The sequence below is a fragment of the Sander vitreus genome, chromosome 3 (genome assembly GCF_031162955.1).
Source record: "Sander vitreus isolate 19-12246 chromosome 3, sanVit1, whole genome shotgun sequence".
NCBI lineage: Eukaryota > Metazoa > Chordata > Actinopteri > Perciformes > Percidae > Sander > Sander vitreus.
This window is the reverse complement of record NC_135857.1, coordinates 19,981,639-20,225,431: the sequence shown is the minus strand read 5'-3', so window position 1 is coordinate 20,225,431 and position 243,793 is coordinate 19,981,639. Positions and strand designations below refer to the sequence as shown.

Here is a 243,793-nt window from a genome sequence, read left to right as displayed (position 1 = left end):
TCAGAAATAGACATTTAAAAGTAGGTGTCCACATATGTTTTTGTCATTATATATTTGAATCATGGCTCTTTTTCTCTTTTGATTCAGTCAAAGCACAATCACAGATGACAAAGACACATGGATGAAATAAAAAGACCGTGGAAAAGACAACAGTAAAAATTTAGTTTTTTAATTATACACAAACAAAATGTATCAATGTAGCACCACTGACATAGTTATGCCAGGAAATGAGCACAGTAGGTTATGACAGATACAACTGGTACTAACCTGAGATATAATACAAATATAGTTTTTGCATAAAAGAAACTCATTTAAATCAAATGTATGGTGAAGAATAGCAGTAGTGATATGGGACTTATCTTGTTGTAAAAAAAAAAAAAAAAAAAAAAACGGCTTTTAATATTGTGCGGCCATAGAAACGTCTACAGGTACCACAGAAAAAAATATTAACATCAATTCGATTTTCTATAAGACTCCCAAACTCTGTATCAGTTGCTGACTCAATCAACACAGATCTGAAAGAAGTGCAATGTGTGCAAGGTTTGCCTGCAGTATTCTGCGACCAGCACGCCGCACTGCAATAATAAAACCCATGATCAATGCTAATAAATGAAGAGTGTTCGTAACGCTGGTAATGAAGGTTGTTCATTCAGATTCCAAGAGCCATGTTGAACTTATGGATGACAATATCTTTATAGACTTTGTAAAAGGTGTATGGACAATAAAATAAGTTAAGGTGAATCTATTCTTGTGAAAGAGTCCCATAGCTTAAAAAATCTTTTCAGAATAATTTGTAAACCAACTTTTTTACTTTCTTTTGGGAAATGGTGCAGTTTCACAAAGAATACAAGGCAAATGTGTGAAATCAAAACATAATATTTTAGAAACAAATTAAAGTATGGGAATAAACACACACGTAAGGTGATACGATTCCCTCCCTAGGCCTTTTCAGTGTTTCGTGGGTTACTATGATGGAAGTGAAGTACATAAAGTCTTGCTGAGGATTCAAACACTGTTTTTTTTTTTTTTTTTACATCTTTGCAATTAATAGATTCTGGACTTCTGAATAAAGAGTAGTATGTAATTTAATAAAGTAATTGAATTTTTTGTGGGAAAACCATACCAGACATAAATGACCATTTACCGAGCACGTTTTTATATTTCAAAATATGTCCGGACGTCATTTTTATTTTGAAACATCCCCTACTTCAACATTTATGGCTCTGCTATTGGACCATATTTTTGTAGTTCACCTGCCTGCAGTTCCTGTATGCATGGATCTTGGTGTTTTATTTTGTTAGTATAAGTAAAGAGGCATTTAAATTACACCAGAAATATGTTTGGCCTTCTGTTACGCTAACCATCAAGTTTTGTGTGGACACACATAAAAAAAGAAGTAAATATTGGTTGTTAAGGCTCTCCAGTGACAAGAAAGTATCAAATTCAATCACGTCTTGTCCAAACAGCACATTAAATGTAAAACTGAAAAGCAAATTAACCTCTTTCCATCAGCAATAGTCACAAATGGGATGCAGGTATTTATGGGTATTGCTAAGAAGTCTGTGTAACCCTGGACTTTAAGTCTTAGATAGTCCTGGGGTGGGTTAAGAGTTTATGGTCCTTTGAGGCCCCTCACATGCCAGGTCTACTGGGTGATTACCTCGAGCTCCAGGCTCAGTGATGCAGTGCCAGTTTCTGACAGCTGTGTACCAGTTTCACAAAAACATAATATTACTAACATCACCTTTACCAAGATGAACTGAGTAATGCTTGACAGAGCCAAGCCCTGTGTTTGAATGTCCAGTCTGGAGTTTGCACCTCTGCTTGGGTTATGTGGTTTTGCTGCCTGCTCTTCTCTTTCTTTGGGACACAGAAAAGTTCAACGGTCCTGGGGTTTGGTGTAGAAGTGCTGAAAAGGGAGAAGAAGAAAAAAAGCATGAAGACATCAGCACTATTTGAAAATCAAAAGCAAATGTTCTGGGGGTTTTGGAGGAGAAGTAACTGGTACGTAGTCTCCCGTGTGCTTGGCTTTGAGGAGGTAAAACGAAGACAGCCTCAAGCTTGGCTCCATGCTGGGTGCAGATTAAAATAACTGTCAGGAGACAGGAGCAGCTATTGAGGGAGACAGGGTGACATACAGAGTGATGGGGCTCAGCCTCTCGCACTTCAAGACACAGTATTTCACTAAAGCTGGTTCAGCTTTACAGCCCATGACCTTGTGTGTGTGTGTGTGTGTGTGTGTGTGTGTGTGTGTGTGTGTGTGTGTGTGTGTGTGTGTGTGTGTGTGTGTGTGTGTCAGGGTGTGTGCGTGCAGGTGTGGCAATGGGAGCATAGGTTTACCTTCACTACAGGTGGGGCCCAGCCAGGTGAGCGGGCACAGGCATCGCCCACTCAGCCCATCACAGCGGGCATTATGGGAACACTGACATGGCAGGGAGCAGTCAGGGCCAAAACGGTCTCCACCACAGGCTAAGACAGAAAAGACAGTGGAAGGGTTTAAAAAGGAAAGAGTGTGCACAACACACACATGTGGATAGAGGGGGTGTTTTCTAAATGTCTGCTCACTGCATTTTAACATTTATTTTTCATTTAGTTTAGTTAGTCATGCTAATGAAAGTGTGGTTCACTCAAGCTGAGCTCTACCTTTTTCACATCTCTGTCCTGTCCTTCCTGGGGGACAGAGACACTGTCCGGTCGATGGGTCACATGGGGCCTCTCCAACACAGTCACATGTCTGTCCACAGCTTAATCCAAACTTGCCAGATTCACACCCTGAAAACAAATACATGGTTGTATTACTGCAGCTGTAAGTATTGTCTTCATTAATTACATAACCATCTTCCCTACATACTGCAAGAAGGATGGACTACTGGCTCACTGAGGAACTTGCTTTTTTAGATAGGAAAAGGTAGGCTTTGCACTAACATCTACGTTTGTGTTTTGATAGTTAATATTTTAATGCCTGTGAAAATACAAAATATAACAATTAACTGTTACATGCATATAGGTAACTAGATAAGAGCCAGGTCTGTCTCTGGAGCCTGTTGCTGCCTTACAGCTGCTCTGCAATGCTCAGTCATATCTCCTGCTGGGACTGAAGTGGCCATTTAGGTGCTCACACTGTGTCTGAGAGCTCTGCGAGCAGGCAGGAGGGCACAAGGATGTAACAGGAACGCATTAAGCAGTGGGGAAACACCTGTCTCTCATCAAATAACTAGGCTGCTTGCCTGCCCACCTACCTACTAGCCTGTCTGTCTGCCTGCCTGCCAGAACACACTCACACCAACTCATTTTTTTGAAAGGGGGGGGGGATCTCTTATTCATGTATGCTCATGCTCTGCCCATGTCTTATTGCAGCTGGGTATCCAGGTGGCTGTTAATTAATGTGCTTAATAGTGTTTCTGTTTCTTGTGGTTCCGCTTAACAGAACCCTAAACTATAAAATACTTGAAAGATGAGGTATATGTTATCTTTAAAAGGGACTGTAACTTAAAATTAGTTTCATCCAATCAAAACCAATCAATTTTATTATACATTTAGTGATTTTTTAACCATTTGACACTTTTGGCAGCCCACTGAAAATATTATGTCATTTTATGGATTTTAGTTGATAGTTAACCTTTTTGATGGTTATATATATATATATAAATATATAGTCATATACTGTATATACTTACGTCTTTGGCATTGGGGACCATAGTAGCCAGGTGGGCACACACATTGGCCTGTCACATGGTTACATGACTGCCCCACTTTACAGTCACACGTATGGGCACAGTTCACTCCAAAGAACCCAGATGAGCATCCTAAGAGAGACACAAGACACTGAATTTAGGTGAACACTACTTGTTTCAGCTTACGGTTAAAAATGGTCATGTAATCATGTTGTGTCAAAGTTCAAGTGACAGACATATTTCACAAGGAGAACTTTTACAGAAATGTCAGTGAGGCCACTGGCAACCTTATCACCAAGTTTCCTTTTGTATTACAAATGAATGTTTGCATACTGTGTTGACAGGAGTGGCCGTAGTATCCAGCAGTACAGCTGCAGGTACCAGTAAAACGGTCGCAGGTCCCATTGTTGAGGCATGGACAGTCTTGTACACAGTCAACACCGTATTTTCCCTGTGAACATGCTAGAAACACACACACACAATCTAAGTTAAAACATAGCTATTTTTTATGAAGAAACTGTGATTACAAGCAACATAATGTAGCAGAAATCTTATTATGAGAATGTGCAAATATGATTCATATATGGAAACTTTTAATAAAGCTGACATACGATCAATAACAAAAGTCTCCTACAATGGTGGGTCATATTGGTTGATTGCCTATTATTACCATTTGTTAGCTATAAAAAAAATAAAAAAACAGACATAAAATAACAACATAAAACGGAAGAAAAATGGGTGGTATGAGTGTGGGTTGTTTTTTTGAACTGTCAACTGAAGTGGATCATCTGATAGCAGGAGGTAAACAACTCCAACGTTCAGCAGAGTTTGCTCTACCAGTTGTGTTGTTTGTTGTTGTTTTTCGATTTCCCATGAACTGAATACCGTTTAGTTTGTTTTCTGTTGTGTCTATTGCCTGTGAAGTCATACCAGTGTCACAGTGGCGTCCAATCCAGCCCAGTCCACACTTGCAAGACCCGTTGACGGGGTCACACAGACCCCCGTTCTGACAGCCGCATGTGTTTCTGCACTGCAGGCCGTAGCGCCCCCTAGGACATGCTTGAGAAACATTCAGGAAATATCAGGACAAGACATGAACTACAGGCCCTTCTGTTCTACTCAGCAATCACACCAATGGGTGTAACACGCAGACAACACACATAGCAAAGTGTCTATCCGTCTCTTTCATACACACTTATACAAGATTGCACTACCCACATTCATGTTTATTTAATGAACAGTTCATTTAAGAGATGGCAAAGTAGTCTAATTTGGCACTGATATAAAAGAATAATCATGTTTCTCTGGATAATTTAGATTGGGAAAACAATAAGCAAGCAGTCTTTGATTTTTCCTGTTTATTTATTTGCTTCCTTGCCAAATCCAGCGACACGGAACACAGAGAACGAGCTACTTATAGGTTTCTGTAAACATTCAACTAGAGGAACTTAAGAGGTGGTATGTCCAAGTACATGCAGGAGGCTAAAGAAGAGAACATTTAGCGCAAGCAGGGATGGAAATCCCCACTTGCAATCCAGCTGAATTGCTGATAAAGGGAGAGATTAAAAAAGCCAAACTCTGCCTCTGTTGTTTCTGTGGAAAACAGTCCTGTGATCATCAGAGGCCTCACACGAAGGAAATGGAGAATTTGTTACTTAAATATACAGTTAGAAATGTTGAGAAATGCTCCCTCGTTTTAGTGCTTGTTTCTCACTTTCTAGTTAGGCCTCCTATTTCTGAAGAACTCATTAGGGCCAGTGGTTCCCAATGATGCACGTCAGCCTCTTTGGTAACCTTTTGTATACTCAAGAAAAGGGTAAAAGATAAAAACCTCGATACAAACCATGTTTGATATCTGTGATACATTTTACTCAAAGTTGAACAATGAATTGCCTCTTGTAATTTAGTAGTGATTTCTTCTTGCCTCAAAAAAAAGTTTAATACCAAAACCCCACAAAAACCTGCATTTATTGTTAATAGTACTTTTTGTAGTATTGTTTTAATGTTTAACAAATTTGCTATTTTTACTAACTAGCACTACTGTACATCTTAACCCCTGCAAATACATTGCTTTTATATTAGATTTTGATGTTGATTTTAGCACCAAGTAAGCTTTACAACGTTTGATATAAACAACAAGGACTGGTGTGATAGCTGATCAAAACAAACAAAGACATCAGTTTAGCGTTACCTTGTTGGCAGGACTGTCCTATTCTACCAGGGGAACAAACACACTTCCCAGTTGCAGAGTGGCAATGCCCTCCTTCCCCACAGGAGCACAGCTTAGCACAGTCCTTCCCATAGTACCCACTCGAACAACCTGCGGAAATAATAACATCCTTATTCACACAAAAGTTATGAAGATAAATATCTTCTTTTTAAAGGCCTTGTGGGTTGCCTCAGTCGTGGTTGACCAGCATTTTCTAATACAACAATGAGGCTGAAGTGACACAGCTAAAACAAAAACTCCAAATAATGATAATAAAGACTCTTCTTCATTCTAGAGTGCAAACAGGTGGGAGGTTTCTTGACTCACTTGAGCTGCAGTCAGCTCCAATGAAGCCAGGAGGACAGTAGCAAGTCCCAGTCCTGAAGTCACAGCGACCACCATTGATGCAGCTGCATCTGGACTTGCAGTTTGGCCCAAAGGTCCCTGCCCGACATCCTGGAGACAAACCATAGTGATGAGATGGAAAGAGAATGAAAAAGCGTGAACAAGGTCATTGTTGTTATGTTATTTGACTGAGATTTTAAGTTTATTTTATTTAAAAATATGAACATTATACAGTCAATCATAAACAATGACTTTGACATCAATTAAAATCTATAAATGAGGCCAAATATGTACACTGCTACCACATTTCTCCCTCCCAACACCGTGTTTAACTAAAGGCATATTAGCCAAGCCTCATATTAGTCCAAACTGACAGCAGATAATCATCAGTGTACTTACGTATCTCGCAGCGTGCCCCGTAGTAACCAGGTAAGCAGCTACATTTCCCAGTCACAGGATGGCACTGCTCTTGGTCTCCTGAACATTGGCACAGCTGGCTGCAGTTTTGCCCGAACATGCCAGCAGGACAGGCTAAGATGATACATCCAGAAATATATCATATATACACACAACAGTGGGGCCATTTGATGAGATTTAGAAAGAAGTAGGCATATGATTTGTAGGGAAATTAAAGAAAAAAGATTTTCCTTAACCCATGCTGTAGATGCATAGGTGATTTGAAAATACACTGTTCAATATACTGGCTCACTTTTCAGTTAAGCCAATCAGTATCGGCCATGTTTTTGACAAGCCAACCACAGCATGACATCCCTGCTTTAAATCTGTTCTCTCCTCTGCGGCTGTCAGTTGTCATTTCAGGAAAGAGTGCGACCCTCCTCCTCCCCTTCCACCTCCAGTCATCTTCACCCACGGCACCCTGGGTCTTCTTCCGGCTGACCGCTCCCATCGACTCCTTCGATCCGGTTTTCGTGCTCCTTCACCACCACCACCAGTGTCTAGACTCCATTGGGGAATATGTCTGGGTTTCTCTACCCCTTTAAAACATATATATTTTATATGATGGAGTCTAATCTCCAAAGACTTTGTACATTTCATATTTTGCATATGTAGCTTACAAATAAATATTTGCATATGTGCAACAAAGTCTCTCCTGATTGAATTGTGTTGAGGCACCGATCTGGGGAAGGCTACAAAATAAAGTCTGCTGCATTGAAGATTTCCAAGAGCACAGTGACATCTTAAATGGGAGAAGTTTGGAACAACTAGAACTCTCCTAAAGATGGCCACCCTGCCAAACTGAGCAATCGGGGGAGAAGGGCCTTGGTAAGAAAGTTGACTCTAGCTGAGCTCCAGAGATCATATATGGAGAAGGGAGAAACTTCCACGAGGACCAACCTTGCTGCAACACTGCACCGATCTGGGCTTTAAATCCCCAAATCCAGATGTGCAATGCTTTGTCGCGTCATACCCAAGAAGACAAAGGTGCTTCAACTAGTAGGCCTACTGAGTTAAGGGTCTAAATACTTATGGCAATGTAATATTTGAGTTTGTTCTTTTTATTAAATTTGCAAACATTTCTAAAATCCTGTTTTTGCAACGTCATTATGGGATGTAGATTGATGAGGGAAAATTAATATAAACCATTTTAGCTTCAGGCTGCAGCATAATGTGAATAAAGGAATGCACTATATACTATCTACTAATTTGCTCAAAATAAAAATTTAAAAATCCAATACTGATTTGTAATGTGTTTCTAATCAAATTATAAATCATACAAATATCAGGCTTTTCTTTATATTATGCTAGCTAGACTACTTGATTTTGCTAACAGTTTCACAACTACAGTCATGTTAGTTGGCAAGCTAATGCTAGCTAGCTAATAAAGTAGGGTTATTTGATTAGAATAACATACTTTTTTTTTTACATAACTGTAATCAAAGTGTAACTGGTACGATAGTGATATAAATCTGTGGCAAAAAATATAGATAAACGTTACAGTAGATTGTGGGAACAAAGAGCCGTTTTGCTTTCCTTCCTCAGATTACTGAACAGATTACTGTACGTGAACATACGTACTGGGACATTTTTACTGTAACAAAACCAAAACTCCCAACAACTTTCCCTGGTGTTCAATCACCGATGGACGCAGAGGGACATTCTTTCACACAGCCTTTCTGCATAGTATATACGTAAACGCTCATCACAATAATGAACCGAGTCCACAGACAATCAGTCATAGCCAACAAGATGAATCTGTGAACCGAACATGTTTTGGGGTGAGACTGCAGCACTCAGCTACTCAGTCAGGCAGCAGCAGGCAGCGTGGGGGACAGATAAGAAAGGACTCCAGACTAAAGAGGCAATTACGGCGCTGTCATTATGCATGTCTGCCTTCCAAAGGCCCTTATCCGCCGCCGAGGAGACAAAAACAATGCCTTCTGTTTTACTTGGCAACTGGTGTGTAACATTTATCAGATGTCTGGGGAGTGTGTGAGGAGAGGAAGGGAGCTGAGGTGGTGGGGGGGGAGGTAAAAGGAGTGGTGAGCGAAGCTGCTCGTATACAGTCCTAAAGGGCACGGTCTAAATAATGAAACATTAGCATAAAGTCCTGTGACAGTGAGGGTTTAGTGCCTCTGTAAAGTGCATTTCCTGGAATAGAATAAATGGTAATCTTTCCCAGGAGGACCAGGGGACATTTTTAATCAGTATTAACGGAATGATTCTTGGTGATCACTTCACTCCCATGATGCCTTTCCTTCCTGATGGGAGTGGTGTGTTTTGGGGGAACAGTGTTTCTATCAACAAGGCACATATGTCAATCAAGTGGTTTTAAATGCATGACAGTGATATTAGCTGTGCCAAGGCTTTCTCAGTAACTAGTTATACATAAGTGACATTTGTGAGATGGTACATTTCCAAAGATGTTAAGAATTGAGTTTAGCTTTTATAGTTGAGCAAATCAAAATGCCTCAAATCTTTATACTTTATACTACTTATTCTTACGTTTCTCACAGCCAGGCCCGGTGAGTCCAGCTGGGCAGCCACAACTCCCCGTCTCATGGTGACAGGACGCTCCAGCATGGCACTGACACCGTTGGACACAGGAAGCACCGTAGGACCCCGGAAGGCAGGCTGGGCGTACACATACACATGCAGGCACACATCAGTCAGTTTGCTCTCATGTTCAAAGCTCGCCTCATTGCCCCTTTCATTCTGTTGCAATTTCCTCGGTCCTATACACACTCACGTTTGTCACACCTGGCTCCCCTCCAGCCTGGCTCGCACTCACAGAGGCCTGTCACATGGTGGCAACTGGAACTATGGACACAGTCGCAGCTCTGCTCACAGCCATCTCCAAAGAATCCCTTAGAACAGGCTTCAGACAAAACACACAAACTTCCATGTTCAGTATACAACATTTGAGTCTGAGAAAAACACTTGACTTTGAAAAGTCCACTTTTTATCCTTATTAGGCTAATTGCACAACTTGTTTTGACACAGCAAGTTTTATGATCGCATGAGTAAGTAGAGCTTCACTTTTGTTTTGCAGCTGCTTGACAGAAATGTTATCAAATGTAGCACAGAAAGAAACTGCTGGCAAGCTATGTATCTGTACATCTCAGTGGGACAGGTGAGATAATTTGTGTGTACTCTGGCAATCCCAAATACGAACTGATATGCTGTGATGCATCAGTGCTGATGTAAAGTCACCTGAATGACAGAGCTTTCCTGTCCAACCAGGCAGACACGCACATCTTCCTATCACTCTGTCACATTTCCCTCCATTCGTACAGCTGCAGGCCTGGGTACAGTTCTCTCCAAAATGTCCTTCCTCACACTCTAGGAGAGAGGGAAAGGAAACCTCAGATGGAAGTTGCATTGAAGAAATTATTTATTTCAGAAATACAAAAGGGTTTAAAGAGTCATTTGTTTTAGCTTAGTTAGCTTCCTCAGAATGTAAAACATAGTACTGTAGGACTCACCTAACTCACAGGCGGCTCCAGTCCAGCCAGGCGGGCAGGAGCACTGGCCAGTCACGCTATCACAAGAGCCTTGGTTTCGACACAGACATTGACCAGAACAGTGTTCCCCATATTGTCCTGCAGGACAGGCTGAACTCACACACACGTAACACAGTACAGCATAGAGAGTTAATGACATAAAGATTAAGAAAATAATGTAGACAATTGTATAAAAGTTTAGTAGTAATGAAAATATTATATATCAATGTGACATTGATTATGAAATAGCATTTATAATAAGACTCTGTCCAACAGTATGTCCATCCGGCTATCTCAGTATACCCGATGGTCATGTCTATTAATCACCTATCATCATAAGGTGTTAGTGTATGGGTTTGCATACAAGACAGCATAAAGTCGACAATTAGGAGACACACTGTCCACTTCACGTACATTCGATAAGTAAACCTGCAACTATCATACATATTTTGAGTCCTGAGGTGTGTTTTTGCATTTTTGTGTACAAATGTTTATACCAATGCAAGAAACCAAGGGTTTTATCTACTGATCTCAAACTTCTGACATTATGATTTGAATAGTGCCTTTAAAGGACCATATCAGTGTGTTTACAAATTGTGTCTCCTAGACTACAAAATTTCTACCTTACAGTTTTTCCTTGACCATTTTTGAATACAGGATATACAATTGTAGATTGTCTTTGTGAGTGTATTTTTTTCTAACATTTTCAGGCAGTCATTGCTATCCATTATTTTCTGTAAAATACAAAAATAATCTGTCACACTCTTTAAAAATTGCTTAAGTGGTGTAAACTAACATCTGTCTGCAATCATTTTGTCAAGCAAGTTTAAAGAGTCAACTAACTGATCTAACTAACTAACTAACTAACTAACTAACTAACTAACTATCCCAAGAAAATTAATTAAAACCACTGGTTGCCTGTAACAGCAGACAAAATACATCCAACTTTCCAAAACACAGCAGCATGCTTTGTTAAACAGTTGTGTGTGTTAAAGTATAAGTAATGTTCAGTATATGAGCTTAAACATACAAACCCACTGGTGTTGCCCTTTAAGAAAACAGCAGCAAAACCTTTGACAGGGTTTGTCATGCTGACTGATTAGCTACTTAAGTGATGAGCTACTCACGCAGTTGGCAGCTGACTCCAGTCCACCCAGCCGCACAGCTGCATCGCCCGGTGACGTGGTCACACCTGGCTCCATTCTGACACTCACAGGTCTGACTGCACTGCTCCCCAAAATGACCGTCTGGGCATTCTACCCACACAAACCACACAGACACAAGTACACAATCACACACATACACACATGCATGCACGCGCACACACACACACACACACACACACACACACACACACACACACACACACACACATACACACCATATTCAGAATTAACTTAAAATGCAAATGCAACTGTACTTGCTGTAAGCTGTAAGTATGAGACTAGAGTGCTAAAGGACATTCTGAGACATTTTCAGCACACATACTGTAAACTTCTCTTAAATGATCAAAGTCCAAGATGACATTTGGAGTCTAAGAAAGAGGAAAGTGCGCTAATGACAGAGATGCATCATTAAGTCATGCAAGTGGCTTTCTGCTGACTCTGGCTCTAGTAGTTAGGACCACAAAATGGCTGTGGCAAGAGGAAAGTCTTGAATAAGACTGCAGAATGACAGACTAAGAACTTTAGTGGGCATTTCACTGGATTCATTAAAACAATGGCATGAAACTTTAGCATGAGAACACAGATTGGTTAGCTACTAAAGAGTCTTCCGAGTTATGTTCTCTCTTTCCTAATGTTGATCGCTATAAATGTGTGGGTGCATTTATCCAGAATAGACATCAATTAAACTGTGTATGCCAGAGGGCACTCTTGTCCTTACTTTCTCCACCCTCACCCATCCCTAAAAAAAGTAATTGGGAATGTCTCATTATAGAGATAATTGTTCACAAACACAGTTGTGTTTAAGGGGAGGATGTCGTGATGGGCTGCAGTGAGGGCCTCCCTCACACCCCGTTTTAATGATGTGGCTTCCATTACCCAGAATGCAGTGTGGTCCTGCCCAGCCGGCGGTGCATAGGCAAGCTCCTGTGATGTGGTGGCAGTGGGCACCGTTCCTGCACTCGCACATCTGGCCACAGTCAAGACCGTAAAAGCTGTCCGGGCACACTGTGGGCCAAGATAAAACATCCGACTGGTTAGAACTGGCAGCTTCACAGAAGAGGAGAGGAAAAGGTTTAGATGCCAACTTTCTTTTAAACTTTTTTTTAGTTTTTTCTCTTCCCCATCTCTCACTCTCTTCTCCTCCTCCTACTTTCCCTCTCTGTCTTACCACCTACTGAAAATACCAATATCAAGTTGCAGTACCACGCTGCGGCTGTTCATTTGCAGAGCGTCTGCATTCGTTAAGTGAGCTCATGTCCCACATGTGTGGTGGATCTGGGCCACATCAAAGTCAACGGCAGCTCGGAGGCCGTTCGCTTTCTGGGGTAGAGGGGGCACAGAGAGCTGGTAATTAGAGCACCTGCTGAGTCAACAGGCCGCACCAATACACAGGAAAACAAAGCCAGGTTACTGTGCCCCCCTAACACACATGCACACATACCTACAGTATCCCTGCTTATGCGAGACTATTCCCATTCTGAAGGAGAGACAGAGAAATTGTTTTAGTGTGTATAGAGCCAATTGACACTCAGAGAGTTTGGTAAACATAGTGCCTCCCATCCACATAAACCTAGCCAGAGGCACGGGGATGAATAAGACTCTCCACTACCGGGATATAAATATTATCTGTAAGCATGGCTTCACCAGAGCAGGAAAGAATGACTGTTTATTCAAAGCCTATTTTTGATCCCTCAATTTGTCACTGAAGAGATCACAGCCTAACTCCAGCATAATAGTTGTATTTTGCAATAGCAAATGTTCTACCATTCTGTTTTTTTATTTATAGGAATGCTGCCTAAGTTCAAGTGACTGACATCCATTGAAGACATTTCTCTCTTCTGTTTTCTGTGTTCTGATTGTGTATCCTAAATGCCACAGTACTCAGGGTGTTTCCCTACAGTTTATGCATCATACCCTCCTTCTCCTGCTCCAATTGATGATGCTGCCCACTCTTCCTTATTCTCCCTGAAGATCTCAAATTGGGAAAAGTATCCTTCCTGCTCAGCAGTTTTTGGCATGACCATTGCTGTGTTCCCACGCTGACAGCATGACGTTTTCGCCTGCCTCTGTAGTGGTTAGACTGCGATGTTATTAAAGCCAGCCCACTGAGGATGCTGTCATTTTAAACCAGCTGTACATTAGGACTGTAGCAAAGTCACTGGCTTACTGTGTGTTGTTTATTATTATGATAATTGCTGACACCATGGCAACATCTTTCTGTCTCTGTGGAAAATTGTTTCAGGAATGTTACTCTGAAACAACATTTCTTTACCAGTGATACAGGGGCTCAACGCATCTACGCTGTAAAACTTACATATTTTTAAGTTTTTAAGTTTTTACCATAAAACTTAAATGAGTGATGATTGATGTGAGTGAGGTCTTCACACAGTAATCACCTCAACATGTTTAAACACTTTTCTTCCTTTTCAAATGCAGCAGACAAAGTTTACTGCAGCACACAAACTCTATACAGTAAATCTTCAGGGGCTATACCTACAACTCTGAAATACACAATATATTATTTGTTTATGCCAGCAGGGGGCGACCGGTTTCCATTTTAACCAAAGAGCAGCAATCTGTCATCTGATATTAGGACAGTGTCTGCAAGTGTTTGTAAGTGAAGACTCTTCCCTCTGAGTCTTTGTTTATGGGTATAGGCACAGAGGATTCGGTCCACGCACGCTCGCACACACACACACACACGCACACACACACGCACGCACACACACACACACACGCACACACACACGCACATACACACACACACACACACACACACACACACACACACACACACACACACACACACACACACACACTGTGCCATCACTGAAAGACTCCATCTCCAGACTAAATGAGCTCTTTAAAACAGGAGGATTATTTCCAGATCCCTGGTTGTGTAAGAGCCACTGCTGTCAGCCCATAAAGCAGGTCCAGGGACCACACAGCCGGGGAGAGCAGACCACAGAAATAGAGCGGATAGAGAGAGAACACAGAATAGAACTTCCTGGTGCCATTCAGGGTCTATACACTGAAAGAGGTCAACACAACAACAACAAAACAAGCCTGTTTGTTCGACAATAACGCGGATGTTCAATGCCAAAGTTCTTTTTACTGCGACCGATTGAACTATTTTGATGCAAACATCAAAGCTGCAGACCAGAACATGGAGCACGATCCACGTTAATGGAAGAAGTGGTGTGGTGTGTAGGACCCATGTCAGCACAATAGCTCGTTTCCTCTGACAAAACCCGACTGAAATGTTTAGCATCAACCACATGAATGCTCAATGAAACTATGCATTTTGCCATAGTAACAAGCTTTCTGAGTATTTCCATGAATAACCGGTGTGTGGACTGAAATCGCCCACCTACAATCAAACACTAAAAAGGAAAGTCCTCTCTTTCCATTTTAATTCTGTGAAACAGATGAACTAAGAGAGATCTGGTCCTTCTCACAGCACAGGCCTCTTCCTGACTTCTCCTGAAGGAAGAGGCCCAGCAGAAGACGGAGAAACTGGACACCTCTGTTTGAGGAGAAAAGGCCTTCAGAAAACAGAATCTGGTCAGACCGATAGCCTTATTTCCACAGCGACGTCCAATCAGAGTGACGTCTACCCTGAGGCCATTAGACTGTTATGACTAGGGATGTGAAGCTCTGTTCTAGTGTGACATGGCCATGATTTACGATGCCCAGTGTACTACGGAGGTGGTATGAATTTCTGGGCCTGCTGGTAGTACACTTACACTAAATCTTACACTTTGTAATAACATGAGGCCACTTCAAGTCAAAAGACTATAATCAAGAACAAATATATTACATTGTTAAGACGCTTGGACTGTTGGTATGTCTTGCAGTTCAATAAAAATATCCTAATGATGAGAAGAATATTTGTTACATGAAGAGTTTCCTATTGCAGGATGCTTGAAAAGAGAGCAACCTATGAAATACAGTCCATCTACCCCAGAATGACTAATACAAATTATATCTTTTGATTTGTGTGGTTTTAAAATGGTTTTGCTTATGACATTACATGGACAATCTGATGATTCATTGAATATGTGTGATGATTCACCCAAACTGTGGAAGAAATAAAACAATCTGAAGAATGTCCTGCGGCGCCCTCTAGTGTATTAAGATCAGTAATGTCAACTGTAATGGAGAGAGTGTCCTTAGATTTAATAAAACATAAGGAACACTATATATTCTTAAGGTTTTATATTTGAGGAAGGGAGCCAAAATGACACACTTAAGTCAAAATATACCCTCATGTGCATTCATATTAACCGTGTTGTTCCTAAGAGTTTAATAAAAAAGTGCCAAGGGGAGTTAAAGTGACTCCACATATAATAGAAAAGTTTGTATAGCTTCACTTTTCTCACACAAGATACCATCAGGAATGGTATAATATAGTCACTAATTACAAACAAAAGAAATCTTACTTTTTTCACAGTAGGTGCCAGCATATCCAGGTGAACACGTGCAGGCTCCACTCACATGGTCGCAGAGGGCCTCATTCTGACACTGGCACTGCTGGGCACACCCCTGCCCATAACTGCCAGCCATACACTCTAACAGTGAACATATGAGGCAGAGATCAAGAGTGATTTAGCTAAACAATATCTTATAATCTTAAGCATCTAAGCAAATGTAGTCGGCTACAGAAATTCAGTCTCAGGTCACATGGAATAGGCAACATGTTTGGTACTAAATGTAGTTCCTGGAGGTACATCCCATATATAAGCTACTCAAAGTATTTAGTATATAAAGTCCCTGGAAAAGAATTACTAAAATAAAACATATTATATGATAAATTAAAATATCCAGGAAATTGCTTTCAGGATTGTAAATGAGCTCAAAAGATGTCATAAGCGACAATCACCCCATGGTGGCAGTGTTTACCAAACTATATCTTTTAAAACTTGAAATTAACTTACTCTTTTCACAGTGGTCACCGGTGAAGCCGGCTTCACACAAACACTGACCGGTGACCGGGTCACAGCCCAGACAGATCTCTTTGCACTGGCATTTACTGAGGCACTCTTGGCCCCAGTAACCGGATTCACATGCTATGAAGGTCAGCAAAATGTTCAAGTGAGAAATATGTATAGTCTTCCATTATCATTTTTATAAGAATAATTACAGTTCCTACATGTTGCACAGTCATGGCCTCTTTTGCCAGGAGGGCAGATGCAGCGTCCAGTCTGTGGGTCACAAGTGGCATCAGGATGACATGAGCAGCGCCTCAAACAGCCTGGTCCATGGAAACCTGGGGGACACTCTGTACACAACATGACGTTCAGATTGCTTTAAACACTAAAACACATTGCAATATATCAGTTCAAACAATCATTCAACTATTGTTAAATGTATTTATTTGAGACATTCTGATACTAATTAATGGTCCTAAAAAGTCTACAAAATCACATTAAAAATGTTTTTTTGAGTCTCAATAGGAATAAAACTCACCATTTTGGCAGAGGTTGCCAGTGAAGCCTGGTTTGCAGTCACACAAACCAGTCTGCTTGTTGCAGGAGCCTCTAATCCCACAGTTAAGACAAGATGACTGGCACATCAACCCCCAGAATCCATCAGGGCAGTCTGTGGAGCAACAAGTATCTTTCAGTTTAAGTGAGCAGTAAGCCACTTATGTTAGTTATTTCTCTGTGAAGTCCTAAAGTCTTAGGATGTTTTGGGGGATACATTTATTAAATGGCAAGTAAGCTACAAAGCAAAGGAATTGTTTTGGTTTAGACAGGCACCAAATAATGCAGTGTTTCTCAAACTTTTTTGAATATTGTACCCCCTTTGAATTGCTTTTTAAAGCCAAGTACCCCCTAACCAGCGCAAAAAGAAGTCTCTATAAAGAGGAAGAATACAGCGCCTACAGTGATAGATTTACTAAACAACAACCTTATTTAAACAGAAACATTTAAATACTACATTTCAAATGTTAAGAATCCATCACTTAATTCATTCATTATTATAGTATAATTATTTTAGGAATTATGCATGCATATTTGTAAATTAGCATTTCTGCAAAGAATTCAAGTACCCCCTGCAGTACTCCAAAGTACCCCTAGGGGTACACGTACCCCCATTTGAGAACCAGTGAAATAATGCATCCTGGCGGTTCAGTGGGCTAATGACAATCCTGAGGTCAGTGAGCACACACATTTCCTCAATCTTAATCACAGGTCATCACATTTTCTATAGTCTGCCACAACATAATTAGGCTAACATTTTCTAAAACTAATACCGAATTTTAATGGGAATAAAAAGCATACAAAATTAATTTACCTTTGCGACAGGAGGGTCCTGTCTTTCCAGAAGGACAGATGCACTGACCGGTTACGGAATCACAAGGAGCTCCTTCACAGTCACAGGTCTGACGACAGCTCTCGCCATAGCTCCATGATTGGCAGCCTAACAACAACAGATTAAAACATTAAAAACGGCAACGACAGTCACAGTGTGTAACGCACACACAAAGCACAAGACAGGATTGCAAAACATTGCAAAAAGAGAAGTGCAGAAGGGAAGTTTTAGAGATACTCAATCATTTTCTGTTTATTTATTCAGCCTCTGCCAAATAGCCTCTGCAGTAGTAACTGAAGTAAATTACCCCTGTCATGACCTGGCCTGCAACTTCAGATAGATATAATCCAGAAAATGTGGATTACTTTTTTTTTATTTGGCTTTGACAAACTCAGCCAGCCCAGGCCTGGACTGTGCATTAGTTCTGACATACTGTCATTCTGCTGTGTTATCTTAGTCCACTCCACAGAGACACAAAGTCATGTTTTTACCAGAGGTTCCTGAACAATATTCAGTATCACTTCCAGATCACAACACAGAGGGTTGAGCTTCCCATCAATCAGCAGAGTAAACAGCCAGAGGACACCCTGATGTGGAGGCACCCTAATGTTTTGGTTGTACAGTTAGTAATAAAAAGAGCACCTGCACTGGCCAAGTGAATTAAAAAAGAAAGCATTATTTATTTCATCCACTAAATCCACCCAATCCATCAAAGGCAGCAGAAAATGAATTGAAAAGGAAAGAATTAAGAAAGATTTATAGGCACATTGAAAAAGTTAGTGACAAAGGTGGAGAAATTCAGAAACTCATCCATAAAAACTTGTGTTCAGAAAGGGCATTCAAACAAGCATGAAGTATGCAAACAATAACCACACATGCAGACACATGTGTCAGTGTGCAAGCCCACGCACTTCACATATCCAAACACATGCTTATAGTGAGACAATGATCCTTTACTATAAAGGTTATGGCCACATGAGAGCGCTGTGGAGTCAAGCCTTGAGGGGGGGGACATCATACATTAGCAGTTCTGTGTTCACTGTAAGCTATTTGAAAGGTAAAAAAGGATCTCATGATGTATGCCAGATGTTTGAAAGAAATGTTACTTGACTGTGCTTCTTACACTTACATTCCTTTTCACTTGTACCTTAACACATGTATAGTTTCATGCACAATGCCCCCCCATTAAAAACAGATTTTTGTCTCACCTAGCTGACATTTGTCTCCATGAAAGCCTGCAGGACACCGCTGGCTGCACTCTCCGGTCCTGGGGTCACATGACCCTCCACCTGGACAGTCACATGGCTGCTCACAGCGTGCACCAAAGAAGCCATGCGCACATTCTAATACACAACAAAAATTAAAGGACAATTTCAAAGCACATGTCCAAACATTTTGTGAAACTATGCAGGCTGGTCCCTTCCAGACAGACAAGTTATTAGGATTGACTTAATTCTGTCTTTAAGAGTCACAGCAACTTCTTAAACTGCTTTTTCATTATAGACCATTACATCAAAACTGCTGTGCAAGGAAGCAGCATGGCCGCAGGTGTATTTCCCTTTAGCTATACTGATATTACCGCAACTAGACACCTATTACTGCACCAAGAAATACACTCAGATCTTTATGATGTTCAAAGCAGTGAAATGGTCAACCGTTGTAATACATCCACTGAATCAACTTGTGTGCAAGTTAGGCAGTTGACCTAAAAATGTGTGGATAAAATGTATCTAAACACGAACCGTAACCATTATATTCCGAGGATCGGAAACTGCGTGCTGAGTCTGTATAGTTGAATACATGAGATAGATGTTTTGTGAAGTGTTTATACCTTTCTCACACTGTGGGCCGTGGTATGCAGCCTTACAGAAACAGCTCCCTGTTTTGGGGTCACAGCCAGTAGAATGTTCTTGAAAACAGTCACATTCCTTGGAACAGCCTGCACCATGCGTCCATCTGGGACAAGCTGAGGGGCGGACGAGATCAGTTTGAAAACAGACAAAAAGCATGAGTTAGGTCGACAATGTTTTCATGTTTGGATGATCAGTGGTGGAATGTAAGTGCATTTACTCAAGTATTGTACTTAGGTACAAATTCAAGCCTACTTGTACTTTACTTGAGTACAATTAGCACCATTCTTTGTAACTTTATACTTTAACTCCACTACATCTCAGAGTCAAATATTGCACTTTTACTCTTAAGTCAAATTATTATATTTATAATATATACTTACATTGTACTCCAGTGAAAACCATGTATCTCCACAGAGTTTTTCTGATGAACTAAATTACGTTTTCCTTTATGTGTTGAGAAAATCCTCCTATGTTCTTAGCTAAATTAGCTGGAAAATATTGTCACAAAGCTGTGATCAACGTTTTTCATGAAAAGTTGACTTTTTAGAGATACGTGGTTCTTACAGGACAGTGATGCTACAATCATATGATGATTTTACATAACATGACGCATTGCTGTAGTTTAAACTACTCAACAGTATATAAAGTAGTTAAAATCAGCACAACCTTACAGCAGTTAAATGTAACACACAATAATGCAGCAGTAATATTAATCCAAAAACGTCATGTATAAAACACTGACAGGGACCATTTTACTGCACAAGGACTGCTTGATACTCTTAAGTTTGGCGAAAATACTTACATACTTTTACTTAAGTAAAGTTTAACTTTTACTTGTAACAGAGCATTTCTACACTGTGGCATTGCTACTTTTACTGAAGTAAAGGGCCGTAATACTTATTCACCCCTGTGTATGGTATCGTACAAAAAATATACACATTTGAGTTACGCTTATTTACATATGAATATCAACCTGCCACACCTAGAGTATTACTGCACTAAAACAACTTCAAATAAGGTTTTTCTAAGGTTAAGCAAAGAAAATAAATTATCACAGCAACTTTTGTTGGTTAAAGGTGGTGATAGTTAACTAAGACAAAAATGTTGAAAGGAAACTTTCTCTCCTAACAGATTGCATTTCAGTACGAGCCAAACGAACACACCCAACCACCGTGTTATCACGACATCAGACTTCTGCAAGATTAAGTCGTGTGACCACGGCCTCCTGTTTCACATGATTTATAGACCGCATCATTCATCGTTACTACTGTGTAATTACAGATCTACTTTGAGACCAGGCTGACTATTTAGCAAACAATTTCCTACAAACTTTGTCGTGTTGTCTGTAGTTGTCTGGAAACTTTATCATATTAACAGACACATTGAAGAAATAGTGTTATGTAAGACATTTAAAACTGATGCACTGCCACATTATCACTCAGTGTTTAGAACAATCTGCATGAATTTTGCCAAGATTCTCTCTACTCAGCAACACAAAGAAAATGAACTTCACTCCACCCTGTCCCTCAATGGATTTATGTTAGCTGCAGCTGCAGGCTCTGGTTACACCCTCTCCACCCTCTCAATGTCCCACTGCAGGATGGAGCAGACAGCTGTGAGAATCTGATAATATTCCTTGTGCATATTCTTCCATCGTTCGGTTTGGTCTTAGAAGAGTGAACAGCTTCCACAATAACACATTAAGAGCAGAGACTCATCGCCATGTCCATCCGGAGGCTTAGGAGCAACCCTAAAACACTGGGGGATGTAAATCTGGTGACAGAGGAGCTGAAAAATCTTTATCATAAGAGGCTGCTGCCGATAGAGAAATACTATTCTTTCCATCACTTTCATTCTCCGAGCTATGAGGACGCAGAGTTTGACAACAAACCAATGGTCTTGGTGATGGGTCAGTACTCAACTGGAAAGACAACTTTTATCAGGTAAGAATCAAAACATCTGTAATCTGTATCATGTATTCTGCTGAATGTATTGTGCTGTTGTGTTTGGCAGTAATAATGTTGGTAATGGTGGTTTGGACTTCAGGTATCTCATAGAACAAGATTTCCCTGGTAGCCGAGTTGGGCCAGAGCCAACCACTGACTGCTTCACTGCCCTCATGTATGGAGAGATGGAAGGAATCATCCCTGGCAATGCCCTCACAGTGGACCCAAAAAAGCCCTTTCGAAACCTCGACCCTTTTGGAAATGCTTTTCTGAACAGGTGATAGGAATCAACAGACAGAAAGAGAGAAAGGAAGAAAGAGAGAGGTGGAGGTGTTCCTCCTACTTTTCATTTTTATTTCTTTTACTTCTTTTTGCCAATGATTTGCCTTCATTAACATAGAAATACTAAAACAAACATTGCAGTGGAAAGCTATTCCAATATTTAACCATATCAATAAAAGTGAGAAATGGTAGAGAGGTTTTAATGTTTTATGTTGATGTATTTTTTTCATTGCAGGTTTCAGTGTGTCCAGATGCCAAATCAAGTCCTCGAGAGTGTCAGCATTATCGACACACCAGGCATCTTAACTGCTGCTAAAAGAAAACTGAGTCGAGGTGAGTATGAATACCTTGGTAATTTCTTTTTTAATGTCAGTAGAATTAATGGGTCTTCATCTACTTGCATATATTCCGTTTTAGAAAGTTGGAAAGTATTGTTGCTTTCGGAAGGATTTAAATTCCTGCCAAGAGAAGAGTCATAGCAGATGCAATTAAATTAATAATATTTCAGCCCAACATAATTCAAACACTTGAAGTCAGAAGCAAAGCAGATGAAAGTAGTATGACTGAGTTGGGTGGAGACGAGCAGTAAGTAACTGAGCAGTCTTCACTTTGTTTTATGAACGCAGTAATCTGTGGGTGTAACTGAAATGGCTTGCAACCAGTGAGGGCCCCTGGGATATGTATGTTCCTCTAGGTGTTGAGGCAGTGAGGCTTGCCCCATCAAATAGTCTTAATGAAAACCCTGTGTTTCCGTTCCTTATCCCCAGGCTACGACTTTCCAGCAGTGCTGCACTGGTTTGCAGAGCGTGTGGATCGAATCATCCTGCTGTTTGATGCGCATAAACTAGAGTTCTCTGATGAGCTCACTCGGGCCTTTGGGGCCCTGTGTGGCTATGAGGACAAGTTGCGTGTAGTTCTCAACAAAGCTGACAGGGTGGACTCGCAGCAGCTCATGAGAGTGTACGGCGCCCTCATGTGGTCGCTGGGGAAAGTGTTTCGAACCCCCGAGATCTTGCGGGTTTACATTGGATCTTTCTGGTCAGAGCCCAGGCAGAAGTGTGACCACTACCAGCTGATTGAGCTGGAGGAGGAGGATCTGTTGGCCGACATAAGGAACTTGCCGTGCAATGCTGCAGTACGCAAGCTGAATGACCTGGTGAAGAGGGCACGTTTAGTAAGGGTAAGAGATCTCATGTTTAACTCTAACCCATACTTTACATAAATACTGACAAACTGCAGATATGGTGATTTTTTTTCTCCCCTCTTAGGCACATGCCCACATTATCAGCTATCTGAAGCAAGAGATGCCAACACTTTTTTGCAAAGAAAGCAAGAAGCACAATCTGATTTTCCAGCTTCCTGTAATTTTCACCAAGATCCAGCAACAGCATCGAGTCCCAGCTGGAGACTTCCCAGACTGCACCAAGCTGCAGGTAGGACATGACTTCTTCATTGCTGTCTAAATACCATATTATCAAAATGTATTTACTTAAAAGTGTTCTGTGAGCTTAACGTGATTGCATACCTTTCCAGGAAAAACTTTTGGGTCAAGATTTCTCAAAGTTCAAGACCCTGAAACCAAGTCTGATGGCTTCCTTGGATAAACTCCTGACCACTGACATAGCAAACCTGGTGCCTTTACTTCAACAACAAGAACTAAGGAAGAAATCCCTCCCTAGTGTGTTAGATGGTGAATTTTTGGGAACATTCAGGCCTGAGCATTACAAGAGAGATCCTTTCAAGGAACTCAAAAGAGATGACGAGAGCAGTGAGACCGATTTTGACGAGTGGGCGGTGGAGAAATACAAGCCAAAGTACGATGAGATTTTCTACAACCTCAGTCCAAACGGGGGCAAACTGAGCGGCACCAAAGTCAAAGAGTGGATGACGACCACCCTTCTGCCCCACTCTGTGCTTGCTCATATCTGGAGGCTGTCTGATGTAGATGGGGATGGCATGCTGGACAATGAGGAGTTTGCTTTGGCAGTCCACCTTATTGAGGGAAAACTGGAAGGCCACTTGCTCCCCCGAGAGCTGCCGTCTCACCTTGTGCCACCGTCAAAACGACTAAGTACAGCCAGCGATGAAGAGTAAACATGACGCTGAGAGGAAGCTGTGGTTCTGTGTACATTATTTGTACAATTTGTACATAATTTCCTAAATATAACCTAATCTGGTAATAGCAGTTTGAAAAAACAACAGTTCCTGTTCATGAACATGAAATGGTGTTTGTGAGTCATACCAAAACCCAAAGATTACCATTGAAGGTTTTGATCACTGCAAATTTTTCACATCATATTTTCTTATCTCATTTCACTTCTGCATTCATTAAAATATTCACAGGAATTATAAAAATACAGCAGCAATTATCTTCAATTAGGTGGAATTTTCCTTCAAGTTATGCTATATATAATACATACTATATTTGTTTTTGCCTTACATATAAGAGTTCCTCATCTCACATAATCGTAATGTATTTTTTATCAATGGTATTAAAATTGTAAAGATGATTAGCCAATATTATTTCATTGTTTGTGATAGTATCATCATCACCATAATCATCATTACCATTATACAGTGGGTATTATGATGAAGTCAGGTTAGTACTCACACAAGTGGCAGAAGCGGCCATATAGTCCCGGAGAGCACAGGCAGCCTCCATACAAATGATGACAATGTCCGTTGTTGGGACAGTTGCACTTTCTTCTGCACTGCCTCCCGAAATAACCTCTTGGACAACCTGTAAACATGAGTAATGCCGTTTTAGGAGAGGACGCCCACTTCTGTAAAATAAGCTCCACTGTGATAAGAGCAACATTTAAATAAGATTACAGTACAAGATTACAATACAAAAAATAAATACAGTGCCCATTTGGAATTTTAAGACAACATCTGTGGCAGTGTCAGGACACACTAAAGGATAAGGTAGAGCAGTGGTTCCCAACCTGGGGATCAGGATCCCTGCAAGGGGTGGCAATATTACAATTTAGTGGGTCACAAGATGATTGCCCAGGTAAGAAATAAGATAAGGCAAAATTGTGAAAATATTCAAATGAACGAATTATTTTGGAGGATGAATGCTCATAACTAACAGACATAAACAACCAAGGACAGGGTCGTAAGGAGATATTGCTTCATATTAAGTGGCAAAAGCAAAGAATGGCACCACAAAAAGAGACCACCAACTTAGAGCCTGGTTGTTGTAGACAACAGTGTGTGTGTGTGTGTGTGTATGTGTGTGTGTGTGTGTGTGTGTGTGTGTGTGTGTGTGTGTGTGTGTGTGTGTGTGTGTGTGTGTGTGTGTGTGTGTGTGTGTACAAACCATCCTCGCAGAGTAGGCCCTGTACCCCAGGGGGGCACAAACACTTCCCAGTCACAGGGTCACACGAGCCTCCATTCTGACAACGGCACAGGCTGTTGCAGGCCTGCCCATAGGTCCCCTGTGGACAAGCTGGAGAGGGAGAGGGGGAAAGAGCATTGACACTTCAGTTGCAGTATAACTTAATGAATCAGACTGTGGGGAAATCCTTTCACAATGAAACACAGACTCGCATATGAGTGAAGAGAAAGTAAAGCAGCTAAATACTCTAGTGTTAAGAAATCAGCCAACACTTCTGCCTTCCATCCTATATTTCCCTATGGTGTGTGACCTTCTGACACTCTTAATCTCTCTGGCCTTGTTAGCAATTACAACACGAACCAGCTGGCTGTTTAAGATGTGCTAAAGTGTTACAGTCCATCAAGGGAAATTCTGCTTAAATTCCATGTCACACTTTCCTTACAGCAATTTTATGTTGCTGAAGATAAGCCAGTTTAAAATAATATGTAGAGGTAACAGCATTACAGACACTGAAAAGACATCACAATTAAAATACAAATGAAGGAGCAGGAATAGCTTAGAGTTTAGAGAATAAGACTCACAAATGTTTTTCATTTAAAGATTAAGTGATGCTCTCTCTTATTTGCACCAAATGTGATGTCTACATCTGGACACGAAAACAAAGTATATGTACAGTTGTGGGTGGGGTTATGGGGCATTGTTTCTGCTTCATAATGATGGAATTGATACTACGGTGTTTCTTATAGCATGTTGGGGAATGTTGAGGCAACAACTGTTTAAATAGCACAAACAAATTTTATTTCTCCACCAACAATATCACAAGTTGACAAGTTGCCTCTGGGATATGATTGTAAGCCATTTGCTGTTCTGTTTAGCCTGAATTAAGTATTGAATAAGTGTTTATGTGGCCAGGTTGTTACTAACAGGAAAGTAATATTTTAAACAAGATAATAGCCTAATTGATAACCATCACAAAACGAGTGATGAAGATAAAGATAGACATGTGAAAGTATTTTAGAAAGTATTTTTACTGTAAAGACATTTTTGAGATTTAACTCAGATGTTGATTGTGCAAAAGGGGCTAAAGCATGACATACTGTAATACTGATACTGCATTTTATACATTCAGCACATGAACTTTAAATTCATTATTTTGTTTCTTTCTTGTAGCTGTAACTTCATAAAATAAGATATTGAAGTGACACCTACAGTATCAAGCAAGGTAAGACAAAGTTGTTAAATATTTTACGTTAGGCCATAGAGGGTTCTTCATAGACCACTATGTTATTGTCTACTGTAAGAATTCCTTTTAGATTTAGGCATTCATTTGCTTATCTTCTCCACCTGAAAATGCTACCCAGGTATAGACTCATCATCTCCAGGGTGTGCATCTTAATAGTGCCACCTCAGGAGCGTGTTTCTAAAAGTGACAGATTGCTTCTAACGGACTTGTCCCACGTGGCTCTCCTTTCATGATTACCAGCCGACTCGGGTTCAGACCAAAGACAGCCATTAATCATGGAGCCGGATGGGAACATGGAGGCATGCATTCTAACCCAGAAGTGGACATCCTTGGCCTCAGGCTGTGCTCTTGCTGTGGGCCCTGGCCTCACTCCAGTAGCAGACAGATTGATTCCCCCGGTGCTCTTGTGGTTTGGAGCCCATAAACAACCCAGCCTCCCACACAGAGGAACTGACAGGTTTTGATACATGGCCCTGGATCGATGCACACAGGGAGCTATCTCATCTCTCTCTCAAACTAGACCACATTGCTATAGGTAGTTCAAATAGACCTGTGGGAAAATACAGGCTGTGTGTGTGTGTGTGTGTGTGTGTGTGTGTGTGTGTGTGTGTGTGTGTGTGTGTGTGTGTGTGTGTGTGTGTGTGTGTGTGTGTGTGTGTGTGCATTCATCCATGCACGTCTTGGCAAGAGAGAAATTTAGTTTTTACATTCTGCAAAATTAAAGAGTTTGACAACTTTGTGTTATTCACATTCTTACTAAAAGTGAGATGAGAAGATCGATACCTCATGTACCAAAGAGCAGTATCAATCTTATCATCTAACTCTTGGCTATAAAAGGGACTAAGTGTATTTCCCCAAATGCCAAACTAATCTTTCAAATACTTACAGGACATCCTGGAGGAAAACCTATCTTAAGTATGTGGATGCTCTTAACAAAAACATTCAAGCATTTTGAGGAGAGTTGTACAGCACCTGTGAAGAATTTGTGTTACAAAGAAAACACATAGATGTAACTGTAGAATGTCCAATTAACTATACTTACTCTTGTTACAGATGATCCCAGTCCATCCAGCTGAACATTCACAATGGTCTCTGTTTTCCCTACACACTCCATTCACACAGTCTTCACAGCTCACACTGCAGTCATCCCCAAACGAGCCATCTAGACACACTGAAAAACAAATGGTCAACTGAAGATAGGTTTTCCTTTTCCTGGTCTGAAGATTTAATAAAACAATAAGATGATATCAATTTCATTTCTCACCAGGCATTCATCACAGTGTCATCACTCTTTTGTCACATGCTTTTTACTGTACCTATGCTGCTGTCCAGTCTAAGCTCTCCTCGATGCTCCCTCTGGATCTCCAATTCTTTTTCACTGTCACCACCATCACTACCATCATCATCACTGTCGTACCGTGAGTGCAAGGCTGCTGTGTACTGTAGGAGCTGAGGAGCCTTGCGAAACAGCAGGTCTGGTAATCTGTGGGCCTCCAGCTGCTCATCCGCTTCTTCCTCTTCATCATCTTCTTCTTCCAATTCTCTGTCATACAGAGCTTAACAAACCCAGAACAAAGTTTGAGTCAAACAATTGTAGATGGCTGAAACACTATATTATAACTATAACACAAATGTCACTCACAAATGCAGGAGTGCTGGTCCCGATCCAAGCGGAAGCCCAATTCACAAAAACACTCATATGCTCCCAGGGTGTTGACACAGTCGTGTTCACAGCCTGAGGTCTCTGCTAGGCACTCATCAATGTCTGACAGAAGAATACACAAACAACACAGCTAAGAGAATAAAAAAGGCAAGTGAAGCCATTGTTATTGGGTGCATGTTGAGCACAGGTTTTTAGTGGCGATGCACACATTCGATGGCAGACGGCTCATCATTAAAAGAAATTAAAAAGACATTTCTTTTGCTTAACTTCAGAATACTCATTTGATTTAACTTCTTCTACCCATCTGGCAGTTCCTCTAGATTGTATAAAGTGTGCTCCTTAGTGAGCTAAATGTTCTGTTTTGCGTGTCCTGCACAACTGTGCCACAACACAGAAAACACTAAAAAGCCCCATGCTAACAATCTAGTTCTCTTACCATCACAGCCACAGCCGTCTCGATTCAGTCTGTGGCCAGCTCTGCAGCTGCACTCGTAGCCGCCTGGGTAATTTCTACAGAAGTGACGGCAGCAGGATTCCCCAGTGACACACTCATCACTATCTGAGGAAGGCACGCAGTGATGTAGAGTTGGTTTCAACAAATGGCCAGAAAGACACGAGCAGAGAGTCACAAAGTAAATGAAAATGAAAGAAAAGGAATAAAGAAACAAAGACAGAGAACTAGACTCAGAAGAAGAAGAGAAGTTCGTACCTACACAGGTCTTCTTGTCCCGGTCCAGCTGGTAGCCGTGGTTGCAGGAGCACAACGGGCCGCTGGTGGTGTGCTCGCAGTGATGAGAGCAACCTCCATTGTTCTTCTCACAGCTGTTGACGATCTCCATCTCAATACCTGGAGGAGAGAGGACCAAAACCACAATTAAAGCGCATAACCAGAGCTGAAACATAATATACTATTTTTTGTTTGTCCCAGCTGCAGATGAGGAGAGAAACAAATTCATTCTAAGCACAGATATAGTTCAAATTACAATGGAATTAGACAGGTAAAGTACATTTCTTTCTGCTTTTTTTAAGTGAACTTACATACTATAGCCATGAATTTATAATCAACATTCGTGATGTATGCCATGAGGATTGCTATTTTAGCCATCCCACAATTTTCCTAAAACTCTTAATGTTTTCAAGGATATGAGAATTCATGCATTACAAGCAAGCATACAAGTTAGAGGGCATCTTACACGCAATGCACTTATTTCTGCCAACATTTTATTTTGCAGTCATAAAGCAAATAAACATTCAACAATGTTTAACTTAAGTGTGAGTCTGCTCTATCTAGTTATATCTGTTGGTAACAAATTGTAGTACATCAGACACGTTAAAGTGGCAGTTGTCGAGAAACAAAATAGATACTGTTGTGTTTTCTTTTTTAGAGAAGGTAAGTTTGAGACCAAAACAATCTGTTGCAAATGTAGCTAAAGTGTGCAACATGAGTATGTTTTAGGATTAAAATGGCAAATTTATTAGGAGGATTTTCTCATTTGCACAAAGAAATGTGAAAGGCTTATTTTAATGTCTACAGCGTTTACTTACGGTAGCACTGCTTGCCATTAGCACCAAGTTCAAAGCCCGGATGACACACACAGCTGAAGGAGCCCAGCATGTTGACACAGCTGTGGGAACACTTGGCATGGCCTGAACTACACTCGTCAATGTCTATAGGAGACACAAAAAGACAAAACAAAAATCACATGAGCATAGGAAAGTTATGATGGCAAACAATTCACATCAAAGATCAGTTGCAAAACACAATAATCTATCTCAAGGTGATATTGAGACATAGTCTTCTTGTCCTCTTTAACCTAAGATGGTTGGTTAAATCACTGTTTACTCTCAGGACCAGAAGGGCCTGGTTTTTTATGGTTCATGCTGCAACATAAACACACACTTTTTGAAACAGATGCACATGTACATTGACACAAATAGTTCATACATCAATTCAGCGCCCACACACACACACACACACACACACACACACACACACACACACACAGCGCTACAAATGTCAACGTTCTCAGGCCCGTTGTAATATTTTGTGTGTATACAGTGTGTGTACAGTGGTTAAATTGGCTTTTGTAGGGAGGGGGAGCCCTTATTTACGGTGAATGGTCATCATTCAAAATCGCACCGTAAAATGACTTAATGTGTTTTTACACCAAAGGGGCTCTTTTTCCGGTATTAATGTGTAAGGTAGGGTTGATTAGTTATTCAAACAAAGAGAAATACTTTACAATTCACTTACTTATTATTATTTTTTACCTTTAGGCTAATGTTAACAGGCAGGCAACGGATTTCACCCTCGGAAAATGTATGAAATTGAACATGTTTGAAAATATTGGTTGGCAAATATGTAAACATCTTTTTAAACAAGAAAATGATGTTGATTTAAGAGAATCAGGGCCAATTTCTATATCCCAATTTTTTAAAGGCTCTGTTTCCAAAGTGTTTTCCCCCGTTTAATATCTCCGTTGACGTTCCATTAACCTGCTGATGTAAAGAGTTTTATGTCTGGAACTGAGGAAGCTAGCTACGAGATGAATTGTGACCATAAAACATTTGATTTGGCCCAAAAAAAAAAAAAAAGTCAAAGGTTCAAGACTGTGAACAGAAGACTTCAGTGGTAGCTGCTCGATCGCTCTAGCCGTTATTCACTTTCATGTTACTTATATGCCATGTATTTGCCAAGAGATGAAAAATGATTCAAGTGGAATAACAATATTTGGTGCCAGGGCCGTTTCTAGGACTTGAGGAGGTTCGGGGCTTAGCCCGGACCCATTTAAATAAACTGAATGCAATGCAAAACAGCGTTTGGCTTACCCAGCTTGTTAATAGCTGGTGTATGTTCATTTCAGCTGACCAGTTTGTAGATGTTATTTAGATGGCACCAACATTTGGCCTAATCATAACTGGTCTGGTAACCCAAAGGCCAAGGTTTTGTTTCCTGATTTGTTTGGTGACTTATGATGCAAGGTTTTTTTTTTAAACATTAAACACTTAATTTCCTACATTTTGGTGAATTTTTATGCACCTATTTCTACCTTTTTCTGAATCAATATGCCTGAAATATCTTAATGTAAAGGGAAACATAGATTACAATCCAAATATAAAAACATAATGGGATATATTGCAGTAAGGCTCTTAGGCATTCTGTATTGCTTTCATCTATTTAATCTCCTTTAGATCAACTTTTCTAATTATATCTGAGTCAGTACACATGTAGCCTAGGCATCATTTATTCTTCCCTCCTCTTTTGCATATTTTGTTGGGGATGTAACCTCCTTAAATGTGCATATGACAATTATTCACCTCAATGAGACATTATTCAATTTAATGTATTAATAAACCCCTGGACTGTAATATTTCAGATGTTTGAGCAAGATTTCTGCTAATGCCCAAAACTTTGTGCACATTCAAAATATATCTCATCCCATCTGTGTTCTCTGAGGTTTGGAGGAGTCGTGATAGTTTGTGAAAAATAAAGTTAAAATTGGCTATTACAAGAAAAAAGTCACTATATTTCAGAAAATAATCTACCTGCACCATAGTCTGCTGTGCATTATGTGATTGCTCTGCTGCTATGGTAGATCTCAGACCTCCTGACAGACACAGAGCCCCATTTGAGACTCTGGTCTCTGAATGAGCGAACGTTTAGGGAAGTGGCTGAACGCTGCTCTACATCGGAGGTGGAAAACCGAAACTACGGCAGAAATACATGGAGCTCAAACGCGACACATCTGCCGCAGCATGTCGACAGCAGAGCGCGTCCATAAAGCTGAAGCGATATTACAACTCACAGTTTCAAGTAAAAATAACATAACCATGTTTATAGTGGAGATAGCACAGGTGTTTGGGTGCAGCCAGCCATCCCAGAACACTGTGTGAAACAGGTGCCCCTTTGAGGACACAGACCTTGTATCACTTGACACAAAAGGGCTGCTAGTGAAGTGACACACGGCAGCTTAATGGCTGAAGGAAGCCTATTACTGCTCAAAGTTTAACACTATCATACTCCAGCTCTTCTTATCAAATGTAACAGTCACTTAACTCATGGTTACAAATGTAAACCAGCACAATAATGACAATTACCAGGCAACAAAACACTACATTCTAAGCAGACATGTTTAATGAACGGAATTATAAAGTTACATTTGTATTTCGAACAAATTGCAAACTTTTCAGCAAATTTTAATACAACTAAAGAGTTTTATGTCTGGAACTGAGGAAGCTAGCTACGAGATGAATTGTGACCATAAAACATTTGATATGGCCCAAAAAAAAAAAAAAGTCAAAGGTTCAAGACTGTGAACAGAAGACTTCAGTGGTAGCTGCTCGATCGCTCTAGCCGTTATTCACTTTCATATTACTTATATGCCATGTATTTGCCAAGAGATGAAAAATGATTCAAGTGGAATAACAATATTTGGTGCCAGGGCCGTTTCTAGGACTTGAGGAGGTTCGGGGCTTAGCCAGCATATAATCAACATTCGTGATGTATGCCATGAGGATTGCTATTTTAGCCATCCCACAATTTTCCTAAAACTCTTAATGTTTTCAAGGATATGAGAATTCATGCATTACAAGCAAGCATACAAGTTAGAGGGCATCTTACACGCAATGCACTTATTTCTGCCAACATTTTATTTTGCAGTCATAAAGCAAATAAACATTCAACAGCATAGTTATATTTGAGTTGAAATTTGAATAGGCTACATCACTTATCTGCGGTGTATAATTAATTTATTGTGTCCATGCTTTAACTTTGCTGTGAAAGAAGACTCTTTTTTTGTTGCAACACACACACACGCTTTTTTTTCAACTGATAACTTAACTTACATACCCAAGTTCAATCAACACATACATATCTGACAAAAAATTTAAATAGTCGACCCAATGAATAAATAATAAATTAACTTTCAAAAACTCATAAAGTTGAGTTCAAAATCCACAACTTGTATAAGCTCGTTCAGTTAAAAATAAGAAATAAGTGGACATAACTAAATGGGTCTGTACTTTTTTACAGTGTGTGTGTTTCCTCACCTTCACAGTTCTTGCCATCTCCAGCCAGTGTAAAACCAGGTCGGCAGCTGCAGTGAACCCGGCCGCCTTCTGCAAGACACAGCTGGGCGCAGCCTCCATTCCTGTCCTCACAGGGGTCCCTCACTGACACAAACACACACACACACACACACACACACACACACACACACACACACACACACACACACACAGGCAGAGAGAAGAGAGACACACACATACACAAAAATGTAGCCATGTCAGCACAGCAGGTGATTCTCTGACCTTGCTGGTTAGTTCATGAGCACATATCTCAAGTCCAGATTAACATGTAAATTTGACTTATGTATGTGCAGCTTCTTATTCAGAAAAATTACAAAAGTAAGTCTGGTTATGATATCTGAAAGATCCTGAGTAAAACTAACAAAAAACATTTGAAAGTCCAGGAGAAATCTGAATTCCTGCTCTTTACTGTGCAGTAACTGTTTCCAAAGCTGCTTCTCAAGTTCCTTTCCTCTCTACTTCCTCTCTTCCTACCTTGCACACTCCTTATTTCTGCTGTAATTTGGTCCAATTTGCAACTTTAGAAGCACCTAACTCATATCGGATAACCTACCCTACTGAACACTGTATGTTCAGCAATGTCTGATATATTCTCGCATTATGAGGACATCTGTTGGCAAAATGACTTACATTCACAGTGTCTCCCATCTCTCTTCAGCTGATAGTTCTTTCGACAGTCACATTTGTAGTGATTGTTCCCCATGTCCACACACTTATGCTCACATCCACCATTCAATACCGAGCAAGAGTTCACAGCTTATGAGGAAGAAAGACACAGAAACAAACATGGTAGATAAGCATAAATACACATCAGCTCTGGTGTCCAATTACATTAATTAATGGATGAAACTCTGACCAGTTTTAGGATATTCAAAATCTGAACTCACACAGGTTGACAGGTATAATTGAATTTGTTGGCAATCTAAAATGGCTTTCACACATCAACTCTGCAGCCATGTAATTATGGAAAACTCTAGGGTAAAGGCTGGAAACTGAAAAATGATAACCAAGACGGGTCCAGTGGGTACCGCTGGTTACTTTCTAATGATCTTTACATTCCATTACTCCTGTGATTTAATGATGTGCCAAATATGAAAAGCAGCTGTGTGCCTTCTGGGTGCTTTAAACACAGACATGATGACACTGAGGGGCTGTAAAAGAGAGAACGGCCGGCTTTTAACATTGATGACTTCAACAGACACAATTAGCTATCCCTCTGCCTCCATCACTATCCTTAACCACAATGCTGCAGTCCAAAATGTATTAAAAAAAATTAGACCACGAGCAAAAAAGGAGTTCTGATTTTTAGCGAGTAGCAAATTCACTCATTACCTACAGGTTTTATGGTGCTAAAGTTTGGTAATGTACTTTGTTATGATATCAGTCTGGTTTGTTTAGAGAAGTGGGCGTGGTTAGCTAAGGGTCAGAACTGATATGACATATGACACATGAGGGGGCGTGTTTGTGTGATGCTGATTTGGCGGGGAGGATGCGGTGGATGTGGAGGGTGCGGTGGATGTGGAGGATGCGGCGGATGTGGAGGATTCGGAGGATGCGGCGGATGCGGAGGATGTGGAGGATGCAGAGGATGCGGCGGATGCGGAGGATGTGGAGGATGCGGAGGATGCGGAGTTGCAGACCCGGAGCAAAGGGTGCTCCCGAAATCTTATTTTTTAATGTGTTGCATAATTCAAAAACAGAGATAGGGATATTCTTCCAGGTGTTCTCACACTTGTCTGACACTGTCAGAGTTGGTAGTTGTGGTTCTAATACTTTAATATTATATAATCTTTGTATAACATACAGATATTAGAGTGGTATCAATCTTCTTATCTAACTCGTGGCAAGAAAGTGAATAAGCGTATTTCTCAAAATATCAAACTATTCCTATACAGAGCAACTACATCTAACCCCAGAAGCCTAATTTTTCATACTGCATTGTATATGTGTTATTCCTCTACGCCACTGAGGAAATGTTTGCACAAATCCAGTGATATTAATAGGGAAGAAAATGCAGTGCATGGGAAGGAGTCAATTGACTTTCGAATTGGTTACCACAAGTGCAATAAGTACTTACCAATGCAGGTCCGACCATCAGCGTGCATGCGGAAGCCTTCACTGCACTCACAGTGATAAGAGCCTGGTGTGTCGACACACGTTTGCTGGCATCCTCCATTAAGCTCTTCACACTCATTAACATCTGAACACACATATATACACACATACTCATAACCATGCACATGCTCATTTAAAAACTACTCACAACTGAATATTGCCATAAACCACAAGACTGCACAATAACAAGAATCACTTTAGCAGACATTAAAACATCAGACTTGTTAGGAATGTCGGTCTGCTTCTGACTGTGTGAAGGACTTCATTTATAAGCATGCTGGTCCTGAACATGGCATAATTAAAAAGCCCATATAAACGGCCTCTCTGCTTGGTTGAACAATGACAGATTGAGAGAAATTGTAGGAAAATAAATGAACGTAAGCTTAAATTGAGCTTTTAAATTGAGTTTTTTGCGTTCTCAACTTTGAAGTAGTCTAATTAAAAATTCCATGTGCAGCAAGCCGAATAGAGTTTTTAGTATTACAGATTTAATTGTAATTGTATAATTTTGACCAGATCTCAAATTTATTCTCCATTTTATATTTTTTGTTACCTCTGAGTATATCAGCTATCATGTTTAAGCCCGACTATCGCCACTTCCTATTTTAATAGTGAAGACAAATACTAAAAACTTATTTTGAAAAGTGGGCCATTGAGCAAGAAACTGAATCACCACCAACACAATACCACACTGACCCTGTGCTCTGACTTCTCAAGGAAAAAATATACATGTATAATGTCTTTGGGATGAAATGATGAATGGCTTATCACGCTGTTCGTGCAGTAGTGTGCATGCAATCAATTTGTTTCCTGCACAGGAAGGAATTGCATAAGGCTGCACATGTGTCAGACTGAGGCTCATGTCCCACAGAGACAGGAGCAAGCTGAAAGAAGACAACGTACGTGAACGTTCTACTCAAGGATAATCAGGCTTTACTACACATCTGGACAACACATCACACATCCTCCCTAACCTCCTACCGGTTGTCATCTCTGACTCGCAAGGGCTTTTTCGGACTCACACTAGTGATGACAGAGCGTATGTGTGTGAGGGGGAAATAATGTTGCAATTTACCTTTTATTATGGTGGAGGGGGGGAGGGGGTTTTTAAACACTAAGCATGTGGTTTAGTTTATTTTTGAGCATGCAACACTACCATCATTTAGGTTTCTCAAAGGTCAAAGCACTTCCAGAGTAGTGCAAATATTAGAAATCGTTTTCAAATAGTTTGCGTGTGTGTGTGTGTGTGTGTATGTGTGTGTGTGTGTGTGTGTGTGTGTGTGTGTGTGTGTGTGTGTGCGAGTCTTTCCCTGCACTCTGACAGACCCGTGGGAATAGCCGTCTCCAAAATGATCTCAAGACTATTTTAATTAGCTTGTTTCCAATAATAGAAGCTAAAGGGCAGAGAGGAGATGTGGGGGGGGGTGGTAGAATATAATGAAGGCTTTTCACCAGTAAAATAATCCTTTTCATACCCTGCACATAGTGTGATTGAGGAATTTAAATTCATTTTCGCAATTTATTAAGACGTCTGAGCACTGAAACAAATAATCACTAGACAACAGCCAATGAAGAATCACATATTCATGAACCTGTCATTCTGGGCTATTTTGTACTTTAACACTTCGGCAGCTATTGTAGAGGATGCCTAACAAGCAAAACAATAGACGCTGGGGGGAGGTTTGTTAAGGTTAATATACTTTTTGGTCTCCTCATGTGAGAGGATTTCAATGGGAGACACACAATGGCTGCTTTTCATCGGTGGGTGGGGTGCTGTGTGCGGCAGCAAGGGTGGGAGTGATGGTGGTGGTGTTGGAGGTTGAGGGGCACAAGGTCTGTATGGTATTGCGTGACACCGTCTGGCTCGAAGCAGAGCTGCTGAGCTAGCATCTACAACTAGACAATGTAAAAGACCAAACATTTTAATGTGTGACCTTTATAGTACGTGTTTGCTTTAGCACTTAGTATGATTAGTTCTTTCAATCTTGACTACATTTTTATCTGAATTAATTTGATAAAAAGAGCAATGCAGAGAGGCAACTCAGTGGACTCTAAATGTCAAGGGAATTGATCTCACACATTTCCAGTTTCCAAAATGACATACTAACTTTACAAGTCCCTAAGAAATTCTGAAAATAACTCCTTAGCTGGTTTATGTTTCTTCAACAGTTCAAACCTCGCTGTCTTCCCCCATAAATATGACCACACATACAATTCACACAGAAGCCCGTAAAATAAGAACTTGACAGCTGCTGAAGCTGCTTCCATTTGTCTTTTCCACTGGTTAGACTTTAAAGTATTACTAAGTCACAATATCCTGTTTTAAAGGTTAACGAGCAGAGGTACTTGTTCTCACCTGTAGCTCTAAAGAACAAATGGGCCTCAGTGCCCAGCACTAACTCAACATATTTCAGCTGAGACGGCCAAACTGAGAAAGCATGGCGTCTGAGAAGAAAAGCTTTTTAAAAAGAGGTGCTATGTGTGTGCTTGCTTCAGCGCTTTACAGCCTGGAGTCTAGACGGTTTTCTAGATTTCAGTTGGTCAACTTAGTTTGGACAATTGAATTTTGATGATCTGACCTTTCTGCACAATCATAAGGGCCATTCAGTTCATTCAAATGGATGACATATTGTCCTAGAACAAATTTATTTTATGTATCTAGAAAATATGACAACCAACACACCAATGTTATTATTTTTTGGTACTATGTATTTAGCATGCCAGCTGTGCAGCGTACAAATGTTGGATCTTCGTCAAACAATGTTTTCTTTAAAACTCCAAGAGCTGGAAAGTTGTGTTTTTGTATACTAGAATTAGGAACAGGAAAAAGCATGAACGTAAAGGTATGCTGAAGGGTTATTGAATGAGTGGGTTCCTATATTGTTTTTGGGAGACTCAAGACCTCAAGCTGATGTAAACAATGCATGTTTCAGAACACGAAAGAAAATCTTGGCAAATTTTATGAGGTTGAAAATGGATTCAACATGTTTGTTAGACCTTACTTTATAATGACAGCTTCACATGATAAACTTATAATTTACCCCATTATGTGCTATAACACATGTTGTTCATATTTCACTAAGCAACATTTGTAATAAGACTAAAAGTAAGTTGTTACAGTATGCGTCATGTGTAATATTGGGGAAAAAAATATTTTTTTAAATTATGGGCATGTAATATTTGTTTATTTGTTATATAATTTATTACATGTAGTATATAAGTTTGTATACATCTACATCTAGATGTCCATCTTACCGTGGCATGCCTTGCCATCTGGCCCCAGTCGACTGCCTTCAGGACACTTGCAGTAGTAGCTGCCGATGGTGTTGCAACAGTACCCCTCACAGCCACCTTCATCCACTTCACATTCGTTAACATCTGAAAGAAAAGGATTAAAAGGTCAGATTTACTAACATAATGCACAGTCCACGAAACAGAAAGGTTTCTCACACCCTTTTAGCTAAACTTTCTCACTCTTTATGGAGTTCCTTCATATGTTGTTTAGTTATTTCCCTTTTCAGCAGAAAGGAAATCAACAAAACCTTTACAGCGTTTACTTTCACTCATCACTTTGTAGAGCATGACCCTGCTGGCTCTTGAGGCAATTTCTGTGACATAAATGCTCTGATGCCACGGAACTCCCATATGTAAAAAAAACTGTTGTTTCACCAACGGTTCACCAACTTCATAAGTTTGAAATTGAAAATGATCTACAGTCTCCAGAATCTTCTTCCTTATCACTTCATTGCATCAGCTATTTCCAAATAAGCCTTGTTAGCCCACTCTGTAAAGCATATTAACTGTTTTCATGGTCTTCCTATGTTTCTCATGTTCTTACTCGTCTCTGAGGGTGAAATGGTTTCCAGGTTGGTTACTTGTTTAGCTCTTGTACACCAGCAAAATCCCTCAGGCTCCTCATACTGCATATTGATTCGTATCAGCTGTGTATCACCACCAAAGAATGTCTTTAAACACATCTGACTTTGCTATACGCAAAAGTGCTTACTTAATTAATCTGTTACATCTACCAGTATTAAATTCATAGTGTACTGATCACTGGCTAAAATGTGTAACAGGAAAGATTTGCCTAATGTCGCTAACAACTACAAAGGTAGTTAGTTTCTGATTCAATATTTGCAGTCTTCATATTCAAGTAAGGGACTGTTCGTTGTTTAATTAAGGGGCCACCAGAGGTTTTTTGTGGCCTCTAACCTAAAAAGACATGACACTCCCCTTGTCAGTAATAATTTTCTTATGACCCTCCAAAATGATTTGAAAAAGAGGAATGACCCTCCCCTTCCATGCAAGTTTGCACTTAACAAAGAAGCACAGGTGCCATTTTATTTTTTACAGTCATGACATACAGGAGTTAATCTCTGCTTTCTCATCTTACACATCCCACTCCTCTGTTATGGTGTGGTGGCCATTTCAGTAGATTTACTCACTAACATTGTTGTGGAAACACAATAAGCATGGAAACTAAATGCACACTTCATGCATTACTACATTACTTCAAATACTAAGTTACTCCTCTAGTAAACTAGTATTCACATGAAATAAAACAATAAAACAGTGAGACCGTTCAGCAAAGGACAATGGGAAATAACAATTCAACACTGGTTGCTATGGACTTGTCACTAGGACTTGTATATTTTAGCACATAGGTAAAGGTGCCGAAGCTGAACATTATATTCCAAAACACATATGTTTATTTTTAAAGCAGATTTTAAATTACATTGTAACAATTTAACAATTCGCCCTTATGAAATCCAATCGCAGCACGGCTGTTTTGGAACGCAATAGACAGACGCTTAAATTCAACTAAAATGTAACGGTGAACAATCAGTGTTGGACCTACAGTCTGTTGAGATGCCTCTCCAAACTCACCATAAAAGGTTAAGACACGTTAAGAAAAAAGATCCGTATTTTGCCGTAATCCAATGACACGGAAAAAAGTAATCCACAGGGATCAGTAGATCCACAAACAGAGTCGATGTAGGCCTTGCTGTGTATCCAGCAAGGCCGATACGAGCGTCACATTCACCAGCCAGCTCCAAACAGGTGAACGAGGCCTCTCCACTTCGCCGTTTAAACAACATATACAAGTCCAAATCTACACAAAACCCGCAATCAATCAGTAAGCTGACATCACATTTATATACATGGCATTTATTGCAAGGTTGGCACTGCAAGATGTCCAGACTAGTGCAACAGTAACTTTCGTTTTTTGAGTCCTGCTGCTCCCATCGTCAGCCAGGTAATATTTTTTTTTACTAAAGCAGTATATGAAATCAGATGTATTACCTACCACCATTTAGTTGTTTTGTGTTATTTAAGATATTTATAAAATATCTGGTCGTAATTATTCCACTCATTTTTTAAACAATGCAATTACCCATTTGAGCCACCAGGGGGGCAGTGCTCCTCCTGCCCCCCAGCAAACTCTGCGTATTCGGTCAGACTCATCTGCTAGGCGGCCGAGACTGAGAGCTACATGGATAAATATGCACCAAACAAGCCACTTTGACGTTTTGCTCTTTTCATGAATAAAAAAGTTGCGTGACCTGCTATATATGTGGTGTAACATACAACATATCAATATATTGTATAATAATATTATATATTTTTTTACAAATTAAGTTGAAAAAACAATTGTGTTTCTGTTAACTTTCCTGTGATAGAAATGCATGCATCCCTGATGTTGTTTCATGCCTTTGTTATAAGTGGAAATGGTATGTGTATAAACAACAGGTAAGATGAATTTTGGATGCCTGTCAGATGGTGGTCAATGAGTACTTGAGTGAAAAGCAAGAGCAAATGTAGAATATTCCTGGACACAGTATTCCATTTAATGTCCATAGATCTTTGTATGAACTTTATCCTTATGCTTGTAGAAACTGATTAAACTGCTGTTACTGCTACAGTAAGTTCTAGTTTACGAGGCAGCAACTTAGCCAAACTTTTCAGGAGATGGTGACAGAGAAATGCATTGCACTTGCATGGACACGCCCTGTCAAAGAGGAAGACTAAGGTAACAGAGAAGACAGGAAATTTAATTTAGTATTGTCCCCCATCTGTTAAAGGACTTAACAGGATTCCTTGGCTACATGTTGAGCAATAGTTTGTTTATCTTTGAATAACAGAAACAGAAATTTCAGAAGCACAACTTTGAAATAAAAAGAGTTTATTAAGTTAACAATATGTTTGCCACTTTGTCTGTGTAGATGAAGAGTACATGATAAATCAAGGTATGCCTATATAATCATGGTGTATCAAATTACAGGTGGTTACTCTGTTAAATTAACCCACAGTTGCCTAGGGCTCTTCTTTAATAAACAAGGAAGTGTATCTGATCATTACCAAGTTTGTAATTAAGGTTTTGAATACTTGTTTAGGCTTTGTATGGGCACAGTGTAATGTCCCATCCCCTGGTGTTTATGTAAAGGTTAATCTAAAGCACATATTGTTAAATGCATTGCCAATAAGCAAAAGCCAACATAGATGCACTCCAAAGCCCCTCTGGTAAAAAACCTGAAAACAATTTCTGTTTTAGGTTATGTCTACACTGTATTTCATCTGTTTCTCTAACCAGGAAGATACCCATGGAGCATGGACAACTTGGCCAGTACAATAAACAGACAAGGGTATGATAATCAGCCCTGTATTGCTCAGATAACATGTATTTTCCTCCATATGTGTGCACATGAATAAACGTGTACAAAAAACACATTGACGCAAAATGGCACAAAACCACAGCAGTCTATGAGGGCGAAATTGTCTCCAGCTGACCATATGAGATGCATTATCGATTTTCTATTCAGATTGTTTTAATCGATGGGGTGCAAAGCACAGTAGTTTCGACGGGTGGTGCTGAATTATTACAACCATGTGTATTTCCCAAGAATCTTCCTCGTGGAGAGGAAGCGATACGAACGTGTTTGTTACAGTAGGTGAAACAAACCATAGAAGAACCGCAGCTGAAGCAAGGTCATAGAAACAAATGTTTTTCTTCAGTAGTTATTACTACTTACTACATCAGCTAGTAAAGGGTAATAATTGTTTATTTCCTGATTTACATTGTTATGTAGTAAAGTCTGCAGCAGGTAATGCATCAGCAACGTTGGTGAGAAGAAAAGCAAGGAAAGTAGCGCTATGAACACTGCAAAAACGTTGGCTATATAGTTGAATTGTGGAATTGTTGGTAATGTGGCCCTCTGTAGAATTTTGCAGGACCTCAGAAACTAAGGATGGGTCGCCATGATTGTTTTTCAGGCCACACCCACACTTGGTTTCTAAGGGCAGGCAGTGTAATCACATCTGGAGAGGCAGACTTTGTTTCAGAAATTTCTACAGATGATGATTTATTGGGCAGATTGTTTCAAATTTAGGCTTTGCTACATGCAAATGTTGGTAATGTGCATTTCTTTCCTCAGCAATGGATAATCAAATGGCAGGGTGACCTTGCTCACAGCAGTTGGCTACCCTGCCTTGGCTTTTACAAGCCTTTACTTACACAGTAGTCCAGCATTCAGCACATTTCCCCTCACTAAAGGGGGATCTAAAAAAAAACTTCTCTCTAAACCTGAAAAATGTTCACACACATAGTTGCACACTGAGAAACAACCTTGCTCTGCACTTTTCATTATGGCCCCAAAACCTCAGGGCTATGCCCCCTTACACATCCCCACTTTGATCCCGCAGCTCCTGAGAACCCTTGTGAGCTCTCCAGATCAGCTCGGGGTCATTTGCCATCATCATCAAGAAGATGGTGAGCAGAGAGAGAAACCAAATTTGAACAAACAAACATTCAGGCCCTGACAGGGTATTGAGGAAGGTTCTGGGCAACATGATATTTACTAGGCAGCAAGTCACATGTTGCTCAAGAGTGACCAGTTAGCGATGCCTAGCATGTGGTGACCAAACTGCACTGCCAGTCAACTCATGACCATTCATAAATATAACCCTTGTTTTAACTGCAGCCTCAAATAAAGACAGAATTTAACACAGTTTCATGATCCAGGTTTACAAATGTTGCCATTTTTGACTTTGTGGCTTGGCCTTTCAAAAATGTCATCAGTCATGCTCTGCATCTCTGACCAAATCTGACGGTCATCAAATTAACATTATTCTGGAGTAAAAGTGCTTTAACAGGACAACGAGATTAGCTGACTTGTTAGTGACTCTTGAACCAAACATTCATGAAAAGATTTAACTACATAATGTATCATCATTTGAGAGACTTAAGGGATTGATTCACAGCGATTGAATGAAATATAAATAGATTTACTGAAGACAAGTCTGTCGTGCATGCAGCCAAAGAAATACACGAATGGTTTGTACAACAATCAGTGTAAGGGAGGTGAAGAATGGAGCTTTGCTCTGAAGACAAAGCTGAGAAGAATCAACCTGGTATCTGCACACTTTCTGAGCACATCATTCAATGACTTTTTAGAAATTGTAATACCTACAAAGATGGTGGCAAGCGATAAACCCAAATACAAACTTTTAAACATCTCTTCAGAAACGTATACAGTCAGGTCCATAAATATTGGGACATCGACACAATTCTAATCTTTTTGGCTCTATACACCACCACAATGGAGTTGAAATGAAATGAACAAGATGTGCTTTAACTGCAGACTTTCAGCTTTAATTTGAGGGTATTTACATCCAAATCAGGTGAACGGTGTAGGAATTACAACAGTTTGTATATGTGCCTCCCACTTTTTAAGGGACCAAAAGTAATGGGACAATTGGCTGCTCAGCTGTTCCATGGCCAGGTGTGTGTTATTCCCTCATTATCCCATTTACAAGGAGCAGATAAAAGGTCCAGAGTTCATTTCAAGTGTGCTATTTGCATTTGGAATATGTTGCTGTCAACTCTCAATATGAGATTCAAAGAGCTGTCACTATCAGTGAAGCAAGCCATCATTAGGCTGAAAAATCTAAACAAACCCATCAGAGAGATAGCAAAAACATTAGTTGTGGCCAAATCAACTGTTTGGAACATTCTTAAAAAGAAAGAACGCACCGGTGAGCTCAGCAACACCAAAAGACCCGGAAGACCACGGAAAACAACTGTGGTGGATGACCGAAGAATACTTTCCCTGGTGAAGAAAAACACCCTTCACAACAGTTGGCCAGATCAAGAACACTCTCCAGGAGGTAGGTGTATGTGTGTCAAAGTCAACAATCAAGAGAAGACTTCACCAGAGTGAATACAGAGGGTTCACTACAAGATGTAAACCATTGGTGAGCCTCAAAAACAGGAAGGCCAGATTAGAGTTTGCCAAACAACATCTAAAAAAGCCTTTACATTTCTGGAACAACATCCTATGGACAGATGAGACAAAGATCAACTTGTACCAGAGTGATGGGAAGAGAAGAGTATGGAGAAGGAAAGGAACTGCTCATGATCCAAAGCATACCACCTCATCAGTGAAGTATGGTGGTGGTAGTGTCATGGCGTGGGCATGTATGGCTGCCAATGGAACTGGTTCTCTTGTATTTATTGATGATGTGACTGCTGACAAAAGCAGCAGGATGAATTCTGAAGTGTTTCGGGCAATATTATCTGCTCATATTCAGCCAAATGCTTCAGAACTCATTGGACGGCGCTTCACAGTGCAGATGCACAATGACCCGAAGCATACTGCGAAAGCAACCAAAGAGTTTTTTAAGGGAAAGAAGTGGAATGTTACGCAATGGCCAAGTCAATCACCTGACCTGAATCCGATTGAGCATGCATTTCACTTGCTGAAGACAAAACTGAAGGGAAAATGCCCCAAGAACAAGCAGGAACTGAAGACAGTTGCAGTAGAGGCCTGGCAGAGCATCACCAGGGATGAAACCCAGCGTCTGGTGATGTCTATGCGTTCCAGACTTCAGGCTGTAATTGAATGCAAAGGATTTGCAACCATGTATTAAAAAGTGAAAGTTTGATTTATGATTGTTAATCTGTCCCATTACTTTTGGTCCCTTAAAAAGTGGGAGGCACATATACAAACTGTTGTAATTCCTACACCGTTCACCTGATTTGGATGTAAATACCCTCAAATTAAAGCTGAAAGTCTGCAGTTAGAGCACATCTTGTTCATTTCATTTCAACTCCATTGTGGTGGTGTATAGAGCCAAAAAGATTAGAATTGTGTCGATGTCCCAATATTTATGGACCTGACTGTAGGTGCAGTCACAGATGCTTTGTTTTTGTAGTCTATGGACACTTGTAGACTTTTAGTTTAAAACATAGGTGTCCTGGGCATAGAATTGGAGGTTGGAACTACTTTTATTCATTGTTGTACATAAACAGGATTGCTAATAGAAAAGTAATCATAAATATTTCCAGATGGGGCACGTTAAACCTTCTCTTTGTGCATAACAAGAGCTCTCAGATGCTCATTGTGAACCATGGCCTTGAGTGGTTTATTGCCTTATTAACTCAGTATATCTCATTACATGTGTACTGTACCTGTAAACAGCCCCTTGCTGTCTCTCAGAGAGACAATCTGGTTAACTGTGACACAAAGTATTCATGGAAACCAAATCTATTTGACTTTGAATCTGAACAGTGTTACACATGTTGGCATTACGATGCCATGGTTCAGCTGTCGTGCATCAGGGACGTATCACACAGGCCGCCCACCCACATGCATTACATATGCATGCATGCAATTATTTTAAGTCTCCACGGACCTGCCTGATGTCAATAGTGGACTTTTATCCTCTAAGATAAAAGTTCTTAAAAATATAACATTATCAAAACAAGTTGGGCCTTTTTCCTAATGCATCCAGTACACTACACAATCATGTTCGTTGCCTTAGAAAAGATGCGTTTATTGCTAAGATTTTTGGGGGAACCGTCCCTTCCATGATTCTCTTTCTGTTAAGCATACATGTTTCAGGACAACAGATCATGATATCATGGAAACCCGACAGGAACAAACTTGTCACCCAGTATTTTTTTTGGTATAGAAGCAACACATTTATTAAAAATGTTATCCCTTTGGGTCCATGACCCCTGATACCCAAACACCTGCTGCCTTTTCCTCGATATTTACCAGTCCTGACTCCCTCGTGTGGCCTCTGAGTTCGTACCTACAAATCTGGATGATCAATCTTCATCTCAGTGATGGACTGACAGGATAGCTGACACATACCATTTACGTCAACAGAGACATTATTTAATACATTTTGGAAGCACATCTGTATGTCTTCTTTTTCCATATTTTTTAAACTCAGCCATTCCCTGACACCATTTATTTGTTCTGTCTTACATGCAACTTTGAAATACTATTATTCTTCAAATTCGTAGTTCAGAGTCAAATGGAAAGTGTTGGTCTCTTGTTGGTTTATGAATGGTGGCGATAATGCTTTCCCATCAGGTAACGGAGAGAACAGACAGCTGCTTGAATGTTCTTGTGTTCTCTGTAGACAAACATCGGCCAAGGAGTCCCGATTCCTGCTTATCTCATTAGGTGTTATTGACATTACTTGTCCTCTCCAGTACAGCACCTCCCTTGTCCAATTTCTACAAGGACCAACGCTCCTCCTCCCTCTAAAAAAAAATACTTTGATATTAAATAAATCAACAAACCTTCAACCATGTGTCTATTCCCCTCGTGTTAAAAACTTTAGGCAAAAAAAGTCCAGATCAATAACTGAATCAGCAGCTGCGTGGCATGTCTCTCGTTGCTGTTTAACGAATGTGGAGAGCTTGTATCTCAGACCTCAGTGGTTGGAAGTGATACTCAGACCTAAAGTGATTTACAGTATCTTCCTTTCTAGATGGAAATTGAGTCTCTGGCAGGAATTATTCATATTTGCTACAATTCTCTATTCCCACATTTCTATTGTAACAAATGGAAATAGAAAAGGAATGCAACTTATCAAAACAACTTGTCTAAGTCTAAGAATAAAGTCTGCAACGCTCATCTCTTAAAACAAACATCTCAATTGATTTTTCCGAAAGTAAAAGATATTTGATATTGGGGAATAAATAAGAACTGTCAGGACTATTGTAGAGACAGCTAATAAGGCTGTAAAATCACTGCGGTTTGTAATATTTCAATGCTGAGATGTTCCACCTGATGATTTGATAGGCTCACTCCCATCTCCCATTTCCTTTACTCCATCAGCTCTTTGAATTCTTCTTTGGCCTTATCGCAGCCAGTAATGCACTCATTATTTTAATCTGCTAGCTGAAAGTGCAGGGCAACAAAACGTATTGCTTATTATGATTATTTATAGGGCTGTCAGCATTAACGCGTTAATCGCGATGCGATTGAGGGCCGAGCATAATGCATAATTTGTTTTTAGTATCCTTCTTTTTTTTAACTTTCTTAAAAAGTATCGGTTCAGGCACCGTTAAGGCACCGGTACCGTTTTAAAAGTACCGCTTTAGCACCGGTGTCCAAACCAAACAATACCCAACTCTAATATTGACTCTAGATTCAAATGTGTGACTAGATTAAATATATAATAAACAAATACAAATCTTAAAATCAAGTTCATAAAGTCATTTTCTTTGCATTCATTTGATTCCCAATCAAGATAGACTGGTAAGAATTGCTTTCCATTGTTAATATGTACTTAAAAACAGTTCTGAAATGCAAAATAATAGAATTTTAATCATGTGATAAAACATGTGATTAATTGCGATTAACTATAGAAATTCAACGATTAATCGCGATTAAGAAAATGTAATCGTTTGACAGCCCTAATTATTTATTATTCATTGGCTCTGTACATTGATGCAGCTGCATTGCTGCGGTGATGTGTGCATTTACGGTTTTGTCTTTGAAAATGTTTTGGGGAGCACTAAGTGGCAGACACAAAGTTTGGTCACGTGTTTTGTTTGGATATGATTATCTAATCAACCACTGCTCTCAGTTCTGAGTATCGTCTCTCATGCTCCTCACAATCCACTTGTGTCCAAACTGAAATTTTACAACAAAAATTCCACAGATTATAATGAAATTGTGTACAGACATTCATGTTCCTCAGATGATGAATCCTAATGACCTACTTTTCCTATAGCACCACCATGAAATGGATATTGTAAGTTTTGAGTAAAATGTTTTAACAACTACTGTATTGGATTGCTATGAAATTTGGTACAAACATTCATGGTGAATATTGTGATCACTTTGGTGCTCCTCTGTCTTTTAATTATTGAAATTATAATGTATCCAGTTTAAAAAATAAAAAATAAAAAAAATACCTGCAAAACTAATGACATTCTCATCAGCCACAACATGCTAAACTAAGATGTTGAACATGACAAACATTATGCCTGCTAAACATCATGTTAGCATTGTCGTTGTGACTATGTTAGCATGCTGACATCACCAATTAGCTCAAAGCACTGCTGTGCCTAATTACAGCCTCAGCATGGCTGTAGACTCTTTCTTGTTTTATTTTGGAGATGCACCCATCAACCTATACTAGTATGTTGCTGCTGTTCAAAGCTTAAAAAGCATGTTTATAATGCTTCTCAACCATTTACAGAGTTGTAGCTCCATGCTTATGCCCATACAACAATATACATATTTTTGTATCTTGGGAAAGGTGGCTACCGTGACAGAAAACAAGTTGCACTTTCTGGTTACTTTAAAGAGCATTTTAAGCAGAGGAAAGAAAGATCCATCAAGGGCTGTTAGGAAAAACACAAGATCCTGTGAACTAGACCAGAGGTCAAAGGTCGTTCATAGACAGCTGAGGAGCTTTAAGGAACCTGTCACAGAGAGGAAAGTGAGCTTCAACAATCAGCTCAATAGTAAATAAAGACGAGACAAACAGGGATTGTTTTCAAGATGTTGCATTGAATGTAATGGACAGCTGGCTTGAGAAAGGGATACAATCAATCAAGGCTTTCAATTGTGAGGAAGAAAACCAGTTGTCCTTATTTCCTCATTCAAGCACACAATAATAAAGTGAAACATAGAACTAGTGTTCGAGTCACATTATGATCAAGATGGGAACTAGCATTGGAAAACTACATGTATTTCTCCCTCTCTTCTCACTGCAGTGTCTACGTAAGGTTTTGGACCACATGGTCACATGCTTCTACCACCTCACACCAGCAGCTTAAATGTTTCCCATTTGTCCCTTAAACACAGAATTTATGCTTTAATATAATGGAGATTCTTTTAGAGACTGTATAGTTTATGCTTGAATCAGATGGGACAGTCTTAGTAGGACACAGTTTCGCCACTTGTTGTGCACATATTTCTTATCTTTTTTCACAGATGAGTTGAATGATCAAAACTGGGTGCTGTTCTAATTTTGTAAGCAGACACTTGACCCATTGGATACAGGTTGCACACTTAGCCAAGTACATGCATCACTTAACATGAGAACTGAATTACAGAAGGTGATTCATAAGCAGTCATAAACAAAACTGCCATGATTACCACAATTGTATATTCTTTAGTATTAATAATGATACAATGAACTGCAAACATCATGAACTGATAAACAACAGTGAACAACATGACTTCTTGTACACCTTAGAGGGTATTCCATTCAAGGGATTCAGTGACTTTTAGAGGATGTGCAAGAAAGTGTCAACTCACACATGCACAGTGTGAAGGGTAAGTCAATGGGGTGTTTACATTAGTCTGCACAGTTTTACTAATCACACAGTCTTGAGAACTTAAGTCTACAATTGAGATGATGATCCTACCAGATTTAAGTTATTAATGAACAAATGTGTTCTGAAACAACACCAGGACAACTGCCCTTTAAGTCCAACCTTTTGCTCTTTATCTCCATGAAAGCATCTGTCAACTTCTACATCTGGAAAAGCCATCCTGTTTGCTTCACCAGTTTTCCACAGTGAGTATGAAACGTGGCTGTAGATTTAAATGCCTTATGTTCAGCAAATATGAGACTACTTGGCATCTCACAGGCTGATTTTACTTTTGTGCTTAGAATGATTGTAAAATGTTCCATACAAATTGATTTTAATATTGGACTAGACTTAATCCATGTCTATAAAGTTAACCATGAAACATCTAGAAAAACATCATGTAACACATGTACTCAGTTAAACAGCTTCAATACTATTTACCATTGTCATAAATTTGACCAGTTCCCTGATGCATACTGTAGGTGCCTGTTGAAGCAATAGTTCCTCCCAACATGAAAATGAGTTCAGCTCTATGAACAGTATATTCCAAAAAGAGCAAATATTTACAATAAAGCTACACTCCAAAAAGCTCATACTAAATAAAATCATCGTCATTCCCTTTTCTGTAACCAAACAGCTGCACTATTGGGTCCAAAAGTTAGACTTTATCCAGTGTTCTGACTAACGAGAGTCAAAATATTCTATATTTCACTATCTTGCTCAACGGCCGTTATTAGTTAGTAAAGTGAGCATGATTGATGAGTGAGTTTATTTTCCTAATGCTAACACTTCATGGCCATAGCCAACCCATGTTCAAGGAGGATCCTTTAATCTGAGATTGCTGCACTGCTACTGTAGGAATCTCACAGTGAGCTTTGGGAGCACATGGTCAATCACACAGGCTATTAGCTCCAACCTGCTCAGCATTAACCTGGTAAACAATGGTGCCTTGATGCATTTGGAGAGATGAGGGTGTGCGTGTTTAGTGTGTGAGAACTTCCCTGCCATATGGTAGCCATTAGTACGGTGGCTGACAGGGGTAAACGCACTGCAACTTAATGAAACACACGCAAATGGACTAAACACAATCAAATTAAGAAAACATCTTCATTAATTTGACAAATACAGAAACGATGCAAAAAGAAAAGCACACAATCCAAAAAACAGAAACAATGCTAAAGAAAAGCACACAATCCCCAAAAATAATGCAACAAAAAAGAATGCTGCATATTACACAACGGAAGTTCTCCAGGCCTCTAGGGGGAGCGCTAAGTGGAACAGCTTGATTTTCACCCCCATGGGGAGAGAGCGCTCTGCCTTTTTATTACCATGAATTTACAGACACGTCTCTGCTGATTGAGTATCGCGTGTGGCCTGAGCCAATAAACTAGAGACACACCCACCAAACAAGAGAAAACATATCTCAAACATAGACTTAATATTTACAGTCTATGATCTCAAAGCAGTTGTACACTGTTTCACAATGGTGCACACCGTTCTGAGATTGAATGTGCCCCGGCTCTCTCTCTCTCTCTCTCTCTCTCTCTCTCTCTCTCTCTCTCTCTCTCTCTCTCTCTCTCTCAGTGGGGTCGGTTCCACTTAGCGCTCCCCCTAGAAGCCTGGAGAACTTCCGTTGTGTAATCTGGATGCAGAGTTTTTTTTGTTGCATTTTTTTTCGGGGATTGTGTGCTTTTCTTTTTGCATCGTTACTGTATTTGCAGCGCGTTTGCTAAATGCTGCGCATGTGTTGTCAAAGTAATGAAGATGTTTTCTTAATTTGCTTGTGTTTAGTCTATTTGCGTGTGTTTCATTAAGTTGCAGTGCGTTTGCCCCTGTCGGCCACCGTACATTAGGGCTCTAACGAGCTTCTTCCTCTGATAGCTATGCTTAGCATGTAGCACTTGCATTATCCAATCTGTCCTCTTGCCAGCCATGCTAGCTCTAAGCTTGTGTCTTGGCATATGATGCCTACATCCGCACCGTTAATGGCAGACTTGAGGAACACAGAGCTTAAAGAAGTGAATACTGCCATCTTAGTCTCATTGTAGTTCTAGACAGACATATGTTTATGGAGGAGGAAGAGTCACACAAAATGTCTGCTGTTCAACAGCTTTGTTATCTAGTGAATTATGATACATCCTCTCCTTGTGCATCCTGGACATCCTCAACCTGACCGTGTGATGGATTCACTATTAGTCACACAACTTTAGTGTTCAGCTTCCTGTCAATAATAAAAAAAATACAGAAAGTGGAACAGCTTGTGGCTGACATTGCATGTGGGGGGAAAAAGCAATATGTTATTGTACTTTTCTCACAGCAGCTTTGGTTCAAACAATACGCCACCTGGCCTTTTAAATCTTTATAGAGGAAATGTTTGTACTTAAAAATCGATTTAACTTTTCAGCAGGCAAATGATCTTCAAAACACGGCAAGAAAACATTTGACAGACATTTCTTTGGTGCTTTGCAGCCTTTGAATTCTCTGTAGTTTTGTTAATTAAACACTCAAATGTTTGCTCTGGTGGTTCAGACAAGGTTGTCTGCATTACTGGAAGGTCTGATGTATTCTGCCAGAAGCTGCAGTGGCTTTTAAGTCAGTTTTCAACAGCTAATCGTTACCATAAATGATTGCCTTAAGTAATATTTTCACAATGTTTTTGCTCATACAGTTTTGGATGTCCAAAGAAAATGTCTAAGGAGAAAAGTACTGATTATTCAGTGTCAATTATATTACACCAATCCAGCCAAATTCAAAGGAATCTGTTCGTCTCTGAAGGCTTACATTGTTAACATAGTTATCAGTGAATCTTTTCAGTAACCTCTAATAAACAGAATGGGAGAGCTGTAAGCCAAGGTAAAGACCAACCTGTCAGAGGTAATCATGTGGTCTGCACTGCAGTTCTTTATGAAAATAAAAATCATCATGACATCCACACCTCAAAAACTTCAGCACCACAGCAGCTATAGCGACATTTTGGTCAAAGAAATCTTTGAAATGAGACCAGAACAAACCATAAGGCCTGCCGTCATTACATCCATATGGTTCCCATCACAGCTTAATTCAAAACACAGTCTGCTGCACACTTTTGACACAATTCAAGACCTTTAATCTTTTAACTGGCTCTTCAGATTATGGGTCCAGTATCCATGATTAAACAGTGTTAAGACCAAGAGAGTTTGGTGTATAAATGTTATTGCAAACAAGATTAGGTCCTCACCTCATTTGCTGACAATGATTTAGCCTGGAACTATAACAGTTCTGTAAATATGCCCTTTTGTCTTACAGCCAGAGAAATACTTAGGGAAATAGATGTTCAATAGGCTCATGTTACTCAGGAGTCAAAATAGAATGCATATAATTGACCAGAGCTCTGCAGTGGAACTAACTGCATAGAAAGACTCAGAGAGGATAAACTCTACTGTAAGCATGGTATGTTAGTTAACTTAAGGTGGAAGGATCATTCCAGACCTGTGAAAGACATCACTGTTGCCTAAAGTTACATACTTCACCTATTTTTACATCCTGAATTGGGTTAAACACCACAGTTTTCACCAAAATGAATCAGGTTCTAGATGTATTTATTTTGTGTTATAGCTACATCTTGAAATTATGACTCCACTGCATCTTTCAGCTTAATTACTTCCAGAAATCTGAAAGAAAATATGGTTTCTTTCCATTTTGAATTCTTCCACAGGTTCTTTAGTTAAGGTTCAGTGCAGGAGCAGCCATACCAGTAAAAGTAATACAGGGCAGATTTTTCCCTCTGCGAGAGTCACATGCAGGGATGTATGATATTACAGCCTAAGAAATGTAAAAACAGTGGAAGAGAGCGTATCAAACACTGGCTAAGGATTCATAATGCAGGACAATACCAGATCGTTTTTCCAGAGTTTTCCCAAGATGCCAATATTTTTGAGCCACATTCGAAAGCAGTTCAAAAGCACATGTCTTAAATTGCTCAGAAAATGGAGCAAAAGTTATTTCACGAAAACCCAAATTTGCTTACTTTTAATCTGGACACAAGAGCGAACAAATAGCAAATGCTATTCTTCAAGTATTATACCCCCAGTTTCAGCATGAGCGACATGTTTTAGCGTAACAGAGCTGTATGCAATGTTTCGAGCACGGTAGTCTTCACATGAACAGAAACAAACCACAAGGGAACATGAGGAGGAATGCGCTGAGGATTTAAAATCTAGAGCTCTGAGTCAGCATCTTTTCCTCCAGTCCTTTCAATCACCTCCTTCTCCCTACCTCTACACGCTAACGAGCCTGTACAAGGACTCACTCTCCATGTGGCCACCCCTGAGTCCTTACCACGTCTCAGTCTTCTATAATCTGTGACACAGTCCCAGATGGTTGCTGTTGTATTAAAACCATTACATGTAGAGTTTAATTTAGGTAACTTTCAAGAAGGATATACATTCAGTATTGTATCCAATAGAAGCAAACACATATAGTCATTTATACCCAAAGGTTCCAAACCTGCCCTCCTTCAAATGCTAGAAGCTGCCAATGAATGCTACTCTCTGCAACTCTATCTCATTGGCACACAAATAAGCACAACACCCATACACAAGCATATGTACAGAGGTGTACATATACTGTAGGGGCATACACAGAGACAGGTGTGTTTAATTTAATAGGGAAGGAAATCAAGCCTGTATGGCTTGACAGCCCAAGGTCCTGGGGATTAAACACTTGACTTCATATGAAGAAAGACGACTGCCATGTGAGAAAAAGTGATTTACATTGCCACTATAACAACTGTAAAGCTTTCATCCAGAGTTCCCCAGAGTTGGTAATAACACTGTCCACAGCACTTTTATCAGTTAAGCTAATTTCTTAAACAATAAATTATGTTTTTACGTTGGTGGTGTTTCTATGGCAATTATTTACCCCAAATGTAAAAGACTTTGTATGTAATTACTTCTAGTATCTAATACTGTGTCATCACAACCTGAATCACGCCCCCCCCCCCACCCCAATATCTGCTGATGTCATCAGTTGTCTCATTACATAGCTAAAACCTTCACTACAACAGGATCCAGTGATAGGAACTGTCCATAATCACTCTACTATAAAGTGCTCTGAAAACAGCTAGGCTTCTTTAGTAAGGTCCAGATGGTTTCTTTCCTCACACTGATATGTGCCTGCACTCTCTTAATTTCATGCAGACCCATGCACCAATTTAACCAAAGCCAAGCCCAATCCAAGTTTTAATAGAGTGAGACAGAGTGGCATTCACAAGCAGGAGTAAATGCAACTATTACAGAGCAGGCTCCAGCGTCTCAGCACATGCTTGGGCTGTGTCCAGGCTGTTTATTACCCCATAGTGTCAACACCATGGCCTTGGTGTCAGTGGCTGACATACATTTCCATAGACGGTGCCTTCTGTCTCAGATCAGAAATTGGAAGCAGGTGGCCGGTCGGCCCCCACAACACACAGTGGGCTCTACCACCATTACTTGGCAGCGATACCAAAGAGAGCAACGTTCAAGAGGCCAATCGACGATGAGTGCTGAAAAGGGAGAGGGAGCAGAGCACGGATTCTGGCTTGAACTATTACCAGAGCCATACTGTTTTTTAACACTGCTCTCAGTGTACTCTCCCTCTACTGAAGTCAAGCTGGAGTGAATTGTGCTCAAAAAGGCAAAGCGGATATGTTGTCTCTAAAGCAACCCCTCTCATCCTTCATCCTTATTATTATAGTATCTGAAGCACTATACATGTTAACAGTGATAGTGACTGATCATTTGCCACAGAGTTACTTAAAAAAGTATTATGTTCTCAGTAACAAACACATTTCATCATGCGTCAAATAATAAAGTAATTACTTTGAGGAAATTTGAAAATACATGCACATGCAGTGCTTCAGGCTTCAGTACAGGTGAAGCTTATAATACAGAAACAGAAGGACAGTTTGATTGGCAGATGGACCAACAAGCAGAAAATCAACCAGGCAGGGCAGGAAACAGACAGAAAGACGGACAGAGATGCCAAACACTTACACGCTACAACAGGCATTACATGCTGTAGGATTCAGAGCATATGGGAAAGGATGCAGGAAACACCATATAATAAATCTAAGGAAGCCTTGAGAAACATCTTCATGACCAAACATCAAGACCAGCTGTCTTTAACGTATTACTCCAAGATATATCTACACAGGCTCTCTACTGTATCTGCTTCTTCTCCATCATGAATCACATATGGGACAGTAATAAGTCTGTCAATGTGGAATGTTAAACCTCACAACGCCGCAGATCTAATAATGAAGAGGATTCCCTGGTGAAACCATGGTGGCTCAGTGTTGGAAGCTAGAGTTGGAGCTGGAATGTGCAATACATGGCTAATATCCACTGTACGCGAATGTTTTTTGATCTTTCTGTCCACCAAGGAACAAATCAAGGTTTTGTGGAATGGCCCGTTGCTTAATTTACTGGTTAAGTGATGAGATACAGTACGTCTTTTTGCCAAAATGTTTTCCTTTTTGTATAATGTTGAATAACTAGCAGTACCCAAAGTAATAAACCTTAACTTTAATGTTGTTATTTTTATTAACAGTTCATAGATTGCTAATGTAGCCAGGTTTGTTTTGGAGCTCTATTTCAGGTGAAAAAACACACATTATTCTGCTTTCCAGTAAGTTTTTGCTGTAAACATTTCTCTAACAGCAATCTCACTTATATCGAAACAAACAAATCACACTTATGGGTGCCTTCCTTCATGGGATAATTCATGGTTCAAAACAGTATGTTATTTTCTATAATATTAACTGTATTATATACACTACCAGTCAAAAGTTTGGGGTCACTTAGCCATTTCCATTCCACTCCATTATAGACAGAATACCAGCTGAGATCAGTTGCATTGTTTTTTTAATCAGGGCAGCAGTTTTCAGATTACATTATGTGCTTACATAATTGCAAAAGGGTTCTCGACTGTTTGTTTGTCGACTTTAATGCAATATCTACATTGCCCATTATCAGCAACCATTCATCCAATGTTCCAAAGGCACATTCTCTTTACTAATCTGATATCATTTTAAAAGGCTAACTGAGAAAACATTGGAGAACCCTTTTGCAATTATGTAAGCACATAATGTAATCTGAAAACTGCTGCCCTGGTTAAAAAAACAATGCAACTGATCTCAGCTGGTATTCTCTCTATAATGGAGTGGAATGGACATTTCTAAGTGACCCCAAACTTTTGACCAGTAGTGTATTTTGCTAAATACTTGTCATTCAGTCTTCATATCAACATTTACCACATAACTTATGAGCTGTTAAAAGTTCCTATATTCCTAGTTTTAGATCATGCTAGTGGCCTATAATCACTCTACCTCACATCTATGATCTCACCATTTAAATGATAGTTTTAAACATTTCCCGAAAGTTCTGTGTTTTCCTGTAAATGCAATTAAGGAACTAACCTCAGCTGTTCACAGCGTTATTACTCTTCTCTACATGACACTGGGATATGATAATGTCTTAAACGATATTGTATACCTCAGGTATTGTGGCACTGTACTGTAGTTCAAAAGTCAAAAGTCTATGTTGCCTTTACATAACAATGAACCTTAGACAGTAGTATTTGTTACTGAAGTCAAACTTCAAAATTTTACAAAAAGAGAAGAGCAAGATGAGATGAGTTCGAAGCACAGGTCACAGGATGTGCAAGAGAGGAAGAGAAACTTAGAGGAATTCTGATTAGACCTAATATCTCTATCAGCTCCCTGTTTGTCACTCTGATGTGTGAAAATCAAAGAGCCCATGTCAAAACAAACGCACAGGAGATCTGCCTCTAACAAACAATGGCACGTTCCTGTGAAATGTCTTTGCAAGAGGAAGAACTGCTTTAAACCCCTGGCAGGCAGGTCCTTTCTCCTGGGAATCAAACAGGAGAGCCTCTGCAGTATGTGTATGTGTTTGTATGCATATGGGGGGTAGGAACCAAACATCCTCTGTCTCAGTGGGACTCTTCCAAAACACTAACAACCATCCTCCTGTTTGCGTGTTGTCGTAGACTGCAGGGTTTTGGACAGTAGAAAGAACAGAGGCTGACGGTGACGAGACGATGCTCAAAGACAAGAGGGGACATCAGGTGTCGTACAAGCTTCCTGGAAGTGTTTACCATTTAATGATGACAGAGCCCAGGTTCCTGCTTTGAGAGTCAAGACTGTTCATTATGTGAAATTACCGTATTTAGAAGCCTGAGGTTACTGAGACTGTACACCCTGGTTCTTCTTCTGTCCTTAGAGATGTCTTCAAATTCTTTAACACAGAACATTGTTTTGGGAAAATTTGCTTATTTGAACTCTGGCGGAGAGTTAGATGAGAACATTGATACCACTTTCAGATCTGTATAGTAGGCTACTGTAACTATAAGGCTACAGCCAGCAGCCAGTTAGCTTAGCACAAAGACTGTAAACAGGGGGAAACAGCTAACCTGGCTTTATCCAAAGGTAACCTCTAAAGCTTACTGATTTACATTTTATATCTCATTTGTTTAATCCTCTGAGCAGTTGCCAGTCAACCATTGAAGACTCTAGGAAGTTACTGCTACCAGGCAAGAAACAGTCTGGCACACAGCCCCTCGTAAAACAGCAAATTGTCATTGAGCTATGTTAATTAGTGAGCTTTAGGAGGTGCTGGTAGGTGGATTTTGCTACTGTTCGACAGAGCCAGGTTATCTGTTTCCCTGTTTCCATGCTTTATGCTAAGATAAGCTAACCAGCTGCTGTCTGTGGCTTCATATTTTATTTACTGTACAGATACGACAGTGGTATCAATCTTCTCATTTAACTCTCCACTCGAACGCTAATATGTGTATTTCCCTATTCCCAAAATGTTGAACTAAGTTGCCTGTCTGTGACAAAAACAATATTTTTTTTAATCTTTAACTAATGTGTTAAAGAAACTTTTTTTATGAAACCAGAACAGCATATACCCTCATTAGCATACAGTTTTGATAGTTATATCTCTATAGTTTGTGGAGGCTCAGCTGGGTTAGCCACAGCACTCCAGGCTCTAGCCATAAAAAGGAAACCATTCCTTCCTTCCTCCAGCATTTCTTCTACCTTTAACTACCCAGAGACTCCCCACAGAGCAGCCTCATCCAATCACAGCTACACTACAGGCTCATTCTGCTTCTGCAAAGTGAAAGCATAAGGTATGAACTGGGCCTATTAAAGCTTTAACAACATGTTGTCCTCTGAGGATGTAAGTCAGTTCACTCAGTCACATAGCTGAACTCAGCTTATTGCTGTATACTGTGAATGAATGCCTGCAATGCAAGGAGTGGGTATGCAGGTTTATAAACATGACCATCTTTATCAGGTGGGAATGAAAACTCACCATATTGGCACCGCGTCCCTTTGAAGCCCAGTGGACACTGACATATCTGGTCTCCAGTCCTTGCACAATGGCCTCCGTTGAAACATGTATTGGCACCACACACCCCTGCATATATCACATATCATATACCATAAGGCTGCTGATGTATCCATGTTTGTGTGCATTTCTATTTGTACGGATGATGGAGATCTCCATCTAGTCAGTAGGCTGGCTACGTTCCTGCTTAATTTTTCCAGTTCAATTATTGTACTAAATATCAAATTGATATCAGCTTCATAGCAATATTAAAACTAGCCCTATGTGATACATACAGTAGGCTATGTGTGTATAATGCCATTACTCACTATGCAGACAGCCCATCTCTTCACCCTCCCGAGTCCAGCCAGGGCAGCACTTATAGACTGTGTGCAAATCCATGTTGTACACCTGCCTGTACACTGTGTAGTAGGCTGTCCTGAGAAGGAGAAATTCTGCTATAGTCACAGGATTTTATGGAAGTTACATTATAGGTTTATAGATATTATTAACTATTTATTAAGTAATGTATATCTGTAAAACACCCCATCACGACTCCTACTGTAGCTGTGCTTATGAATGAGATGTCTTTATAGAATAGTAATGGTCAATGATAAAGTTTTGTTGTGAAAGTATTTTTTGCTCTTACCTTCTCTCATAGCCCATACACCATGTGTGGCTGGTGCAACCCTGCTTCCACACCTTTACCATGCGGGTAAAAGCCTGGACACAAGGCTGACGGCCCCCCAACATGGACATCTCCTGGTCAGCACAAACATTTGGCCTGTCCATGGAAAAAACACACAGAAACAAAACAAGAAAGAGATGGACAGGTGCTATTAAAATTATATTAGACTTAGTTACGTTTAGGGGTTGTCTAAGCCTGCTGCAGAGCTAATGTATGTACTCCAACAGACATGAACTTCCACAAGTTATATACATATTCAGTTGCAAGAACATCAGCTCATGACAGACACACTGTTTGTTGAACAATTATATAGCCTCCTGTTTGGCGCAATGTGCATGATTAAGGTCCAGGAAGAAACGTGCAAAGTTAGGACACTGCCTACAGCAGGAAATTCATTTTTTTTTTGCTCCAGAAATGTTTGCATGTTAATGTGCCTGCATGCATGTACTGATGTGTGCAAGTCCATTATAAAGCACAGATGTTGTTGTCAGTGCAGCTATCCTAAACTATCCAGGTGTCCACAAACCATCTGGCTTCAAGCAGCCTGAAGTTAATGAAGTATTCGGCTTCTCCTGTAATGAAAACGATTCCTTTAATCGTGTTGAGTAGAGTCTATTTAAACCTCTGGCAGAATACTGTACAAAAAAAATCACATTCCATTGGAAGCTATTATGCAAAAGCACGTTACAGCAGTGCTATAAAACACACATCCATCCTCATCGAGGACTTGAAAGAGCGACGCCTAGTGGGCATTGAACATAGTAAGTAAACTATAAAGAAACAGAATTACAGAGTTAAATTATTTGCAAGACTTGGGGTATGTATTTAGGCCTTAACCGTCTTTGAAATAAATGAATTAAAAATAAATTCTCACTCACCTGAATATTCAATAGCATACAATCTAAAAGGCTAAGTGCACATGTAAACTGTAAAAACAGTGAAAATGATCTAAATTAAAAAGCGTCTCTTACATGCCAAGTTGCAGCTCCAAAGATGATGCGATGCGCATAGTGCTCAATAATATCAGACAAAAAATATCTGGGAACATAATTTCAGCCAGTTACAGACACGGAGAGAATTAGACTCAATCGGCGCAGCCTCTGTGTCCATCAAATGAAGAGCATCCTGACATTAGGTCCGCCTTAAGACATGACTCAAAAGTTAATGTTTGTCTTGTTTTGATATTTCTCGAGAACACAGACGTGTTTTCCCATTCCCTGGTTAAGCAGAGGGACGACTATTCTGTCAATGGCAGCCTTTGAATGGCTCCGAGTAAACGCACCACCCACAGTCACTGAGGGGCCACCTCCCAAAACCCCCGGAGACATTGACCTGTGCACTGACTATGAAAACACCCAGACATGCTTATACTATTAGACCTATCCCTTGAATGAATACTTGATGTGACAGTTGTATTAAGAGAAATTACCGCCAAAGGTTTTCTAAATAGCCTATCGTATTTAAATGTAGGACAATTGGGACACTGACAAAATAGATCTGAGGACAGGATAGTAGGCTCTACTATAGTTAGCTATGTTGTATTGCATATGTATAATCAAAAAATATTGAACATGTATGATGTATGTGATGAAATATTGTGTGATATAGGCCTACATTCTACATTAAATAGGCTAGATTAGATTAAGATCAACTTTATTGATACCACTCAGATAGCCTATCTGATACTGAAGTGTCACAGCAGCAAAATAGTAGCCTACAAAAAACAGAAGCATATACATGTGTAACATTAAACAGCCTATATTTGATGATGAAAATTAAAAAATATAAACAATACATATGGCAGTAGCCTTATTAAGAGTACTGTTGAGAACGTTATATTGTTGAGATACAATTAACAAATTAGATTAAACCAAATAATTGGTCACCCCTATTGGTTGCAAACATAGACTCTATATAAAGAGGATGCACATCGAACCAAAAAAAAACAATTAAACTTGGACCAAAGATCCTCTATCGAAACCATAGACATAGACATATGATCTAAACCGTCTCTGCTTATAGACGTTCTCATGTTTCTGCTTTTAATTTCAGCGCTTGGTGAAGCGACGTCACTTCCTCTTGGTGCTTTGGTGCTTCCTTTTTGGGGAACAGACAGCGGAATAAGAGAGGAGGTTCCTCTCTCGTATCAACACAAGGAAATGTCTGACATCATCTGTAATACATGCTCTTAACTGTACCATTCTGAGTATATTTACAAGTTGTTATTTACTTTGTCTTTTGGTAAATACATTCTTTATTGGAAAGGTAGCAACAAACCAAACGGTAAGAAACCGAAACTACCGCGCTAGCTTGAAATGGCGCTAATGTGTTAACGCTATCTTACGTTAGCTGTCTAAACAACACTAACGTTAGCTTCAGGATTTTGTTAACGTAGCGTTAACTTAGATCTCCTAACAGTTACTTAAATCCCCGAGCTAGACAATTGCAGTTTACTAATAACCGGGGATACTGGTGAATGTTAGTTCACCTTTTTAAAAGGTAATCAAATAACTACTGTGTTAGCTTTAATAGTATTGGCCAATGATATCATCATTGTTGATATTAGCATTCATGTTAAATAAAATATATATCCTGTAATGCGAGCAGCAGCTGTAGCAACTCTTATCTCATACAGTCAAGATTGCTGGCAAACTGTTTCATGTCCCTTTGTGTCCAAGTCAGAAGGCACCAAGTTATCATCATATGATAGTGTCACGAGAAATTTTCCATCTCTAACTCCTGCCTACAGCTCATCAGCTGCACCAATATTTTCTGAGATCCTTATAGAGATTATTGTTTTGTGATCTATGTGTAGGCTACTATTAGTAGTTGTAGTAGTTTACCAGTAGGTATACAGCAAGACCGGTTCAGCAAGACTGAAAGTAAAACTATCAGGACACATGGATCTCTCATGTTGGCATGTAACGTTACTCTGCCCTTTGTTACCTTGTTGTGGCTAACAATTAGCTCTGTGCTGCTGAACAAATCACTCCTCACAGCAAAATGAACGGAGCAGCATTCCCTTCCCCCACAGCAGAGATGGCGGAGATGAACCGTATCCAGTATGAGCTGGACTACACCGAAGGGATCAGCCAGAGGATGCGCATCCCTGAGATGCTCCGAGTGGCTCCTCAAGCCCACGAGGACCCTAATCTTGGATCTCAGGAGGTCCCCCACAGTGTCACAATGCAAGTCCCAGAGAGAATTGTGATTGCGGGTTAGTATGCTGTTAAGTATTATTTTAATGTAGGGCTATGTTTTCTGTGCTGTTCAAAGTCTTTTACTACACACAAAGTCTGTACGCCATTGGTGCTTGTCAGCTGACTTTGTTACAACCATTGACAGGTACTAGCTGTCCCTCTTATCAGTGGCTCAGGACTTTGTCATGTCAATTATTAAAAAAAAAAAAAGTATTTAGGTACACTGGCATGCTAGTTCACTATACATGTGAAGATTGAAGTCATTATTTAAACTCAGCATTACAATCACAGTGCATTGTTTAAATTAAGTGAAGTATAAAATGCATCAATCTCTCATTTACACCTTCCTTTGTCAGGAGACAGTAATGACCCCCAGTTCTCCAGACCTAGAGACCTGGACCTAATCCAGTCAACACCACTAGAAACCCTATCACTGAAGACTCCACCCAGAGTCCTCACCCTGAGTGATCGGCCCCTGGACTTCCTGGAAGAGGAGCAGCGGACAGCTCCAGACAGTGAGGAGGTGGTAAGCGATAAGGCAATAACATTGTCTTTTACACAAACACTGCATAAAATCCACTTATTGGTTTAAACAATTTCTTTACAGTAAACCATAAACTGAATAAACTAGTTGTCATTATTTTTTGTAGTTGCGGCCCCAAGCACGAGTACGACGGGAACGTTCAGCCAGTGAGAATGCAGTTGCCCGTCACAACAGTCCGCTGACGCGTAACGATTCTGCGTGAGTATTGGTCTGGATATACCATCATTAGCTTGGTACCAGCTCCATCTTATCTCCTATATACATACTGTAGCATCTTTCTTTTGGTTCTATGTTTTCTGTGTCCCTTTGTCTCTGTGACGTTGCTGGTTGTCTGTTGTCCTTGCCATTATAAGACGCTTTGTTGCGAGAACTTTTGTTGCTTTCAGTCTCAATGCAGAATATAGCTGTTTTTGTCGCAGACGCTAATCCAATAACACCGTGATATTAAACATTTGATGTAAAAAATTTGATTTGATCCTTTCCAGATTTGTTCAATGATTTCAGGATTACTGGAAAATGACAATATTACTAATTGGTGTATAAGCCCACACTCCCCTTTTCAGCAACACTTTAGGACGTGATAGAAAACCATTAAAGGAAAATTGTGATGCAGGTGGTACATTTTACTGGCTGTACTGTACTTATTTGAATGTTGTGTGTGCTCTGTAGCTTTAATTGGGATTGGGTGTTTGCATATATTAACAATTTTAACAATTAACAATTATGTGGCAAAAAACACTTCATGTCCTGATCACCTTCCTTCAGTACAACTGCATGTGACATCCTGGTACTATTGATAAGGTCACTGAAAGAACAAGACAGTGGTCTTGAGCAATCTAATCAAGATTGGAATCATTTGCTTGCCAATGGCTTTAGTTCACATCTCCGTTTCTGTTTTTTGTTGGGTGTATTATTATGTTAGTAAAGCACTGTAAGTGGTTGTCAGGTTAAATATCTTGCTATTGCAACAATGCATTTACTTACTTTCACTCGGTTGCAATTTTCTACAAAGTTGAGGACAGTTTATTTTCCTTATTTCTCTCCCTCTCCTTCCTTTCTTTCCTCTGTTGCCTTTTCTCCCCTTTTCCTCGGAATGTGCTGCTCTAAATGGTGGGCACTGAGCAGTGCGACCCCGTCCCCCCCAGCCACTGTTCACCCTTGCCCCCTTCTCACCGTGACTGAAGACGAACACAACCTGTACAGCGCTAGCAGTGTTCTATCTTTCATCCAGTCCACTACACGTCGGGCCTACCAGCAGGTCCTGGAGGTCTTGGACGAGAACCCTCGCAGGTGACCGCTCAATCATCCGGCCATTTTTGTCTTTAAAAAAATCTTGGCTTGTTAGATATTGGTCATAGGTGGCATTACTGACTGCATCAGTTGGCTTTACTTCCTCAAAGTCTCATTAAATCTACTTTGATTTCGGCTCCTCAGCACCCTGTTTTCAGGGGCAGGGTGTGGCGTTTCTTAAGTGTTGTTTGGCCCTTAGTTACTGTATGTCGGAAGGTTGTGAGTGTTTGTGTGGTAGGCTCAAACATTACATGGCCATTTCTAATTGACTATTTGTAACATTCAGTAACAATATTAATACCGCATGTATTCAAAATGTAGCCATTTTACCTGATGTACATTTTTCAATCTGTGGCTTTTTTTTTTTTTTTTAAAAGAGTTTGGTACAGGCCATTACTGCTAGACATATTTCGGTCAAGTAGTAGCTATTGAACCTACCTTCAGGTGGAAGTTGAAGCACTTGCAAGTTGTACTAGGTCTTGTCAACCTTCTTAAAATGTAGATTTCATTTTGGAAAAAAGTTAATCATCCCCTTTAGGACATTTGTTTGTGTCAGGACAAACTGTAAACAAACCACAGCATATTAGAGACAATCCATTTTAAAGAGGTTTTATCAGAGCAAAAAGAACCTTACCATACACATTTTAGCTTACACCTGTCTCATGGTTTTGCAACTGTTTGAGTTTTTGACAGTTTGCTTAGGAATGCATGAGGTGAAAGCAGAAATCGAGGCATTAAAAGGTTACCGGTGTGTATTCATACACTCTGCCCACTTCAGAAGATTAATATACAAAACTCTCCTTCACATTCTTAGCATCTGGTAGGGATATGGTTCCTGAGAAGAAAAGCATCAGAATTTTTGTGATCTGTTTAAGGATAGTGTAAAAAAAAAAAATATACAGGTGCTGGTCATATAATTAGAATATCATGAAAAAGTTGATTTATTTCAGTAATTCCATTCAAGAAGTGAAACTTGTATACATTCATTCCACACAGACTGATATATTGATATCAAGTGTTTATTTCTTTTAATTGTGATGATTATAACTGACAACTAATGAAAACCCCAAATTCAGTATCTCCGAAAATTATAATATTACTTAAGACCAATACAAAAAAGGATTTTTTAGAAATGTTGGCCAACTGAAAAGTATGAACATGAAAAGTATGAGCATGTACAGCACTCAATACTTAGTTGGGGCTTCTTTTGCCTGAATTACTGCAGTAATGCGGCGTGGCATGGAGTCGATCAGTCTGTGGCACTGCTCAGGTGTCATGAGAGCCCAGGTTGCTCTGATAGTGGCCTTCAGCTCTTCTGCATTGTTGGGTCTGGAGCATCGCATCTTCCTCTTCACAATACCCCATAGATTTTCTATAGGGTTAAGGTCAGTCGAGTTTGCTGGCCAATTAAGAACAGGGATACCATGGTCCTTAAACCAGGTACAGGTAGCTTTGGCACTGTGTGCAGGTGCATAACTTTGGACCACTCAGCAGCAGTCCAGTCCTTTTTGTCTTTAGCCCAGGCGAGACGCTTCTGACGCGGTGTCTTGTTCAGAAGTGGCTTGACACAAGGAATGCGACAGCTGAAACCCATGTCTTGCATATGTCTGTGCGTGGTGGTTCTTGAAGCACTGACTCCAGCTGCAGTCCACTCTTTGTGAATCTTCCCCACATTTTTGAATGGGTTTTGTTATCCCTATTGCTTGTACACTTTTTTTCTACCACATCTTTTCCTTCCCTTCGCCTCTCCATTAATGTGCTTGGACACAGAGCTCTGTGAACAGCCAGCCTCTTTAGCAATGACCTTGTGTCTTGCCCTCCTTGTGCAAGGTGTCAATGGTCGTCTTTCGGACAGCTGTCAAGTCAGCAGTCTTCCCCATGATTGTGTAGCCTACAGAACTAGACTAAGAGACCATTTAAAGGCCTTTGCAGATGTTTTGAGTTAATTAGCTGATTAGAGTGTAGCACCAGGTGTCTTCAATATTGAACCTTTTCACAATATTCTAATTTTCTGAGATACTGAATTTGGGGTTTTCATTAGTTGTCAGTTCTAATCATCAAAAGTAAAAGAAATAAACACTTGAAATATATCAGTCTGTGTGGAATGAATGTATACATTATACAAGTTTCACTTTTTGAATGGAATTACTGAAATAAATCAACTTTTTCATGATATTCTAATTATATGACCAGCACCTGTAGATATTTAAGAGCACTTAAATAATTGTTAAATAAGACATTCCTTTTAAAGGCTTAGAAAGATAACAGAAAAAGTGTAGTTATGCGAAGGACATGCAAGGTGTGTGCATGTATGCAACCCTGTGCCATGTGTATGTTGCTCTATCTCTTATGTTTTCCTTCTCCCAACCCCATCTCTCCCCACCTCTATAGCAAACCATCACTGCGAGGGGGGTCGGCCATGAGCTCCAACCCCCTGCATGACTCCAGGTAACTTGACCTGGCACTTAACCTTCATTCTGATCCATGTCCTTTTGCTCATCCTTCCCTTTCATTCTCATTTTGGGTCAAGAAATAAGATTAAGCCCTGGTAGAAAAATCGATTGAAATGAGGTTGCTATCGTTATCTTGCGCGATACATTGAAAACGTGCTATGTAAATTATACACTCTGTTGTGGTTGAATTATCTAATTCTCAAATTGACTGTTCTCTTTGGTAGGCTTGCATTATCAACATATGAAGGCACACTGGATGCGGGGCCTGATGACATGACTGTGGTTGACGCAACAACGCTTCGACGTCAGGTTAGTCCTTAATAAATACACTATCTCCATCTACTAGTGCGAAGGGCTAATCATGGAACCTCTGTGACTGAGAAAACATACTTTTTTTTTAAATTATTATTATTCATCTATAGCTCATCAAGTTGAACCGGAGACTCCAACATTTGGAAGAGGAGAACAAGGAGCGAACAAAGCGAGAGATGATCCTGTACTCGGTCACTGTTGCTTTCTGGCTCATCAACACCTGGGTGTGGTTGCGACGCTAGAGCCGAGTATATAGAGTATTTCTGCCATCACCACGACAGAAGAACGTACTATCCCTTATTCTATGTGTCAAATGTTAGCTACTCACTGCACTCAGTCCCTGTGTGAGGAAGACCTTGTAACGTGTACAAGGCCTGTTGCCCACAGGGCTTATATTTTGATTTGGTTTATTTAATACATGTACAGTTTTATTTTTTTACTCTCATTTCATCCTGTCTCATGTTTTGTTTTTATTACAAATCTTGCGCGATGCTAAGCATGACTTATTGTAAATAGTTGTCCATGTTACCCAGAGCTGTGGAAAGAAGTCATCTAGTACAGTAAAGCACAGTTTACCAAAACAGGAAAATGGAGCAGCAATGTGGAGATGTAACATGTTGAATATTTATTGGGGAGAGAGTAATATGTGTCTTGTACTGGGAAATGTAATACAATTTAGTAAAACCAATGATGAGTTGTCCTGTTTTTTTTTTTTTTTTTGATTTGTTTAAGTGAAATGCATTTTTTTTATTTTTCAGTTTTTATTTACACTGTTTTTTATATATATATATATATATATATAATTTTATTTTATGGCCTTTAGATAAACTGAAAACTGACTACTTCTGTGTTATCCTAATATGTAGGTATAAAGCTATTACTGCAACAAACGGAAAAGATTCTAAAAGAAAACTGATAATGTAAGATTTATTTTGTTTTCAGTGTTACAATTAACGCCCATATAAACAACATGGCTATGAAATTCTTTAACACAAATATGCTAGACAATTACATGTCAATACAACAACAGCTAAATATTTTGTTTTTAAACTAAAGCGTTGCCCTGATTGGGCTTTCCATGGGCCTGCCAGCATTAGGACATTTTTAATTTGAAGCTGTGTCCCGTGAGACTAGTTTATCACTTTAATCTGACAAAAATGCTCTAAACCTTGAACGCATCATTCAGCTCCTCAATCAGGCAGCGTGGTGGAGAAGGGGTCGGGTTTGGTTTGGAGTTTCCCACTGGATCAAAAATGAGTGGCTCAAGGGTATCCCCTTCTTCTGGATACACGAATGATGAAGAATTGGTGGAGACCCCGGTTGATTTCTTACAGCCTCTTAAGAGCATTGAATTTTCATCTGGACCAAAGGTGGGGATGCCCTCGCTCTGACTCCCCATTGGCTCATCCTCATCACTGCCTCCTGATATGACCTCTATTTTAGGTTTGAGCACTTGCTGAAAAGGGAACATTGCTGTGAAGTCCTCTGTGTCCACATCCTCCAGATCAGGCAGGTCATCAATATGCAGTGAGCGATGTAGTGGAAGGTGAATGGTTTCCAGCTGGTCTGCATCCTCCAGCTCTGTAACCAGTGGTCCGGGACCATGTGCCGGTACAACCTCATCTGCCCTGACCACGGAAGGCTGTTCCCTTTCAAACCGCTCACTCATGTTTGCCTGCTCTCTCTCTGCTTCGTTTCTTATTAACTGGATTCCACGTGACTGGTTTTGTTGTTTATCATCTCCTATTTCTGTCTCTAGCATCTTTCCTGCAATACTTTCTTGCTCTTGTGCTGAGTGCTCTGGTTTCACCCCCTCTTTCTCTTGTGTCACAGTCACCTTTATCTGTGATTTCTCCTGGTCACCTTTCTCTAACTGTTCCCTCTGTAAACCTTGACTTGGCTGCTCTGCTTTAAGAATGTCGCAGTTTGACTGATGTTCATTGGGCCCCTGTGTTGATTGACTCTGCAAGAACTCTTCATGGGCATCCAGGCAGTCCTGAACAAAGACTTGGATCATCTGGGTGTCATTTTCCTCACATGGAGTCTCTGGAGCGGTGGAAGCCTCAGTCACCCCTGAAATGAAGCAGATTGTAGGCTACTGTTTAAAGATGCAAATCCACATTTACTCTGTGTATGTGTGCACCAGGGTAGTAAAAGTTGTAAACCGTATACCTTTCTCCTGTAGCTCTCGAAGGCGTCGTCTCTCCTGGGCTTTCTTTCGAATGTTTGCAATGCCGTCCAAGCTGTCCTGAATTTTCCTCCTCTCTCGTGTTTCCCATTGCTCCCTCTCTTTACGCTCCGCTTCCAGCCCTCCCACTGCCCATGCCTCTGCACATGCCCTGTCTTTGGGGAACACGGGGCGATCGTCGAGGAAGGTGAGCTGCTTGAGACGCACAATCATGGTCTTCCTGTAGTTTGGGATTTTTTTCACCACCTCATTTCCCATTAGATTTAGCACACGCAGTTCTGGCATGGCCTCAAGTACCAGCAGGATCTCAGGGTCATATAACAGATTGTGAGACATGTCCAGCACACTGATTACCAGACACTGACTCAGATGCTCTATGTCCTCCACAGTCTCCAGCTTGTTATGGGCTATCTGCAGAGTGCTCAGGTCAGGAAGGAAGGAGATATTCTCTATGATGTGTATGAAGTTGTTGGAGACATTAAGGGTGCAGAGCTTTTTCAGAGGTTCAAGGTTTTCTAGCTTGTATATGAGGTTCTGCTGAAGGAACAAGCAGCGCAGATCAGTCTGGGCATCCAGGTTCTCAATGCGTTGAAGCCCATTGCTTTCCAGCCAGAGACACTTCAGTCCTGTGTACTCCTCTAGGTTCTCAATGGCGGAGAACCCTTTGAAATGCAGGTACAGTGTGTCATTCAGGCAAGGCGTTGAGTAAAGTTTGTTCTGCTTACAATAGTCTTTAAGCAACGTCTTGGTCATGCGTGGCTCTGAATGTTTTGCTCTTCTCTCTTGAAGTGGGCTTTGCAGTTTTTTGTTACTGTCCTTGTTTTCTTGAGCTCCATCCTTTATCATGGCATCCACTTTATCTTTGACAGAAGACGTTATTTCGGCATCTCCACATTCCATTTGAGTCGCTGGCACTACTTTATCTCCCATCGTTTCCTGGACTTCAGGAGTGGACATCGCCAAAAAAATATACAAATTAACAAGAGGAGAAACAGAGATAAATAATATATACTTATTATGTATTCGTTTTCTAGCTATTTGTAAGATGTGTAGCTAGTCCCGTAAATTTCACTCGGCAGTCCGCTCTGTCGATTAACGTTAGTAAACGTTAATGTTTGTTTCCATGGTAACGCTTGGTCGTTAGTTAGAAACTCTCGAACGGTCTGGCTAGCCGGATGTTGTTTCTTGTTCCGTGCCGGACAGTTTTAGATGTTGCACTCTCATGTCTGCTGTCGACCATGGCGTCCGGATTCATACTAAATCGTGGTGTGCTAACGTTAGGAATTCACTGTCAGCGTGTTTGCAGAAACGTGTCGTTATCACAGGTTAGAGAGAAAAAGCGATGGATGAAAGCATATACACACCTCATGGCAAAGAAGTTAAAGCTTGAAGGACCTCCACCACCGAAGCCACGGTGAGGCTAACGTTAGCTGACAAGAGTGCACTAGAGAGCATCTCAAGGCCATTAACGTTACTGTATTTCATATATTGGTCAGTGTGTGCTTATTCATCTTAGCCGATTGAGTAGGCTTAATATATCTAAGAAAGTATAATTGCATTACACTTGTTTAGCAGTGCGCGTGTTGATACTATTTCCAGTTTTTAAAGTGAATCCAGGGGCGTATCTAGCAATCATAGTTTGTTTGCACGGGTGGAGGAAAGGCTGGCCCATATTTGTGCTTCTCATATTATCATCATTTTTATATTATTAAGAATTTCATTTAACATAGTTTTGACCATACTCACACACACTTTTGTCCTCATGGTACAAAAACTATTAACTTTAGTGTACAGTTATTAAGAATGTCACACATACATAGGGATTTTGGATAACCCCAACAGCACCAGGTACTGTTTTTTTCCGCAAGACCCAGTTTGGATTTTTCTTTTGTAGAGGAAGTTAGTTAACTCCATGTTTGACTTTCTTTCAGCTCTCAGCAGCCTCACTGGGATTACCACGCTGAGGTTCAGGCTTTCAGTAGCCGCCTCCACGAGAACTTCTCCCTGGACGTACTGAAAACAGCCTTCATCAATCCCTGTTACCTGCAGGCGGAGCAAGAGAGGAGAAAGGGGTTAGGCGTGGACTCTGGGACCACTGCTCTAGTTCTGAAAGATAATGTCCAGCTGAGTAGAAAGGGAGCGGGTTTCACTAAAAGCTTCCTGACCGACTGGTGCGGGGCCAGCTTCCCGAGCCTGCCGAGTGAGGGGGTGGAGAGTGTCGTAGGGCACCTTACCAGTTCAGCAGTGGTGACCTATGTAGCAAGAAATCTCGGCATTGAAGACCTAACCATGAGTGCGAAATGTCCTGTTCCTGATGATGTGCTTCATTCTACATTCATGGCAGTGATTGGAGTTTTACAGGAGAGCAGTGGAGCCGAGCAAACTGGGTTATTCCTCAGGGTAAGAGAATGATGGGAGTATTGCTGCAGAGTATTATGGGTACTCAATATTTACTATCATTTGTCCCTCTTCAGACTCTTGAGTTCTTTTTTACAGTAGTATGACATTTTTCATTTTCATCTCCCCTCTCCGTAGGATTTCCTGGTCACTCAGCTGATAGGGAAGGACCTGTTTGATATGTGGACAGTTATCAACCCCATGGGACTATTAGTGGAAGAGCTTACTAAGAGGAACGTCCCACTGCCAGAGCCTCGTCTCATCAGGTCTGCTGGAGCCAGTACCGTCCTGCCTCTATACTTTGTCGGCTTGTACAGGTATGTGTGCTGTTGTGGATGCTGTTACAATTACAGTAATTAAAGATCTGAAAACTGAGTGTCCTAAAAATCAAGTTACATTAAAAGTTACACTTTTGAGGTTTGAGTGAGATGCAGGTAATTCATTTTAGACTTGATGGTTACAAGTGTTTTGTGTTTAATCTGCCTAGTGTAATTACTTTTTGGTATTTGTTTACGTGTGTTAATTCAGCAACAAGAAGCTTCTGGCTCAGGGTCCAGGAGAGACGCTTGCAGCAGCCGAGGACGAGGCAGCTCGTGTGGCCCTCCGGAAACTCTACGGCTACACTGAGAACCACAGACCCTTTGACTTCTCTCCACTACAGCAGCATCAGCAGCCATTAATTCAGTCAGTCAGCAGCAATTAATGTTAATGAAGTAACAACTGTTCTGCTGCAGCACAAAATCGTTTAAAGGGGGTGCAGTTGGACAGGATAGTGGCATGAAGAGATATAGTACATGTCATTTGTGGATAACAGACTTTCTACGGATTGTAGAGAGAAAATAAGATCACCATCTACCTTATTAAACATTAGTCCAACAGCCCCAGTGTTATTGTCCACATACAAAGTCTGACTGTGCAGTAAGATCCAGGTTTCAGGCAGAAATATAACAACTACGTTATTTAAATGATTTAATTTGATAACATATTCACGAGTAAAGTCAACTGATCCCATGGCTTACCTCGGCTAATGATGACCGATCCAGCAATCCATGGCACAAAATAGCCCTGGTATCTGGTTTTCCTTGTAAATAATACAATTGCCATTCGGTTTTTTTGGTATTCTGTTATATGTTGTTCATCTGTAATAAAAAAAGTAATAAGTATGTGTACACCATGACTTTGTTCATGCAAGTTATTTTGATGTGTGTATCTACACTTGATATCTAGATTTTCTTTTTTGGGTCAACCTATGGTACCTTTCATCTGTAGGTTATTGCTTAAGGATTACCATTCTTTTTTTTTTTTTTTAATAAGTCATCTGTTTAAATGTCTAATGACAAGTATCTTTCAAGCATTTACAAGGAACTCAACTGACTTCAAGTGTAGTCCCTGGAAATGGTTCATATTCTATGCAGAAGACTACTCCAGTGCTGACAAGGCGCTGTGGCGATATGGCTGGCTTTGCGAAACTAGCAGAATACTAACCAGCCCAGCCCTCATTAGGCAAAAGGGAAACGTTGTACTATGTCATCATTTTCTCCAATCCAGTATGGCTTTATCTACATAACATGTTTTTGTGATATTTTCCAAAATGAAACTACCGCATTGCATTAAAAACGCAAGTATTAGAAAGAAACGCACCACGTTGCAGTGACATTGTTAATCCACATAGTGGCGCTAATGTGTAAAGAAAGACAAGCGGTCTGTGCACTGTCATGAGTACAACCAAAGAGATCTCAAGAGAGTTCATGTCCATTCGAATTTTCGGAATCAGTTGTTTTTACACGTGAAATTCCTTGACCAAGTCACCTGCGCTCTCTTTTTACACAGTAATGTTTTCCACGTAACTTCATGATCTGATAATTACAGATAAACTAATATACATTAACTGGTAAACGAAAGAAAAAAACGCCATGGACGCGGGCAAAACCATACAATCTATTGTGAAAACTGGGTAAATGTATTACGCAGTACATTATAAACGTCAGAGCATTATTGTTGTGGACCACTAGGTAGTTATAACGGTTCATTAGATATAAATGGCTTAATGGCTTAACCATACTCTAATCATCATCATAAGGAAATGTGTTGGAAACATCTTGGAACGTAAGACAACCTTCTCTTAATACATCCATGAAGACAACCACATTTGACCCTGACCCAAAAAGAAGCGGTGTAGTCTACATAACGGGATTTAAACGAAAGCGGAAGTCCCCGGCAGGAACCATCTTGTTCCGTTAGTATAACTGATCCAACGCCTCAAACTCCTTGTCTGAGGAGACGCTAGGCCCCCTTAACAACAGAGCCACCTACCCATTCCTTCTCTGTCTTTAGCACGGATCGGCAACCGTTAAAAAGCACAGCCCATTCTTTTAGCTTTAGCTGACCTTCCTGTCTCCCAGGTTTTATTAATCCTGCTGTATATCCCTTACCATGGCGGCGAGTGCGAAACGAAAACAAGAGGAGAAACACCTGAAGATGCTGAGAGAAATGACGAGTTTGCCTCCCAACAGAAAGTGCTTTGACTGCGACCAGCGCGGCCCAACATATGCCAACATGACTGTGGGCTCCTTCGTATGTACCTCCTGCTCTGGCATTCTGTAAGTTTTAAATTGCCGAGTGACCTTAGCTTATACATAGCGCCAACAATATAACGTTTTTGTACGCTTCAGCTAACGTTACATGCGGCAACCTAAGCCTGTTAACGTTACCGTTAGCCAACTAGCGCAAGCTAGCGGTAGATAGGTATCCAGCCAGTGTGAGTTTAGCTGTTTTGACATTGTCTTGCTGTGCTGTGTTGGGCGGGGTACATAGAGGTGTCAGTATTAAGCACAGCAAGCTAACGTAGCAACCGTGACTAGATGCTAGCTAACTTTAGCTTCCAATACTGGCCAGTGAACTTATCTGACACCTTGCAAAAGCTAGCTAGCTAGGTGTACAGATAAGCCAGTAGCCAGCTGCTACTACCAGTTGCTGGCAACTTTTGGAGGTACCACCTTGTAACTGAGCTTATTGATATCCTTGTATGTAATAACCCCCACATACAACGCATTAACACATATTAAAATTGTCTGTTGGTCTAGGTATTATTTTGTGTCCATAATTTTGTATTATGTAGAGTTTTGTTATTATACTCCATAGAACCATGCCGAGAATTATCAATTTGATTTAATTAAAATGTTCGTCGCTAAATTACGCTAACGTTAACGTTAGGCACCTGGGTGTGGAAAAGCCACGTCATTTTGAGATGCGACAGATACTTAATGCAATAACGTTACCGTATTTAAGTCAGCATCAGTTGTATTTGGTCCGGTCTATTTTTATATTAGATTTAGAAGTATTAACGCTACAGTACTGAGTCTTAACAGATGTACAATGACAAACATGCCAGCAAGACTTGTAACGTTACTCATTTTATCTCTTGGCTAAACCCAAAACCTTTGTACGAATTCACTCCTACAACGGTTAAAAAAAACCCCCCACAGCATTGATAGTTTCAGTGTAGCTTCATGTTTTGACTTTAGATAGCGTTTGCCTGATTTTGAAGCTTTGCTTTGCAGTTGTGTAATCAAGCATCTGTAGTTTGGGATTTGGGATTAGTGAAGCATTCCATTTCTTCTCATTCAGCTAAAGATAACCCACTTCAATAAAGCTGTGGTATAATATAGTAATGGTCATTTATAATGACAATAAATGACATACAGCATGGAGGATATGTTTGCTTTGTATTGTATATATTGCATGACATTGTGCTAATCTGAACATAATCACTCTCCTTTTGTGGATTATACTGTTTTCTCTTGTAAATACATTGACATTTGGTTCACGGGAAACTAAATTATGCCCTTGTACATCAAGTGCTGAAAACCATATCGCTCAGTTTCCCCCCTGTCTTGCAAGAAGGACTTTTTCTGCTTTATTTTTTCTTCTTTTTTTTTTTTTTAACCCAGATCTAGTTTTACAAATGACATCATAGTATATGGTTTTGTCTCAATCGAGAATTCTGGTCCTCTTTGCCACCAAGTCCTAACTTTCCTCACAAATTAACTTGGTTTTTGTAAACGTATACATTGTGTTTACTTATCATACGCCTTTGTAAGTAAAAACAAAGTAGTAGAGTAAATTGGCAGTGGGCTAATAGCAGGTAACTTAATAAGCTGTTCATTCATCTATCCATCCTGTTGTGCTCGTTCACACTGTCATCAGCTTGCACTGGTCCTTCTTAATGCTTTATGGAAATCACCCTGCCATTCTCCATTTGTGTGTAATGGTTATTCTAATAATATTGCAAGGGAAAGCAACATATTTGCTGCTCGGTAATTCCCCACTGATGGCCTTTTTAGTTTTATTAGGCGACAGGGGAACAGATGACTTTATTGACACAATACTATGCTGTTTGTCCCTCAGACTTTGTCTAAAATACAGCCCTTGTTTGATTAGGTTTGTGACCTTAATCTGTGCAAACTGTAGCTTTCTCCACTGAACGTGAAGGTTATTTACTATAGCACTGAAAAGAATGACATTAATTCTGTTTGCTGATGGGCATGGTTTTCCCTCCATTTCACTTCACCGGTGGGTCTGCAGGGACTCCACTTTGAATTTCGTAGTTTCTCACCCTATGGTATTAGTCTATAATGTGAGTTAATTGAGTTCTTTATTAGCTTGAGATCACAATTCCTTCTCTTTCTCTCCTGCTGCTGTCTCGCTCACTTTTTGTGAAGACAAAACATGTTGAGAATTGCAGTGGAGAAAGTGTTCTCAGCAGAAGTTTGTGGGTTTGAAAGTATTAGCTGTCTGATATACAGTATGCAGGAAGCCTGGTGTGAGTGTAGGCTTGGAAGTGGTAGGGCCCACCGTGCTGCTAGATCAGCATGTGCTGTTTTATGTTCCACAGGAAGTGGCAAAGAGGTCACTGTCTGTCTCTCTCTTTTTCCTTTTTTTTTAATTCTTTGCCATTGTGAGAGAGCACCTATGCATTCATGCTTGATATTTTGTTTTCGTTACTGTCTTGACTACACACTATGACTGTTTTATAAATAAAAGTAGTGTTTGCTTGATTTTGTACTGTACAAGGAAAGCAAAACACCCCTCCACATAAACTTAATCTGTACTTATGTAACCTATTGTATTCTGTTTTTTTTGCACTATATTGAATGTGAAACTGTATGTTGTCTTGTACGCTTACGCTTTTCTTGGCCAGGTCGCCGTTGCAAACGAAAACCTGTTCTCAACGGCCTACCTGGTTAAATAAAAAAAAAAATAAACACCGTCTTTTAAGTCTTCAACAGTACTTTTGACCAGTAGAGACATTGCAGAGGCAATCATAGAAGTGCTTTTTAACTTAAGGAAGTTGTCTGCCCCATACTTCTTTCATTTGCAGTTTGGGCAGTAAACGGTGTTCACACATGTTTAGAGATGATAACAGGGGTACGACTACCTACCACATAACAACCTTCTCCCCCATAGTTGTGGTTGTTTAATGGGTGGAGTTGGAATCCACTGTGTAAACACATTCCTTTTGAAGGTGGAGGGCTTCCCAGGAGGAACACCACTCACAATGTCTCTGTCTTGGAGAGTTGCCCATGGCAGGAAGTAACCCCGTTTGGCTTATGTATTCTGAGTAAGCAGGGCTCCAACAGTGACGTGACAGAGGTGGTGAGGTGTCATTGACACCAAATGTCCTGGATAATATTTATCAAAGGCAAGACAAATATGACTTGAACTCTGACTTGAACTGAGCATGTTTGGTTTTCTCAGGCCCCTGACATTTGATTCCTTAAAAAGGTGCAGTCTCTGAAGCACCTGTGGGTGACAAATTGACGATGGTTTAACTTGGCATAAATGCTGATTTGATAGAGAGCCATGACAATGAGGAATTATCTATTTCTGTAAAAGGTACTTTAAATTGTAGAAAGTATAAAATACATTGAAAGGGACTTGAAGTGGCAAAGTGTTGGGGGATGCATAGTCTCTCCTATCTTTTGAGACTTAACATTGCCAGTTTCTCTCACCCTGGAGCTGTTACAGTATGCAAATGAGCTTTGTTTTCCCAGCTGAGCTGGTCCGATGTACAGTAGCGACTAGGTCATAATTATTTTACCATGCAATATGTGATACTATTCTCTGATACTCTATGCTACCCAGTAGACATGATCTGAAAAGGAGTGGCTTGATTAAAGCTTAGTGTTATAGACATTGTTGACGTGTACAGTATCCTGATGTAAGGAATAATTTGAAAAATTCTACATTTTTGCCTAAATAATAACCACTGCTGTCAGTTAATTCTCCCTACAGAAATAATCCTACTGTCACTGAACACTGTCACAAATGCATGGCTACTTTGTTAAGCAGAAATGGGAGGGGGGACTGTCGGACCGTAACGTGTTGCTGGGCTCAGTACCAGACTAGAATCCAGAACACCTGAATCACCTGACCGTTATATCATACACCCCAGTCGCTGGATGTAAGACTATCTTGATAATAAGATTATTCCCCCTTTTATAACACCTGCTTGTGGTTAAGTTTTCAAAGTTGAAAAAAATGAGGCAGGCAGTAATAACGTATTTTTACTCTTTTAAAACGTATTGTCGCAGTTAAATAAAATATACTGTAGTTAATTAACAAGAACATAATTAACAAGAACAAAATAACCAGTATCAGAATTCATCATTAGACAACTAGGTAGAGATGCTGTCATCATATTTAGACCTTCGGGGCTATGAAGCTTTCTCCCTGTATCTGACCTAGTTTCATCTTTATGAGACTAGAATCTGATCACTCACCCACCTCAGGGTGCTGAAAAAACTCATTCAAGCTCACATACACAGACTCACTTACACACACTTTTTACAGATTAGCTACATTTTGTTCTTTTATGGCTTCTTGCTTTTGATTAATTTGCTTCGGACTGATTTGTCTGAAAATGGGGAGACCTTTGCAATAATCCAACTTGGGCTGCAACTAGGGATGTCACTGGAACCGATACTACGGACAATTTCCGGTTCTAAAATGACAAAACGCAGACAATGCCCTTTTTCTTTTTTTTTTTTGAAGCACCGTTCGCGACGATGCCAGTGTTAGCAGCATTGGTGCTGCGGTGCTCTTCCTGAACTGATGGGGGCAGTATACGCTTCAGAGTGTTCCAGTCGATACATTCAGAAGTAGGAGGTCACGAACAAGTGGCCGAAGTCACGCCCTTCTACTTCCGGTACATATCTTTCGAAAAAATACGAACGAGAGTCTACGGATTCTACCTGACCTGAAAAACGACATTTTTTTTTTTAAATTTTTTTTTTTGTAAAGATTATTTTTTGGGCTTTTCCGCCTCTAATTTCACAGTATAGCTAGGTGAGAAAGAGAGGGGGAAGCCATGTAGGAAATCGTCACAGGTCGCGCCTGCTCTACCCACTGAGCCATCCCGGCCACACATTTAAGGTGTTTTCTGTTAGGATTGTGGCATTTTTTCGGCCTTAACTGTCTTCTCTGAAAGTGTGACCGGTATGACATAACTGGGCGCAAGTTGATAAAGTCTTAACCCGAGAAATAACCCTGGTAGGGACATATGGGCCGCTTTCTAACGGAAGCATGGTGACTCTTGTTTCATTGTATGCGCCTGTTATCTGTCTTGTGGTTTTGAATGTGAATTGACACAGCTATTGTTGTAACACTTAATGCAACAGTCAGCTGATCGGTGGATGAGTAAGAATGGGTGGAGATGAGAACATGTTCTGTAAGGGGTAACAGCAGTGAATAATTTAGCAGTCTTGTCTAGTATTTCACTGCCTTTCAGGATCTGACTCCTTATGTATATAACATTGTGTTTGTAATTGTGACACTATGGATCTCATTTCCCAGTGCAGTGGTTCCCAAAGTTGGTGCCTTGAGGATGGGCCAAAGGGTGTCGCCATATTTCACCGCAAAAAAAGGCAACATTTTCATTAACTACGTTTTATGCTTTCAAAAATATCAAAACGGAAGAAAAAAAGCTTTGTGGCACTGTTGATGTTGTACATTTATGACTTTGTTCGGTTCATGTTTAATTGTTTTAATATTTGAAGCCTCAGATACAATTCTGTATTAGATTGTACAGCAATCGTTGTCTTTTCTTTGTTCCAATAAATGTGTTGCTCAATAATTACTAATAACTCTAGTTGCAGTTCAAACATTTTGCTTACATGCTAAAGGCTGATTGATCATCAGCGGTACGTCACCATTGCAAACGTAGCGGTTAACAGTTCATCTCCATGCATATACAGACCACCTTTAACAATTCTCTACAATAAACAAACTTCTTAATCCCCCTGACCACAGGGAACAGCAGAGAGAAATGAGAGAGTGACCGAGAGGGTGGAGGGGGGGAGGCAGGTGTGGTGGTTGAAGGAGCAGGGGAGGTGGTCAAGTTATTGCAAATGGTGTCATAGGCGCCGATTTTATGTTTTCCTCCGTGGGTGCTCACAGGCCTCGCCCTTTTAAAAAGGGTAGTCAAACATTCTTTGCATTTCAGCCAAAACTCGTCTACGTTCATTATAACGCCCCCTAAAGGCCGATCTTCGCCAAATGTGGTACAGAGCATCGTAGTGGGATGTTGAACAAGGATCTCAAGTTCTTTGCTGATAACATTTAATTTGGCTGAGATATGATATATGTGTGTTGTTGCTAGCTAGTAAAATTTGTTTTGTCGTCAAATGCGCGTAATTTAACACGGCAAAATTCTTTGAGTAACTTTTGGTCAGGCCCATCTGGAGATGCTATTTACCAGGTTTCGTGCAGATCGGTCGCACGGCCTAGGACGAGTTCGAGAAAGTTGGTATTGTGCGATATTGCGAAAAAACTTTTGAGTGAAAATGGGCGTGGCCTATATCATGTGATTCAGCTTGATTGAAGGAACACGTGGATGTAAGGATTTCTAATGTGCGATGTGTAATGTGGGAGTTAAAGGCAAAAACACATTATAGCGCCACCTAGTGGTCCACATGTGTAATTTTTTGTAAGTGTGGTCTGTGACCCATTGTCTACCCTGTAAATTTAAAGTTGTTCACGTTAGTGTAAGTAGTATATTTAGACTTGGGTCCCATAGGCCACGCCCACTTTGACCCCTCAGTACCCCACTCGAAGGTTGGCTTCAAGAGTGGCCCTAGATGGTACCCAACACATTTTTTAAAAATCGGATGAGCCGTTCATGAGATATAAACTTTTTGTACTTGTAGCGCCCCCTAGTGACCAATTTTCGTAAAACGCGTGAGCGACCTCCAGAGGGTCACGCCAAACAAGAATCAAAAGTTTGGCGTTGATAGCATTTATTTTGGCCGAGATATTAGATGTTAGCTACACAAATTTGTTTGTGCGTAATATGCGCAATTTTTATCCTATCAAAATAATTTCTATTAATGTTTTGTCAGGCCCATTTGGACATGCTACCTGCCAAATTTCGTGTCGACTGGTTGCACGGTCTAGGAGTTCGAAACAGTAGGTTTTTGATAAATCGCGATTTTTCACGCAGAAAAGTTTAGGCGGAAATGGGCGTGGTCTATATCACCTGATTCAGTTGGATCCAGGGAATGCGGGAATATATGGCTTTTAAATGTCCCGTGTTCGGTGTGGGCCAAATGCGTTTTTTCTGCTATAGCGCCACCTAGTGGTGGAAGTGGGTCAATTGTTGCGCCTGAGGTGCTTGCGGAGTTCCGGAACAGTCCTGAAAATGGCAACCCCCCCACCATGTACGGTTTAGGCTGTAGTCAGGAGTTTTAGGCGGAGAAGAATAATGGAGGAAATTAATCAGTAGAAAAACAATAGGGTCCACAGCCCTGCTGTGCGAATGGCGTAGCTCTTGCTACCGCCGGTTCTTCCAGACTCGGGCTTGGACCCCTAATAAACACAAAACCCCCAAAAAAATCACACCTTGCCTAGTCACTCTCCTCTAATTCTTGTGACGCTGAGGTCATTAGGACTGATACTTGTACTGTTGTGCTTTTCCATAGGTCTATAGTCGATGATTTGGCTTTGTTAATAAATGATGGCTCTTTTTCAACTATTACAGTTACAAGGTATTTTTAATTTGGTCCATTGTGGCATGAGCTGTGACCTTCTCAGGAAAATGAGCAAGGCTTGTGTGGGCTAATGGGTGTTACGCCATAATGGAAGTTTCTATATTAAGTAACATCACTTGTTTTTTCACTGTACTGACAACCTCAGTTTGTCAATGGTAGTTAGAAAAGAGATTCACCCACTTCTTTTGTTGTGTTCTACGCTCTTCCTTTTTCTGTCAGTATTTCTCTCTGTCAAATCTCTCGGTAATGCTGTCTTCATCGACCCAGTTACACACACACACACACACACACACACACACACACCCACACCCACCAGCTTGTTGCTAATTAAATGGCCTCGTCCTGATAGTTGGGATCTGGAGTATGTCCAGATGAGGTTGTCATGTACAGTGTCTTCAAATTAAATTGACCCGTTTCCATTTCTCCACCTACAGACGAGGACTGAATCCCCCCCACAGAGTCAAGTCCATCTCCATGACAACCTTCACGCAACAGGAAATCGAGTTTCTACAAAAACATGGCAATGAGGTAGACTGTCTGTTCTGTTAAGGTTGAGGTCAACTTTCCCGCTGCTTTGTTGCTTTGTGAGAATCTGCACGTCATCGTAATTCATCATGCAAGTATTTTGGCCCTTCACAACCAAGACTGTAGAGGACAGAAACACAAGACAAGATATCTAAAAAAATGACAAAGAAAATGCATGGCACTTTATTATTATTATTATTATTATTATTATTATTATTATTATTATTATTATTATAGCAGCAATATTCTAATGCCTTTTGGGCAAATTTAGTATTTCTTTTTTAAATATCACAGTATTATGAATATAGCTATTTTATTTCGATGTTGAGGCTCCATATACCTATTATCCTATTATAGTAGAAAGTCATAACTCCACTAATGCAACACAAATGTGCATGAAATTGTGTTTATATTTTAAAGCTGTGTTAATCAATGTTTTATATTAACATTGTCTAATGACTGTGCGTAATGTGAAAGGTGTTTCCCCACAGTCATTTATGCAACACTGCAGCCCAGCAATTGTTTGCTAACATAGTTGAGTTTTTAATTTTAAACTTTTTCATTAAAAGCATAAAAAGACTTACTCTTTTACCCAAACATTTAATGCATAATGTTGATACATAGTTAGTTGTATTTATTTATTTGGCAGATTTGTTTCTAACAGTACCAGTGGGCCCTAACATTTTCTGGTCAGACAGACTTTAGGGCAAATGCAGTATTACTGGCCTTTTTTTTTTTTTTTTTTGAAAAAGACATTTAACAGAAATATCATGAATTGATAAATCTCATCATTGCATGATATGACATTTTTGTGACATTAGTACTAACAGAATGAATAGTTAAATAAAATGTCAAATTATATAAATGGTTAGACTGCACAAAGGAACCAGTGCATCATCATTCATGAGCCATTTCGGGTAAACAGAGTATGAAATGGAGCAATGCCACCTGGGAAGCACAGCCTATTAAAAGCTGTGGCAGAGCAGGCAGACCTGCAGGAGATTCAAGGTTGGAGCTGATGCATACATCCTTCAAGGCTGCTATATAAATACTACTGCTGTCACGTTGCGTTTTGTCTTTCCACAAAGAGCACTTGACACAGAACTTTTATATTTTCAGCACTTGCAGTTTCAAAATCATACTGGTTAAAAATAAAGTGAGCTTGCATGTACTATGAGTTTGTGTGCATGTGCACCAAATCCAGCTAAAGAAACAGCAGCAGCAAAAGCTCATGTACAAGCTAGAGCCACACCGCCTCTTGCAGCACAATTGCTATATCTACAATGCAGCACCCTATACTGAGTGCACACATGCATGAAGCCTATAAATCTCCCTTTTATAGGATTAGGCAAATACTTTAGGAATGCTATCCAAAACCCTAGGCCAGAGAAAGGTGAGACTTACCCCTCAGTCACATTAGCTACAAAAGACAGCGAAAAAGCGGACAGCTGCCATTCATTTTCAATGGGAGTGACAGTTTGCCAGCGACTAGCCTGTCGCGCAAGGCGGCGCCAAAATAGACAAGAAGTCTATTTTATGCAAATGCTGAGCGATGCGACAAAGCAACTCCCAATCGGAGTGAGGGCAGCGTGACGTATGTACGTTGGTTGCTCGAGTCGACAGAAAATCTTTCAAGATGGCGGAAACGCTTCAGGACCTCGTATTTCTGTGTATATCTGATATGTTTGGCATTTTATCTCGTACATTTTGTTACCCCTATCGGGAAATAAATACTTTTACATCCAAAAACATCGTTCTTGTGACTTAACAATACCTCTGAAGTGACAAATCGATCAAACGTTAGTTCCGCAAAGCTGTGAGAAAATGGGCCGGTTCATGTTTGACTGTATACCAAACATTGGCAAGATGTTCGTCTGTGCAGTGCACAACATAAATGGACAGTTATATGCAATAGACCTGGTCTAATTTGCACACAGTTTCATTTTTAAAACGCCAATAAATGCTCTTTTGAACTTGACATGCACTTAATGAGTTAAAGATGATTAACTATATCATCACTATGTTTACCTGTGCCTTTTCATTTTGGCTTAACAATGTAATGGCTAATTATGAAGGTTGACAAGCTTGCACTCCTAATGTCTAAGAAATGTTCTACCATTTGTTTTGTTCCCCTGGTTGTTCCAGGTATGTAAACGGATCTGGCTTGGCCTTTATGATGACAGAACCTCCTCAATACCAGACTTCAGAGAACCACAGAAGGTCAAGGAGTTCCTTCAAGAGAAATATGAGAAGAAGAGATGGTAATTCAGTTTTACAAGCTGACTGCATGCAAGATATGAACAATCCTCTGGCAGTGTGCACTGCGCAGACATGTAGCTTTTCTTTGTTTTTCTTCTCTCTGGCTTGGAATGTTTCATAGGCAGCTAGTCAGCTAGTTAGCCTCGAGCAAGCCACCAGATACCCTTCTTTAAATGCACACAATTTAGGTCATTGCAGTCAAGCAGCTTTATGTGCAAGACTTAGTTACATGAATTTGTATGTTTAATTTTGTCCAAATATGTATAGGGTTTAACATAGTTGTTACTGGTTCATTGTGATTGTTGGGTGGGATGACCGATTAGCGCAATTATTTCAGACAACACTAATGGCAGACAAACAAGTGCCTGTCCTATTGATACTTGCAAATTAGGGATTAGTCATCAAAAGTAAATATTCATTTAGTAATAGTTTGTTTATGCAGTTAGACTGTTTCTATACAAAACTGAGAGACCTCTAACACAAAAATAGTTATTTTTCTGGATATTCAGATATTCATTTAGACTATGCACCTAATAGTGAACCATTGGATTTGTACACTTATTAGTTAAGGCAGTAGTGCTTCTGTTATGAGGGGGCTTTTACACCTGCCTCATTTAGTTTGGTTGAATCGCTCTAGAGTTCGTTTTCCCCCTTGGTGCGGTACGTTTGGGCAAGTGTGAATGCAGCAATCGCACTCGGATGTGCACCGTGAGCGGACCAAACAAGCGTACCGAGACCTCCTTGATGAGGTGGTCTCGGTACGCTTTCAATCAGACTCTGGAGCGGTTTGTTTGTGGTGAGAACTTGATCCGATCTTGAACCGCACCAACTGTGTACTCCACAAGTCTGAGCTAAATGGCTACTGTGGTCAGGTGTGCTTTGCAATCTGTGATGCGCCACAACATGCAAACTGTAGCAGCTTGCAGTGTTTCTCTCACAGAAAAAGACTGCGGTCACTCGCATTTCCATGGTCAAACCAGCCGCCGCTAAAGTTGGAGACAGATACTTGCAGAGCAAAGTCTCGGTGACCAGAGCAGACGTTTAACGTCGCTCCCGAAACAATGTCTGAATATTAAAATGAAAATGAGCTGGTTTGACCATGGAGATGCAAGAAATATGCATGCAGAACACAGGACCTTCTTCCTGTATTTACTTTCTTGCTCCTGCCCCAGACGCATCTGACCAATAAGCAAAGTAAATGTTCTTGCATGGTTTGTAATGATGCATTTCGGTACGCTTGGATTTTTCAATGTGTGAAACCAAACCAAGGGGAAATCGCTCCAAGTTTACAAACTCATCAACTGATTTGGACCAGAGCAAACGAACCATACGCCCTGAGTGTTTAGTCTCTGAAGTCTGACCAAAATGGGAGTGATGAGCGGTGCATGTCTCAACCTGCCACCATTTGCGGCAGACAGGCGTTTTCCCTCATGTAGGCCATTCTCCTGTAACACATGGCCTGTCTGCTAGCTGTGAATCACATGTGCACCCAATTAAACATTTCCTGTTATCACATTTTGATTTTCGTTTCCTGTTATCACATTTTGATTTTCATTTTTGAGTTTCCTAACACTCATTTTGCCAAAAGGCTATAATACCATTATTTTGAAATCCCTAGATATGTCAGTTTATCTTAGATATAATTATATATGGCCAATTAGCCAGCAACATGTAATGTAATGCATGTAATGTGCACTGTTTCTTAGGTACGTTTCTCCTGAGCAGGCCAAGGTAGTGGCATCTGTCCATGCTTCCATCTCTGGCTCCTCAAACAGCAGCACCAGCAGCACCCCGGAGGTTAGACCACTCAAATCCCTGCTGGGAGAGTCGGCCCCCTCCCTACACCTCAACAAGAACACCCCACCTAACCAGGTGAGATTTATATAGTGTGCATACACGTGTGATGAATTTGTAATTGTTTCCAGACATTTTGGCTGGTAAGGTTTAACAAAGTATTTGCTAAAAAATACTTTGACCATTCCAATTTTTAATCATTTATATTGTTATTAAAGACCAAATATTCCCACTGGGATATAGTTTATCTTTCCTTACTAATGCTTTTTATATGAATGATGTAGACATAGAGTGACAGATACGCTACCTGTCAAAAGGCCTATTCCTTGTCTTCCTCAGGTCTTTGTGTGAAGGTTGTTCGAAAACTCAAACACATGCACACATTTATGCATACTAACAACACACACCTGCAGTTTTTTCAGATCTATCTCTTGTCTTCACCAGTCTCCAGTGGTGAGCCGTGGACAAACCCATCAGCAGCAGTTCCATGACAAGAGGTTCGACCTCCTCAGTGACTTGGGTGGAGACATCTTTGCTGCCCCGCCCAACATGAATGCAGTCGCCAGCTCCAGTTTTGCTAACTTCGCTCATTTCAACAGCCACACAAGTAAGGAACAGAAAACTAACTAACATAAAGCAATAAGATGACCAGCTCTGGTCTCATATCTAGTTAAAGTGTTTATTGGTGAAATCGCCTCAATTGTTTGGAGGACATTTTTTATAAATTTCCAGTGAAACAAATTCAAATGTGTTATGTGTGCATGTAGGCATATCTGCCTCTTTTTGTGGAGAACAGTGTGACAAATTATGTTAATACTGGACATAAGGTAATGTTAATTAAAATGCTTAAGGTGTTAAAATAGACAATGAAATGCTGGATGATGTTGCATTCTAATCATCACACCTTATAAACTGTGGCAGATGTTTGAGATCATGCAGAATCTGTTAAATGTCAGCCACCAAGACCTCCATGATTGATCAGCATGCCATACATTATGGAATAGTACCAGAGGTGCTATGGACAGACACATCTCCATGGTTACTTAATGCCTGTAACATAGAGTTATTAGTGTTTGCTTCCCGTAGAGGATAATGTCCCCTCATTTCCCCCTCAAAGAGCCATCAGGACTCACCCTTAAGGCAGGGACTACAGTGGCATCCACATAGCAAGCACACATGTACTCTGAGATTGTGATTTAAGTAGTGCTACACACACATACACTCGTATATGTTGTGTGCTCAACAAGGTCCAGACAGTATCTAATGGGAGAGGGTGAGCATCAGACCATCTTGCCTGCCTTTTAAAGCCACTGTGCATTGTATTGTCATGTGAACCCAGTCTATGATCTCTCATATTTAGCACTTAATCCATTGTATTTATTTTGCAGTCTGTCATCCATGCTTTTTGCCATATGTATAAATCCATTTTATTATTATCTCATTCATTGTTTTCCTCTCATTGTGTTTTTTATGTATATCTGTCTGTCTGAACATCATCCTGACACCACCTCAGCTGCACAGAATGCCAACGCAAATGCAGACTTTGCTAATTTTGATGCATTCGGGAGCACTTCTGGGTCAACAGGTGGTTTCCCCTCCGCAACCCTAGCCCCATTCCACCCCTCAAATACAGGTAGAGCAAGTTCCCTTCACTGAACAAATGGCACACATCCGAAATCACTCTCATAAAGACACTAGTTAATGTATTGAGACTGTACATCTGGGCTAAACACAAACAACCTATACACATGCAGCAGATTGTCAGCCATGTTCTCTGTGAAATCACCAACTTTGTTGCCATTTTGTATTTTAACTGTTGTAATGCATATCCTCTGCTTCCCAAACCTTCCCATTTGTCCATTCATCCAGTGTTAAATTTGAAAGACCTCTGTGCACCAGATTGATGCATTACCTTCCAAATTAAGTATTATAACCAAGAAATGAAGCAAAGGTTTGGTTTGTAAATTCCCTCAAGGCAAATAAAAAATGCTAATACATATTTCTCTTTTCTAAATTAACAAATTGTCCTTGGCTGCAGTTGAACATATGACGTTATGTTTATGGTGCAGTGGATATGGTGATGGTGCAGTGGATATGCCTTTTGTGTGGGAGATCTGGGTTCAATTCCCACAGCGATACATCAACCAATGTGTCCCTGAGCGAGACACTTAACCCATAGTTGCTCCAGAGATGTGCGGCCTCTGACATATATAGTATAGCAATTGTAAGTCGCTTTGGATAAAAGCGTCAGCTAAATGACATGTAATGTAATGTACTTGGTACGTGCCTTAGGCCTACATCTCAGAGGTCATGAAGCACTGTGCACACCAGTGCAGACACATTAAAAGCATTTACTCTATAAGCTTCATTTTACATTCATAACTGCTAGGTTCATACAGGTTACCCACTTGTGTGGAGAAAAAAAATAAAAATAAAAAAAAATGTGATGGTTGTACACCAGAGTAGTGAACACGTACTACACTTTAAAATGGTTGATGCTAGAATGGATTGTCCGGAGGGAGGGGCGAAGACATGACTTACCTGATTGGTTAGGTTTAGGCATGAGGAGCGAGATTGGTTAAGGTTAGGGTAAAAATATCAGGGTAAGCCAATCGGAGGCAGAGTAGGGTGGGTCATGCCTTTGCCCGTCCCTCTGGACCATTTATTCTAGCATCAACACATTAAAATTGAGTATTGGCAGGTGGGATTAATATATCTTGAATATGCATATTATTTCCTTTTTATGAGATAAAAAAAAATCATAAAATATGTAAAGACCAATGTGCACTCATTAGGCAGATGGTTATAGTGATATAGCACCACACCAAATGTATTCCTGCTGTAGTACTGTCTTTTTATGTCTTTGTATAGTTGTATACAAAATGTGCAGTATTACTGTGTGTGTGTGTGTGTGTGTGTATGTATGTATATATATATATATATATGCAGTTTTATACATTTTGTATAAAACTAGTATTACTTAGCATTAACTGACTGACTTTTTACCTGAGCACTTTGCCTTCTCTCTCACATGACTCTCATACACAAACACACACTTAAGCCTTAAAATGCTATGTACTACAGGGCCCTCTGCTGGAGGTGTACATTTATAACCATCTTTGTGTGTACCTACACAGTAATCTCTTTAGTATGCCTACTGCTTGATGGATAAAGCTCTCCTCACTCTTGTGGCTTTGGAAGACAATCCCTTTCTCACAGACACTGACTATGCTATCTGACTTAAGCTGTCCATTCTGTCTCATGTGTTTTCCCCCCCTTTGCTTCAGTAGCACTTGATTTACTTCATGCTTTTTCATTTTTACCTCTAGTTTAGTTGACGTCTTTTCTTTAGTTTCTCCGCCCTTTCTTACATTGCTCATTGCTCCATTTCTCCCTCCCTCTTTGATTTTTGGCTGCCAGCGTTCACTGTGCTCTCATCCAGCCGCAGTATGGGTGAGTTTGCCACTGCTCTGCCCCTCCAGGTTGCACACAGTAACTCTCTCTCTCTCTCTCTCTCTCTCTCTCTCTAGGCTTTCCCAACAGCTTTCATCCTTTCTGTCACTCTGATCCTCCTCTCTCTGAATGTAATGTGTGTCTCCGCATGTAGCTCTTTTTGTGTCCAGCTCTAAATCACTGTCAACAACCACACTGGTTAAAAAATGGGGATGATAAGCTTTGATTGTTGCTGTCAATCATTATTTTAAACCACTGTGGAGAATATACCAAATATAAGGTCATGACAATGTAACTGCAAAATAAAAAAAGGAATAGAAAGGGAATCGAAGAGAACAGACTAACAGATTAGGAAACACAAGAACACTGCCTTTGAGGTTGATACCCAATGATTCCTATAAGAGTAGAGTTAATCCAGAAAAGAGCAGAGGTGTTAGGGTTTACTTTAAGAGCATCATAAGAAGCATGTTTAGGTGTAAGGCTAATACAGTAAATGTCAGGTGTGCCTGATATTCTCAAGGCTCATGTAATCATCTTCAGTTTCTTAGAGGCTTTTAGACCACTGTTCAGAGGTTTATATCTGCTGATGGCAAATGCTTCTTAAAATGTTTTTTAAGAGGTAGCATGCCCCTGTACTTACTTAGTATTTTTGGGCATTCTTCTTCTTGAAAAGGTATTTACCATTAGCAGATGTAAACCTTTCCCCAACAGTGTTTGTCAGTTGCATGTAAGGTTGTACCTGTCCCTGTTCTACAGGCGGTAGCAGCAAACACTATTCCTTGGAATGCAATTAAACCACTGGTTGAGATTTAACTGGTGTGGTGGTTTTAGTGAAAATTGCCTTCTCTCCCCTTCAGGATCACAAAGACTATGCTGTGTCCAAGTTTGTGCTGTTTTACCTGTTACCTCAGTATCAAAATATTTTATGTGTTAAGCATTAAATATTGTGATGTATCAATCGATTTATTGCATTCCAAACAAATCAGTTCTGAAAAAGACGATGTAGTGCACATCCATGTAGTTGCTGTGCAGGACAAAAAAGTAAATGTAGAAAGAAGGTAAAGTCTGCACAACTGCTCAATGCTTCCTCACCTGAGGAAGGCCAGATTGTGGGCCAAGCGCTGTGCCTTATTATGCACTATTAAAGTATTTTTCTGGGCATTGCGCTGTTACCTTCAGTAGTGCGTACAATATATATACAACATAGTTCTTAGTATGCTAGAGAAACTAATGAAATTGATCACAATCTGCTCTGATTTTCATCTGAAAGCCTTCTTAGAGACATTTAACAGGTGGGGAGGGGGGGGAAGGACACAAGAATGTACTGTGGTAAAATTCTAAGCAGTTCTTGAATAGGCTTTGTTTCTGGCAGAAAAAATTTGTAAACTTCAGTTTCTTTCCTCTTAAAAAGCAATGACTAACGGGTAATTGTTTGTTTCCCTAGTAACAATCTTAGATCTGGTTGATCGATCTGCCTATAGGGTGGTTGGCAGACTAAAGATCTTTTCCATTAAACTATAAGTTGTTTTATCTTTTACTGTTAATACATTCTAGGTTGGTTTTCTCTACAACTCCCTGAATCACAGTACGGTGCTGTACTCAGATGTAGCAGAGGCACTTACGAAAGGTGCTGTTCTGCACATCTTGTGCCTTGAACACAAATAAATGCTAATTGTATGTGTTCCTTAGGTTCATAGGCTAATGGGGAGCCAGCATAGTGCAGTGTTGCTATCTATCTTATAGATAATGAAGGAAACCCAGCCCCAGCCTGACTCAACCCCTACTTTACCCTCCATGCAGCTTCTTCTCTTCCTCGCCACCCTGTTAATGCTGTTAATCAAAAACAAAAAACAACAATCAAGGCCCCCATTATGACTTTTTAATCTCTCTCTTTCATGCAGGTAGCGCCTCAGGGGGACTAGCAAATGCCAATTTTGCACATTTTGACAACTTCCCCAAATCGTGTAGTGCTGACTTTGGATCCTTCAGTTCTTCCTCCCAGAGTAACTCCACAGGAGCTGGCAGAGATGCTGTACAGAATACTAGCCTCCCTGCCGATAGATACGCAGCCCTGGCTGACCTGGAAAACGTGCTTAGCTCTGCCAAAACAGAGCAAGGTAAACTTCTCCTGCCTAGCCTAGTTTCATAGATCTCAATTGTAGGGACAGAGGTTGACCAAAAAACTGAAGTTAGCACAAAAAAAACCCCCCCATTAAATCATGCACATAGACACGATCCCTATGAGTCTTCTTCCCAGTGCAGCGACAGACAGTCTCTCTCAAAACATGGCTGATTTACATTTTCTAGCAAACATCTAATTCTGCATCACTTAATGTGTGGCTTAGCTGTGGCTTGGCTTTATTTTGAAATGGCCTTACCTTGTTTTGTTTTAATCGGACCCCTGGCTGCTAAACCAGCCTGTATAAAGACGACAGGGCACTGCACGTGGTGGAAATTCCTCCTTGCTTTAAAGAATGCTACATGTATTGGTTTCATTGGAGCCTTTTAATATTACATGGTCAGAATTCTGGCACTCTCGGGCATCTTCGAATTGTGCTGGGCTGGTACCAGTTTGTCTTGTTCATATTACAAAACTGTATTTCTGTGCTAGAAAATGCAAATTTTCTAATGATTGAACATTTATTCCCAATATTTTTTTAATAGGTTGAATGTGGCAGCTATCTTCGGACCTTTTTGTTTGTGTGTTTGAAATTTTAATTTTCCTCCCTAGATGAGTTGAGTTGAAGTGGATTGAACCCGGCTCTGCTGTTATGTGCTTTTATTCCAGGAGGTGGTATTTCTGTTGGGGCGAGCTCAGCCGCAGCGGCAGCAGCAGGAGTAGGTGGTTTGCCTCAGAAGCAGCCAGCAATGCCAGCAGGGGGGGACCGCTATGCTGCTCTAGCTGAGCTTGATACTGTCTTCGGCCCCTCAGTCCCTGCCACCAGTGTTTACAACACCACCAGCACCTCACAAAGGTGAGACACTACACTAAACACAAACGCATACCACTGTAAGCCCCGTATATAGTAGACCCCCTATAGTCTGGACCAAACGTCTAAAATCTACAACTAACTACAGGTTATTCCTTTATAATGTATCAATGTATGTTGATGCATCTAATTCAAGACATTATTATTCCCACATAAATGCTAGTTTGAGTTTTATGGCTCATAATTGTAAGTCAAAATCTTCCAGTTAATTAGCATAGTAAAAATGTTTGAGGTCAAAAATGATTCACCTGATTGTTGAAACATAGGGGTGTGATAGTTGATGGGTCTCAAACAATGTCAGAATACATTAACAACTATCTGGCAATTTTTACTAACAAAGCTACTCGGCCTATAAACATACAGAGACCACACTCCCATCACACAGGATCGTTCAGTTCAGTTTTCATTATCAAGTTACTAGATACTAGTTATAGATACTTTTTTTTCAATTAATTGATAATTGTTTGTTCTATGAAACATCAAAAAATGGCCATCACAACGGAGCCAAACGAGACGTCTTCAAATGTCTTGTTTTGTTCGACTAATAGTCCAAATACTCCAAAATATTAAGTTTACAATGATAAATGACAAAGAAAAGCAGAAAAGACTCATTTGAGAAGCAGGAATAAGAGAACATTGGAATTGTTTCACTGTAACTGCTTGAAAAATGACGATCATCAAAATAGTTATTTTTCTGTTGATCGATTTAATCGACTTATTGTTTCAGCTCTACTCTGGTCTGGTCTGGCTGTCTTGATAAGCGTATGTGTTGACTTTGTTTTCCTGCAGTGGTATGTTTGGCACAGAGACTGGAGTGTCAACTTCACAGGCACAGCAGGCCCTGCCTGGTATGACTCAAAGTTTTGGAGGTGAGTGAACCTACAGGCTGTTTTCTGATGGTTTATGCTAATTGTTCTCCCAAATTGAAATCAGTAATGATTTATTGAAGTCTAAATTAATGATGGAAACAAGCGGAAATCCCACGGTGAGGTACAGTTTAGTATTAGTAATCATGGCTAGATTCAGTGGTTTGGATTTTGCAGTTGACAGTTTTTGTACTCTTGTGGGAGGACTTGTTAAGATGTCAAGAGCAGGTTGTAGATGTGCTCAGAGAATGATGGTTGATCACTAATATATAGTTACATTTTGTGAAAAATCATGGCATATCAGACATGGATAAGCATTATTTAGTTGTTTGACAAAATGTGGACTTCATGTGCTATAATATTTGGTTACTGGAAATGTCATCTTACTGCTTAGGACTCTACTACTACTACTACACCAATCTTAATTTGTCAGCAGGAATTCAGCTATGATCAGTTTTGTTGAAAAACACTAATGCCACATTTCCACTGCATGGTATGGCACGGCTTGACTTGACTCGCTTGGAACCATTCTTTTGTAGATTTTTATTGGCAAAAGTTGTGGATAGTACCTGGTACTTTTTTTGGTGTCACCTCCGTCAAGGTTACAAGCGAGCTGAGACGATACGATTACGACGAGTTAAAGTGCTCATATTATGCTCATTTTCAGGTTCATAATTGTATTTAGAGGTTGTACCAGAATAGGTTTACATGGTTTAATTTTCAAAAAACACCATATTTTTGTTGTACTGCACATTGCTGTAGCTCCTCGACATCTCACTTCTGTTCCATCTTTGTTGGGAGTCGCACATGTGCAGTACCTAGGTAAGGACAACTAGCCATTAAAAAGCAGAGTATGAGGGCGTGCTACGCTAGCAGCTAGGCGAGCATTATAATGTGTGTTACAAAGTGACGCACGTTTGTCACGGAAGTAAAGGCTGGACTACAGTAGAGCTGTTTGGAGCAGTTTGTGAACAGTGTTTTCTGTTGGAGATGGTAAGTCCCTTTCGGGTGGAGTTTGGGCTTTTTCACTTTGTAAACCTATAACGTGCACAAAAAAGATATATAACACAAAGGAAAGGGGAAAAGCCAAAAAGCATAATATGAGCACTTTAAAACACTGCAGACCACTGTCAGAGAGAATCGTCAGAAGCGTAACACGGGACATCCTGCACAAACCCGCCATTTTTAAATGGCCAAGCTACCATCAATAGCTCCAGCAATGTTTTTTTTTAATGGCAGCCCACAAAACCAAGCAATGGACAATTGACGAAGTACGGATGTTCGTCCGATTGGTTGACGATGAAAGAATCCAGCGAGAAAACAAACCGTTTGTGTCGCGCTGAAGATGACACTGCAGTTTCACATGGCGTCGCTATGACGATCAGCTAAGAATCCCACCTACAATAAGAGGGTACTATCTGCAGTGGAAAACAAAATCGAGAAAAGTCAATGATACCAAAAATGAGTCAAGTACAGCCATACCATGCAGTGGAAATTCGGCATATGCTTGAAATGGTCACCAACGGGAGATCATTTGTGTTCCAGAGATTTGAAGAGGGAGCAAGGGAGATTATGACAGTGTTGAAATGAAATGAAACATGTTGAAATTGGGCATCATGTTAAGGTTGTGCACTCTAGTGTTCTGTTTCACACTCTGTACTTTTTTTAGTGACTTGATACCTCTCTCCAACAGCTCAGTCAACTAATCCGTTTGTAGCTGCCCCAGCAGCAGTTCCCACCAACCCGTTCCAGAGCAATGGCAGAACAGCAAATATGGCGACGGCGGCAGCAGCAGCAGGTATGTTTGTGTGGGTGGTGTACTATATGCGTTACACATTCACAATCAACGTATTCAGTTAGTGCAATAGTGCAGATTAAAAGAATCTTTACGTAAAAAAATGCAGATGCGTTACATTATCGTACAGTAAGTGTGTTATTTATTAGATTTCCTTGCACACCCAAAGTGGCAACTTTTTGCCTGGGCTGCCTCAGCAATGAATATGCCTCAGACCACTGCCAAACACAGACGCAACCAATCAGAGAAATAAAAGACAAAATTATAACAAAGTGCTGAATACCATTTTAGTTTTCTGTGGAAATGGGCAGCTGGACAGTCTTTGGTGTTTTTTGCCCCCAACGTCTCCTCCCAGGCAGCGCGGCAATGGTTATGTTTAGGGTTACGGTTAGGGTTAGCTGCCTGGAAGGCGCCGTTGGAGCCAAAAAACACCATCGAGCCAGCAGGACAAGCGTTGCGATTTACTAGTGTACACAAGAAAGGAAAGAGAGAGCAAAGTGCAGAAATTGAGATTCAGTTTTCTTTCTGATTGCTCTTGCCATGCTGGACAGGCTTGATGAGGGTTCTTCATGGTCAGGGTTATCCTCCCACCTTTGGTAGGTTCCCTTATGCTCTCTGCTTCCCTTTTGCTGTTTTGAGCCTTGCTCTTGCACTGCCTTTTTGTTCCTTTAGCAAATCTTATCAGGAAAATGTTGTAGAGGTAAAAAATAATCACAACATTCAGAAGAAGGGGTGTGATGAAATATATAATAACTAGGGGAGAATAGGAAACATTGAGCCTGAGTGTAAAATGAATGCTGCTTCTTGAAAAAGCTTGGAAATCATGGAATTATTATTCTGACACCACATACATTCAGCACTAATGCTCGCAGTGTTAACGAAATTGAAAAATGATTTTGGTATCCACCCTGTGATTTGGATCCATAATGGGTTCTTCCTTGGCTCATGCTACACCGTTCCACCAAGTTTCATGGAAATTGGGCCAATAGTTTTTCCGTAATCCTGCTGACAGACAAACAAACAGACAAAAACAACCTACTTGGCGGATGTAACCATTGAGTTTTTAAGACTCTAACCTTAACATAGTTGGATCTTTTTACATATTCAAATACTTGTAACTCAAGTCGTTGACTTTGTTTACTAGGCATTGGATGTAGCATTTCTACCAGATATCGCATTGCTCAGTTGCCAGCTGGCTGTCTTACTGTGGGAACGTTGTCCTCCTGTGTGGTCACCAGAGGTCAGGCACTGGTGCTACACTTACTTACTTGCAAGTGTCAAAGCATCATGTCTGATTTTTGTTCAAACCTTTTTCTTTAACCTCTGGAGACAACCTTAATCTAAATTTGCATGTGTTTCAACTGCACAAACGCATACACTGTGAGACTCTGAATATCTCATTAAATGGCATTGGGAGCCACACTATAAATTACAGACCTTTTCTGTGCAGTTATTCACCTCCTAAATGTACGGTAACCAAATCTACTGCATAGTGTAATAGACATATATTTTGTAGCAATATGTCTTTTTTTTTTGTTTTCCTGTTGACTGTAATCCCTAGTTGTTTATTCTCACTCCTTTTAAGTTTACTAATACATAATTGTTTTCTAACAAACCGCTGATATTAATAACATTAGTATTTGCATTTGATTTATGCTTTTTGTGCCAGCTCCTGTGTGACGTCACATTTTTGAAGCAAGTGTGTCCTGTAAAATCTTGTCATAATCTTTAAAATAAAATGAAGCAATAGGTGCAAACCATTTTTTAGGCGTGTTATTTTGTTGTATGCGTGTATGTCTTGTATAGGCTTCTTTAACCGGTGGCTGTCCTGTTGTGTTGCAGCATCTTTTGGCACAGGCTCCATGAGTATGCCGGCTGGATTTGGGAATGTTGCAGCCTTCAACCTCCCCACCAGCTTTAGTGGAACCTTCCAGCAACCATTTCCTGGCCAGGCTCCCTTCCCTCAGCCTCCTGTATATCCACAGCAACCCAACGGTGTGTATCTGTGTGTAGATCGTGTACTGTATATGTAGACATATCCGCATTAATAATTATGCTGAAATATAAGCTTGCATGTGCAGCTGACTGAGTAGTTGTCACATTAGTGCACTTAAATCTCTTAAAAATGTAATTTTGGAGTCATGCTATTCAATAAGGTTTGCTCACTTGAACATGAGTTAAAAGTCCTCTTCTAAATGACAAACATGTCTTTCAGGTGGAGGATTTCCAGTCTATAGCCAGGCCAAGCCTGTTGCAACTCCTTTCGGGCAGGCAGTGGCTGGACCTATGGTCCCTAGCAACCCTTTCCTGGTTAGTAAGATGGCTTGATTTCTTGTAGAATAAATTAGTTCTATACAGAAGAATGAAGGGGCTTTTTTCACGAGCCAAGACTATTGTTTATAGTTACCTTATTCCTTCTTTTTAGTTCTGTTGAATTGACCATTGACTACACGATTACAAAAAAAACCCACTAGTAATTGGTTTAAAGCTGGACATATTTGATCTTAATGGATAGTGGATTTATGTTGACCCTCCTCTCAATGCTAAGTGGTAAGTACTTGATTACTGATTGTGTGTTTGTGTATCCTCCTTCCAGGGTGCGGGTCCATCTGCACATTATCCAGCAGGAGGCTCTTCAACGAATCCCTTCTTATAGCGATCCGTCCAATCAGCTCCACTACAGGGTCAACAACTTCCACGCTTGCACTGTTTTGTTTCACAAGTAGCTTTAAACACACTGTTTGTAAGGATTTGTATTTTCTAATGCAGTTTGTCACAAATGGAACAATGTGACAGACAGTCATGCTGACACTGTCTATGGCTACAAAACAAAGTGATGGTGTGTGCAGAGGGAGAGGTTGATCCCCTCTTCTCTATTTAACCTGTGAACTGGCCTGGCCTCTACTGTACCACAATGTATAATCAAACTGGCTGTAAACTAAGTTATTGCATACCGTATATCCCATTCATTCTGCTGCAATTCTGTACATAATTTTCTTTTAGGAAATTAGTGCTTTGTGCATATCAGTATTTGTATCTAAAGCGAGATTAAGACAGAACTGTTGCTTGGAAAGTTATGGGTACTGCCACTTACTGTATTTGTAAAGAACCAAACTGTTTATTTGGGCAGGATCCTTTTTAGGTTAACTGTTCTAACTAAAGAAAACTAAACGCCTAGTCTGTTGACGAGAGACAGAGGAGTGACTGCTGCATCAAGGATGGGAAGGGGACTCGTTTCTTTGCCATCCCCCGTCCTGCTGACTGAAGCCCAGGTCACAAAGCTTCTGAACTAGTCAGTCCATGAGTGGGTAACAGGAATGGCTGTTGAACTGAAAACCACATACATTTGGTATTGGAGAATTTTAAGTTAATGTGTAAATATATACAGTATATATTAAAATGAATTTTAAGTAAGAAGAAATGACCAAACCATTCATTTATATTAATGTATTCTTTATTTTTTTTTTATATATATATATTTTTTTTCATGGTGTTGCAGTCAGTAATTTGACGCTTTAAAATCAGCATGTGTTGACTTGGACACAGTGGGGACCAAAAAGCACAAGTGATTCTGTGCTGGTAGTGTCAAATCCCTTGTATTCAGAATCTGTGTTCGTCCAACACTGGAGGTTCATTTATGACTGAAGGGGGGGACTCTTTGTTGTTTCTCTGCGCTCTCCAAATGGTAAACAGTCCCCGAAGTGAAAAAACAACAGCGATGAATGAGAAGTAGCTGGCATATACGGTGAACTGCGAAAGAAGCGTTGAACAGTGATGAGTGGACATTCAAATACTTCTGCTACATCTACTGAAGGCCTGACTGCCATTTTCTGATCAGACTGCTCACCTGAGGAATGATACCCAGGCCCAGTCCTCTACTGTCCACCACAACAGAAGTGATGATTGTCTGTAAAGTCAATGCTCCGAAGTTGTTTGCTCCAAAGACCAGTGCATATCTTTCCATTGACAGGTCAGCTGCAATCTGGTACCTAAGACAAGTATTGTTTATTTAAATGCACTTTTTTCCTGTCCTGCCTGCAATAAAATTAGTCTGAATCATGGTAAAACAACCCATTTTATATAATGTAACATTCTTACATGGCTATTGTTATCAGCAGCATGTACAGGCACTTGAAAATGACATAACCAGTGTAGCAGACCCAGATGTTGCCGACAAAGGTCATGAGAAAGAGTGCTGCTGCCCCGAGTCCAGAGAAGCCACCAAGGGCCAGCTCTCCCCATTGTTCCCATCTCACCTCAGTAAAGCCTATACCGTAAGCTGTTGCTGCACCTGCAAAACATTGATTTAGGATTACTGTAGTAGGGATGATAATTGAATAGGCACTGAGAAAATGGCTCCGATTTCTATCACACAAAAGCTGTCAATTCACCTTTTGTAATCAAATACTGTATATAATGGAAGCATTAGTCTTTTTTTCTTTTCTAGTATTCTGCACTGGAAACATTTTATATGATGTTGCTTACTCAACAGGTTGGACACTGCCTCCACGCCTCCATTGTAGATGCTTAAGTTCTGAGAAGGCTGCACGTGCTCCCACAGCACCTGCAGGGTACATTGCAATGATCATTTAGCTGATCTGGAAGTGCTAATCACACAAGTAAGTGGTGATCACCGGATAAATATGTACAAAGCAGGTGTGCAGCTTTTTAGTTTTCACTTTTTTGTTTATGTTGACTTCACAACTGACCTGCACATAGTTGACAGTCTGGTTATAGCCGCAGGTGGCCATTGCCCACCACACTGACCAGTAGAACAACTGTCTGGAGGAGTAGCACTGGAGGAAGTCCCTCCACAGCAGGATGAGCACTTGGCTGCAGCTCTCTGCACCAACCGACTCCTCAAGGTCCTCAGTCCTGGGCCGTTTTTCATCCAGTCCCACTCCTGCTTTATCCTCTGTTTCTGTTCCCTCCACCTTCTCATCTCTTATTTCTTTCAGGGATATCTTTGCTGTGCTTGTGTGTTCTGTTTCATCCCAAGTCCCATCTTCATGCCTCTCTGCGCCCTCTGTCCCTGTTTTCTGACCAGTATGTCTGCGATGAAAGAACATACTCTGCTGTGGCATTGGCAGGAGGCAGGACACGAGGAGAGCGATGGCGGTGAGAACTAGAGTAAGCACCAGGATGTTGTTGTAGGACATGAGGTTGAAGCTGATGAGCACCTGGCCTAGCACAGAGCCCACTGTGTAGCCCAGGAGCTGGACACTGCGGCAGTAAGAGGTGGCCTTCCGGTACCTCTTCTGATCCACCACACTGTAATAAGTAACATGTTCAAAATTTTATGACGTCTGTCCTAACAATGCAAAATTCAACCCCTGCCCCCTTAAGCTAAAGTACATAACCTGTAGATGTAGGAGAAGTAGGCCACCTCGCTGGCTGTCACCACCCCGTAGAAGAACTGCATGGCCTGCATGGCTGGTACACTTTTTAGCCAGAGTAGCATTGCTGTGGTAATGAAGAGGGTGACACTCTGGAACACCACCACAGGCTTGTAACGCAGCCAGTCAGTCAGCAGGAACACCGGCACCAGCACAGATAGGTAAGAGTACGTCCACACCGGGAAAATTTGATTGTTTACCTGGTGACAAAGCACCAATGGAGAAAAGAATAAGTGTTAAAGAGCTATTGCATGTAAGATAGGATATGTATTACCTCATAGCCAGGGGCATAGCACACATTTCTGGACCCTATACAATAGGTATTCTCTATGGGCACTTCCCCTCATCCATGACTATTCATTCTAGTATCTTTGTGGGCCCTCCTCACATAAAGGCTCTGTATAGAGGGTTTTCACGGCGCGTCATCAGACCCGAAGTCGCCATGTTGGAGGTACTCCGCATCACAACAAAACAAAGCACAGGCACTGAAGTAGATCCCAAACGGCGTTAAGAAAAATGGTTAATTATTGCCGTGTTTTAGGTTGTACCAATAGGTCAGACCGAGAAACATTTGGAATATTATCAACTTCCAAAAGTTATTAAAAACCAGGGAGAGGAATGTCAGAAGTTATCAGAGGAAAGGAGGCGTTTGTGGTTGGCAAAGCTCAACCAGGATCTACAAGGGAAAACTCTTTCTTGTTCGGTCTTTGAAATGAAAAAAAAAAAAACTATTGAGAGTCACTTGGCTACACCTCGAGTATCACAATGATATCATACAGTTAAGGTTAGGCTGATTAAAGACGTTATTGCATTACTTACTTTGGCCTTCACAACACAACGGTCGTTAATGACTTGGTACTGCGTCTCCCTCACCCATCCACACACCATCTGGTTATAAGCCTCCAAACTTTTGTAGGATTTAAGATATTCCGCTGTGTATGGGCTCGGCGAGAAAACCATGTAGTTGACTATATCGGGATATGCAACTGAAGGAAGAATCACCGGGTCGCCATGGATCCAAGAAGAGGGAGCCAACTTGTAGGGATCTGCACCGCCAGTAAACTAATTTCGCAAAATATCGTGCCTTTTTTTGTGGTACAAGTCCTTCCATGCCTTTGCATCTTGGGACACGTTTTGATGAGCTTTTCTGTTGTTTAGACAAAGTATTAAAGTATCCAAAGTGCACAATACTCCATTACTCCATTCAGTTGTTTACACCGAGTGCCTCCAATATGGCCGTGCATCCAGGTTACCGCCCAGAACGTGACGTCGGTGAAAACCCTCTACACTCGGGCACCTTTCTCCTCTCAGTCCTACGCCCCTGCTCATAGCAATAAATCAAAAAGGTTTTATAATCATGATTGGATTTTTATCATTCACGTGATAAAGATTGTACTCTTTACTGTGATTCACCAGCTTGGTTATTTTGTAATGATTAACGGTATACGTGCAGTTTAGTGTCCCAAATTCCCCATCCAATGTCCTTAATTATAAACCTGCTAAACCACCTGCTACCCTAACCCTACCCCTAACCTTAACCTGTCTCAAATAAGACCCTCATCATTTGGGACACTCAGTTTTTTGACAATAATTTGTGACACTAAACTGCACGTAAGCCATGATTAACATGTAAATGTAATGTTACTACATTAGGCATTTTAGGTTTTGGTGTCAAAGTCACAAAACAGTCAGTGTAGGCTACATTCTAAGCCATGGTCGCTGGGTTGCATTATTATATTTTTCCGGATTTATGATAAGTTATTTAGTCATTGTCTTTGCGTTTATACCTGTTCTGTTGTCAGATTCTTCTCCGGTCCTGTCAAGTATGGGATGAGGAAAGGCTCCAGGGGTTTAACTGTGCTGAAGAATCCGTAAATGCACAGCAGAGTAGTGGGATACCTCCAGTCTGCCCTCCACCTCCTTACTGCCTCCATCTTCTGCCGTTCTTCTACCTGTCTCAGGTGTTTATGTTCCTCTGCATGCTATTTCCGTATTGCCTAGTTGTAGGAAACACTAAGGTTGTGTACGTTTTGAGATTATTTTGTCAAAGAGCACCGCTACCCTGACGGTGCAGCTCAAGCCGAGATAAACGTATCAAAATCAAACTGGCAATCAGACAAATTTCAGCTGACGTTTACACCGCCTGTGTGTAAGTTCTCTCAAGTTTCTAAAGTCCGCATTTACGACACGTTGAAAGTAGTTAATAAAGTTGTGTAGCTGTTTGGTTGCAGCCATGGATGTATTAAGAGAACGGTTGCACCCGGTTGCACCACGGAGACGTAAAGTTACACTAACGTAAAATCCACACTACCCATAATATTGTCGCAAAAACTGACGTTTTCACTTTACCGTGGCCAATTAGTGAAAAGCAATATTCTTCATGTAGTGATTATTAACCAGCCAGCATTTCAACGTTTACGTCTTGGGGCAAAATTACCGTTGAATTTGTTTAGATTTTGCAAAGCGAATCCACGTGCTTCTTGTTCTTCTTTGAGGTTTATTTACGGTTGGCAAACAACGATATGACGTTTACCGCCACCAACTGGTATGACGTGTGGATCAGACTCTAATAGCCTACATCCATTATCTAATATATTCAAACATATAATGATAAATTGAAAAAAACAACTTTATTCTATTGTAGAAAATCTATTAGATCACACTGTACTTTTACTTTACTTTGTGAGGTTTTGAATCAAATTACTTCTTTTAGTCCTCATATTTCTAACAATATAGCATAATATGCTCTATTTCATCTATGCCCACAGTAATCACATTATTGTATTATGCTTACCTATTTAGAATAGTGTAGTCTAGTGTGTCCAAATCTAAGTCTTGATATTTTTGTCTCTTCTCTCCTCTCCTGTTCCTTCCTGCACACCTCATTTCTCCTGCTTTCCTTTGAACTCTGTAAAAACCATCCTCCTTTCCTCTCTTCCTTTCATTGCTTTTGCCGTGTGATGCTGTGTGGCAGAAACAAATGCTGTATTACTGTTACTGAGTATAATTCTTTGACATGATTTACAGTTACTCCCAAACATTGTATCAACTGTGTTTCCCGTGTTTTGACAGAAGTTAGAGTCACTAGAGGGGTCAAAGGCTACACGCCATTGACAGGCAACCAAACAACATGCTCCATGTCATAGATTACATTTACAGATTTCTCTGGGTTTGAACATTATTGGTAACATTTGGGATGATGTAATTACACAATTAAAAATATATGTACAACATAGGTATAGTCGTTTTTAGACATTTTAATGCAGAAATATTACATATTATATCTTTAAGTTGTAGTTGTCACCAAGTCTGCTGCCAGCAGGTCAGAAATCCTCTCCGCTCGTGGTAAACAAAAGCATGAGTATTCAAAATCAACATAAATATCAAGATTAGAACTATTTCAGCTGGTGCAACCCCTTAAAATGTAACTTGACTAACCAGTAATAATTGCAGCTTTATTATGCTATTTGGCTCTGTAGATTCTTGTAAAAATAACAAGTTGTAGAGGCAATATGGAAAACATGCATTAGTCAGACCATTGCTATCTAGGGGCACTCATTAGAGAACAGTAATACTGTTGATGTAGGCTTATTTTATTTCCCATAAACAAATGGAGAATTCACCTGATGTTTAGTATTATCAAGATGATAACAGTTTGTTGACCTTGGTCAGAAACGCTCAGCAGAGATTACCACCACACTAGACTCTTGTTCCTTGGTGTCAGTGTGCTCAGGATTGCGTTGATTTATACAGGCAGTGTAGGTCCCTCGAATCAGAAAGAGCACCGAGATGATGGCGTAGTAGCTGCCGTAGATGATGAACTGCAGAGAAAGCCCTCAGTCATTCGCAACATTGTTATTTGAGTCATGATATGGATCATCAAACCTGTCTGTGGTGCAACAGTGAATGATAAACACCAGGTGTCACTGTCGCCCTCTCATCATATTTATCCAACAGATTGCTGTTGCAACTTATGCTGCTCACATTCTTGATTCAGAGTAAGCTGACCCAGAGATTGGTAGTGTTACATTTCCTGTATTCTGTCATTTAATTAAAACATTAATAAATAAATACTGTGTATGCACATACCTGTGTCACAATGTCCAGTCCCAGTGCGGCTTCATCAATAACTATGACCGTTATAATGGTCTGCAGGGAAAGGGCTACAAAAGTGTTGAGCCCGAAAGTCAAGGCGTAGCACTGCATGGAGAGGTTGGATGCGATTTGAAATCTAGAATGACAAAGTGGTTATAATTTCTGAGAACTAGAAAGTTCTAGCTGCTTACACTGTCATAGATATTTATAAGCAATGCACAGTAGAAGCTGTGAAAAGAAATCAACTTTTTTGGGTGACTTTTTAAACAAAATTGAGTTGAGTTGAATATGTAATTTTCAAGCTCTGCTGTTCCTCCATCTACAGAGAGGAGCTGTTTTTGAAAAACATAAGAAATAAAATTGGAGTTGTGGAAATTCTACAGTTAACTTACGTTGTGATGGTGATGAGAAGCATGTAGCAGGACTTAAATATGACATAAGCAGCATAGCATGCCCAGATACTGCTGGTGAGCGCCATCAGAAACACAGCACCTGTCCCTACAGTGGAGAACAACCCTAATGCCAGCTCTCCCCACACGGCCCAGCTCACCTTGATGTGGCCCACGGAGAAGGCTGCTGCAGCACCTGGCCCACGGAAGACAAGGATGAAGGGATTAATCTGTCATTCCAGTGGACAACACCTCCACTGTGCCTGTGCATCCTTGTTTCATTCATTTATTAACCCTAACATCAACATTTCTTTCATTAAACGATGGTACAAACATCAGTGTGGCTTCTTAAAAAGAACCTAATGCACACACATGCCTTTGCTTGCCTCCGCAGCACATGCCTTTTATGATGAACCACTTTTACCCAGCTCTTGGAATCAACTATCAGCAATAATCAAAGAATCCATTACTCCTAACTTTATCTCCTTAATTGAAGCAATTACTCTTCTTCTCATGCTGAGCCAGGTTGAGCGTAAGCCAACAGGACCATGATGCTGCTATTCCCTTTTAAAATCAATACACATTTCACATTTAATCAGGCATCCTGTATAGCCTAGAATGGCATGGTTGTTTTCTTTTAATTGCAAGTTTTTATAGGTCTGTATGCCATCAAACACGGCAGCTTTTAATAACATTGTTACATTTTATTTGGTTCTATATAATGTGGTTGTGCTGCAGTCTTCTGCCCTCCCCTTAATTGAACTGCTGGTTCAATCAGTCACCCCCAGCGTCTATGAAGTTCTCGTTCTTCTGTCAGACACAGTGTGCAAAAGCAACTTTCACTCTTTCATTAAAATGTGCTTTTGTGCACATTATTCTGAGAAAACTAAAATCTTTAGTTTACGACTGGTTTGTCCCGTTTCCACAATGCTTTTGGAAGGTAATATCTTTTTAAAGGTGGTGACAAGCTATAGTTTTGTTATTGTCAACAAACTGATGAAACCAACAATATTTAAGTCTGTTAATACTTTCTGACTTCCCGACCCTGTGGCCCATTCTTTTCTATTAAAGATAGATAGAAAAAGGGTAACGAATATATTCTTTAGTTTTTGTTAATTGACATAATTTCATTCAACAGCTGGGCTGTGTAGTTTTTAACAAATATTACTCAAACTAGTAGGGGCTATTAAGTACTTACGACATCAGGCCAGACTGACAATACTTATTAGTAAGTTAAATTTATTGTTTAAGTTATGTCTTTTCATGGGATCTGTTGATATTAACAAAAATCTAGAATATCACCAGACTTATGCTTTAGGATCTGCACATAATGATACTGAAGCGGACTAAAGTATAGCTAAAGTATGATCTTACTAGAAATGGGAACCACAAATGTTTTGTGTCTTTCTTTCTGTATGGTTTTCTCTCTTACGCACACACACCTACAACCAGTCTTACCAACAAGGGAGCACACAGCCTCTACACCTCCGTTGTAGATGGATGATGTTGCAGATGGTTCTATATGGTCCCACATTAGCTGGATGTAGTTGAACACCTGCACGTAGCCAGCTGTGGCCAGAGCCCACCACACAGACCAGTAGATTAAATCTCTGCATGGTGGTCATTATTAAAACAGATTATAACCATGACTGTAATTACTGTAGAGGGGTATCCTACTAGGTGTCTGCTTGGCAGAACTGTAAAGTGTGGTGTGTATTGATAAACAAAATTGTATAAATGCCTGGAAGAATATGACTCCCTGAAGCTTTGCCAAAGTAGATGGCCCGCAGTTGCCGCATTTTTCCAGCTGCACCAGCCAGCACTGCCATTATGCTCCATCTTCTCTCTCCCTGAGCCAGCTTCATCCTCAGCCACCACTGGTTCCTCGGGCACATCCACTCCCAGAGGCCACTCCTGTTGGGACTGCGAGCCCACTGCTGCTGCCTTTATCCCTTTGAAAAACAGGCTCCTCTGGGGCATGGGCAACCAGAAGGAGATGAGAAAAGCCATACTTACCATCCCCAGAGTGATAGCATTGATGTAGAAGTAGTCCACTCCTATTGATTAGAGTTCATACTTCATCAGTGCTTTCTCATATTGCTCAATACTTTATTGTACGTTATTATACTGTAATAGCAGGTATTTATGATCTGTTTTGAAGAGGACTGTATTCTTCATTTTAATGTGGAGAAAATACAGAGCTACACTACTTATCTAATATTTATTTTATTTATTCTGTGTTTATTATAGGCTAGGAAGCCCTACCTGCCAGGGAGACCAGCACTTGCCCCAGGCTGGCACCAAATGTATACCCAGTTAGCAAAGCACTGCGCAGGTAACCAGTGGCTCTTTGGTAATTCTCAACTGGAATCACGCTGTAAATGTAGGAAAAGTAGGCCACCTCTGTAGACGTCACTACAGCATAGTTGATCTGTGGGTGGGATGGAACAGTTGTTAAAGAGATTGCACCCTGTAATGAAGCACCTTGTACCAGGAATGAATAACATAATGCAATCTATGTTTAGAAGTTTTTCTTGAGTAATATGCAACAGTGCAGCAACACTGTATTATGTCCATTAACAGCAGGATTAAAATCTTTTGCATTATCTTAATAAGATCTTTTTGTTTTTTAATTGGCCTAACTATCTATGTCAGGACACACAACACCACGTGCATTTCTGAGTGTTGCAGTTTTGATTATTCTCAATAAATCTAAAGTATTATGAAGAACATCATTACTATTCAACTCTTTTCAATCATATTTATCAATTTTTCAGTGGACCTGAAGGAAGATCATTGCAGGCAGCCCTGGGGCAAAACAGAGCAGGACATAGTTGGTGACCAGGAAGAGCCCCTGTACCACAATGAGGGGCTTGTGCCTCAGGAAGTCAGTCAGGAGGAAGACGGGGAAAAGGAAGGCGAGGTAGGAGTACGTCCAGATAGGGAACAGGTAGTTGGTCACCTGTAGGAAACAACAATTCTGATCCAGGCACACGGCATGTTTCGTTGTCTAAGTGGTTGGTCTCTGATAAGAGCGCCTAATGAAAGATGCAGTACTTAATGTATGCAGGTCTAAAGAGCAACTCTGTGTACATGTGTGTACATAACAGTATGTATGTGTCTGCCATGCTTACCACTTCTCCAGAGATGTTCTTGTGTGGTCCAATTAGGTATGGTGTGAGGAAGGGCTCTGCTACTCTGCAGTTAGCAAAAAACCCATAAAGTGACAGGACTGCAGTAGGATAAGCCCAGCTGGAGGACTTCAGCTTGACCCAACTGCCCATGCCTTTACCTCAGCAGAATTTCCCAGAGATTGTCTTTAGTTTTTTATTTCCAGGAGTGCTGCCTGAGCACCTTGTTCTATATCTGAAGCCTAACTACCTGGACTATCCCTCAGTTTATTGACTGTTGTTAAAGCTCAGTATTCATAGTAGCTTCAGTATTCATAGTAGCTAGAATATACAAAAGTAATCTTTATGATCTGCACGTGCCTTAGTTTATGAGCGATAGACTTCAACCTGTTAGGAAACAGAAGGATAGCGGAGAGCTGATGAAATTAGACTTTCTTCAGGTTTAGCTATCAGTAGCCTACAAGCCTTAAGTCTGTAATATATTATATTCACAAGAGACTGAGAGAAATGAAACTTCTTATTGTTACTGTAGGCAGAGGCAGTCAAATTGAGCCTGGGAATAAGATGACTCTCCTTCTGCAGCATAAAGGCAAAACTATTTATTATGTATATAACAGCTGTATGAATTAGAATATAACATTTAAGTGCAAAAATATAACAATTATTCACCATATAAAATCCAAACCCAAGTTGGAGTTTGGATTCTATGACTGCTAAAGTATGAGCCAGGGTGCGAACTACGGGGGAGCTAGGCTCCCCTTATTAATAAGACATGGTCTCCCCTGAAAACGTGATTTGTGAAATTTTGGGGGGTCTCTAAAAATATTAACAGTGTGTCATTTTGACGTGCAATTTCAGTTTTGTGTAATGTGATCATCGTGGATTATTATGTGTAAAACTGCAAAAATATCATTCATTCAGCATGACAGTAAAGATAAATACATGCTATTCTTGTCATGAGCATCAAGGCGTGGCGGCGCTGCGGTGCAAATTCAACTCATGTTTAGTACATGTTAACCTTATATACTGTCTATGGTGTTAACTCAAAGATTCGTAGAAAAAATATAAACATTGGAGGCCATTAATCGGCGCGTAAAGTCCTTGAAATCCATTTAGCATCATATAGCCATGGCAAAAAGAAAACATGGCAGTTTAATTAATTTTGGTTTTAAGCTAATAAACGTAATAGCGTTAATAGCACGACCGATTCACCTGCTGCAAGCCTTGTTGGCACACCTCCCGCCGGGGTGACAACGCAAGAAGAAGCTGAAGAAATAATGTCCTCTCTGGCTGAAGATGGTGGTGGTAACAGCTCGTCAGACCCCTCTTGCTCCTCTCTCCCGTTAAATTGGAACAGCCAGCAGTGGAGAGACTGGAAGAGCCGATATGGCTGTTAAACAGTATTTCGCCTTTGCATCGTGAGCAAATTCACACTTGGCCATTGGCTGCATCCTTTGGTTTTATTCAGAATAGATGCAAGTAACAGCTGCATGTTTTTAACTTCACCTTTTCACATTTTAATAGCAAAGTTCTGGCTGGAGGCAATTCCAGGTGCAACTCCCAATACACTTTTGTTTGCTAAAGTTGAAGTTCAAACGGAACATGTTAGAGATCCTAAGAGGCCTCAGGCAAAACTGTAATACCTATGCACACACTGTGGACACACAGCACTTTGTTCAAACGCCAACACGCTGCTGGCACAACGGTTAAGGATGGAAGCTTTGGGTGCGTCGCTTAGGCCTAATTGAACGGAGGAGTTATGGTATTATTTGGTAGCTTCACAGATACGGTACTTTAACCGTTGTTCATGTGAAATCTCAAAGACAGCCAGATGCTTTGTTTATAGACTATTTGTGGGTGGCTGTTTGCTGTTTGACCTATCAATCCATGTCGATAAAGTATAATAGGGTAAGTCCTGTATAGTACACTTGTAGCCGTTATGTATATTTGTAAGTCGCAAGCACACGACTCCCCCCTGGTGAAAAAAAAAATGTGGGCTCCCCCAAAAGCCACGATATAGTTCGAACACTGAGCTGGACTGTCCTTTGCATGAGGTATTCATAACGATGTTTGTTTATTCCAATCCATATTCCTCATTTACCTAGACATAAAATACGTCACTCACTACTAGCAAAAAACTGCCAGGTTTAGTTAGGTGGGAACAGATCTAGACGGGGAAACATCGATATAAAACATGTCAATACAAGTTCTGGAGATGTTTTGTTTATGTTCCTACTACGCACGCGCAATGAGTGCACGCGGGCATTGTGCTGCGAGTCTGTCGCCATAGCAACGGTTTGTTGACAGGTGATGTGAAGTTGCCTGAATACACGGGACAATGAAACTCAAACGGTTCTTTCTCAGATATTATCCACCAGGTAAGTTAATACGGAAAATGTAATTTGTCCTAACTGTAACGTCAGGAAACATTTCACTGCAGTAGAGGAATGTTTTCAACTTTGACAACTTGCAGTAACGTTAGCTAGTCTAACTTTACTCTAGCACTAGCTAGCTAGCTCCAAAACCATAATTTTGGTTAGCTGAGGTAGTTAGCATTAACGTTACCGTTGTTTTATTCAGTGCAGTCTTCATGAGTGGCCTTTGGTTCAGTTCATTTTTCTGCTCTCAGGTATAATCTTGGAATATGAAAAAGGAGGATATTTGAGGACCAAATCAATCGACCTTTTGGATTTAACTTCAGAGTGCGTGAGTTGTATCCTGAACCTTTACAATAACATGCATAAAGTGAACTAACGTTAGCTAACAACACTGGGGTTATGTTAGCTAACTGATAACGTCATAATAACCTCCTGTAGGAGTGTTGTTGCTTTTCATCTTTCACAAATACTGTAATTGTATTGCTAATCTAGTCAGACATATCTCCAAATAGCCCTGTCTGTGACTTGGGGTTCACCCATCACCTAACAACCCTACTTAACCTGCATGTCCACAGGTATCAGGTGATTTTAAGTTAAACATGTGTAAAAATTGTCCCACCATGCAGAACAAACCCAGATGAGTTGTTGGCAGAAATCAGGCAGTCAGAGCCTTTGATCACAGAGTCCCGGGCTGATCAGGTCAAACAACTGATCCTTCGACTTCAGCAGAAACAGGGCCAGCAGGACCACCACAGGTTCTGTTTCTTCAAGGTCAGACACTGGACTCACGCTTACATTAATTATTATTATTATTACTTACAATAATAAATACATTCACATAGTGACATGACTAGAATCTAGATTCAATAAAGTAGCTCCTCTTTAAAGGTTGTAAGTATGGTTTTATGAAACAAGTGTCGAAATCCTTTTGTCTTTTGTATCGGTACAAACATACGTACAAACATTTATTTAGCATCAGATTGAGGTGCTAAAACTAACGCTAATGGAGTTTGCCATCTGTAAAGCTGTTTTACTCTAATAATAAAATGCAATTGAAAATATTTTGGATGATAACGTTTTGGCAACATCAGCTAATTACAGCACTATATTAGTTCTCTGATTTTTAATCTTTGCGAATGTTATTTACATCTGTGGAAAGTTAGGAGTTTGAGTAGTATACAGTAATTAGCCAGTGCTCTAATAACATGATAACAACAGGTGCTTCATGAGTGTCTTAGTGTGTTAAGGAATACACAAGACAATTGGTAAGAGGTTAGGGTTGGTTACATGGCTGGAGGTCAGCTCTAATCTTTCTCTGGTCTTTTTTGTAGGAGCTAAAGGCACACATACTGCCGCTGACAAACGTTGCCTTTGACAAATCAGGGTCAAGGTAGGGTTATCTGCACCACACAAAAGCCTGACACTCTGGAGTTGATGTATTCTTGTTTGTTGAATTTATCTGTACTCTTCTCTCTGATACTCTGCAGGTTTATAACTGGGAGCTATGACAGGACATGTAGAGTTTGGGACACAGCCTCAGGCACAGAGCTGCACACACTAGAGGGTCACAGAAACGTGGTGTATGCAATTGCATTCAACAACCCCTATGGGTAATGAGCCATCTCAGCAAAACATACATTCAGAGCATCTGGTAAAACTGCTCTATTTGACTCTCAGTTTCTTTGTTTTATTTTATATTTTACTTAGAGACAAGATTGCCACCGGCTCTTTTGATAAGACATGCAAACTGTGGTGTGCTGAGACGGCCAAATGTTTTCATACCTTTCGCGGACACGTGGCAGAAATAGTATGTATGACAATCTGTTTTAAATGAAAATGATTCAATTACTGTTTGTTGTTAGTCAATTGTTGCTCCATATAATACAGTCTACTGTACATAGTCAGTATTTATGCACATTTTTACACTGCAGGACCAAATGCCTTTATTAGTGCCCAAGACCTGCCGAATACTTTTTGGCTTTTTACTAGAATCCAGCACTAGTAACTGTAAAAGAGAGTTCCGTATTGTGTAGGTGTGCCTGGCATTCAACCCCCAGAGTACACTGGTGGCCACAGGCAGCATGGATGCCACTGCCAAGCTGTGGGATGTGGAGACTGGGGAGGAGGTGGCCACTCTGACTGTGAGTAATCTGTTTTTTACTTACTATATCCCAATGCCTCGCTTGCTCTCTTTTTTTCTGCTATCCCGACTGCATTGACTAACTTTTCATTTAGTAATTTAGTAATTATTCCTAAATTGAGTGTTGTTACCCCTGCTGAGGGTCAGCGTCTTTTGTAACCCCCAAATATCCACCTGTGATCTGATGGCGAATGTAACAGCTGTTTAATAAGTCCACTGATAACCCATTCTGAGGGAAGGAGTAAGCTCTCTTTGATGTGCAGACTGCACGTGGGTTTGTGGTGTGACTGGTTGGTTGGCTGGCTCTGTCTCAGTGAGAAGCAACTCTCTCTCTCAGCTCTGTTAATACTTCACACCACGAAGAATCAATCATGCTGACAGCAGTCAATTGAGCGTACATGCTCTTTATTATTTATTTATTTATTTCAAGAATTTAAGAATCTCCCTTTAAGTGTCAATGTTTATTTTAATAAATAATATTGTGTGTTTGTTGTGCATTTTCATCCATAGAGGGGGAGAAAGAGAGGGAGTTTATAAGAGACGGTGAGGGATAATGCTCTCTTTTTGATTTCATCCAGGGCCACACTGCAGAGGTCCTCTCTCTATACTTTAACACAGTGGGAAATCAGCTTGTCACTGGCTCCTTTGACCACACTGTTGCTATATGGGATGTTGCTTCAGGAAGGTCAGACATCAGCATTGTTATTGCAATGTATGCAACGATTTCTGCATGTGTGTTGTATATACTGTACAGTCCATATATAACACCTATATATTCTGCATACATAAGTGCACAACTAACTCATTGCTGCTTTTCTGTTATTTTCAGACGTGTCCACACTCTGATTGGTCACAGGGGGGAAATCAGCAATGTTCAGTTTAACTGGGATTGCTCCCTCATAGTAACAGGCTCCATGGACAAAACCTGCAAGGTGAACTATCACCAGCCCAAAGACTTAAAAACGTGCAATTGTTTGTGTGTGCGTGTGTGTGTGTGTGTGTGTGTGTGTGTGTGTTTTATTTCACTCTTCAGAATACAATTATATTTCCAAAAAGTCTCTTTACAGACTGGAATTATATTGAGCATTAGTTTGTTATTCATTTACCATTTTGAGCTATCATAAACAAGGTATGTGAGATGGATGGTTCTTGTCATCCATATTCAGCCTTCTCCATTTTCCACTCTCCGTCTCTCCCCACCTCCTGTCTCTAAGGTCTACATCATTTAAAAGAGAAAAATTGAATCGAAATATCTTAATTATGCCAAGATGAGTCATGCTCCGACGAATTATCCCCCTCACTGCATTTCCTCTGGGGGAGATGGTTAAAGTAAAGCTACCAGCTGCATGCAGGCATATTTAATGAGACTGTTCACATGTATGTGTGTCCTAGTTTGTGCTTATGTTTTAGAGACTTGATTTTATGTGATATCGTGTGCTTCTTTTTTATCTTTTTATTGCTTTTATATGTAGTTTTTTATTTATTGTTTTTCATTTGTCTTGTATGTTTTTGCGTCTTTTGTCTTCTTGTTTTTATTCACCCTAATGTTGTCTTGCTTTTGTTTGGCTTCCTGTTAGGGGTGTGCAAACAAATCGATTCACACTCGTATCGCGATTCAAGCTCTACCGATTCAAAATCGATTCATATTTTTTTATTGATTTTTTTAATTTCATTTTTTAATTGTCTACTGCAATCCCATGGGGAAAGTAACTACATTTACATACTGTGACACATTTTTTTAATCAAGAATTGTTTTTGAATCGAAAATCGATTTTGAATCGAAGCTTGAGCCTAAAAATCGATATCGAATCGTGACATTTTCTGAATCGTGCACCCTTACTTTCTGTTGCTATATTGCCTTCTGGGTATCTGCTTTGTCTGTCAAAGCACTTTGTAAACTCTTTTTTAAAGGTGTTATATAAATAAAGTTATTATTATTATTATTATTATTATGTATTTCCTACCTGTTTATTTATAATTATGTCACCGAGGGTGGCATATGTATGTATTTTCAGTTGTGGGAGGCAGTCAGCGGGAAGTGTGTGGCCACCCTAGTTGGACACAAAGAAGAGGTGCTAGATGTGTGCTTTGATTTAAGTGGTCAGCTCATTGCTACTGCCTCTGCTGATGGTAAGACTAACAATTAATTTACTAAATGTTTACATTACTAAATGTTTACATATTAGTAAAGTAGTGTATATATATATTATACACACACATACATGTGTGTATATTACACATTATATACACAAATATATACACATTTCCATTTTTCCCTCACTCTCCAGCAATTTTGTGTTGTTTAGATCACATGCCTGAGGTTTACTTTATGTAATAAAACATGTTTCTACCGCCATGCATCCTCAATACTTGACTTGACGTGTAAGAAGTGACAGTACATGTACACTAACATCCCTGCTTGTCCCCGTCTCTGTCAGGTACAGCGCAAGTGTTCAGTGCAACCACACATCAGTGTCTCGTGACCCTAGAGGGCCATGATGGAGAGATCTCTAAGGTAAGTGACTGGAACCATAATGGCTTCTCTCCCATTGCCTGTAAACATTTATTCTATGTCACCATAGAGAAAAGCTAAAGCCTGGGTATTTTGTTCTCGGTAAGCTAAATAGGTATTTACTATTGTTTTCATTTCTCATTTTAACAAAGATATAACAATGAGTCTATTCTGCATCTATGAATGTATCCCATAAGGTTAGTACAAGTGTGTCTCTGTAAGGCTAACAAGAGCGGTAAAGTAATAAATAGTAAATTTTTGCTCATGTTTTAGCTTTTCATAGTGAAACAGAGTAGCACAGAAGTAAGACAGGACCTAGGCTCTCTATAAATTACCCATTATCAAAACATTATCTCACAGACCTGTTTGGAAGTAAGTATTATTATAACAGGCCATGGGGCACATCCACAAGTTTGTGGATGCACCAGGCAACTAACAGGTGCAAATGAGCTTGTGATTGTTGTGTAACATTTACTCTCACTATCAGTTCTCCTGGCCAGTGTGGTAAAAAAGATCTTGCCTTGTGAACATGGGATAAAGCGTGATGCTGAGTTAGAGGGACAGGAGTTTAGGCTTCAGGCTGTTTTTGTGCTTACTGTGTCACATGGTGAAACTCTGCTGGTAGGACAGAGGACTGTAGTGATGCTTCTTCTGAGCTGGCTAATTGAATATCTAGCTTCCAAACAAGATGTTTTGAAGGTAGCTCTCCATGAGAAATTACAAATACCACCGGCCATCCCTGACCATAAGTTGGCATGTTCTGACTTTGTGTTATTAGCCTCTAAACTCAGCACCAAATGTTGCATCCATGCCATCACATGTAATCACACATCTTTTGCCCTGGTATAACATTGTCTGGCATTAACTGAGTCCAACAAACACATACTCTGGCATTAGGTGCCATGCTCTGTATGTCCTGCAGGTTCTGGCTCAGAGGGTTTCTATGTATGAGGGGCTTAGCAGTCACCTCTGTTTACTGAAACATCAGGCAGTCGATAATAAGTAGGCTGGATGGAGGATCATTCCAGAGGATTATGACACTAATCTCTCCCTAAAAGGATACCTCTCCCCCTCCCCTCCATGCCTTCTTAACCATTTCTTTGGTCTATCCCTCTATTTCAGTGTCTCGCTCTGAATGTTTACTTTTATTTTCACTATGTCTCAGTCCCTCTAGGTAATTCCCTTTGCTGCCTTTTCCTATTTAAATCTGGAAAATATAAATGATGGACTGTATGCTGACAACTATACATAATGATTACATAACTGAGGATACATAATTTCGTAACATTTGCAGTATGAACCGCATAAGTGTGAAGGAAATGAGGTGAGAATTAGTGTGTAATATGGAATTAGGACATAGCTTTAGTCATGTTTATTTATACCTCTTTCCTGTCATCTCCTTTTTTTGCTGATGTTTTTTCTCTCTTTTCTGTCCATTTTCTCACCATTTCTGTTCCTGTCATAGTTCCACTTTCATCTTCTTCCTCCGGTCTAGCATACTTTACTTAAATGGCCATCTAGAGCCAGCTTTATTTAATCATCTTTGTTTTTTACCTCACTATGGAGATAGGAAAACATTCAGGATACAATAAACCGGTACTCTAACACAACCAGATTCAGCCATGATTATCATAATACTCTACTGGAAAAACTATTCACTAAGTAGTGCCGCTAGGGCCTTTATCCTCCTTAAGTATTTAAAGTTGAATGACCTCTGTAGAATAATGTTGCTGATGTGGTAAAGAGTTCGAAACTCACTCATTTCTCCCTCCCTCTTTGTCATTTCAACCACTTCTGGCGTAATCTCTTATTCGGTACTCTCTCTAGCTCACTCTATCGCTCATATAGCACACACCCAAATCTCTGAATAAGACTAAAGGCTGTTTTATGCTTCTGCGTCGAATTGACGGCGTACCCCCGCAGACCCCTCTGCGTCGCTGCGTGCACCTCCAAAAATGTCTAACTTTGCATCGAGGCGACCCAGACCACAAGGACTGTGATTGGTCAACTCGTCCTGTGTGTTGATAGTCGGTGTTTCAAGCAGCCTACTGCAGGGAGTAGCAACATGCTAGTTCACTGACATAAGCTTTGCAAATAAACTCAGACATATTTTGGTTACAACGACGGGGTTATCCATTTGTAAAGTGTCTATATGTCAGTAATGTTTTGAAATTAGCACTTCGCCAGCAAGCAGTACTTTGTGGGCAGTTAAAGTTTGCTTGCTAACATAACATAAACTGGCTGGCAGACACCTCGCAAATAACCTCGTCACGACGCCAGCGTGGAAGTGATGCAGAAGCATACAACAGCCTTAACTCTCCTGCCTTTCTTGTTAGATCTGTTTCAGCCCCCAGGGCAGCAGGGTCCTGACTGCCAGCTCAGACAAGACAGCTCGTCTTTGGGATGTTCAGTCTGGAGTCTGCCTACAAGTCCTAGAGGGGCACACAGACGAGATCTTCTCATGCGTTTTCAACTATGAGGGTGACACTATAATTACAGGTATACACTAACTCACACACACCACATCTGGCAGCCACACATACATCTGACAACCATGCACTGTTACAATGTAGCCTTGAGTGACGATTAAACTGCTTCTTGCCAGCCGGCATCACGAATACTTAATTTTACATTTTAGATTTGAAAAGCGTGCAGCTGTGTCCTTCTGTGCAGCCACCTGTTCTTGTTTGTGCTCTCCTGCAGGCAGCAAGGATAACACATGTCGGATCTGGTACTGACCCTTCCCTCGACCCTTACAAGGCTCAGACAGGCATATACATGGACACAACAATCAGTTTACCATGTATGTCACTGTATATCTTTCTAATTGTACAATACCAACTGAAAAATCTGTAGTCATATTGAGGTAAATGTCTGGTTTACCGCATCTGTGTAAGGTTTAGGTGGCATTGCAAATCATCGCTGCTTCATTATATAATTTTTCTCTCTGATGTTCCTCCTGTTCTTTCATTTGTTTAAAGCTTCACTTGTTCCCTGACTGTACTAGATTTATACTGTGTCTGACCAGTAGACATAGCCTTCTGTTTACTGTGGAGTTAACAGTGTGGTAACTTTGCTCATAAAATGTCATCAAGTAGTTGGAAGTCTTCGACTATGTTTTTGGGATGGTTTGACATTTTGGGACATATGCTTGGACAAAGCCAGGAGGCGATTAGCTTAGCTTAGCATAAAGACTGGAATCAGTTGGCTCTGTCCAAAGTTCAAAAATACACCTACCAGCCCCTCTAAAGCTCAGTTATTAACAAGCTACATAGTTACAGCACATAACTCCCCGTAAGACCACAACTTGTTTTTACATTTCTGTTTGTGTTGCAATTTAACAAACCAGCTATGTGGATTTTTAAACTTTAGACAAAGCCAGGCTACAGTAGTTGTGTGATGCTAGGCTAATCATCTTCTGGCTCTAGCTTCCTATTTAAGAGGCATGAGAGTGGTCTTCTCATCTAAGCATATTAAGCATACTTCCCAAAATGACAGACTAGTTCTATAAAGTATGTTTTTAAAATACAATGTGAACATGCTTTGTAAATATACTGTACCTGACATTCAATGAAGCTGTGTAGAGACTTTTAGCAAGTGTGACCTAGACTCATCGATCTGAGCTGTAAACATCCCAAATTTTGTTTTGTTTAATCATATTCATACATGAGCATTGCTGTGTCATCTTCATTAGCCCGTTATCAGCAAACAAAGGTAATCTTCTGATATTTCTGTTCCTACTGCCTTGTACGTTTCTGTAAGCATTATTTTCTAAAAGCACAATACAATGATACATGTTTATTCAGTAGCTTCAAGATCAAATAGCTGTTGGTTTACAGTCTCACTGCATCTGCAACACGCTTTTGGCAATACAATGTAATACTGATGTGGATAAATGTGCTACTAAACAGTGTTCAGTTCCCTTTCTGCTGAATGTTACGATTGATCAAGACTTGTATTTCACATCACAGAAATTTATTGATGTCAAAAGATAAATACATTCAGTTCTACCGTGACAGAGTTTACAGCGGAATTGTGTGCTTTTCTTTCCCAATGCTGATGTAACACTAGAGTACCACTAAGTAGAGAAATAAACGGACCAAATTCACATACAAATTCAACATTACAAACCGTACTCTGTTTTCCTGACATAGTAAAAGCTAAAGAGAGCAGTCCACTACTCCAAGGTGCAGCAGTTCCAAATCTACAGTATATACAAATCATCTATCCAAAATAATCCGTTCTCATGTAACATAAACAAGATAACATATCTACTTGGAACTGAATTTCAAGGTCACAACAGAGGTGGTATGTTGGCCGATGAACACAACAAAGATATGGGCATTTTGTTACTTTGAGCAAATGTGCACTATTAAATGGCGAATCCGAAGTTTTTTTGGGCTTATGTTTCAACAGCCTCTTTTACAAAGTAGTTTTGATACAAAAGATTTGAGCACATTAAGTTGTGGGGAGAATTTAACCTGATTTTCCTATCTTCTATTGGTAGTTTTCTTCATGTGTGTTAATTTGGAATAAGTAAATAAATAAACGTGTAATTTGGTTCTGAGAATCTGTAAATATTATATATATATATATATATATATATATATATATATATATATATATATATATATATATATAATCTGGAGCAATTAAAACCTGCTGACTATAATCTCGTGAAGGCTAGTTCATTCTCATCAGAAATGTCCAACCCGTATACCTACAGTTTGCTCTGTGTGTGTCTCACTAGAGAGGTGAATGTGAAAACAAAAATATGCTTTTATTAAAGGGAGACTGGTCCATTCATAGCTTTTCATGGACAGATTGAGGTGTATGAATTTCTCAAGTATGCTGATCGCATTGTGTTGTCAGCTTACAGTAGGAGACACTTGGTGTGATGAGACAGGATCGATCAAAAGGTTGGAACATGTTAGAAGTGTGAGCGAACAAGTGTCTTTGTTTGCAGTATGAGGAAGCTACAGAGTAGAGCCCTACAGGGTCTCCAACAGCCAATCAAACAGGCTGGACAGAGACTGGTCCTCTTTCTCTTTCTCATGTAGTTTACAGAACTGGACCACGGCGCTGAACAAGTCTGCAATCCGCCACGCCTTCTGAGACATCAGATGAACCACCCTCTGGAACTGAGAGAAAGCACACACAAAATGAATCCAACTATAAATACATGGTCATCACATTTAGTACCTTGTTGACTAATGGTGAAATGTACAGTATGTATAAAAAGAATAGATAGCACAACTAAACAGTAATATTTATAACTAATAATAACTCCTTGGAACACTGTATCAATGCAACATAATTCAGATAGATGGGGTGAGAACTAAGCATAATTAAGAATGAACTGAGTGACTAACGCAAAGCAAGGTTTATTACAAAGGGTACTAGAAAAGGCATGTTCTGCATAAATTGATTGTGAATGCTGAAAACCTAAATAGCTAAAGCTAAACTGGATTGCTGGCATAATTGCGTAAGAAGAAGGTGAAGTAGTGAGAACAGTTGGAAAAGTGTGAATTACGAATTTCACTGAAATGTTGAATGATACCAATAATGTATAAAAGAAAAGTGGAATACTGTTAAGTTTTTTTTTTTCAAAGAAAAGTCATTGTGTATGTATGTCGAAAAAAGTCATAGTATGGCTAAAAAAAGTCATAATATAGTATGTGGAAAAAAGTTTAAAAAAAATCATAGTATGTCGAAAAAAGTGAAAGAAAAGTCCTAGTTTAGTATGTCGAAAAAGGTCAAAGCGTAGTATGTCGAAAAGAATCATTAAAAAGTCATAGTATAGCATGTTGAAAAAAGTGATAAAAAAGTGATCGTTAGTCGATCGATAGTATATCGGAAAAAGTCATAGTACAGTATGTCGGAAAAAGTTTTAAAACAAATCGCAGTATAGTATGTCGAAAAAAGTCATAAAAAGCCATAGTATTGCATGTCGAAAAGAATCAAAAAAGTCACATGTCAAAAAAAGTGATACAAATTCATAGTAGAGTATGTCAAAAAAAAGTGATAAAAAAGTCAGTGTAGTATGTCGAAAAAAGTTGCAGTATAGTATGTCGAAAAAAAGTCATAGCATAGTATGTCAAAAAAGTGATGAAAAAGTCAAAGTTTAGTATATTGAAAAAAGTCACAGTATAGTATGTCGAAAAGAATCATGAAAAAGTCACGTCAAAAAAAGTGATAAAAAAAGTCATAGTAGTGTGTCAAAAAAGTGAAAAAACGTCATAGTTTAGTATATCGAAAAAAGTCATAGTATAGTATGTCGAAAAAAGTGATTAAAAAAAGTCATAGTACAGCATGTCGAAAACAATCATGAAAAAGTAAAATGTCAAAAAAGTGATTAAAAAGTCATAGCATAGTACGTCAAAAAAAGTGATGAAAAAGTCAAAGTTTAGTATATCGAAAAAAGTCATAGTATAGAATGTCGAAAAAGTAAAAAAAAAAGTCACAGTATAGTATGTCAAAAAGAATCATGAAAAAGTCACATGTCAAAAAAAGTGATAAAAAGTCATAGTATAGTATGTTGAAAAAAGTCATAAAAAGTCATAGCATAGTATGTCGAAAAAAGTGATAAAGTCATAGTATAGTATGTCGAAAAAAGTGATAAAAAGTCATAGTTTAGTATATTGGAAAAAAGTCACAGTATAGTATGCCGAAAAAGTTTTTAAAAAGTCGCAGTATAGTATATCGAAAAAAGTGATAAAGTCATAGTCACGAAAGTCATGCAAAAGTCACATGTCAATGTGAAAAAAGTCATAATTTAGTATATTGAAAAAAGGTCATAGTATAGTATGTCAAAAAAGTTTTAAAAAAAAGTCGCAGTATAGTATGTCGAAAAAAGTGATAAAAAGTCATAGTCGAGTATGTCAAAAAGGTGATAAAAAAGTCACAGTATAGTATGTCGAAAAAAGTTTTTAAAAAAGTTGCAGTATAGTATGGCGAAAAAAGTGATAAAAAAGTGAGTTTAGTCTATATCAAAAAAAAGTCATAGTATAGTATGTCGAAAACAGTCACAGTATGTCAAAAAAGTGATGAAAAAGTCAAAGTTTAGTATAACGAAAAAAGTCATAGTATAGTATGTCGAAAAGAATCATGAAAAAGTCACGTCAAAAAAAGTGATAAAAAAGTCATAGTAGTGTTGAAAAAAGTGAAAAAACGTCATAGTTTAGTATATCGAAAAAAGTCATAGTACAGTATGTCGAAAAAAATCATAAAAAGCCATAGTGTAGTATGTCGAAAAGAATCATCAAAAAGTCACATGTAAAAAAAATTGATTAAAAAGTCATAGTTTATATCGTAAAAAGTCACAGCATAGTATGTCGAAAAAGTTTATTAAAAAGTCGCAGTATAGTATGTCGAAAAAAGTGATAGTCATAGTCACGAAAGTCATGCAAAAGTCACGTCAAAAAAAGTGATAAAAATGTCAGAATTTAGTGTATCGAAAAAAGTCATAGTATAGTATGTCAAAAAAGTGATAAAAAGTCATATTATAGTATGTCGAAAAGAATCATGAAAAAGTCACATGTCAAAAAAGTGATAAAAAGTCATAGTCGAGTATGTCAAAAAGGTGATAAAAAAGTCATAGTATAGTATGTCGAAAAAAGTTTAAAAAAAAGTTGCAGTATAGTATGGCGAAAAAAGTCATAAAAAGTCATAGTTTAGTATATCAAAAAAAAGTCATAGTTTAGTATATCAAAAAAAGTCATAGTATAGTATGTCGAAAAAAGTAATAAAAAAGTCATTATTTAGTATATCGAAAAAAGTCACAGTATAGTATGTCCGAAAAAAGTCATAAAAAGTCATAGTATGTCGAAAACAATGATAAAAAAGGTCATAGTATAGCATGTCGAACAACAGTCATAAAAAGTCATATTATAGTATGTCGAAAAAGGTCAAAGCTTAGTATGTGGAAAAGAATCATTAAAAAGTCATAGTATAGTATGTCGAAAAAAGTCATAAAAAAAGTTTAAAAAGTCATAGTCTAGCATGTAGAAAAAAATTCCTAAAAAAGTCATAGTACAGCATGTCGAAAAAGGCCAAAGCGTAGTATGTGGAAAAGAATCATTAAAAGTCATTGTATAGTATGTCGAAAAAACGTCCTAAAAAGTCATAGTATAAAGAGCCGAAGTCATGCCCCTTTCGGTGGACCTCATGGGACCTTAATTCAGAAAGAATATAAACGGTAGTGAACGGGGAGAGGCAAATTATTTTTTGATCCCGTTTGAATTGAGCCATGGATTACAAATATGATGTTCGTCAATTTAAAAGATAATTTTTCACCCAAAGAAAGTCTCAGTTAGCCGTAGGTTTGTCATATGACCACTTAGTTTTGTTTGAAACCGCTCAGTGAACTACATCTCTCGTCTCACACAATTTACGTAACCTAGTGATGCTCAGCTTGCTCGCTGGCTAGCTAGCTTAGCTCTGACCCACCACACATGTAACGTTATCTTACCTGATGTGTTTTAACCAGTGAAGTGTTTTCAGCAGATAAGCAAAAGAACAAGCAAGGTCATCTGCTCATTTGAGTAACTTTACACGTTAATTACGTATTTTCAACAGTTTAACAATAAACTGAGACTTTCTTCGGTTGAAACATTATCTTTTAAATTGACGAACATCATATTTGTAATCCATGGCTCAATTCAAACGGGATAAAAAAATAATTATTATCTCTCCATTGACTGTCGTTCATATTTTTTCTAAAAGATACGTCCCATTGGCTGGAAGTAGAAGGGCGTGACTTCGGCTCTCTACAGTAAGTCGAAAAAGTCATAAGAAAGGCATAGTATAGTATGTCGAAAAAGGTCAAAGCGTAGTATGTGGAAAAGAATCATTAAAAAGTCAGAGTATAGTATGTCGAAAAGGTCATAAAAAAGGCATAGTACAGTATGTCGTAAAAAATTCATAGTATAGTAAGTCGAAAAAAGTAAAAAAAAGTCGTAGTATATTATGTTGAAAAGAATCATGAAAAAGTCATAGTACAGTATGTCGTAAAAAATTCATAGTGTGTTGAAGAGTTATTCATTGTTCACATCACTGAAGACAAAAGAAGTCGTGGTAGAGTATGTCGAAAAAAGTCATAAAAAAGTTATAGTGTAGTATGTCGAAAAAAGTCATAAAAAAGTCATAGTATAGTATATCGAAGAAAAATCATAAAAAGGTAAAGTATAGTATGTCAAAAAAGTCATAAAAAAGTCATAGTATAGTATTTCGAAAAAATTCAAAGCGTAGTTGTCAACAAAAAATCATAAAAAAGTCGTAGTATAGCATGTCGAACAAAGTCATAAAAGGGTCATATTATGTCATGTCGTCGAGAAAGTCATGAAAAGGGCCAACCCAGACTGGGAATCGAACATGGGTCCAAATCTGCAGTTATTTGTTGCTGGTTGCCTGTTAGAGCTAACAACTGAGCCACTGTTCCACCAAAGAATTAATGTTGGAAACAGTCATAGCATAGTATGTCCAAAAAAGCCATTAAAAAGTCATAGCATGGTATGTTGAAAAAAGTGATAAGTAATACTATTGTAAGTCAAAAAAAGTCATAGTATAGAATGTTTAAAAAAAATCATAGTATAGTATATGGAAAAAATATGATTCATAATTTTCTATGTGCATTTAGGGGGGGACCTCATGATCTCAGTATCTCTAAAATCATGTCTCCTACACCACTAAAAAAGGAGTGATAGATACATTATTAAGTGCAGTTTTCTGCTGGACACAAAACATCTGTGAGTGTCTTTCGCGATATGTCACAGGCTTTCGCGATGTGTTCATGCGCCAGTTGATATCGTGATGACGACAAAAAAAAAAAAGACGATATATCATGCAGCCCTACCCCTGCTTTTATGTTTTTGATTTGACAGCTGTACCTACCTTTGCAACCCTCTTCTCTTTGGTCTTCCTAAAGTAGAGAGCTGAAAGTCCCAGCTCAGAGGCAGCAATCCACTGCAGGGCCACTCTCAGCTCCGAGTCCACACACTCAGGCTCAAGATCGCAGTTTACCACCAACAGCGCCCTGAGGTTGCTACTGCTGCCTGCCGTCCTCGCTGAACTGCTCTCTGAAAAAACAAAGGTGACAGGAATGCACTAATGTTTTTATAACACACCTTGAATGTTAACTATGTTCTCTACACCATCAAAGCCCTGTATGAATGCAGACATTTCATTCTGTTCTATACTTGCTTGGACATCAAAAGCCAATGTGCCAAGCTTTGCATGCGATCGTACAGCACGTTCGCTTCGTAAAATAGAAATATCCTGGGTTCAGTTTTGCTTCAAGATAATCTTTGTTGGAGTGTAAGTCATCAAACAAAGATGAACTTTGTGTTGAGACACTTCTGGAACTATGGGCCCTTTTCAATTATTGATGACTATCTTTAACTCAAAGAGGAGAATTGCCTTTGCTCAAGCACGTCCATTAATCACAGACCCAGTTTACTGCACATCCAGTCACTCAACAGCTCTTGGTTAGTAGCCAGATGTTAAAGCTGACCAAGAAGGTGAATAATTAGGAAGTTGATAACACTGAGAGGAAATGAGAATCCATCACTGCACTTACCAAAGACATTATACTTTGTTCCTGCTAGATGTCCTTTCTCTGTCTCCTCACTGTGAGGGGAAAAAAAATACCAATTGAAATAAGATACAGTATCACTTTAAGGAATAGTTCAACACTTTGGGAGCATATTTACTTTCTTGCCAAGGGTTAGATGAGAAAATTGATACCACTCTTATGTCTGTACGTTAAATATAAAACTACCGCCAACAGCTGGTCAGCATAGCATAGAGACTGGAAACAACTAGTCCCCTTCCAAAGGAAACAAAATTGGCCTACCAACACCTCTAAAGCTGTACCAAAAAGGGGAGTTATGTGTCAGACTATTTCAGCTAATTTATATTAAAAAGCAAATAATCATGTTCACCCAAAATGTCTATTGCTATTTACTATTCCTATAGTGTAAGTATATATTATACACTGTTAATCTGAACGTGCTTTAAACGTAACAGTTGAGATACATATATAGATAAATAACAGAATAGAAGAAATGCAGCAGACTGGAGAGGCCTTCATGTCTAATAAACAGAACATTATGATATTTGCTAGAATGACGGAATATGTAATTAGTTATAATCTGTCATGTGGATGACTATTAGTCCAGCAGCCTGTCACAGTTACAGGACACCTGATCGCTGTTCTCTAGGTGAGAAAATGAGAAAAAGCAATATATCTACAGCTGTTCTGTCTTATTAGAAAAAAAATGATAATGGGCATCAGAGAGACACATTAATGAGAAATACTTCAGCAACGGCCTGTGACAGTTACCTGATTACTGTGCTCTGAGTGAGCACATCAGAAAAAGCATCCAGGTCTGCCAGGCCTAGGCTGGATGCGCTGCTGGTTCCATTCCTGTTAACCAATTTAAAAAAACAGATAGGAGCATTCGCATGTTATCTCAAGACATGAGACATGACCACCTTCTTGTGAAGAGAACAATAACTAGGCACAATGATGCAGGTCATGTTGGTCATTAGCGAGTGATCAACATATAAATAGCAGCTGCAGCAGTATCGGACTCTCTAAGTGGGAGAACGGGATTTTTGTCCAGCAGCAAGCCTGTCTGAATATGAAGATGAGGAGATTTGGAGGTAGTTTAGGCGGGTAGGGTGGACAGGCAGGGCTGGCAGCCGTGCCCTTGTGTCACACAACATGGAACGGGGAATGAGGTGAAGTTAAAGTAAGCAGGTAGATGGAGAGGTTACGAGGTACAGCGAGTGTTATGGTGGTGCAGACAACTACTACTGCAGTTAACTAAGCAAAAAGCAAATATCTTAAATGACTGCCACACTGAGCAGCTTCCCCTTTTCACTCTAATCCACACATCAGTGTCTTTAGAATTAAATGCATTTAAATATGCAATTAACAATGCTTACTTTGGTGTTTGTAATATAATTTGATACATAATCACAAACACATACATTGCTTTTAAGGTAGAGTTAGCCTTTTTCAACTAGCAAGCACAGAGCAGTGACTCAAAGTTAAAAACATTGGTGTAGTTGGCTACAACGAATGGGAATTTGATAAAGCAAAGTATGGTGAGGCAAGTGTTCTGAACTAAAGACTTTTGATGTGAAGTCACTGCCACATACCACTGCAGCCTACTACTGCAAGCAGTTGTGCGTGAGGTGCAGGCAGGGTCTAACCCTGTATGTGAGCTATGAAGAGGGCTTTATGAAGTGAGCTCTCTGCCATACACTGCCTTAGCAGGTGTGGATATTGCAGCAGCAGGGAGTAAATTGGCATTGGCACAGGAGAGCACAAGTGTCAGTAGCAATGGGCCAATGAGAGTGGGGTGAGGGTGGGAGCAGCAGTGTTTGGAGCAGTATCAAGGAGCAACGGTTACTGACCCCTCACTCAGCTGGATAAAACTACTGGTCTCCTCGTGGGGGTCATCCTCGGGGGTTATATGGGACCAGCTCCCCATGCTCTCTTCACTGCTAGCACTCATAGAACGCTTGTCGCTCTTCACTACTGCAGCCACCGCCACAGCTGGCCTTTCCCTCTCACTGCTGGGGAGAGCAAACCGGAAGATGGTGGGAATGACCATCGAATAGTTTTGCACAATGTCTGCTGCAATGTGTAGTTACTTTTTTCCCCAATGTTGTTCCAATGTTCCTCTGTTCATCATGTATAACCCTAAGTTTTCTAAAATGCATTTTAAGGAGTGAAGGCAGTATTGGGACAGTTTCGGCTCTAAAAATTATAGAGTACAGTAACTTCATACAAATGACAAGCCTTTGGAACTTGAAATACCTATGCACCACATAAAAAAAGCTAATTAATTTCAATATCTTTAGTGCATCAGCAAACTACACTCCACAGCGGCACTGTTGGATTTCAGTGTTTCTCAGGAAACTGATTAAATTAAGTCATAATCAGATGATTGAGGGCTGCCATCCTCGACAATTCCTGAGGGAAATCAGGTTTTATTGACTAGGCGAGTGATTGCGTTCCACTCTTACACAGGGGACAAACAGATGCACTCCACTTGTTCCTGGATTACATGTATTGTAAAGTGAAAAGGAGCATGTCTTGTGACTCTCCAGAGGCTTGGGAGCCTTTCAGCTGTTTTCCTCTCATTTACTATTGAACAAGTCTTATTTTGAGGATCTGAATGTCTTTAAAACACTCCATCTGATTCCCTACATATGGATATTACATTTTCACTTTCCTCTATATACCTATCTTGCATATTAGCAGGTCTTTCCACTTATACATTTTCAGCAGGTTCATTTGACTCCAGATTGAGACGCACTATGAACTGCTCCAGTCGTCATTACCCCCAAAATATGCACTAAAATGTCTTTGCCAATCAGAAACTTTGAGTTTTTAGAACTAGAGTGAATTTTGTCTTTGATTTTGCCTAGTTTGAATAAAACATGTAAGACTGACCATGTCTAATATGTAATAATCAGAAGGACTACATACCCTTATTACAAATTAACTGACTTTATATAAACACCATTCTTTCAAAAGCTGCCAAACAACTTCTCCCAAGCAAGCTTTAACCTAATGTGACACCCAAATTCCTTGCTATTTTAGTTGTGTCAATGTAATCTAAATACATATTGAGTGTCTTGTGGTTTTAGTGGGTTAGCCAAATATAAGTGCAGCTTGTACCGATCAAAGTGAGTCAAACAGCCCCATAGTGGATAAAAGATGAAGGCACTAAAAGCTTTCTGCACACACAGTTCATCACCCAGATAGTATGAGTCACAGCCTAACCAAAGGTTTATCAAACCTCACACACTGCTAAAATAGATACATTTTCACAGTGAATGTACAGACGATCTGTGTACCTCTCTTTGATCAGAAAATCTCTAAAAATAGTTTGGACATTTGTAGGGCCTGGACTACTTTTGTTTAGTGCTAATTTTCTCAGACAGCTTTTAATTTTTACCTTAAAAAAACATGTGATTCTTTATTTCTCTCTCTCTTTTAATACAGATTCATCTCTACTTTTCACATCTAGTATGATGATGATTCTGGTGCTAGGCTATACAAAACAAACATTCTGCCTGAAGGGAGGCGTCTGACTCTCACACAGGAGGACAGTGAGCACTGTACTACCTGCTGCAGTTGGCCGTTGCTCTCTCCGTACGCTTGGTAGTTGACACGTCTGGGGGTGTTTCCTGAGGTCCTCCTCCTGTCCTTTCAGGGTTTAAAATAGTCTCTTCATCCCTCTGATCTCCCTCAATGTGGATCAGTGGCACATCTCTGGGGCCCCTCATGCGGGGTGAGCTGCTATGACTCGTCCCAGACGCTACTGTGGTACCAGTTTGCTCCTGACTGGACCTTCTCCGACTACAACTTAGATGAGATTGTTTGAACCCCCTCCTCCTTTCACCAACAGGCATGTGCGGCTGTGAGAGCATCCCAGGTGGACCCCCAGCTACATCTTGCTGGCCCCCCAGTACAGACCTACCTATATCTACAATGTCAGCTGCCAGGCGATTGGCAAACTGCTGCACATGGGGCTGGGAGTCTCCTGCAGCCTCCAGCTCAATACTGTCCTCTGGATCAGCAATAATCTTGTTCTTTCTCATCAAGGACTCAATGGAGCTCGACCAGGTCTCATGAATCAGCATATCAGTAATATGGTCAGTCTTACCCCTTTGATAGAGGCAGGAGTCTGACTTACACAGTCCTGTGGCTGACACTGAGTTGGTGGGGAAGATATTTAGCGTGTCTCCATGCACATTGCGGGCGAATCCATCAAAAGAGTTTGCTTTAATGGGTGAGTTGACAGTCAGTCGTGAGTCTGAGGAGCGCCGGTCTGGGACAGAGGACTGTCTTATACAGAAGGGTGTTCTAGGGGACGGGGGGAACAGGCTGTTGCTCCACTCCTTAGTCTTGGCGATGCCATACTCTCGGTTCTCCTTGTCCATGTCCCGAAGCATAAACCTGTAGAACTCCTCTGTGATGCTCTCTGTGCTAGACTGTTTGGACAGGCAGGATGAGGTCCTGACATTAAGGTGACCATTTTTCTTTGATGCAGCCTGTTGTACAGCTGCAGTCAGAATGCTGCTGGCATTTTTCCCTGCGTAGTAGTCCAGCAGAAGGTCAAAGCCCCTTCCCTCAGTCTCCATCTGGTTTACCATGAACTGTGAGAACTCATCTGTGATGCTCTCACAGCTGGACTGCTTAGAGATTGAGCTACCACGGCTCAAGTTCTGACCTAACCGACTTCCAAGACCCAGGGTGTTGAGTGTGCCTGAGGGGTCTGCGTCTTCTTCTGGAATGCTCTCATAACTAGATGCCTTCCCACGGCTCCACCTCTCACACTGCAACCTACTGCGTGGCTGGCCTGTTTTGGAGGTATCCACCACATTAAGCTCAGGGCAGTTCATAATCCTGGCCGTGACTTCAGAGGCAAAGAGAGCAAATGGGTCCTGCGGTTCATCTAGGTTTACTGATTCGTCCACCACTCTGTTCACCAGCCGCTCCATCAGCTCTGGTTGCTCCTCCGTCTTCCTCTTGATCTCACTAAGGCGTGGTGCCCGATGTTTCTTGGAGGCAGCATTGCTGCTCTGAGCCTCTTTCCTCCTGAGCACTGTGCAGCAAGCAGGGATCAAGTAGGCTTCTGGCCCTTCGGTAGACATCCCTTTTAGGGCACAGAACCAGGGTTGTTTCCCAGTGTTGTTTTCCAGGCAGATTGCTGCCAGTTCTGTGGCCATAGACACCACTGTAGCAGCCAAATCATCAGCATAGCAAGTAATAGGTGTCCTGGATTCTGAATCCATTCTCCAAGAGAGCAGAGAACTGCAAGAGTTGAAGGACGACTGGGGTGTGAGGGAGGCCTGTCTGCTGTCGCTGCCTGTCACTAGACGCCCCCTCCTGTCTGTGCTATGAACTTGATTTTCACTCAAAGGTTCTCTGATGGCACCACTGCCCTGTTGGATCTGCTGGTGGTCAAAGAAGTCCTTAGCAGGCAAATAGGTGGATTTAGACTGACTTTGTCTGCATGATGACTGGTGCTGCTCTTTGCTGTGTGCTGTAAAGGAAGATCCAATTATATCACTTTCCTCAAGCACATATTTCTCCTTCAGCCCAGGAACTATGGGAAGCTTATCTGTGCAGTGTAGTATGCCGCAGTGGTTCTCACAATTAGTGGACTGGCCATGGCCAATGAAGCACTGTAATTGACCTAATGGATCCCTACTCTCCTTTGTGGTAGCAGGCTCCCTAGCACAGGTATCACCCTCTTGCATCTCAAATGACCCTTGGTCACATCTAGAGATGTGACTAATTTTCTTCTGTGTCAGACGAAGTATATCAAACAGCAAATTGTTAACACTCTCCTGCAGAAAACCCTGAATGCCTGGCGCATCTTTTCCAGTACCCTCCAGTTCTTTTTGCTTTTTTGCTTTCTCTAAAGCATGCTTGAATAGGCTGTCTGCCACCTCATTTATTAAGTCATCCATCTCTCTTTCATCCGTGTAGGATTGTTTTGGACAAGTAATGCCATCTACTATCTTGTTATGTGTGGCCTCCAGCAGGTGGGCGACACTCCTGTAGCCTTGTGGCTGAGTCAGCACCTCAGCTGCTTCCCTGTGTAGGACCTCAGCAATGTTGGCACGAAACGCTTCGACGCTGGTACCCTGTGCCACACTGCAGTGCAGTGTGATGGCTGCAGAGGCTTCTGCAGCAGACATCAGACCACGGGATGCCGTGTAGACTTCAGCGGAATCTTCTTCGGAATCGCCACACTCCCCACACTCCTCTGTTAGCTCTACAGCAGCTACAGCACCAGCTACCTGAGCCATGCCACACATGGCTGAGGAGAAGGAGTAGTCACCTCCCTCTTCTGGTTCCTGCAGCTCCTCCTCAGAATCTTCCTCTGAGGTCGAATTCATGGCAAGCTGTTCTGTCAGCTGTGGGTTGGTAATGGTGCCAATGACACTGGCAGCACAGGCCAAAGCCACCTCTACATGTTTGGATGGGTGTGCTCCATTATGATGGGGGATGTGAGCCTGTGTCCCATTCTCTGGCATCTCTCTAGCTTCGGCAGTGATATCCTTGGCAGGCACATTGGATACCTGAGTCTCTGGCCATTCTGCAGTCCCGTCAGAACTGTCTGGGCTTTGAACTATAACAATCTTGGGGAGTTCAAAAGAGCAAGTGCGCTTTTGGCAAGGCTCTTTGGTCTTTGATGGACCAGTGGCATTGGAAGGACAACTAGAGAGGGACACGCTGACAGCAGCCTCCGAGACAAAGGAGGTTTCATCTTGGGAGAGGCGTATGAAGGCATCTTGCAGTACTGACTCGGCCAGATTGGTGGCATAGTGACCAGCTGATTCCTTAGTATGGAGGCTTGCTCGCCGATGCCCTTCCCTTTTCACCTCAGCATCCTCCCTGTTCGGATGATGGGCCAGCTGTCCCCTATGACATGCAAGTCTGACGCAGTGTTTCTGTGCGATCTCAACCAAGCTCTCTGCCAGGTCACCACTCTCTGGTTCTGTAAAGAGACAGGGGAAAACGGAGAAAAACAGGAAATGAAACATGTCCACCACATTGATTAGAAAGCAGCTCCACCAGTTTCTCAAAGTGTCACAGCAAGAGTACATTACCCTATTTAACCCTTCAGTGAATAACAGAGCTGGGTCATGTCTTGTTTGGCATTCAATTTCCCCTTGAACAAAATTCTAGAGAATTATTTCCATCTAACACATTTCATTCTTTACTGGGATAACACAATGGCAATACTAGGGCTGTCAAAATAACGCGTTAATTTCTATTAATTAATCTGAGAAAAAATAACGCGTTAAAAAAATTAACGCAGATTAATCCATTCCATATTGACGTTTGGATACAGACGAAAATCTGGTTCCACTGATATGTCTGCGCTTCTCTCTGATGCTCTGAAACAGACGTTACAGGAAACACAAACCCCGCTGCATGTGACGCTAGTTAACACAATACTCAACAGCAGCTAACGTTAGCCTACCGCTAGCTAGTAGCTGGATTAAACACGGTTAAAATGCTGACAGCTAACCATAAACGGTGTAAAGTGTGTCTGTGTTTTATTGTAGAGGATTCAACGCCGGTATGTAACAATCTGCAGCTGCCGTCGGAGAAAATACACAGCCGGTGAAAAAAAACAAAAAAAAACAACACAGCCGGTGCGTTCAATGAAACTGGTAAACTACAGCCTCGTGGTGCATTTGAAGTTATTGTAAATGTCCTTTTCCTATCGGGTTGTTGTTTTTGTCGTTCAACAGCAATTTACTAGTGAAATAAGTTATTGTTATTGTTATACATTATTATTAAATCATTTAATTTTGACCATATGGCCTTAGCAATAAACAAGCCATTCTTTAATGTCACCAACTGTTGTTTAGTACCCTTTTTTTTTTTTCTTTTCTTTTTTTACTTTCTTAAAAAGTATCGGTTCAGGCACCGTTAATTACGTATGCGATTAATTTCGATTAATTAATCACAGAATATGTAATTAATTAGATTAAATTGTTTTATCGATTGACAGCGCTAGGCAATACATATATACTTCTTACTTGTGTTATACATTTTCAGTCACTATAGAAAACTTTCAGTACTTGCTACACATGCCTCTGTAGTGTTGCTGTAACCCCCGGAGGAAATACAGGCTTTCATTCAACTCAGTATTTGTTTTATAAACTTGGAAGTCTGATCAATAAAAATAAATACAATGTTATATATTGAGTTCTAGTTTCATGTCAGCAATAATGTCAGAGTAGTTAACAACTTTGTCGACGTGGCTTTTCACCATATCTTGCACTGCAATAAAAGTATTTTGCTAGCTTTACAATACTACAGTATCAGTCAAATTTTTTCTCTGGAGGTAATGAGGCTCACCATTTCTGAAACCATCATCTTCGCTGTCATCACCAAGGTGTTCTGAGGCCGTCAGGAAGTCTTCTTCTATGGACGAGATGGAACGATTAGTGTCGTCATCGATCCTCTGCCTGGCTGCTCGGCCCTGCTGAAGCTGTTGCTCCTTTCCCCACTGCAGACCAATCAGGAACTTGTTGATCTCAAAGATGATGTTGCTAGGTTGGGTGGAGCGCCTCTGCCCTGAACACTGAACCAGGCACACACCTGTACTTCTCTGCTGCCCGCCCTGAATGGAACATGCACAGATTCCTATTATGCATTGCACACAAAGGGACACATAAATACACACACATTATGTATATACAAAGTTCATATACATACACACACACACACACACACACACACAAAGGTACACACCAATCATGCCTAAACACACAGTGGGTGCTACAGTCACAAAATAATAGATAACACTTTACTTGAAGGTATCTACATAAGAGTGACATGACACTGTCATGAACACATAACACTGTCATGATACAGTCATGACACATGAACCCTAACCCTAACTCTAACCCTAACCCTAACCATAGAGAAGCGTTATGTCATAAACGTTTATGACTTTTTGACACGTTCATGACAGTGTCATGTCACTCTTATGTAGATAACTTCAAGTAAAGTGTAACCAAATAATATTATAAACATCCTAAACCTCCGGGCTCAGTGGGTTTATGTTGCTCTCATGCCTTTTTTTCTTCCTTTTATTCAATATAACATTAACTTATTGGATCTGCTCATGCAAGTTTAATTGTCCATGCAGGCCCCTCAGGCAACAGTGGTTTTATACAATGATGTATTTGGAGAGCTTCAAAAAGTCTATGAGATGGTCAATGGCTGTAAGGGAACATTGCATTCGAAGATTATTACCAACAAAAGATAGGGATATAAGTCAGCAGCAATAGTTTGTGTTTTTATTTTTTTGTCCATTTAAAGTTTCAAAGTATTCTAAAAAATGTCATCCACTGTTGTTGGTTTTCTGTCCACCACGAGGTTCCATGTTAAAGAGGATGAGATGTTTTTAATGGAATGAATGTGGGAGAATTACTACAGTAGATCAAATAAATGAGGTTCCTCCAGTGGCTTTTTCCTAGCACAAAAGGTTCAAATCTAATCTAACAAAATTGCAGGACAAAAACTTGCACTCTCTGCCTCGCACTCCCGGCCAGTTAATTCAAAGGCTAAAAATACTTGGAAGGATTTGAAGACATCACCGCAAACTCACCTGAGATGGGGAAAGTGGGTGTGTTTGGCAAGTGTCTGAGGCTTCTAGGCCACCGAGCAGTAGGATCTCATTTTCTTTCGGCTGGTGGACAGTCAGCAATTCAACGAGCTTTGGCAGGTCTGGAGACACCGATGCCAATTTCTGCAGGAGACATGCCGAGCACAGAGACAATGATCAAAAGAAGCTTTTTTTTCAAGCGACTTCAAAACTGGATGTAATGCATTCTCTTTGGTTCCAACTCAGAGACACAACGTTATACAATTCTTACTGTGAGAAGTCTTGAGCCATGTGCAATGCTTATTGAAGTTTCTTTTTGCAAAAGGCTGCAAAATCTGCATATTATCTAAACAAATCAACCCTCTAATTATGGGTAATGATTTTGATTCCATGGCAACTGAGCTATTGACTAAATGTGAAATACGGAGAACAGAGTTCCTTGAAGATGAAAAGTGTGCCGGAAAGAAAAGAGGATAACGCATGAGGGACGAGAGGAGGGAAATAATGTGGGATGAGGATTCTGCTAACCTTGATGCTTTTGTCATCATGATAGTCCGTTTTCTGAGGGTCCAGATTTACAAAACAGATCTGATAGAGACAAAAAAGAGAAGGACAACACATTAGAGTGACAGTGGGAACGGAAAGATTAAACCACAGAAGCTGAGCAGGAGCAGGGTAAAAAGTGTCCTAGATGTCAGATGTTAGAGTGCTCTAAAGGGAAAGTTACTTCATTGCCTTTCCCACTGCACTAATTCTACAAACCAAGACAGAATGTTAGCTTTTGTCTAAGTCATTCAACTACAGCAGCTGTCTGTCGTCTCTGAATAACCACTGTAAGGCACTGTCTTTTATTTGCTCAGGCCTTTCTAAGAAGACTTTCTTGTTTCTCAGGGGATGCTTGCAGCCAGTATACACCATCAGCAGTGATTTTCTTTCCGTCTCTGTACCTCTTTTTTCGCTATTCTCTTCCTAAGTCTCACCTCCTTTACCATGCTTCTGTCACACCCTCTGCCTCCTCCTCCTCTTCCCATCTCACCCACCTTCGCCTCTGGCTGCACGTTTAATGGTGTGTGATGAAGTCATCATGTCAGTGCTGGGAGGCTGGGACTGTCTGCCGGCTGCTGTTTGATTCTACAGCACACAGCCTCTGATCTAAGTTGACAGAGCCAAGTTAGTCCTGTGTGGCTAAATGGATCAAGCACGTCACCAACCGTATTTAAGGGGGGAGGGTTAAGTTCCCACTTGTGCGCACATAGTCAGCATGTGTATGTGTTTTTGGGAGAAGTGACCTATTTGAGTCACGAAGACATACATTTTTATATATGTCATGCTTGTCATTACTAATCAAAACTAATGTGAGTCACTGAGGCAGTCTATCTTGTCAATGCAAAACACGCACAGGTGGGATCCTGCTGTCTCTCTTTTACCTCTGCCATCTCCATATCCACTCTGCCTGCAGCTATCTTTCCCCCTTCTCTCCTCTTTAGACCTGCGAAAAATATATATAGTTTCATGTAATCGCATCTCGACACACATTGCTGTTTGAAATAATTTCCCTTGAACTACCTGAGGTGTGCTTGATTCATCGGGCTATGCTTCTAAACAGCCTCAGCACATGCAAAATAGCGTATCTTTTCCATGACTTTTATCTTTTTTCATGTATCTGTGTTTAATTCAATGGGATTTATTCCCAGAAAGTCATGGTAAGGAATATAAGCCACAATAGACCCAGCATCAGTGTCTATGTAATGTTTATTCTATTTCTTCTTTAAAATCATGTCATTTTGTCTGTCTGTTCTCTCACTGCAGATTTAAAAGTGAAGCAACACATCTGCTGCAATAAATAGGTCAATATATTTCAAAATAAGGCTATGGTTCTGCTACACTTTGCATTTTCCCTTTCCTTTATAAGACTCTATTACCATAGCAAAAGCTAAGATTAGGAAGGAACGATGCCAGGGAACAACAAAAACTGTCTGCAAAGCCAGATCTAATGTCCTTCAGCTGAAACGGTAATGTAGCACATTCAGAACAGGCCAATTTCCCCCTCACCTCCAATCTGGTATCCTCCAGTCAAACATAATATTTTCCAAACTATTAGGTCTAATGTGCTGAAAATTGCCACTTGAAAATCAAGTCAGTTGAGTATAAAAATGGGAAGTCAATGACAGCTGACAATGACTGATTATTTGAAAAAGTTTTTCCTGTCTCACACATTGATCAAACCAAACATTTTTTGTCTTTCCTTTTTGCCTTTCATGAACTGCATGTGTCACCTATAACATTTATCTGAATACCAAGAGGATTGCTCCATGTTACTTTTTCCTCAAAAAAAAACTGCACTGGGGAGTACAAACAGTTGTCCATTTGCTCATCTGTTGTTCAGATCAGTTTAGTAAGCGTGAAGAGGACCTTTTTTTTGTCAGAATAGCTGTTAAATGTCAACGGCATACGAATAGGAACTGAGATTATTCCACACCATTTACTGAAACCAAAGACAATAGCTTGATTTTGCCACTTGCTGACCCTTGTTTGATAAAAACAATTCTCTTTTTGCTCTGTATCTGGATGCAGATATATGCCCTTTATCAAAATGGTAATGTGCCATGAACAAAGAATCACCTTATGGCTTTTCCTCTACACTATAATGCATAAACAAGCACAAGCCTGCAGAGTTCTAATTTGGTATCTAACTAAATTTTCCATTTCTATCCATATCACATTATATAAATAAGAGATTTGGTGCCCTTGCTCAGGAGCAACTCAGCAGTATTCACGCGTACTGATATTGGAAATCATCCTGGAAAAGCGGCAAACACACATTACTCTGCCTGCCAACTCATCGTCTGCAGATAACACACAGTTTGAGGAAAAGCGAGGCGAGTAATCCATGATTTTGACCTTGAGAAGGGTTGAAGCAATTTAACCCCATCAGACGGTGAGAGCCGAGGGGCAGTTGTTCTAAATTTGGGAACCAGAGGACTGTCTAGTCATCCCATGTGTGAGACAAGCCCAGGGACATGTTCTGATTCTGTTCAGATTTTTCACAGACATACCTTCTGCCTGTCTCTGAAGGACTGACCATGTAAACAACAGTTGAGGAATATAAAGAAGGGGGAAAGGAAAACAAATAAAGAGCCAGAGAGGGTGAAAGTAATGGTAGGATGTTTGGATACATTGATACCATAGACGTCTACTCTACACTCAAGGGCTTAATAGTGCTCCAGATGAGAGAGATAGCCAGTCATAACACTGTTAGGAGGACACAAAGTTTTGACTGATACATCACTGATTGTTTGGCCACATGGGGGCAGTAGAAACAAGCTGTAAACTGTTGAAGCAGATACAGAGGGTATTATTCAAGATTGATGATGATGATGATGATGATGATGATGATGATGATGATGATGATGAATCTAAGATCATCATCATCAAGATACCCACTCTCGGTTTAACTCTGTGTTTGAACTCCACCAAATCCTGAGAGAAAGATCTGGCTTTTGAGCTGCTAAATGCTCCATTATGTTGACCAGCTAGTGGCTAACTTTGTCTGTTTGCTGTGCGGTGCTGAGCAGGTAGCACATGGATGTTTTTTAGAGCTTTGTTGCAGAAACAGCTGCCAGCTGCAGCTGGAAACGATGCTATGGGAGCGGTGAGAGTGAACCAAAACTCCAAGGTTGTGGGCAGGAAAACCAAAACAAAGAACTAAAAGGCACTGTAAAGCTGCAGAGTCCTGGGTACATCTTAACAAGTTACCTTTTTCACATAAAAGTGATCATGTTGTTAATGTAAACGTATTGATCATACCCACTTTAAAGTTAGGGATTGTGGTCAGGGTTGAAAACACCACTGACTGTTTGTTAGATGACATCCATCCAACCACTCTGAGAGATCTGGGTGTCTCTCCACATCTTCTCGCTTCACTAGATGCCCAACCCATGTAACTGTGCAGCTGTGCTCAACATCGGCCCAACCAAGCAAAGTGAAACTCATGGTGACTCTAACCACCTGTGCTGACAGACCACTAATACCAAACTGGACAATTAATAACCCTTAAAGGACGGAAATCTGGAAACAGCCTCAGGAGCAACTGGCAGCAGTGGAATAGAGCATGTTTTAGTTCCCCCTTCAGCAAAATGTCTGCAAGGTAACACAAAGGGCATCTTGACTTGTTCTAAATGGTAGAAAACATGGAGGTCACTTACTTAGTGTTTTTGTTCAGTGTGCAAAAAAGGTTTAATGCTGCAGTTGTGTCCTTTCCATATTTTTGCAGGTCTTAATTAAACTTAGAAAGATTATTCTTGACATTGGAAATAGTAATTTGATAAAAAAAAAAAATATTCCACCCCTTACTAACTTTTCCCTGTCCAAGCTTCAACCATATTACACAGTTTTCACCAACAGATGTAGTTTGCTCAATTGTCATGAAGATGGATGTGTTGACATCTGAACTCATTAGCTGTTATGTTGGTTTTCGAGCGTGATACATTTTTTTTTTAAAGATGGAGGATTATAGGTGTCATTCCTCTATTTTGAGATGGTAGGAATGCACAATGTGTGTGTGTGTGTGTGTGTGTGTGTGTGTGTGTGTGTTTGAGACCTTAACAATACAGACACACAAAACAACTGATTTCTCTCTTTCTACCACACACACACACACACACACACACACACACACACACACGCAGATATTTAGCATACAATAATCTGCACAGACGTGGTCAATACAGAAAACCATTACAAACATTTCAGTCTCCTTTGTTCATCAAAGCTTCATTCCTCCAGAGCAGCCCTCCCTCTCTGCTCACTACTTGGATCCTCCCACACACAGCTGCTGCTCTTGGTCCTTCCGTCTCCCTTTTTTCTTTAACTGTGGCTCTTTTTTGCTCTTTTTCATGACTTGAAACATAGTACTTTTGTTATACTGCACATTTAATCCTTTATACTGTATATGGTATTGTTGTTTTGTGTGTGGTCTTTCTTCCAAAAAGCAACAATAAAATATGGCTACTTGAAAAAATTAAGCAACACATTTTAAGTAAATCTGCCATTCCTCACACCCCCTGTGAAGCTCTACTGATGCTGCATGAAAAATGCTGTTACAACAGTACAGCTTCATTCAACTTTGAGTTCACGAAACTAAACATAGCTATTGTAACGTGTTTTGACTTATCTCAGAGGCTGGCAACTTTAACTATAATCCATTTAAATTTTTATGTAATTAAAATTAATTTTGCAGGGGAAACAAGGCTCAGTGACTCTGCCATTTTAATTTTGTGATGCGACCCACAAGCTACACAGTGCTGGTATAGAGACCAGACAAGCATGCTGATCTCACAGACTGGTAAATATGAACAGCCTTATTTTGTGTTCATAAAAGTACGTGCTAATAAAATGCAAAACATCAGCTGGTCACGAAGCATAACAGGAACTACCATATGATGAAATCATACGCTACACATTAAAGTTGTCCAGGCTTTTTTCCTCTGACTGAGCTCCTTCCTAGCTACCTTATATTTGTCTTCAAGTATTTTACCACTAAATGTAAAGAAATGTACCGTCTTTGAATGCAGATGTGAACAGTGTGTACTTGATCAACGACTGTGGCTTTCTACTGCTGACAGACACAGGATATGTGCAGTATTATGAGTGGTGAATATCAAATGCGTGCAAACACGCACGCACGCACGCACACACACACGCACGCACGCACACACAATTAGTGTTTGGCTGTGAGTTGCTCAGCTTCCAGCCCCGGGGTAAAGAGAACATCAAGAAGCTGATGCTGCTCTGGTTCTTCTCACAACAAGATTAATATCAATATGTTTGAAAATGTTAAAATAGGGGGTTTATAGTATCTCTGGGGGGTGCATACATGGGACAACACATGTATCCAGTCACCATAGGATCATAAATATATAAAAAAAATATGGGCAGAATTGTGTTAATAGGTTCATACAAGAGAACAAAAAACACTGCAGGACTATGAAAACGACTAACAGCAGTAGTCGATGCTTAGTTGCTTCTGTCGTTGAAATGCAAACATTTTAATGTGTTGTTTTCACATTTGGAGAAGTGGTAAGATGTGTTATCACAATTTTTTTTAAGGCTAATCATTATCACATCATCTTCAGAGGGGAGTGCATATCAACTAAGATGTCTTTGTTAAAATATTGTCATTAAGTCAAGTCAATTTTATTTATATAATGTCAAATCACATTAGAAGTTATCTCAAAACACTTTTTTTGGAAACTTCAAGCAGAACCAGATGGCTCTACGGGTCCCATTTTATAGTGTTCATTGTAGCAGAAGTTATTTTCCTTTTTTTTTTTTTTTTTCCAGAGAAGATGCTGTAATTATGTCCATCTGAACCCTCAAATACCTGTGAAACTTCAACCCTGGGAGACCCCCAAATGTCACGTTCAAGATTTCAAGCATGCAACTGATAGTAGTAGGTGATACTACCTAATTTACAGAATGATCAGTGTTTCAGTCAGTAATCAACAAAATTACAACTTTGCTACCATTTATTCATACTCTTCAAACAGCTCTGAACCAACGTCTTATTGTGTGTGTGTGTGTGTGTGTGTGTGTGTGTGTGTGTGTGTGTGTGTGTGTGTGTGTCAGGGTTTGGATTGCATTCTCTGCATTTGTGAAGGGGGCATGTGTGTTTAAAGGTCCAGAGTGTAACGTGTTTAGTTGTTCATTATCAAAATCTGTGTTGCCCGTTCACAAACTTGTCCTTTTTCATTAATATTTACCACCACCATCAATTCCAAGTATTCCTTTTGGCTTGGAATTTTACATTGAAACCGTCCGACTGTTCTCTGATCCACTCATCCACACATCTCCATAGTAGGCTAACTGCAAGCATCAACAGAGACTAACATATACAGTATTTTCTCCTAACTGTATTGTATCCAAACTATATGAACAGCTAAAGCTCCCTATCAATAGTTACCACAGAACACATAATAACTAATATCGTTAACACATAATAACTATTATTACCTATTTCTTTAGATGAGGACTTCTACTTTAAAGCAAGTAGGTATCATTTTTAGAGCACAACCTTCACCAAAGACTGTAATTTTTCATACTGTCAGATGGACAGTCTAAAGTACTGTAAAAGGAAGAAGAAGAAAGAAAGAAAGGTTTGTCTTCCTGCTCTGATCCTGCTGTAAGTCAGTGCTCCTGCCGCGGTTGATGGCATATTTATTCTGTTCTCCCTCTCTCTGGCCCGGGAAGGGACAGGTCAGGACACAACACACTCCCCGAGTGTGAAGTGTTTGAATCCAGTGATGAATGGATCCCTCTCCTCCAGGGACTCCAGGTTCAAAGCAGGAAGACAGATATTCAGAGGAAGGGACCGTGTGAGGAGGAATACTGCGGGTTTACTGAATGAATGTGAAAAATGTGGTGTATATTCTTACAAAACAACTGCAATCTCAATCTTTGAGTGTCACAAAAGTGAAAAACACAGATCAATAAAAAAAATGCAACATGTAAATCATCTGTTCAGAGATTTTGTAAATTAATCTATAGCATCAATTCAGTCAGGGAGACTATACCTTTGCATGCTTAGGCTTTCTTTATTTCTTACACATCTGCATTCAATCCTCTCACACATGCTCTCTCATTATTACTTGCTGTCCTGTCCGAGGCTGTCAATTATCTTATCAGATGTTCTCATCAGTTGGTCACATCAGCTGATCTCATCTATCCAATAGCTCGGTGACACACCAACATTGTTAGCCTATCATCCTGCTGCTGCCTCTGTTAAAATATGATTCTCTCTCTGCCTTTAGTACATTCATGCTGCTGTTATGCGCAAGTTGTGTATGCGTGAGTCTGTTTCTCTCTGCCGTTGTTTTTCCACATACTGTTGTTTGTGACGGTGAGTGACAGAAATGACACTTAACAAGAGTGATATGAATAAATTAATTTAGAAGATTTGTCATCGAAAAACACGTCAGAATGCCCCCAAACACTGACGTATCATCTGTTATAATAAATATTCGTCTTTACTTCTTTCACTTGTCTCTCCTGACTATGTGCCTCGCAAAGAAAAAAAATCAAGAACGCCGTCTTCCTCTACAAAATGCTGTCAAATCTGTCAGGGGTGTGATGAAATTCAGTGTGACTATCAGAGCAACATGACACTTCACTGTGTCTGTCTGTCTCTGACTTCATGCATTTAAACATGAGTGAGTGATCAAATGTGACAACATGATGCAGCCAGAGATGGGTGACAGAGCGAAACACAGGAAATCCAAAGCTTTTGTCTTATATTTAGCTCAAAGTTTATGGCCTTCCGCTCTCACTCTTTTGGACTATTCCTGTTCCTAAATATGTAAACAAAGATGATTTTTACACATTTCTTAGAAAAGTCAACCTAATGGACTAATTTGGGTTCATTTTGATATTGAGGTTTATAGTCAGCTTTGAATAAAATCAGACTATACTTTTTGTAACCTTTAACCAAACCCCCCAAACTCCATTCAATACTATAATTGCTTTGGTCCATTAAAGCTACAGTAAAAATGCAAAGTCAGCAAAAAGAAAACAATCAAATTCCTCTCCTTATCACCCTGTGGTCTGTTTCTTTCTGTATCACTCTCCACAGACAGTTTCTAATGTCTGTGTGTGGTTTTGTGGCTACTCCTCTCATTCTGTTTGAATCAGCGTTCAACGTCTCACCCTCTTCTTTTTCACTTTTTTCTCTCAGTTTTCCACACTCTGCTTCCCAACAGTTCAGGCCAGGACATAATAATTTATTGCTCACACAGTGTCATCCATCATATGGTCCCGTTTGATTGATTGGCCGTGAAAAAAACAAACGGAGAATTGAGAGTTAGAGCAGCGATCTGTCACATCAGAGTCTGAGGGCCATGCTGCGGGAGGACGGGCTGCATCTGCTCACACTCGCATTAAAGTTCCGTCTGATTCATAGAAAGCATGCACAAGTCAAGGAAACAAACAACCATTGTCTTGTTGAAACAAAAGCCGAAGATGAAGCTGCTCTGCTTTTACATTTCACAAAAGAACAATGAAGATAAAATCGTCCGCGTAATCCCAAACTCAGGTACGAGTTTGGGCAGTAGCCTGTTCTTTTCAAGTCTCTTTATTTGCAAGTTGCCAGCCGTCACACACAGCAATTTAAGTAAAATTGAAATGATGAGGACGTAAAGAGCCATGGTGCACATACATCAATCTAATTTACAGGACTCATGTTGCATGTTGGGCTGATGTACAGGCCGTTTACCAACTGAAAATCCACTAAACGTTAATGAATAAATACTGTTTTGCCTCAACTTGTATCAGTATATACTGGAAGCTGTATCAGACATAAAACAACATGTGACATCTCTGATGTCACATCTCTGAAAATTCGCAGTAATTTGAGTCCTGTGTACATTTTGTCCCAGATAATACAGCTGGTGTCTGGGAGGTTTAAGGAACATTCAATGCTCACGCTTACAAAGTGTCACATAAGTGTGTGAGAATGGTGCTCTTTGCTAAATTACTGCTATTACTGTTACCTTGATGATTATCAAACATGTTTTAGGAGGAGTATGGCGGCGGGGGGGGCAAACAACCATAACAGGGTTTTTAACAAGGCTTAAAAACCCTGTTATGGTTGTTTGCTGTGTTTTACCCAGGGTTTTTTTGAGCGTCAAAGACTAATTTCCTGCATTCTGATACACTTTTATGCACCAATTTATAGTGGGAATATTTTTATTTATTTATGAGAAGGAAAACACAGATGACATTCAAAATATATCAAAAATATAATGGAATATAAAGCAGTAAGGGGGCTTTCACATCAGGGACCTAAGTCACAAAAGTTGACCCCAAAGCAACAAGAACAAAATAAAATAGGCTACTTATATTTGTCTTAAATGTGTGATGAAGGGAGGATGATGGCGGATATACCCACATTTTAAGTGGGTATATGGAAATCCTGGAGATTTTTTAGTGGGTATACTACGTATACCTGCGTATCACATAGACTACACCACTGATCACTATGTGTTTCTGTATCTCTCAGTGGGAATTTCGTTTAGGACCAGACTTCATCCAGATCTGTGAGACTGACCCCACTGCTCTTGCAATTAAACCTGGATCACTAAGCTGAGGCTCTGATCAGTGAGATGTAGGTCAAAGATAGCGCTGCTCAAAGTCTAGAGGTATCATTTCAGAAAAGTCCAAGAACTGGCAAAGAGGTAATCATAGGAGGTATTTTGCAACCAAAGGTGAGAGATCTGATTACACCCCTGAGGGAATGAAATTCAGACTGATTATTATTATCATTATTATCACTGAAGCGTGGGTGATCATGTTATTCATTTAAAACAAACTACATTTCAGACGATGTTATCAGAGAGAAGAGATTATGTATTTCATGTCTTTAATGTGGCCAATCTACAGTAAGGATCTTGAACAGAACCTTATCTTCTATGAAAAAAAAATCCAGGGCTTGATGCAGCGTTCATATATTTTATTTAGTGTTGATGCAGTTAATATAGGTCCACGTCTGTTGTGAAATTGAATTGATACACTTTAGGAAATCAAACGGCTGTTTGGAGAGCCTGCCTCTGAGCCACTGACAGATGTACATCCTGAATGCAAGTCATGCTTAACTTGCAATTTACAATGAGAGAGTGATCAAAGGTGACACATTCGAATTGGGCGACAGAGAGGATTAAGCATGTGTGTCCTCTACAGCTCAAAGTCTTTTTCTTTTTTTGCTTTCTTTCTTGGTGTATTTTCCCATGTCCTTGCCTAAACAACCAACAATGTCCTTAGTAATCCAAACACCTCGCTAAACATCAAATTCTGCAAAAAATGTTCAGGCGAAAAATAGATGAGTAATTTGTGATGACAATTATCACCCTTCTTCATTTCATTAACGTTGAATATCTTAAAGCCAATTCTAGTAAGTTATCTTTGGTGTCAAATGTGCATATTCCTTACTAACTGTTGTGATGTATGACAACATGTAAAGAATGGAAATGTAAAATGATTGCTGCAAGCTTAAAGAGTTTTGGCAAATTGTGCAGATTAGTGTTAAAAGACTAAAAAACACCATGATTAAAAACTATAAATAGCAACTTAATAGTTACAGAAATAGACTCAGAAGCTTGAATCATAAAATCTGATTGCAGGATGTGAAAGAGTCAGCCCCTCCATGTCAGCTCAAATAACAATTATAATTTTGTCGTGGTGTTTCAAGATTTGTATCTCTGCTAAATCTATCCCAGCATGCACTGAACAGAAGGCAAGGAGAGCCTGAAAAATGGCTCATTAACAACCACAAGAACAAATGTGTACAGTTATTGGAGTTGACATGCCTGTCATGCTGAGAGTCCAGAGAGCAGAGAGTAGAGCAGACAGAGGACTTAAAGTCCAGGGAGAGTGTCCTTCTCATATTCAGAGGTAAGAGTCAAACCTTGAGCGTTCTTGTTACAGTACAGATGATAGTTGTTTTTTGTGATACACAACAGAAATGCCAAAACCAACTTCCTTTGATAAACTCCCTGCTGAGACTAAATTGAGCTTTTAACAATCTTTCAGCAGAATGAAATTGCATAGTTTATAACATCTACTCAAAGAAAATCCTCTGGTATATTGAAAGCAGCAAAGAGATTGTGAGAAATTATATTATGCATTGGTTTTCCATGCAAATAAAATTCAACTGATTTTCAAGAATGCAAAACACAAACTAAATCCTTCTTTCATTCACAGAACCGGCCACAATGCCAACACGTCTCAGTCTCAGTCTCAGCATCGGCATAGACTGACAACATCAGAAACAATCGTGGATGGAATATTCATTTGTGAATGAATGTATAGTTATTTAAGTTGATATTTCCCTTCCATCAAACCCCATGAGCAAAGCACTTTAAGACTTTACACAAGGCTGAAAAGCAGTGGTTCACTGCCCTCTCTCGTTAAAGGTTTAAAGACTATCGTGTTCAGTTATATTTATAAATATCATCAACTCTAGCTCTCCCAGTAACTTCTTGCAAAATCTGCTGATGCATAAGAAGTACAGTTAAAAAAAGGCTTTACTTCTTTTAGAGCAAATACTGGTCAATCACAAATTTCAACAAATCTTCAGTTATTTGTCTCAAAATGTTGGTTTCTGACTTCTGCATTGCTGGTTGGGTCATCTGTTTCTACTAAAGTATTGTCAGTTTAGAACAAGAATATTTCATTAACAGAGTGAAATTATCATTCAATTGTTAGATTTTCAAAATTATTTCGAAAGGAAAAGGTAAAGATGAGCAATATCTTACAGTTGCACAACTTGGTTTTATTAGCCTATATCAGGTCCATTTTCTCAACACGTTTTGTCAACATATATAAAGTGACTTACCAAACCTTAAGAAAAAGAACTGTCTACTAAACAGCAGCAAGGGAGAACCAACAACCTGCTGCAAAAGCTTTTTCACCAAACATCTCCATGCCCAGAAGCCACTCACAGAAAGCATATTGAAGAAAGTACTGTTTTTAGACGTCACATCATTTCTGTCTTCAAATTCAAACCGTCACCTCGCTGTCATTTGAGGTTACAAACAAACATGACTCCTGCTACAGCTTTGAGACGCTACACTAGAGATGACTTGCTCCATCTTTGTGGCCAAAAGGGTGCGAATGTTTCATCATCCACAGTATGCTACTCACCATGGTGCAGCTGCCCTCCGTGTCGTCGTCCAGCAGGCCGAGTCTGCACAGAGCTTTCTCATTCCTCAGCCAGTACTCCGACGAGTCCAGCATACTGTTACTGCACAGCACCTACAGCACACAGATAAACCCTCAGGTTTTTGGTTCAGGTAGAGTAGAACAGAGACACACATTGAGCATATGACACACGACACACACATGACACACACACACACACACACACACACACACACACACACACACACACACACACACACACACACACACACACACATCTGCGTTTCCCCCTCTGGTTGTTGGGATCAATTGACCTTTCTCCAGGACCTTCATTTCAAGGATAAGTGTCCTTGGCACAAGATCAACAATCTGTCAGCTAATCAGACACTGCACAGTAGATATATCTCCTCCCTGGAGGGACATTTTAAAGAAGGCTTCAGGAAGAAGTCTGCAGCCATTGGGCTGCCTTTGTCAATGACAGGACTGACATACTCATTTGTCATTAATTATTGATTTTGCTGTTTTAATAACTATCTAATTACAATGCCAATTTATTTACAAGGGTAAAATAAGAGATTCACTGTGTTCACTATTCATAGTGCTAGGGTTTGACCATATGGTATATTTATATTTATTTGTAAAAGCAGAGGAAAAAAGACTGTTTGCACCACATATGTTCAGCAGATAAAAAATTCAAATCACATGCTATAAATCATTCTTACATAATTACTTTGACATATGACAGATACTACGTGTGTGTGTTCTCACTGTGTATTTTTAGTGACAAATAATGCCCCCTCAGGAACAGACCATCTGTGCAGGCCTTCAGCCAGGTAAAGGTGACGTAGCCTCAGCTGATCTAACCGAGAGCGATCCTATCAGAGGCTGCTGGCACGGGTCAGCGGGGTCGGAGGCCCAGTTGTAAGAAAGAAAGACGTCACCTTGTGCCTCTACAGGACACTTGAGTGCAAGTCAGTTAAGCTCAGGAGCGGTAGGCTAATTAGGGACCACACACCAGCGAGCCCACACAAAGTTAAAGGACACATTGCACACACACACACACACACACACACACACACACACACACACACACACACACACACACACACACACAGTAAGCTACCCACACAAATAGACCTACACACAATTTGAAAGGAAATTCAATCTAGCCTCCACCTCAGCCCACTGATCTGTGCTATTTCCCATCCTGTCTCTCTGTCACTGGGGGATGATAAATCTACTGGGCTGACCTGAGAGCCTGGCTGTTCCTCTTATTGCACAACCCCTGGGTGTGACAGGCACCCCTGGGAGGAGGAAATGAAAATCTTTGCACTAACGGGGAGGCAGATATGATGACAGGTGCATGGGCACATGAACAGAGAAAAGAAGACAAAAAGTAGTTGACGAGTGGTCACACGGTAGACAGACAGAGGGACACACACAGGTAGATAGATGTACACATCCATCCTTTTTTACCTTCTTGCAGGCGCTGATGGACGAGGCCACGGTGCTCTCCGTGCTGCCTCCCTCCACCTTGACGGCCTCTGAGCCTTCAAACATGGCAGACGACTGGAAGTTACTGCAAGGTAAAAAGGGCACTGAGTTGACTTTGTCAGAGCAAGTTCTTGTCAAGCGTGCAACACCTCCATTTTTATAAAGTCTGGGATCAGTAATCTGGGAGCAGCCCATAGCCTGTCACATCTGTTCATCCTGTACAGCTGAGGCACTCGTCCAATGAATTAACCAGCTATCGTCGGACAGGAGAATAATGTCAATATTTTGAGCCAAATGCTATATTCCTTCACTTAGATTATTATTACCCAGGCTAGCAAAACTGCATCAGGACAGCCTCTAATGCCCAATTTAAGAAAAAATTTCACGTTTATAGCAAGGTGACACCTCAATCATTTGTCATGAAATGATCATGAATAGTGCAAACAATGGTAGGTGTTGCTCTGGATATCAAGACCTTTTTTTTATCATATTACTATTTATGAGAAGCCATTGTAGCACTTGCTAAAATGTTTCTTTCTGTGATGTTTTCTCTCTCTGCATAAACATGACACAGACTCTCCCTAGTAAAGCCCACTGCCTGGTTTTTGCAGAAGGCTAGCAGGCTATACTGTATGCATCTAAGCATTGAAGTGTCAAAAATGCACGGCTGCTTTACCAAATCATGAAATTTGACAGCAATGGCGACAGAGGATTATTAGGGAAAATAACAGGGAAACAACAAGTGACAACATTTTTCAACAATCTGTAATAATGGGAATGTCTGTCAGGCTACGGCGAGCCAAAACACAACATAGCAAACTCAAAAATCCCAGGAAGGCATCATTATCCTCCGTGCATGCTTTCACTGAGATAAGCCAAATCAAAGATTATTTGGAATTGCATTAATGAGGATCAATTTGCAAAAATAAAGAGGCTAGGGATGCATATTTAAATAGGAGCAGCTGTTTTTTTTTCTGTAATCCACATATTTCAAGCAAATTAAAAAGCATTTCATTTTGAAAGCCCCCAAGGGATCACACAACTGTATCTATTTGCAGTTAATAAACATGACTGATGTAAATAACTGGCTGGACACTGAAAAAAAAAATGATGCACTGGAGATAAGTGGATATAATTTGCTTTCAATAGGCTGCTGTATCTGGAAGGCACACATCAAAACAACCATCAAAACACCCATCCAAGACACACACACACACACAAACACACACACACACACACACACACACAATGATTCTGAAGGTAATATGTTGGATGCATGCAGTATATTGGAAACAAACAACACTGTAAAAAAGTGGAAGTGAAAAACACTGTAACCCCCCCCCCCTCCCCAAAAAAACAACAACAACATATAGCCTACTGGTCTGTCTGTGGAGTTCATGCAAATGGTGAACTATTTCTGCATAAATTGAAGACCAGCAGTATAAGATTCGTCATGCAAGACCTCCTTTCTAATCTTTGCCGCTTAACGACCTTTCCATCACGACACGGTGATGACTGACAGATTGGTGCGCTCTGGCGCTCCCGGGGCTCCCAGGTCCCAGGTACCCAGCAGACATCCGCCTGTGTGGAGGACACAATTAACCCCTGAAATAGCTGGCTTTCAAGGACTGCCCCCGGTCAACTGTTGTAATTTACGGTGAAAGCATTGTGCCAATTTAGTGGTGCAGGCACTTTTGGTGCAAGCCTTCGGATTTCACTGCTTTGGAAAGAGTTTAACTGCACAAAGCAATGTGGCAGGTTTAGGTCCTGTAGTTGCAGAAACCTTCCATTTTAGCTCGGAGGAAAAACAGATAGAGGACTAAAGCTTTTTTATTTTTTTAAACAAACAGCATTTCAATTTTAAACGCGATTGTTGTGCACTTTTCTTCACTGCCACACATGTCTATTATTCAGGACAGGCAAGCTAAAGCATCTTGTTTATTGCAAACACTGACAGTCGACTGTGAAAGCGGCTTTGCTGCAACACTGCGTGGATGTTGGTGCGCCTTTTTCCAACACTAAACACAAACTGGCACTTTGCACAGTCAAAAGATTACTACGCTTTGATTCAGTACAACATCAAACATACTTACATCATCCCAGTGCTTTTGTACAATTATCTAAATTACTATAGGCTATTTCAAAAGCCTGCTAAAACAGCGAATCCATATGTGAAATGGTGTAGGAGAATATTGGAGTGGCAGTATAGATTTAACAAAAAGTAGAGGTTCTCTTCTGAATACCAGACGTACAATGGAAGTGCCTAAAACATGATGTTGATTTCGTTTGGGAATATGCGCCTATGACCATTGATATTTTTTTTAAATCCCGGAGTAATAAACAGCCTCTTACCTCGGCGTTTTCAGAAGGCAATCTGCGCCTGCCATTCTGTCAAAAACAAATAGCCTAACTGTCCTCAACCGGTGCGATTATTTCGTCTGTGGGGGCTGGGAGACAGACAGGGAGAGCGCAGCGCCTCGATGCGTAATTGTCCCCGGGACACTCGGGTCCAGATGCGCATCCCCGGCCGAGAACTGAAGTAATCCCTGACTGTTTTACCGTGACTGGAGAAGGACTGTGGTGAACTGAGCCTCACGGTACCAGCAGCAGCAGTAGCAGCACACCACTACCTGCCCTGCGCGTCTCTCCGCCAAGTGCCGAGTGCAGGCGCAGGAGCCCCGCATGGATCAAAACGTAATAAACTGCACGCCGCAGACAATGGGAGTAATATGGACATTGCGCGCACGTGTCAACGCACGGACGCACGCGCACAAGCACGTAGTTGTTTTGCTACCAATACACTAAATATGAACCCAAGTTAACTACTTACAGTATGTGCTTCCTGAAGGCTAATTGACACTGAAAATGGAGAAAGTAGTACTAACTGTTTCCATAAACTGATTGATTGATAACAGCAGCAACAACAGTGAAATTAGGAATTAATAAATGCTAAATAAATAGTAACTAAATATCTCCATCACATCTGAAACAAATGATTGATCTATAGAGAAGAAACACAGGCTTTAATAGGACAGAAGGACACTCTAGTATCAGATATCATTCAAAATGTCAGCTGCATGAGAATTTCCCCAATTATTAAGGCAGGTGCTCTACCTCTTGTTACAACACAAGGTCAGCGCAGGAGATTTTATGGTTAACCTGCCTTTTGCCCTCAATAAGCACACAAAAACCGACATCTCTGAACACATTTCAAGTGCTTATTTTCAAGCAAACAGCAAAAGCAGATGTGCGCATGCTATTACTGTTGGCCTATGTGTGACCAAGCCATAGGGAATAAACTTTAATCACATTCACTGAGCAGTCCCCATGGAAATATCAACGTCTTCAGTGTATCTTCCTGTGTATAATTTCAGAGAGTGGATTTAAATGTTCAGTCACATTGTCCTGTGGTAACTTTCTGAAGAGTGATAGTCAGTGATAAGGCTTTTTAACACATTGGAAAATAATTCATGTTGTTTACAGAGCCTAGCTGGTACTGGATTCTTGAGGTACTTTGAAATCAGAAGGGCCTAATGATCAGCCAGCAACACGTAACATTACCAAACATTTTAGATTATGATGCCTTAAACTTTGTTATAAGATCATTTTCTAGTGGACAAACTATGAAATCGTTTCACTGTTTCTATATTACTGCAATTTGTTGTTGCTTGCCAGCTGACATACATCAATACGATATACTGTATATGTGAAAAAGATCAAATTAGATGTAATGCCTATATATTCATCAGGCTCTAGTTGTTTAGTAATTTGTGATGTGTTTATAAAATTGTGTTTTATACGAATACTATGGACTTATTTGATCACTTACAACTGCATACATTTATTTTTTGGCCACCTGGGGGCAGCACAACAAGCTGTAAACACAACTGTGACATGTATTCACCTTAAAGTTAATATGGCGAGTTGGTAGGTGTTTCAGGCAACATGGCTGAATGTAAGTCTAACTGAGAGTTGTGACAGTGAACCAAAATATATCAATGAGCTTAAAGAAGCTAAAGCACTCCACAGGGCTGAGGGGAGCTGTTCTGTTTGTGATCATTTTCTGTGAGTTCGTCACTAACTTTGATATGACACATAGTCACAATGACCCATTTTTTCCGAAGATTGCAGCTCTTGTATGTTGTATGTTATATTTTTTTGTAATCAAGCCAGCTAAATAGTTTTTAATTATCTGATTGTGCAAATGAAAAATTGTGTTCAAATATATAATAATATATAATAATAATAATACTAATAATGAATAACTTTAATGACAACCCTCGCAAAAAATGTCATTTTAAAAGAAACAGCATACATCATTTCACTGGCATTCCTCTGAGCTAAAATATAAGGAATGCAATGATTCAAATCACATGCTATAAATAAAATCATTCTTACATAATTACTTTAACATATGACAGATATTCTGTGTGTTCTCACTGTGTATTTTTAGTGACAAATAATGCCCCCTCAGGAACAGACCATCTGTGCAGGCCTTCGGGCAGGTAACGGTGACGTAGCCTCAGCTGATCTAACCGAGAGCGATCCTATCAAAGGCTGCTGGCACGGGTCAGCGGGGTCGGAGGCCCAGTTGTAAGAAAGAAAGACGTCACCTTGTGCCTCTACAGGACACTTGAGTGCAAGTCAGTTAAGATCAGGAGCGGAAGGCTAATTAGGGACCACACACCAGCAAGCCCACACACACACACACACACACACACACACACACACACACACACACACACACACACACACACACACACACACACACACACACACACACACACACACACACACACTCCAGATTTCCAATTGTCACTTGAGACAGCTGTCATCTCCATCACCTTAGCAGCAAAAACTGAGTATTAAGAGTAATAGCTATGTTCTATAACAAAGTAAACTAACTACTACTTTCTACTTTCATGCTTCTCAGTTGAGGAAATCAGTTTTGGCAGCTGAATATTTTCATTAAAAGAAATAGTTGCAATGAGGTGTGCTAAGGAAGCAAAATAAATTCTTAAACATGAACCTAATGATAAAACAAATACCTGTTTTGACATTTAAAAAAAAAAATTATGCAGTTATCATTAATTATCACACCAAAACAAATCAAACTATCATCAGGGGGAACATCTTCAGAACCAACAAAGCCAGACTTGCATAAGCATCAGTGTAAACAACAAATGCAGTATGTACATAACACAGAGAATCATCCCCATTTTCAATCCTCAGAAGCTACAGTAAGTCTGAGAACCCTTCTCAGACAAACTGAATAGAGTGACATCACCCTCCTTTACTCTCTGTATAAATGTAAATAGTAAAACCACTTTGAATGCGAGAACATTGACAGGATGTTCCCTGCCAGTAAACAACTGTATGTGTATGACATCGCTGGTACGTAGGCACACTTGCATATATTTGCAGCATTGGGCAATGATAAAATATTTATAACACATTCTAAACACAAAAACATGTAAAAATGCCATATGTTACATATGAACAATGATGTGACAGTAAAGACTTTTTTCATGGACCATCATTCCACCGTCATTGTCGTTATATTTGCGATACGTTACTTATGTATCTGATACTGACTGGTATGTATAGGGCTGGGTACTGAATTTTATACTTTTTAGGCACGGACCAAATTGCCTCCTTAGTATCGAGTATTGAAAAATGCCTCGTCATTCAATACCAAATTTCAATACCTAAGCAGTAAATCTCATCAGCGTCAGTGAGCCAATAAAACATGCAGCATGCTTCTCCTGAGATCTAATAATAACGGTGATTGGCTGTCTAACGTTACATATCGTAGAGGCATGCAGGAAAAACTCTGTGTTACCCACAGAGAGAGGATCATGTAGTAGGAGCTGAAAAATAAATAAAAAGATTTTTGCTGTAATGTTGTAATTTCTTTTTGTTGAAATAGATTTTATAAAATTGGTATCGAAAAAAGTATAATTCAGGAACTGGTACCAAAGTCACGGTATTGGTATCTGTACCAGTATCAAATGTTGATACAAACGATTCCCCGCCCTATGTATGTATGTTTACCTACTTTTCTTATGTGAAGTCATTGGTTGAAATTATGAACAAATAACTAGTAACTTCAGGAGAAGCATGTGTATGAGACAAGAAGGAATATTAAGTATGAAGTATAGAGCTGAAGTATTTTGGTTTTGGCAGAACAGAAACTCCCACATCGTCTCTCAGATTTTTGCTGTTTGGGTGTTGTGCATGAGACCTTAAAATGTGACCTAAATAGCGTTTCAACACAATCCCCTTCATCACCTGCACTGTCTAAATATAGATGTAGGATCAGTGTTAAGAGCATGAAGATTATCTGTTGGGTTTTATGCTGTTGCACAGATTTGTATTTTTTTGCATCCTACAGTACAAGATTAAGCACTTTTAATCGCCACAAACAATACATTGATTGGCTTTGAAAATATTGACTTTTTGAGAATAAACCCAGACTTTAATAGTGCAATATAACGTCTATGACTTAAACACACAATCCCAACACAAACAGTGAGCTGTGAAAATAAGCAAGGTTTGAACTTCTCTATAGAGCTCTTTTTTTTTTTTTTTTTTTAACACAACTTTGGTCACTTTTTTTGTGTCGCAACATCATGAATGCCTTCGAGGACAGACTGTCTGAACGTGAGCTCCGCTATCCTCATTTGATTGATTCATTGCGTCTCTCTGCTGTCTATAACGGCAGGTTTTTATCCCCATCTTCGAGTATATCCAGATACAGACTGCATTTTAATGGTGTAAATGGGGTCACAATGTGATGTCACCACTAACAGGTGTGTTTGACAGATCAGCTAGTCTATATCCTTGACGTTCCACTTCCAGGATTGCTCTGTTGCCGACGGAAATTCCGCCAGATTTCACTAATTTAGGCCGGATAACCGTTGCCTTGGGCTTCCTTTGTGTTGGCATTTTAAACTCCGGTCGATTTATGAGAACTATGGTTAACCTTTTCTCAGATCTCTGCAGGGTAAACCCAGACAGCTAGCTAGACTATTTGTCCAATCTGAGTTTTCTGTGGCACGATTAAAACAACTTTTGAACGTACACGTTCCACCAAAACAAGTTCCTTCCCGAGGCTATTTTGCAGCGGCACCGCGGCTTTTCCCGGTGCCTAGCACCGCCCAAGACAATTGTGATTGGTTTAAAGAAATGCCAATAAACCAGAGCACATTTTTCTCCCATCCCGGAATGCTGTGTGGACTAGCCAGACCCTCCTCCACAGCGCCCCGGTGGAGGAAGGTCTGGCAAAGACCTCGACAGCTCACAAAGGAGTTCCGCCCATACAAGCAACTTCTTCTAGCCTTTTAACAGAAAGTAAAAGTCCCATGACAGCTCTACTCTGCATGGCATTCATGCATTTAGGCTCAGTATGCATTCCAGCAAAAGGTCATCAGGTCCTAACTGGTTTGAAACAGTTGTAAACAGTCGCATGGCAACATCAAGTCAGTTTTAGTTTATTTTTCAAAGGAGCTGCCAGACAGACAATAAACAACCAGTAACAGCTTACCAAGAAGATATACTACAGAAACTATCGCACATGAACATGCATAGATGTTTAATACCAAACACCAACAGGAGTCAAACTTCACTGACGTGTAGTGCAACACACATGACAAAATATGAAGCATGTGTTTCCTCCTTGGACTCCTTCAGTGTTTCCCCACTTTTGCTCTTCACACAACTTCCTCTTACTTTTGTTCTCCTTATCGTGTCCTGCTCTTCCTCTTTCTTCTTCTTTTTCATCACCCTCTCTGTTGCCCTCCACACATCTTAATCCAAAGGCTTTTTCAGAGGGGGAACTAATCCATTGCATGTTCTTAAAATAAAAAAGATGGAAGAACAAGTAAAGTAGGGATGAAAGCTCAGACTTCTCTCATCAGCAGAGAGGAGACATCTGAGGGAGCTGGGAGAAAAAAAGCCAACGTGAAGAGAGAATCAGCTGGAGTACAGGCTCTCTCAGTGTCAAAAACCCTGTCTCAGTTGGGCTATTTTTAATTTAGCTACCAACTACAAAACAAAAACAAGGCACATGAGGGGAGGAAAGTGAGGTAGAGGAGAAGATAATGATAATGAACCTGAGCGGTTGTGACGTGAAGAGATAATTATAGAATCAAGAGTGCAAAGGGTTCAACCTTGCAGCTGGGGGGCGTTGCAAGTTCACAGAGAAGGTTCAGTCTGTAAATAAGTAAAGAGGTCTTGTCAAAATGAAAATAAGTCACTTAGCTTGGAAGTCAGAGAGCATGTAATTCTACCTGGAGTTCATGGACTTCTTGTAGCTCTGCTTTGATGTCTAGTTCACAAAAGTTTGGATTTTGTAGTCATTCCAGAAAAAATAACCAGAGGTTTACATTTTTACCCATATTGTTGTGTAGTCAAGTAAATCATCAATAAACTCTTAAATTAGATTTTAACAATTAAATTAAATAATAGATTAAACTGATATATAGTGTCTATTCACAGTGATGGATAAGCAGTCAAGCCAATTCTTTTTTTAAGGTTATTTTTTGGGGGCTTTTCCACCTTTAATTGATAGGACAGCTAGGTGAGAAAGGGGATAGAGAGGGGGAAGACATGCAGGAAATGGTTACAGGTCGGTTTCGAACCCTGGACCTCTGCATCGAGGCATAAATCTCTCAATATATGTGTACCTGCTCTACACACTGAGCCAACCCGGCCACCAATTCATCAAATTCTGCCAATAGACTTGGAAACAAGCGTGACTAAGGTCAAATTTGGATAGTCAAGAAAAACTGATATTCAAAGGTTACTGCAGCCTGAAAAGTTGAGTGCATGAGGGTAAAACCAACCGAGGTTTACGTTATAGGATGATAAAGACAATCCTGTCTTCTGGCTGGCATTAAGTGAAGCATTGACTGGCTCGATGTTAAGCCACAATTTGCCTCAGTCAGGAAGTGTGGAGCAGTAGGGAAGACAGGGGCTCAACCACCCACATGTACTGTATATAAGAATTTGAATGAAACTATTTTCAAGATGTTAAATAGCTGTAAATGTTTCAGTAAAATAAAATAAATGAAGCCTAATTTTGTTAACTGAGCACTCAAAGCTTTTAAACTTTTTCATGGATTTTCATGAAATCAAATCATGTTTTTGATACCATTTTATGTTTTTTCAGCTATAGCAATTCAATGCAGGCATGGATTGGTCATTGGGAGTACTGGGAGATTTCCCGGTGGGCCGGTCTATTTATTTGGGCTGCATGTGCTGCAACATTCCACTAACGTTATAACACAAGTTGCATACTGTGTACCAAATGCAGCTTTAGCTTAATTTACAGACATAGTTATTTGTTTACTATACAAGGCATTTGATGACACCATGCTCCACCCTCAACCTTTAGCCATCTTGCCATCAAGAGCCAGGCAGCCTTTTTGACTCAGTGAGTACACTATCTTACTGACCACTCGGCTAAGTGGCAGTATTGGAGGCTGGTACATGTGTTGAAGGGGAGTGCAAGTGCATTGCTGAACATTTCGTGGGGAGTGTCAATGCTTTTTAGACCTCTCCATCCCCTCGTAGCAGAGAAAGTGCAGGGGCCGAGGGGTTCATTAGTTGAATATGTTAGTCTAGTCTAGTCTGCCTCACTGTTTGATCCTTTATCTGACTGAGGCTTGTGCAAGTTAGAATCTATGACCCCGACCATGGCTGTAATACATCAGTAGCCTTTAGCCATACACTGTGCCGTGCATATCGACGGATTTGTAATTGCTACTTTTTCTCTGAGTCCCACCATTTTGTTTTTGTCTTGGATCTATAATATTATAATATGCTCTTAATTATTTAAACTATGCTGGGGGGGGGGGTGGTAATTTGTTCATGAGGCGGTCCGCTAGTCGCGGGTAAATCGCCGCCCATGTTAAAAATTAACAAATTGCCTACTGAGACATACTACTTTTGTCTGTAAACCAATCTGGCATCTAATGAGTACTTAGATTAAGGATAGTTGTCAGATTTTATTCCATGCATCGTTCTTCCTAGTCAAAACCTGGCGCCTACATTACCTACAATGCAACTTTACCACATACAGTTCGGTCTGTAGCTAGCTAATGTAGCCTTGAGCTGCTAGCCTTAAGCAGAGGTCTGGTAAGCTCACTTCTTTCTGACTCCACAACATTTCCACATTCATTTTCAAATTTGTAGTCTTCAGCTCCAACCGACAATGACTCAAACAACATCACTTGAGGGGAATTATCAAACGTTGCGCAGCTCACTCTGGAGCATAGACTGTAAAAATAATGGACGAAGCTTCCGGGCATGAAAAGTGAAGCCATTGTGGAAGTGATTTAAACCTGCATTCTATCTAATTTCCAGCAGGGGTGCGACGCCACTGGCTCCAAAAAAAGTCAGTTTCTATAGTCTATGGAAAATGACCCTACTTCTCACTTGATTTATTACCTCGATTAATATTTTCATAATGAGTTTATGGCCTCAGTCGCTTTCTTTAGTACAGCATGTTCATTTTGTAAATGATGGTCCCATTTATTTTAATATTGACAATAAAGCAGGGGATGCTTTGGGGTCGTGGCTACACGGCGACCTGTCAATCATGACAGAGGACTAGCAATGCGTATCCATTAGAGTCTGGATCGGGCCAAATCTTTCTGTCCAAGCCCAGCCCGCGTCCGACAGAGCCGTGACCAAACCCGGCCCGAACCCGACATGCATTAAGAAATTTGTGTCCGAGCCCGACCCAAGCCCGACACTGCTCTGGTCAAATTTTTTTCTCATACTAATGACACATGTAGGCTATGTTTTTGTGTGGAAAGCCCACTTTTATTAAGCAACTGTAGGAAGGCATTCGGACATGTCAACAGATGAGCACATCAGCGCACGCGGGGCAACAAGCACACGTTAATAAGCTGTTAAAATGTTCAATGTGTTAACCTTTCCTGCTGGCTTCGTTTCCGACCATGATCAGAAAACCAGGGAAGAATCGTTACCTCCGGGGCCAACGTTATAAAATGAATAACGTCGGGGTTAAAATCCCGTTTCTGGTGAGCAAATGAATGAACTTGGCTTTCAGTCTGGGGTTTATTTCGGACACCGCACACACTGTGTACAAAACTTAAACTTATTCCACCAACTCTGCTCCGGTTGCATACAACACGTCTGCTTTCTCTATTTCTCTTCTACCCACTTAGGCCTACCACACACACACACAGACACCCACACGCACTGAGCTCTCTTAAATGAGCCGCAGCACCATTTTACAACAAATGCCTTATTGCGCTGATGTGACCGAGCCAACCCAAACCCGACCATAATTTCTAAATAGCTGTCCGAACCTGGCCCGGCCCATCGGGTACCGTTGGGTATCCATGCCTTAGTATCCATGGCACTGTGTACAGTGTTGGGGAGTAACGGAATACGTTGTATGTATTAATGCGTTATGTATTCTTAATACAAATTATAAGAAACTGTATTCCGTTACAGTTACAATTTAAATAGTTGGTATTTAGAATACAGTTGTTATTGTTGAAATCAATGGACAAGTTTATTCACTCTCGCAACTCCATGCATTTCCCAGAAGCCCCAATATGAAAACAAAAAAATGAGGTATTTGCGTGATCACTGATAGAGGTAGAGATGGAGCCGGAACCGTCACAACAGAGCGAGAGAATGCGTTTCTATCTTGGAAATTCAAACACCATTTCACATTAAAGAAAGAGAAGGGAGAACAAAATATAACAGTATAGCAGTACAACCTCTGCTTGCCAGCAACCAACCTCTTTTCAGCGTCCAAATTACTCCACCTCCAACCTGAAGAAGCATCTTAAAGTAAGTTTTTTTTTTTAAATTAGCCAAGGGTAGTCGTCTGCTGTAGTTTTACTGGTCACCTTGCTATTTTATAGTTGACGTGCGACTTTACATTCTCCTACATGCTGATTTACTAGCCCCAGAGCCGTTGAAAGACTGACTAGGCCCGTTTGACATGCTAGCTAACGTTAGCTAAAATTAGCTCGTGGTAGCTTAGACTGCGGTTAGATTTCTGTAGTATGCAGTTCGGGACTACAAATACAAAAATCTATCTGCTTGTTTAGGTACACATTCAGCCAGTTGGAACAGAAGAACACACCAGAATAGGCATGTTTAGTAAGCTGTATGTGATGGCTGTATTCCTACACTTATAAAATGCAATTCAATGTGGAAGTAATCCAAGTATTTTTGGGCATGTATTCTGTAATGAAATATGTTTTGAAAGTATCCTTCCCAACACTGACTGTGTACATTAAAATAGCTGTGAACTTGTTTTTGGATGGTGTCCATGTTTTCATCTTAAACTTTGACCCTTGCACTGTGTGTTTTCACTTCATCAAAGTTAATTTGAACATTTGGTTGCCTAAAAATCTCTTGTTCAGTGTTTGGTAGCACCTTGCCAACAAAGCTAGTTAGCCAGAGCTAGCTGGTGACTTAAGGAAAAGTTTGCTGATTTTCTGTACTGCCGTAGGTCAACATGCAGATGAATGGAGGCAATACCCGGAGCTCCGCGTTTACCCGCGGGTAAATCTCCACTGGATGACTAGCTCCAGAAGCGTTGAAAATCAGCATCTTTCCCCATTAAGCGTTTAGCGCAGCGCTATTGAAAATATAAACAACACTGGCTGGGCAGCGTCATCCTCCCCAGCTCCACCCTCTCGTCAAAAATTGTCACATCCAGTTGCAAAAAACCAAGACGGCAAAACCCGTATCGCCAAACTGCAAGCTTCTAAACGGCAGTCCAAAAACCAATGGGTGACATCACGGATGCTACATCCACTATTTTTACAGTCTATGCTCTGCAGCCACAAAAGGTTTTTTAAGGCTTTTTTTTTTCTTACGTATGCAATAGTATAACCCAAGACCAGTAAACAGACTGACTTTAAAATTGGTGGTTACCCTTGCCTTATTTGTGTTGCTTCAACCATACCTGGTAGCCCCTATCTCTCCATCACCAGTTAAGACCTGACATTATAACCATAAATCTTAAGACCTGAGAACTGCGATTGCTACAATCACACACTAATACTTGGTTTAATGTGTTAGGAATGCCTATCTAGACACAATATTAGTTTTCCATCTGCTGTGACATTTTATAATTGTATTATGATAGTATAATAAAGCAGAGAGGGCGGGTTGCTGACTGAAAATTCATTTTTTCAAATATGTCACGTTAGGATATCTCCTAAAAATCCTGTTTCTAACTCTTTTCCTTCCTCTTTTGCACTACTGATTTTAGCTGCTTGTATTTTCTTCATTATGTGATAATTGTCACAATTGTAATGTAAAACTTAAGATCACTGCTGAAAAGGTAGATGATGGATGAAGCGTGTAGTACAGCACATAGTATTCAGGGGATTGGATGTTCAGGATGGATGGAGGCTTTGAGGGCAGGATGGTGGAGCTGGTGCAGTGAAGGTTGTAGGAGGGAGAGATGGAGGAGGGCAGGAGAGGTGGTGATAGAGGCACAGAGCTGCATTGTACTACAGGAGGAGTTGGTGGTGGTGACAGATTGTGGTTCCAGTCTGCTGCTGGGAGGGTGCCTGCAGGTTTGGACCAGACACAGCCAGTGGCCTTGTTCGAGCCAAGTCAATGACAAGCCTGCTGGGTAATAATGTAATAAGTTGTATTTAATGGTTATGAGAATATCAGTACATGCATAAACAATGTATGTAGGCCTACATGAGAAAAGCTCCTTCAGGTGACCTTGACTTAGCCTTAGTGGAGACGATATCTAAACACAAAGTGAGGTCCAGAAGCTGGAAAAGATTACACAATATCTCCTTGTGGTTTTATATTGAGTACTTAACTGCAACATCGCTGTAGTCTGAGTCAAGACTTCACTGTCAGATCACTAAGCTGCAAAGCTCATTGAAAACCCGAGCAGCAGGTTGAATTGATTTCCTGAAGACTCGGTATAATCTCTCCCTCTCTATCTGGATCTCTCTCCCTTTCCCTGCTGTTGCCCCGGTCCCACTCTTCCTCCCTTCTCTTACTCTGGATGTAAAATAAATCTCTTTTTCATTCTCTCTATCCATCACTTTGCTCTGCCTTGGCAGTTGATTAGCGTCTGTCCACCTTAATCTTCCCCGCATGGTGGAGAAATGGCCTCCTGACTTTTTGTTTATACTCTTTAATCTTGTGGGTAGAAACAGATTCAGGCAATGATAAGCACACACATACAATTAATATACATTAGGCATATCAATTCGAGGACATATTAGGCCAACTTTGGCCATAAATATTATCTTTCGTCATTTGATTGGAAGGTAATAAGACGTTCTTTCTTGATTCGAACTACTTAAACCCTGCAATAAAATGTTTATTTATCTTTTAAATTGTGACCTTATATGTGATAACTTCCTCATTTAACAATCTTTAGCTCTATTGTTGTTTTTATAAAACAAATCATTTGTTATTTTGTCCACCCAAATACCTCAAACAGAGCCACAAAATACAGCCTTAAAAAACGGACATGGAATTGAACACGTCTCCGGGTCAAAAATTGTTTCTTTAATAAGTCACAGAGGGTGTAAACCTGTTTGGTCAATAGTGGTCTGGTCTATAGTGACGATGTTTCATTTATGGGATTGGTCCGGTGCCGGCGGACGTCCCTTTTGACCAGATGTCCCTTTTGACCAGATGTCCCCACCTTCCGCTTTCTTTGTGCTGGCATTCTAAACACCCGAATCGATTGGGAGCTAGAACCGACAATCAAATTATATTTATCTTTTTTTTGAGTAAAATTGTCATCACACACTCAACAGCCATTTTAATTCCAGAGCTTGCTTCCCTACGTGCACATGTTCCACCAAAACAAGTTCCTTCCCAAGGCTTTTGCAGAGGCACCATACCTGTGTCTGGTGCTTAGCGCCGCCCAAGATGATTGTTATTGGTTTAAAGAAATGCCAATAATCCAGAGCAGAGTTTTTCTCCTATCCCGGAATGTTGTGTGGACTATAGCCACATCATCCTCCGCAGCGCTGTGGCGATATGTCTGGCAATGCGAGACTATTATTGGTCTGACTTTGCTGTAAGGCACTTGTGTCAGCAGCCCTTGGCTGTATGGACACAAACAGAAAGGGAAAACACTGCCAACATCTAGAGAGAACTTAATTAACATTCACCATTAACATGAAGAACAAATAGACTTCCAGGTGCTTTGACTCCACAATTCAATTAGTGCTTCTTACTGGCAATGGAGTCAGTGAAGGTCAAGGCCATGCCCTAATTATTGAGCACTATGCACCTTAACAGTACTTAGGATTATGGAGCGACCAATAGCTCTCTTTAAAAGGTTAAATATGCCGTCTGTGGTAGTGTTTAATAAGCGTGGTAAAAAGAAGGCAGTGTTTGTCCAATTAAGGGACTGTAAAATGTCAGGCTCTAAACATTAGGAATAAGTGGCAGTGATGGAGATTATTATCATGGAGTATTGGATCTATCTGAGCTAACAGTACAGGGAAAAAAGTCCTACAGATGCTCTCAGATGTTAATACATTTCTTAAGATGAAAATAAATAGTTTGTGTGTTCTTCTGTACTGAATATTTAGTTTTTGTAAGCAATAATGACTCTGATGACATTCACGCTTTGTGTTTGGTACTAATTAGCAAATGTTAGCATGCTAACATGCTAAACTAACATGGGAGACATCAGCATGTTAACGTCGTCATTGTGAGCCTGTTAATATGCTGACTTCAGCATTAAACTCAAAGGGCTGGGTTTAAGTACAACCTCACAAAGCTGCTAGCATGGCTGTAGACTTAGTCTTGTTTATGTCTTCATGTTGTCTACAGACATAGAGCAGATCAGCACTAAGAAAAATCCAGGTGGTTTTTATGGCTGGAAAATATTTTTCTTTTTTTCTCTCCCAACCTCTTTACTGTAGCTGTGTTCAAAACCAGTCCCTATCATGGAAAGAGTGCACTATATAGTGTGTTCGCCATTTTGTAGTGGTGTTCGAATTCTCCGCGGTTAATTTTATTCACTATATAGTCCACTATAAAAAACCCACAATGCACTGCTAATTTGAGTGTACATACGATGTACCCTACATTTTACTCCCGTATACCACAATTCAATGCAACCGTGTTTTCCCAGTGGAGAAGAAGAAGCAGAAGTTACCGTGAAAACTGAAAAGGAAAAATGGAGCGGACTTTCGTTTCTAAACAGTGGAAATGTAACATGCAACATATATACAACCTTTAACTTTCCTCCTGAGTGCTCGGTTTGTTTTCAGGGACATAGTATTTTTGTTTCGGTTTGTTTACATGATGCTGGGTGCGCCTGCCTCCATCACACAAACAACGGGTGCGTCTCCTGACGCAAGTCACGCAACAATGTGTTTTCAGTGAGTGTCCGAAATCTCGTTTGGTCATTCCCTATATAGTTCACGATTAGTGAGTGAGTGAATGAGGGAATGGTTTTGAACACAGCTTGTGTCTCTGTGTAAAGTCAGAGAAAATAACTTGAAAAATAAAATGTGCCTTTAACTGATGCCGATGTCCTTGGCACTGGTGTTAATATGCAGTTCAATTTTTCTAGACTGGAAGTGTAAAAATAGCACCAGGATGTAATGTTGTTTAGCTGCCAACTTGGAAGTCCCAGAAAAAGACTTGAAAATGTGAAAAAAAGGACTAATGGCAAAAATCCAAGACCTGAATCACCGGTCACTCGTCCATTTGTACAAGTTCCACACACCCTGCTGGAAAGAGACAAGTGACAACAATAATTGGAAGGGAATTAAATGAAGCATCTGATGGCACAAGACAAAAGGATTTGTGGGTGAAGTTGGGTCGAGGTAAAGGTGAGAGCAAGGACTGGATCTGGATTTACAAGATGCAAAGTAATCATGTCTGAGGATTTTATGGTCCAGCCTCAAAGGACAATCCTGAGATCTCTCTGTCTTACTTTTCCACACGCAAACACACTGAAATTTGATCAACCATTTTCAGGCTAGGAAATGACCTCCGGCAGATCAATATGATGGACATTGAAACCCACTTAATTACCTGTGGACTAAGAAAAAGGACACAGGACTCCACCTTCAGAGGTCAGTGGAAACTTGATTCATAAGTTATTTGCCACCTGTCAAATCTGTGATCACTTAAGACCACAGTGAATGGGAACAGCTGTAATGCCTGCTGCCTTTAGTATAAAACAACAACTGGCAATGAGTGAATTATGACTGGTCTGGAAGAGGTGTTAATGGTAAAGATTTCCACAGTTAAAAAAATTCATGAAAACATTGAAAAGCTATGAATGGCGTGGGGGGAGGAGGGAGGAAAGTAAACAGTGTGATCAATGCTAGCTCTTTGGCGGGCTAAATTTAGCCCTGCCTTACACTCCGTCCCACAAGCCTGGCTTATCACTATCATTTATCAAAATCTGTGACAGGCCGGACATCGCAGCTGCAGGAAAATGGGCCTTTCTGGCTGCTCAGGAGGCATGAAATCACCTGGTGAGGGTGGGGATAATGCAGATGAATAAACTCTGTGTGGTGGGAATATTCATCTTAGGCAAACATCTGTCCTTAGAGAGGGTGAAAGCGAAAGCTACCGCTGCTGACTCATTCTCTCTTTCTGTCTCTCTCCTCACTGCTTCATCACGCATCCACCCTATTTCCTCAGCTCCATTTGTTTTTGCTCGTTTTTTTTTTGTTTTTTTTTTTCCTCCATCTGATATAGCCTGGTAATGTGCCTTCATGTTTCAGTAAACACTTACTGGGTATACAATATTCTTCATCCCTTCCACAGAAGTGGGACGAGGGTAAACTTTGGAGACCTTTTTTATTATTATGATAATATTCCTCCTGCTGTAGTTTGTAAGGTCATAACTTGGGAAAGGGGGTAGTCATCCAACAAGATTCATAACATAGTGATGAGCGATGAGGCATTTTATGCTCCAACATATTACCCATGATGTGTTAAGTCTGGAAATTACAGGGATGAAAAACACAGACCTGGGATGATTTTGAATGGCAATAATTAGTTTGTCCCTCTTTATTTGCCTTTTACCCAGAATCAGACGCGTAACTATCGGTAAGCAGGGTAAGCGGTGCTTACGGGCCAGGACCAATCAGGGACCCGCGTGACTGGAAGATATTGCTTGACAGCCGGGGTCCCCTATCGCATTTGGCCACTGACCAAGCGGGAGTGAGAATGGGTCAAATTCATTTCCTTGTTTCAGAGACCGTTCTCTCACATTTACCAACAAAACATACAGCGAAAGACCGTGCAAAGCATTTCAGACCGTCCTGCCAACCTGTATACATTTTAACACCACTGTACGCTGTAACGGTTTTTCACTATAAAGTCGCTGAAAGTTGCTGCTGTTTCAATCCTGTCTGATCTCTGCAGCGGGCGGGGCACACACAATCACATACGGTGGATGCAGGAAAAACCGGAGATGAGACGACACGATGACCTAAATTGAGGACAGCTACTCTCGTTATTGTAAGTGCAATGATAAGTTAAAATCCAATAAGTACTTTATCAAACCGTATGAATGTGTGTCCCAGGCCAGGTTAGGAAGTTAAGATCAACAAGCCACTGACACATATGTTCAATTTGATTCATTCAATGAATTATTAGCCTACTTTTTGTTTTAAATCCACCAGCCATTTTCATATTATACAAAAATTTGCAGTATCCTGAGCCTTTTTGGTAAGGTTCCCCAGGAAATCTCAGCCCAGAGTAATTAATTAATAGTAATAATTATTATTCTCCCCAAAACAAGTTTCCTTTTCTTTTTTTTTAAAGAACTATAAAAAAAACTTTTTTTGCAACTTTTACTGTTTTCCACAACTTCATTGCAACAAACATACAAAAGACATCGCAACTTTTATCGCAATTTTTTACAAAAGCTCCCGCAAAATCAGGCATTTTGGGCCGTAACAATCTAAAAAAAAAGGCAGTGAAATCCTGGAGGGACTGCCCTTGTGTGTTTTTTCATTTGTTATGGTGCGCATTCACCAGTGTTTTTTTGTTGTTGTGGTGAGCATAGGCTACTCCTGATTTTGTCAGTCATCTCATCTCTTATATGCTGTGTCTCTATGATCCTATCCTGTCCTATTGATGGTAGCCTACTCGTGGACATTGCGCAGTCATCACGTACTGTAGTAGGGGGCCCGCCTTGATAATGCTGCTTAAGGGCCCGGTGTTGGCTCGTTACACCACTGCCCAGAATTGTGTCCTTAAAAACATAGATACAGTGGAAATATAACACGCGCACACACACACACACAAAATATTTCATAGAACATTTTCCCCCTAGTGACCTTCATGTTGATGAATAAGCACCACACAAGTGCCATTTATAAAAACAGTATATGACAAATGGATGATGCAGGCAGAGGACCACCTATGTTGGATGGGAGTGAAACCCTGAATTATTCAGGTGGTCCAAAGCTTGACAGGCCCCCAGAACACACTGCGGATTAGGGGCTAGTAATTTCATAAATAGGTTATATAAAATAACTACATGGGAAAAGCCTATTTTTGTATACTCTTGGTGAGTTTCTTATTTTATTAAGAAAGATTAACATAATGTGATTAGTACGCAGCACGTCATCCAAATGATGTAAATATTTTCTGAAATATAGTGACTTTATTCTTGTAATAGCCTATTATAACTTTATTTTTCTCAAAATATCACGTCTCCTCCAAATCTCAGAGAACACAGATATATTTTGAATGTGCACAAAGTTTTGAACATGAGTAGAACTCTTGCTCAAACATCTGAAATATTACAGTCCAGGGGTTTATTAATTCATTAAAATGGTGGTGAGGTGAGTAATTGTCATATGCATATTTAAGGAGGTTACTTCCTCAACAAAAGATGCAAAAGAGGAGGGAGGTGTAAATGATGCCTAGGCTACATGTGTGCTGACTCAGATATAATTAGACAAGCCAATCTACAGGAGGATAAATAGATGAACGCAATACAGCCTTACTGCAATAAATTCCATTATGTTTTTATATTTGGATTGTAATCTATGTTTCCCTTTACATAAAGATATTTCCAGCATAAATTGATTTAGAAAAAGGTAAAAATAGGTGCGTACAAATTCACCAGAATGCAGGAAATGAAGTGATCATAAGTCACCAAACAAATCTGGAAACAAAACCTTGGCCTTTGGGTTGCTAGACCAGTTATGATTAGGCCAAATAGTGGTGCCATCTAAATAACATCTACAAACTGGTCAGCTGAAATGAACATACACCGGCTATTAACAAGCTAGGCAAGCCAATCGCTGTTTTGCATTGCATTCAGTTTATTTAAATGGGTCCGGGCTAAGCCCCGAATCTACTCAAGTCCTAGAAACGCCCCTGTTAACCAAACCATGGTCTTCACATTGCCAGTGACCATAATTGCCACAGCAATTATGTTTTTTCCAAAACATATTGGGCAAAATCATTTAGTAGTATATAAATATCATTTTTCTTAGGTTTACATACTTATTCAGACAGATGATGGGTATACTCTACATTTGTCCCTGATTAGATGCTTTAAAAGACAAAACAGCTTGAGACTAAATGTCTATACCCAATACATCACATTTACAATACCCTTTATAATAGCAGTTGATATGTATTCGGCTCGAATTTTTGACTTTGGCCATTAAGAGGATTTTATAGGTAAACCTACAGAATTACTTACTCATGTATACTTATAAGTGGAAAGCAAGTCATAACCCCTAATCCATAATCTCTTAGCCTTGTCCATCCTGAAGACCAACAGTGATGTACTGAAACAATTTCAGATGGTCATTTTCTTTCATATCAGTGAGACCCCTGACAGTGAAACAGTGAGTGTTTGCTGAAAAAACAACTTAACTGAGAGTGACTGATCCTTTTCTATCAGCAGTGTGTTCAGCCCAGTGGAAAGACTGCCAACACTGAATGAAAATACTCACTGTACACACTGTTGTTTAGATAAGATGGCCCTCCTCCACCTCTCCTCTGCTCTCCCTGCTTCCCTTTTCTCGTCGCTAGAGGCGATTGAGTGCTCCTAATCAGCAATCATTTGAAAGGTCATGAATGAGACGTCTGGGGGAGTTGGCAGTAAGCTAACATTGAGCTGGGACTATCTGAGCTGTAGTCGAACTATTGCGAGGACCATTATTCTCTCTTCACACCTTTTCACACATTTTACTGTTAACAAACGATGAGATAAGTAATGATTATTAGTAATGTTACACTTTAGTTAATAGTTATTTTACTGTTAACACTGACATTATTAATTATTATTAGGAATGTTACACTTTATGTTATTCTATATTTATTTAGTGTAATAAAATTATTAGTTTATAATTTTAGATAGATTTTAGGGTGGATTATATGTGATCATGCTAGCTATTTACCTCTGCTTCCAGTCTTTATGCTGAAATAGGATAACCGTCACCTCGCTGTAACTTCATACCAACAAGTCCTCCAAACCATACAACGATATACTGTTGTGGTTGTGTATGTTTCTGTCTTATCTAGTTTTACTTCCTGTCTTGTGTTTTCCCGCCTGTCTGATTGTGCTGCCCTGCCCTGATGTGTTTCACCTGTTGTATCACCTGTCCCTTGTTTGCTTGTTACTTCTTGTATTTAGCTTCTGTGTTGCCTTTATCCTGTGTCAGATCATTGTATTGTTTCTGTGTGTCAGTTCTCAGTTGTGTTCTGTGCTGTCTTCTCGTCCTTGGAGTTTTTTCGTCTCTAGTTCCTGCCTTTTGAAATAACTTTAGTTTTTTTGAATATCCTGTTCTTTGTTTGTTCTTCATTCAGGAATATGTTTTTGCCTGCTGCTTCAAGGACTCCTTTTGTTGGTTTGTACTTTGTGTTTATTAAATAAATCCTCAAGCTCAGACTTTCTCTTGCCTGGGGGCTGTTGCACAAAACCAGGATAAGGGATTAAGCCGGGATATTCAAGTTATCCTGGATGAATTTAGCTTTGACTTGGTTGCACAAAAGCAGGTTGAATTAAACCCAGCCAAGTAACCATGGAGATTTATTCTTGCAGCTAGCCTGCTCCAGAGCAGGCTAACAGCAGGGGGATCCTCCCACACCATGCAGCGGACTCTAAAGGAGACTTTAGCGTCGATAAAGACGACAATGGCACCTGACCAAACATCCGTACTTTACGAGATGGGAGTGGGAATGTGTTAGAATGCCACAAAGCTTCTTAATCTTTTTATTTTGGTGCTGTCACTTGTCATCTTTGAGCTTGGGAGTGAGGAAAAAAGAAACATGAATAATAGGCTACATTGTTTTACAGATATGCTTACAGTGTTGAAGTCACTTACTTCTTTTTCTAGTTTTTGTCCAGTCATGTTTGTTATATAAGGACATAAATTGCAGAAAGATATTTAGAATTATACATAGCTTATAGAGATTGGTGCATATGGTTGTAAAACATATTCTCGCATTATGAATAAGGGTTTAAAATTAAGCCTAGTCCTTAGGGTAAATTTACCGAGGAACATTAATTCTCTCTGCTCACGTTTAAGGCAAAGTAGGCTAAATAATAATACATTTTATTTATATAGTGCTTTATAAGCCACTCAAAGACACTTTACAGTAAAATCAGCACATTTAGCACATAAAAACAGACACAGCAATAAAACCAACACCTACACCTAAAACAAGCATACAACTTTGTAAAAATGTGGAGTGACTAGTAAGTAGATCTTTTTAAATCCTTATGCATTCAGTTGGTCCGCTTTTGTCTGCCAGGCTTTTTCTCTCTGTCTGATAACAGCCGTATTTCCTTTTTTGCATATTATATGCTTCACCTCCTCGTAACTTTCCATTAGAAGCTGCTGCTCAGCGGGTCAAACATATGCCGCACACGTCTTCTCCATTTCTGCATCAGTAAATCTGTGATCGATCCCGTGGTCTACTTACGAAAGCCGCGAACGTGCACTTATCCCAGCTATCTACACCTGGCTTGACATAGCTTTACCTTCTCATCCTGGCTCGGCAAACGTGCAACCAATTAAGCCGCGATGAGCGGATCACACTAAGTCAAGCTGCGCTTTTTCAGTTATCCTGGATTTCTTCATTCTACTTTTGTGCAACAGTCCCCTGCTCTCTGCTTTTGGGTCCTCAATTTCCCTGAGTCATGACATATGCACTGTTTATTCCTACCCTAGAAATCATAAATTAGCGCCCCTAGCGGTGGCAGGAAATACAACCCAAATGAGCATTTTCCATTGTCATACCTAAACCAGAGAACGCAACGGTCGCGGTTTTAAACACATCTTTAACGTTGGGAAATTAAGTAATTAAATAAGTTGCGGTTTGGGTTAAAATCAGTATCTGTTACGTTACTTCACGTTCGGTTAAGCATGTGACGCCAAACGTGATGTACAGTAGTTCCGTTTGTTACTTAAAGTTATTTTGGCGCTCTTATACTTCATCACCTTACTTCCTGCTTTGCTCCCGTCATAACTACTACAGCCACTAGAGGCCACGTAAATATGAGTCGTAACTGTTGCTTGAACAAACGACTTATGGGAACGTTTTCAGGGGAGGACAGTCTTCTTCATATCTATGTATGTTTCGTTCAGACCTGAGAGTGGCATCAATCCTCTCATCTAACTTTTCAGCTGCAGCAAAGCTGCTTTGTTTGTTTGATCAAACCTTGAAACAATGTTGACTTTGTTGACACTGCATTTTTCAGAGTGATCTAAACTTGTACAAAGTGACTGCATAATCGAGTGCAGGATGGTCTCAGAGCCAGTCTGTGCGTAGAGAGATGCTGGGACAGATGACTCAAGCCAGTTTTAATCAGGCGTCCTACTGTCTACAACCACAACGTTGTCTCCTTCAGTACAGATTCAACAGTGTCCATCTGATCCCTACAACCACACAGCATCTGCTGAGGCATTCTGGTCGGTGTGTCATTGTGTGTGCGTCTCTCTGTATATGTTTATGTGTGCCCTCAGATCCGTTTTGTGTTGCTTATGCATGTGTTTCTATACAGTATGTGCAGTATGCCATTATTTGTGCATACAAGCATCTGTTCCTCCACACACTCCTAGTCCTATTGTATCACCAGCAACATGCAGATTACCACAAAGACATCAAAATCTCCAATCAATGGCAGAGCAGACAGGTTTCGCAACAGTCAAAATCACAGAGACAGTGAAGTGAAAGAGCGACAGGTGAGTAAGAGGAGGGATATGGAACAAGAGAAAGGGAGCTGAAAGAGAGAGAAAAAGAGCAGAGGATGGACAAAACGTTAGTGTTTCAGAACAGCAATCACTTAATGAACTTAATACACTATGAAAAACACAATACTTCCCAAAAGAACAATAAAATGGTCTTGTCCCCTGCTGATCCCTGAACACACCACACACACACACACACACACACACACACACACACACACACACACACACACACACACACACACACACACATTTCTAAGCAAAGTCTACTGGCAGTCTTTCAGCCACCAGTGTGAAAAAGACCCTCTAATGACCCTCAGTCCTGCTTCTCATTATTCCTGCTCTTCCATGTGGCAAGCCCAGACTGCGCTGCTGCTTAGCAGACAGTCCTTCATGTGCTAATATCATATGGGTCCTGCGATATCTAACACTGTACGTGTACTACAGATCACTATTCGTACAGATATTCATGTTCCCCAGAGGATGTATCCCAATGACTTTGGTGATCCTTTTGCTTTTTCTCTGGCACCACCATGATCATTTGGTTAGTGACTTTTGTTTGTAACATTTGTAAAATATCTCAACAAGAAGGTTTCATCTATGGCATCATCAGGTCAAATTTTTAATTTGTCCAATATTTTGGTTTATGACCAAATATCCAACCAAACCAAACCAACAGCCTCAGCTGTATGAAAAACTAATTAACAAAATGCTAACATGTTAAACTAAGATGGTGATCATGGTAAACATTACACTTGATAAACATTACCATTTTAGTTTGGTCACTGTTAGCATGTTAGGCGGGGGACTGTGTCGGTGGGGGCATGTTGCTTCAGGTAACGGTGAGACATGAAATACAATCCAGTAAATCCAGTTTGAATAACAGATCGCTGAATCTGAAAGCTAAATGCCAAAACACTGCACAGCGCCGGTTTATACAGCAACGGGAGCTTGCATGTATTTGGCTAGCGAAGCACCTTGCCCAATGATGTTGCTATGCAGCAAAAGTTAACAAGTGACAAGTATTTATATATATACATATTGAGGGAGAAACAAAAAAGAGACTGGAGAGAAAGAAAATGGAGGGTTAAAAGTAAGATCAGCTCAATTGGATACAGTTAGATATCTAAAAAAAAAAGGTGGTTTAATTTACAACAAGTGATGTAAAGTAATAATATTAAATATTCTCATTTAAATAAATGTCTTTTAAAGGAACACGCCGACTTATTGGGACTTTAGCTTATTCACCGTAACCCCCAGAGTTAGATAAGTCCATACCCTTCTTATCTCCGTGCGTGTTGTAACTCTGTCCGACGGCCCCACCGGTAGCTTAGCCTAGCACGGATCCTGGAGGTAACCGGTTCCAACTAGCCTACTGCTCCGAATAAGTGACAAAATAATGCCAACATGTTCCTATTTACAGGTTGTGATTTGTATAGTCACAGCGTGTACAAATAACAAGGTCACATGAGACACAGCCATCTTCTAACCGTATATAAACTGGGAACTATATTCTCAGAAAGGCAAAGCATTGCTACTCTCTGCTTGGGGTTTCTCAGGTGCTGCAAGCATATCACTCTGCCCAAGTAGCAGAAGTAGCACTGCTTCGCCTTTCTGAGAATATAGTTCCCAGTTTATATATGGTTAGAAGATGGCTCATGTCTCATGTGACCTTGTTATTTGTAAACGCTGTGACTATACAAATCACAACATGTAAATAGGAACATGTTGGCGTTATTTTGTCACTTATTTGGAGCAGTAGGCTAGTTGGAACCGGTTACCTCCAGGATCTGTGCTAGGCTAAGTTACCGGTGGAGCCGTCAGACAGAGTTACGACACGCATGGAGATGAGTAGGGTATGGACTTATCTAACTCTGGGGGTTGCGGTGACTAAGCTAACGTCCCAATAAGTTGGCGTGTTCCTTTAAGTCACTATCTATTGCCGAATGAGGTAACACAATGGTGATTGATCCTATGGCCCACTGATGAAAGCCCTTGCATTTGCAGTATTACTGGGGGGTCTGTGGCGACATTCGTTAGGAAAATCACAAGCACTGCACAGTTAGGGATGCGTTTTCCATTACCTGTAAATATATTATATATATATATATATATATATATATATATATATATATATATATATATATACACAGGGCTGTCAAAATAACGCGTTAATTTAGATTAATTAATCTGAGAACAAATAACGCGTTAAAATAAATAACGCAGATTAATCCATTCCATATTGACGTTTGACCAGGGGCCATGCTAGCCACCATTGGACTGTAAAATGAAGGAGGGAGACGAGAATGTTCTGCCTGGATTATAAATTGGAACATTTACTTGTAAAAATCTTCTTCCTGCCAACCCTGGCTACCGAAATCTGGTGCCACTGATACGTCTGCACTTCTCTCTGATGCTCTGAAACACAAACACTGCTGCACGTGACGCTAATTAACACTATACTCGACAGCAGCTAACGTTAGACTACCGTTAGCTAGTAGCTGGATTAAACACGGTTAAAATGCTGACAGCTAACGCTAAACGGTGTAAAGTTTGACTGTGTTTTACTGTAGAGGATTCAACACCGGTATGTAACAATCTGCAGCTGCAGTCAGAAAAACAACACAGACGGTGCGTTCAATGAAACTGGTAAACTACAGCCTCGTGGTGCATTTTAAGTTATTGTAAATGTCCTTTTCCCATCTGATGGTTCAACAGCAATTTACTACTGAAATTAGTTATTGTTATACATTATTATTAAATCATTTCATTTTGACCATATGGCCTTAGCAATAAACAAGCCGTTCTTTAATGTCACCAACTGTTGTTTAGTACCCTTCTTTTTTCTTTTCTTTTTTTACTTTCTTAAAAAGTATCGGTTCAGGCACCGTTAATTATGTATGCGATTAATTTTGATTAATTAATCACAGAGTATGTAATTAATTAGATTACATTTTTTAATCGATTGACAGCCCTAATATGAAAATATATATATATATGTGTGTGTGTATGTGTGTGTGTGTGTGTGTGTTACCATTATTATCATAAACCACAGAGCTGTTTCGACAACTTTCTTTGCCAGTCAGTGAGACTGTACTGGAACAGATGCTGATGTCTCACCCTGGGAGCATTGTTTCACTCAAACAGGTCCCCGAATTGCCAGTTTGTTACTGTTGCAATTGCAACAGCCACTTCACTGGCCTGGCATGACCCCTGGTGATATTAAATGTAATACAATCTTAACATTACTCCCTTCACCCTCTCCTGTGGAAAGGTTGCAAAATCTTGATTTTTGCCCTGCAAGACACAGTATCACAGTTTTTCTACGGACACGCAAATCATACTCAGTGCATCTGACCTGCTGCTCCAGTTTCCATGAATCTGGAGGCAAACAGAGGTGTGATGTTGGCAACTGAGCCTTTCTCACCACCCACCATTAGCTTGGAAAGTCAAAGTCATTCTTTTTGTCCCCCTGCTGAAAATCTATGTTTTTTCTCATTTACAGAAGAAAGTCTGTAAAACCAAAAGCTAAAAGAAAGGAGAAATAAGTCTCTTTTTGTTTCACACTAACCCAGCTATACTGCTAAATACCTAAGAACCTAAACCTTCATGCATCTATTAGATCTACCAGTTTCATAAATCTGACAGGTGGACAATCGAAAGTGAGACAGAAATGGCGATGCAGGAAGGACATAAGAAGTGGAGAGCAAAGAAGCCAGATAAAGCCTGGAGCCCGGCAAGGGCAGCATGGTCGGAAGACACAAGCCCATTAGCATAGTTCTTCTTAATGTTGCGCTCATTCATGCCAAGAGAGGAACAAAGAGAGGCGGAGAAAGAGAGGAGAAAGAGACAGTGAGATAATCATTGCTGATTTAAACCTGCTGTTAGAAGCCCCATCTTCCATCTGATTAGTCTACTTCAGACATAACCCCCTGAGCACTGATTACATGCTTACAGCACCACACACCTGCACACCAAGCAGCAACTACAACCCTGCCTACCATCCTTGCATGAAGAGTTCTTGATTTTTTTAGTTTTTTTGTTTCCGACAAGGCGAGAACACTGCCCTCAACACTGGTGGCTGACAGCTCTGAGAACACCAAGCTGGAGTGTCATGCCATATGGCATCACTGCTGAGTACAATGGTCTTCCTGTTTAGCTTTGAAGCCTTGACTGTAGATTGATATGAATATGCTAAAATTTTGTGTGCCAAACGCTTGACCCAGGATTTCAAGCTGCATATACAAAAAGAGGGCCGACTTCAGTCTAGCTGGTGGTATTACATCAGATGCAGGTCATGTTTTCTAATAGGCAGTTCCTCCTATAAAAGATGGGCTCATGGTAGACAAGGGTCAGTGTGTGATTAGTCAGCAAATGCAACATAATGGTTAAAATGTTTTAAAACTAGGGCAGTGGAAGCTGGGGGATGTATCAGACATCAGTCATAAGCAGTGAGATTAAATGCACTGCCAATGTCTGAAATGTGTAATTGCTAGATCTGAATGTATTTGTGTGTTTTTAGCCATGCTAGCGTAGCTCTATTCACCCTTTTCAAACACGTGACCACGACCACATGACGACGCCATGGCAGAATCACTGGAAGCACAAGCTAAACAGTGTAGTAGACGAGCGGAAAGTTTCATTAGTTTCAATCAGTTTAAAATAAATAACACTAAATAAACTTCTTCTTAACGAATAGGAAAAGTGCTTTGGTGTTGCTTTAAGCTTAGCTTTCTATAAAGGTGCTGGTTGACAAGTTACGTAGCTAATGCTAATGCTTGGTCTATAACGTTAGCAAATTCTTGGTGGGTAACATAAGATTACGACATCGTTCAACACGCTCAGTTATTTTTAGTAACAACTCTGGGCTAACCCACAAATTCATCAGTAACAATAACTGTATAGATAGACGACTAATGGTAATTTAGCCAGCTAGCACACCCCTGTCTGTCTGCCTCACTCTCCCGGCGCTGCAAGGCTTCAGTCGGGATGAGAGCTGACAACAGCCCCCGTAATACATCCACAGTCAGCCCCCAGCCAGCTGGCAGCAAGCCACTATCATTAAAGCAATCCAAACCCGGTCAGCACTTAACTCCGGTGCTAAGGACGCTAACGGCGCTAACGGCAGTTTACTGAACCGTCGGGAAACAGACCCAGGCACCCGAGTCAAAACAGCGGCCATTCGTAACGTTACACCTACGTTAGCGTTACCGGTGTTCGTGCCAAAAATCTCCTCCCTGCCAAATTCCGATGACACTGTTTGAGACACTAATCAGTGTATTCCTGACATTAGGCTACGTTTGTGAATGGGTAGACTGCACAGCCCTATCACGCTAGTTGGTACTTGCCCATTACATAGGCTACTCATTCTACAAATGTCAATTTGACTGGGTCTCCATCTGGACATGGATGACCGTATGGTATTAAAAGAAAAAAGATATAGTAAGATAGTAAAAAGATATATTGGCTTTTACCCTGTCTATTGGCACAGCCCACCGCACAACAAGAAATAACCATTTTATTATATGAGCGAACACGAACGAACACGTACGCGGTTTGGCTTGCCGTCCATCTATAGCATAGCTCTTCCACCGTCCGTCATGACGTTCATAATTTGCGCGAGTAGCGTGACGTCACGTGCAAAGGGTGAATAGATGGTAATGTCAGTCTGTCCACTTTGATCCAAACTATCTCAACAACCGCTGTTGGATGGATTGCCATGGAATTTGGTACATACGTTCATGTTCCCCTTAGGATGAATTGTTATAATGTTGATGATCCATTAGCTTTTTATCTATCATCAGGGCAACATTTAAATTTTTCCAATACTGACAAACCCATCAGCTTCGCAGTGCTTTGTGTTTTGTTAATAAACAAATGTTAGCATGCTAAACTAAGATTATGAACATGGTGAACATTATATCCACTAAATATCAGCATATTCGCATCATCATTGTGAGCATGTTAGCATGTCAACGTTAGAATTTAGCCTAAAGCACCACGTGCCTACAGCCTAAGCTGCTAGTGTGGCGGCACACTGTAAATGATCAGGGCCAGCCACCTAAAAGAATAAATCCTGTATTATAAATATCAGCATTCATGATGTGTTAGTACAGGCAGATTTTCTTCTGCACCATGATTTATGAAGATGGATTTTTGTTACAATTATTGCAACCATAATACACTTGTCCACACACACAAAGACCAACATCCAAGCACCTGTGTACACATACACATCCACGTTGTTCTTCTCCCAAAGCACAATTTGACCTACAATTATCTTCTGCCCTACTTCAGTCTGTCCCAGATCATACTGCTAGAATCAATTTAGTGCATCAGAAACAGGTGTTTCTGATGCCCTTTATTATTTATCACCTCTGTCCTTTAAAGCGCTCCCCTGAAGTTTGATCTGCATGATGTTGCTGTTCATGCTGTTTTTTTCTTACCATTGCTTGCCATTGCTTACATGTATCATGGTCTTTTACTCAATTTTCCTATCTGACTGCTGGCCCACAAGAATAATAAGGGAAAATGAACATTGTAATTTCTCCCGAAAGAAAAAACAAATCACCTACAGCAGCACAACCCACAGCACACTATTTAATTTGCTACTGCCAGTGTTCTTTTACAACAAAACATCCCTTCGTGCTCCTCCACCTTCCCTCTAATATTACATAAAACACACAACACTCCCTCTCTTTTCAACATCTGTCCCATTCATTTTTCTGAGGTTGTGGCACCTGTACCTATACAGTACAGGCCGTGCTGCTGAGACATCGGTGCTGTTGCTGATGAGGTGTATCTTAGAGACTTGTGCTCTCTCAGCAGCCTGACATCCATTAGGGCTTTATGACCAACTCTCTGCCTCAGCAGTCCCAGTGCATGCATAAGTGTTTGCCTTTTCATTTTCCTCTCTCCCTCTCTCTCTCTTTCTCCCGAGTCCCCTCTGGACACCGGCTCGGGATCCAATGATAAATTGCTGCAATTAAGTGTCGTAATCACCCCGAGACTGGAGGCAGATGTTAGTGGGGTGGAGCAACAAAGTGTGCCCCCATGTGGTGGGGAGGGGAAATGCTTTAGTGATGCAAGGGATGGCTATTTTTATTATGATGGGTTTAGTCAATGTAAACTGAGACTTACATGATCCCTATGGAGAGAGAGAGTGTAATACAAAATAGTGATACAGGAAAGCAACAAAAATAGAAAAATTAAAAAGCAGAATGAATAGCATTTCGCAAATATTTGGGTCAACTGAAAGGTTTAAACAACAAAAATTGTCAATGTGGAGCCAAGCAATAACAGCTGCCAGTGTACCCACTCACTAGATATCAGTCAAATACGTTTTGGTGATGTTCAAGGTAACGTTTGGAGAAGTTTGACAACTCATAAATTAAAGGTTGAACAAAAAGACAGCACTATGTATCAGGCTGAAAACCAAACAACTACAAAAAAAGTGCAAACGCAAAACATTTGCTACATGACAGGGTTTGATAATGATTTGTTAATGTGTAAAATACATTTGGTGAAGTTAAGGATTAAGTCCTTAATCCTTAAATCTTTTAATGGGGATATTAAAAGATGTCCTTTTTAAAGTATCAGATTTACATTATAGGGTTGAGTTTCAAATTATTTTATTTTCACATGCAGTAAAAAGTGTTGTAGGCCTCCGATAGCTTGTTTTAAGGCTAGGTTAGGCATTTCTTTATGCATGCATGTTTTTCCTCGCTCCATTACACCATGAATTATGGGTGTGACTTTCAGTTATTCTTCCCTTTTCTTTTAGCTTTTTGGTAAATAGATGATATAGCCTGCCACACCTTCAACAGGACTAAGGTCATAATGATATCATACTGTACCTCTGCCTGCCTGACGATGCCTCGGGTTGGAGTAACAAAATAAGTTAGCTTAGCACTGACTCAAATGTTATGAAGTGGTTGTGTTATGGTTGTTTGGTCCATCATTTATTTTCTAAAAAGCTCTGAAAAAAAGGGAAGACACCTACAGCAGTCGCCTGTTTTGTGAAAGGAGTTACTTGACACTGCAATTCACGCAAAATATCTTAAGGCTAGGAAAAATGTGAATAGTTGACACATTTTGTAGCTCTTCTACAACCATTTCTAACCCAAAAACTGCTTGCTGCAGTGATAATATACTGTTTGGTATACATCTACAACATGCCATTCACAAAAAAGTGTAGTAGTTCTTACAGCTCAGTGAAGGTCCGCAGCACAGCAAACAGTGATGACAGCATCTTCAGTCCGATTCTTCGCCTACGTTCCTAAGTTATCAGTTCAGCTTCTTCACCTGAAATACACAAAGATAGCTGAATGGATAAAAAAGATTATAAAAACACACAAACATGCAGACACTATATCAGAGTCAGAAGGTGGGAACAGATGGCTGCCTTTCTTTGAGGTTGTCGCTGTCCAGCAGTTTTCCTCCGCATCATCCGGCAGGTGTTTTGAGATGTAAGCAATTTAAAAGCACAGCAGTGTGTCTTCAACTCTCACACGCATTCTCAGATTCTCGCGTGATCTTGCAAGAATCCAGCTGCTGTGCAAGGTAAGTGCTTTGCTGCGGTCCAGCCAAAAACACAGGCATTCAAATGCTGATGTTGTTTACCTAAACACCTCTAGCCTGGCTCAACGGATGTACATTTCTGGGATTAAGCCTGACATCTGGCCCGTCTCTCAGGTGCCGTATGTTTCTCCCATTGACCATACTCCAACGCTATGAAGATAGGTCTGGCAATGCAAGACTAAAGCACCTAATGTGTATTTTACCATTTATGTTGTAAAACTGCAGCAAACTGTAGATAAACAGGTACAGAAACTGCATTCAGTTTGTCAGTCAGTATGATTCCAGATTATATGATCACACAGCACGGTGGTTGTCACAGCGCTGTGATGAGGTCATGGCAAATTGTAATTAGGTTGCCGCACACATTAATGAAGTTATTGGACATTTTAATGAGGTCAGAGCACTCACTAATCATTAGTCATTAGACTAGTGTTGATGCTTAAATTAATCTCATATACACACATAGGCCTACACGCATTGATTGCTTCCCGTGAAACAGTAAAGCCACATCCTCTTGATGATGCTGAAGAAGGATGCAAACTTGATTAATTCTCATGAATTCAATTAACAGCAAAGTGTATTAGTTAAGTTAGAAAATTACCAACAGGCAAATTTGGTTTCTTGTAATCAGGACCACTGTCATTCCCTGACCTTAACAAAGTGTTTATTATTGTAACCATGACAATAAGATCCCTTTCATACCAATGGCTTAATCAGGGTATATCCCAGGTTGACTGTTTGTTTGAATGGCTTAACCCTCCTCGATCTACTCGGGTTAAATGTGAATTGCGCATGACCTGGGTCGCTACCAGCCAGGGCGGGACGAATTATGTGATTGGTTGGAAATGACAGTGGGGCAGTCGTCACCGGTCGCCGCACACTTTGAAAAAACAACAACATCAATTTTGTCTGACTGTGCTTTACGCTGGGTTTTCACCATAGACTGTATAAAACTAGGACAGGCAGCTTCAACAACAGCAGAGCAGAGCGGTTCAATTAATTTCCTTTTTGCTGTAACGCAGTAATATAACGCATTACTAATAAAATGTCCATCTGTAGGTTACTTCGATTCAATTATAAGGTGCTTTTAATTTCATTTTCTCCTAAATACTTCTAGTCCACCACAATTCAGAGTCAAGTAGCCTGGGCTGTTGTACGTTTTACTTAACTATTTATTTTATAGCTTTAGTTAGTTTGCAGATTCAGATTAATAATATAAAATAACTTACAAATTATGATGTATATTGTGGATAAAGATGAGACTTTGTTGATCCCTTGGTGAAATTCACAAGCTACCTGCCAAGTCATACTTCCGCTTTTATTTTGGTGAAAGTAACTCAAAAGTAACGCAAAAGTAGTGTAAAGCATTACAATTCAGAGACAGTAATATTGTAATATAACTAATTACTCTCAAATGAAAGTAACTAAGTAATCAATAATGTATTACATTTTGGAAGTAACTTGCCCAACACTGTTAATTTCCGAACAGTCCGCAGACAGTGAGTACCCGAATGTACACGAGTCTGCCTTTTGCAGAGCGGTAGCAGAGTTTTACAGGCAATACTACCTGTAAAAACCCAGCGTTAGAACTTAAAAGTATAAAAATATGTTTTGTTTAATTCTCTCGGCACCCCTGCTCCAGCCTGCAGTTCATTGCGGCTGCTGGGTAGTGCAAATCTCTTCTTCTTTTTTCAGAGTCATGAACACAACTTTACTTTTTATGAAATCAAACAAAGAGAAATGTTCTCCCCTTGTCTTAAAAGAAAAAAAAAAGAAGTAACAAGTCACTTACTTCCTGGTCCAGCTGCTGCAATAAATATGCAGAGGAAGAAAAATCAGTCTGCACAAAATCATCAGATAAGTGTTAGATGGTTATTTATTTGTGCTTTAGAACGTAATCACTGCGAAACAAACACAAAATAAGCTTTATTTCTCTCTCCCTACTGTACAATGACAAATTCAAGTAACTACAAAACATATTAGTTATTGTGGTATACAGCTGGACTGGAATATGAGACAAGTTAGCTGTTCACTGAATATGATGTGTAAAGCCCAGCCCATTTCTAGCACTTAAGGTAATTGTTATGCATTGCTCCCAGGTTGTGACCCAGGTGATCTCTGAATTGTCATGACCAGGGCTATACCCATGTTGACTGGCTTAGTTTGAATTTCCAAAAGAAGTGTTGACCATTGATCAAACAACCCTGGTCAGCGGTGAGAAAGAGGTATAAGGGTACCTTAACCTTAAACCTGCAGTGCAGAACTTTTGTCTCCCCCCCTCTGGCAGTGAGAGTAATTACACAAACACTGTTGACGCGTGCTTATGGCTAGGGATGTGCGCGCTAAGTCGAGTAGTCAATTAAACCCTCATTGACGATGATGAGGTTGCCTTGAAGAACGTTGCTGGGTCAGAATCTAGTTATTATGACCTTCTTTATATTAGTTTAGAGCTAACATGTTGCATATTCCTGAAGGAATTTGTGTTCAAATTACCAAACAGCAACTCTGGGGGCAAGTCTGGAAGACAAATTGTGCACAATGCATAGAGAGTGTGAAAAACAGGAGATTCATGTTTGCCCTGGGGACATCTGACTGTCTGACTGTGAGTAGAACAAGATGCTTTGAAGCATTGAGGGGAACATACGTACATGTTACATCATCAGGGTCTCTTCCGCCAAAGAAGCAAAGGAAAACACACTATTGCACCCTTTAACATCAGAAATGAAGGTACACAGAGAACAAACTTATTTTTTTCCAAAGAATATGCCTCATTTCCACATAATCAACAATGGATGAAGGTGATACAATGCATCCACACACTCTCAGCAACAAATCACTCCTGTTGCAGCACACCAGGCCTGTAACATTCATCTCAGTCTCATTAGACAAGTCATTAAGCTCACAGATAGAGAGGCCCTGATTGGCCCCTTCAGCCAGTCTCTTCAAGCCCATTTACAGCACAGACAAAACAACACAATGTATTGGTATATCCAGGTGCACTGCACAGCTAGGAAGGACATACAAATTAATTTGCCTTATTGATTGCTGCAGAAAATTCTTCATTTTGTAGTGTCATGCTCAAGAACACCTCAGAATAATGGGCCCCCTGGTGAATTTGTTGAATACCGCATATAATTTGAAGTGCCTCTTTAGGAAAGGTTAAACCTTCAGGTCAGACCTTTGGCCACCAGAAAGTGAACACAACATTGGCATCATCAACCTTTCCTATCACAAATTTGTTAGCAAACAAATGCTTAATTTACACATCCAGCAGTTATGGAGCAACAACATTATCATTCATTTGGAGTCGTGTTTCTGACCTACTTTTGAATGTAAATCCAATATTCACTCTCTTTTAGCTCTGTTTTTAGTTTCCACCAACTTCCTGAGGGAAATATCTGGCTCTGCTAAATGCTCCACTATGTTCACCAGCTAGTCTCTAAAACTGCAGACACACTGACCAGACGGCTGACTCTCGGCAGAAAATGCAGTTGGACTGATCAGTCTCCCCGATTTGGTCAAAAAAGTGCCTCGGAACGCACCAAAGCGACGAGACGTAATACGTCTCCATAACAGCAGGCGGCACTAATCTGTATTGTCGCCCAAAAATTAAAACCGGCAGCTGATTGGACGAACACTTCACGTGGGTCTGGTTTCTCCAGAAATGTTCAGAATACAATCTCATATTGTACTAAAACAGTTCACCGAAACTTGTTTCTGAAAACATTTTAAGCAAGAAATAGGCCATGCAGTTGCTGAATCTGTCTTCATTTCAGATCAACAAAGGTCAGTTTAAAAGATTTTTCGTCAGATTTTGAGAGACTCTAGTCACGCTCATTCCGCTCCCCGTTTCCGGGTTAGCACTCTACCAATCAGATGGGTCATTTGAGTCCAACTGCTGGCAGTGCCCGCCCCGCCGATTATACATGTCAAATCGGCTAAAATGAAGGCCGACGGCCCCTCGGACGGACGACGGCACGGAACACACCGAACAGACTTGAGTCACTGACCTCGCCAGACTGTCCAACGGCCGAATATCGTCTTGGTGTGTCTCAGGCTTAACTGTGTCTGCCTGCTGTTTGGTGTTGAGCAGGTAGTGTACAGTGGGTTTGGGAGTTTTCTCACTGAAAACAGCTGCCTGTTGTGGCCGAAAGTGACTATGAAAGCAGTGAGAGTGAACCAAAACAGTAAACCTGTGGACCGGACAGCTAAACCATAAGCTGAAAGTCACTATAAAGTTCCGTGAAGCTGGGAGGAGCTGCAGATTCAGGTGATAATTCTCTGCACATCACGATGAGCAACTTTCACATTGTCATTTGATACATTGACGACAACACCTGGCTTACGCTCTACGAAACATTTGGCAGGGTTGTACATATTCATGTTTTTGTTTTTCTTACATCCCTGTGGAGGCAAAATACCCGAATCCTCAAGTAAGTAACTAAGTAAGTAAAAGTATTCATATAGCGCTCACAGAAAAAAATCACAGTGCTTAACATAAAACATACAATATGATACATGTTAAAACAGTGCACAATTAATATCATAAAGTAATACATTAAAAAATAAAATAAAAAATAAAATAAAGTGGGGACTGGTCAACCAAACACCACCAAAAGTAGGTCTTTAACTGATTTTTAAAAAGAGGCATGAACGGAAGACTTGTCAAACTAGCCTTTCAATGGAAACACAAATCTATAATCTTTGATTAAAGGGGTGATAGAATGATTATATAGGGTATTTCACACTGTTCCTTAAGGTCTCCATAGGGTATGTAACATTTGTTGGGCTGAAAATGGCCCAAGTGTTATTCTATAGGGCCTTAACTACCCTATGAATATGGCTCTATTTGGAACAAGAGCTTTTCTTCCAAATATGGTATGCTCATGAATATTTAGATGAGCTGCGCACTGATTGGTTCAGCGAACCACATACACATACATTGGAGACGAGACAGCAGGTCTCATATTTCAGACACTGCAACGTTATACATTGTTTGTCTGCTATTTTGTTATTCAATTCACTTCTGAGACTTTTTTATGCGAGAAATCAACTATATAAAGCTCAAATATGGGCCGTTTTATGAAAATTGATGGCTAATTGCAAATTTGGTAAGACGTGTCGGACTTCAGGAGCTCCACACAGTCTGACGAGAAAGCAGCAGCCTGCTGGGCTCCATACCCAGGACAAAGACACCATTTCTGGGTTACTGGACTACCGGGACTCAGGGCTGACTGGCTACCAGCTGCCGGCATAACTATCGTATATTTACACTTTGAATTTCGTCACAGCATGTATATCACAGCTACCCTAAGGTCTTACAAAGCTAACACTTCGTCCGATTTCAATTTAAGGCATTTTTGTGAATTTGAGGGATCTCGTTAGTTCAGTTCAGTTCAATTTTATAGTTGACCAAGTGTGCTTAACAAGCTCCAAAAATCAAAGAGATAATATACACAAACAATTCACAATATACAATACAAAATAACCAACAGTAGAAAAAAGGTCAAGATATCAAAGCTCAACTTGAATTGAAAGCCAATGCATAGTAATGGGTCTTAAGCAAGGACTTGAACGTTTCAATGGTCCGAGCTGTTCTTACATGAATAGGTAGACTATTTCAGAGGTTTGGAGCAGCTACTGAAACGTTAGGAGGAGCTGCTAGCTAGGTTATGTGTCCCATTCATTCCTATGGGAAAAGATCGCCGCTACACTTTCGACATAACTATAGTATATTTACACTTTGAATGTCGTCACGGCATGTATATCACAGCTACCCTAAGGTCTTACAAAGCTAAGCTAACACTTTGTCCGATTTCAATTTAATGCATTTTTGTGAATTTCAGAGGTCTCGTTAGGAGGAGGCAAGCTAGCTCTCATTGATAAGAGCTCCATTCAGCTCACTCGCAGACAAGAGGTGTTTATTTCCCCAATCGTTTGTTTAAATAACTCAACACACATATCCATTACAAGATTAACTGGAACCTATGGTAAGAGATTGCGGGTGTAACAAGCTCGCTGACCGAGCTCTCACTCACACACACCGGCCATTTAGCAGGAAGAGGGGAGAGAGAACAGCGAGCTGCAGGCCCTGGAGCTCTGTCAGGGCCTCGGCATTTGGTAGTCCAGTAACCCAGAAACAGTGACTTTGCGTGTGTATGGAGCGCGGGCTGCTGGCCGTGACGGAGCTCCATCTAGCTCAGAGCGGGCGGGGTCTATGAAGGATGACATGCCAGGCGGTGAGGCGGCGAGGCAGCACCAGCCGCTGTCATGTTAGGCCAAATAAGCTTTGTTGAGATTCGCCCGTTTTCAGCAGCAGTTTCAAATTAAGATTTGCAGAGGAAAGAGATGTCAATGGGATTTTGAAGTTCTATGTATGTCCAATTTACCCACCAATCAACTATGACAAGGTAAAATCGATTTTGCATTCTATCACCCCTTTAAAGATTATAGATTAAATTCGCCCATCACAATGCTTATATTACATGCCTTTTACATTACATTGTTTTATTTCGCAGCAAGGTAAATGTTAAGGTTAATGACTCATTTCACTGTCTGAAGCCGTCTCCCACAATGTTGACGCATGTTCTTATTCATGCCATGAATTTTCAGACATCACAGCTGTGACACCCTCAAATCTGTCTCAGGTGTTTTATTGCATTGGCACAACATGACATCTAGACCATGCTGAGAAGAAACGGAATTGCAAATAACACTTAGCATTTGCTTTAACGTGCCTGGAGAACTTGAAGGTGGGATTGCCACATGGGACGTCTACGGTAAATGTTAATTACAAAGTGATTATAGTTGACTTTGTTGTGATAGATAACTTATTTCACACATTCAGAAATGATTTTAACATTGGGAACATGAAGAATATTTTTCATACTGTCAGAAAACTAAGGTTTATTTCAAAGAGATCTTTCAGACGGGTCTGAGGAGGACGAAGGAGAGGGTTTGAGGTTAGTGGGGCCAGAGGGGCATTGTGACTTTAGTGAAAATGGCACGGAAAAATCAGGATGGCAGCTCGGTGTCACAGAATCAGCCATGCAGCCCTTTTGGCAGTTTTTGTGTTAGTTGGATTTCAGTATGGTGCCAGGTCTCTCCACAGTACCTGCCAAAATCAGTCTCTTCTCTTCTGTTTTATTTCTCTTCCTGCATTAAAGTGATTCTCCTTTTCCCTCCATTATGTTGATTGATTAATTGATTAAACCAAGGAAAACAAGTGGAGAAATTGGGAAAGTAAATGGGAATACTGTAGTGAATGTGTGTTAAAGTGCCAGCCACTGACAGCACCAGTATAAAGCTCCCTTCTCGTTTGTGTAACCTCTGCTGACTCAACTACTCCATCCCTCCTTGCTCACATTTCCATATGCACCTCCATCTGTGCACTTTCACTTGTTCATGTCTCACTTCACTTATGTGCTGCATAGTTGCTCTTTTAGTGCTCTTTTAATACTTTAACTCATGAATCCACAATCATACATCTCTACACAGAACGCTGAATATTTACCCACTGTGATACTTGATATTTATACTTCTTTAAACTCCGCATGTGTGCAATATTAAGAAAATACAGTTATTACCGTAATAGGTACTTTGTTCACTACTGCTATTTGTATTAATTACTGTGCTTTGAAACCAATCAACAATGATTAAACTAAAACTGAAGTTGTGGTCAATTAATGGAGTGCGGAAACTGGGATGCTGTCATTCTGTTAATTGTCTTTATAATGTTAAATTAAACTTAAATCAATAACTGATTCATAAGTTATCCCACTATTTTACCTTAACTAAACTAATGAATGAAAATACTGTATCTGACTTGAACTGCCATTCTTTTTATAGTTAGTCACTGAGCTGCTCTATTAGAGCTCTTTTAGAATAACAAGACTCAGCTCCTTGTCAAAGTGTCTCATAGGAGGTCTGACAGCAGATGCTTGTGAACAAAAGAGTGACAGTGATTTTCTTGTCTGACCCATACATGAGTGACCTTCTGGGCACGAGCCTCTCTTATGAATTACGGCAACCTTAGAGCCTTTAACAGGATTATTAGTGGTAACATGCTAAAATCAGCTCAGTATCTTCTCAAGTTGTCAGTAAGTGACAAAGTGGTTCCAGGAAGGAGGGATGGTGTCAAGCAAGTGAGTCATAGAGGACTAACCTGCACGGGGAGCCTTAGAGCCTATCAGTTGAGGAACAGTATATTAGCAGTGTGTGTTCGTTATCACAAATGTGTGAGAGCCTCTGCTTGTTCTGTAAAAAGCTGCTTGTTGTCACTCCTGCGATTTGGGAGTAGTGGGTACTGTTTCTCACTGTTCCGTACAAGGCTCATTATTGGCTCCAACCTGCAGAGTGACTGTGGAAGTCTTATCAGAGAGAGGCACCGACTGAAGCAACACACTGGATCCACTGCAGTTGCTTTTTATTACTGCTGTATACGAGAAATCAATGCAAAAGAATAAGTGATCGCTAGTTCCCCACTCCTACTACCATAAAAAATATGTGGGAAATAGGTGAAGCAAAACATAAGCATAACAATTTTTTTTTCACAGATCGCTTCTACAGCTACATAAAAGAGTTAGGCAATTAACGAAAGACAACCTACCTGCATACAGGCCTGTCGCAATATGCAATAAATCAATTAATCACATGATAAATAAAAATGAGCTCGATAATTTTTAAATGGAAATTATAGCGGCCGGAAAAATTTCAATTTTATTTATTGTTTTTGATTGTGTTTGGTTTTTATTCCAGTGCATTTTTTGTTAACAGAGTCTGAAAGTCCAATTGATTTATTGTTTTTGGTTGTTTTGTTCATTTATTGTGGATATTTAAAATGTCTTCCAGTTCCAGTGTTAAATATTCTTTAGAAATAAAAGTTTATTGATCTTTGAAAAGGTGTACTTGCATTATTATGCCATTATCATTATATTAGATGAAAATGGTCTCAGAACGACAATATTATCGTTTATCGCAATAATTTCTGGGACAATTTATCGTCCAGCAAAATTTCTTATCGTGACAGGCCTACCTGCATATAATAAATATAAAAACATATGTTAAGATTTAAAAAGCAAATAAATAAGGCAAAAACAAACAACGTGACATGAGAGGTCAAGGGACGGTGAGTTCTGAGCGGCACTATACGGTCTGTGATTTCATTTCGGTGTGAGAGAACGGCTCCAACAGCCGCCAAAAGCCCCATGGAAAAGCAAAAACGACGAGAGGTGAGAAGATGACGCCGGAGAGAAGGATAGGTAGAGGGCATGGACAGATGCACTGACATTTCCTACCCATTACCATGGTCCACAGAGTGTGCCATTGCTCTGCCCACTGCTGCTGCTGGCCAGCGTGTGAAGCGGCATGGAAGATAGACCGGCTGTAAATCCACACGTGTTAACACTGAAGGCAACGAGATGAGGGGAAAGTTTTGAAAAAGTGTTGCCTGGAGCAGGTTTTAGGTCTCATAAGTAAGAAGGATGGTACATGCGCTTCAATAAATAAAAGCCCTGATAAAATATACATGGCATGTGGCAAATGTATTCATTTACATGCACCAGGAGAGCCAGGAGTGAAGAGTAGTACAAGTGCCGTTGAGTTATTGTACATATTTTGCATTAGTGGTGTAAAAACCCTCTTGCAGTAAGCTAAAATCACATCTTTAAAATGTTACAGAGTAAACTACAACAACTTGTACAGTCACATTGTGGCCATCTTTCTGCTATGTTTCATGGATATAGGAAGCTATATAGGAGGATGAGGTCCCTATTGTTAATGCTGCCTACAAAAGGTCCAGTTGGTCAAGTGTTTCTCTACCCAGCAAATCACTGAACAAATTGGGGGTGTGGGCAGTGGCTTAGAGGTCTGAAACCAGACTCGGGCCGTACGCAACCAATCTGTTTAATTCAGGAACAATAAAACAAAAAAAGAGTGCCTCCACACCAGCAAGGCTGTCAAGATTTGTGATGAGAAATAAACCAATGTATCCAGGGGGAATTACAGTCAGGTCCATAAATATTGGGACATTGACACAATTCTAATCTTTTTGGCTCTATACACCACCACAATGGAGTTGAAATGAAATGAACAAGATGTGCTTTAACTGCAGACTTTCAGCTTTAATTTGAGGGTATTTACATCCAAATCAGGTGAACGGTGTAGGAATTACAACAGTTTGTATATGTGCCTCCCACTTTTTAAGGGACCAAAAGTAATGGGACAATTGGCTGCTCAGCTGTTCCATGGCCAGGTGTGTGTTATTCCATCATTATCCCATTTACAAGGAGCAGATAAAAGGTCCAGAGTTCATTTCAAGTGTGCTATTTGCATTTGGAATATGTTGCTGTCAACTCTCAATATGAGATTCAAAGAGCTGTCACTATCAGTGAAGCAAGCCATCATTAGGCTGAAAAATCTAAACAAACCCATCAGAGAGATAGCAAAAACATTAGTTGTGGCCAAATCAACTGTTTGGAACATTCTTAAAAAGAAAGAACGCACCGGTGAGCTCAGCAACACCAGAAGACCCGGAAGACCACGGAAAACAACTGTGGTGGATGACCGAAGAATACTTTCCTGGTGAAGAAAACACCCTTCACAACAGTTGGCCAGATCAAGAACACTCTCCAGGAGGTAGGTGTATGTGTGTCAAAGTCAACAATCAAGAGAAGACTTCACCAGAGTGAATACAGAGGGTTCACTACAAGATGTAAACCATTGGTGAGCCTCAAAAACAGGAAGGCCAGATTAGAGTTTGCCAAACAACATCTAAAAAAGCCTTTACATTTCTGGAACAACATCCTATGGACAGATGAGACAAAGATCAACTTGTACCAGAGTGATGGGAAGAGAAGAGTATGGAGAAGGAAAGGAACTGCTCATGATCCAAAGCATACCACCTCATCAGTGAAGTATGGTGGTGGTAGTGTTATGGCGTGGGCATGTATGGCTGCTAATGGAACTGGTTCTCTTGTATTTATTGATGATGTGACTGCTGACAAAAGCAGCAGGATGAATTCTGAAGTGTTTCGGGCAATATTATCTGCTCATATTCAGCCAAATGCTTCACAACTCATTGGACGGCGCTTCACAGTGCAGATGCACAATGACCCGAAGCATACTGCGAAAGCAACCAAAGAGTTTTTTAAGGGAAAGAAGTGGAATGTTATGCAATGGCCAAGTCAATCACCTGACCTGAATCCGATTGAGCATGCATTTCACTTGCTGAAGACAAAACTGAAGGGAAAATGCCCCCAAGAACAAGCAGGAACTGAAGACAGTTGCAGTAGAGGCCTGGCAGAGCATCACCAGGGATGAAACCCAGCGTCTGGTGATGTCTATGCGTTCCAGACTTCAGGCTGTAATTGAATGCAAAGGATTTGCAACCAAGTATTAAAAAGTGAAAGTTTGATTTATGATTGTTAATCTGTCCCATTACTTTTGGTCCCTTAAAAAGTGGGAGGCACATATACAAACTGTTGTAATTCCTACACCGTTCACCTGATTTGGATGTAAATACCCTCAAATTAAAGCTGAAAGTCTGCAGTTAAAGCACATCTTGTTCATTTCATTTCAACTCCATTGTGGTGGTGTATAGAGCCAAAAAGATTAGAATTGTGTCGATGTCCCAATATTTATGGACCTGACTGTATATTTAAAAAAAAACTGTTGGTAAACCTCTTGTTTAGTATAAGACAAAGCATGGCCATAAAGAATAACTGTATAAAGAATTTTTGTTTTGGCATTAAATGGTGGCACACTAGCTTCAATTACACCGTAATCCCAACTGCACCTTCGGAGGTGCTCGGTAACATTCTCTCCCTTTGTAATTTCTCAAACACGTTCTCTCTACATGGTCTGTCTACAAATGACTAATACTATAACCATAATGAATATGCAGATCTACAGAACATGACAGTGATGTGACAGCTGCACTGTAGGTGAGACACTATGTTTTAACAAAATGTGATTAGCATTTGAAAGGTGACATAATTCAAACACACTGTACTCTAGCCGATTTAGAAATGATGCTTTCTTTAAACAATGACAGACTGTCTCTCTTTTCACACTCTTCAGTACCACACCATCTCTCTTTCCTCCCCCCTGCTGTATATCTACTGCATATTTGATAACCTAGTATGAGTCTGATTCTACGTGCTCAGCCTGCCTGCCTGGCACACTGAATGTACTGTATTGAATAAAGAGATTGCTAAATGGGGCTATTGATTTTTCTTTTGTCTGACTTTAAGGATTTCTGTATACGTTTTCAATAGTTGTGACTGCTGTATTATACAGTAAAGCTGTGCTGTGGGTTTCTTTAATGCCAGCAGCAGAACTTAACATGGCGTTCGAATAGGCATGTGAGTAAGTACATATGCAGTGTTGGGTGAGGAGAAAATATGACAAAACTTGAAAGAAGGAATGGATTAAACACCGTGTAGACAGGCTAATTATAACTGGAATGGCCTGTATGTTTTTTTTCAATGATCAAACAAAAAAGTGTGCATCAGATTGCTTTGCACATGTTCATGATTGAGTCACGAATGTGTAGCTGGGTATGTCAATTGATGAATTAATTGAATGTCAATCAAAATTCATTGAAAAAATAATGCATCAATTATGAAAGCTGGTGGTCTTTTAGCTTGAGTCTGACACAGTTATGTTGTCATGTAGTCTTCTGTATTGGGAGCAAATGCTAACTGAATGTAACAACAAATCATTCTTTCAACACTGACTCACACAAGCCTTGTGTTTGGTTCTATTTTTCTGTGTTCCTCTGCTTCTTTATTCCCCATCCCACTCTCTCAGTGGGGAGGAGGGACAGACACAGCTTTGCTAATGCTCCTGCTGGCTCTGTTAGTTTTTGTGTCAGTTTTTACTGTTTTTACAGTTTTTTACTGCAAGTCAAGTTGCTAACAAATGGACAAATATAAAGATGTAGCCAAATCTCTGCATATCTCTGGCTTAAGCTGGGATGACTGGGGGACTTGACACGTGACTAAACATTGGTCTGAAAAGGACCTGCTACTTCAGGATTTGACATCATTAAAACAACAATTTTCACTAAAAATAAGCTTAGCATTTTACCTTTATGCACAGAAAGTGCTTATAACAACAACAAAATTGTGCAGTACGATTTAGTGGCAGATTCCAATCACAGACTGTATATAAAGATGGACGAAGTGTATCCCCTTCCTGTACAAAAGTGAAGCCAAAATATCCTGGATACTGGCGCTGCCATCTTGGGAAAGACTTTGGCCCAAGTCCCATCCGCTAACATGGAGGGGGGCGGGGTTAACCAGCTACCAGGGGGCGATCGAGATGTTTTGGCTTCACTTTTGGGGAGCTGTAAAGCCTCCCATCTTTATATACAGTCTATGATTGCAACCAACTGAATAGCCCTCCGCTTACCCCTCCCTTTTCAAGCGTGAGGGTAGTAGTCACCGAACAAAACTGGTTACATCTAGTTACTTATGAGGTGATCACATCTTCATGTATGATCAATTATAAAGGTGATTATTGCTGCGTTTATTTATTTATTATTAACTACAGCATTGCGTTGTAGCAGGGTGCAAATAGCCGTTTGTTGAATCATGTTGAACCGTTGACCCTTGCACAGTATTCCCGTGTTGACTTTCGGTAACTACATTCTAGCATTTACCACCTGCAGTGGCCTTCTGGTAACAGATGCAGAAGGCCCTCTCTAGAGCCGCTGTTTGGTTTGTCCGTTCTGGGCTACTGTACAAACATGGCATTACAAAAAGGCAGATTCTGTGGAAGAAGACCTGTTCCCTATGTAGTTATGAAGGGCTTATTCTAAGCTAACGAAAACATGATTATTACATTGCAGGTGATTATACACTAATGAAAACATTATAAGTTCATTCATAAGTTATGAACATTGTATTCTATTTCTGCCAATAGATTCTCCTAAATCTGACACACTGCTCCTTAATATGATAGGTTTCAATCAGTGACAGAAACTCTTTAGACATTTGCAAGTGCTGCTTGTAGTAAGTAGCACTTATAAAAATCAAGGGTGCACCTTCCAGGGGATTGTTCAAGAAGAAAAGTTCTTGAAAATGAAAAGCCAATCAATTTAAGCCTTTCCTCTTTGCTAAGGATCCTCCTCGCCACAGTTTCTCAAATATGACAGAAACCAGATGTGACCAATTCTGCAACTCAAAATCACTTGTGAGTAAAATAAGATGAACAGGACGTTTTGTTACCATACCACTTTGCATTGTGCATATCGTTATATATATTTGATATAGACATATCAAACATGTTCAATAGATTTCCAACCTCAAAAAACATGCAAAAACTTTCTTGCCATGCAGTCTTACTGTTCCAGTTCTACTTTTTACGCTACATTACCACCAACAACTGTCGATATGCGTAAACATATGGATTATGAGAAAATGGGCCCCAGGGCACAGATTCTCAATGTAGGTTTTCCGACATGCATAATATTTCAAAGATCATTATTCAACAGGCAGCATTCTCAGCACCTCAAATATTCCCCTCTGCAACAAAATCTACTACATAGCCATGCAGTTTTAGATTGGTCTGTCTAGTTGGAGTATTCAGTCCCTCTAAAGTCCTATAGATAAACTGAGGAGATAAACTCTGATGTATCATGATGGTTTATTTCTTGTGACATCTTCAAAGTGAAGTTAGGCCACTTCTTCAGTTTTTCAGGAGGGTACTGTCATTGACATAAATGACTAAGCCCTTTGCCTAGGCAACAATAAATGCAAAGTTAATGACAGCGACTTCAAGCAGAGGCTCTAGTTTAGGGGCACTTGAGCCCGGTAGGCCCGTTTGGTAATCCATCCATGTGCACAACTGCCCTCTGCATTCGCAGAAACGTGTACACCTATGATCATGGTGTGCATGTGTGCCCTTGTGTGCATTTTATCTCTTCTCCATGAAGTGTGAACAGAGCAGACAGGGTGAAAGGACTATGGATGCTGGTCATGCTAATAAATACTCCACACTGGGCAGGAACTTTAGTTATGCAAACTGTTACGGCATGTGTGCCCTTCAAAATATATAGAATGTAGGTGTGTGATTGCATACATGTATATTTAAACTTATAGATGTACATTCCGTGTCCATTATGTGTATCCACTATGACTGTGTGTACATATGCTGTATGTCAACATCTACCATTTGTAGGCAGCAGTCAATAACCTTGCTACTCCCCCTTGAGGCTGGGACCCATTACACCAGTGTGTCCTTTTATACAACACAAGTGCATTTCCTTTCTCTATGGGATTCTGACCTTTACAATAATACTTAGCCCTCTGAAAGACCTTCAGGGCGTTTGCATGAGGGCAGCAACTTAAATCATGTTAAGTTTTTGCAGTCTAGTGATGACTCCCACATCAGGATGACATAGTGATAGTACAGTGCCATATTTCTCCCAAAACATAACTTAATTACCCAATCCACAGTTGGTGTAGAGCACTGTTTCTACCCATCTGTTACCGTCTGTGTGGTCTGGACTCTGACAAATATATCTGTCCAGACAGAATTCAACTGGGTTATCTTTTTGTCAAAACTGACACTGACACAGATGGATGCATGGCTCTCATCACTGAAAATGAACTGAAAATAGAGAAGTCAGACATAATGGATCAATATTTGTCTTACAGAAAGCTAAGTTATTGTACTTCACTGTAATCAAGTATTCTTGCAGTGACTTGCTATGAGAGGCGATTCACTGGCAAAGCTAAAAAATAAAGAAATTATAATTTCCATACCTTTCAAATGTTTTTGATTTTTTGAGTTCACCTTAGCTCTGGAAACTCAGCTGATCTTGTAAAGGAACATTTATTTCAGTGTCCATCTGTCTGAGTCACGTCACCTCAGTTCACCAGATAAATGCGCACGCACACGCACACGCACACACGCACACACACACACACACACACACACACAGTGGCCTGTCAGGTGCGACCATGGAGTACCCAGTGGGAGAGGACTGAGGTGACTCAGACGGACACATCAGTCTTGTTTCTACTGCTGGAAAAGGGCAGGGTGTGGACACAAGAGAGCACAAGACACATGATCGAGATGGGGTGTGTTTGTGTGAAGAACCGGAGGGCCTCCATCACCAAACTCTTTCAAAAAATACCTGTAAGCTGCTGTGACCACACTAATACAAAAGTACTTGACACTTTAGTGTTTCCCATACATTATCAACATTGACCACCACATATTGATTTTCTATTTTTGTACTATTTATAATAGGTCAAATTTTATTTCACTGTAGAGCTGTGTGCAGCGCATTGATTTGCTCAACCCCTCCTTGTCCCACTCTCCCTCTCTCTCTCAAACACAAGGGACCCATCTGTGAATAGCCCCTCTTCTTCATGCACACTCTGACTGCTTGACTTTACCGTACATCTACGGCAATGGCTTTAACGAGTTCACCTGGAACTCCCAAAACACAATTAAGTCTGTTTCTCTCTGCTGTTGATTTTCACATAGAGCTTAGCGTTAGCTATGATAGTTGAAATTAGCTGACATTGACGTTAGCTGAGTGCCAAAAGAGCAATGATGCCTCTGCAAAATAGCCTCAGGAAGGAACTTGTTTTGGTGGAACATGTGTACGTTCAAAAGTTGTTTTAGTTGTGCAACAGAAAACTCAGAATGGACAGTCTAGCTAGCTGTCTAGATTTACCCTGCAGAGATCTGAGGAGCAGTTACCATAGTCCTCATAAATCGACCAGAGTTTAAAATGCTAACACAAAGAAAGCGGAAGGTCAACTATCCCGGAATTGAAATGTCGCCGATATAGACCAAGTTAACTGTAACCAACCCATTACATGTGAAAAAACAACGGCAGAGAGAAACAGAGCTAACATATTTGCTGTTTTGGAGATCAGTGTGAACTCATGGAAGATATTAACGTATACTAGCGTTGTGGTGATGCCAGGCTTCGGAACAGCAGGCTGAAACCCCCCTCCCGTCAAAAATGAAAAGATTGAAAAAAAAAAACTGAAAAACAAGTGACATTAAGAATGACACTTCAGAATGCAATCAAAGACCCCCCCCCCCACACACACACACACACACAAATTCTGTGGGAGGCATCTGCTGGCAGGAGAAGAGGAAACGTAACTCTGCGTTTGATGTTTTTTAATGTGTTTTGCTCCAGCAGTTGATGTGGAGCATTTGTGTGCAAAAACGGTGCTTACGTCTCCCAGTTGTGTGAGATACTGAACCGTATGTACACACGTGTTTCTGTGTGTGTGTGTGTGTGTGTGTGTGTGTGTGTGTGTGTGTGTGTGTGTGTGTGCGTGTGTAAGGCAGCAGTGGGTCTATTTATAGCACAATCTGATGATGTATTTATCTGGCGGTTATGGTCACGGTGCTCAAGCAGCACAGGTCCATGAGGCACTTAGGAATAAACAAAGCCTTAGCACAATGCTCCAATCAGGGGATAAATCAAAAACCAAAATAAGCAATGGAGGGGAATTTCTCTACCTGTCAATTTCACCTCCACTTATACCTCGTCTAAGCAGTATGTGATCCAACTGCAGTTTTCAGCTTTCTATCTCATATCCATCTGATAAAACAGATTATTTTAACTGATGTATCCATATACATTGGTTGCATAATCGCTGGTTACTGTGACCCCAAGCATCTTTTTAAGCTTAAAGTCTATTTTCTTCCAATTTTACGCACATGATTGTGCATAGTGGCTGTGACTGCTGTCCAATTCTATTGAGTGCCCAGCCATACTGTGGCTGATTGGATACAGTGTGTACACTGACAAAAGACTGTAGCTGCTGCTTTTGCGTCTTTCTTTTTTATAAAGTCTCCTGGATCGATGCACATAAATGACCTCCAGCTGGACGTTTGTACTATGTACAATATTGAGCCCTGTTTAGCTCAGCCAGTGTAGTCTAGCTCAGGTTGGCTATGTTCTGCTTAGATAACTTTACCAGTCCACTCCAGTCTAATTATTTCTGGTAAATGTTTAACAGAAAATTGCACTGAATCTTCTAAGAAATATTACAAGTGAGAATTAATGTTGGTGCAAGTGCAAATACCAGTTTTAATCACTTTGTTCTACATACTGCACATAGATAATTGGGATTGCCTGTTTTCAGACCTCCATCTTGGCTGCTTGAAACTTTAAATCAAGCTTGAATAGGCAATTGAGAGCTATAGCAGATTTAGAGTAGCCAGATTCAAATGAGTTTTTGTACATGCACAGAGCCAGGTCATCAGTGTTTTCAGGCATGACTGAAATTACCTCAATCGTGAGTCAGGGAATGGTCGTTATGTCTGTAACCTTGTGTCCAGGGGTGTAGTGCTGCCAGAGCGCAGCAGGACTATGCGCCGCCACAGTTTTTCTTTAATTTAGATATTAGATATTTAAAAAATAGAATATTATCAGTTTGCATCATCCGGTTAAAAAGTCATATTTTTATATAATGCGCTTGGAAATCCGATAATTGGATTTCCAAGCGAGTGCGAGAGAGCGCTACCGGTAGTCAATGCCGCAACACAGCCTCGTACTTCAGGAAACTGGTGGTGTACCTGCGGACGTTGTGAAGCTATGGCCACCGAACAGGAGTGTCTTTGTTGCAAGGAGTGGGACCTGTTGCGTCGCGATGCCCAAGAGACGCAGTGTTTTGTACAGTCTGAAGATTTCCCCTCTCTGATAAACAGGGCTGTACTTGAAACTTTTTCGGCGACCCAGACCGGAGGGACCAGATGGACAGTTATCCACTGAGTAAGTACACTAGACAAGTTATGCAGAGTGCGATTATTTCAGATATATTGAGCAAATTGCTTTTGATTTTAGTTTGCATCGCCAGCTGTAAGTCATGGCTGGTTTTCAAGACGGCGGCGGCATGTAAACATGAACGCGAGTGTCTGTATAATCTATCTTTTCAATAAACTGTCTGTACACTTACAAAGTTCTCAATGCTTCGGTTAACATTTAGGGACCCTCATTATGCTACTGTTGAAGTTTGGTGATATTTTGAGCCTTTTTAGTGGTATAAATAGCGATTTGTTTTTACGTTCCCTGTGCCCCGAATACTAGTGTTGTAAGCTAATCAACGGTCCGTGTTAGCATCTTTCAAGCTCCAAACTCATTCGATTAGCATGAAAACATGTCCCAGAGAGCGACAGAGTGGATACACATCTGTTAATAACCCCTAGGTTCGTTTTGCGCCGGAATTGTCCTTTAATTAATCATAGGTGTGTTTTGGGCGTAACCTGCAATAAACCAATCAGAGTGTCATCTCCCATTCCCTTTAAAAGCCAGGCGCATTTGTACCTTGGTGCATTGCTATTATGATGGTGGATTTGCTAAACAGGAAGGAGAGATTTTCAGGAGAAGAAACTGATCTGCTCGTGCGTGAAGTGAATGTGCATGTGTAGATCATATCATAATACTATTTCACATTGTAATATTTTTAATCTTTTGCATGTTTGTGTGCTGCTGCTCGTGTGTGTAACAAGCATACTGTGCGCGCTGTGCACAAGCCTAGACACATTTTACTAATACGCTGTTAAAATAACAATGAAATGCTGCGTTATTGACTTTAGACCAGGTTTTTGTTGGTCGTGATCGCTTTCCGCTGCCACAAGATAGCAATACGCCAAGAATGCACCTGAACACACCTCCCTGTAAGACCAGCACGGTGCATGGGCGCACAGATGGGCACAGGTGCATTTGCTATTTAAACGACGTGGGCGCTGGACGGGAAATTGACAACTGCGTCGGTCTTAAACCAGCAAAGACACTTGCGTCGGGCTTTGCGCTGCGCCGGTTGCAAGATAGGGCCCTTAGATGCACTGTATAGACAAACTACTCACATAACATTCCCACTAATTTCCATTCATTCAAATACACCGTCCATCCTGTCTCTCTCCCTTCCTCCCTCAATGCGTTTGTTTTAGCCCTATTTAATGGCCCCTCTGCATTATTTACATCTTAAGGCTATTTTTAGACACCTTGAATTATGTACATACAGCGTCTAAGTGAAGCCTGCCAGCAACCAGGAATTGTTGTGATAGCTTTACTGATTCCTTGCATGCGTGTTCAATTCCAGATAGTACATACTCTGCAGCTCTTTTTGTTCCTTCTCTGGATAGATGTGTGGGGCTGAATATATGAATAAATAGTGTATGGAGCAATGAATGTGTCTTGCATGTATTTTTTGTGTACAGTATGTAAAATCTGTACATCTGTGTGTGAGTGGGCCTGGCAGCCTGATGACATGCGTTCCAGTAATACTGTAGAGATCAATTGTCTCCGTGTCCATTAGTGAAGCAGTCTAACCCTTCGGGATAAGTATGGAACCGGATGCCAGCACTATAGCAGCCCAACAAAGCGTGTGCTCTCATCCATTTAATCCCCGTTTTCCCCTTTGTCTCTCACTCTCTCCTTCGGTTTCACCCTTTCCTCACCCTCTTACATTTTGTATCAAAGCACATATATCCATTCCCGCGCTTTGACTCCTTTTTTTTACACTGATTAAATGCTCCCCCCCACTATAGAGTTTAGGCTTTTAACTTTTAACACATGAATACAGCGCAATGCACAAACAATGAGCGGATAAGAGGTCTTGCTTGTCACTTCTTAAGATGATGCAAAAAAAAACATGAATCACATCACTGGCACATCTGCTGTGTCAGTGATGTTGATAAACTGAAATGAGATGAGCTGTGGCACAGTGCAGCTGAAGTGGGCATTTTTTTAAAAGACCGTACGTGTGTGGTGTATCTTCCATGTCCGTTGTTCAGAATTTGCAAATCACAACAAGCTGTAAACACAACATGACATAGTACCACCTTATAAAGTTTTTATGGCGTTGTTAACATATATAGCATACATGGAGCAACATTAGCATTTATTTAGGTCAAATGTAAATTCAATTTTAATCTCCTTTGAGCTCCGTTTTAATCTCCACCAACTCCTGAGTGAAATATCTGGCTCTTTAGCTCCACTATGTTCATCGGCTGGTCGCTACCTTTGTCTGCTGATGTTTAGTGCCGGTCCGGTAGTATACAGTGTTCACCAGGAGCCTGCTGGTGCTGGAAACAATGTTGATGACAGCGGGCCAGAATACCAAAACAATTAGCTGAAAGATACTAAAACGCTCTGTAGAGTTGAGAGAAACTGCAGAGTTGGTTCATAATTCTGTGCATTTATCTCTACAAGTGACCCCTTTCCTTTCACAATGCACATAGTTATGAATCATTGTTTATATAACAATATTTATCAATGCAGTCCATCCATCCATCTTCATCCGCTTATCCGGGGTCGGGTCGCGGGGGTAGCAGCTCCAGCAGGGGACCCCAAACTTCCCTTTCCCGGGCCACATTAACCAGCTCCGACTGGGGGATCCCGAGGCGTTCCCAGGCCAGGTTAGAGATATAATCCCTCCACCTAGTCCTGGGTCTCCCCCGAGGCCTCCTCCCAGCTGGACGTGCCCAGGGGGCATCCTTACCAGATGCCCGAACCACCTCAACTGGCTCCTTTCGACGCAAAGGAACTCCGAGCTCCTCACGGATAACTGAGCTTCTCACCCTATCTCTAAGGGAGACACCAGCTACCCTCCTGAGGAAACCCATTTCGGCCGCTTGTACCCTGGATCTTGTTCTTTCGGTCATGACCCAACCTTCATGACCATAGGTGAGGGTAGGAACAAAAACTGACCGGTAGATTGAGAGCTTTGCCTTCTGGCTCAGCTCTCTTTTCGTCACAACGGTGCGATAAATTGAATGTAATACCGCACTTGCTGTGCCGATTCTCCGACCAATCTCCCGCTCCATTGTCCCCTCACTCGCGAACAAGACCCCAAGGTACTTGAACTCCTTCTCTTGGGGTAAGGACTCATTCCCTACCTGGAGAAGGCACTCCATCGGTTTCCTGCTGAGAACCATGGCCTCCGATTTAGAGGTGCTGATCCTCATCCCAGCCGCTTCACACTCGGCTGCGAACCGATCCAGTGAGTGCTGAAGGTCACAGGCCGATGATTCCATCAGGACCACATCATCTGCAAAAAGCAGCGATGAGATCCCCAGCCCACCGAACTGTAACACCTCTCCACCCCGACAACGCCTTGATATCCTGTCCATAAATACTACAAACAGGATTGGTGACAAAGCGCAGCCCTGGCGGAGGCCAACTCTCATCTGAAACGAGTCCGACTTACTGCCGAGAACCCGGACACAGCTCTCGCTTTGGTCGTACAGAGATTGGATGGCCCTGAGAAGGGACCCGCTCACCCCGTACTCCCGCAGCACCTCCCACAGTATCTCCCGGGGCACCCGGTCATACGCCTTCTCCAGATCCACAAAACACATGTAGACCGGTTGGGCATACTCCCAGGCTCCCTCCAGGATCCTTGCGAGAGTAAAGATCTGGTCCGTTGTTCCACGACCAGGACGGAATCCGCATTGTTCCTCTTCAACCTGAGATTCGACTATCGACCGAACCCTCCTTTCCAGCACCTTGGAGTAGACTTTACCGGGGAGGCTGATCATATTATCAATGCAGTTTCAAGTAAAATTTAAAAGACATTTATTGGTATTCCAGTATTTTTACATGGTTAAAGTACAAAGGTACGGGCACCCTGTCTTCAGCTGTCCTGTCAAATAAAGGCCTAAAATGCCCAAAAATAATCTTTAAAAAAAAAAGTATGGTGGTACTAGTGACATAATATACTTAGGGCGTTTTCACATGTGCCTTGTTTATTTGAACCGAACCCATGAGCATTTACCCCCTTGGTGCAGTTTGTTCAGGCAGGTGTGAACACAGCTATCGCACTCAGACACGGACCAAAACAACCAGACCGAGGTCGCAAGGTCACAAATAAACTCTGGTATGCTTCGGTACGCTTTGTTTTGTGGTGAGAACGTGATCCTACCAACTACCAGGTTTACTCCGCAAGTTTGAGCTAAACGGCCCCTTTTGTCAGGTCTGCTTTGCAATCTGCAATGCAGCAGAGCACATAAACTGTGGAAGCTTGTTGTCACTCGCATCTCCATAGTCAAACCAGCTGCAAAAATGTTAGAGACAGACACAGGCAGAGTGAAACACAGGACCTTCTTCCTGTACTTTCCTTTTCTTGCTCCCTTGCCGCTTATTGGTCAGATGTGTCCCAGACATATCTGACCAATGTCTGACCAAGTGGAGTGAACGTTATCGTGTGGTTTGAAATTCTGAATATTTTTTCCCATGTGTGAAAAGAAACCGAACCAAGGGGAACACACTACTACTGTGTATGCATCTGGATGATTTTAAGTCTAATTTTAAGTAACATTTATTCACATTTTCTGGGAATAACTTATATTTTTTGTGCAAAATCATCAGCCAACTACTGTAAAGCCATCAGAAACTAAGTACTAAGTAAAAAGTCCCTCTTAAATTTCAGTTAAATGTTACAAGCACCGCTGCATGCAAGTTGAGAAGTTTGATTTCCAAATGATACACCCATGTTCAAAATGCAATTAGCTACTGGCAACTGCATAGCACTTACATTTTTTATTATAGCCTACATTTTTTTGAGATAGTTCATTGTAAAACTTTCATTCTTATTCAGTTGTTTTAATACCAGAAAGAAAAAATGACGATGGATTTCTTTATGTGGCTGAAGTAAAACTAATTCAACCTTAGATAACCTGTGCTGCATTAGCCAACATCCTGTACATTCCAAGTCTCTTGAGCTTAAAGCTATAGTGCGTAGTTTCTGTCGACCTCATGAGGAATTCTAAGTAATGACAACAAAACTGTCTGCACGTCCACATAATACAAGCCTTACGTGATCGCGCACCTCCCCCACCCCTCCTCAACACAGTTGCTAGTAGCCAAGGAGGACACGGAGAATTAAAAAAACATGATGGACTCTTCAAAACAGGTAATTTTCTTCACTAGAGTTTCTGAAATACAGAGAGAGTTTTGTGGAGATGATAGTCTTAATTAGCTTTGTATCAACTCTTTTGGCAATGGCTTGAATGTAACTAATTAATATTAATAATAATAATATTAATTAATATCAAAAAGTTACGCAATAAAGCTTTAAATGAGGTGAATATGACAACCGCTTCACATAAAACCTGATGCAGCTATAAAAGTGAGAAAGACGGAAAGAGACGGGAAACGACAGACGGAATCCATTATTTGAGTGCCGAAAAGCAGCTCACTGCATACTAACAGCTCAGTCTAATCCGCACTAATGTTTAATATCACTCAAAAGCTTGATGAGGAGAGGAAGAGGAAGGTAGAGGAGGGGAGCAAAGGAGGGAATAAAACTGATTGGACAGAGACAGTGAATGAAGTTGGCCCAATCTAAGTCCTATTGCTCTTTTTAAGTGAGAAGTCCATCTAAAGATAATGTAGGTTTTACAGTATGTCTTGCCTCAGTGGTCTGTGTACCCATTCTGGAGATGAAAGGTTAAACTTTCAAGCATCCGTTTAAAACAGTGGTTTGTACTTGTTTATCTGCTAAATAAATAGAATTTATGCTCTGAGAAAAGTGGAAGAGGAAAGTTTAGATGTCAACAAAAAATGATGCTTCTGCTATTTCAAAACAAAAGGGGTCATAGGTGTAAAACTGCTGTTGATTACTTTCATTTAATATGATTTAACACAATGCTATAATGATATATGATCAGAGATATGTTACACTAGACGCGTGTTACTGTTACTGTGACTGTCCTCATTGTGTAAATGAAATTCTTTTGAGTTCTGTATGGCTGCCAGAGGGAAAGAAAAGACCACAAGTCCAACGAAAAATTACATGATAAACAATATCAGTCAAGTCCTCTCATTTCCAACTTGTTCATAAGCCTTGTCCTCCTTTCTCCGTACCCTCGTCAAAGAGATTAATTGATTATATACTGGAGATTTGGCTCATTAGCGGGCTATTTGCCCACACACTCAAGGTTTAACAAGCTCTGCAGCAGGGGGGGGGGGCTCAGCCAAGAGCTCGTTAACGTTTGTCAAGGCCCGTCTTAATTGCTCTATCCCGCTGTTTGTCCGGTTTCTGTGGTGACGTGCTGCTTCATTGACTCAACCAGGTACTACATTGGATTCTGAATTGTTACTAACCAAGTGAAACAATATTCAAGCCAAACTTTAAGAAACTCAGCAACATGGAAATATCTACCATTGCTGAACAAGTCAACATGTTTGTTTAACTTGTGTCTTATGGGTTTGTTTAGCCTCAAAGCAGCATGTGAATACATTTTGGTTTAGCTGCCAACTTAGAAGTCCTGAATGATGGTGACGGTGTTGGGCTCGGGTCGGGCTCGGACATAAATCTCTTGATGCCTGTCACGGTTCTATCAGACGCGGGCCGGGTTCGGACAGAAAAATTCGGCCCGATCCAGATTCTACACAGCATCCATGGGACTGAACTGACGAAATACATTCGCTGCTGGCATAGGACATTTTTCTAGAAGTATATTAGCATTATTCAAGGTGTATCAGAGTTTCTGGAACAAACTGTGTCACTGGAGATTTAAAGGTGCCCTGCCACACGTATTTCAAGTTCTACCATGGACTCTGTAACATTTTTTGTGGAGAAAATGCCTTGGTTACCTTGTTTCAAGCCATTCTAGCATGGTATATAAAGCCTGCAGAAAGATTTGTGCCAGTTCTCATTAATATTCAACGAGCTAAGCTGCTTGACTTGATTGGCTAACAGCTAGCCAATGAGAGCCTCGCTATCAGCATCCTTTACCCAGCGCAACTGGGAGAGCTCATGAATAGTAATGAGCTCAGGCAACACCACGTCAGACTGACCAGCTTTTGTAATTGGCCTGATTTCTCGGCTTATTTCTTTTCAGTGACTAGAGCTGACAGAGGAGCTGGGCATTTTCACATTCATGACATAACACAAACACATATGGACCTAACATATTTCAAAAAAATACTAGTAAAAACGGTTTTGTGTGGCAGGGCACCTTTAAATAAGTCTCAGAGCCTCTCATTGTGAAATCTCTTTTTGGTTGGACTCTTTTTGGTGTAATCACTTAATTAGTAGCAGGTTAAGAAGGCTGCTGACAGCCTGATGGTCTCTGGAGGGTTATCAACAACACAGGCTGTTCCAACACATTGCTGCAGGGCTGCAGGCTTAATCGTGGTAAAACTGATTTTGAGTCATACTGTACATTATGATTCTGCCATTCATTAGCAGGGAGATCTGATGAATCAAAGCTAGTGTAGCTAATTTATGCTCAAATTGGAGAAACATTAAATATAAAAGGGTAAACACTTCGCAAAGTTTAGTGTAGTATAGTGATGTCCCTTATTACGTATAAAGCAGTAGACACACAAGCACACAGAGACAAACAATCAAAATCCATAGATTTGCAAGTTAATTTTATGTACATAATAAAATAAAAGCACAAACGTAGACATTGGTAAGCTTATTGAGGCTTATGTTGATCCACTAAAACGTTGTGTGTATAGTCAGATCAATATCTATCAAACCAGCAGGGAAGGCCAACATACCCTTGACAAAATAAGAGTTTACTTGCAAAACGTAATGTGCAAAATATTAGTTTTTCTCGATTATTCTGTTTTTGTGATAACTAGGAGCCAAGATCGTAACTGTGATTAAAATTTTGATTAATTGCACAGCCCTAAGTCCCACCCACAGGAGATTTGAGCCAAGGAGTCGAGAAAGTGACTCGAAGAGAGAGGAGTCGGAGCAACAGGCATCAAACATGAGACATCTTTGCCTTCAAGCTGTCGTTTAAAAGCGACGTCAATTAAATAGGACGTGCGGCAGAACTGCATTAGCTGTTCATTGTTATATGAGCAGAACAGTGTTCATGACAACTTTACTTTGAATTCAGTTAACAACATGGCATAATGTGACAAGAATGTACAGGGGTCGTACATTTTTATTATTTGTGGTATTTAACAGACACACATTTATAATATACATACACAGTATGGCTTTATATATATATATATATATATATATATATATAGCCTATAAGGCTATTTTAGTGTAAAACACTATAAATGTTAGTATGAAAAACAATACAAATATATACAGTATATTATATACACCCAAACTCACTCTTGTCATTGATGCGTGGATCAGCTCTTCATCCGAATCCGTGTGTAGGCTTAAAATCCTCCACCCTCCTGAATTAATTATTTTCTCTGATTGAGAGACCGGCATTGACACTTCACTGCCCCTTCACTGCCTCTACAGTCCATGTAGGCAATGCTGCTTATTAAATTATGTATTGTATTAAGTGTTATTTGTAACAATTTATTAATGATTAGAGATGTTGCTTGTAAACATTTCCATGCGCACGGTAATCACTGCAGCTGATATCGTCGGACATTTAAGCAGCAGACTAACTGTAACGCTAAGTTATAAACTGGACAAAGGAAACAGAACTGGACCTTTAGCTTCTGAAACCAATGAAGTAAGCTGCCGTTTCTAGAGCGTCTCTCTGGGGGTGCAAATGAAGCTTTCCGACAGCAGCTGTGCTATGTTCACATCTTAGAGAACGTAAATAATATTTAATAATATTTTCGGACGGACAGAGATTTATTATGAAGGGGCTTAGGACCTACTACAGAAAAATAATAATAAAACCACACTTTTAATCACAGCAAACAAGAGGAACACACCACAGGGACCTCAAACCAGTTGACCTGCCTGACAGGAGATCACCCAACTCCCACACAAAATGTGGAAAAGAAGTAAATTGATTTGTCATGTTTAAAGCCAGGCCCACTGCACCTACTGATAATGCACTGCTTCACTTTCCCAACCGTGACAGCCACGGTCTCTTGCCGATGAAGATATCAGTCAATTGCCACATATCAGGCGCATAGCCAGTAATGGGCCTGGGCGGCACTGGCCCACCCACTTTTTACTCACTGGCCCATCCAGCCTCTTTTGTTATGAAAAATATTCAAATGTAGGCTATGTAAGAAAATAAATAAATATAAACTTGAAATATTGTTGACTTGTGTATATTTAATCAGTCTTCTGATTAAAACGGAACTGTTGACACACAACACATTCTCACTCCTATCTCGTAAAATACGGACACTTGGTCAGGTGCCTTTGTCGTTGTTATTGACGCTAAAAGTCTCCTTTAGCGTCATATAACGTGCTTTAACTAAACATGCTTGGTCGGGACTATTGGCGTCCCTTTTGACACAGTTAGGTTAAGGAAAAGCTTGCGAGTTGGCTTACGTTTCCGTGACTCGCGGGAAGAACGGGACGGTTAAAGAAGAAAGTGGATTCCGTGACACGCAGCAATAACGGGACAGTTAAAGACACATGCGGGACACAAACCCCGGTCTCCTGGGTGAAAGTCCTGTGTCTGACCCATCCACCACCCTGACCAACATCCCTACGTGGAATTTCCCCCTTACATACTAGGCTACTCGCTAAACCCCGTGTAGATGCTACTCTCCCCGGTACGTTCTACAACCATGCTGAAGGGTGCTTTTTTGTCGCTTCAGACACTGACAGCCACTGTCCAAACGTCTGTATTTTATGAGGTCGGAGTGAGAATGGATTGTGATACAAGCTGTAGGAAACCTCCGGAACATAGTTGGTTGCTATGGTTCCGACAGGCAGTCTCTCTGGGCTGCCTTCAGCCAGCTAGCTAGCTGTCTTTTCAGCCAATATACTGTAATGTTACCACCGCAACAATGACTAAACAAAGTTCTTTAATGTGTTATTTAAAGGAGGAGCTTCTTATCAAAATGGGATGGACAGTTTTCTTGGTTGGAATACATTGTGAATAAGGATACACGTTTCTGTAAAATGTGCAGACATTTCCCCAGCGGAGGAGAGTTTGTCTGAGTGGGCTCTTTCCTGATTGAAAAAACTTATATATATATATATATATATATATATAAAATATATAATATACTTATAGCCTGAATAGGATATAATAGACAGGTTTTTGCCTATACTGTTGTGTAAAGCCTTTATAGACTGAGCTTTGTTGGTTGAGCGTGTTGACAGTGTTTTGCTGTGATTGCCTTTGTAATGCAAAATGTTGCAAAGAAAAAGTGTTGGTGTTTTTTCAATTTGTCTGATGTTTGTCATTTTTCTACTTCTAAGTCCTTTTTTTCTGGGAAAAGAACTCACGTTTGTACTAGCCGACCCAAAACACAATTTCTGCCTACGCCACTGCCACATATTGTGCACTTGTACCATGCATCCATTATTCACAAGACCACAGTCCTTGAAATGTTTGAAAAAACAATATTTTGATTTAGTTTGTTATCCCCACATAGATTTCCTTGCCCTCTCTATGAGGAGGTCAGAGCATATGGTCAGACTGCCTCTGGAAGCTGGTTTGATTCTCTTAAAACCAGGCTCTCCCTGCTCACTACACAAGCCTTCTGTACATAATTACATTTTGGACATGACTCCAGTAATGTGCTTTTGATGTGTGCACCACACTGTTTCCTGGTCTTGGTACTAGAGCTCTAATTTGATATAGCACACTCACTATCACCCAGAATTGTTACTTAACACCCTTCTAGCTTTGAGCTTTTGATCTGGCACTTGATCAATTTTCTGCCCTGTCAAAACCCATTAGCCAGTCACAGCCTCTTACATGGGTGTCAGGGAACAGAGAGGGACACTGACAGTCTCACTGAACACAGATCATATGCCAGTGTAAACACATGGACAAGACAGACATAGCATGACTAACACACAGTCAGAACAAAGAGAGGGAAGCAGCACAGTGCATTGAGGTTGTTCTCTCGACTGTGCCAGTTACTTTATTTGGAAAAGGTACACACATATAAGCTTCTCTAAAATCCCACAAATCCTTTTGTTTATGTTTTGCTCATTTTCCAACCATGTGATTACACAGGCGGAAAAAAAGTTGTATTCCGATTACAGCATCAATGCCAATGAGGCAGAATAAAGATTAATGATGATTCTTACTAGCTCTTTAATCCCCCACAGTTAATAGCCTATACAGAAGGCACTTCCTTTACTCTGGTGACTCGATTTACAGCCATTTGAAGGCAACATGTGTCTGTTCCACCTGAGCCTTTAATTAGAGTGATGTTGTGCACTGTCAAGCCACAATTACGCACAACTGATACACTGGTTAAATTTTGTGTAACCACCACCAGACTGTTGCAAAATAACCACAGAAACCCACATACTTACTTGTATGTGCACATCAAACTTGTCATTTAAATTTTCTACAAAGAGTCAAGTCAAGACACATACACTAACATAGTTCAGAAAAATGTTTTAACTGAAACTTCTCTCTCTGCTGAGATTACAATACAGATATACAGGTACCTGCCAGTAGCATGGCTCTAGGGATGGCCAGACGGAAATATCTCATTGGATTGCCAAGAAATTTTGAACAGACATTCTTGCTGATGATCCCTTCACTTGCTTTACAGGGCTATCATCAGGTTTTAATTGGCCCAGTTTGAGTATTTGTGATTGTAATACATATAATAGTGCAAAAATGAGCTGTACGAGTGGATAAAGGGCACTTTTACATAAAATTAACCATTTGGTCGTCACGTTTATTCAGTGTGTAAAATCAATACCAGTAAACAATTCCTCCCATGCTGGGCCTTTATACCCCATGAACTAAACGCCTTTTTAGTAGGAGGCATATAAAGACAGAGTACATAATGGATGTACCTCTTCAGAGTAATGAGCAGAGGTTACTAAAGATTTAATAAGATGGCAGTTTAATTATCCAGTCAACCCGAGGAGACGGATGATGAAGTAACTTAATGGCTCTGATGAAGACTCATTGAAGCATTAAGTGTGATCACCAACAACAAGGTTAAAGAACTAAAGTGAAAGGAAGTGCGACTTCTTTCTTTGTGGAAGTTATCTAATCTATTGCAGATCTACAGTGCGATGACTCTAATCTGGTCAAATTCATATGCATCAGTATGGTTAAGTCTTCTTTTTGGTTACTCAAACACTTCTGTTTGATCACATGGTGTAACACGGCTTGATGCAATAGCCTCACTGCAGTTTTCAACAGAGGCCATATCAGTCAACTGTTCACGGTTCAAATGCCTTATACATTCATCAGATTACTAGATAGAGGGTAGAGGCTCAAATCGTCACCAGGCAGATGATTCATCTTTACCCTCCTGCAGGCAGCTTTTGCGTTGCATTTTTTTGACAGTCGGTCTTTGATAATTGATTGAGTCATAGAGGGCAGAGACGTAACTTGTGAATGGTACAATAAAAGTGGTTTGCCTCAAATTATTAAGTGGAAATGGTGGATGAAAGAATAGAGCTTATTAATTGCAATAGCCTGATACTTGATATGTCAACACTGATGAAGAATTCTACCTTGCTTTCCTATTGATTTTAGACAGCTGGTTGGACAAAACAAGCAATTTAGGCTCTGTGAACTTGTGATGGGCATTCATGACAACGTTCTTACTATCATTAATTTGAAAAAAAAATAACCAATAGGTTACCATTAGGCCTAGTTGCAGCCGTAAATGTTTGACAAAATGTGCTCCTCAATATATAAATGACACCAGTTTATAGTTCGGTCATGATTTTTAAAGCCTATAATTTATAGTTAGAGTATATAACAGACACATAATACAAAGTGAGACCAGTTATGATTCACTGGACTACTCTGTTGCAACATCATGTGCAGACAATCTTGTCACTTGTTTCATGAGAAATAAAGGAAACATGGCACCAACAGTGCAATCTATCCAATATTTGTTCTATAAATGACTCAGTTGCTGTATATGTGTTTCCCTAGATGAACGTGTGTGTGTGTGTGTGTGTGTGTGTGTGTGTGTGTGTGTGTGTGTGTTTGTTGGATCAGAAGAAAGCAACATTAAGCATACCCACAAATCAATAGCCCTCTGTCTCCTGTTGCGAGGTTACTGAAGTACTGATATTACTGATTGCGGAGTCTCCCCTGATACTGACCACTGTGACACACACACACACACACACACGGAAAATGAAGATGTGTGCGTGTCTGTGTGTGTCTGTTTTGTAGCTGCATGTGGTTACAAAGGGAGCTTTTGTTTCTGATTGTATCTGTATTGATGTTCCAGACTCACGTGATGCCCTCAGATTCTGTTTGCATGTGGATAGCAGTAAATCATTATGCCTAACTGCTAGTTAATATGGCAAATAGTTACAGTAATATTTGTACCCTGGCTGCATTATGTATGTATATGTAAGTGTCTGTTCACAGCGCTGTACAAGATGTCACGTTTAGAAGTTTAAATGCACGAGAAACTGATGAATCACTGAGGCAGAAAAAGGCAGGAAAACTCCAACGGGTGGTGCAGAAAAAGGATTTTTCCCTCATGTCTTTATGCGCAAATAATACAAGGTCAATGCAGATCAAATCCATTTGGGCTCTGGAAATGCTGTGTAATTAACTGCTGTAATTAGGATAGGCACAGATGACAGGTTGTAAGATGAAAGGGAAGAAGGGCAATTTGGGCGTATAGAGAGAAGGAGACTTAGAGAACCACAATATAGAAAGAGTGAGAAGACAGACATCTGAACAGTAGCAACATCTGCTAATTACAGTGGTGCATCATTTATGCTGCTTTTGTAAAGCAAGCAGTCAAATGAAAATCCCATCTTTTTTTATAGGAAATGCATAATTCATATATCAAATTTAAGCAAAGGCACAATAAAAAATTGACGTATTTAGGCGTCTCCCACTTGGGACCCTCTCGCTCTCCCCCTCAGCTTCTATTTGATGCCAGAGTTCCATCAATATAAGCTAGGTGTTGTGGGAAAGGTGACCCTAATGGAAAATCCAAATGATGCCACACTCTGTGGGAAATGGTTTATCTAACCCCCTTAATGCAATTAGTTCTACCTGGCCTTGCTGATTGATGGCTGAAGTAATGTGTTTATATTTTCCCCTTTGATAATTTTGTTAGTATAACTGAGTGAAACAGAAAGGAGAAGAAAAATAACGGAATTAGAAAGAAAGAAATAGAGAGAGCAGAATAGAAGGAAATCATTTTTTGAAGAGCTTTTATCTGCTCTGTAGTTGTCATCATCCTCATCATGCTCACAATAACATGCATTACTGTGCACCTGTTTCCCATAACAGCTCATTACACTCAGATCTATGTTTCATTAAATTTGCAAAGAATGCTGACGTTTGTGTCATGACAGGGTTCTGTGACAGACAGAAAAAATGATTGCATTCCAAGTTGTGTCAGCCCCAGTTGTACTTGGTACTGACAAGCATAGAAAAACTTAAAAAAGGAAGTCATGGGAATATTATGATTTTTCTTTTTAATCAATGCAAAAAAACTGGGTCAAAATCTGATTTTACATCTTGTGGCAGGAACAATATTTATTTTCTCTTTTCTTCTATTTTTTCATAATTTTCTATTTGCGAAGATAGGGTTGGGTCATATGATATTTATCGTGAGACAATATAAATCTGTCAACTGTTAAGAGATTTTGCCAAATTGCCTTTAACATCTCTGGGTGTATTAGACCATTGTGGGCAATGCTGCAGATCAATGAGCAGGACTTTTTTTATGGTCATGTTGAATTTTCACGTTTTTTTGTATCAATGTAATAAAGTATGCTACCTTAATTATTTAATTAGCTAGATTAGCTAAAACACATATTTTTGTCTGGTTATTGTTTATCCATTAGCAGTTTCTTCATTTTCAAAATGTGTTCCATGTATTTATATTGCGAATTAAAATCACAGATCACAATCATTTTGTACCATGATAGAGGATTTTATTCATAGTGCCTAGCCTACAGGCTAACCAGTTTTGGCTCTACCAAACTATAGGGACTCCGACATCACTATGTAGGCAAACAAACTATAGTCATTATTCTTCTCTTCAGTAACGCCTCTTTCTGCACAACACAATCGCATGTTATCCCAGCTAAATTACACTTTATTTACAGCTGAGGATCGTAGAGGCCTGATATCAAATACCAATAAAGCTTTAAAACAAGGTTGGCATGATTAAATGCATCTACAGTACACAGTGAATTGTGTATTAGGGTTAATAAACCCTCTCCATTCTGTAATGTAAGGACAGCGACTCAGTTTGTGTTTCGCTTGCAACGTGCAGAGCATGAATCCAAGATGTGTGACACAGAAAAAAAGAAGACGTGAAAAAAGCCCTATTTCTGTATCATGGCTTACTCATCAATTGTGTGAGCATTTAGCTGGGGAGCAAAAACTGTCAGTGAGATCTCCAGTGAGTTTGTGCTCCGCAAGGAGGGGGGGAGTGGGGCGCTAGGTTTTGTTCTAATATTTCTTGAAACAGTGTGATCATGCTCATTGTCTGATCTGCAAACCAGACTGTGTGTTTAACTTCACACACACAAACAGGCAGTGGCGGTCTAAAAAGATGCATGCAAATGAGGCATGTTTGTGAAATGAAATCTGTTTAAAAAAATAAGAAAGTGAGGAAGAAGGGGAATGAAAGTACCCTCAATCAAAGTGATTAACTATATAAGTGTATCTGCAAGTATGTTCGGTACAGGATGTGTTTATGGAAATGTCAGTGTGTGTACAATCATAATTTAGTGGACCGGATTGTGGTAGAGGTCGACTGATATGGGTTTTCTCTGGCCGATGCCGATGCCGATCTTTAGAAATCAGGGTCAGTCGATGGCCGATAAATGCTGCCGATTTATTTTGGCCGATATTTGGCTGATATGTGCTTGTTTTTAAACCTCTATTTGAAAGATAAAATGTAACACTAATATACACAGAATTTCTCAACAAAAACATTTATTGAACACTTCACCAATCTACACTACCCTATACTTGATTATATTGTGGGTGTTCGAGGATTTAGGAATATATCTAATTGTGAATTAGTGCAAAATAGTGCCATAAGATATTTTCTGGGTGTGCATAAATATACCCCGACATTGGCGATAGTGGGAGACATGGGATGGGAATCATGTGAGGCTCGCTGGAAGATATGTATGGCCCAGTTATGGACTCGTCTATTAGATATGGACGCAAATAGGTTGACAAGGAAAATATTTCTCTGGGATAAACACACTCTTGGTCCTTGGTCTAACGACATATGCAAATTGTTTTGTGATTATGATTTTGGTGAGTTGTTTCTTAATAATGAAAAGCTGAATATTGGTTTGTTTAAAGAATCTGTGTTTGCTAAAGACAAAAAGCGGTGGGCCGATGATATATGGGCTAAGCCAAAATTGCGTACTTTTGTAATGACAAAAAACAGAATATGGCACAGAGAATTATGTTGTATATAATTTGTCAAAAAGGCAAAGATCTCTGTGTGCTCAGTTGAGATCTGGTGTTTTACCTTTGACTGTTGAAACAGGACGATATGTTAATGTAGAAGAGGAAAAACGGATCTGTCCCATGTGTTGTTTGAATGATATAGAAAATGAGTTCCATTTTGTTTTCTATTGTCCTTTTTATTGTGAGCAGCGTGATTTTTTGTTTCGTAGGATAAAAGCAGAGATTGACTTGGTAAATATGGATGATGCTCAAAGACTGAGATGGCTGTTCACATATTGTCAGGGTTTTGGTATTTTTCTGTCTTATTGTGGTAGTCTTGTTTTTCTGTTATGTTCTGTTTCCTGTTTTATTTTGTAGTCTGTCTTGTCTCCCTTGTCTTGTCTAGCTTTCTTCCCATCTTTGTTTGTTTCCCGCCTTTTTGATTGTTCTGCCCGACCCTGATTTGTTTCACCTGTTGTGTCACCTGTCCAGTGTTAGTCCTCGTTACCTGGTGTATTTAGTTCTTGTTCTGTGCTTGTCTCTTGTCGGATCATTGTGTTTTGTTGCGTGCTGTTTCTGTATGTTGGATTCCGTGTTTCGTTCCTGTCTGGCTACCTTCTGGAGGACATTTTGTGTAAGACTGTTTTTTAATAAATTACTTCTAAACTGCATTTGGGTCCAAGCCTCGCCACACACTTGACAGATCGTGACACATATGAAACATATAAATTAGCCAATTATCTAGATAAAGCTTGGGAGAAGAGGAAAAAAGCTCTTTATCGAGATGAATTGTAGATGAGAATTTGTTGTTTGTGTGTGTGTGTGTGTGTGTGTACGTATATATACATATATATATATGTGTGTATATGTATATATTTGTATTGGCGTATAAATGTCGCCTATTCATGTTGCCATTCATCACGAGACAACTTTCACCTCGCCGAGAAATATCGTCACGTTTTAATATCGTGATCGAGATCTCGTCACACCTCTAGTAATAACACGGTAACTCAGACAGACATGCTGCTTTTCCCTTAACTGCAACGCCTGCCATTAATTTGAGTTGTTCTGATTAATATATAATAGGGAATCAATATGAATGCATTCTTCGCACAGCGGGGATCTCCTACCAGGGAACAGAGGGCATACTGTATCAGACCCACAGTCTGACACAAAACGGTAAATTCTGTGTCAAGTTAAAATCCAAATCTCTCTGACAAACGGTTTGCCTCAGACTTGATTTTCATCACTGGTTCCAGCAGTCTATGATCCGCTCCATTTATTGTCACTGTGCTCTAAAGAATGACTAGCTTATCAAGACTTAAGGGGGAGATAGAGATAAACAGAATGGGAGAGAGAGGCAGATGCAGAGGGAGAATGAGAAACCGAGAGCATCTGTCTACTTTGCTCCCGGCGGAAGAATGTTTGTCACCACAAGCTGCTCAATATGAAACTAGGAGCCAATTACAGTTAATGGTGAAAAGAAGCATAGGCTTAAATTACTCAGAGGCAGAAGCAGGGGTGGAAATTAACAAATTGACGGTGCGCCTGACCCATTCACATACATTTCTTAAAGTTCACCTGTACTGCACAGGTCACTTAGTACACTTTCCATTTCTAGCCTGAAAACTACCCAATAGATTGAGTTAAGCTCAATAACTAAGACTATTAGAGTCAACAGGAAGCACATTGACTGAATGTATTGAACTCTTCAACAGCTGAAAAGTATTCACATTTTTGTATTATAACACTTTTTCTTTATGAAAAACAAATGGGTTCTACTTTACTTGAAGGTATCTACATAAGAGTGACATGACACTGTCATGAACGTGTCATACACATTATAAACAAGTCATAAACGTTTATGACATAACGCTTCTTTTAGTAAGTCATTCGATTTTTGTCATGACAAGTTATGGTTAGGGTTCATGTATCATGACAGTGTCATGTCACTCTTATGTAGATACATTCAAGTAAAGTGTTACCAACAAATGTATTAGACTGGAACAAGTCAGGCACTCTAAGCGGTTTTACTGTATTCTCTGTCCGTTGCTAATTTTGTGTGAGACAATTAGTCAAATTAATAGATTGTTAGACCAAATAGCAACTGTTGATTAACCAATTAACAAAGCACTAATTCCTCATCAGATACAGACGTCATAAAGTGAGCATGAGAAGCATACAAGACATTAATTGAGATGCACAACCACAAGACAACGAATACAAGAGATACACATGCAGTCACTGAAAATGTTTGACATGCAGACGTGAGGAAAGACATGCTGCTGAGACCTCTAACGTTTCATGCAATTTAATGCATGTTACTTTTACAACTTTTGGAACTTTAAAAGTTAAGACTGTGACAGAGGGTGGTTACAGAGTTTTCAGAGTGGTTTGCTTCTGTTAAAAGAAGACGAGCTGTGATGGTTACTTATTCTACATTCTTGATATCCAAGATCTTAAGAGTACGCTGTTGAAACATATTGCATTCAAAAAGGTTATTTGTTGGAAGATTTATTTTAGAAACATGGATTGTGTGAAAATAAAGATTTGAAGGATGATTTAAATGACTTGATTATTTTGTTGAAAAATTAGATGAATGCACTGGCGAATGTCACTGCAGCCATTGAGGCTGTCACTGTCAAAAACTAGCACACAATTCCCCTGCTACTTTGCTAATATATAACAAAGTAGCAGGGGACCCTAACCCCATATAGACGGATTAAAATGTATGTAGAATGGTGTAGTCTGTAGACATTGTTTTACACTGACTCTGAAGTTTCTTGACACAACACCTCACACTGATTTGTCACGACGAGCTGTCCAATAAGAATCTGGATGAAGTTATTTAAAGAGCATGTAAAATCAAGAGAGTATTTTTGCTTTTTTAAACGGTTGCTGATGAGGGAATGACAGCAAGTCTGGTTGCAGGGAAGGTAACATTAAAAAGGCCGTCTTTAGTGAGAAGAGTCCTTTTTACACAATAAAATTATCCATTTGGTAATGTAGGCCTAATTTCCTCCCTTCTCTGGCTGTGCTGGGTTTACTTTTTGCTTCATTTGTAATCAGTACCTCTTTATTCTCTCCGAGCTTCCTGTCTTCTCGCCTATCTTGTCTCCTGTTTCACTTGTCCAATTTGATTTCCTTTGCTCTCTGCTGTCCTGTCTCATTCCATCTGCTCCAGTACGTGTGAGTGCACGTGTGTTAGTGCAATCCCCAACAGTACAAAGATTAATTCACTCGTTTTGCTAGTAACAACTCTCACTCCTCTTGTAACATCTCATGCTGCTCGTTAGCAAGCAAATCTCACCTCTCTCTCTCTTTTGAAGTGTCTCCAATCTCTCTATACTCAATGCATAATGGTACAACATTCAGTAAACATGTCTGGCTACATACTGCAATGCATGCAGTGCCTCTATATCAGCAGCATTCCATATATATGTCTTTTTTTTATTTTTTTATTCTAGCGCCGGTAACGGTTTGAGCTATTATTACAGTGTGTATCTCTGGGTTGTGTTAAGGGAAGGGATGGAGGCAGAGAATGGGCAGCATTAAGCAGAGGATGGAGGAGCAGCATTTAACATTAGACCCTTCACGCCAGAGGGCCTCTGTGAAATCATACACATGGGCCGTGAAATAAGCAATCTGCAGGGGATCTTTGGAGGCGTCAGGCTTCCAAAGGTGCTCCATCTCAAGGCTGGGGTCATCAGTTTTGGACCAGAAGACAGGATGGACTAAGATGATAACTCATGGTTTTATGTATTGGCTCCAATAAATGGTTACCAGTCTTTTAGTGTATCTGCCGTCACCCCACTTAGCCACCCCATATGAGTCCCTCTTTGAAGTAATAAAAGAAGAAAGAGATTCCTCGGCTGCTCTCACACCAGCACAATGCTTTCTCTCTTTTTAAGAATACATTTTAGTGAAGAAATGACAGTAAACTGCAGGGTTACCTCACAGTGGTTAAATATTGCCCACATACTGTAGCTCCCTCTACCCACGATAGATGATGGTCTCACCTCAGGACATTCAAGACGATGTCCCCGAGCTGCAGGGAGATAGCACCATTACTTGCCTACTGTGAAGCGGGAGCGGAGGATGGAGGGAAAAACAGGAATTTAATCTCCTTTTAAAGCCTGGTGAGTCATCCTAGCATGAGTGTTTGTTGTTTCTTTATTCCTGAGTGAGACGGTGGAGCCACTGGGAACAAGAAAAGCCCACTCTGACCTTTTACTAAAAAGGCATGCCTTTTGGTTTGCTTTTTCCTCTGGTGCACTCACACAGGCAAAATAAACCCCCACCTCAACCCCCTCCATCTCAGGAAAAAGAAATGTTTCAGAAAAAAGCAAAAAAAAAAAATAGCATTTCCTTTGCAGGCTGACAGGTGGTCTTTTGTTTTTTTGCTGCTGCATATTATAATAGACAGGTTAGAAAAACTAAAGCTAAAAGCTAAAGAAAGTTTGCACCACAAAAAAAAGGTACAATTCATTCAAATTAAGTCGTCTGTTGGTCTTAAGTGAATGAACAATGTCTTATCACAGAGCACTGATTACCTGTCATCTATCGAGTGCTGCGACCAAGCAAAGCGGACAGACAGGCAAAGGATGTAATTACCAAAAATCACCCCCTTTTCTGTTTAGCACTTCATACGCTTGGCTGTGTGTATGCCTGAAAACATGTGTTAAGCTTATTTACTGTGATGTGCCGTCCAACTGCACAATGAGACGTGTGTGTGTGTGTGTGTGTGTGTGTGTGTGCACGCTCAATGGATTAGGACCACTCTGCTCTTGACCTGTGTTGCAGGCAAGATGGCCTATCTGCAACAGTAAGAGCAGCTCCTGTGATCTATTTCATTGTTCACTCACCATATCAATTTAATTAAATGCCTTCGATTCCACAGACTCACTCTCTGCGGCTGCCTTTTCTGTTCTGCTCCCCTCTGAACCAGCTAAGTCCTTTTCAAACTGCACCTAGGTCAGCTCACAATGTAGAAGCTTCTCATTGACAGAGTCACTGTCCTTTAGCCATTTATTCTCAGCCGTTCATTAGAATGATCAAGAGTGGGCTGGCTTTGACTTAAGCTTAGAGCAAGATTGGCTAAAACGTGCTGGAGGAAAGTATCGGAAAGTAGGGTTATGACCATTATATCCATATAAATGGTCTGATTAACTTGAAATTTGTCATGTACAACAAACCTCCAGACAAGAAAAGCTGTCGATTTTGGCGATCTTTTGATTCTGGTGCCCTTTGATGACCTTTCCCATAGTGCTACGATCACGGCAAACTTAAATAACTACTGTATTCTGCCCTCGGTGCAGTGTAATAATAACGAAGGATAACTAGTGAGGGTATTAGGTATCAGCTCAGTATTTGTGAAATACTCTTGCTTGTAGTCTTACTGGGAGTCGGATAAGAAGATCAATATACTGTACATTAATTCGACGGAATCTCTTCAACACCATTTAGTAGCACAAAGACTGGATACAGGGAAAAACAGCTATCCTGTCAAGTACACCACCAATGACTTTTAAATTGTCTTTTTTACGTGATGTATTCATCTTTTTATTTAGCAAACTATAGATCACCTGGCTTTTGTTCAGAGTTAAATCGCAAATACAGCTACTTTACAATAAGCACAAGACTTCTGAGGAGCTGTGTGCAATGACCTGCTTTTAGTCTGTAGTAATTGTTAGGTTTATGCTGCTAAAACCAATTATTTAAGGTTAGGGAAAGATTGTTGCTTGGTTAAAGCAATAGTTTGTCATTTTTTAATGTACACTTATTTGCTTTCTTGTCAAAGGGTAGAGGAGAAGATTGATAGCGCTCTCATATCTGTCCGTTAAATATGAAGCTACAGTCAGCTTAGCATAAAGATTGGAAACGGGGAAACGGATAGCCTCTCGACAGGAAAAAGCCTATTTCCCGTAATGTCAAGCTATTCCTTAAAACCAAAATGTCTAGTTTTCTTTTTTTGCACATTTTTTACCTAATAAAAATTTGAGTTGTTGAATGGCATCTTTGACAGAGCAAGGCTTTCAATGACCGTGCACAGCTAGGCTAAACAGCTAACTCTGTGCCAAATACACAGACATAAAAAACAAACAAGCACATTTCCTACAATGACAGAGTATCCCTTGAAAGATCTTGATTCACCCTCCTACAGCCCTCAAAAGTTCATTCTGAGGTTTGTAATGAAGAAATATCTCTCGCTGCTCCTCTGAAAGTAACCCACAAACTTAATTTCATTATATATCAGCAGCAGCAGTCACTAAACATGTGAGTGACATGAAATTGCAACAAGTAGAGCTAACGTTGTGAAGGCCTTGTCCTAGCCCCCCATGACCGATGCCAGAGGCTGGACGATCTCATCCGTCGAAGGGAAAGATTGAGCTGTGGTTTACAGAGATTGAGTACACACTGGAGGGGGAATCATATATAATGACATTTTATATTTTCAGTGTTGCCTTGTCATTTCTGCCTTTTAACTGGTGGCAAGTCTGATATGTTTTTTTTTTCTCAATCACGCTGCTTTCTTTCCCAAATGCAATTCAGACTGAGTCGTGGTTGGAGGGCATTTAAAATGAACTCCTCAGAGGCCCTGCTTAGGAAATGAAATTGCTTTGGCTATGGCCTTTTGTCACGTAGCTCCACAGTGCATATTAATGATCAGCGGTACGTGGCGTAGCACTGCAGGATTCACACAGTCTAATCAGACTTGCCTCACATTCACTGTCATTGTCTGTTATTTGTCTCCTCTGTCTCTTTCCTGCTTGTTTTCTTAGTAGCCTAACCTAATTCTCTTTTACTGTAAAGGTCCTACAGCTAATAATATGGCTGTTACATTTGTTTCGAAATAACGTTGCTAAAAAATGCCCTTGGTGGCAGGACTCGAAATACCACGTGCATATGCACTACCGTGCACGCCTAGGGCTGGGTACAGAATTTGATACTTTTAGGCAGTGACCGAACTGCCTCGTCATTTAATAACAAAGTTCAAATCTAAGGAATAAATCTCATCGGCGTCAGTGAGCCAATAAGCATTCAGCATGCTTCTACCAAGATCTAATAATGCTGCTGATCAGCTGTCTAACGTTACATGTCAAAGAGACACGCAGGAAAAACTCTACGTTACGCACAAAGACGGGGCTTATGTAGTAGGAGCTGAAAAACAAATTAAAAGATTTGTGCCATAATGTGTAATGTTTTTTTTTTTTTTTGTTAAAATCGATTTTCTAAAATTAGTATCGGAAAAAAATTGGTCAAAGTTAGAAGTACACCACGGGCAGTTAATGCAAAGCAAGCTACCTGGTGTGTGACTTGAAATTCTCTCACCAAAATACCTAAATTCCAGGAAAGAAGACGACCATGATGTCTGATCGAAGGTAAACATGTAATTAGGACTGCAAACAATTATTTTCATTATTTAATAATATGTTATTTGTTTTTCCAATATCAAATGTCGGAAATTATTATATATACAAAATAAGTGCACATCAAAAGCTCCCAGAGCCCAAGGTGATGTCTTCAAATTGCTTGTTTAGTCCGACCAACAGCCCAAAACCCCAAAATGTTCAATTTGCAATCATATAAAACAGAGAAAAGTAATTAAGCCACACATTTGAGAAGTTTTAACATGCTATTTTCTCTTAATTAAATAATTGGCTAATTGTCCTATTATTTCAGAACTCAGATGTCACAGCACAGAGCAAAACCAATGCATATGTTTTCTCAGATTTCTTTCTTGAGTCTTGGCAAAAAATCTTCTATGCTCTACCTTGCACAAAAGAAAAAAATCTCTCTCAGGCTCTAAGACGATCAAAGGCTTCAACACATTATTTCCCAGAGTCTTCCGGCGAGCTATTATTTTGAGTGCAAGGCTAAAAAAACAATGTAACACAATCTAAAATAAATCTCCACTGTGAGCTAAGTCCCTCTCTGCTGGACGCATCCATGGGAGGATAGATGAACATTATTTCCCCATGCACTCAAACTAATGCTCCTCTGCTCTACTTTGTGGATGTGCTTCTCATAGAAAGCAGAAACACCACAGAGAAACAGGACTGAAAAAAAAGAGAGAAATAAATGATAAATTACTGTAAACCTCAGTGTGAAATATGAAAATGATATTCTCTCTGCTTGCCTTAGTCCCACTGTGCAGGGAAACTGGCATAAGCCGATGAGAAAAACGTTAACACACTTACAAACAATACTTTTGTTAAAGTCCTCAGTTTCCTGTGAGAGGAATGTGAAGCCTAACTGTATGTCTTTTTTAGTGACGTTGTCCATGCAGAATAAACGCTTTCTCCTGATTATGGATTTAAAAGCTATTTACCGGATATCTAAATAAGGCAAATACTCTAATGAAAAATACGCTTAGTTGCTCTCTGGTGGAGAGTTATATAAAAAGATTCACACCACTTACACACAAAGTTACAGGCCCCAGCCAAGAAATAGTTCCAGCCATAACCCCAAAAGAACCATGGGCTGTCAAATAATCATACAAGTTGTCAACAAGTCAGCAATTTAGCTACATTAACTATGACTTTATTTAGAGGTAAAACACGTGAATGCATCAGTAATGTCACTAATAATCCCTCATTGTTCTGGAGAAACGCGAGTGTGCATTGGCAGGTGCAGTAAGTTTGAGTTGACCCAGGAAGTTTAGAGCAAGCAGTTTGGGTTATAATTTACTGTTAACCTTTGTTTTATATATCAGTTTGACTAACCTGGGGGTTTGTTTTCACCGTATGACTTTTTAGTAGGAGTTTAAATATTTGGGTAATTATGTCTGTTTATTGTCGGTTTGTGTATTGTGTTGCAACAATAAATGCATTAGATGATCAACAACAAGGTAATCCCCAACAATTAAAAACATGTACAGTATCAAGCTGCTGAACACTTGCTGGGTTCAGCTACTCAAATTGGGGGATTTGCTGCTTTTCAGCAATAAAACTTACTTTTTGTTAACATGAGTTTCATTTATTTTTGTCATCAAAGACTCTACGGTTAAAGACTCCTCTATGGTTAACAGACCCTGTGAGGACAGCTTGCGTGTCCCTGTGGAATAAGAATGGCAACACATTTGTCTTGTCATCTTTCTTGTCATTAAGGCCAATCTCTCCGATAGCCCCTGCTAGCTAGGCGATTTCGCTGCGCCACGGGAGCTTCAGCCCTGTTGACCTATTGAAGCTGGAGAATGGCAATCACTACCCCACCCCCCTCACACTCACACAGATGCATGCACATCATGTACGTGTGTGTGTGTGTGTGTGTGTGTGTTATGTCTCAGAGTACCTGAATGTGGACATTACCAGGCCCTGAAGTATATTTGTAAGAAGATGTATATTTGACAGAAACAACGGTCTTACTTATATTGAAAGCACCATAGATCAGAATAAGAACTTGTCTACTCTGACCAGCCTCCTGCACAGTACAGTCTATACAGTCAGAATCTACTGTCTAGCACACATTTCTAGTTGCAAGCATGCTTTGGTTTGCATGCATTATTCATGTGGTGCTTTTAAGGTGTAAGGAGCTTGAAAAGGCCAATTAATCAATCAGAAAATCAACAGAAAATGAATTGGCAACTAAAATATGTTGATAAGAAAAACGTTTTTATTCAATATTGTTATCAACGTAAACTGTAAGTGTTTGGGTTCAGGACTGTATTGAAGATGTCATCTTAGCCTCTGGGACATTTGAATGTACATTTTCTACTAAATAATTAATCAGTTAATTGAGAAAATATTTGGGAGATGGATCATAAATGTAACCATAAATTGCAGCCCTAGTGGACAGTGAAATTATTTAAATCCAAAATGTCTGCTTTTCTAGCTTGAAGCGAAGCGAATTTTGAGTACATTTACACACTCATTTTCTATATCAGACTGTTTCAGTTAAAAATGGCTGGTTAAATGAACACAGAGCAAAAGGTAATATTAGGTTAACATGGGAGGGGCACAAACATGTCAGTCAGAATTGAATATTATTTCCCTCTGACAGACAGGTGTCTCCCAGGTATAAGGAAGGAGAGTGAAAAGGTAGAGACAAGGTGAAAGTGTGAGTGCTTTAGAGAGTGAGGTGGTGACAGCGAGAAAAGTGAGAACAACAAAGAGCTGTGGCATGAGATATCCACCCCCTCCAACAAAAATTTGATGTCAAACTCCCACAGACAACCACACTCAATAGAACAAGATTAAAAATCCAATTCCATACTGCTGAAAAAGAGTGAGGCACAGATGTAAAGACTATGCGTGACAGAGAAAGACGGAGCTTTAGTGTAAGTGAATAAAGTGTTTCATTCATCACCAAGTGTGAAAAAAAGCCTGTTCATCTATAATCCATTAATCCAGGACACTTGTGAGAGCCTCATTCGCGTCTCTCTCACTGTCTTATGACAAACGGAACTAATTACTGAGAGCACAGAAGAGAAGCACAGACAGCTCAGCCTACACTGTAAAAAGTCCTTTTGCTCTGCAAAATGCCCCATCACAAGATCCCATAGCACATGCTGATGTTTCAGTTGTTTTCTTTTGTTGACCAGCAGTCTGAAACTTGGAGGTATTCAATTATTATATTTTTTGGTGATCTACTAATTGTTGCAGCACAATAAACAAACCAATATTTAAGACAGATTACACATTACCAAATGTCTGGCTTCAGGGAAGTCCTGAGCAAATACAAAATGTGAGTTGACTATGCTTAGTTGCCCTTAAAAAATGGCAGCATTGTTCATTTGTTAGATACTGTCTACTGATGGGAAGGGGGCCAAAAACGTGATTGAGAGTTGAAACATCCCTAATAGGCCTTTTAGGTAATATCAAAAAGGAAATCTCTAAATAAATGTGGCATTCTGTATAGATCTACATGGGGAAATTGCCTTTTTGTTTAACCGACCATCCACAGGGAGGTCATAGTGCACAAAGCATAAACCCTGGTGTTTCAGTATCTTATTCAGAGAACCATAGGTTTCTGATCAGTCTCAAAAAACATTACTCAACTCTGTAGCATTTTGCAACTCTACAATACACTCACCTTAAGGATTATTAGGAACACCTCACTAATACCGTGTTTGACCCCCTTCAGAACCCCCCTTCAGAACCCCTTCAGAACTGCCTTAATTCTTTGTGGCATTGATTCAACAAGGTGCTGGAAGCATTCTTTAGAAATGTTGGCCCATATCGATAGGATAGCATCTTGCAGTTAATGGAGATTTGTGGGATGCACATCCAGGGCACAAAGCTCCCGTTCCACCACATCCCAAAGATGTTCTATTGGGTTGAGATCTGGTGACTGTGGGGGCCATTTTAGTACAGTGAACTCATCGTCATGTTCAAGAAACCAATTTGAAATTAATCGAGCTTTGTGACATGGTGCATTATCCTGCTGGAAGTAGCCATCAGAGGATGGGTACGTGGTGGTCATAAAGTGATGGACACGGTCGGAAACAATGCTCAGGTAGGCTGTGGCATTTAAATCATGCCCAAGGGGCACTAAGGGGTACTAAGGGGCCTAAAGTGTGCCAAGAAAACATCCCCCACACCATTACACCATCACCACCACCAGCCTGCACAGTGGTAACAAGGCACAACGGATCCATGTTCTCATTCCTTTTACGCCAAATTCTGACTCTACCATCTGAATGTCTCAACAGAAATCGAGACTCATCAGACCAGGCAACATTTTTCCAGTCTTCAATTGTCCAATTTTGGTGCACTGGTGCAAATTGTAGCCTCATTTTCCTATTTTTAGTGAAGATAAGTGGTACCTGGTGGGGTCTTCTGCTGGTGTAGCCCATCCGCCTCAAGGTTGTGCGTGTTGTGGCTTCACAAATGCTTTGCTGCGTACCTCGGTTGTAACGAGTGGTTATTTGAGTAAAAGTTGATCTTCTATCAGCTCGAATCAGTTGGCCCATTCTCCTCTGACCTCTAGCATCAACAAAGCATTTTCGCCCCACAGGACTGCCGCATACTGGATGTTTTTTTCTTTTTCAGACCATTCTTTGTAAACCCTAGAAATGGTTGTGCGTGAAAATCCCAGTAACTGAGCAGATTGTGAAATACTCAGACCAACCCGTCTGGCACCAACAACCATGCCACGCTCAAAGTTGTTTAGATCACCTTTCTTTCCTATTCTGACATTCAGTTTGGAGTTCAGGATATTGTCTAGACCTGGACCACACCCCTAAATGCATCGAAGCAGCTGCCATGTGATTGGTTGATTAGATAATTTCATTAATGTGAAATTTAAGAGGTGTTCCTAATAATCCTTTAGGTGAGTGTATATTCAACGTGGATTTTTTTTATATTTTTTTTTTAAGTGAGTTTAAAATTTCCAGCACTTTTATCAGGGCGGGACCCCTCAGTGTAATAGAGAATAATATAGAGATTCAGGGAGAAGGTAATCAGCTGCTGGGTGATGAGCCAGGGGATCCAAATTGGGGGATTTGCTGCTTTTCGGCAATAAAACTTACTTTTTGTTAACATGTGTTTTATTTATTTTTGTCATCAAAGACTCTACCATAGTCATAGTGCACAAAGCATAGACCCATGTTTCAGTATCTTATTCAGATAACCTTTGGTTTCTGATCAGTCTCAAAAACATTACTCAACTCTGTAGCATTTTGCAACTCTACAATATATTAATATATTATCTAATATAACTTATATATATATATAAGTGAGTTTAAAATTTCCATCACTTTTATCAGTGCGGGCCCCCTCAGTCTAATAGAAAAAAAATAGAGATTCAGGGAGAAGGTAATCGGCTGCTGGGTGATGAGCCAGGGGATCCAGGGGCTCCTTGGCCAGCTATGATAAGGCCACACTCATCCCACTGATGGGGTTCAGGCTCATGCATAGGCTGCCATCTGAAAATACATTTGTCTCCACACTTAGGGACACTGCCAGCTCACAAAATTATCATTTTCACAGAAACATTCCTTTCAACAGAAAACTGCACACCCACATATCCTTTAGCACAATGAGGAGACAAAAAAAAAAACAAAGAGAGAAGGGAGGAAATAGGGACTGAAACCTCATTTCTAGAACAAAAGTCTGACAACATCCATTTACTGTAAAGTCATATCTCTAAATACACCTAAAAAAAACTATTTCTGAGCACAGTACTGTTGAGGTCATGCTGGTATTGAATGTCTTGGAGTGTTTGAGTTGTGGTGAGGGATTTGGTTCATGTGTATGGTCTGGTCATTTGATATCTTCCCCAACTGCTGCCATCAGTGTCTTAAGAGGACAAGTCTCTTTTCTTTTCCTATTCCAATGAAAATGGTTTAATAAAAAAACAAGATGAAAACTGTGCAGCAGTCTAAGTGGCAAAATGTCTCATCCAAAGTACGGCCCCTTTTCTTAAAGGATAGTAAATGTATCACAAAATATTAAAGAAATGCTGTTCCAAGACCCAAGGTGATATTTCAAGTGTAATGTTATACCACACCAACAGCGCATAACTCAAACATAATCAATCTATTTAAACAGTCAAAAGCAGTAAGTCCTCTCATACGCTGAAACCAGCAGTTTGCCATTTTTGCTTGATAAATGATTAAGACAACTGCAAAACAACAATGAATTGTTTTGCATAAAAAAATACTAAAATTCCCCTGAAGGCAGATAAGACATACACCTAGGGCTGTGACGGTATAGTGTTTATCTTACGGTTATGGCGGTTAAGCACAACCCCCTCACGAGAGTAGAGTAAGAGAGCCAGTCGTAACGGAGAGTAGCATATTAGTGCGGCTGTGAGGAAAAGCGAGATGAAAAAGAATTAGCAAAGATGATGTAAAGTGAGTTAAACGTGAACAATAAAACAACAAGCTTGAGCTTCTCACGACATGGTGCTTTATCGGTTGTCAATACTGCCGGTAAAGTGAATGGCGTTACCCCATAAAAGCATTGGCTTAAACCTCACAACATATGTTTCAGCCATAGACTGTATAAAGGGTTCTTGCAGGTTTTAATAAGTCAAATTTAACACCTTTTTAAGACATTTTAAGACCATAAAGATTGAAATTTGAATTTTGAAACACGAGGCATTACCAAAAAATATTCAAATCAAAGACATTCTGAAAAAAATCATTTTATTTCAGTGAATTCAGTCATTGAAAAAGCATTAATTTAATTTACAGAAGCAATCACATTAGTAACCTTTCACACCCAACAATGTGCCAAATGCACGACGGCAGGGGTGAGGCACATAATTAATTAATTTTAAATTAAAATTAAAACTAATTGGCCGAGTCTGCTGAAAGCATTTCGCGGCTAGCTTGTGTTTCTCCGCTCTGGTGTGTGACTCCAGCACCTTCACACCCAGAGTCTCTAACTGAATATTTATTTTACAAAGTTTGCAGCGAGCCTTGTACCTGGAGCTGGGTACCGCTTGTAACAGCGGAAATCGCTGTGATCTAGCCATGTCTCGTTAAAAGTACACTTTCCCATTTTCCACACGTAGGCCTAGCCGAACAAACTCTTAGGAGAAACAGGCGTATTTCATGAGCAGGTATTGCATTTATCACGGGATTTGTAGTTTTATCACCGTGTACGTACCAACACCAATATCCCCCAGAAAGAACTATAACACACCAAACCAACGTTCTGAGGGCAGCGTTCTGCTGGTTTTGTTACAGAGCAAAGACTCTAGAGCTCCGCATTGTAGTCTACGACTCCATACTTTTTCTTTCTGCAGCCAGCGTTTCTGGAAATGAACGAGGGTAAAACCTTTTTTAGACCTGACTAAATTAAATGTAAGACCTTGGATGAAAATCGGGTTGTTTTTAAGACGTTTTAAGGCCTTCATTTTAAAGTTCCGAATTTTAGACTTTTTAAGACCCCGCGGGAACCCTGTGTATATAAAGATTGCAGCACAGTGTTTCCATTTCAGCTCAATGTGAGAGTCTTTACTGTGTTTTGCTGTCATTTACGTTCACGCTGCTTTCTCTCCTCTCCGCTGATTTATTCTGTAGACAATTCAGAAAACTCTATTGTCAATAAAGTTTTGAAAAAAAATAGTTTTCTGTATTATATTAAACGTTACCTGTAGAAATAATTCCTAATAATCTGACACACTAAATAAATCCCCATTTATCCTATATAATGGACTAGCCATCCTCTGCAAAGCTGAGGTGACGAGCAATTTAATTTTTTTTCTCTCCATAATAATAAAAAAAAGAAAAGAAAAAAAGCGATATCAGTGGTAGTGGCACGTCACCGCCGGTATTACGGTAATGTGGTTATCGTCACAGCCCTACATACACCCCTACCACGAACAAGCACAGCCACTTTTTTGTCTTGCTGCTCAACAGAGAACAGCAGATATGCTTTTAAAGAACAAGCTAATAGTGACACTGCGAAATAATTAAATTAAAGGCGATCTATGGTATGTTGTAATGTTTTTCAAAGACCAGAGAAGAAAATCCCTTCATAGAGTGACAGCACCAAACCCTCAACTTGATCTCCCCCTCTCTAACAGGATTACTACAGGGACACCTTCCGTCTCCCTCCCTCTCTCTGTCTCCCTCTTGCTTCCTCAGACTCCTCTCCTCTTTCTTACTCACCTCTCTTATCACCCTCTCTGCCAGACAACCTCTTTCCCTTTCATCCCCTCCATTTCTACACTCTGACTCTCTTTTTACCCTCCCACTGACAGACCTTCATTTTTGTCAGCATTTTCAGACAAAGGGACAGAAGACCCAGGATAAATCACCCCTGTTTATGCAACCAAAATGCACAAGAGAAACAGGAACACCAGCGTCTACAAGCTGCCTACATTTCTATGATGCGTGTATTGGTGTGGTACAGTAGGATTCCTTGTGGATTTGTGATGTAGAAATCCTGAAAAAGCAGATTCATCCTTCACTGTTCGTGTTAAGTTAATTTATTTTTTTAAACAATGGGCTCTTGATTTCAGAAAGAAGTACATAAAAGCAGGCTTCTTATTTTTTTCTAGCGATTGTGGATTGGTACATGGCCGCTAGCAAGCTAATTAAGCTAACATTAGCTCCATGAGTTGATAAAACATTGTTTAATGTGGACTATTTAATATTTCAGTCTGACTCGTTCTATAATAAGAACCCTAAATGAGGTTGATAAATCTGCACCTGATGGCTACATACATGATATCATGCTAAAAGACTGAGGACAAAGCTAACATGTCCCAGGCGAATAGTTAGTGTCCTTAACGGTTGACGATCAATGACGAAGACATGGAAATAACATTGTTCTTGTATTGCAGAGTAGAGCTAGTTAGTCCCAGTATTATAAGTATGTTGTAGTAACCTTGATTGCCAGACATGCTAACATTTGCAGGTTACAAACACACTATGCACACTTCTCGAACAGAAATATGGTTTGTTTGTTTCCAGTTGCTTTCATTTAGCTGTTTTTCGATCACTGTTAAGCTACATTCATTGAAGCCTAACACGTCCTGTACTAATGTTTCACATTAAAAGCCTTCTGTATGACGCAAAGTGCATATCCTAATATCCTTTCTTATGTAGGAGGCTTGTAATTTCAAACATCTGCCTATGAAAGTTTGTTTTCGACGTCTAATTTTATATGACCTGATATAACACCCTCATCATTACTTCATACTATTTTAGACTCACACAGGCATTAACACTGCACATTGTCAATCCAAACACAATTAAGGCTCATGCCTCATTAGCATGCTGGTATCCGGTTTATTCCTGCCTCTCCAGTCAGCTACACTCTGGAGAATGTCAGCTGTCAAACTGCTACTCATACTGGTCCTCCTGTCAGCATACTGCACAAGCCCAGTCCCCTCTGTACACTGTGGTGTCCCCCAGCAGGCACACACATATTCACACAGACACATAACACAACGAAAACACACAAACATATGCTGCTGACACTCACTGCCCGCCGTTCTGTGGTTGAGCATATGATGGATGGTCCTGTGAGGGACCATTTCACCTCTGAACACACCCTTTCCTTCTCCTCCCCCCATGCCAGGATACAGTGTCCTTGTTCAATCGAGATATTGGGTTAAAATCACACCAACCTCAGGATATGTGACATAAGACATTAATAACAATTTATCTTGCTCCGTGGAGATTTTGGTCAAATTCAATGAGTTGGGTTTGACAGAATCGTATTTGTTTACTTGTGCAGTTTGCAAATATGGATTAACTGATAAATAATCACAAAATCGAAACAGGAGTCAGAGCTTCAGCTAACCACACATCCAAACCAAATTCAGAAATAAATTTGTCAAAGAAAATCAATGTTGTTGTCAAGAAACTAGTCTCGAAGCTCCTGTGGCTTGTGTGCACACACTGTGCAAAACCTGCCACAGTACAACAAAACCCACTGATTTCTACCATTAACATCATGACTAAGAAGGCAGCATAGTATTGACAACAGAGTACTGAAGATGCAGGATTTTATCAGCACTATGACATAACAAAGCTAGCAACAACGCTAGCATTAGCAACTAGCCCGTCTTCCAAAGCCAACTTGCTGCTTACTCTACCTGAAGCTGTCCATTCTCATGGACAGGCAGCAATACAGTTTTGTTAAAAATGCTGGCTTTAGAGAGATTATACTAACCATGGAATCAAGGAACACAATGCCCAGTTTGCAGCATTTCAGTGAAAATGTTACCCTTCTTAGGGGGCTGCCAAAAAAGCACCCCTGTGTATCACTGCCAATTGTTTACCATTGTTGGTGCATTTGGTTCCTAATGCTTGAAAAAAAGCATACAATATTGATTTTTTTCTTAAGTAGTTGCCAGACAAAACTCTTACTTTAATCCATGTTGTCTTGCATTAGGTCATAGACCATGGATCGACATTATTGAACGTTCTGAGAGGGCAGTACTGTACTTGTGTGGTGTCTTCTCATATGGTAGTGTAAGGACTTTTCAAACTGTTTATTTTAAAAGGAATTAATCATGTCAAGCATTACTATTGGTTATTACAAAACAGGAGGTCTTGTCCGTTTCATGTACTTTTTCTTTTCCCAGAATCTTCCTTCCAGTCAAATGGAAAAGCTCAGATTATTATGAGAAAATGTTGGAACCAATTAATTTGATAAATATTTGAAATTCTGTAAGAAGGGTTTTTTGTGAGCTTGTGAGTTTTTTTTGACACAAATCACAACACATCTGTGCATTATGTGGGCTTTCTTCTTATAGTAGCAACAGTCTCCTTCAGGCATCACTTTTTTTTAGAATCTGGAATGCTGTTTATCTCAGTTGGTTTGCTGTTTTTCTATCACTGGCTGCTACACAGATAATCACAGATGGAGGGGGCAGAGTCATCGATGTTGTGCAGTACAATGGATTTGTTTTTGTTAGGTAGTCAGCAAAATTACCCTCAGGGAATCAGCCAAATGAAAATGTCCTCTGCTTATAAAAAGGAGTGTGACACCAGATAGAGCAAATAAAATCTTAGCTTTTTTCTCTTGTAATGGGGGTGGGTAGGAGACTAGAGAGCTGGTAACCTGCTGCTGTCAGTGGTGGTTGATAAAAAGCTGACCCAGGGAAACACTGCATGTTTGTTGTCTTTGAGTAAACTGCATTCTGCAATTTAAAGCAGGTTTAGGTAGGTTTTTTTTCTCTGCAGTATAGCACTGTTTGTGTTAGTGGCACTGCTTGTTTTTCCCCATAACACAGCCACACATACCAAACACAGAGATCCGGGCTGGCTTTAGGAGCCAAACTACAAGCCATAACTTGATAATGAAGACTGTCAACTAACCTATTAGAAAGCAGCACATAAACAAAGGCACTGTTATCACAGCCACAGTAGCCTTTTCTTCTTTCATTGTCATTTTTTTGATATCCTTGAAATTTGGAAATTAAACTCTTAAAATGTTTGAATTTTTGTTGTTAATCAATCAAGTTTATGTATTTCTATTTTAGTTTATTTGACAGTTAAAAAAAATAAATAAATAACTGATTTTCAGTTGTTGTCCTTGGTCAGATTTCTTACATACATACAACATACAGTCAGGCCATAAATATTGGGACATCGACACAATTCTAATCTTTTTGGCTCTATACACCACCACAATGGAGTTGAAATGAAACGAACAAGATGTGCTTTAACTGCAGACTTTCAGCTTTAATTTGAGGGTATTTACATCCAAATCAGGTGAACGGTGTAGGAATTACAACAGTTTGTATATGTGCCTCCCACTTTTTAAGGGACCAAAAGTAATGGGACAATTGGTTGCTCAGCTGTTCCATGGCCAGGTGTGTGTTATTCCCTCATTATCCCATTTACAAGGAGCAGATAAAAGGTCCAGAGTTCATTTCAAGTGTGCTATTTACATTTGGAATCTGTTGCTGTCAACTCTCAATATGAGATCCAAAGAGCTGTCACTATCAGTAAAGCAAGCCATCATTAGGCTGACAAATCTAAACAAACCCATCAGAGAGATAGCAAAAACATTAGGTGTGGCCAAATCAACTGTTTGGAACATTCTTAAAAAGAAAGAACGCACCGGTGAGCTCAGCAACACCAAAAAACCCGGAAGACCACGGGAAAACAACTGTGGTGGATGACCGAAGAATACTTTCCTGGTGAAGAAAACACCCTTCACAACAGTTGGCCAGATCAAGAACACTCTCCAGGAGGTAGGTGTATGTGTGTCAAAGTCAACAATCAAGAGAAGACTTCACCAGAGTGAATACAGAGGGTTCACTACAAGATGTAAACCATTGGTGAGCCTAAAAAAACAGGAAGGCCGGATTAGAGTTTGCCAAACAACATCTAAAAAAAGCCTTCACATTTCTGGAACAACATCCTATGGACAGATGAGACAAAGATCAACTTGTACCAGAGTGATGGGGAGAGAAGAGTATGGAGAAGGAAAGGAACTGCTCATGATCCAAAGCATACCACCTCATCAGTGAAGTATGGTGGTGGTAGTGTCATGGCGTGGGCATGTATGGCTGCCAATGGAACTGGTTCTCTTGTATTTATTGATGATGTGACTGCTGACAAAAGCAGCAGGATGAATTCTGAAGTGTTTCGGGCAATATTATCTGCTCATATTCAGCCAAATGCTTCAGAACTCATTGGACGGCGCTTCACAGTGCAGATGGACAATGACCCGAAGCATACTGCGAAAGCAACCAAAGAGTTTTTTAAGGGAAAGAAGTGGAATGTTATGCAATGGCCAAGTCAATCACCTGACCTGAATCCGATTGAGCATGCATTTCACTTGCTGAAGACAAAACTGAAGGGAAAATGCCCCAAGAACAAGCAGGAACTGAAGACAGTTGCAGTAGAGGCCTGGCAGAGCATCACCAGGGATGAAACCCAGCGTCTGGTGATGTCTATGCGTTCCAGACTTCAGGCTGTAATTGAATGCAAAGGATTTGCAACTAAGTAATAAAAAGTGAAAGTTTTATTTATGATTGTTAATCTGTCCCATTACTTTTGGTCCCTTAAAAAGTGGGAGGCACATATACAAACTGTTGTAATTCCTACACCGTTCACCTGATTTGGATGTAAATACCCTCAAATTAAAGCTGAAAGTCTGCAGTTAAAGCACATCTTGTTCGTTTCATTTCAACTCCATTGTGGTGGTGTATAGAGCCAAAAAGATTAGAATTGTGTCGATGTCCCAATATTTATGGACCTGACTGTAATTAACATATTTGACATACAACACAATAGATTTGCACAAGATGGTACAGTCCAAGCATATTATGTGTACTGCATTTTAGTCTGTGTCATGGTAAACTACCTAAATGTAAATTGCGGAACAGGTGTTTAAATTAAATGTGTACATGTAAATAATCATATTATAGTCATAAATGATTGTAATCAGTAGCTGCCTGGATCAAAGCAGTGCTGTCATAGTGATTTACAAACACCAACAACCCCTCACAGCCTTTATCACACTGAGAGGTTATTGGATATTCATTGTCAGCTTTTAAACTAGGGATGAACAATTATTCCAAATTTTATGGAAATCGCAATATGGACTAGTGCAATTTCCAAAACGCAGGCAGAGCAATATTTGTTAAAGGCAAAATATGTGTCAAAATACCATTTGAATTAAGTATTGTGGTGCTGCAGAGATGTCCCGGCCTTCAAATCATATTCTACAAACTTAAGTTAAAAAATCTTTGTTTGATACAGAAAGAAAATATCACACCATGATCATTTTAATAATCTTTTCAAAAAAAATAAGTGATGCAAAAATTATCATTCCCTCCACTGTCGTTAATTATAGTGTATCACAATTGCAATATCAGTCAAAAATATTTACAATTACAGTACTGTAGATGTTAATTTAAACTGCTCAAAACGACTTCTTTACACTCTGAGAATGGACAGGAAATGAGACGCGGCCTTTCCCGTCAAAGTCTATAAATAAACACAATGGTGACACTTTCTGCAGGAGTTTGAATAATTTAATACCCCACATTCACCCCTACTGTCCAGGATTGTGTGTGTGAGTGAGTTTGAGAGGAAAGGAAAGGAAAGTGATAGAAACAAGTAACCAGAAAGAGAGGCGAGAGAAATCAGATGAGAGCATCATCAGCAAGGGATAGTAACACTCTGACACAAAAACAGTGCGAGACAAAGAGGAACAGAGATGGAAAGAGTCCATGGCTGTTGTGCTCGGTTGTCATTATCCTCCATTGTTGAGAACAATTAGAGAGCACTGCAGTAGGGAGCAGAGATTGGCCAGAGAGGGTGGACTGGTGATGTATATGCCATTGTTTCCTAAACTATTATTAACTCATTGTTCCATGAGAGCTGCAAGGAACATTATATAGCTGAAAAGTAGCATGGCCTACTATGTCATTTCCTTAATCTATAATTGTGCCAGGATCTTCATTAGGTTACTTGCACATTAGTGCTTTCTGTAAAGATTAGAGCAACTACTAGTTATTGAGACAGCGATAAAGAAAAGAAAGGGAGAGGGAGAGAGAGAGAGAGAGAGAGAGAGAGAGAGAGAGAGAGAGGATGTGGGAATTATTGTGAGAATGACTGTAAGTAGGTTACACATTTTCTGCCTTCGGTCTTCATCAGTGTGTGTTGATAAAATCTCCAAATCAAACAAATGGGCTGTAAATGGGGTTTGTACAATGGAGAAATTATTTAATGTAAATACCACAAAAAAATCAATAGGTCGTTAAGCTAATTTGCTGCCGGGATTTGTTTCACTTGACCATCAAAGTGACAATGTAGTGTACTTAGTGGTTAATAACAAATAATATAGTTCTAGTAAGTACAACCCTGTTTCATACACTATTGCAAATACTTTCATAATTTATTAATCATTTAATTCTTTTTGCAAGCAAAATAGATGAGCATTGACTCTTATTCCTGGTTTAATAAAAGGTTAAATAAAAAACTGAAATTTCACTAGTTTAAGCCTCGCATTGTAAGGATTTGCTACTTGTCTTTGTCTTTATGATAGTAAACTCAATATCTTTGGGTTTCGGACTGTTGCTCCGACAAAACAAGCAATGTGATAACATCCCCTTATGCTTTATTTTGTAAAATGTGATTTTTCATAATTTTCTTACATTTGTGGTAATTCCTGACTGATTGACAGATAATTCAGTTCTTGGTGTGTTTCTGCAGACGTCGGGAGTCGCTTTGGATTTGGTATTATTAGAATGCCATCTTGGCCGCGCAGCACCGCATTTTTCCCAGACACGCGTGCAAGCTCACAATCCAGACAAAACAGATTGAATAGGACAATAAAAAGGTTAATCAGGTACGTGTCCGGTTAGTAATCGATTAATCTATTACTCATACCATCCGTGGTTAAAGCTTACCACATTTGATTTAATCAACAATGTGTCTACAAAACATTAGAACTCTAAGCAATTGAAGTAAACCAAGGAATAATAGCAGCTGAAGTAATTGAGGTTACAAAATGCACTGCAAAAGTTTGTGGTTGTTTTTTTCAAATCAGTAAAAACAGACATTTTGCCTTTAAATGAGAGCAGGGAATTCATCGTTTGACAGCCTAAGATTAAGAGACACAAGCCTGAACTGTGACAGCTCAAACAGCTGTCACAGTTGAAGCACATAATGACAGTGACGGCATCACTGACAGACGTGTTAACTCGCTTTAACCCGGAAGTAAACACCTCGCTATAAACAAGATCATCCTATTTAAAAGCTCCACGTAAATGTAAAATGAACGCACTGCTGAAGGAGGCTAAACCTCTCATTATTTTAGCAACTAGCAGGGTAATACTGTGACAAATAGTTGCATAGCAGGTATTTTGGAGATATTGTAAAAGGATGTTATTAAAACTGGCTACAATGAGTTTGTGCAGGATTAAACATCAATGCTATCATCAGCTTGATAATAAAAACCTTTAATTGTGTACATAAACCTATCTACAATTCATATGGGAGAAATCTCCAAAATGTTAATATTTCCCAAAACAAGAACCCATAAAACTTCAATGCATATCAACATATTAAAGCTGTACTGAATTTGTATAGTGCTACATTAAATGTATCCTTGGTTTGATGTTGGCAGTTTATAAAATCGCTCGGTATAATCAGTTTTAAACTTTTCTTCTTTTTTTCGCATTTCGTGCTACTGAATTAATGATTACATTAACGTCACAGAAATAACACATTATTTTCTTCAAAATGTAATCAATATGACACTATGGAACATGCAGCATCTTGTCATCAAGACATGTCCCTGATCCCCTAAGTTCAAATCCTTTCATTATGTTAAATCCCATTTTTCATACATTTGATGGTTGACATTCATTTGCTATAGCCATTAAGTATATTTCCACTCATGTGTTGACTCTATATAGCTTTTGCCTGTGGCGGAGTCCACCATTACTGTACTGGATTCAAATGGCGTGCACTAGCACTAGGGTTGCAACTGTATGAGATTTCACAGTATGATAACCATCTCAGACAGACAATGTCACAGTTTCATGGTATTACACAATTACAATAATACTGTATTATTATTATTATTAGTTACAATAAGCCTTAAAGGAAAGAAAAAAGACTGTGTTTTGGTTAAAAGTTTATTATAATTAAAACCATTTTGTTTTTAATGGAAGTATGTGTAAAAAAAAAATTCCAATATCGTAGATAAGCAAATGTACATAGTATGATAACTGTCAAATTGCATACCACAGTTTACCCTAGCATGCATACTGTATGCACAAAGGATCCAAAACAAGGGGGGAACCCTCTAAGAATTTGTTTAATTTCAAACAGAACTGTGGGACTTGTATTTTTACAGGCTGATTATTATGATGCCAAACATTGAGTTGGTAAACAAGCAGAGTCTTCATGGATGCAAGATGAAATGCAACATTCTGTTTAGACATCAGCATGTCAAACGATGAAAAAAAATTAAATGAAGTCAGTTCTTTGTAACATGCTTGGCAGGGCAGTCCATCACAATTATACGAGAAGCAGCTTTCATGACTCAAACTATCTTTTGGAGGAAAGTAGAAATTGAAACCAAAAGTGAATCAATGTTTTTACATAACTGTTTATGTGTGTGTGTGTGTGTGTGTGTGTGTGTGTGTCAGTCATCAGCCCAAGAGTATGGCTGTGCTTTATTTAATTTTCCTCTGTGGTGTCGGATTTCATGTGCGCCTGTGTTTGTGTGCCCGTGAGCTGAAGCACTGAAGTTCTGCTAAAACAGCAGTGAGGCAGCAAATTAAGCAATCCTCGCTTGGATAAAGATAACAGGAACAATATTGGCAATCTGAAGTGAACAAGCTAAACCTTTGATCTTTTTGAGCTTCAATTTTAAAAAAAACTCTGTGTTCTTTCTGTGCTGTGTGGGTGGCAGGTGAGTAAATGTCCATCACAATCTTTTTCTTGCTTTCTCTCACAAATATACTGTATCTTTCTCTTACTCCTTTCTTTTCCTCCACCTCTGAATTGTTTTGTCCATTCCTTTCAACACACTGTCTTCAATGAGGAGAGTCAAAATATTTATATTAAAACACTGCAAACATTATAGCGTTTATTCTCACGCTACTGTAGTTTGATTTGATCATGTAGCCTTGTGCTTTCTGAATCCTTCTTTGAAGCGCTACATATAACATTCTTTGTATGATATTGATGGCATTTTTTTTATTATTAAACAGAGAAGATTATTTTAATAAAATAGGTTTGCAGAATTTTTTTTTTTCCCTTCTACTGTTACAGCTAAAATATTTTTTTCAAGTGGGAAAAACAGACAGAAAAAAGACAGTGTCAGCGTTTCTCCTTTGAAGCTGCAGGAAGCCAGCTAAACCGCCTTACACTAATCCAGTTAGCTCCTCCATAATTCCTCTTTGTGCTAAACAGTTATCAGCCATATAAACAACCAATCCACTCTCCTCTCAGGTCATCGACAGGGCCCCTGAAAACAGCAGAGACATACTGTATTCTATGTCCCAGTTC

At 40.2% G+C, this 243,793-nt stretch overlaps 10 protein-coding genes across 18 annotated transcripts; 5 read left to right on the top strand and 5 right to left on the bottom strand.

The window, feature by feature from the left end:
* Nucleotides 1–205: 205 nt before the first annotated feature.
* Nucleotides 206–60,943, bottom strand: egfem1 (EGF-like and EMI domain containing 1). The gene is made up of 38 exons (XM_078246454.1): nucleotides 60,867–60,943; nucleotides 59,857–59,991; nucleotides 59,537–59,646; nucleotides 59,193–59,297; nucleotides 38,460–38,582; nucleotides 35,167–35,289; nucleotides 33,720–33,845; nucleotides 33,051–33,173; nucleotides 29,547–29,669; nucleotides 28,711–28,848; nucleotides 28,438–28,560; nucleotides 27,981–28,103; nucleotides 27,655–27,894; nucleotides 27,381–27,509; nucleotides 25,078–25,206; nucleotides 24,367–24,495; nucleotides 19,506–19,640; nucleotides 18,883–19,017; nucleotides 17,657–17,782; nucleotides 16,826–16,957; nucleotides 16,509–16,637; nucleotides 16,294–16,425; nucleotides 15,799–15,927; nucleotides 12,233–12,361; nucleotides 11,318–11,446; nucleotides 10,173–10,301; nucleotides 9,901–10,029; nucleotides 9,437–9,565; nucleotides 9,193–9,321; nucleotides 6,628–6,759; nucleotides 6,211–6,339; nucleotides 5,866–5,994; nucleotides 4,605–4,733; nucleotides 4,008–4,136; nucleotides 3,678–3,806; nucleotides 2,644–2,772; nucleotides 2,341–2,469; nucleotides 206–1,909 (listed from the first exon to the last, which is right to left on the bottom strand). Exons 1-38 carry the CDS (start codon nucleotides 60,941–60,943, stop codon nucleotides 1,830–1,832), a joined length of 4,863 nt encoding a protein of 1,620 aa, XP_078102580.1. The 3' UTR covers nucleotides 206–1,829.
* Nucleotides 21,211–24,147, top strand: LOC144513023 (EH domain-containing protein 2-like). The gene is made up of 6 exons (XM_078244086.1): nucleotides 21,211–21,470; nucleotides 21,574–21,750; nucleotides 21,991–22,088; nucleotides 22,523–22,935; nucleotides 23,024–23,188; nucleotides 23,289–24,147. Exons 1-6 carry the CDS (start codon nucleotides 21,250–21,252, stop codon nucleotides 23,847–23,849), a joined length of 1,635 nt encoding a protein of 544 aa, XP_078100212.1. The 5' UTR covers nucleotides 21,211–21,249; the 3' UTR covers nucleotides 23,850–24,147.
* A 1,047-nt stretch (nucleotides 60,944–61,990) lies between the features above and the next one.
* On the top strand, nucleotides 61,991–68,382 carry mffa (mitochondrial fission factor a). Of its 6 annotated transcripts, none has more exons than XM_078246449.1 (8): nucleotides 61,991–62,178; nucleotides 62,933–63,112; nucleotides 63,452–63,621; nucleotides 63,746–63,837; nucleotides 64,765–64,929; nucleotides 67,321–67,377; nucleotides 67,607–67,691; nucleotides 67,805–68,382. In XM_078246449.1, exons 2-8 carry the CDS (start codon nucleotides 62,935–62,937, stop codon nucleotides 67,934–67,936), a joined length of 879 nt encoding a protein of 292 aa, XP_078102575.1. In that variant the 5' UTR covers nucleotides 61,991–62,178; nucleotides 62,933–62,934; the 3' UTR covers nucleotides 67,937–68,382. The 6 variants fall into 6 exon arrangements, with proteins under 6 accessions (XP_078102575.1, XP_078102574.1, XP_078102573.1 ...); XM_078246448.1 differs by having other exon boundaries at nucleotides 62,930–63,112; XM_078246447.1 differs by having other exon boundaries at nucleotides 62,895–63,112.
* Nucleotides 68,383–68,497: 115 nt separating this feature from the next.
* Nucleotides 68,498–71,819, bottom strand: dnaaf1 (dynein axonemal assembly factor 1). Of its 2 annotated transcripts, XM_078246445.1 has the most exons (3): nucleotides 71,699–71,819; nucleotides 69,867–70,823; nucleotides 68,498–69,767 (listed from the first exon to the last, which is right to left on the bottom strand). In XM_078246445.1, the coding sequence occupies exons 2-3, from the start codon at nucleotides 70,810–70,812 to the stop codon at nucleotides 68,857–68,859; spliced, it is 1,857 nt and encodes a 618-aa protein (XP_078102571.1). In that variant the 5' UTR covers nucleotides 70,813–70,823; nucleotides 71,699–71,819; the 3' UTR covers nucleotides 68,498–68,856. The 2 variants fall into 2 exon arrangements, with proteins under 2 accessions (XP_078102571.1, XP_078102570.1); XM_078246444.1 differs by lacking the exon at nucleotides 71,699–71,819 and having other exon boundaries at nucleotides 69,867–71,091.
* On the top strand, nucleotides 71,043–73,453 carry mrpl44 (mitochondrial ribosomal protein L44). Its single transcript, XM_078246446.1, has 4 exons — nucleotides 71,043–71,296; nucleotides 71,814–72,282; nucleotides 72,418–72,596; nucleotides 72,808–73,453. The coding sequence occupies exons 1-4, from the start codon at nucleotides 71,058–71,060 to the stop codon at nucleotides 72,980–72,982; spliced, it is 1,062 nt and encodes a 353-aa protein (XP_078102572.1). The 5' UTR covers nucleotides 71,043–71,057; the 3' UTR covers nucleotides 72,983–73,453.
* Nucleotides 73,454–74,505: 1,052 nt separating this feature from the next.
* On the top strand, nucleotides 74,506–100,077 carry agfg1a (ArfGAP with FG repeats 1a). 3 transcript variants are annotated; one of them, XM_078246439.1, is made up of 14 exons: nucleotides 74,506–74,879; nucleotides 82,760–82,853; nucleotides 84,996–85,111; nucleotides 86,816–86,981; nucleotides 87,348–87,510; nucleotides 88,417–88,536; nucleotides 90,324–90,395; nucleotides 92,258–92,473; nucleotides 93,145–93,331; nucleotides 94,136–94,215; nucleotides 95,906–96,010; nucleotides 97,850–98,002; nucleotides 98,223–98,317; nucleotides 98,604–100,077. In XM_078246439.1, the coding sequence occupies exons 1-14, from the start codon at nucleotides 74,713–74,715 to the stop codon at nucleotides 98,661–98,663; spliced, it is 1,794 nt and encodes a 597-aa protein (XP_078102565.1). In that variant the 5' UTR covers nucleotides 74,506–74,712; the 3' UTR covers nucleotides 98,664–100,077. The 3 variants fall into 3 exon arrangements, with proteins under 3 accessions (XP_078102565.1, XP_078102566.1, XP_078102567.1); XM_078246440.1 differs by lacking the exon at nucleotides 90,324–90,395 and having other exon boundaries at nucleotides 74,508–74,879; XM_078246441.1 differs by lacking the exons at nucleotides 90,324–90,395; nucleotides 92,258–92,473 and having other exon boundaries at nucleotides 74,510–74,879.
* On the bottom strand, nucleotides 98,731–103,898 carry slc19a3a (solute carrier family 19 member 3a). The gene is made up of 7 exons (XM_078246443.1): nucleotides 103,191–103,898; nucleotides 101,368–101,603; nucleotides 100,717–101,278; nucleotides 100,493–100,571; nucleotides 100,106–100,298; nucleotides 99,855–99,996; nucleotides 98,731–99,757 (listed from the first exon to the last, which is right to left on the bottom strand). Exons 1-7 carry the CDS (start codon nucleotides 103,335–103,337, stop codon nucleotides 99,608–99,610), a joined length of 1,509 nt encoding a protein of 502 aa, XP_078102569.1. The 5' UTR covers nucleotides 103,338–103,898; the 3' UTR covers nucleotides 98,731–99,607.
* A 1,093-nt stretch (nucleotides 103,899–104,991) lies between these two features.
* On the bottom strand, nucleotides 104,992–109,171 carry slc19a3b (solute carrier family 19 member 3b). The gene is made up of 8 exons (XM_078245286.1): nucleotides 109,022–109,171; nucleotides 108,670–108,849; nucleotides 108,153–108,318; nucleotides 107,629–107,944; nucleotides 107,346–107,497; nucleotides 105,891–106,083; nucleotides 105,493–105,634; nucleotides 104,992–105,224 (listed from the first exon to the last, which is right to left on the bottom strand). Exons 1-8 carry the CDS (start codon nucleotides 109,169–109,171, stop codon nucleotides 105,072–105,074), a joined length of 1,452 nt encoding a protein of 483 aa, XP_078101412.1. The 3' UTR covers nucleotides 104,992–105,071.
* Nucleotides 109,172–111,319: 2,148 nt separating this feature from the next.
* Nucleotides 111,320–120,142, top strand: daw1 (dynein assembly factor with WDR repeat domains 1). The gene is made up of 13 exons (XM_078244075.1): nucleotides 111,320–111,396; nucleotides 111,648–111,720; nucleotides 112,023–112,167; nucleotides 112,728–112,786; nucleotides 112,884–113,006; nucleotides 113,104–113,203; nucleotides 113,430–113,537; nucleotides 114,115–114,221; nucleotides 114,366–114,468; nucleotides 115,552–115,666; nucleotides 115,975–116,051; nucleotides 118,385–118,547; nucleotides 118,752–120,142. The coding sequence occupies exons 1-13, from the start codon at nucleotides 111,357–111,359 to the stop codon at nucleotides 118,784–118,786; spliced, it is 1,248 nt and encodes a 415-aa protein (XP_078100201.1). The 5' UTR covers nucleotides 111,320–111,356; the 3' UTR covers nucleotides 118,787–120,142.
* A 558-nt stretch (nucleotides 120,143–120,700) lies between these two features.
* On the bottom strand, nucleotides 120,701–149,001 carry sphkap (SPHK1 interactor, AKAP domain containing). Its single transcript, XM_078244060.1, has 9 exons — nucleotides 148,904–149,001; nucleotides 136,742–136,801; nucleotides 136,217–136,357; nucleotides 134,959–135,223; nucleotides 130,195–133,582; nucleotides 127,390–127,473; nucleotides 126,625–126,674; nucleotides 125,940–126,124; nucleotides 120,701–121,189 (listed from the first exon to the last, which is right to left on the bottom strand). Exons 1-9 carry the CDS (start codon nucleotides 148,994–148,996, stop codon nucleotides 121,040–121,042), a joined length of 4,416 nt encoding a protein of 1,471 aa, XP_078100186.1. The 5' UTR covers nucleotides 148,997–149,001; the 3' UTR covers nucleotides 120,701–121,039.
* Between the last annotated feature and the right edge of the window lie 94,792 nt (nucleotides 149,002–243,793).

Excerpts from the sequence above, each read along its gene's own strand:
- LOC144513023 (XM_078244086.1), top strand. The coding sequence starts at position 21,250 with ATGTCCATCCGGAGGCTTAGGAGCAACCCTAAAACACTGGGGGATGTA. Across the intron at positions 21,751-21,990 it reads GGAAATGCTTTTCTGAACAG|GTTTCAGTGTGTCCAGATGC; the intron begins GTGATAGGAATC and ends TTTTCATTGCAG. Across the intron at positions 22,089-22,522 it reads TAAAAGAAAACTGAGTCGAG|GCTACGACTTTCCAGCAGTG; the intron begins GTGAGTATGAAT and ends CCTTATCCCCAG.
- egfem1 (XM_078246454.1), bottom strand. The coding sequence starts at position 60,943 with ATGTTCCCAGATATTTTTTGTCTGATATTATTGAGCACTATGCGCATC. Across the intron at positions 10,030-10,172 it reads TGGAGCCGCCTGTGAGTTAG|AGTGTGAGGAAGGACATTTT; the intron begins GTGAGTCCTACA and ends CCTCTCTCCTAG. Across the intron at positions 5,995-6,210 it reads TGGAGCTGACTGCAGCTCAA|GTTGTTCGAGTGGGTACTAT; the intron begins GTGAGTCAAGAA and ends TTATTTCCGCAG.
- mffa (XM_078246447.1), top strand. The coding sequence starts at position 62,899 with ATGAACGGAGCAGCATTCCCTTCCCCCACAGCAGAGATGGCGGAGATG. Across the intron at positions 64,930-67,320 it reads TTGGACGAGAACCCTCGCAG|CAAACCATCACTGCGAGGGG; the intron begins GTGACCGCTCAA and ends CCACCTCTATAG. Across the intron at positions 67,378-67,606 it reads AACCCCCTGCATGACTCCAG|GCTTGCATTATCAACATATG; the intron begins GTAACTTGACCT and ends TCTCTTTGGTAG.
- dnaaf1 (XM_078246444.1), bottom strand. The coding sequence starts at position 70,839 with ATGTCCACTCCTGAAGTCCAGGAAACGATGGGAGATAAAGTAGTGCCA. Across the intron at positions 69,768-69,866 it reads TCGAGAGCTACAGGAGAAAG|GGGTGACTGAGGCTTCCACC; the intron begins GTATACGGTTTA and ends GCTTCATTTCAG.
- mrpl44 (XM_078246446.1), top strand. The coding sequence starts at position 71,058 with ATGTTGTTTCTTGTTCCGTGCCGGACAGTTTTAGATGTTGCACTCTCA. Across the intron at positions 72,283-72,417 it reads AAACTGGGTTATTCCTCAGG|GATTTCCTGGTCACTCAGCT; the intron begins GTAAGAGAATGA and ends CCCTCTCCGTAG. Across the intron at positions 72,597-72,807 it reads TACTTTGTCGGCTTGTACAG|CAACAAGAAGCTTCTGGCTC; the intron begins GTATGTGTGCTG and ends GTGTTAATTCAG.
- agfg1a (XM_078246439.1), top strand. The coding sequence starts at position 74,713 with ATGGCGGCGAGTGCGAAACGAAAACAAGAGGAGAAACACCTGAAGATG. Across the intron at positions 74,880-82,759 it reads ACCTCCTGCTCTGGCATTCT|ACGAGGACTGAATCCCCCCC; the intron begins GTAAGTTTTAAA and ends CTCCACCTACAG. Across the intron at positions 88,537-90,323 it reads ATTCCACCCCTCAAATACAG|CGTTCACTGTGCTCTCATCC; the intron begins GTAGAGCAAGTT and ends TTTGGCTGCCAG.
- slc19a3a (XM_078246443.1), bottom strand. The coding sequence starts at position 103,337 with ATGGAGGCAGTAAGGAGGTGGAGGGCAGACTGGAGGTATCCCACTACT. Across the intron at positions 99,997-100,105 it reads CTGCTGATAACAATAGCCAT|GTACCAGATTGCAGCTGACC; the intron begins GTAAGAATGTTA and ends TACTTGTCTTAG. Across the intron at positions 99,758-99,854 it reads GCCTGGGTATCATTCCTCAG|TTCACCGTATATGCCAGCTA; the intron begins GTGAGCAGTCTG and ends CTTCTTTCGCAG.
- slc19a3b (XM_078245286.1), bottom strand. The coding sequence starts at position 109,171 with ATGGGCAGTTGGGTCAAGCTGAAGTCCTCCAGCTGGGCTTATCCTACT. Across the intron at positions 108,319-108,669 it reads CTGCAATGATCTTCCTTCAG|ATCAACTATGCTGTAGTGAC; the intron begins GTCCACTGAAAA and ends TCCCACCCACAG. Across the intron at positions 107,498-107,628 it reads AGGGAGTCATATTCTTCCAG|AGATTTAATCTACTGGTCTG; the intron begins GCATTTATACAA and ends ACCACCATGCAG.
- daw1 (XM_078244075.1), top strand. The coding sequence starts at position 111,357 with ATGAAACTCAAACGGTTCTTTCTCAGATATTATCCACCAG. Across the intron at positions 111,721-112,022 it reads CTTTTGGATTTAACTTCAGA|AACAAACCCAGATGAGTTGT; the intron begins GTGCGTGAGTTG and ends CCCACCATGCAG. Across the intron at positions 112,787-112,883 it reads TTTGACAAATCAGGGTCAAG|GTTTATAACTGGGAGCTATG; the intron begins GTAGGGTTATCT and ends GATACTCTGCAG.
- sphkap (XM_078244060.1), bottom strand. The coding sequence starts at position 148,996 with ATGCTGGACTCGTCGGAGTACTGGCTGAGGAATGAGAAAGCTCTGTGC. Across the intron at positions 133,583-134,958 it reads AGATGATGGTTTCAGAAATG|AACCAGAGAGTGGTGACCTG; the intron begins GTGAGCCTCATT and ends GTCTCTTTACAG. Across the intron at positions 126,125-126,624 it reads AACAAAGTATAATGTCTTTG|AGAGCAGTTCAGCGAGGACG; the intron begins GTAAGTGCAGTG and ends TTGTTTTTTCAG.